The sequence below is a fragment of the Erpetoichthys calabaricus genome, chromosome 7 (assembly GCF_900747795.2).
Source record: "Erpetoichthys calabaricus chromosome 7, fErpCal1.3, whole genome shotgun sequence".
NCBI classification, from domain to species: domain Eukaryota; kingdom Metazoa; phylum Chordata; class Cladistia; order Polypteriformes; family Polypteridae; genus Erpetoichthys; species Erpetoichthys calabaricus.
This window is the reverse complement of record NC_041400.2, coordinates 153,212,404-153,476,666: the sequence shown is the minus strand read 5'-3', so window position 1 is coordinate 153,476,666 and position 264,263 is coordinate 153,212,404. Positions and strand designations below refer to the sequence as shown.

The window sequence follows — 264,263 nt, the reverse complement described above, 5'->3', positions numbered from 1 at the left end:
ATCGTGGCACATTTTTGTGATTGCAAAATAAAAGAAAAAGGCAAGCTAACTCAACAATTCAATCAGTTAGACACAAACCTGACAGGCTTCAGTTGTGAAACTGGATGAATCAAATAAAGTAAATTTCATTGTTTTATGGCATAAATCTTTTATGATTTAAAGGAAGCAAACTGTTAAAATGTAGGTTACAAATAATGTCACATGAGCAAAATGCTTTAAGGCGTAAGACACAAGTATTTTAAAGAAAAGGGTTTGAAGGGGGAAGAACACAAATGTATTCCATTCCATGTAAATGTGAAAAGAGAATGTGTAGTCTGAAACAAAGATTGACAGCTGTCAATCAAATGATTGGCTGCTTGTGAAAAATTGGGCGGGTTAACTGCTGTCACTGTAAAAATGATTCACAGCTACCCCCCCCCCCCCCCCCTTTCTTCCAGTGTCCAGCTTGCCATTTTATAATTTTTGTGACTGAGGTAAGAGGGAGGAGAGAGACTTTGGCTAACGTCAAAGGAAGGAAGGAGGATGGCTTTTGATCAGATGATGGAATGCAGAGGACAGATGCCATTTTGACAGACATAGGAGAGGATGTCATTTTCTTGGAGGATGTTCTAACATGGATACACTACTAACAGACTCCATGCAAATACCCAGCAAGTGCATGATTCATAAGGCAGTATACTACCTACCACATTAGCATGCTTCCTTTACTGTAATGCTCCTCACTCCAATAAATATAATAATTTTTACTTCATTCATTTTTAAAAACAGCTTTGATTACTACAATGCACCTAACCCAGGAAAATATATCAACTGTGGCATGCGGCTGAGGGTGGTACCCAGCCGGGACGCCCAAGAGGACCGGAGGAGGGCTCATGCCTCCTCCAGACCACGAGGGGGCAACCGCCCTAGTTGCTGTGGGGACCACGGGTACAGAGCTTTGAAGCTCAACCCTGTAGGGGCCCGTGGTCACCGCCAGGGGGCACCCCAATCCCTGGAGAGCCCTGGACCTCAGCACTTTCCACCACACCAGGAAGTGCTGGGGGGAAGAGGAGCAGGGACACCCAGAGTGCTTCCGGGCATTCCGCCACACTGGGGCATGTCAGTGGAAGATTGCCGGAACACACCTGGAGCACCTGGGATTATAAAAGGGGCCGCCTCCCTTCATTCAGGGCTAGAGTCGGGTGGAAGAGGACAAGGTCTCTGGAGGAGGCAAGGAGGCAGCCTGAAGAGAGTAAAGGCATTTTGAACGGGCCTGGACTTGAGGGGTGATTGGTGCTGCGGCACTGGGTTGTGCTTGATCACATTTCTTGTAAATAGCTTGTAAATAAACGTGTGTGGGGACTTTAAAACGATGTCCGTCTGTTTGTGTCTGGGCTGCTTCCCACACAATTCATAGCACATTTTCACAGCAGCACTCATACACATCATGCAACTAATTACTCTTGCATAGAGATCTTTAGTTTGTGGAATTTCAAAATTATATAATTAAAAGTTCATATAAAATAATTATTTGAACGCATATGCTTTTTTATATTAACACAATTAATGCCACAGGTCAGATAAAATCTAAAAAGATATTAGAATAAATACAGCCTGAGAGATGCCTGGGATTTCAGGATGCCAGCTTTGTCAATTGACAATAACTTGCTATGCTCAAGTAGCAACGTGGTAAATAACAATCTTCAAAATTGTCTCAATAGGCTATATACATGCTCTCTTCCGGTTTCAATGTCAGCCAGCTGCTGCAATTGCGGCACTGATACTAAAACAGACTAGCTATGGCGTTTTCACCCAGTCACTTCAAGATGTGACCAGATATACAGTAAATAACGTAAGCTGCATTATTTAAATATTGAGCGAAACGTCAAGAACTAAAAAGGAGAAGGGCTTCAAACTATATGTTTCAAACAACATCTACAATTATGAAGGTATCATCCAGATATATTAAAAACTTGTGTCTGCTATGAAGTTACAAGGGACAAATATGCGGATACATTAGGCTTCTTTAAAACACAGAATTTCAATAATTATTCATCAAAGTTCTGCGGTGGGCTGGTGCCCTGCCCGGGGTTTCTTTCCTGCCTTGCGCCCTGTGTTGGCTGGAATTGGCACCAGCAGACCCCCATGACCCTGTAGTTAGGATACAGCGGGTTGGATAATAGATGAATGGATATTCATCAAACTTTATTCAGGGACAGTTGAATATGTATGTAAGCTTAATACTGCAACAGCGCTGGGCAAGTTATTTCAGACAGGGATGTGAATCACCAAAAGAGTGAGCAGGCATTGCATCATCAATAGCAGAAGCTTCTATAAAACTGCCAACTCTGGACAGTCACACATGCTTTTTCCAACTAGTGTGGTAGCAGACAAACAGCTCTTTTAAGGAAAGAGAGCCACCTTAAAGAGCAGAGAATCCATCCATTGTGGCACTCAGTTCCAGTGCTACAATGCATCTTACCTTGTAAAGAAGCAAATGTCTCTGTCTGAGCCAGCAAAACAGTGAATGCCAAACCGCTGCCTCAGTGTAAGGATCACAATTTGTTTCCTCAGCTACAGGATCTCCTCTCTGAGAGACATGTTTTCATCAATGCTTGATCAACTCAAGTTTTGCTTAGTTGGAGCAGCTGGAGCAGTGATCCATAAGAATCCTAGATCAGCACAGTGGGATTATAAGCACATTGTGGAGGAGGTGGAAGGCTCCTATGGACCATCTTTAGGTCATGCTGTGGCAATGGGAATTGAACTAGGAGAAACTTTGTATGTGCTAAGAGATGACATTTATGAGAATGGGTCAATTGTGTATGCAGACCTATCTGAAGCAGAACAAGACTTAACTGAGGTGGAGGTGTTTATGAATGCTGTGGGAGATGCTAGCCTGGTACAGAAGTTACTGGTAGAGAGACCATGCTCATTGGCTAAGGCTTGTGAATTGGTTCATATGCATGAGACTACTAAGTAATGTGAATGTGTATTTTTACCACATAGAGAAGACCAAGGGGAAGTATTCATCACACCCACACCAAGAAATCAAAGGCAACACAATATTAAGGCATTGGGCATATGAAAAGGAACTGTCCATCTCCTAGGGCAGTGCTAAAGCCATACTGAGAGACTCAGCTGTGCAGTCACTACAGGGCATCAGCCATAGAAATGTTATTGTACTTGGAGATGTCAATTTGCCTGTCCAAACTGGCACTCAGACTGTGAGCATAGATTTTCTTGTGGCTGACATAGCCACAGAAACTGAAGCCATCCTGAGCTATCCTTTTCTAAAACTGTCCAAGGCATGCCTGGACTTTGGTAGCTGAAACATTATGTTGTTTGGTGAGCAGGTGCCTTACTTTAACCCCCGACAACTGCCTAAGCTCCACACTGATGAAATGTCCATTTCCATGAATCCACCAAAGGAAATGTAGTGTTAGGCCCCACTAAAGGATTCATAGAAAAATACAAAATGCTGGTATCTAGAGTTGTAGCTGAGACCCACCAGTTGACCCACATTCCTATTAGGATGTATAATCCTGGAACAATAGCTAGACAATGTCTGGGTCTTTCAAAGTGCAGAAACATGGAAGCCCACTGAAATACCACCATCTAACCTTGATACAGACATTACTGAACAAGATTTTGGTTTATCAGTACTGTTTAGGACTCCTACCCATGAAGGAGGAAACGAAGGAGATGTGGACATTGCTAATAACAAGACACAAAGACTATTAACCCCAACTCAGTCTCCTCTAGAAGATACTTGTGGTTCCACCAGTGAAGACAGGCACCCCACTAGTGGGGGTTGTGCTGAGTAACAAAGCATGGAAGACAGTATCTATCTTTAACTCTCCTTTAAACCAACAACCCACCGAAACAAGAAGAAGGAGAGCACCAAACAAATTCGGTGAATGGGTGGCCAACCAATCTAAAAATGTGTTCTTGTTCTTTTTCATTTTCATATCATGAAAATTTACTCTATTGCAAATAGGGAAATGACATCTTTGGATTGAGTGGGAGGGTTATGCAATATTGAAATTTATATATATATACTGCTCAAAAAAATTAAACAAACACTTTTTAATCAGAGTGTAGCATCAAGTCAATGAAACTTCTGGGCTGTTGATCTGGTCAGTTAAGTAGCAGAGAGAGTTGTTAATCAGTTTCAGCTGCTTTGGTGTTAATGAAATTAACAACAGGTGCACTAGAGGGGCAACAATGAGACTACCCCCAAAACAGGAATGGTTTAACAGGTGCAGGCTACTGACATTTTTCCCTCCTCATCTTTTCTGACTGCTTTTCACTCGTTTTCCATTTGGCTACAGTCAGTATCACTACTGATAGCATGAGGTGATACCTGGACCCTACAGAGACTGCACAGGTAGTCCAACTTCTCCAGGATGGCACATCAATATGTGCCATTGTCAGAAGATTTGCTGTGTCTCCCAGCACAGCCTCAAGGGCATGGAGGAGATTCCAGGGGACAGGCAGTTACTCTAGGAGAGCTGGACAGGGCCAGAGAAGGTCCTTAACCCATCTGTCATCTCATTGGGAGCATGCTTCAACGTTGTCAGGCATGCATACAAGCACATGGGGGCCATACAAAATACTGAGTACGATTCTGAGTTGCTGCAATGAAATTTCAGCAAAATGGACGAGCCTGCCGCATCACTTTTTCACATTGATTTTCAGGGTGTCTTTGAATTCATCCCTCTGTAGGTTGATAATTTTCATTTCCATCAAACGATGTGGCATCCTTTCGTTCCTAACACATTACCGTCCATATCGGTATAGATATCCAGCATGATTTTTTCCCCTTTGACATCTGATGTGTTTTCAAAGTGTTCCTTTAAATTTTTTTGATCAGTTTATATATACAGTTTATATATATATATATATATATACATACAGTATATATACTGTATATATATATATATATATATATATATATATATATATATATATATATATATATATATTGTGGGATATACTGTTTTTTCAGTGCTTTTGATCCATTTTTGCATCCTTTTGTCCACAGGACAATATACAGGGACGGTCCCCAAAACTTTATCTTTGTGGATTCTCATTTTTTGTTTTGAGTATTTTCCACAATATATATATATTACTTAGGTTTATGGTTTTTTTAAAGTGTTTTAAGTGCTAGAATAGTGTTGTTTAAGCACCATTCAGGGTGGGCGTAGTGTTGGGGTGAGAGTGTAAAACAGCATCCTAACATCCAGGTCATTCTGAATGTGGGGTGTGGGTGAAGTTATCAGTATTTGAGGGCTGGAGAGTTCAATATACATTCGTTAGTCAGTTGTTGATTGGGGTGCTTGTTAGGTTCTCTGTTAAGCTGAAAGAAGCAACTTGTAAGTTGACAATAACAGTTAAGTGCTTAGAGCATTCAAACCTTGTGTGTCATTCCCGGCAGTAAACTAAGGACAAAGGGACCTCAGAAACAGGGTTTTACCCTGGAGTGTGGTGGTCTGGCCCTGGAGCTTCACACCACTGGACACGCTGAAGAAGAAGCTCCCCTGCGTCATCCCGACCACGTTGCGGAGACAGGCAGGAAAGGTAACACAAACTACTAAAGAAACTTTCAGGAACAATGTGGGTATGTCATTATTCAGTCTTTGGGGCAATGCAGAAACACTCTACACAATTTGTGAAACTACCAAAAGCAGAGATGAATTCCATAATTATTATTTCTACTCGGTAATTAACAGACTTGTAAGTGAATTGAAAAGGCTTTTTACCAACATCGTGTGCTGTTCTGAGAGGGGGATCTGCTCCAAAATCTAAACATGCTTCATTCTTGGACAAGCAATCACTGTCACTGATTGGCAATTACTATGGAATTACAGATAAGAAACTACAGTGTCCGATGAAATTCACCAAATACAACAGCTTTTGGGTCGTAAAAAAATCAGGGACTGAGTGCTAGCATCACATTGGAATTTCTGAATATCCTAAAGCCATACATAGATGCATTTATGGATTTGCGTAAACTATTGTGCATCTTTGTGACACTTCCTGTCACCTCAGTATCTCGTTAGTGCAGTGGAGCTCTTCAAATTGGGATCAATACAAATTTAAAGATACATTTAATTCAAAAATGTGATCAGATATCTTGTTTTTCCATTGATGATTTTCTTACATTTGCTACACAGAGTCTTCATATTTATCACACTGCATGGCTCCCAAACCAAGTCACTACACCTGCCACTTTCTATTTTATCCTGCATTTGAAATGCATTTCTCCATTGTTATTTTGTTTGTCTTTGTATTCTTGTGTAGTATATCTAGCACATTGAGAGGGAGCAATGTAATTAAAATACATAACTTTGTTAATTTATTGTTAGTACTGTACATTCCATTCTGGGATGCTGCAGAGGTGCATTTGTTAGCATTGACACTTCAGTGGTTTAGGAACCTGGGTTAAAACTTTGGCTCTGTAACTGTCTTTATGCACACACAGTTTGCATGGTTTTCTTGTGTTTTCATGGGTACTTTCCAGTTTTCTTCTCCATTTAGAAATATATGGAGACTGGGCTGGTTGGTGATTCAAAATGGACGCAGTGTGAGTGGTTGTGTGGACATCTAAAGTGATGAACTGCTGTCCTGACCACCATATTCTGCCCGGTTAGGAACCAGCTCCATGGAACAGGTAAGTTTAGAAAATTAATGAGATAGGTATCCCTTTAAAATCTGCCACACACAGAGAACAAGTTGCAATAAGAATATCAATGTCTGTTCTTTTTTCTGAATGCATTAGGTGCAAAGTAGAAAGTAATATTGAATGATAAGCCTATCCATCTAAGATTCATATTTGCACATCTGTTTTAGATTTTTAAATCAAAATAAATGCATGTGTTTGTAATGTGGAAGCAGCAGAATAATTACAAAACCTGACGATGATTGCATTATCCATATTACTAAACGAGAATGGTAAACCGGATATGGACGCAGGGACCTGCCCGTGGACGCAGGAGACATAGTGCGCAGGCGCCACACAAAGCCCCCCTCCCCAGAGTGAAACGGGAGAGACTACGAACCGTGTGACATGCTGCAAGCAGGATAAAGCGAGGTCAGAAATAAAAGACAGAGTAGGAAACAAAGTAAAATGTCATAAACAGGTTAAAGAACGGGGCCAAACACATGGAGAGCAGGTTACAGATGATGAAAACTGGAATGCAACAGCTTCAAAAAAACCTAGGCACGAAACACATGCACAGTGAGGGACAGAATATAAAGGCGGAAACAACGACAGTTAAACGTCCACACCACACAGCGGAGGCAGACCCGGAAGGTGCAGGCGCCTACATTGCGCGTCGGAAGGCGCGGGAAAGTACGAAAGGCAAAGGCGCCTACACAGCATGGTAAAACCTGACATAATACGGAAGGCGCAAGCGTTGCCGCCATATTGTGAGTGGCACTAATACGTAGTGAGGGCACAGGCATCACCGCCATATTGTGCGTGGCACTACTGCTGAGTGAAGTTAGAAATAATGTGCTGCTTGGTGTGCCACACAAACCCCCCCACAGACTACGGAGTCCATGGAGACTACGAACGACATAACCACACAAACAACAGGAGTCAGCGCCCAACCCCAGAGTAAAACGGGACAGAATACGGAGTCGAGAAAGGTTCACAAATCAAACCCGACATAATACACCACCCCAAAGTAAAACGGGACAGACTACAGAGTCCAGAAAGGGTCACAAATCAATTGGAGTACGGAAAGCGCCAGATAGTACGCAAACACACTACACAGCTTGATCCACGCACCTCTAATGACCCACAAGCAAAAACACGATGTACAGAAACCCAACAAATACGGACTCCACAACATATTTGAATCACATTACAGTGATACAATATTAACAGTGCAACCACACAAGACACAAGCACAACACCTGATTAGTAATAAGAATAAACGCACACTCCGTATTAAAGGTTCGTCATCCTCACACGTGAAGACTATACAGCATAAGTGAATCACCACATTACAATCATACATTATTAACAATTCAACCACAGAAAACGCTACGTATTAACAGTAAGTGCAATCCATTATCCATATTACTAATGCTAAACAAGGAAGAACTAATGGAGTTGCGCTCACGCCTCCAAAACAATAGACCAGATACCACTGTTAACGCGACGGGCTGTATTATGTCCAAAGAATATTAATGTTGATCACATAAATAACCAAGTCATTGCATTACTTCCTGGAGAAAGCCGCCTCTTTCTAAGTACTGACAAAGTTGATTCTGAAGACGAGATTGAACATGTTAATTTCCCCTTACAATATCTGAACACTATTAACCCAGCCTGATTACCACAACACAATCTTAACCTTAAAATCGGAACAATTGTCATGCTATTAAGAAACCTTAAAACTAAACAGGGTTTATGCAACGGTACACGTTTAGTCATCAACACCATGACAAACAATGTTATTGAGGCAAAAATACTTACAGGATCAAATACTGACAATACCGTTTTAATTCCTAGAATTGACCTTACAAGTTCTGTCCTTGAATTGCCATTTACACTTGGGTGACGCCAATTTCCCAGTAAACCTGCATTTGCCATGACAATCAACAAATCCCAAGCACAGACCATGGACAAAGTTGGCATATACCTCTCTGAGTGCGTATTTGGACATGGACAACTTTATGTAGCCTTCTCATGAGTTCGGCGTTCATCTGACATTAAAGATACAGTTATAAATACTCCAATACCAAGGAGAACTCATTCAGGGACAACAAACCATCTTTACTACAAATATTGTATATAAAGAGATATTCCAATAAATCTTTATGATTTAACCATACAATACGTTCTTTACTTCCTATCCACCGTCTGAAACTGCGGAGGCAAAGCATGCACGGGTTCAAACTGAACGAGCTCAACTGACAGATATACGCCTACAACGTGCGTCTCAAACCGCAGAAGCAGGGCAAGCACGGGTTCAAAACAACGCAAGCTCCTACAACGCGCGTCTGAAACTACGGCTGCCAGCGGGCACGGGTTCAAAACGCCGGGGGTAGGCGAGCGAAGTGAGCAGGGGGCAGAGCCCCCTTGTAGACTTATAAACCTGTAATTATTTCAGCGTTTCCCTAGTTCAGTAAAACATGATATCATCTGTGTAAGATCCCATTCATTTGTTCAAGCCTGCCCTTGGAGTATCATGCAGATTAGAAAAGAACACTTCTTAATTATTTTTGATCTTAAATCTTAGTTAATCTTAAATCTAACCTCAAAAGGGATTTAGGTTTCTAGCCTTGAAAGGCAAGCTATCTTAAATGAAGTGACAAAGAAAGATAGTTAATCAGGCTGCAGTTTCTCTTTATCCTTGGAACGAGATAAATTCTTAACATTTTTCTTTTTGGGAAATAATTCCTCTTGTCTAGATGAATGTTTCATGATACGTTAAACTGCACCATTCAATCATTTTCTCTTGTCTCTGAATATATGTTTATATGTAATAATCTTAATCTGTGTTGGGTTCCCCTAAGCAAGTGTTTACTGTCCTTAGGCTGTGACCCAGACTAATTTGCGGTGCTTGCCAAGTGGTTGCCACAGGGATCTTACCTTCTGCCAAGAAGGCACAGACATAATGAATAATAACCAATTGTGTTCCTTGCAGCAATGTACATTAAAAAGAGACACGACGACAACGACCTCATTTGTGCCACTTCCAAGAAGAGCACAATCCCTTTGCCACCCCCTCATTTTTACAGCCTGTGAATGCGCAATTCTCTAAATACCATTATGAAATGTGATTGGCATTTACTCAAGTTTACACTATCACGTGGATGTTTTAAATATTTAAATGTCACAACTTGTTGGCACAAAAAAAACACAAACACACACACACACACACACATACACACACTTGGCTCACAACCAAGAAAGAGAGGGAAATTTCCCTTAAGTGAAAGTTGAGTGTAATAGGACCGCTCTGTTTTCCCAGCTTTTCGCCATTTCTAAGAAAAGGGATTTTGTAAAAATAAACGCACTGTCTACAGTATGCTTACAGTTTTGCTTTTGCTAGCATGTGGCTTGAAATGATCAATAGCGTTGTAAGGCTATTTTTATCATTTAAGGGTCCAATAAGATGGACAAAGGTTCATTTTATGAATTTGCTAAATGTATCCACTGTACATTCCGACTTGCAAAGCTGATTAACTGATTAAATTGTTATACTGTACATAACAAAGTGTCTATAAAGTTAAGGAATTCAAGATCTGGGAGATACATGAGAGTGTAGATGCTAGAAGAATGTATGGATTGTGTGTGCTGTGTTATTGTGTGTATGGAGGTGTGGAGGGTTGTGTAGTGGACCAGTCCAGTCACCTGATTGACAGTGAACTCTCTATAAGCAGCCTGTCTTCTCCAGAGCTTTCCAGGGGTGATGAGCAGATCAACACCATAGTAATCGAGAATTCAACACTCCCACAGCTACAAGCTGACATTGGGCTGGTGTATGTGGGCAGCCAGCAATGGCCCAATTGGGATTTGCACATCAGAGTAACATTTGCCTCGAAACACTGGCCTAGTGTGGGCAAACAGCTAGGGAGCCCAAATTTGGTCATGAACCTAGAAATATGTGTATGCTTTACTAGTCTATCCATCCACCCTGAAGCCTAACCCAGCAAGCAATGGGCACAGGCAGGAACAACTCCTGGACAGGGCACCAGCCCATCACAGGATGAAAACACACTCACTCACACAAGATAGCTCCAGTTTAGCACCACCAGGCCACCTAACATCCATGATTTGGACTGTGGAGGGAAATCTGAGCTCCCAGAGGAAGTCAACATAGACACAGGGAAACATGCAAACTCCACTCAATGAGGTCCCAGGATGTGAACCAAAGGGCTCCTTACCAGCACCACCACTGCACCACCCCTTACTGGTCCTTTCTTTGAAACTTTTTATAATGTTTTGTTGTTTTTTTATCAAATAAATTATGTGTAATTATGAAGATTTACAATTTAGTAATTAATAAGAAAAAGAATAAAAAAACACAATACTAATGTGGCTTTAAAGTAATTGTTCTTACAAAACACAAAATGTCTTTGCATTTATTGATTCTAGTCCAGTATTTTTTTTTTTTGCAGTTGTAAGAACAATATGAAGGGTTGGGGTCCCCCTAGGCAAACCCCGTATAACCGAGATTGAAAAAAGATGAAACAAAATTTAATAAAACATGATTTACAAGCATTGCAGAAAAGTCTTTTCAGACAGGAGTCTGGTTTTGACTGCCTAAGATGGTGGCTCTTCCAGTTAAGATTGTTTCTGGCAGGAAGAGAGTCGGGTCCAGGTGGACAGACACTGGAAATGTGAAAAAGCCGTCAATCTTCTGGGAGGAAAAGAAAAGGATTTATTACAGAGCGGCGGAGAATTACTATCACCAGTCCCATATGTGCATGCATGTAACATAGTGTCACAACCCTAAATACAAAAAACATTACCAATAATATCCAGTATTAAAAAATGGGCAATTTAAGCCAAAATAAAACTAATACTTTTTAAAGTAAATCAAATTTTTATTTATACTTCTAGAATTAGGTGGGGTGGTGGTTCTGAAGCTAGGGATCTGTGCCAACAATCAGAAGGTTGCTGGTTCAAACCCCATAAACGCCAGAAAGAGACTCTTCTCCATTGGGCCTCTGAGCAAAGCCCTTAACCTGCAATTGCACCATCCTGGGTATGACGTTAATCTGCATCCAGCCCTGCAAGCACGTCCTCCAACTTGCAAGGAAAACCAGCGTTGTGCAAGTTCACATCTCACAAGAACTAGCTCAAAGTTCAGTTCACACAGATTAAAATGAATAAATTCACGTTCATAGTTCACCATTTCAATTTTGAACTAGTTCATGTTCAGTTCATTTTGTATTTTTTAAGAAGGGAGAATAAATGACCAATGAGTTTACTTTTTTCAATTTTGCATGCCTTATATAAGGCTATTACAGTGTTCTTGAATAAAATACAATAATTATGAATACTTTTTTATTCAAATACACTTTATTGAGTTATACCCAGCAACAAACACGTATAACCATATATGCTAATATCCTCCGGGTCAAAAAAGAAATTAAATAGATGCAAGTATACATGATAAATTACCGCTCTATTTCCAACTGTGTGACACTAATGGTGACTATGGAACCAGCGTGTAGGTCAGGGGTCCTCAATCACAGTTCTGGAGGGCCGCAGTGGCTGCAGGTTTTTTAATTAGAAAGCAATTCTTGTCAATAATTTAATTTCATGGCTTGTTAGTGTTTTAACTCTGCTATGTCAGGTAATTAGATTGTCTTTCTCTTTCTAAGGATATCATCCAAATGATCCAAATGATCTGAAGGCTAAAATGGATGAGCAATTCTCAGTCCTTCACTTTTTTTTCTTCACCTTCCTTCCAAGTATTTAATTAAACCCAATAGTACGTGATAAATACTCAGAGGTGTAAATGGAAACAAGCTAAATGGAGAGATGCTGGTCTCTTTTGTCATTTGCATGTTATGGCTAATTAAGAGCATTTAAAAACCAAGAATACAGTTGTTAAAGACTAAAATAAGCAATAAGGGTTCAAAATCTTAAAGAGCGAGACAACTAAAGTGAAGCAGAAGTGTTACTTGAGCAATAAGTACTCTTTATTAGGCCACTGGGTTGGAACAAAAACCTGCAGCCACTGCATCCCTCCAGGATCGTGACTGAGGACCCCTGGTGTAGGTGAACTAACCTATTACGCTGCCTGTCAAAATTCGCATCACATATTGCATGTCCAACAGGGGAAAATATAAAGTGGCCTCGTGAAGTACAACATTTTCCTAAAATCGAAAACAGAGCATCACTGTGTGCTCGTGTCAGCTTAAGCACAAGCAGGCAGACACAGACAGTGCCTATTTGATTTTACGTTTTTTTTTCTGAATACAAATAAATGGCAAAAATTTCGAACAAAATAAATATTCATAAAATTCCATGATTTGTGCTTATCCAAATACTATTTGGATTTGGCTCCACCCCTACATTACAGGGTAAGACAAAACGTTTAATCTGGACCTAAACCAGATCCAGAATGTCACATAAAAATGAACTAGCTCATGTTCAAGTTCTTCATTTGCAAATACTGTATGCTATGTTAAGTTCACCGTTCTTAGAGAAATGAGCTTGTTCAATGAACACACTGTTTTGAACTAGTTCATGCATAAAACTGAGGAAAACCTGGGGGATGGTGGTAGGATTGGCACTCCAGCCACACTGTTCAGTGTGGTGCTGAGGTGACACTCGTTGCATGGCTGCACTTGGATCTCAATCTGGGAGGTTCGCCGTATGGTGAGTGCGGCAACACTCTATAATCAGCGCATGCTCCTAACCTTCTAGAATCAATATTTTAAACCCATTGATGATACTAATTATACTGCATTACTTACTCTGTGACAGTGTTAAACACTAGGAAACTATGAGATAGTGATGCCATTGGCCAACATTATCAAACCATCACTGGGTCAATGAGAGACTTTCTGAACTTGTATTGCCAGACATTAACTCATTTTGGAGTGGATCTTTGTTAAGGGGCCCCTTGTTGCAGCCCCCACACTGGGCCAGTGCAGCATTTAATTGGGTTTTCCCAAGCCCACTCTCCCCTTGCTCTGCGCACATGAAGCCACTGTATGGATGTTGGCTGTTAGTTATCTACTAGGGGGCTTCGACCCCTGCTCGCTTCGCTTGCCAACCCCCTGTGTTTGGTGTTCCAGATACACACCTTTAAGATTGTTGCTATTTCATTAATTTCACTTTTAATTCACAACTTACGTAAAAACAATATTTGGAATCCTTTGAGTCCCAATGTGCTGAATCCTATAAATCAAGTCCGTGAGACATGTGTTTAATGACTGTGTACCATAATTCAGGATAGGTTTTGGAATTCCAGCACAGACAAAGCGATCTACATCATCAGTAGTTATCAATTTGTTTTTGAAAGTAAGCAATAAATGCATGTGAGGTAAAACAGCCTTACAATATTTACATACATCTGACATATCATCTGTGTCCATATATTCGATCACTATTCGCCGTTTAGTTATTTCTCAGATTAATAATTTCTCTTTTTTTGTGCTAATGCAATGTTTACGTTCTTTGTTTGACACTGTCGTTTATTTCTGGTTTCATTTTCTGTATCTTCCTCTGAATGTGTTTCATGCCCACGTTTTTGTTTGTCTTTTGAATTCCAGTTTTCATTATCTGTAACCTGCTCGGCATGTGTTTGGCCTCCTTGCATTATAACCTCTTTATGACGTTTTACTTTGTTGTCTACTCTGTCTTTCGCCTACCCCCGGCGTTTTGAACCCGTGCCTGCTGTTTACCGTTAGTAATATGAGTAAGTAATATGGATGATTGCACTTACTGTTAATATGGAGCGTTTTCTGTGGCTGTACTGTTAATAATGCATCACTGTAATGAGATTCACCTATGCTGTATAGTTTGTACGTGTGAGGATGACGTACGTGTAATATAGATCGTTCGTTTATTCTTATTACCCATCACATGTTGCGCCTGTGTTATCTGTGGTTGTACTGTTAATATTGTATTACTGTAATGTGATTCAAATATGTTGTTTTGTCCGTATTTGTCGGGTTTCTGTATGATGTCGGGTGTTTGCTTGCGGTTTCTTAGAAGTGTGTGGATTCCGCTGTGTAGTGTGGACGTTTATTTCAGTTGTGCGTTGTAGGCGAATACGCCTTTTGTAGTATCTGGCGATTTCCGTACTACAATTCCCTTTCCGTACTATCTCGGGCTTGATTTGTGAACCTATGTGGACTCTGTAGTCTGTCCCGTTTCACTCTGGGGCGGAGATAATGTGATTCAAATATGTCGTATTGTCCGTATTTGTGGGGTTTCTGTATGATGTCGGGTGATTGCTTGCGTTTTTTTTAGAAGTGCGTGGATTCTGCTGTGTAGTGTGGACGTTTATTTCAGTTGCGCGTTGTAGGAGAATGCGCCTTTCGTAGTATCTGGCGATTTCCGTACTGCAATTCGCTTTCCGTACTATCTCGGGCTTGATTTGTGAACCTCTGTAGAGTCCGTAGTCTGTCCCGTTTCATTTCCGTACTGCAATTCGCTTTCCGTATTATCTCTGGCTTGATTTGTCAACCTTTGTAAGTCCGTAGTCTGTACCGTTTCACTCTGGGTCGGGGGGCTGACTCCTGTGTTTTGTGTGGTGGTGTCGTTGCCTATGGGGGCGTTGCCTCATTTCTTATTTCTGTCAGTGGAGCTCTTTCGGTTTTGAGCCGTAATCTCGGGCTTGATGTGTGACCCTTTGTGGACTCCGTAGTCTGTCCCGTTTCACTCGGGGGCGTGGGTCTGACTCTTCTTTTTTTGTGTGCTATTGGCACGTTGCCTCATTTCTTATTTATGTTAGTGTGTGTACTCCGTAGTCTGTCCCGTTTCACTCTGGGACGTGGGTCTGACTCCTCTTTTTTGTGTGCTATGGGTGCGTTGCCTCATTTCTTATTTCTGTTAGTGGAGCTGTGTCGTTTTTGAGCCGTAACTCCTTCGTTCTCGGTGGATTGCGCGTTAGTTGAGCTGTGATGTTTTTGAGCCATTACTCCTGTGATCTCGGTGGATCGCGCTGTTTCATTTTTGAGTTTATGGGCGCGTTGCCTCATTTCTTATTTATGTTAGTGTGTGTACTCCGTAGTCTGTTCCGTTTCACTCTGGGGCGTGGGTCTGACTCCTGTAACCTGCTCTCCATGTGTTTGGCCCCGTTCTTTAACCTCTTTATGACGTTTTACTTTGTTTTCTACTCTGTTTTATTTCTGACCTCGCTTTATCCTGCTTGCGGCATGTCAGACGGTTCGTAGTCTCTCCCGTTTCGCTGTGTGGCGGGGTGGGGGGCTTTGTGTGGCACCTGCGCACGTTCGTAGTCTCTCCCGTTTCACTCTGGGGAGGGGGGCTTTGTGTGGCACCTGCGCACTATGTCTCCTGCGTCCATATCTGGTTTACCATTCTCGGTTAGTAATATGGATTATGCAAAATGCAACAGCAAGGTTCCCACAATGTTCACAAATGTACTTTGAATGAATAGATGCGATGCAAGAGAAGGGCAGTGCTGTGGAGCAGAGCACAATATGTGGGATACATGACTTTAATTGACAATTATTCCACCCATAAACCATCCTCAGGGACACCAGTTTGCAAACAAATATTGTCATACACATATGCTTGGGAGAAGATTGGAAGGTTCAAATAATGTTGTTTCTCATCTGGACCAGGGGTTGGCGCTGTCTTCTGACCCTTTCTCCTTTTGTCCTTCCACCGACCAGCAGAAGAACCGTCAAACAGTGACGTCACCACCAACCTTCCCTCTGATGACATCACTTCTGTCCTTACCTGATGACATCTTTGTTCTCAGTACCCACCTACTAAGACATCACTTCCTCTTCCAGCCACCCTGGACACTCCCCTCCATGTCTCTGCAATATAGTTGCCTCTGTTTTCTCATCTGTGTTCAGTTCTGTTTTGAACTCAGTTGTAACCACATGCTTTTTTTGCTGCATTTTTCAGTATACGCCATCTCCAAAACATTTTGTGTCTCCTGCTCTTCTTATTTACAATGTGTACTTGGAAGCCCATGCACAAACATATTGTACAAAAATAATGGCTGAGCAAAACCAAAGCTTTATACTGTATGGTGCTACATACAGGAATACAGTAATCCCTCCTCCATCGCGGGGGTTGCGTTCCAGAGCCACCCGCGAAATAAGAAAATCCGCGAAGTAGAAACCATATGTTTATATGGTTATTTTTATATTGTCATGCTTGGGTCACAGATTTGCGCGGAAACACAGGAGGTTGTAGAGAGACAGGAACGTTATTCAAACACTGCAAACAAACATTTGTCTCTTTTTCAAAAGTTTAAACTGTGCTCCATGACAAGACAGAGATGACAGTTCCGTCTCACAATTAAAAGAATGCAAACATATCTTCCTCTTCAAAGGAGTGTGCGTCAGGAGCAGATAAAGTCACAGAGATAGAGAAAAGCAAACAAATCAATAGAGCTGTTTGGCTTTTAAGTATGTGAAGCACCGCGGCACAAAGCTGTTGAAGGCGGCAGCTCACACCCCCTCCGTCAGGAGCAGACAAAGAGAGAGAGAGAGAGATAGAGAGAGACAGAGTTTGTTTTTCAGTCAAAAATCAATACGTGCCCTTCGAGCTTTTAAGTATGCGAAGCACCGTGCAGCATGTCGTTTCAGGAAGCAGCTGCACAAAAGATAGCAACGTGAAGATAATCTTTCAGCATTTTTAGACGAGCGTCCGTATCGTCTAGGTGTGCGAACAGCCCCCCTGCTCAATTCCCATACGTCAGGATCAGAGAAAGTCAGCGCAAGAGAGAGAGAAAAGTAAGCTGGGTAGCTTCTCAGCCATCTGCCAATAGCATCCCTTGTATGAAATCAACTGGGCAAACCAACTGAGGAAGCATGTACCAGAAATTAAAAGACCTATTGTCCGCAGAAATCCACGAACCAGCAAAAAATCCGCGATATATATTTAAATATGCTTACATATAAAATCCGCGATGGAGTGAAGCCGCGAAAGGCGAAGCGCGATATAGCGAGAGATTACTGTAGTGGTATAGCCCTATGCACTATTTACAGGAGAGTTTTCAGACAGCCAAAAGACTGTGTTTAATGAAGACATAAAAGTTTAGTTAAAAATGATTACTGAGAATTATTTCTGAAACTAATAGCCCTTGTTAGGTATATTGCCTAATATGAGGATAAAATCAGTTTGTTTTCTTTCAGAAAAAATACAAATACAAATAAAGGATTTGATGATATTTTAAGAGCATTAGTTAACAATCTCCACCTTATTTAAATTATCTTTAATATTTCTGCATTATTAAAATTAGCTATTATTTGGAAGGCTGATCATTATGGTTCTCATTTCCAAAACAAAAAATATTTTTGAAGGCAGAAGAGATAATTTGTCAAGATTGGATTGAACCTGAAAACATATGCTGCATTTTTATTTTCATTTTTATTCATAACAATTTTGGTAAGATGGATGTTTGCATTATTCTTTCACTGTTATTAATATTTATTTTGCAATTTTACTTGAACATTAGAATATTAAAAACAATTTGACCATAACAGGCCTTTCAGCTCAATAAAGCTAGCTAATTGAATTGAAGTCGAGCTTTGATGGTCCCTAAAGTCTTACTGTCTACCACACTACTTGGTAGCTTATTCCAAGTGTCTATGGTTCTCTGTGTAAAAAAAATCTTCTTCTTCTTTCGGCTGCTCCCGTTAGGGGTTGCCTCAGTGGACCATCTTCTTCCATATCTTTCTTTCCTCTGCATCTTTTTCTGTTACACCCATCACCTGCATGTTCTCTCTCACAACATCCATAAGCCTTCATTTAGGCCTTCCTCTTTTTCTCTTGCCTGGCAGCTCTATCTTTAACATCCTTTTCCCAATATACCCAGCATCTTTCCTCTGCACATGTCCAAACCAAAGCAATCATCGCCTCTCTGACTTTGCCTCCCAACCATCCAACTTGAGCTGACCCTCTAATGTCCTCATTTCTAATCCTGTCCATCCTCGTCACACCCAATGCAAATCTTAGCATCTTTAACTCTGCCACCTCCAGCTCTGTCTCCTGCTTTCTGGTCAGTGCCACCGTCTCCAACCCATATAACATAACTGGTCTCAATACCATCCTGTAGACCTTGCCTTTCACTCTTGCTGATATCCATCTGTCACAAGTCAATCCTGACACTCTTCTCCACCCATTCCACCCTTCCTGTACTCTCTTTTTTCATCTCTCTTCCACAATCCCCATTACTCTGTACTGTTGATCCCAAGTATTTAAACTCATCCACCTTCGCCAACTCTACTCCTTGCATCCTCACCATTCCACTGACCTCCCTCTCATTTACACACATGTATTCTGTCTTGTTCCTACTGACCTTCATTCCTCTCCTCTGTAGAGCATATCTCCACCTCTCCAGGGTCTCCTCAACCTGCTCCCTACTATTGCTACAGATCACAATGTCTTCAGCAAACATCATAGTCCATGGGAACTCCTGTCTAATCTCGTCTGTCAACCTGTCCATCACCATTGCAAATAAGAAAGGGCTCAGAGCCGATCCCTGATGTAATCCCACCTCTACCTTGAATGCATCCGTCATTCCTACCGCAGAACTCACCATAGTCACACTTCCCTCGTACATATCCTGTACAACTCTTACATACTTCTCTGCCACTCTCGGCTTCCTCATACAATACCACAACTACTCTCAAGGCACCCTGTCATTTGCTTTCTCCAAGTCCACAAAGACACAATGCGACTCCATCTGGCCTTCTCTATACTTCTCCATCAACATCCTCAGAGCAAACATCGCATCTGTGGTGCTCTTTCTTGGCATGAAACCATACTGCTGATCACTAATCATCGCCTCACTTCTTAACCTAGCTTCCACTACTCTTTCCCATAACTTCATTCTGTGGCTCATCAATTTTATTCCCCTGTAGTTACTACAGTCCTGCACATCCCCCTTATTCTTAAATATCGACACCAGTACACTTCTTCTCCACTCCTCAGGCATCCTCTCACTTTCCAAGATTCAATTAAACAATCTGGTTAAAAACTCCACTGCCATCTCTCCTAAACACCTCAGTAGTATAATGACTACACCTTCTGTCAAAATGTCAAAAAAAAATGATTGATGAGTTAAGCCCCGCCCCTTTTGGATTGACGTCATAAACTCTCGCCCCCTTCCGGTGTTCCCGGCCGGAAGTCCGGTCCTTCCTTGAACCCTCCCATCCTGTTTTTATCCCAGGAAACATCTGTCCCTTCCTTGAACCCCCCCATCCTGTTTTTACCCCGGGAAATGGCCAAGACTTTATTTGATGGATGGGTGCCCCCTCCTTGAACCCGCCCCCACCTCTCCCGAGGACAAGTTCAGGCAAGTCTGTAGCAGACCCTGCCGTCCGCACCTCTTGGTGGTCGCAGGTCTTCTGACTTAGAGTTTCCTGCCCACACTCGGTTAACCCTGAGGACGCCCCCTTCCGATTCCCCACCCCTAGAGGAAAAGACCGCCCACACACACACACACACACATAACGGATGGCCATCATAGTCATTTTGACTCTGAGTCCAGCCCCAGGCCAGTCCTTGATCATTTCTCCCCGAGGAGAGACAAACACACACAGGTTTCAGCCTGTCCATTCTGCCTTATAGCCATTCCTGATTCTAGTGCTTTGGGTAAGAAACTTTATGATTTAAAATATCTAACCTTTTATTTAAGTCAAATCACAGACGCTCTCTAAGCTGAAAAAGCCATTACTTCACCCCAGCCGGGTGCTGTCCGGCTCTCTGTCTCGGAGCAGGAGGCCTCTGCCTGTAGCCCGAGGAGAGATCGCCTCCACACACACACACACACACAACGGATGGCCATCATAGTCATTTTGATTCTGAGTCCAGCCCCAGGCCAGTCCTTGATCATTTCTCCCCGAGGAGAGACAAACACACACAGGTTTCAGCCTGTCCATTCTGCCTTATAGCCATTCCTGATTCTAGTGCTTTGGGTAAGAAACTTTATGATTTAAAATATCTAACCTTTTATTTAAGTCAAATCACAGACGCTCTCTAAGCTGAAAAAGCCATTACTTCACCCCAGCCGGGTGCTGTCCGGCTCTCTGTCTCGGAGCAGGAGGCCTCTGCCTGTAGCCCGAGGAGAGATCGCCTCCACACACACACACACACACAACGGATGGCCATCATAGTCATTTTGATTCTGAGTCCAGCCCCAGGCCAGTCCTTGATCATTTCTCCCCGAGGAGAGACAAACACACACAGGTTTCAGCCTGTCCATTCTGCCTTATAGCCATTCCTGATTCTAGTGCTTTGGGTAAGAAACTTTATGATTTAAAATATCTAACCTTTTATTTAAGTCAAATCACAGACGCTCTCTAAGCTGAAAAAGCCATTACTTCACCCCAGCCGGGTGCTGTCCGGCTCTCTGTCTCGGAGCAGGAGGCCTCTGCCTGTAGCCCGAGGAGAGATCGCCTCCACACACACACGCACACACTCACACACACGCACACGCAACCCAACATTTTAAGGAAGGGCCCCTACCATCCAAGCCTCTTGGGGATCATTCCTGTCTCTAGTGCTTTGGGGCAAGAAACTCTATGATTTAAAATATCTATTCCTTTATCTAAGTAAATGATTTCTTCACCTCACAGACCGTCTCTAAGCTGAAAAAGCCTTTACTTCTCCCCGCAGGGTGCTGTCCGGCTCTCTGTAGTTTCCAAATACAAGCTGCCCGGTTCTCTTCGTCTACACACAGAGCCTCTTGGAGCAGACCGCTGCGCGTGCACGCAGAGAGCAGGCCCTGGAAACCGACAGACCACAAGGCTGTGGCACATTGATGGATAGCCTCGTATCAGATCGTTCGGGGCAGTGTGAAAAGGGGCTCACTTTGTGATATTAAAAGATTTCGAAGGCGTGCAAAAAAAAAAAAGCTGACTTTTAAATATTGGGATTTTTCGTTCAAAGGTGCGGATAAGCCCCACAGACGCTTCCGTAGAGCGGATGAGGTCTTCGGACAGATAGACAATAGTTGATTGTCACGACGAGTCTAAAAAAAAAAAAATCATTTCAGCCCCAGGAAACTGACAGAAGGTCTGTGAGGCCCCGGGACACCATGCGGCGCTCAGGCGTATCAGGAGCTAAATCCCTGCCAAGTGAAATTGTCTTAAGCATCTCAGCAAGGCTCAGATCATTCGGGGGCATTGTAAAAATGGTCTCACCTTGTGATATTAAATTGCTAACAAAAAAGCTGACTTTTAAAAAAAAGCTGACTTTTAAATTGCTAACAAAAAAGCTGACTTTAAAATATTGGGATTTTTCTTCAAAGGTGCTGATAAGCCCCACAGATGTTTCCGTAGAGCGGACAGATAGATGAACATCCTGTTTAATTAATTGACACGAATAGTCTAAAAAATCCTTTCTAATAATTGAATATCCTGTTAAATTGATTGTCTAGCACAAATCATTTCTAAGTTGCCGCGCTTTACATCTATAAATTGAGACGAGTACATAATCGAAACTTTATCCTTCATCAAACTGAGAGAGAGAGACGAGAAGATGTCTGCTAATTTCATCCGTGACGGTGCGTTTTCACGAAACGCCTTATTGATTTCTACTCTTTGTGTTTAGGCCTAAATGAATTATATTTATTCTCCACACAGAAATATCTATTCCGAATATCATTCTCAGAAGACCTAATGATCACGGTAAGACATTTTTACGATTATTATAAGCGTTATTAACGAGCATTTTTTAAAACGATCGGCTGAATCCTTATATATATTTTTCTTAGAATTGTACATCGGAGCAGAAACGGAAAGCGGTAAGGGTATTTTTAAAGTTTTCGCTTATTTGTGTGAAATTGTGAGCGCTTGTTAATCTTTTGTACGAGAGCGCATGCGCGTGCGCAAGGGCACATGGGAAAGCTTGTAGTTCTTTGGGCATCTGAAGTTCATGAAGAGGCCATGCGTGTGTGAGGATAATTAAGTTTGATTCCTTTATTTTTTGTTTTTTATTAGAGTGCTACATTCCGGTCGAATCTCCGATTAAAAATGCTGAACAAGGTGAGAATATTTATTTTTAAAATATTCTGCTTATAATGTGTGCACGTGTGCACGAGCTCTGGGGTTTTTAAAATATTCTGTTTATAATGTGTGCACGAACTCGGGGTTTTTTAAATATTCTGTTTATAATGTGTGCACGTGTGCGCGTGTGCACGAGCTCTGGGGTTTTTAAAATATTCTGTTTATAATGTGTGCGCGTGTGCACGAGCTCGGGGGTTTTTTCATTCATGATGTTAAATTCCGGAGGGGGGTAGGATTTCACTCCTGGCTTTAAAGTCCGGTTTGTTTAAAGAGAGTCGCAGCAAGCAATTATTTATTTTAAAAATATTCTGTTTATGACGTGTGCACGAGCTCGGGTTTTTTTTTTCATTCATGATGTTAAATGTCTGGGGTTTTTCACTCCAGGCTTTAAAGTCCGGGTTGTTTAAAGAGAGCTCCTCTTGTATGAGTCGCAACAAGCAAATATTTATTTAATACATCCTAGTATACTCCAAGTCCTGAGTGACTTTTACTTGATTCATGCGTCAATGAACATATATCTTAAGACTGTCCTTTTAGCCATCTTGGTGTTGGGTTATGCTAAAATTTGCCCAAGTAGGGGCTCTAGCTATCATAAAATAAGCTTATTTTTAAAAAAGTATGCATTTTAGGCAACAAGCTTTGGAATCGGGCTTGCTATTTTAAAGAGTGTGTACATTTTGTTTTAAGCAACAACAAGCTTTAGAATCGGGCTTACTATTTTAAAGAGTGTGCATTTTGTTTTAAGCTTTAGAATCGGGCTTGCTGTTTTAAAGAGTGAACATTTTGTTTTAAGCTTTAGAATCGGGCTTGCTATTTTAAAGAGTGTACATTTTGTTTTAAGCAACAAGCTATAGAATCGGGATTGCTATTTTAAAGAAAGCATGCTTTTTTGTTTTTAGGCAATATCCATGTAGAGAGTGAAGCAGTTCCTCAAAGGGGTTTCACAGGGGAGCCAGGCAGTAAGTGACATTTTAGAATTTAGTTTACCAAAGAAAATTCAGAATATTGTGAAAAGAGGGGTTTAAATGTTAAGTTCATATTTTACCAAAGAAAATTCAGAATATTGTGAAAAGAGGGGTTTAAATGTTAAGTTCATATTTTATTTTCAGGAAACAGCCCCCCCAGGTATTTTAACGCAACTGTAGGAAGGCTCCGAAAATCTAGCCCAGTACAATAATTGGGAGAATCTACAAACCCCTCCTCTCTCTGAGAGTAGCGTTCATCCTTCGCCGGACCCCTCTGAGAGCATCGTTCACTCTTTGCCGAATCCCTCTGAGAGTAGCGTTCAGCCTTCGCCTGATCCCTCTGAGAGCGGCGTTCACTCTTTGCCGAATCCCTCTGAGAGTAGCGTTCAGCCTTCGCCACTATCTCCGACACCTTCTTATTCTAGGAGATGGACACCTATGCCTGCTGTGTTTCACTCTGACATCGGAAAACGCCGTAGAAGCCGCTATTCCCTTCGTCCTGACTACCGGCTGAGGCATCGAGAAAGACTGGAGCAGCTGTCTGATCAAATTCACCATATACTGTTTCAATTTGTAGAATTAGAGGCTCCTCTGTACAATTCCATACCCGATATGTGTGCACATTTGATGAACCTGTGTGCTTTTTACATGGCTCTAAATCGTAATTAAAGGAAAAGTTTTATACTTTTTCATGAAAATAATATTCTGTGTTCATATTTAATGCATGCTTTTTTACATTGCTCTAAATCGTAATTAAAGGAAAATAATATTCTGTGTTCACATTTAATGCATGCTTTTTTACATTGCTCTAAATCGTAATTAAAGGAAAATAATATTCTGTGTTCACAATTGTTAACTTTGCTTAAATTTAGGTCATGCCTGACAACAGCTCTAGCGGAAGCAGCAGCGACAGTGGCAGTGATACAGGCGGTGAATATTCTGGAGGGCGTAAAGGTAGGAAAAGACCGTCCAGTGAAAATCTGAGACTATTAAAAGAGATGTCTGATAATTTAGAATATTCTATAAAGCCCCCTAAAATCCCCACCCCTCCACGATCTCCTCAAATTGATCAATCACCACAACAACCAGTGACACATCCGATTGACAATTTTGACATCATTAATAATTCGCTCCAGGTTCTAAATTCTGATGAAATAACCGTAGTTAACATGCTGTGGGATCTTTTGAAGAACACCTCTTCTGAGGCCAGAACGGCTTCAGATCCCTCACAATATCCTAACAACCTAGACACGAATGTAAAAACCCCGCAATCTTCTACTTCGGGGTTGTCTTGCTCCTCTGGTGCAATTAGACACACACTTCATCACACACCAGTCGATGACCCAGTAATACAACCTTCTACCTCAAAGGGTTTTGCCCCTCTTCAGCATTCGCCTGCTGATCATTTAGTAGGGTCCGGAGTTCACTCTCCACAGCCACCTACCTCACATCAGCACTTGCCTGCTGATGACTTAACAGGGTCCGGAGTTCACTCTCCACAGCCATCTACCTCACATCAGCACTCGCCTGCTGATGACTTAACAGGGTCCGGAGTTCACTCTCCACATCCATCTACCTCACATCAGCACTCGTCTGCTGATCATTTAGTAGGGTCGACTCAATCATTTCCTCAGACAGGGTCCGGAGTGACTAATCCGTCCGTGGTAAAATCGAGTCTCGAACCCAACTCTCCAAAGCCATCTACTTCGCATACGGTCAATCCTTCCTCTCCAGACCCATCAGTAAGCTCCCCGCAACCATCCACTTCTAGATTAAATAATTTATCTATAACGGAGCGTCCAAAATTTAACAACCTCGAAATTAGACACGATTTCAATTTTTCTGAGGCCTACACACTTGATTCATTCGCCGAAGTTTTTAATCATATACATGATACCGTGCAGCAAATATTAGACAGTTTTACGAACACTTTGGATCCTAGGGATCTAGTGCAGTTAGAATTACGGGCCGAATCTCTCAGCCCCAGTGTTTTTTCCATAACCACAGCGGGTATGCTTTCTGCGGAGGATTTTTTAAACCAAATTGAATTACTTCTTCAGAGTCACGCAACTATTTTAGCCGATTCCAGTCTGACGTTAATCGTTCAGGTAGTGAGGGTTCCATCTGGTGGAACTCCTAGGCGTAAAGCCTGTACCCTTTTCAACGATATAATCGTTCAAAAGAAACGGAAACACCTATGGATCTCTTTCAACCCGGATGATCAGTGCTGTTTTGCCAGGGGTGTGCTGGCTGTATTAAATACTAGGTTCAGAAACAATCAGAAATTGTGTGAACTAGAGGCTCGTCGAATACACGTTAGGGCCGGATTATCGACGGATCAGAAAGTAACGTTTTCAGATATTGAACAGTTTGAGAAGTTAATGGGAGTTAAAATCATCGTCTGGTACCGGGAACCGAACACTACAGCTTTTTTAAAATTTGAAGCGTCCCGTGACAGAAAAACAAAGACGGCTTTTCTGTTTTTACACCAGGATCATTATTACGGCATTTTGAATCTAAAAGGCTTTCTGGGGTTTTCCTATATCTGTGATTTCTGCTACAAAGGGTACTATCATCCTTCACAACATCGTTGTGAGCAGCACTGTGACATCTGTTTATGTACAGACTGTCGTTGGGTTGACGGGGAGGCTATTCGATGTTCCGATTGCCATCGTTTCTGTCGATCAAGGCTATGCTTCAAAATCCACAAAACGCTCAAATGGAATGAAAAGAAGCGCAGGTCTGAAAGTATCTGCGATGTCCATAAAGTCTGTCCTCTTTGCAAACGGAGATACATAGTGAATGCCGAGTCAAAACCTCACAAGTGCCGTCCCAAACACTGTCGCATTTGTAGAATGGCCCTGAAAAAATCTGGTGATAATCATCGGTGTTTTATTCAAAGCTTACAGCAAAGACCACTCTACGAAAAGTATGTGTTCTATGATTTTGAGTGCCATCAAGATGACGAAATCCATATACCCAATTACATCCACTGCATGCATTGGAACGGTCAGTCGTGGAGTTGGGCCGGGGAGGACTGTGTCGCAAAGTTCTTCCACAGATACCGATGTCCAAAATACCAAGAGTACACGTTCATAGCTCACAATTCTAAGGGGTATGACGGATATTTCCTAATGAAGTATCTCATCGAGAGCGGGCAAACTCCGGATGTTACAGCTCAGGGTTGTAAACTAATCTGTTTTATAGAAGAAGATTATGATTTGAGATTTATCGACTCGTTGAGCTTCTTACCCATGAAATTGAGCGGTATGCCCAAGGCCCTGGGTTTCCAGGCTCAAAAAGGGTATTTTCCCCATTTCTTTAACACCGTTGAAAATCAAAATTACATAGGTCCGTACCCCGAACCTAAATATTACGGCATTCAAAACATGATGAGTCAGGAAAGAGAGGAATTTTTGTCTTGGTACGATTCGATTAAAAATGGTATTTTCAACTTTAGACAAGAAATGGCTTACTATTGTAGAAACGACGTGGTTATTTTGAGAACAGCGTGCATGAAATTTAGAGAGGAAGTGCTCAGGATCGGTAATATCGATCCTTTTCAATGTATGACCCTAGCTTCTCTCTGCCTGTCCATGTATAGACAAAATTGCATGCCTGATAATGCGATTGGAATAATTCCGAGTGATCATTACAAAAACACTCACAAAGCTTATTCTAATGCCTCTATTCAATGGCTGATGTTTCTTTCCGAGAGGGAAAATATAAACATTCGACACGCTTTGAATCACGGTGAAGTAAAGATGGGGTCCTTTTATCTAGACGGTTATGCAGAAGTTCAGGGTGTCCCTACGGCCTTTGAGTTTGCCGGGTGCTTTTATCACGGCTGCCCCAAATGCTATGATGCGCAGGCTAAACATCCTCTCACGGGGGATCCTTTTGCCGAGTTGTTTAAAACATTTGATGACAAACTGAAGGACTTGCGTGAAAAATTTAATCTGACGGTTAGAGTGCTCTGGGAACATGAATGGGAAAGTATGAAAAAAGAGGACTCGGAGATTCAGGATTTCTTAAAACGCTTCGAGTTTCCTGAACCTATCAACCCCCGTGACACCCTGTATGGAGGGCGCACCAACGCAATCAAATTATATCATAAGGTTCAAGGCGATGAACAAATGCATTATTACGATTTTACAAGTCTGTACCCTTACGTTAACAAAACAAAAACCTACCCGACAGGACATCCGACATTTGTTTTTGAGGATTTTACGGATCTTAAACATTACTTTGGGCTCATTAAAATCACCATGCTTCCCCCTCGTAATCTGTATTTTCCGGTCCTCCCTTTAAGAATTTGTGGTAAATTGATGTTCACTCTGTGCCGTACGTGTGCAGAAACCCAAGCAAACACTGGACTTTGCAGTCACAATGACACGGAAAGATGTTTAACAGGAACCTGGTGCAGCGTTGAAATCCTAAAAGCCTTGGATAAAGGGTATACAATTTTAAAAATACACGAGATATGGCACTATGAACAGAGCACATCCGATTTATTTTCCGATTATATCAAAATTCATTTGAAAGGCAAACAGGAAGCCTCTGGGTGGCCCTCGTGGGCCCAGGACGAGGCCTCCCGCAGGCGATATGTTGAAGACTATTTCGTAAAAGAAGGAGTCTTATTGGAGAGTGAAAACATCGCCTCCAACCCCGCTAAGAGACAAATTTCCAAGTTATTTCTGAATTCTCTTTGGGGAAAATTCGGTCAGAAGCCTAACCAACCGACTACAACGTTTGTTAAACACACCCAAGAATTCTTTGATTACCTGTTCTCAGACATGTATAGGGTGTCCTATTTTGGTTTTGTCAGCGACCAAATCGCTCAAGTGCAGTGGAGGTATGCTGATGACAGATACGTTGTACCCGGGCCAGTCAACGTGGTGATTGCCGCTTTTACAACGGCCTATGCTCGCCTAGAATTGTACGATTTGCTGGAACTTTTAGGCCCGAGGATTCTGTATCATGATACAGATTCCGTTATATTCACAGCCTCCCCTTGGCAGTACACTCCGCCGCTCGGGGACTATTTAGGGGAACTCGCCAGCGAATTAGATCCTGACGATTTCATAGAAGAGTTTGTTTCTGGGGGTCCGAAAACGTACGCATACAAAACATTCAAAGGCAAGGTCTGCATGAAGGTAAAGGGCATTACTCTCAATCACGAAACGGTTCAAACGGTAAACCTATACTCTTTAACGGATCTAGTGCATAGTTTTGTGGAACACGATCTCGCGAAAGAAATAACGGTTCAGGGTTCCCAGATTCATAGGAACAAAAAGAACATGACATTACAAACTCGGCCACTCAGAAAAAGATTCAGAGTGGTGTACAACAAAAGGGTTCTATTGCCCGATTTCACCACTCTCCCTTATGGATACTAAAGAGGGTTTTGACGTTAGACTTCAGCATCCGTTCTCAAAAATAGTCTCGGGACCCTCTTGTTCGGGCAAATCGCATTATGTGAAAAAACTCTTGGAGCACGCGGACCATGTGCTTTCTCGTCGCCCCGACAATATAGTCTGGTTTTACAGCTGCTGGCAGCCTCTGTACGATGAGCTACTAGCTCGATTTCCCAAAATCAAATTTTTGGAGGGATTACCCGTCTCCTTAAGCGACGATGAACTACTGCCCCCTGATCGTGTCAACCTGGTTATCGTCGACGATTTGATGGAACAGGCGAGTCATAGCGAAGAGATAGAGCGGGCCTTCACAAAATATACTCACCACCGGAATTTGTCCATCATTTACTTGGTCCAAAATTTATTTTTTCAAGGCAAGAAAAGTAGAACTATAAATCTGAATGCCAATTACATTACCCTCTTTAAAAACCCCCGAGATAAACTGCAAATTACCAGTTTAGCGCGTCAAATGTATCCTGGGAGGGTAAAATTTTTCTTGGAGGCCTTTGAGGACGCTACAAGGCAACCTTACGGTTATCTTCTGGTGGACCTGAAAGCCCATACACCTGACGAATTTCGATTACGTACCGGTTTGTTTCCTCCCGATTGGCCTGCTGCGTACGTCGTGAAAAGATAAAGACGGACAACTTTTCAAGTATTTGAGAAAGAGTCGGCATGTCGTGCAGAATAAAAAGAAATTTCCCTCTGCTCAAGACCCTACATAAGGGTTCCTGTCGCCAAAGAAAAACGGTGCTGAGCAAGGCTCCGGACGATTTAATTTACGCTCTGTCGGAAATAGCTCTCAATACTTTAAAAGGCCGCGTTCCTCTGACGTCCAGACAGTTCAAGTTGCTGAAGAAGCATCGTTGCGCCATTAAAAAACTCGGCGATAAAAAACTCAAAGTTAAAAAGAAAAAAACCCTTTTAAATCAAAAAGGAGGTTTTCTCGGCGCCCTATTAAGCGCAGCCATTCCTTTCATAACTAGTTTAATAGGATCGAGAGTATAAATATGGAATACACGCGCAAGATGTACCTGGTCCCTCAACAACAAATGGCTCAATGGCAGCAGAAAGCCCCAGCTTCCACCGACCTTTTAAGCGCTACGGAAAGTGAGCTGGATAAACAAATGAAACTCATACTCGAACGTAGTGACTTGACCGCCGAGGCAAAAGTTAAACTTTATACGAATGTTTTGCAGAGATACTTGACCTTTGTGAAAAAAGCGGATAAAGAAACCGGGTCTCTGACATTATTACTGCCTACCGAGAGCAAAGAGGAACCGCCGGGGGCTCTCAAAGAGGCTCCTAGTAACCCCGAAGACCGTGTGTACGAGGAGATTTTGAAAAGTGCGCCGGATAAATCAAAGAAATACACAGAAATTATTTTACAGAAAATGTCATATAACCCTAATACAACCTACTGGAATGGCTTGGGAGAGTTTGTGCTTCGTGGAGAACCTTTACCCGGGACGAATATGATCGATCTAATGCGGAACTTGACAGCCCGACACAATATTCCGTCCTATCGGAGACCTAGGGGGTGGAAAGAATTTGTTAAGGCCCTGGCCGATTTGAATATCCCGTCCTCTGTTGTGCCAAATGCCGACACGAGAGAACTTTTAGAGAGTTTCAAACCTTCCTCCCCAGAGGGGGCCGCTGCCTCTATCACTGCCTCTGATGCTGCTTCCGCTACACCTGTTGGCAAGAAAATCAAATCTCGTAAAAAGAATGAATGGATTCCTTATTGAAATGTAATTATTTTTGTTTAATAAAATATTACATTTGATTATACAGAATGTCTATTCTTTATTAAGATAATTACAAATCATAGAGCTTTGCATACAGGGGTACTCCTGAAAACTTCTTGAAATATTCTTAGACAAGGTACTGACAAAATTTTGAACCATATAATCGTTTTTGGTGTCCTCATTAAAATACAGGTTCATGATCTCTTTATAAGAGCGTCCTTTTCCTCTGTGATGCAGGAAAAAAATACAGTGCTGTCCGCAAACGTTGGAGAACCAGCTTTGAAGCTGTCGGGTATGGTGAATAATTTCTTTACAGTTTCTGTTTAAAAAGTTGTATATTTCCTCAGGAAAATAGATAAAGTCTGGTGGGGCTCCATAGGAGTCAAAAAATTCTCCAGTTCTGTCTTCTCTGAGGTATATCGCCAACCAGTGTTCTCCGGGTTGATGTTGACGGTGAGTGTTGACTATGATCATGGCCGGGAGATCCGTAAGTATTTTTTTTAGGCAGCTCATCGCACGCCAACACTCCATAAAACAGTTTTTCTGTGTACGGGTTGCTGGCCATGAGTTCCTCGATCTGCAGGGTGTTCATGCTTTTTTAGTAATCATAAAGGATGTTTCTTCTCTGGTTTATTTCAATAATGTTGTCAAAGACTGCGTACACTATTAGATTCACAGTGTGTGGTAGAGGCTGTCGAAAACGTATTTCACATCTCATGTTCCCTGTTTTCACCAAGGAGAAATGGTCCCCGCATTCTTGATCAGGTGTCAAGTCAAAGGCAAACAGGGTGTATCCCCGGGAGAAGTCAGAACGGCTGATGGCTAGAGGCTGATCTTTCAAATGCTTTCCGGAGGCCAACACGAGGTTGTAATATTCTCGAGCTGTGTTGTCATTAGCAAAATTGGGTTGAAAGGGCTTGGCTGGAATCTGTTCTCCGTCCAAATACAAGGCCAGGAACTCCACATGGTTATGCTTGAAATTGAAGGGATTTCTAGCATAATCCCCCGAAAAGGCCTCATTGTCCACCATGCCTATGACCACGTACTTGGGCAGCTGTCCCAAGAACAAATTCTCCTGATTGCTCACACGTATCCCAGCAGGCATACTGAGAACTTTCATATTCACTCTTTCCATGGGGTACTTGGCATTGGCATTTGTGAGAGCGTGAGCGTGTCCCAATTTCACAGCCGCTGAAACTTTCACTTTCTTGACAAAAAGAGAGGCGGATAAAATGTTTACTTTGTAGCGCTCGGCATCTCCGGACATCAGACAGAATTCATTTTTGCTCCGCACCATTTTAATTCTGACGTCCACACCGTTTAGAATTAATTTTTCTTGAAAAAATAGGTCAGAATGAATAGGTCCGAGGAGTTCTACTGTTTTACCCTGGGATGTATAGCCGTTTCTTTTTTTGAATCCCTCATTCGGACCGTCCAAGGCTGTGTTTTCATGTTCGTTGGCCGTGTCTTTGTAAAAAAGACCCGACGCAAATTGGAACCTGAGAGTTTCATTGCTGTAATTTAGCAGTCCGTCAAAAAGGGCCCTGTACGGGTAAAGGCTGGAACTCTGGGATATTAAGCGGTCTCCCAGGGTCACATCCACTTGTGAAAATAAAGAGGCTATCGGATAATTAACAAAGGCTACCTTGGCCACGGGTGGCGGATTAGTTCCGTCGGCATTGACGATTTGGCATTGGATGTGAAGAAGCGTATTATTCAGGTCCAAGTAGTCTTCACCGTTCCCAGTAATCAGAAACTCTAGCGGAGCGACTTCAGATAGAGCTGAGAGAGGGGGCACCTCGACGTAGATGCTTTTTTCTACGCTAGTCTGAGTATAGGGTACCGTAAACAAGTCCAGTTCGGATTTCACACACTCTTGAGACATGCGATGAACGAAAGACATTTTGAGTTAAAAAATGTTTTTCGATTTCTTTTTTCTGCATGTGCGGGACTTATCCTTGTGGCGGTGAGAAGGAAATGATGTAAAAGCTGAACGGCGTGTCTTTTTGAGGATGGGTCCTGCGCGTGACCCGGGAGGTCTCTTACGTTTAGTTTTCCTCATGACCATCAGACCCGACCCCCCTTGATTTTCTTCACTTCCTCGTGTCATAGCTCCAGACATGGCCCCCGCCACCACGTCTTTGACAATATTCTTGGCGGCTGATTTAATGTGCGGTTTGACAATTTCGAATCCTCTTTTCAAGAGAGGTAAAGCTCTTCTAAACAGACCACGAAATATTCCTCCGATCCCCGATCCGTACATCACTGGGGCCCCAGAGAACCCGGGGAGCCCGCTACCCGCTTGGGCTTCGTAATAATGCACATAAGGGCTAGGGTCCTGGTAAGATCTCATCTCTGTATTAATCGTGCACGCACCTCTTAGAGGGTCTGAAATGTAACTTGACTATGACCTTGCCAAACTGAAATGGTACAGCTTTGTTCTGATCCGTCTTTATTTCAACGGTCAAAGTATCAAACTGAGTCTTGCTGACCGGAGCGTAGTGCGGCTTGTCGTAGGTGATTGTGGTAATCTTATTCATCTCATCCTCAATATGTACGCATCTCAAGAGAGGGACATAGCTGTCTCCGACTCTTTGGTGAGATACGATGTCGCTGTAGACGTACAAGGTATAAAACCCCGCTCTAATATCCGCGGGGTAAGGAGCATCATTCGTCAGGCCTATGGTCATGTCTGAATGGGCTCCTAGAATTCTCCCCAACTGCCCCCTGACGTGAAGAGCTTCATCCTTCGCAGCGTTTAAGATGTAGAATCTTCGCTCCAGAGCGTTGTAGCGGAATCTCACGATGTTTTCCGGTATCGGTAAGCCTGAAGAACCTGCCTCGATGGCTTTGGGCTCTCTCGTCACCGCTTCATTCATCTTAAAGGTCACTTTCTCGACGCTAGAGTAATAGCCCGCGGGAATACTATAAAACCTAGTTAAGCGCGATGACACTACAATAAAGTCATTATCCGGTTTGTCTAGGGTGTTCCAGGTGTGAGGATACTGGATTTCGGCCAAACCGACTTCCCAGGGACCCTGTAGTTCGATGGGTGCGGCTAATTTGACTGTAAACTCGGCGATGGTGTTGTTAGGGAAAACATCTCGGGAAGAATTGCTGGGGAGGACGACGTAAAAGCTTTTTCTCTCCATTGTAAAACCCGTGAATGAAATACTAATTTTTTGCTTCTCAGTATTTAACGTCTTGCGCGTAGCTTTCAGGGATCCAACTATTAAACTTTTCGGGCCATCCGAGCCATTTCACCAATATATGCTTTTTTCTATTGATATTTTTTTTCGCCAAAATCTTTTCAATCCTGAAGACGTCCGTTCCTCGAATCTTTTGTAACTCCGCGTCGTAAAAAGAACCTATAATGTCTTCCCCGTCATAATCTTTTAGCTTGTAGACCGGCGGTTCCCTCGGGACTAGTTCAGAAATGGTAAATACCTCGTCTGAAAAGGTTTGTTCGTATCCTTTGGTAAAAGGATTCCGGGATTTCGACACTCTCACCGTATCCCCGACTTTGAACTTATATTTTGGGTTTGTTTGGGGCTTAGTTAGACCATATAAGTTTTTAAAGACTTTCCAAGAATTGGAACTATTCACTTCAGCAGGGGCCATTTTTATACCTCGATGATGGCTGAAATTATAAGAGTTCACCAAGTTCTGAAGCCCTTCCACATAGGACCGGGTATTCCGGGAGCTGAAATAACGCCACATTTTGGTCTTCAGAGTTCTGTTGAATCTCTCCACCACCGACGCTTTTAATTCACTAGCGGTGGTAAAATGTTTAATACCGTGTTTATTGAGCAGGCTTTGAAATTCCCGATTGAGAAACTCTTTACCGCTATCGGTTTGAAGTTTGACGGGAACTCTTCCTTCCTCCAAAATTTCTCGAAAAACCCTCGTTACTTCTTTACCCGTTTTGTTTTTCAGTACCCTGACCCAGGCATATTTAGAAAGAATATCTATACAAGTCAGTAGATACTTGTAACCTTGGTTATATTCGGATAGGTTTGTCATATCCACCAGGTCGATCTGCCATTGTCCATCTATTTTGGAAACATACACCTTATTCCTTTTAAAATGGATTCTGGCCGGTTTATGGATCGTATAGGTATATTGCCCCGATAACCATTCGGATACCTCTCGGTCCCCAATATGGATCCCCGCGTGCCTGAGAGCTCTTTTCAAAGAGTCTTTACCCCCCAAGGCCCCCGCGTTCTCAGAATTATAATATGTTTTTTCCAAGACCTGCTCCATCGTCGATGATAAACCAGACACTGACAACACTTAACCTATAGAAAACATTTTATTTAGGAGTCTGAATTGTTCACAATGCTTCAGGTACAGAATTACCACTCAGTTCTATCATATCATTAAACTCCAAATCATCTTTAGTCCACGGGTTCATATAACCCTCATGATTAATATTCCGCTTACAAAACTCATTTGCCACACGGCGGACTATAGAATAGGAGTATTCATCCATTTCATAAAATGATTGCATTACAGTATCATGAATAGAGCTAGTATTTTCAAACTCACCCACAGTCTTTTCAACCACTGCATTTATTTTGTGAATCGGCAAAAGAAAGTTAAAATACCCCAGAATTTTCACAGCCAGTCGTTTCAGCCAAGACTTGCGGAAAATATTCAGAATCCTCTGAAAGCGTCCATCTCGGTAGGTGATTTCAGGTTCAGAGAGACAGGTATGTCTCCTCTGACTTGGATGATCAACCTTGCATCCTTGACACTCTTTTTGCTGATCGTAGTAGACGATAATATCCAGCAGACACGTCATCAGACCTTTAATAATCTGCTGGGCCTTTTTCCAGGCTTCAGGCAGCACACCGTCTGGGCAATCCATCTCCGTCTCAGATAGGCCGATTGACATCGGCTCCTGGGGACCTTGGTTGTTCACCCACGGCTGTCCTGGAGCTAGGTAAGAGAGATCCGTCTGAGTAGCCTTATCGGAGACAGGGCTATCCGTCTGATCATCAGCGGAGACGGGGGTAGAACACCAAGGATCTGGAGAATGGAAGCCGCTGTCTGGCTCAAGGTCTCTTGACCAGAGAGTGTAATCGGGGAGTATACTAAAATAACGTGGATCCCGAAGTCCGTCCGTCCGGAATGAGTTATAGACTTAGCAAGATTCAGGCCTTGGTGCTTCAGACGGGATCCATGAGTTTGTCACTCCGAGACCTGTCATTTCAGAGTCTGTAGAGGCCGACATGCTGGGGATCTTAAATGTTCACGTCCTCCTTTTGGGTCCGTTGAGTAACAGTCTGAGTATTTATGGTAAAAGGATAAGGGGTGTGGTGTAAAATAAAAGGTGGTCTTTCCGTTACGTCATCAGCCTGATCCTCCCCTTCAATATGCAGAAATCAATCCATGACTACTAAAGGCGGAGACCTGTTTTCCTCGTTGTCCTCCGAGGCCTCCTGTATTTCGCACAAGTAGTCGGCGGCGGAGTCCAAGGACAGTTTTCCTTGTTGTCCTCTGAGACCTCCTGTGTATAGCGCAACGCAGCCCCCGCATCGTCTTCCGCTTTAGCTGCACGAAACTCGGGCATTAAACATCTTTTAATCCTTCTCAAACGCTCCATCAATCGGACCCTGCGGATCGGACGCTTCAGGGGGGTGCTGGTCATAGATTCCATTTTTCTTCACAGAGTCTTTAGAAACAAAAATGTGTCGCTTTTTATATAGCAGTTTCAGAAGGGTCAGGATGCTGCTGTGTGTGTGTGGGCGGTCTCTTCCTCTAGGGGTGGGGAATCGGAAGGGGGCGTCCTCAGGGTTAACCGAGTGTGGGCAGGAAACTCTAAGTCAGAAGACCTGCGACCACCAAGAGGTGCGGACGGCAGGGTCTGCTACAGACTTGCCTGAACTTGTCCTCGGGAGAGGTGGGGGCGGGTTCAATCGGGAGAGGTGGGGGCTGGTTCAAGGAGGGGGCACCCATCCATCAAATAAAGTCTTGGCCATTTCCCGGGGTAAAAACAGGATGGGAGGGTTCAAGGAAGGGACAGATGTTTCCTGGGATAAAAACAGGATGGGAGGGTTCAAGGAAGGACCGGACATCCGCCAAACGGATCTTGGCCGTTTCCTGGGGTAAAAACAGGATGGGAGGGTTCAAGGAAGGGACAGATGTTTCCTGGGGTAAAAACAGAAAGGGCGAAGGTCACGGAAGTGACGGACTTCCGGCCGGGAACACCGGAAGGGGGCGGGAGTTTATGACGTCAATCCAAAGGGGCGGGGCTTAACTCATCAATCATTTTTTTTGATATTTTGACAGAAGGTGTAGTCATTATACTACTCACCTCCATGCTTCCATGGGTATGTCATCTGGACCAAAGGCCTTTCCATTTTTCATCCTCTTCATAGCTGTCTTTACTTCTTCCTTGCTAATCCTTTGTACTTCCTGATTCACTATCTCCGCATCATCCAACCTCTTCTCTCTCTCGTTCTCTTCATTCATCAGCCTCTCAAAGTACTCTTTCCATCTGCTCAACACACTCTCCTCGCTTGTGAGTATGTTTCCATATTTATCCTTTAACACCCTAATCTGCTGCACATGTTTCCCAGCTCGGTCCCTCTGTCTAGCCAATCTGTACAGGTCCTTTTCTCCCTCCTTAATGTCCAACCTCTCATACAACTCATCATACACCTTTTCTTTAGCCTTCGCCACCTCTCTCTTCACCTTGCGCCTTATCTCCTTGTACTCTTGTCTACTTTCTGCATCTCTCTGACTATCCCAATTCTTCTTTGCCATCCTCTTCCTCTGTATAGTCGCCTCTACTTCCCCATTCACCACCAGGTTTCCTATTCCTCCTTCCTCTGTCCAGATGTCACGCCAAGCACCCTTCTTGCTGTCACCCTTACTACATCTGCTGTAGTTTCCCAACTGTCTGGTAACTCTTCACTGCCACCCAGTGCCTGTCTCACCTTCTCCCTAAACTCAACCTTGCAGTCTTCCTTTTTCAACTTCCACCATTTGATCATTGGCTCTGCCCTCATTCTCTTCCTCTTCTTGATCTCCAACGTCATCCTACAGACCACCATCCTATGCTGCTTAACTACACTTTCCCCTGCCACTACTTTGCAGTCTTCAGTCTCCTTCAGATTGACTCTTCTGCATAGGATATAATCTACCTGTGTGCATCTTCCTCCACTCTTGTACGTCACCCTATGTTCCTCCCTCTTCTTAAAATATGTATTCACCACAGCCATGTACAACCTTTTCACAAACTCCACTATCATCTGACCTTCTTCATTCCTCTCCTTGACACCATACTTACCCATCACCTCCTCGTCTCCACTGTTCCCTTCACCATTGAAATCCACTCCAATCACCACTTTCTGTTCCTTGGGTACACTGTTCATCACTTCATCCAACTCACTCCAAAAATCTTCTTTCTCACCCATTGCACACCCAACTTGCGGTGCATATGCGCTAACAACATTCATCATCACACCTCCAATTCCTTCAGAATAACTCCTACTCCATTTCTCCTCCTATCCACACCATGATAGAACAATTTGAATCCACCTCTGTGTAAAAAAAAATGTTTATGTGAAATTTACCCTTAACAAGTTTCCAACTATGTCTCCATGTTCTTGTTGAACTCATTTTAAAATAACTTCCTCAATCCACTGTACTAATTCCTTTCATAATTTTAAACACTTAATCATTTCACCTTTTAAACTCCACTTGCTTGAAATGAAAAGGTTCAACTCCTTTAATCTTTCCTCATAATTCATCCCCTGTATTCCTTGTTAATATAAATTAAGTACCCACCCCTTCTATACTCTTTGTATGTATCTGATTTTATAGATGCCTGATGTTTGTACTGTAGATTGTACATAAATGTAATTCCTGGTCCAGTCTTCCAGCTAGGTGGAACATACTCTAGAAAATCTGAACCCATTGTAGCCAGTATTTACTGCATTAATATGTAACCTGGGTCAGGTTTCAAAAAAGGAATATACAGTATATATAACTGCGAGTTTTGTGTAAATAAAGTTTATTGAAGTTGAGGATGTATACGTAGGTGTCCTCGGATTGACCAGAGAAAAAAAAGACCGGGTTGCAATATAGTTTTTTTTTTGGAGGGTGAAGATACGAAAAGGAGAAGAGGAGAGTGTGAGAGAGGAAGAGAAGAAAAGAGAGTTCAGGCAAAACGCCTAAACGAATAGAGAAAAGAGAGTTCAGGCAAAACGCCTAAACGAATAGAGAAAAGAGAGTTTCAGGCAAAACGCCTAGACGAAAGAAAGAAAGAGAGTCGCATTTGAGGCAGCACGCCGAAGCTAGACGGACAGAAATAGAAAAGAGAGTCGCAGTTGAAGCACAACGCTGAAACAAGACGGAGAAAGAACTAGAAGGAGTCACGGTTGAGGCAGCAAGCTGAAACAAGACAGAACAAGAAAGTCGGAGTTGAGGCAGCACGCCGAAACAAGACGAACAGAACGAAAGAGAAAAGAGAGGCAGGTTGAGGCAAAACGCCGAAACAAGACAGAGAGAGAAAGAAAGAGGGTGTTAAATGTAGCAAACGGCTAAAACACAAAGAAGAGTTGGTTGATAAAGGGAAAGACGGCAGGCAGAACACAAGGCAGAAATGGTGATCAGTGAGTAAAGAGGGTGTTTGAGAGAGAGAGAGGGAGAAGGAGGAATATACAAAACCAAGGTCGGTGTGTTTTTTTTGTTTATTTGTTTTAAAGTGGCTTGAGTAAATTCTCAAGTGAAGGGGCCAGTTTCTGTGTTGTTTGTTTGGCCACTACGCACCCGAGCTACGTTTGGGGCCCCCAACGGATTGAGTAATATTCATTGACTGTGGAAATATGTCCGGGTGAGCTCACCAATATACTGTATATATATCGGGTTATAAATAAGTTACTGCTTGTGTTTTATGTATAGTGTATATATTGTAAATTATCAATTTAAAAAAAAAAAAATTGTTTCACTTTCAATTTAGTAAAGAGAGTTTTGTTTATATATTTGAGTAACTGATTTGATTATTGATTATAAGGTTGAAGGTGGGTGATAGTGTACCTTCCCGCCAATAGAGGTGGCGACACCATTATAAAAGAGCTCAGGACCTTGCATACCGATAACGGAAGGGTGTTGCAAGGGGGTTACACATGGAGGCACCGCTGGGATATTTTATTTAAGATTTACGTTGGATACCTAAGGGTTCACTTTAAGTTTCTTTCTATTTAAAGTATATGTTCTGTGATATTATTGAGAAACTTGTATATGGTGTAATGTTCAAATTTTGAATTTTATGCTGGTCTGATTCTTGAGTGGTTTAATACATTGCTGGGTGAGACACAGGATTGTTTGTGTGTAAGCATGGAAGATGCAGAAGGGAGTAATCTGTTGTCGGTTGACTTGCGCAACTGGTGCAGAGGAGAAGGTATAGACCCTGCTCATGCTGTAATGTTAACTGGTATAAGAGAAGACACTGAGATAGCACATATTGAGGAAGCCTTGCATGGTATTAAAGTTTTAGGACGTGTTCAAGTAAGGGGCAAAATGTACAGCCCTACACAGAGGAGTTTAAAGGTGCTTTGCGAATGCCGATCTGAGGTGGATCCAGCAGCACTTCCCCCAGAAGTATTACCTAATGGTGGGGAGGGGGGTGTTTGGAAACTGGTGACTACCAATAGAGTGAGTGGTAGCCCAGAAAGTTTCGCTGGAAAATTTGAAAAACTACTTAAAGATGAAGGGATGACTATGGACGATGTACAAGCTCTGTACATGCGTGATAAGTCTGGTCAAAGTAACCCAGAGTCTATTATCCGGGCTGTTGGGGAGCTGATAGGAAAGACAGTCAGGCCCTCAAATGAAAATAATGCCTATAGGCGTTTAAGGGTTTTTTCTGGTGTGAGTCCCACACCTGCAGGTGAAGAAGGCTTAGATGTTTGGGCTGATCAAGCAAGGCTTATGGTGGAGGAATGTGACTGCTCCGATAGAGAAAAACGGAGGAGGTGGATTGAGAGTCTGAAAGGGCCAGCTTTAGAAGTCATTCAAGCCGTAAGAGTGGCTAATCCTGATGCTCGGCCTGCAGAATATATTGAGGCTGTAGAAAATATATTTGGGACAACTGAGTCAGGGGAAGACTTGTACATTGCATTTAGGATGCTACGTCAGCAACGAGGGGAACTATTGTCTGCATTCCCTAGGAGGTTAGAGAAGTTGCTTGCTAAAGTAGTGCGGAAAGGAGGTCTTTCGGCTGATCTAGCAGATAAAGCCCGGGTGGAACAGTTATTAAGAGGGGCTACTGAGTCTGAAATTATGCTGTTACATCTCAGGCTAAGGGAGAGAAAGCCAAACCCCCCATCTTTTTTGAAGCTGCTCACCAAAATTCGTGAGGAGGAGGAATGGGAAGAGCGTAGACAACAGTCCAGTTGGAGCACAAAACAACCCCGAGTTCGCTCAGCTCGTGTGCAGGAAGAGGTTAATCCTGGGTCATTTGACTTTAACAGTTTAAAAGTGGAAATTTCCTATTTGAAAGTACAGTTAGAGAAGACTCCTAGATTGGCACAGTCCCAAGTTGCAAGTGTCCCTGCTGAGACAAAACAGACAAAAAACATGAAGTTGGAGAAAGATGCTGAACTGCAGGCGTTACAGAAACAAGTGTTGGACCTGCAGAGGGAGCTAAAAGTGTTAACTGTACATTCCTTGCAGAAACATATACCTGAGTCAAAAAACACTTTTGGGAAATCCAGCGAAGTGGATAGAGATAGTGTTGGTGATAAGATTCCAACCATAAGGAGAAAAGATGATTACTTCTGCTATAAGTGTGGAGAGGATGGTCATGTATCAAATAGATGTCAAAATACTGAAAACTATACTGTGGTAATACAGAAGTTGTTATGTGCTATGCGTAAATTAAAGAACAGTGCACAAGGAACTATGGTTGCTAAGAACCAACAAAGTTATTTTGTTAAGAAACATACTACACAGATTTCGCCGGTTACCCATGATTTGCCAAAGGGACTAGTGGGACCCTCAGTTGTATTGTCTGTTAGGGTATGTGGGGTCCCCTGCAGTGCTTTATTAGACAGCGGATCTCAGGTGACCATTGTGTTTGAAAAGTGGTATACCAAGCATTTGTCGCATGTGCCTATGTACCCAGTATCAGGGCTTTGCATATGGGGTCTGAGTGAGTCCAGTTACCCATATAAAGGATACGTAATAGTGGAACTTGAATTCCCCCAGGACTTGACTGGAGTGAAAGAGTCTTTATCAGTACTGGCCTTAGTTTGTCCGGAGCCTAGAGGTCCAGATCATGTGCCTGTGATTATTGGGACCAATGCTAATCTTTTCATGCGATTGTCTAAACTATGTCAGGGAACTATTGGAGCCAAGTGGACACAGTCACTACGTATAAGTTCCCAGGTGAGCGAGATTCCCCAACAGCCTGCAGTGCAAAATCAACAATTACATGAAGAGGTTGGAGGAGTAGTAAGATGGGTGGGACCCAAACCCTTAACCATCGCACCTCTGGGAGACTGCTATGCCATTTGTCAACTGGAGCAGCTACAGTGTGGGCCTGCAGATATTGTTATGGTAGATGTCTCCGCAGATGATGCCCTTCCACTGGGACTCTTAGTGCAGCCAATAGTACTCCCCGTAGAAAACAGAGAAGGTGATCAAGTTAAAGTGTTGATACAGAACGAGTCCATGAGACAGACCACGGTTCCAGTGGGGACGATTATAGCCAAAGTTTATAAAGTAGACACAGTGACAGCCCCTATGAAGATACCCCAGGCACCCCAGAAGTTGAAGACGGAGTTTTTTAACTTTGGGGATTCCCCAATTTCACCAGAATGGAAGAAGAGGATTAGTAGGAAATTAGCCGAGAGACAGAATGTTTTCTCAGTGCAAAAGTGGGATGTGGGATTAATGAAAGGAGTGGAGCACCATATTCGATTAAGTGATGCTAGGCCTTTTCGAGAAAGATCACGCCGCTTGGCACCTGCTGATGTAGAGGATGTAAGGCGACATCTACAGGAGTTGATGGCCGCTGGAATAATCAAAGAATCCCGCAGCCCTTATGCTTCCCCCATTGTAGTGGCTCGGAAAAAGAATGGAGACATAAGAATGCGCATAGATTATCGTACGTTAAATAGTCGCACCATACCGGATCAGTATACCACACCGCGCATTGAAGAGGCGTTAGACTGTTTAGCCGGGAGCAAATGGTTCTCTGTTTTAGACCTCCGCAGCGGATATTATCAAATAGCAATGGCAGATAAAGACAAGGAGAAGACTGCGTTTATATGCCCGCTTGGGTTCTACCAGTTCGAGCGGATGCCCCAAGGTATCACAGGAGCTCCTGCCACTTTCCAAAGACTGATGGAGAAAGCTCTGGGAGATATGCATCTTCTTCAAGTAATGGTATATCTTGATGACATAATTATTTTTAGCAAGACTTTAGAGGAGCATGAGGAACGGTTACTACGGGTCCTTGACAGGCTGGAGGAGGTTGGGTTAAAGGTCTCTGTAGATAAATGTCAATTTTGTCAACCTCGTGTTAAATATGTGGGGCACATTGTATCTGCAGCTGGCATTGCCACCGACCCTGAAAAAATAGAGGCGTTGACATGCTGGAAGCCGCCTTGTAATCTGAAAGAACTGAGGTCATTTCTGGGATTTTGTGGTTACTATAGGCGTTTCGTGGCAAACTACTCCACGGTGGTCCGACCTTTAACGGAGCTCACTAAGGGTTTTCCTCCTAAGCAACGGGATCGGAGACACACTATTGCAACTACAAAGAAATATTTTAAAGAAACTGACCCTTTTGATGAGAGATGGGATGAGTCCTGTACCACAGCGTTTCGGCAGATAATCCATTGTCTGACTCACGCCCCTGTATTGGCATTTGCAGACCCCAGTAAGCCCTGCATTTTACATATTGATGCCAGTATGAATGGGCTTGGAGCTGTACTTAACCAGGAGTACCCGGAAGGTGTGCGGCCTGTGGCTTTTGCAAGTCGTAAACTTAGCAACAGTGAGCGGCGTTACCCAGTACACCAATTGGAATTTTTGGCACTCAAGTGGGCTGTAGTAGACAAGTTCCACGATTACCTATACGGTGTAAAGTTTACCGTCCGTACGGACAATAACCCATTAACTTATGTGTTGACTACGGCTAAGCTGAACGCCACTGGGCATCGATGGCTCGCTGCATTATCTACCTATGATTTTAACCTACAGTATCGCCCTGGAAAACACAATATAGATGCAGATATGCTATCTAGGCATCCATATGAAAGGGATGATGGAGAACCTTGGACAGAGATACCACAGGCAGGGATTAAGGCCATTTGCAGACCAATATGCACTCAGGTGAATTTTGAGGGTTCTTATCGCCCAGTGGACCAGTTGGGCGTTTCACCTGCAGCCATTCCACCAGCATATGCATTTCCCACACATCTGGAGATGTGTCCACTAGTACAACTGACCCCACAGGAGATACAGAAAGGCCAGGAATCAGATTCCCTCATAGGGAAAGTTAGACAGGATGTGATGAAAGGAACTTTGGCAACCTCCTTACCCAGGGATGGTACGGATGCCACTCTCCTACAACGGGAGGGGAATAAATTAGTGGTTTTTTGTGCATTATGGACTCCCATCTAGGATCCACTCTGATCAAGGCCGTGACTTTGAGAGCAGATTAATTAAAGAACTGTTGAGTATGATGGGAATAAAAAAATCTAGGACTTCTCCCTATCACCCTCAAGGAGATGCACAGCCAGAGCGGTTTAATCGTACTCTGCTGTCAATGCTGGGCACTCTTGATCCAGTCCAGAAAGGAAAATGGAGCCAGCATATTAGTCAGTTAGTACATGCATATAATTGTACCAAAAATGATGCAACAGGATATTCCCCTTATCTGCTGATGTTTGGACGTGAAGCACGGTTGCCTATTGACATTTGTTTCGGCACTTCTCTGAATGAAAGTCATAATGTTAATCACCAAAATTATGTCAGAAGGATGAGGGAGGAGTTACACCAAGCTTACCAGCTTGCATCTGAAGCAGCAAATCGATCACATCTTAAAAATAAGGCTCGGTATGACCAAAGTGTGAAGCAACACCCCCTGGAAAAAGGTGACAGAGTTTTGCTTCGGAATGTTGGCATCACAGGAAGACATAAGTTAATGGATAGATGGAAATCTGATCCCTATATAGTGGTGGAGAGATTGCCCAATTTACCCGTCTACCGTATTAAACCAGAGAATGGAATTGGAGTGGTGAAGACCATGCATAGAGACCATCTATTGCCAATAGGTCAACTGGTTAGAATACCTACCGCTCCTCGGGTGGAAAATTTCAGTCGGAGGCCAATGACTAGGGGGCGGAGAGTACCCAATGAGAATGCCTTTCCCAACCGAAACGAAATTCCAAGTACAAGTGCTGTAGTTGACTCTGAGTGTGAAGAGTATTTGTCTGGATTAGAGGTGGAAGATTATTATGAGCCAAGTAGAGTGATTACAGAACAAGGGTTGCCACAGTTAAAGACTTTGTCTCAGTCACTGCCATATACTTCTACTGAACCAGGTAATAACGTAGAATGTAGGTCAGAGGCAGATGAGGTAGAAAGGGAGCCTGAATCATTGGAAGAAACTGAAAGTGAAAATGGTGGTCATTTGGACTCTGAGGCTGTGGGGAACGACAATTTAGAGAGGGGAGCTGTTCCTAGTATGAGTGATTCTCGGGAAGGGGCAGGAATTGTGACAGACGGTATACCCCGACGAATGGTGAAGCCCGTTATCCGTCTGACTTACGACCGTATGGGGGAGCCAACTGATGTGCCTTTGACTGTGATACACCAGGGAATAGTTTTACAGATTGGAGGTGAACCAGAGGTTCAGGAGGTTGAGAAATACAAAGGTTCATCTCACCATGCAAATTCATGTGCTACTTGTTGTGCTAGGTTTATGCCTTACCCCTTAAGGGAATTGGTGAAACGAGTCTGATGGGGACATCAAGACTTTAGATGGGGGAGGGTGTAACCTGGGTCAGGTTTCAAAAAAGGAATATACAGTATATATAACTGCGAGTTTTGTGTAAATAAAGTTTATTGAAGTTGAGGATGTATACGTAGGTGTCCTCGGATTGGCCAGAGAAAAAAAAGACCGGGTTGCAATATAGTTTTTTTTTTGGAGGGTGAAGGTACGAAAAGGAGAAGAGGAGAGTGTGAGAGAGGAAGAGAAGAAAAGAGAGTTCAGGCAAAACGCCTAAACGAATAGAGAAAAGAGAGTTCAGGCAAAACGCCTAAACGAATAGAGAAAAGAGAGTTTCAGGCAAAACGCCTAGACGAAAGAAAGAAAGAGAGTCGCATTTGAGGCAGCACGCCGAAGCTAGACGGACAGAAATAGAAAAGAGAGTCGCAGTTGAAGCACAACGCTGAAACAAGACGGAGAAAGAACTAGAAGGAGTCACGGTTGAGGCAGCAAGCTGAAACAAGACAGAACGAGAAAGTTGGAGTTGAGGCAGCACGCCGAAACAAGACGAACAGAACGAAAGAGAAAAGAGAGGCAGGTTGAGGCAAAACGCCGAAACAAGACAGAGAGAGAAAGAAAGAGGGTGTTAAATGTAGCAAACGGCTAAAACACAAAGAAGAGTTGGTTGATAAAGGGAAAGACGGCAGGCAGGACACAAGGCAGAAATGGTGATCAGTGAGTAAAGAGGGTGTTTGAGAGAGAGAGAGGGAGAAGGAGGAATATACAAAACCAAGGTCGGTGTGTTTTTTTTTTTTATTTGTTTTAAAGTGGCTTGAGTAAATTCTCAAGTGAAGGGGCCAGTTTCTGTGTTGTTTGTTTGGCCACTACGCACCCGAGCTACGTTTGGGGCCCCCAACGGATTGAGTAATATTCATTGACTGTGGAAATATGTCCGGGTGAGCTCACCAATATACTGTATATATATCGGGTTATAAATAAGTTACTGCTTGTGTTTTATGTATAGTGTATATATTGTAAATGATCAATTTAAAAAAAAAAAAAATTGTTTCACTTTCAATTTAGTAAAGAGAGTTTTGTTTATATATTTGAGTAACTGATTTGATTATTGATTATAAGGTTGAAGGTGGGTGATAGTGTACCTTCCCGCCAATAGAGGTGGCGACACCATTATAAAAGAGCTCAGGACCTTGCATACCGATAACGGAAGGGTGTTGCAAGGGGGTTACAAATATATCATATCATATCAAATTTTATTATACCACAAAGGATAGCTCTCACTGTACATGTAGTGCCATGACAATGTGAATGAACTGTGAAGGACTGACATTTTTTGATTTGATTTTTTTGATTTAATATTCTTTATTAATCCCTGAGAGAAAATGGTCTTCTGCCCAAAATGGGAACAAGGAAAGATGTAATAACATGGAGGTAAAGCAGACACCACAAACAGGCAAAATGGTTAAAATTGCTACAAAAAAAGAAAAAAACAGAACAATATTTCTAAAAGTGAAGAAGGATCTGGACTTGAGGATTTTCCAAAGTAAGGATGCTCAACACTAGACAGAACAGCCTTTTCCTAACTCCATCCTTTATTTCTCTTGTTACTCTTGTTACTCCCAACACATGTTACTGCCTGGTTAATGTAGCATGACAACTAATACAGGCAGGCAGCTTAAGGCTTTGGGCTTCAGCTTACGGCTTTCAGCAGGTAGTCCATTCACTAACTGTGCCAATTGGAAAACCAGAAGAAATTGTCAAATCTTGTAGGTTGCTTTGAATGAAGGTGTCAGCCAAATAATAAGTATTACTACTAATTAAAGGGGTCAAGGGCAATATGGCTAAGAGCAGACCCACAGCCAAAAATGTAACAATCAGCAATATTTTTCCTTTTTTTTCTTTAGAGTTTAATATGAGGTACAAGCAGTGGAAATGTTCTGTGAATTCCCAGGATATGTTCCCTATTTTATAATGTTGCAATAACTGTGTTTTAAAAGTGCTCTCATCAGGTAACATGATAACAAGAAATTATATGGTACTCAGACCTAAAATGCTTTTACCATCTCTCTCTGTACTTCACATACAACCACAAGCCCCCTTCTTCACATTTCAGGAAAATAACAACTTACTTGGAAATTCTATACTCTTGCATGATTATAGAAAGGTCTGCTTCTTTATTCCCATTGCTTGAAATTATCATGCCTTTATTCTGTATGGCATCTAGCTTCAATTTATCAGCTTTTATACTACATGTACATGTATCTGGTGTCTTACAAGTATGAGTATAAAGCATCAAGGCTTATGGACCAGTGACACATACAGGCTATTGATTAATTTTCACCTCTGACTAGATCACTAGATGATTATGTACCCGCAAGTATCATCATCCACCTTAATAAAAGGATAAGGGTCTGTGTGTCTGTCTGTGTGTCCATCTGATTCATATGTTTGTGTCATTTCAAAAGATGATGCATCACAAACATTAAGACTGCTTTTGTAAATCCCATGACAAATGGCATATAACAGAGACATATGTATTGCATGGTACATTACATGGTACACTACAAACATTAATGCTGAAGTCTACATTGATTACTCAGATTTCAACCCTTTTTAGCACAGTCAGTATGTATTAAAAAAATGCTAAGGTCTATGTGATTACTTGAGAACTAGTGGGGCCTATGCCTTGATCTTGGACTTAATTGAAAGCTTATGGCCTGATATACTCTGGAAATTTTATGTAGTGGCAACATCAAGAAAATGATCTGTGGTCTTGTGTTTATTACAGCTCACATCCTAGTGACATAATGGAAAGAAAAAAAGGAACAGCAAAGTCTGCAAGCATCAAGAAAATTGCAGAGGCCATTTATGTGATGAAGAACACCATGATAAGAAGAAAGAAAATGGAGAGGATCAACATCTGCTGACCATCATGCACATCACAGAAGACAATTAAGTGATGCAGAACGTGAAGAAATAAGCACATAGGATGAAGAACCACATTAACTTACAAGAGGTAGTCCTGAATAAAGACCAACTGAGTCAGCAGAAAGATGCAATGGTTCATAGGCAGGTAAGACAATTTCAGGATACAGAATGCAAGAACGCTCCAGGGACAGAAATGCATGGCGACAGTCAAGAAGATTGTCAAATCTAGGCTTTTGTAGGAACTGTTTACCAAGCATAAGAAGTATCAAATGCTCCTTATCTTTAGCTTGGTTTTCATTACACTTTTATTTTAGGACCATGGTTCCAAGTGTTTCACTAGTAGTTTAATATTCATATAAAGGATAAGAATCTGTAATTTGTGAGGACATACTAATTTGCATCACTCAATAACGGTGGAACATTTTAGGAGTACTGCTGATCAGGGCTTACAAGCAATTGGTTTCTGCTCAAACAGGGCAAAGTGAAAGGTTTTCTTCCTCCCAGACAAACGTCTTCACATTCCTTCTTTGTTGTTGTGGCCTTCAATACCTTTCAGCAGGTGCAGGCCTCTCTACACACTATGTGTCCTCCTTCAGCCCTCTGTTATTTTGGAATTGGGCAGTCACCCAAGAACAATATCTTGAGATATTTCTATACTTATTTTTGTAGTCACTGTACCTTGTATTCTATGATGAGTCATATACTGCATCAATGTATCTTCTCCATATGTAGGTGTTTTGTTTTTGCCAGCAAAGAACAATAAATGGACACCAGCCAATAAAGTTGGCATTTATTGCATAATAAGGGCAGGTGCAGGTTACAGTGATGAGTATCGTATGGCTCACACAAAGAACCACATTAAATGTAAACTGCACAATCAGTCAAAAGAGAGCAATCTATAGATCATGTTAACAAAATGAAAGTTAGCAAATGACACAAAAATGCCCAGTCCTTCAGCAATTTAGAAAAACACACCTCTTTTAAGTTTGGAGAATAAAATGGTCAATAAGGGTATTAAAACTTAAAACTTTGTTCAAATAAATTCTCTTTTTTTATGATGAAATAATTTAAAGTCCTGGAGTCCTCTTATGAAAATGGATGAATAATTACAAAATTACAATGTTCTTACAAAACATTGGTTTGTTGTTTATTAATTTCAAAAATTCTAAAAAAGTGTTTTTATTTTATTGACACACTTTGAATCAGTGCTGTACAGTGACTCAGTGGTTAACGCGGATGCCTCATGGCTCCAAACTCCAGAAGGTGAATTCCGGCCTGGTCACTGTATGTGTGGGCTTTGTCTGCTTGTTCCCTGTGTGTGTGAATTTATCCCAGATAACCCAGTTTCCTCTGAGGAAATTCCAGTCTAATAGACAAATCTTTGCTACATGGGACAGATCAAAGCAGCAAATAGCTCAAAATGAGATCTCATATATTGAAGAACAGAAGAAATTTGAAATTGAGAACATAATCCAAAAGATATTTGAAACAAAAACTAAATGAATGTCAGCAATTCAGTGAAAAATGGTTATAACTAGTCAACTATTAATCAGTATACAGAAAAAAAAGATCATAACGTATGGAGTTTGTAAGCTTTTCCTGTGTCTGTGCAGATTTTTTACGTATACTCTGGTCTCCATCCACGTGCCCCAGAAAAAAAAGTGTTGGTGAGATTAACTGGTGTCACACACGTGCCATTGGGAGTCAGGCAAAGGGCTTAACTGAGGGCAGAAAATGAGGACAGGGATTGACGAAGTGCACTCATCTTTCTTCTCCCTCTTTTGCAGATCACCTGAACAGAAATTCCTCCAGTTCCTACACTTCCTTCCTCGCCATGCCCCCTTCTGACCTCACTTCTGGCTTGAAGACGCCTCTTCCTCCCCTGCAACTATTAAAGTCCAGCATGTTCCCTTCCTATCCTTTCCCTATTTGGACACTGACCCAGACAGTTAATATTTTTTTTTTATTTTTGCTTTCAAAGTACACAATAAATGGGGTGAATCCTCAACTCTTCTCCTGTCTTTTCTTGTGTTTTACACTGGTGAGGTGATAGAACCCTGCAATGGACTGGTACACTGTACAGAACTATTGCCTGCCTCATACTCCTAGCTGCCAGGATATGCTCATGTCCTAGCTGTATTAAGTGGAGTTGAGAATGTTATCTTATTGCCCTCTGCAATGGATTAGCACCCTGTCCATGGATTGCTTCTGCCTTGAGCCCTATGATAGCTTGAATAGGCTCCAGCTGCCCCGTGACCATGGCCTGGATAAGAAGACTACAAAGATGGACGGATGGATGGATGTTATTACCTTGTACCTTGGATGGACTAGCAGTACTAGAGCAGTACTTCATAGATAGGGTGTAATTACCTGCAACAATAAACGGAATAAGCAGGTACTTATAAATAGAAGAACAGATATATTCATTCATTCATCCATCCATCTATTTTCCAACCCGCTGAATCTTAGGGGTCATGGGTCATGGGTGTCTGCTGGAGCCAATCCTAGCCAACACAGGGCGCAAGGCAGGAACCAATCCCGGGCAGGGCACCAACCCACCGCAGGACACACACACACAGACACACGCACACACACACACACACCAAGCCCACACTAGGGACAATTTAGAATTGCCAATCCACCTAACCTGCATGTCTTTGGACTGTGGGAGGAAACCGGAGTCCAAAAGTGCAACTATTTTATGTCACGTTTTATGTCACATTTTTTGTCACGCTTTAAACCAGACTTATTTTAAAACTTACATACTGTATATATATTTGGTATCATTCTTTTTAGAATTGATCGAACTTTAATGTGCTGTTGTTAGATTTTCAGATTCTTATTCTGTTTTTAAATTATAAAGTAAAAAAATATCAAGAACTCACATCTCGCGAGACGAGACTTTGTGCCAAGAGATTTAACCATGTCCGGAGCCAGAAATAAAAGACAAAGAGTAGGACAGCTGGTGTACAGGCTTTTAAGTGTTCAAAACGCCATGCAAGATGCAGATCACGCAGCACAGCAGCAGCAGCAAGCCAGCAGCTGATCGAGCAAAGAGGAGGTAAAAAAAACAACTATTTGTTTCCAATTGTATCACCGTTTAAGAGGGGGTTTCGGAGGAGCGACCGCATCTCCCTGAGGTGAGTTCAGCCCTCCTCTACACAACACGAGCGGCAGAGACACGAAGTGGCTGGCATGTAGCGCAGGCTGTTGGCAAGCGAAGCGAGCAGGGGGCAAACCCCCTAGTTTTTATATATTTTGAGAGTAAAACTGCATGGTGGTACAGTCTCTGATACTACTTTCTCACAGGGGGCAAAGCAGGAAACAACCCAGGATGGAAAACCAGTCACTGTAGTACACATCAACCCTTGCTTAGTTTACAGTTGCTATTTAGCGTAATAAACACATCTTTAGCGTATGGGAGAAAAATGAGCATTTTGGACAAAAAACCCACCCAGCCAGGATTAAAACTGAGATCCCCGGAGCCGTGAAGGAGCAGCAGTAAGCACTGTGGCATGTGCCACCTCTCACTGGAAGTATTCATCAATAGCTGAAGGCCAAATATAACTTGGATGCTGAATGTGATGGTGAAAATGGTCATACGAACCCAAATGGGGGCCAGAGCTCTCAGGTTCATGAAGTCTTAACACATCATTTTTAACATCTCGTTACAAGGTGATTGGCGTGCCATGCTGCATAATCCATTTTGACACCACTGCTGTGGAATCTCTGAAGAACAACTGAGACAAAGCCTTAGACAGATCAATACAAAAGAGAAACACAAATGTCCTGTTGGTCCAAAGCTGCCTTTCTAAAACTTCATGTGCCAGTGACTCCCTCTCAGAACGGCGCTGTGTTTCTGTGGAATATTTAAAGAGAGCTTAGTTTGGTTTGACCTACAGAGTACAAAATGAACGCCAAAGCTGATTGGAGTGGTGCTGCCAACTCAAGACAGCTGAGGAACACAAGTTCAAATGCTTTCATCTTACACTGACATGCTTCAGTGGGGTGGATTTGTTGGGTAACACGAGATGTCTTGAGTTACGCTGATACATTAATGACAAATGCAGTAGATGCTAGTAAGGTGCTTGGCCATGAATTTGCATTTGGCTTTGAGTAACACTTGTGCCTGAAGCAGTGGGAACGTCAGGAAGGAGCAAATTCAGAAACAAAACAACCCTTTCACATAAAATTGTAATTTGGTGTGACTGTCATAATTTAAACACTGTTTAGCAGCATTTGGCAAAAACAAAATAACAAACAATGATTCTTTTCTTCGTCACATCTGTTTGTTTATTATCTGGAAATCTTGCTACTCGGTGACTCTATTCATATTAAACAATATAAAAGGAATTTGCAGGCTACATTTACATAAAATGTGACAACTGATTTAATTTAGTGGGTTTCATTTGGATGTAATTAACAGCGAAAATAAATGAATTTGTTAAAAAAATAAATAAAATAAAAATAAGAACTGGTGCCCTGTCTAGGACAGAATGCTGTCAAAATGGGCTTCCTCTCCTCCCTGGACAGCAGGGTTACTCGGGTTTGCTCCTGGGCCACAGGTTTCTGTTCCAATTCAAGTTCTAAACTAGAAACTAACTATTGCTGTTAAAGCAGATGTGGCTCAGGCAACACTTTTGTTGCTTTATTTAACTGAACTCACTTGTTTAGCTGGTTTCTTTAAGTCTTATACCGCTGTTTTCTCTGTTGCTGCTTCTTGTTTTCTTAAGCAGATGCTAATTAACAATAAGATGCAAATTACAAAGGAGCCAGCAGCTCACCATCTGACGTATTCCCATTCACTCCTCTGTGTGTTCATCGTGAAATATCTGTCAAAGGAGGAGAACGGACATCCCGAATGAGACAGGGGAAAATAGATTACCCGGATGAGAGGCCAGAGCAACGATGAAAGCTAATTGGCCAGCAAAATAACTTTGTGTCTAGCCGACAGGAAATAATGGATGGACCAGCAGAAGGTGAAATTAAGAAGTGGTTCCATCCCCCATACACCAGGTGGCATTGGTCCTCATATGGCAACCCAGTTGGAACATCTGTAGGGGTGCTTGGGAACTGAAGTCTCTGGGTATCATTAGAGGGTGTTGTTGGAGGAGGACCTCCCTACTTTCTTTGCTTCACGGAACAAATGGATTGGCACTGGAAGCATTCCTGGGGCCAGCGTAAAAGGAATCCACTGCCTCAGTTCCAGTGAGGCAAAACTCAGCGGAGGTGGAGAAGGAGGAAGAATCGCTGCTTTATTGTGCTTTATTATATTATTGTAGCTGGTTATTGTAGTGAGATCTATGAAGAAGTGCCTGAAGAGAACAAAAATCCTTTTATTTTATTTACAAGGGCCCCTGTTCGCTTCGCTTGCCTACCCCCGGCGTTGGGTATCCTGAAATACATTAGTCGACCCAAGCAGCACATTATTCCTAACTTCACTCCGCAGTAGTGCCACTCACAATATGGCGCTGACGCCTGCGCCTTCCGTACTTTATGGACCCGTGGGGCCTCCGTAACCTCTTCCGTTTGAATCTGGGCTGCAGCACAGAGTCCTCTTTTTTGTGTGGCTGTTGATAGTCGTTAGCCATGGGCGCGTTGTTGCTTCATTTCTCATTCACGTCAGTTGAGCTCTTTTGTTTTTGGGCCGTGACTCCTTCGTGTGCGGTGGATACAACTTCGCGTGCGGTTTATGAGATGCGCACTGTACGCGCCTGCGCAGTACGTCTCATGGTCCCATCGCAGTGTACCTGCATCCATGCCATCCGGTTTACCATTCTCGGTTAGTAATATGGATATAGTGTGTGCTGTATTACTGTGTCTGTGGTTTGGGACTCTCTGGTGCCCCCTTTTGGTCAGACTCTCTTAATAAACTATAAGGAAAGAAATGGAATAGAAAAATTTGGGAGTGGTCTCTGCTAGACTTTTTCGTATACTCAGATATCGGGATGGATATTTGAGGAGTAAACCGCAAGACAATGATTATACTTTTATGTACATTAAAGAATTATCAACATCAAATCAAATCAAATGAATAATATATTGAACAATTATTTTAAAAGTTAAGTTAAATAAATCGGACTCTGCAGCTGCATGAATAAAAGGTTAACTGAAATAGCCCAAAAGTTGATAGAAATCTATGTTTTGTACCTGTATCGTCTTTACATACACACACACAGACATACTGTAATTCCAAAAATTTTATTTTTGTACTCAGGGAGGTCTAAAACATCGAGATTCATCAAAAACTCGAATTGGAATTTTTGGAGGATTCCAATACTTTCCCTATACTTTGTATACAAGACAGTAAAAACTGAAGCACTGAGTCTTTCCAATCTGCTCCCGGCCAGAAATCGTTTGAAATTTATGCTCAGAAAACAATAAAACTACAACATAAGAATAATTTGATGTGGTAGAAAATAAGTTAAAGAAGTAAATAAAAAGGACTAATCAGCCAGGATGGCAACCAATAAAGAAATATGATTAAAACGAAAATCTGCAGCCAGGTTAAGATCATTAATGAAAAAGCATGAAGAAAGCTGAAAGGTTTCAAAGATTTCCAAGAAACCGTGTGTGAGTTGTAACAGGCTGCATGCTGTGTTATTCTAAAACAAATAGTACACTTCAGGGCCTTTCTAATGCTGCAAGCCCACTCAAGATGACAGAATATATTTTTGCACTTTCCATTGTTTCCAACATCTTAATGCACATTTCAACAAATTGCTCAACATAAAATTGCAACAGAGACTTCTAAATATTTTGGTGATGGTAGATTTAGGGGACATCTGGTGATACCATTTACACATGGTATCCATTGCAGAATCTTTTCATGTGTAGCCCCTTGCTGCCTCTGTCTGAACAGCTATATCCCCCAGTGTGTTTAAGAAGCGTTTCAAGATTTTCTGAATGCTGTACTTTTCTTAATGGTAATGGTTTTGATGCTAGGTTCTGATGTAATTAAGGTAAGGTTAGCTAGTCTTGTGCTTTATGGTTGCTTACTTATAAGGTCTAGAGCAGTTTTCACTTTATTGGTAAATTTTTGTAACCGATTCTTGTCAAACACACCCTGACTGATGTTGACTCAATTAAGTTGATCTAATTTGTAAGTCACTTTGGATAAAAGCTTCAGATAAATAAGAAAATGTAAATCTAAACATTTAAGAATTAAAGAAAAAGCTTTAATTGCTCTGATAATCTGTGATCCATCCATCCACCCATTCTCTTAATATGTTATCCAGAGCAGGTTTGCAGGGAAGCTGAGCCTATTCAAGCAATTATCAGGTGCAAGACAGGAACAACACCTGGTCAGGACTCCCACTCATTGCAGGGAAAACACACACACACACACACACACATATATATATCAGGGTGAATTTTAGCTTCACTAATCCACCTAACCTTCATCCCCTTGGACTCTGGCAGGAAATTGGAACACCCAGAGTAGTACTGACAGATCTGGCAGTGATTTAAATAAGCCTCACTCATTGTGATTAAATATGTAATATTTAAAATAAAGACACAGTAAATTTAAGAAGTTTTACAAATATGGGGTCTTAGTTAAATTGTGATAGATAGATAGATAGATAGATAGATAGATAGATAGATAGATAGATCACAGTATTCCAGACACAACTGTATGGAAACAAGTCTCAGGTTCAAATCAAAGGCAAATTATAATAAATTACCTTAACAAAGGCTTGTTTTTGATATGATAACCCCAAGACAAGCAAAATCACTAATCTTTTCTTTTGCTCTTCCTCCTTCCTTCTCCACTCCTCCCGGGCGAGCTTTGTCCTTCTCCTTCTCCCCCCCAACTCCAACTCACTTGGATAAGGTCGAGCTGTTTCTTTTAACTATGACCCAGGAACACTTCTAGTGCTAGGGCATATCCCACTGGAAGCACTTCTGGGTCAAACGAAAGGCCCTGAAAGTAGGGATTCCAAATCCAGGCAGCTCCCCTTTGTGACCCCCAACGAACCCAATAGGGCTGTCCTATGGGACTACAAGTCCCAGCCTGCCCTGAGGGTGTCCACGTGGAAATCCTAACCTATTGATGCTGCCATCTAGTGTATCAGGGGAGTGAATACTTTAAGCATGTTAACTCCCCTTATTTCATTATATTGGCCTCTCAATCAGGTAAGGATGCCTGAACCTGTCCTGGCAGGAATGTCAGTGTAAGTAGTTGTCTGGCAAGGAACATCCTTCCCTTTTTTTTCCTTTCCTCCTGTTTTTTTCTTGGCCAAGCAATGGATTGGAGCAGGGATGCCAGCCCTGTGTGCTATCTAATACAATACATAGATAGCCAAAGCATTACCTACCCATGTGGAATTGTTTCAACTAAAAATTCAGAGTTGGCCTTTGCAGCAAATGAGGCTTTTTTCACAGAATATTGGTCCAGTTTAACATAACATGTCATGTGATTTGCCCTTCCTAATTGTTTATAATTTTATTCATATAAACGGTATCTGGGTAGATAACATCCATCCAGCCATCCATTTTCCAACCCACTGAATCTGAACACAGGGTCACGGGGGTCTGCTGGAGCCAATCCCAGCCAACACAGGGCAGAAGGCAGGAACCAATCTCAGGCAGGGTGCCAACCCACCGCAGGGTAGATAACATGCATCTTTTAAAGACAAGTATGTGTAGTGTAGCTATAGATGTTTTTCTGCTGGGATGACAATGGGTGCTTGAACTGTGATCTTGGGTTTACCACTAGCTGGGAGAAGAACTTCACTGTCCCATTGAGTGCTCCTATAAAGCAGTCATCATATTTACAGCTCACATCTGCAATGACTGACCTGCGTCCTGCATCATAGAATGTGAGCCATTTACTATATATTGGGCCTTTTTATGGTTAATTTAAAATGAACATTATAGGATCATTACTGTCATTACCTGTGAGATTAAAAGTTTTACCTGAATTCTGTTAGACACTTGTGTTTTGCATTTGTTTAGTCTGAATAAGGCAAGACCTTTTCAGTAATACGTTTTTAAGCATGTCAGACTTCTTATTGTGTATGAAGATTCCTGGCACTGAAAAAAATTCGTACCTGAGCGTCAGTAGGCTTTGTGCACTAGGAACCAAGTTAGCCGAACTATTCTATAACATTTCAGTAATTATTTACCTCTTGGATGCTGATCTTTCTGATCATAAAATAGGTCATTACGATAGCAATTGATGAGAAGAATTCTACTTCATTGCAGAATTACAGTATTTCAGGGTTCCTCTAGAGTGTCTCTTCCTCTTGCACGATTTGGCTCAAAAACTAATTAGTACATCTTCATCTCATAACAGACTTAAGTTTCGAGTTTGGTATTTTTCCATCCAGCCATTTTAGCTGTAGACTGTCCTCAAAAAACTGTGACACACGTTCATCATCCAGATATCAATGCTTTCAGTATCGAGATCCATGGAAAAACTGGAGATCGAAATTTTTGATTAATCTAAAGCTTTCGCTCCTCCCCCCATAGATGATAGATTATGGAGGGAGAGGACGCAAAGTAAAAATGCATATTCATTTTCTGCATTTGAAACTATAAATTCTATTGTCTTTTTCCTACATTAAATATGCTCAGGAGAGTCCTTTCTTCATTCGCAAGGCAAAGAACTTTGCATTGTTCAAATTAGACAGCAGCTGTACTAATAAACCTACAAATTGCAGAAATACAATATGAGTAGCCATGACTAAAAAGTAAGAAATTACAGGAATTGCTGCATTTTATCTGTCCTAATTTAATTTAAAGAGAAGGATAACACTCTTTAGGCGTGGCTCAGGCTCCCCAAAACTCCTAATTGAACTGGCAAAGGTGTGCAAATCGATTAAAAATTTTTATTTTCATATGTTGACTATTCCTTCCAAGCTTTTCATTTTCAGAAATCCCCTCATCATTAGACCTTTCCATGAATAGGATAAATAAATCATCCCAGCACAACTTGGGCGCAGTTTTCGAAACTGCAGCACACCTACACCTTGGTGACTTGATACAGAAAGCGTGAGTCAGTCTTCATTTGTCATCTCTGCACGTGTTGCCTCAAGCTGAGTTTCACATTCTATGCAAAGGTGCACCATGGGATTAAAAATACTGTTCACTAGAGTCTTTCTTCTGCTTATATTTGAAGAGTCCTAAACTTAATATGATGTTTATTTATCTTCAGTGATTTTTGTGCTTATGGCTTTTACTCTTAGATTTTTTTTTTTTCTTTTTTGTCTCTCTAATGCTCTTTTCTCCGCGCTGCGTTCTTTTTCGCTTAGTCGTCTACGTTTCATTTATAATGTATTGTCCTTGTATGCTTTATATGTGCTGAGAGGCCTGGATCTGTGTGTGCTCAAAGCCAAAACACAACAGCTTTTACTGATATATAAGAATATTTGTACTAAATAAACCAGTGGGACATCTTGTGCTGTGCTGTGCTGTTATGTGTCTATGAAACTTCCACATTGTGGTCTTTTTTAATGAAATTTTCTTTGAGGCTAAGAATGACATTACATCACACTTTAAAAATGGGCTAGCATCCCGGGCAGAGGGCAAATTCAGCCTTCTGTTTGTGTTTGATGGTTTGGTCTCTTAGCTCCTCCATAGCCGCAAACGAGCAGGCAGCAGACTGAATATATAATGTGCTGTCCAACATACATTTTAAGACTCTAAAAAGGTCTTCTTATTGCCGAATAATATTAGTGTTACTGCTCAACTAGAGTTAGCTTTGCCTTTCTCCTTTTTATAAAGTTTATTGTAATTAGAAGCTCTCAGATGACCCAGTAACCCATAAGGAGACCCAGAAGTCTGTAGTGCGCGACAAATATAATCAATAATTAATATATCACTGAAAGGGTTATGGAAACACATATATAATTATTTTCCAGTATTTCCACATTTTACATATATGTTTAACTGGTGTTTACATGTATATATAAGTATTTAGGTTATACTAGAAATATAAAACTCTATTCCATATTAGCTGCAGAAAAAGACCTTCAAAAGTGTACATATCAGGTAGAAAATAAGAACGAAAATATGACATCAGGTCAAGAAATTGATGGTATTTCAAATTTCAGAAAGAAAGAGAGATATATGGAGAGTTGTGTTGTTTATTGAGCAAATGTTTTAAATAATATATCTGAATGAAAATAAAATCAAAGTTACTACATGTTGCTGCTGCCCTCTATTGGGTCTTCAATGGTTTGATATCTCGGGCCTGTCTTGTTGGAAGTTATCAGCTATTGGACTGTTTCATCAAACAAAGTCCATCTGAACACAGCTGGAGCGACGGGCCTTGAACCTCAGGCAAGAAACTTGCCTCATTCCTTCTGCAGCAGAGACTCCTTTTTTGTGATCCTGATGTGGTGCCTTCACAGCAGTTTGTCTGAAGAATGTTTAGAAAGCTTAGCCAAGTGTGTTGTTTTCCTTGATGTTCACACAGCAGGGGTGGTGTCTGTAGGTGCTTTTGGGCTGGCATTAAACTTGAAATAAAATAACCTACCCTTCAAAATATGAGTGCTTTGTTAGATGGACTAGTGCCCTGACAAGGATGGAGGCAGTTTCCTTGTTAGGACAGGAGGCCATAATGAAAGGACAAGGATGGTCTGGCACCCCAACCAAGATGGGTGTTAGTTCCTTGACAGGACGGGAGGTCTGCTTGGAAGGACAGATGGTGGCTGTTCCTGAGAGTTATGTCTTCCCCCTGTGCACACCACTGGTGGCACTCCCACATGGATACCTGCAAGGCATGCTGGGAATTGCAGTCCCACAGAACAGCCCTGTCGGGAATCTTGGGTGCCATTGGATTGATATATCCTCTTTGAAGGGACTCTGCCTGACCTGGAAATGCCTCCAGTATGTAATGCTGTGGCACAAAAAACAAACATCTGTTTGGACCCATGGCAGTGCCATGTAGTTATGTCTCAGGGTTTAGGGGCTCATTGGTGTCCCCTGCTGGTCACGACGATCATTTAAATTCAAGTTCAGATTTATTCTCCATACCAGTCACGTTCAAGTTCAGGTTTATTGTAACGTGTATGTATGTGTAGTATAAAGGGGGCTGGGCGGTCTCGTGGCCTCGGAACCCCTGCAGATTTTTTTTTTCTCCAGCTGTCTGGAGTTTTTTTTGTCCTCCCTGGCCATCGGACCTTACTTTTCATTAATCAATCCATCCATCCATTATCCAACCTGCTATATCCTAACACAGGGTCACGAGGGTCTGCTGGAGCCAATCCCAGCCAACATAGGGTGCAAGGCAGGAACAAATCCCGGGCAGGGCACCAGCCCACTGCAGGGCACACACACACACACACACACACCAAGCACACGCTAGGGATAATTTAGGATCGCCAATGCACCTAACCTGCATGTCTTTGGACTGTGGGAGGAAACCGGAGCACCCGGAGGAAACCCACGCAGACACGGGGAGAACATGCAAACTCCACGCAGGGAGGACCCGGGAAGCGAACCCGGGTCTCCTTACTGCGAGGCAGCAGCACTACCAATGCGCCACTGTGCTGTCCACGTTACTTTTATTCTATGTTAATTAGTATTGCCTAATTTTATTTCTTATATATTTTGGGGTTTTTTTCTCTTTCTTCATCCTGTACAGCACTTTGAGCTACTGTACATCATTTGTATGAAAATGTGCTATATAAATAAATGCTGTTGTTGATGTTGTTAAAGACCTGACCAGTCCACCAATACAGCTATAATACCCCTGCTCTATTTAAGCTAATCACTATGCACAGGAGTTTCTATTGGCACAGGCTAGGTTTTTAGGTTTATGTAGTTTGCTGTTTTATCATAATTTCTTATTTAATGATTCAGTTCTTGGGAAGAGGAGTGGGTGTCAGTCAAATGTTTGAATCATTTCATTTTTGTCTTGTGATGTTTTTCTTAATCATATGAAATGAAGATTGAATGAATCAATCTCGTTGCTTAAGGGATAAAAGGTGGAGTCATAAATTAAAAGTGCATTTACCTGCCATCAGCGAGTGCAGTAGTTTCTATGCACTCGTAAAGAGAATAACTACCTCTGTTCCCTAATTGTTGAATTTAAGGAAATTTTCTTGTAACTGCTTCCCAGACGTAAAAATAAACTGCACTATCTCAGTAAATACAAGCCTATAATAAACATGGATGAGTTACATTTGTTTAATTTTTATTATGCCTTTAATGATTGAATGGTAATAACTTAGAATAGTATTGTTAAATTCTACTCTGTACTTCTAAAATTTATATATATTTTTTTTTTTATTTCTTACTATATTGAGAAATTGTTCTGTGTACTGTACTGTATTGTATTGTATTGACCCCCTTCTTTTGACACCCACTGCACGCCCAATCTACCTGGAAAGGGGTCTCTCTTTGAACTGCCTTTCCCAAGGTTTCTTCCATTTTTCCCTACTAGGTTTTTTTGGGAGTTTTTCCTTGTCTTCTTAGAGAGTCAAGGCTGGGGGGCTGTCAAGAGGCAGGGCCTGTTAAAGCCCATTACGGCACTTCCTGTGTGATTTTGGGCTATACAAAAATAAACTGTATTGTACTGTATTGTATTGTATTGTATTGTATTGTATGTGACAGTCTTCTTCATTTTAATTTTTTTCCCACTTCTATGTAAGGTTGATCTGGTATGTGACAGTAGAAATGTAAGCGTACATCTGCCATTGGTCTTATCCCGGTTCCTCCCTGTGTGGATAGCGCTTTGAGTACTGAGAAAAGCACTATATAAATGTAATGTTATTATTATTATTAGATAGATAGATAGATAGATAGATAGATAGATAGATAGATAGATAGATAGATAGATAGATAGATAGATAGATAGATAGATAGATAGATAGATAGATACTTTATTAATCCCAAGGGGAAATTCACATACTCCAGCAGCAGCATACTGATAAAGAATAATATTCAATTAAAGAGTGATAACAATGCCGATAACAATGCAGGTATACAGACAGACAATAACTTATAATTTTAACGTTTACCCCCCCGGGTGGAATTGAAGAGTCGCATAGTGTGGGGGAGGAACAATCTTCTCAGTCTGTCAGTGGAGCAGGACAGTGACAGCAGTCTGTCCCTGAAGCTGCTCCTATGTCTGGAGATGATACTGTTTAGTGGATGCAGTGGATTCTCCATTATTGACAGGAGTCTGCTCAGCACCCGTTGCTCTGCCACAGATGTTAAACTGTCGAGCTCCGTGCCTACAATAGAGCCTGCCTTCCTCACCAGTTTGTACAGGCGTGAGGCGTCCTTCTTCTTTATGCTGCCTCCCCAACCCACCACCGCGTAGAAGAGAATGCACTCGCCACAACCATCTGATAGAACATCTGCAGCATCTTATTGCAGATGTTGAAGGATGCCAGCCTTCTAAGGAAGTATAGTCGACTCTGTTCTTTCTTACACAGAGCATCAGTATTGGCAGTCCAGTCCAATTCATCATCCAGCTGCACTCCCAGGTATTTATAGGTTTGCACCTACTGCACACAGTCACCTCTGATGATCACAGGGTCCATGAGGGGCCTGGTCCTCCTAAAATCCACCACCAGCTGCTTGGTTTTGCTGGTGTTCAGTTGTAGGTTGTATTGTATTGTATTTTGTTGTAGTTGTAGTTGTATTAATTGAACAAACCCCATTCATTTTACTTGAAGTGAAGCCCAATTTGGCACAATCAGGCAGTGCTTTAAAGAGTAGCCAAGAATGAATTCATAATGTAATTTAGAGGAAATAGCCAAAAAGTTCACCTTGGATAAGCTAAGATAAGCTAATGTCATACCAAAAAATGTTCAAACCAAAACCTTACCTACTTTGTTTGAACTGCTAAAGACAAACCTTTTACGAAGTAATTTGAGTCTTAAATTTCACACATTTCCATGTATGTTCCAGCATTTTTTGGTGGGATGCTGATCTACCAGCCAATGAAGGTCTGCAGCATTGTGACTGCATATGTATAAGGTTAATTAGCATAGTCCTAATATGGTTGTTTCAGGGTGGATTTGAGTTACATTCACGTACTTACCTTTACCAGGTGATTGTGATATATAAAAGCTAAATTACGTACAAATGTACACATGTCTGGTTTTATAAATCTTTTTTTTTTTGGTCAACACATTTTCCTGTTTTTTGGCATAAACATGATATCACAATCGATTCCATAAAATGTTTATAAATGAGACCTCAGCTGTTGTGTAGCTTACTCAAAAAGAGCCAGCACTTCACACTTTTGAGCAAGTACCCCCATCCAGACAGAAGATCTGGTTCTAGCATTGCTCCGTCCTCCTATTTAAACAACAAAGATCTAACCTTCCTAGCCAGATAAACTAAAGAGAAGGTGGTTGGGGTTGATATCACTCACTCATTTGTGGGTCATTACGGGATTTTACAGGATTAAAGTCATGATTATATCAATTTAGCATTTTAGTGGTTTAAAATTTGAATTCTACTAACTCATCATTAGTAAGCCTGCCATCTTTTCATTATCAGACCCATTTAATTCAGTCCAGGGTCTCCGGGCTCAGGATATATCCTGGCAGCAGTGGTTGCAAGGCCAAAACTAGACCTGGCCCCATTACATTGCATTGTACAGTAAAGTAGAGGTGCTCAAAGGGTTTGCGACCGAGGACCACTGTACTAAAGTCAAATCTAACAGTGGACCACTTGAGTCTGGCAGTCACCTGTTAGGATATGTCACACACGTGCGTATGGGGTCAGATTACAGGCTCAAATAGTGTTATTCGTCAGCAAGACCTGGGATTGGCGCCATCACCTGATCCTCTCTCCTCTTGTTCCTCTGCAGTTCAGCCAAAGACCCTGCCTCTCAATGACATCAACACCAGTCCACCCACTATTGACGTCACTTCCGGCAACCCCTGATGATATCATTTCCAGTACCCAGAATCCATCTTCCTGCTACATCAGTTCCTGTTCTGGCCATCCTGACTCCACCTCTTCTTCTTATCCACTATATTTATAAACCAGAATCAAGGTGTTGGTCGGTTCAGTTGTGAACTCCGCTTCTGTAAAGATGTGTTTCTGTTATTTTGCTGATTTTTCAGTATACAGGATGGCCATCCCAAAACCTTTTTCTGTCTGCTTCTTATTTTTTACTGCACATAATTCGTTGTTTCTTCTCACTGGTAGTTTTTGTGCTTTATGCATTCTGTGCCTGTGCTACCTCACCCACTACAGCAGTTCGTACTGTAACTTCATCTCTCTTTGAATGTCCTGATAGCAGACCTAGACAGCTCCTACCATCTTCAGCATCATTTTAGTGCTGAAGCTTCCACAACCCTTCAGTGGGTTGTATTTATTGACCTGCTAGTCTACTTTTACTCTATTCAACTATCTCATGATACAGCTCTTTAATGACCAATAGTGACCACTGCTCTCATTAAATAGAATAAAACCAGATCAACCTCAGATAAAGATGTCACCTTTACCTTAACCAGACACTGTTTGTTAGACTGGTGGTACTTACTGGCCTATATGAGTACCATCCAAAGACTGGTGTTTGTGCAAGATTGGTTATTGCTTTGTACTCAGATCTCATATTTAGGAATTACAGAGTAGATTTTGAACACCCTTGAATTTTCAAAGTTTTTTTATAGAAGAGTTAAAAACTATTTTTAGCCATTCTAAAACCTTGCTCTCTCTTCTGATAAAGCCTCAGGATCCTAATAATGGAAAAGTAGCTAGAGACATGCTATACAGGCTCGTGTCAGCCATTACTGTGTTTTTCTTAATGAAAATTATAATTACAACCAATTGAAAAGTGCATTTCATTGTAAACGTTCTTTAAAATAACATAACTAGGCAATGTCTAAAGAAAGTTATCATTTGAATGAGAGAACCAAGACTATACATCTAAAGTCAATTGCATACTGTCTATCTGTCGGGTGCCTTTCTAACTGTCTTTGACTTTTGGTAAATATTTTGAGAGCAAGAGGCATTTTAGTACAGTACTGAAGCTGGAAGTTGAATGTGACTCATCGATTGTTCGCGTTAGATTACCATTTCATAAGCGTCTTAATTTCTGCCTTTTTTCCACTTCCCTACATTTCATGAAACGTTTTTGTTTACTGAAACAATATAAAGCAGCCAGCAGAAAGGTGTGACTCGAAAGACCTGTTCAACAGGAAAAGATCTGCAGTGCTGATGTCTTCATCAACAACTTTTTGTGCTTCATTCTGTTCTTTAATAATCTCTCTTTGGGGTTAACTGCTGACTGAAAAATCTACAATGAAATTTAGTCACATAGTTAAATGGAATAGACACGTTCCTCCTTCTCTAGTGTAGAATCTAACTGAAATCTTATAAATATCTTATTAGAAGCCCAACAAAAAGTGTTCTTGTTTTTCTTAACCTTGTTTTAGCTGTTGGCTGGTTTTGGGGAATTTTCTTCAACGACGACAACTTAAATATACAGTAAAATCAAAACACTGATCTGACATGAAATGAAAGAAAATAAGGTATCCTACCTCTAGTAAAGCATCTTTGTGATTTGCAGTGGCCTTTGTTGGATGTACCCAACATAACAAAAGGTTTTTATAACCACTTTATCAAAGTAAGGGTTGTCAGGGGTCACAAACGTGAGAAACAGCTTGAACCGCTCTGCCATCATGCCAAACCTATACCTGAAGATGGGAGATATAAATATTACCTTTCAAACGATTCTCAAACCTAGAACAGAAATAAATATAGGGACATGAACATTGCATTAATTTGAAGTTTGTGAAACTTAACAGGAACATTTGTTACGTTCATCTACTCTCGGTCTTGTGGATTGACACACACAGCTATGCACACATACACAGACATCTTATCCAGACAAGGTCTTTAGTGATGTCCATTGCTAGACAATATTCTGCATAAGATTCTCTACACAGGGACTCACTATCACCACCACTAACAAACATGAGGTTGCCATTGCAACACTAATAAAAGTGCAACTCTTTCGATTATATATGCTACTTAACAACCAAACAATGTATTCCTTTTTGTTGCTGTTGTTCTAATTAGTGAGGAGTGGCCTCAATAGCTTTGATAAACCCTATAGGCAAAAAGCAGCAATCTTCTCACACTTGCCACCCTTTTATTATTTCAGTCACTCTAGATAAAAGACAAAGTGTAGAAAATATAAAAGCAACATGGTATTTACTGTATATACCATACATATAACAATACCAATTAAAAGAAAATATAATAGAAAATAAAATGGAAAATCTTAGAAAAGCTTACCGAAAATGAAAAATGTCAAGGAGTGTTCACACATGTCTCGACCTCTGACATCGCTTCCTCTGTTGCTGTCTTTCTGTCATTATCTCTTTGGATCCTCAGATGTGTCATATTTATGTTAAAATGCACAAATGTGGTTTCGGGACAGGTGACATTATACACATTTGATGGGCTATCTTGCCTTTATGATGAATGACTTAGACCAGAGTGTTTGATCTTTGAAATACCTCCATAATTCTTCCTTTCTCAAGTGTCATACACTCTTCGGGGTATTGACACATGAGTGCTGAGTGTTGGCACTGAGTACTAATGTCTCTCCTTCTCTTTCCACAGACCTTAAGTAGAAAAACCCATTCAATCAACCAAACTGTTCCTAACCTCATTTCCGGCCCCTACAGATAACTTCATCCTGTCTTCCAAATGCACCCTTCCTACTCTCCTGCTTCAGTTCACCCATTCAGTCAGATCTGCTATATTATCTCAGTATCAGTCCCTAAATTTTACTCTTCTACAATACTTAATTCTTTTTGCTTGTCTTTGTGTTGCTTACACAAGCTATAAATTAATTTCTAGTCCCGCAGCATCCATCTTTTCCCAGATTATAAACTAATTTAAACAGGTTCTGTGGCTCTATGTCATGTACTAGCCAAGTCTTTTCTCTCCACCATTAAACTGTAAACCAATTAACACAGGTGCGCTAAGGTTTATAATTCACTAGTACAACACAGGAAGAATGTACAACAAAGGATGCTTGCAATGTGTGTAATTAAAGTCCCATAAATTCATAATAATGGTTCATAATGGTTCATTTGAGCAAAATAATTAAAACTTAATATAACTAGTCTGATATAAAGAGATTCAAACTCAAGGTGTGAAACCGATCAGAATGTGGATGCGGAGCACCTTTTGTGGTTCACCCACTTCTGAAACATAAAGATGCTTAATTTGAAAAAGTTGCATAAAAAAGTATGAATGCCCCTTACATATTTTGAAAAAGAAGTTGACAGACAGGTATCTCTACTGACTTGGTATGATGCTCTCATTTTAAAGAAGCAGATAGTCATAATGCAAAAAAGAAAAGTTGTTTTAATCATTTGCCAAATCCCAGCAAATGTTTGCCAGCACAATATTTTCCAGTGGGCGGCACGGTGGCGCAGTGGGTAGCGCTGCTGCCTCGCAATTGGGAGACCTGGGGACCCGGGTTCGCTTCCCGGGTCCTCCCTGTGTGGAGTTTGCATGTTCTCCCCGTGTCTGCGTGGGTTTCCTCCCACAGTCCAAAGACATGCAGGTTAGGTGGATTGGCGATTCTAAATTGGGCTTGGTGTGTGGGTGTCCTGCGGTGGATTGGCACCCTGCCCGGGATTGGTTCCTGCCTTGTGCCCTGTGTTGGCTGGGATTGGCTCCAGCAGGCCCCCGTGACCCTGTGTTCGGATTCAGCAGGTTGGAAAATGGATGGATGGATATTTTCCAGCTCTCCTCCACTGCCGCAGAGTGCAGTGTTCAAATAATGAAATGTGGTACCTGGTGTTGTATGAAGGTTCATTGCCTATTATTATGTGTTGTCCTTTGCAAACTGAGAGCTGTGCAATTTTAAACCAAATGTGTTGTTGCACTAGTTTAGGCAGTTTATAATCAACATATTTTGTAGGTATGCAGATGGTTGTGAGGATCTAAATTTATTAAATATTTAAACCTCTATTGCTTTATTTTGAAAGATGATACCAGACAAGACTGTACTGATGAAATGCAAAATAAGACTAACTAGACACCAGCAAGCGTTAATGCAGGAATTCAAAAATTATTCAGTTTTCCAGAGTATACCTACTCCATGCATTGCTCACTAGCAGACCCACCTATCAGAAAGTATTTCCATGGCACAGATGCAACTCTTGGCAAATTAGGTTTAATGAAGAACATTGCTCAAGATTGTATGCTATTAAATACCAGCACTTTCTGAGATGGGATGTAAAAGTGTAATTATGAAGAATCCTACTTGGTTGGGCCCTTGAGCAAGGTTCTTAACCTGAACATTTCTCCAGCGGCACTGCACAATGGCTGACCCTGCACTCTGACCTGCAAAGGTCATGTGAAAAGTCAATTTCCCCTTGGGGATAATTATAGTATATCAAATCAAAATCAAAATGGCCTCATTTTTCACAAAAAACTATAGCATTGCAGTATGACTTTCCCTGTCCAGCAATGTTCTAATATTACTTATCGAAATGACCTGCTCTCGATGTCTCTGTGCATGTGCAAAACTATTTGAAAACAAGCAATTCAGTCAATTTTACAACAAAAAGTTAAATTTCTGACAGGAAAACAACATTCTTAAATATACTTTTAAATCACTGCATTGGAGGGCTCACTTATATGTAATTGCCAATCAACCTGACTTGTACATATTTTGTGGATGCAGACACCAGGAGAATGTGCAAATACCACATAAATGACATCTTGACACTGAACTTGAACCCACGACAATAGATTCTTGAAGCACCAGGAAATGTACGTTGAAATTCTTCTATGCATGTCTCTCACAAACTAATGATAGTATTATGATACCAACAACAAAATGAAACATACATTAAATGCAACACCTGGTCTTTAGAAGAAACATCCTTGCTGTATGAGAGTAGCCTTATGACCTATGAATAAAAGCAGCCCCTGTATCCAGCAGTGTGAGTGCTAATGGTCCTGTACCATTTATAACAACAAAGGAGGGTTAAAGAAATTGTGCAGGATGACCGAGGTCTTAAATAATACAGTTAATCTTTCTAAAGCAGTCTATGTTGTATACTTCCTTGACAGAAGGGAGCTGTGTGCCAGCAAAGTCTGAGCCAACTTCACCTCCCTCTGTAATTCTTTGCAATCCTGAGTCAAACAGCACCTGTAGACTATGTTGGCTAGTGATACTAAAGAATTTATATAAACCAACCATCAAAAGTATCCTGACATGAAGTATTGCCACCTGGTTTGGAAACAGTAGGCAACTGGACCACAGGGCTCTGCCGAGAGCGATACAGTCAGCTATATGTATCACTGGGGTGCACTTGCTAACTTCCAGGACATCTACATCAAGTGATGTAAAAACAGGACAAAGAAAATGATCAGAGATACCAGCCATCCCAACAACAGCCTATTCTCTGTGCTACAGTCAAAGAGACGTTGACTTACAGTTCGGCAACTAAGCATTTTATTACGTATGGTACTGTGTATATTTGTATGTGACAAATAAAATTTGATTTGATTTATATCTTTATGTAAAGCTTGTGACAGATTGGGGGAGCTATCACTCCTTTGAACCCTCGGACCAGACACCAGATAAAAGTCCAATTCTTGTTTATTTTATAATAATGTGCACCAAGCACCCTCCATTCCACAATACTCATAAACCAATACAGTAAACAATAATCAATAAACAATCCTCTACTCCCAGACGCGTTGCCACCCTTCCTCCCGACTCAGCTCGCCCGTCTGGGATTTCCCAGAGTCCTTTATAGTCCATGACCCGGAAATGCTTCTGATCCCTCAGTTCATGTGATTATTCAGCACTTCCGGGTCAGGTAAAAACTCCTCATTTTTCTTCAACCCGGAAGTACTTTATTTCTTCCGTCCTCATGACATGGAAGTATTTCCGGGCTATACGAATAATACACATCCTTGAGCCTCCCCGCAGTGTCCTCTGGTGGCCTCCATGGTATCCAGCAGGGCTGTGAAGGAAAACTCCAAGGTCCATGATGCCCTGCTGTAATTTGGGGCATCTCCATGTTGCAGGAAGGGCTCCACCTGGCGGCTTGGGGGTATTGGTCGGGATAAGCTGCCGGCCATAGTCCACAAGCTATAAATACTCCAGTGAGCCTTTTGGACTATGGAGAGATGACAATAAGAAAAGGTCAAATTTAAAGCTACTGATTCCCTATACCAAAGGGCCTCTATGACTGGTCACTGTTCAGGAAATGGATGTGGAAGTGGTGTACTGCTACAAGTACTTAGGGGGTCCATATCAATGACAGTCCAGACTGGTCTAGTGACAACTGGCTAGACACCTAATGTGTCTAGTATTCAGGTGGAAGGTCTTCTTGCATTACGCAGTGAGCTCCTCAGTCCTCCTGGCAGGGCCTCTGCTTGCAGTGCCTGGGGTGGAACCCAGACTATTGATTTATCCTGGTATTTATGTCTATTTCACACTTCACTGCAGAATATTTCAGCCAATGAAGCATTGAAGAGTTGTGGTTGACACACTTTCGATGGTGGACTATGGCTCCTCAACCAGTCTCATCTAGGTCATACCTTCATTCTCAAATCTTCCATTAGTTGCCAATGACAGTAGTGTCACAGGACATACAAGTACCTCATACTTTAACTTTTTTGGCATTCAAAAACTCAAACTCCTTCTTTAGCAGTTTTAGCCAGTTATGTGGCAAACCAAGAAGCTAGACAAATCTCTCTATTGTTAAAAAAAAACTTGGGACGAGACGAGACTTTTTGGGTGATGAGACGTGATCTTTTGAAGAGAGACTGAGAGACACTTCAGCGAGAGACACTTCAGAGAGACACTTTCACATCCCGCAACACACATGACACAGTCAAGTCACGTCATACTGCTATTCATGTCAGACAGATTTGAAGAGAGACAGAGAGACATTTGAAGTGAAACAGAGAGACACTTCAGAGAGACACTTTCACATCCTGTGACACGAATAAGCGTAGAACAAAGAGCAGCTTAAAAAAATGCTAAGTTAAAGATGACACGTCCACAACTAAGCGAAGCAGAAAGAGCAGCGCGATGAAAAGAAACACAAAAGCGCTGGAGAGAAAAGAATGCAAAACATGAAAAAAAAGGAATGTAAGCAAAGACTTATTTTATCCCGAAGGATTATCAACAGAACAAATGAGTACACGGGCAATCCTAGCAGCGAGAAACGATGAAGTCAAACGAAGTAACTAACATTCAAAATATATGGGAAACACATAGTATATTTATGCATAGTCCGTAATAGTCCATCATCATTTTAAGGTCCTCCTATTGTTTTTTTTTTTTACCATTTCAGACCAAGATGCATTTTGAGCATTTCATCAATTTAGTAACATCCACAGTTGTTTTTCAAGTAAGACACTTTTTGATTAATGCCCATCATTTTTGTTATTTCACAAGAATTCTCAAATTTGTAATTTTCCACCTAAGAACTGTATATACACTTCCTCCTTTAAAATAAGTTCAATTTAAGACTATTTCAAACATTTACCAACAAAAGATTATGAATTATGGATGCAGACTGGAAAAAGTAAAATATATGTGTGTGTAAAATTGTAAGTGTAAATGTTGTTGTGACAGTTGTGACGTATCACACGTCTTTAATTTAAACAACTGAATTATGTTCTGGATTTGAAACAATATTACGGTTAGAAAAAAAATAATCAAGTCTGCATTTTATACCAAGTTCTTTGCTTTTTGTGCTTTGTTTAAGTTCCAGTCAACTCCAGCTGTTTATAGTATATAAAACTGAGATGCAGTTTCCCTTAGCCAGGATGCTATATCTATAATTTAGTTCTGAGGATTGGATGATGTGTCTTATGGTGTTCTTCTAGCCCCAATGTGTCGTGTGACTGTCTTTGTGCAATTTGTATGCGTTATCTAAGAGAGAGGTGTTGGAGAGCAATAGATTCAAAATGAGTCACCTTCACGATTGATTGTACGTGTATATTTAAACTAGCTGCCCCCTGCAGCTCTGCCCAAGTAGTAATGAAACAAGACAAAACTTTAAAAATCAATAAAAATGTAATTATTTGTATTGAGAAGAATTTATATTGGTAGCTTTCGTATCCGAGGACCTTCTTTTTGGTTTTGCTATCAGGGGCAAGAATGTAGCTGTGATCTCTTTGCCAAAAATGTTAAAAGTTGGCAAAGTATTTCTGGCCAAGAAGAGGGTAGATACGCTCCAATGTGAAATGTTGCCTCTGTATCTGATCATGCTCAGCTCTGACGGGAAAGCGTCCCCCACATGCGGAGAACAGCACGTGGCTGTGATATCTCTGCCAAAGAGCAGGAACCCTTTAAAACACATGAAGTTGTGACCTCTCTCAAAACTGTCAAGTGTTACTCTTTAACAGTCTCTAGATGATAATGTCTGCAGAACAAACAGGTATTGCTAGCAAGGTAGAGGCAAGGTACGCTTCAACACGTGGCAAGAGGTAGAACGACTTGAACGGAGGCTGGTGCGTGAGTGAGGAGAGCCCCACCCAGCTCCCTACATCTGAGGTCCCACCTCCTCCTTCCCTCACCCACTGCGCGTCTCTCGGATTTGCGCGAATAAATCAGTGCCGTAACCGAACTATGATACTTAGCTTGATGAGAGAAGTAGCAAAATCAACCAGAATGTTCAAGCAAATTATAGAAAAAAAAACTGATCTACATTCGTTAAGTAGTTCTCTCGTGAAAAGTGGACAGACATACAGACAGATAGATGTTGGATTTTATATATATATATAAATGTTTTCCTTGGAGGAACAATAATTAATTTATTTCTCTGCTATACTTTGAGTGGGTGAACTGTAGCACTTCCACCTTACATTGTAAAAGACATACCTCTCTCTTTAAAAAAACAAAACATCTGGCAAAGGGTGAAGCTTTTGAGTATTCCTTGCACGTCATGGTACAACTTTAAAATATAAATTCTTTTGAAATTCAAATCTCTGATGTTTATACTGTTCATTTTAGTGGCACAAACTACAGATATTAGGTCCAAGCCCAAACCCCCAGCACTATATCTTTGCTAAACAGTCTTCGCCCTCTGTCAGTTTGTGAGACATCACACTTTAACTCTCCAGGGACTGGGTAGACCATGCTAATAACTCAAAAGAAGAAGAAGATAACTTTGTATCTCTCTCTGAATTTCATGTCTGGTGCAGATGTAGGCGATCATAGTCTTCCACCTGCCTCTTCCTTGCCATTCTAAAAATCTCATTGTAACTCATGTAATTCCCAAACTGTCTCACAGCATTTCGACTGATGGTGTTTCTCTGCCATCGTCTTCCTCTGTTTTAATTGATTTTATCCAGCAATACAACACTTTCCATGCCTTCAGTTCTGATGAAGTTTTCCAAATATTTTAATTGTCTTTTCCTTTTCTCAGTTAGTAAATATCTTTTCACCTGTACTCTCTTTAATACTCTGTAAAGGGGATGTGAGTCAGCTCTTCAAGAGACAGAATATCAGGAAGGCACCAGGTCCAGATGGTGTGTCAACCTCCTGTCTCAAAGTCTGTGCTGATCAGCTGGCCCCCATATTTACACAGATCTTCAACAGATCCCTGAAGCTATGAGAAGTTCCCTCCTGCTTTAAGCGCTCCACAATTATCCCAGTTCCCAAGAAAACCTCCATCGCAGGGTTAAATGACTACAGGCCTGTCGCCCTGACGTCTGTGGTCATGAAATCCTTTGAAAGACTGGTGTTGACCTACCTAAAGGACATTACAGGCCCCCTGCTTGACCCCCTACAGTTTGCTTAAGGAGCAAACAGGTCAGTGGATGATGCAATCAATATGCAACATGAGACTGCACTACATCCTGCAACATCTCAACTCTCCAGGGACATATGCTAGGATCCTGTTTGTGGACTTCAGCTCGGCGTTCAATACTATCATTCCAGAACTTCTCCACACCAAACTCACTTGGCTCATTGTACCAGCTCCCATCTGCCAGTGGATCACAGACTTCCTGACAGATAGGAAGCAGCAAGTGAGACTGGGAAAAATCACATCCAGCACACGAACAGTCAGCACTGGCGCCCCCCCCAGGGATGTGTCCTCTCCCCTCTGCTCTTCCCCCTCTACACAAATGACTGCACCTCAAGAGACCCGTCTGTTAAACTCCTGAAGTTTGCAGATGATATGACAGTCATTGGCCTCATCAAGGACAGTGACGAGTCTGTATACAGACGAGAGGTCGAACAGCTGGCCCTCTGGTTCGGTCAAAACAACCTGGAGCTGAACAAGCTTAAAACTGTGGAGATGACAGTGGACTTCAGGAGGAGCCCCCCAGTGTTGCCCCCTCTCACACTACTCAACAGTATTGTGTCGGCTGTGGAAAACTTTAGGTTTCTGGGATCCACAATTTCCCAGGACCTGAAGTGGGCACCAATCATAGACACAATTGTCAAAAAGGCCCAGCAGAGGTTGTACTTCCTGCGTCAGCTCAGGAAGTTCAACCTGCCTCAGGAGCTGCACATCCAATTTTACTCTGCAGTAATCCTGTCTGTTCTCTGTTCATCTATCATAGTCTGGTTTGGTTCAGCCAAAAAATAGGACAGGAACAGACTACAACGGACAGTCAGGACTGCAGAAAAAATCATTGGTGCTGATCTACCCTCCATTCAGGACTTATACAGATCTCGAGTCAGGAAACGGGCATAAAACATCACTGCAGATCCATCACACCCTGGTCACAACCTTTTTCAACTATTTCCCTCTGGTAGGCGCTACAGAGAACTGTACGCCAAAACTACCAGACATATGAACAGTTTCTTCCCTCAGGCCATCACTCTCATGAACACTTAAGTCAATCTCACAGCATCAGAGACAATACTAGGTAAAACCGGACTCCAATTCCTTGTATGTGTACATATACTTGGCCAATAAAGCTGATTCTGATTCTGATCAGTTGTAACTTTATCTGTCTATGGCATTTTTAGCATTCTTCCAAAAAAAAATCTCACAGCTCTCTAGTCTATCTTTCATTGTTGTACTCACAGTTCTTATTTCATTCAGGCCAAAAATAACACTTTAGAATGTTCATGTTTGTTTTCGCTATTATATATTGGTTTATACTGTATGTATGTGTTTAAACTGCATAGAAGCCAGTTTTGCTGTAGCAATTCTTCTCTTGATTTGCTCACCACTTTTTCCATCTTGTGTTAACATGTCACCTACTGTAGGTAACAAAAACGATCTAGTTGCTTGACATTTACAAATTTTAGTTTTAACTGGCATTTTGACACTATTGTATCTTTTGTAATGACCATAGTAACTGTTTTATTGAAATTCAATATTAGTCCCTTATCCTTACTGTCTTCTACCCCCACAATTAACATTTCCTGTGGTTCTTATGCCCTTTCAGCTCTAAATACAGTATCATCTACAAACTGCACATTTGGTAACATTGACACCTCCTACCCTTTACTCCTTTCTTTTCTTTAATGTCTACTACAATCATTTTGCTGTCCAACAAAATCATATCTAGCAAAAGAACACGGCCTTGCTATACTCCTCTTCTTATTGACTTACATTTTCCAGATTCCCAGTAGATTCTTTTTGCTGCTATTTGTTTCCAGTAATTGGGTAATTAAATGAAACAAAACGCTTTTTTCAGGAGAAGGGCTGTTTCCTACATTGATATGGAGCTATTCAGCTCATGTACAAAAAATAAAGGTTGCAGGATGCAAAGCAAATATGATAAATGAGATGAAAAGTAATTTCAAGATGAAAATTAAAAGGACATTAGAAATGTTTCATTTCAACAACATTTAGATTAGATTAGATTAGACAAAGTTTATTTCTATGGCACATTTACATAAAAGGATGTAGCTCAAAGTGTTATACAAGTCATCAAAGAAAAAAGTTTTAGTAAAAGATAAACAAAAATAGATAACTAATAAATAATAATAAGCAAACATAAATCAATATTCACTTGCATAACACAGATGTACAAATAATAGATAAAGTAGAGTTCTTATTCATGAATTTCTTTTTTAAGTCTCTGAAGATTAGTCTGACAACAAGGTCAGATGACCAGGGAGGACAGAAAAAAAAAAAAAAACTCCAGATAAACTGGAGAAAAAAACAAAATCTGCAGGGGTTCCAAGGCCAAAAGACCACCCAGCCCCCACTGGGAATTCTGTCCAGCATAAATGTTCTTAAGTAGTTCCAGTTGTTTTTGAGCTTCCTGCTAGACGATTCGATGCAGTGGTTCACTGACAGTTGGAGTATTCGCTCTCATGTGAACATCGCAGGCGGCTGCACGGTACTTTGATCAGGTGGTGGTGGTGGTGGCACAAAATGCCACCACAGAAAACCGGAAAAAAAAACAGAGAAAAGTAGAGATTATTTATGATTGAAAATCCATGAATCCATGAAGAATACAATATTTCTATGCATATATATATAATACTGTATATCAAAAGTAGAATTAAAATACTGCTATGAGAGAGACAAATTAAAAAAGTGGACTTTTAGAAATATTTAAAAATGATTCACGGTGTTAGTCTGGTGTATCTGTATTAGTGAACTATTCCAGAATTTTGAAGCATAATAGCAAAAGGCTGCCTTACCACGTCTTTTATACTTGGCTCTTGGAATAATAAGCAGACCGCTATTAGAAGAACAAAGGACACAGCTGGGAATGGAAGGTAGATAAGCACTCCAATGTATAGGAAGGAGCAAGATTATTTAGAGCTTTAGATACCATTAATAGTATTTTAAAATCAATTCTAAAGGACACAACAATGCTAAGACCAGTGAGTTGGGCTCAGAATTTCTTTTCCTGGCTAAGATTCTTGTATCCAATCAATCAGATGCAGTTCTAGTATACTGTGTCCAATCGATGTCTTTTATAGGTAGTCTTGTTAGTAGTGCTCTACAGAAATCTATTCAACCAAAAATAAAAGTGTGAACGTCTTGTAATATTATAAGAGATCTTAATGTTATTTCAGCTGTAGCATTTACAGTACATTAGGTATGTTATTTACTTGTTTTTTATTTATTTACTCACATGCTTAACCCAATAATGTATCTCAGCAAGCTAAAGTCTGATTTCTCTGAATTTTTGTACTACACAGGAAGCATCCATAGATGGCATTCTTATGCACACACCTACACTCCTCCTTACTGCAAAAATTTAGTGTTACCATTCAGCCAAATACTCAGTTCTTTACAATATGGTAGGATACCAATATACCTACAGAAAATGTATGTGATCATAGGTAGAATATGCAGGCTCCTCACAGACAGAGTCTGGTTCTGGGTTTAGCATCCCTGCCAGATCTGTCGAACCAAAGACATAGTGATCCTACTCTGAAGTCAACTATGACTACCATGTAGGATTAAGGCCTTCCAGTGAAACCTTATACAGTCTTATCCTTTGGTTCCTACACAGGGAAGGGTCAACAGTCCTTGCTGTGACAACACACCGCCGAAGATGAAGAATATGCAACATAAAAAAGACCAGAAACTGACGACAGACCAGTTATATTTTCCGCTTTATTAATGCTTAGCAATTGCCCTACATAAAAGCTTTTGTGATTTTAAAGAACAACTTTTTAAAGGTAGGTTAAATTGAAAACATTCATTATATAAAAGTAATGTGTGTGAATGTAACTGTAAGATTAAAAAATTCTAATATTACAAACACACTGTAGAAATCAAAGGCTTTTTGTACGATTTAAGTTTATGATTTTAAGGTTGTAATTATCATGTATATTAAAGCTTTATATCCCAATCAAAATCAAGTATTTCTAATACATAAAAGTGTACTGTATTATAAATCGATTACATTGATACAATAAAAATGTATTAAAGCACTATGAGCAAAAGCATGCAAGTTATGAAGAGTCAGAGCACCTCTTCACTGTTTATTGTTTGTTTTTTCTTCCTTTGTTTCTTTTCTGCCAATGCTTGCGTTTATTTCCATGCATCTTGTGAAGGTGCTGTTTTTTAGGGAAGCTAGAAAAATGAAAATGATAAAACTGATGGACTGAGTGGTATCTCCTGAAACTTTTTATTTAAGAATCTTTTTAAGATCAGGTATTCAATCATACCTTGACAAGCTTATATCTGTATAGTTTCCTGGGTGCTTTATCAAGTCCTACAATATACAGTACATACCTCTTTTGACCAAACTTTTCAATTTTCTTCATCACCTTTTTTGAGTTTTCATTAAGGCAAACTTTCTGTCCATTTTTTAAGATAGCACTGCCAAAATAAAATTTTTACATTTAATAAAAGATATTATGATGGAATGGACAATGACATAAAGAAATAAAATCCATCTATCCATTTTCTGTAACAGCTCAGTTGGGTTTAGAGCCCTTTAGAGCCCTTGCCAGCAGCATCAGGAGCAGGACAGGAACAAACCCTGGATGGAGCAGCTGTTTATTGCAGGGCACACACACACACACACACATACCACACTCACTGTTGTGGAGCCATTTTAATTCAAGTTCAAGTTCAAGTACTTTATTGTCATTGTGTAACACAACAAAATTACTTTTTGTGACAGCCCCAAGGTGCATTTAAAGAAAAGTCAAATAATTCCAAAGATGTCGTATACAGTGTTAAGTGATCAAGTAACCACAGCAAATTATTATTGCTCAAAGTACCGCAGCATAAATTGGTATTGCACCTGTTAATGAATAGATAGATAGATAGATAGATAGATAGATAGATAGATAGATAGATAGATAGATAGATAGATAGATAGATAGATAGATAGATAGATAGATAGATAGATAGATAGATAGATAGATAGATACTTTATTAATCCCAAGGGGAAATTCACAATTGTAGTATGTAGTATTACATAGTATATATTGTATTACATTAGTATATTGCACATTACCAATATAGCTTATTGCACATGTTCAATTAAAAATGATCTCAGACTGAGAAGATTCAGAGTTCAGAAAGTTTATGGCAGATGGGAAAAAGCTATTTTTTAGTCTGTTTGTGTATACACTGATTGACCTAAAGTGTCTGCCTGACGGGAGAAGCTCAAACAAAGAATTTTCAGGATGAGTTTTGTCCTTGAGAATGTTTTTGGCCCTTCTCGCACAGCGAGTCTTATACAAGAGTTCGAGTGATGGCAGTTCAGTCCCAATAATGGCCTCTGCTGTTTTTATGACCTGCTGCAGGTCTTCTTTAGCAGCCTTGGTGCAGCTGTTGTACCAGGCCATCATACAGTTAGTTAAGATGCTCTCTATAGTGCATCCATCAAAATTAACCAGCATCTTCTGGGGGAGGTCAGCTCTCCTTAGCTTCCTGAGAAAATAGAGGCGTTCTTGTGCTTTGCCTGTTACTGTATAGCCAAGTTGTTGTCAGCCCAGGACAGGTCCTCTGAGATGGTGACTCCTAAAAACTTAAAGCTGGAATCTCTGTCCACAGCATCTGCATTGATTGTTATCGGGCTGTGATTGAACTTTTTAGTGGTCCTAAAGTCCAGAATAACTTCTTTGGTCTTTTTGGTATTTAAGACCAGGTTGTTGGTGTTGCACCATGCTGTCAGATTCTGAACATCTTCCCTATATGCAGTTTCATTGTTGTCTGTTACAAGCCCAATGACAGTCGTATCATCCGCGAATTTAACAATAATGTTTGATTGGTGGATGGGTTGACAGTCATGGGTGAAGAGTGCATAGAAAAGGGGACTTAGTACACATGGTTGGACAGCAACTGACGTAACATCAGCCACGGTGCCTTCAGTTGTGAGAAGCAGATCATAGAATGATTGAAAATAGTTTTGCATTTACCTTTTTAGTAAAAGGCGAGCTTTTAAGCCTGAGAAATCACCCCGTAAATGCACACGTTTAATTGCACATGTGTAAATATGTATGGTTACACAGTATTAAAAGACAGTGAACAACGTCAGTTACCTTTGTTCCCGCGTTTGATAAAAGGCGAGCTTTTAAGCCTGAGAAATCACCCCGTAAATGCACACGTTTAATTGCACATGTGTTAATATGTATGCTTACACAGTATTAAAAGACAGTCAAAAATTAACGTCATTTACCTTCGTTCCCGCGTTTGACTCATGTTGTAAATCTCTTCCTTGTTTTTAGTTCACGTGATTACGTAGGAGGCGTGATGACGCGATACGTGACTCCGCCTCCTCCATTAGAGTATATGGACAAAAAATATGTTCCAGTTATGACCATTACGTGTAGAATTTCGAAATGAAACCTGCCTAACTTTTGTAAGTAAGCTGTAAGGAATGAGCCTGCCAAATTTCAGCCTTCCACCTACACGGGAAGTTCGAGAATTAGTGATGAGTGAGTCAGTCAGTCAGTCAGTCAGTCAGTCAGTCAGTCAGTGAGGGCTTTGCCTTTTATTAATATGTATAGATAAAATGCTTCCCTGTGTTGTGATTTTGGGTCAGTTCTTCTATAAGGAAAAAACACAAAAAAGTGGTAGTAAATAAAGTACTAGAAGATGAACTTGTGAATAACAATGCAGGCAAGAGGTAGACACCAGGAAGACCAGAAAGTACAATAAACTCCTATACAGTAAACAAAACTCAAAGTACATAGCAAAGCTGTTGCCAAAAGTTTAACCAAAACCCTAAATAGATAAACTTGTGCTCAAAGTGTTGTTGATGAAATTTGAAAGTAATAAAGTAAACTGAACGTTGAGATAAATCATGCAGGGAGCAGTCTTGAATGCTCACTAAGACATACTGCTGGCTTAAATAAAATCACCAAGGTGTGACCCTGTCGCTGGGGAAAGCACATTTTAGCAACTAGGACTAAGATGGCAGTGTTCTGTCTTGAATGAAAGGACTGGAACAAAAAGACGTGTTCAAAGATTCATACCAGAAATACTAAACCAATCTGTCATCAAACCCTAATTCAAAACAAAGTTCTAAATGACAAAGGTGAGGTTCAAAAGGCCAGAAAACACTAGCAAAATAAATTGCATGTGTAGCCCTCTCATCATTGCCCCTTATGCAAAAATTAACTTAGTTAACTCTAATCTCCTATTATATGGGAAAGGCAACAGTGAGATCTACCAATAAATGGCCTAAAGACGAGCTTCTGCTAAAAATAAAAAAACACCCTGGATTGCATAAAATGTTATGTATTCAAAAAGATAGCACCCACTGACTTATAGATAGATAGATAGATAGATAGATAGATAGATAGATAGATAGATAGATAGATAGATAGATAGATAGATAGATAGATAGATAGATAGATAGATAGATAGATAGATAGATAGATAGATAGATAGATAGAATATATTAATAATAAAGTGACTTGAGTCCTTAACGTCAGTTGCAGTTACCTATCTTTAGCACACATTGATGCGCACTTCAAAGATGAAATGATGACAAAAAACTCCTTTACTTGCAGTCTTATTGCTGCCAACAAGCTGCTGTATTCTTTGTAGTCTTTGACTATTCCTGGTTAGTTTATGAAGCTCTTCTTTTTGACGCTCAAACAGTACGATAACCTCCACTTGTTTGTTAAGGTTCCCCTTAGCTCGGGCCAACCATACTAAATCTTAAATCTGTCTTCAAATCAGTTCACCAGCTCACTGAAAACTACTGTGTTCTCCTGAAGTCCCATGTCTGTAGTCCTTGCCCCTGATGGCTTTTTATTATTATTCTCATCGTTCTTTCACATTCACCCTGAGCTCAGGAAGCAAATTACACACATGCCACCTCTCAACGCTGGCATGCATCGCCTCCTCCTTGTCCCCACTCTTGCTCTTTTTCTTTTTTCCAATGTTCGTGCCTTCCCTTTCTGCCTTACCAACCAAACAATCCCAAGCATAACTGCCTTAAGGAACAGAAATCAATCTACTAATAAACATTATCCACAGTTTTAACAGTAAATCAGCTTCCATAAAGCTGATGCAAATATAAACCATCTTTCTATATGTAAAATAAATATATTTGAATCAAACACTGTATTATTCCTCATAACAAAGATTTATTAATCTTCTACGGTGCAACACTTATAAAGTTCTTCATATCCAAATCTTGGATGACATTGAGGTCGAATAACTCCTAGATGTTCATAGGATGAAATGTTGTGACACTATAACTCTAAAATGATGTCACCCATAAACAAACAAAATGCTGTTGTGTTATAAGGTGAAATAATTATAACTTTTAAACAGAACATGACAGAAAATAATTAATAACAGAAATTAATTCTCCAAGGCAAAGAAACCCAGAAAAGACATTGTCCCAAAAGACCACAGAAAACTAAATAAAAATTAAAAGATACTGTAGGTTAAAAGATTGTTCAATATGTTTGTTGATCACCCAGTTTTGATCCTGCCTAGCACGGACTATAAATCTGGTTCACTTTATTATCTCCTGATCCTTTCACCACTCGCCTTAAATCCAGAGCTTCTGTCTCATCACAGATTGGTGATTCTAAATTCAGATATGTAGATATGAGCATAACTGGGCCCAGTGACGGACTAAGACTCTGTTCGGGGTTAGATTCTGCATTGTGCCAAGTTCTGCTCCAATAGGCTCAATTAAACACTGAACTGGATTAAGCCATCCAATTCGCGGGGGCAGCAGCTTGAGCAGAGATGCCCAGACTTCCCTCTCCCCGGCCACTTCTTCTAGCTCTTCCGGGAGAATCCCAAGGCGTTCGAGGGGCAGCCGGGAGATATAGTCCCTCCAGCGTGTCCTGGGTCTTCCCCGGGGCCTCCTCCCGGTTAGACGTGCCCAGAACACCTCACCAGGGAGGCGTCCAGGAGGCATCCTGATCAGATGCCCGAGCCACCTCATCTGACTCCTCTCGATGTGGAGGAGCAGCGGCTCTACTCTGAGCCCCTCCCGGATGACTGAGCTTCTCACCCTATTATTGGATTAAGCATGTTTCAGAATTTTGCACAAAGTACTTCTTTAATGAGGTGTACAGAGGCATAATGGTCATGTAGACTGAGTTTGAATCTTGGCTAGTTTAATTTTTACAGTAGTTTTTCCTCTCTGAGTGGAGCAGTTTTCCATCTACCTGAAGGGCAGCTTCACACTGGCAGTGTGTCAATCAGTGTGGATGAGTGTATAAGTGGGACCTGTGATGAACTGCCCTACTGTCCAACAAAGCTTCCTGCCTTCCATCTAAAACTGGGATCCCCACACCACTATAGTGGCATTAAGTGAGTTTACAAAATAGATGGATGAGATAGGCCCTAATATTTCTTACTGAAATTATACAGTATTAAGATGACTCTGTATACCCTTCCAAATATTAATGTGAAAGAAAACATTACTGTATCCTTTGGGTTGTCTTTCTGTTTTCATCCTGGGCAGTTTACCTCAAAACTTTAAAGCAATGTCTTGGTTATTTCCCCATTTTCTTCTCTCGCAAGACTTTTACCCTTTTATATTTACAATTCCCTCGACGACACAAGACAATTTTATTCTATATTATTTATATCTATTTTATATTGCATCATATTTCATTTTTCTTGATACACATTTTCAGTCAAATTACACCAATTTTAATATCAAACACTGGTAACTTGTAGTTCTCAAAAGTAATAGGCTAACAGAGAAACTTTTGAGAAAAAGATTAGCATTGCAAAAATAAATGAAGCAGGCGGGAAACAGTCATCGCTTTATTATGTCTTTAGAATAATTACTTACATGATCTCAATATTGTCGCAGTACTGAGTTTTTGGGTAAATGGTCACTGTCTTTATTTGGTGTAGCCTGATGTTGTTCTTCCTTTCATAACAAAGACATCTCAGGCTACTGCCTGGCATCAACCCTGTAAAGAAGAACATTCAAACATTAGAACAATCTAGACAAGAACAGGCCATTCAGCCCAACAAAGCTCGCCAGTCCTATCCACTTATTTCTTCCAAAAAAAAATCGAGTCAAGTTTTGAAAGTCCCTAAAGTCTTACTGTCTACCACACTACTTGGTAGCTTATTCCAAGTGTCTATTGTTCTTTGTGTAAAGAAAAACTTCCTAATGTTTGTGCGAAATTTACCCTTAACAAGTTTCCAACTGTGTCCATGTGTTCTTGATGAACTCATTTTAAAATAACAGTCTCAATCCACTGTACTAATTCACTTCATAATTTTAAACACTTCAATCATGTCACCTATTAATCTTCTTTTGCTTAAACTGTATAGGCTCAGTTCTTTCAATCATTCCTCATAATTCACCCCCCGTAGCCCTGGAATCAGCCTAGTTGCTCTTCTCTGGACCTTTTCTAGTCCTGCTATGTCCTTTTTGTAGCCTGGAGACCAAAACTGAGCACAGTACTCAAGATGAGGCCTCACCAGTACATTATAAAGCTTGAGCATCACATCCTTGGACTTGTACTCCACACATCGTGTTATATGAGCTAACATTCTGTTAGCCGTCTTAATGGCTTCTGAACACTGTCGGGAAGTCGATAGCTTAGAGTCCATTATGACTCCTTAATCCTTCTCATAAGGTGTACTCTCACTTTTCTGACCGTCCATTGTGTATTCAAACCTAACATTTTTACTTCCTATGTGTAATACTTTAAATTTACTGACATTAAATTTCATCTGCCACAAATCTGCCCAAGCCTGTATACTGTTCAAGTCCTACTGTAATAATATAATGGATTCCAAACTATCACCTATCTTGGTATCATCTGCAAACTTAACCAGCTTGTTACTTATATTCCTATCTAGATCATTTATATATATTAAAAATAGCATTGGCCCTAGCACTGACCCCCGTGGAACACCACTCTTAACATCGGCCAGTTCTGATGAGGTTCCTCGCACCATCACCCTCTGCTTCCTGTACCTGAGCCAATTCTGCACCCATCTAAAAACCATCACCCTGAACTCCCACTTCTTTAAGTTTGATGCCCAACCTCTCATGTGGCACCTTATCAAATGTTTTCTGAAAATCAAGATAAATAATATCATCTGCTCCACTGTGATTGTATCCTTTTGTTGCCTCTTCATAGAATTCCAGCATGTTAGTAAAACACGACCTCCCTCTTCTGAACCCATGCTGACTGTTCAGGATAACTCCTGTCCTTGCCAGGTGTTGCTCAATCTTATCCTTAATAATTCCTTCCATTTATTTTCTTGTGATACATGTTAAGTTTACTGTCCTATAGTTGCTTGGATCTGCCCAGTCAACCTTTTTATATAATGGGATAATATTTGCCATTTTCCAGTCATTGAATCCATGTTCCACATTTATTCATTTTATACGCCTACTGACAGAAACCTCTAAGTTGTCATTTTGCACATACACACACACTCTTATGGAAACCTGGGAAGTGGGAAGGTGGAAGTACATGGTCCTTCATTGCCAGGGTCAGGTGTTGGGAGCTCCAAAAGACTTAAGTATATCTGAATTAATTTTAAAATACAGTGGGTGTTTTATTCTGCCAACATAGTGGTTCTGCCTGCAATTAGGTTATTACAAAATGTCACTACACAGGCCAAACGTTCATGTAAATAAAGAAACATTTGAGTTAAATTACCTATATGTGTATAGACATCAAAAATGAAAACTAAGGATTCCATCTACTGAAATAATGTAATTAAGACAGAAAGAACAAATCCAATAAATGTAAAGTTTAGACTTTTTTTGCTACAGCCTGCTACTAATGTTTAAAAAGCAAGTTTAAGTGTATTATACTGTTCTAGGAATAGAATTTATACCTTATAATAATTAGTTGCGGTGCTTTTAAAATGTTAATTACCTTCTAGACCTATTCTTAGCACTACCATTACTAACCGAAAAACCTAACATAAAAATCCTTGTGATCACATCATCAAGTAAAAAACTTTTTTCGTTGCTCTCTTCTCCTTTACTTCCTTTATTTTTTCTTTAATAAAAGCACTAGATGGCATTGCACATGCATGTGTGCATAATGAGCATTATACAGTTCTACTGAGGTAACCACATTGACACCACCCACTATGTCACTTCCATTTAACCTTGGAGGTCCGACCACTTCAGCCATGGGCTATGTAAACACTAAAGTCTCAAGAGGTTGACATTCATTTCTGGAAGCACTTCAGAAGAGGACAGAGCCCTGCTACAGAAAGCCATATCAAACCCATTTGCCTGAGAGGGGCTCTGATGCATTAGTGCCATTTAGATGTGATGATGTGGATCAGGCAGACAGGGGTGTGCTGCGTGTGGGGCAGGGATGTTTGTGCACCACTGATTACTGTTCTGCTCAGAGTATTTGTCTACACTGTCTATGTCAGGAACTGCCTTTGCTAATTAGTGTTTTCATTAATAGGACGCTGGCCGGAACATTTATTTGCTAAAGGAACAAATGAGTTCATTGAGGGATGGAGTTCTAGTATTTTCATTATGTTTATCTAATTTTTCCCTTTTAAACCCATTACATTTTTAGGAAAGTGTAGAAAATTAGCATCATTGAATACACACATTAAGTAAATGTCTCGTGTGCAAGTCTGCCTTGTTACATTATGTGGCCACTTTCTTTCATAAATCTTTGACTTTATTTTTCAATCTGACCTATATGCTGTCCTCATCCATCATAACGTATGCTATAGCTCATTTGTTTCTTTCCCTTGGCCACCCAATTTGCTTTCTTTATGTTGACTTGCCATACATTTCATTGTTTTCCCATGAAGGTTTTATTCCTAGTCTGCTACTGTGGTTTGTTTCACTTATTTTTCCAAAGTTCCCATTGCCTCCGTCATCATCAAAACTGAGCAAACCCAAGAAGGTGATTCTGAAAGCTGGCCTCCCTGTCCTGCTCTGTGTCTGACTGCATCCTTCTCTTTTGTCCCTGATCCAAGGTACTTCTCTTTGTTGTAGCATATTTGTTGTCCTTACAACTCCCTATAGATTTAAATTATACCAGTAACGGCATACTGCACAATAACGTGCAGTGAATACACTTGACTTGACCACACTCTGCGCCCATACGCATTCACTGCACGGCTGCCCTGCTGCTCGCTGCAGAGAGTTGATTCTATAATAAAATAAAATAAAAATAAAAAGAGTAATAATTCCAAAACTCTTCGCTTCTAATATAAAGCTATAGTGCAGAGTTTCAGCATAGTATATGTGTACCAAATTTCAGGCTACAGGTTATTTGATTTTTGACCTTGACCTTCCTGGGTTGATCTTTGACCTTGGAGGTCAATCATCACTCTGAAAGCAGACAGTAGACGTCACATAGTATATGTGTACCAAATTTCAGGTCAATAGGTCAAATGGTTTGTGAACTACAGGTGATTTAAAATCCTGGACAGACAAACAGACAGCCACGGTAGCGTATTATATAAGAAGATTCTTTCTTTTCTTGATAAAGTGTGAGTTAGTTGATATTTTCTGTAGAAGTCTCCCAGTATTTCTTCTTCCTGGACCATAACTTCCAAATTCTTTGCCATGTTTTCCTCCTCCAACGACAGCATTTCAATCCACTATTACAAAGCAATGTTCATTTGCTTATTTTCTGAATTCGATACTTTTTTCCATTTTCTAATAAATCTTTTCCATTTCAGAGTCCTCACTGTGCTAACACCAAATAAATTTAGTAGCTATATAGGTTCTATTTTTCTGTCCATTTTAACAGTCAATTTTTGCTATTAATTAAGATCTTCTTTAATCCAAATATGGAGCCTCAAAAAGACATGCTGTACTACAACAGGCTCTTGTCCAGTCAAGGTAGACTTCACTGTTCATTCTGAATTAGCCAAAATAATTTATTTTTCCACAATATTCCAATTATTAGCCACTAATTCCATGTTCCTCCATCACAATTAAACACAATAGTAATAGGAAATGAAATACTGAGTGGTTACTAAACAAATATAAATTGTACTCAAACAGCAAATCACAAACTGGTATACACAAACAACCAGCCATACACAGTAAAGTACAAAACATTGTCAATCCGTTATTTTAAGAAATCTGTACCTTGTATGTGGGCATTATTTAATACACAGGTGTGGAAAAAGTAGGTTTGCAGTTATGAATATGCAAAACACAGAGTTTATTCTTTTATTGTTATTATTTCTCTTCTTATTTGTCTTTTTCTTCTTATTTTTATTAAAGTGTGATTGAGTGTAGCAAGTAGACTACAAGAATGTGTAAATAATGAAGGCCAGCAATTTAAGCACTTAGAAGACTGAACCCAAGTGCACTGTGCCAATGTGACATTCTTTTGAGTTAATAAAGTTAATAAAGCTATAAAGTTATTGTAATAGTCATAACCTGCATGTAATCCTAATTTTGACTACCTCTGTATTTATGGTATGTATTTTTTGGTTTATTTTAGTTTAATAGTGCTATTAATTTTAGCATAATTTTGTAAATGTCTCAGCATCTATTATGAATAGGTTCTTTATTTAATTTTTTCTTGCGTTTCTCTTCATCTTTTCATGAGTCTAAGCACCTGTTTTGGGGTTTCTTTATCCCCTGATTCTGAATCTGACATCGGTTTTGTGATCAGTCTTATTTTTGGTGTTGTTAATTTATTTTGGTTCTTTACATTGTGACCAGTTTTGTCATTCCTTCATTAGGACAGTTCTGTATTTTCAGAGGGCATGTTCACAAAAGTCATGAGACATTCATGACGATGAGACTGGTTAAAAAGTCAGCGTTCCGGGCATTTCCTTTTCCAACTTTGTGGATTCAAAACACCATTTGTCGAACATTTCTGTTCTTCTAAAACCTTATTTTCTAAATGCTTTTTCCGGGTTTCCAATTGTGCTTGTCATTTGACTTTTGAATTGATTTTTTATTTAGATTTGGCTTTGGTAACAGTCAGATTACTTGCCTTTTTTTCAGCTCTTTCTTGATTTCTGACTCCAACCTTTATCCCGATTAGTCTTAGAAAATTCTTGCTAAGGTATCTAGCATAATAGAGACACAATTTTCCTAGTGGCCTACACCATTTTGTGACTTTTTTAGTAAGTTCAGTCTTGTTATGGTTGTCAATTATTTAGTGTTGTTGCCATATTACTATTCTGCCAATAGTGGAAACACTGCACGTTAAAGAAATAAGGGACCAGAAGATGAAATGCTGCTGAACAAATGGGTCAATGAAATCAATAAATCAAGACTTCCAAGCCAAAATACTTAGTAAAAACTACAGATAAAATGTAAAAAAGACAAAGAAACAGAAACGCTCAATCACGAAGAATGCTTAGACAGTTTGTTTGTATCCACAATTTTGTCCAACCAATTTATGCACAATGCTGACCAGTGGTGACATTATGTCCTCACATAATAATGCAGTAGCCACCATAAACAAATGAACTACAAAATGGTAACACGAAAAAATAGTATTACATCAAAGTCTAATAATTCTGATTTATTCAGAATAAAACCAAACTATAAATGAATGAAAGAAATGGCTTCTGGGGAATAAAAAAAGCTAAATGTATATGAAAACACCTGAATAGGAGCAAATAGTAACTTATAAAAAAATTTAAAACAGACCAAATAATAAAAAAGACCAACAGCAGCACTGTGGGTGACATTATCACATCGCCATTATAAAAGATGACAACACACATTCAATGGTATCCTAACTTTCTAAACAAGGAGAATTCACAGCAAAATTTTGCAATTTTTTCAGTGAGCTAGGAAAAGGCCATTAGACTTTTAATACTGACTAAGAATTACAATGTTGGTTTTGATGCTCATTTTCTTTTGTCCTCTTGGTAAATGGCCCCACTTACCTTTCACCTGCTCTTTTCTTTCCTTTCACAGTAATTACATACATTTATTAGTTAAATAACTTCATAATATCCTTCAGATTCTGTAACATAACACCATAAATATATAACAGTATTCTGACAGTGTTATTAAATACAAACATCAGTTGACAGTAAAGGAATTGTAGTTCATAATTTCCCAAAAAGCTTCTTAGTGAAAACTGGACTTAGAGAACATTGCCTCTTGTCTCCATTTCTATTCATTCTAGTTATAAACTGGATCATGAAAACAAACTGTACAAATAATCGTAATGAAATGGAGTGGATGCCTTGGATCCAACTTTAAGATCTAGATTTATGTGATGATTTAGCTCTGCTCTCCATGACTATCAAAAATGTAATGTAAAGAAATCAAGTTAGCAAACAAAAGAGTACAAGTAGGCCTTTATGTCGACAGAGTCAAAACTTTAAAATAAATATCTATATATATATTTCACTAAGCCACCAGCGAGTAAGACACCCATGGCACATGCAGGACGGAGCCACACCCACCAACTCTAAGACCATTGGATACGACGACAACTCGCAGAGCCACGCCCACCAACTCGGACGCCGCAATTCACAAAACATGGCGTCATTCACGTTTGTCCCTGCTACAGTCCACATGCATCACTGAGCCACGTTGACTTTTCATTATACTTTTCGGTTACGATGCACGACCGTGTCCACCATTGCAAACTTTTTTACACGCCATGGTCTTTGAGTTGGTGGGTGGGTCTCTGTGAGTTGCTCTTGCAAGCGGGTGCATGACCAGGTGGTGTGTATGCTTCGAGAATGAGGGTGGACATGGCAGGACCATCTAAGAAGAGGCATGTTTATCGTGGATGTGAATCGCTGTATGCAGCGTGTAAAACATGGGATACGCACGATAAATAAACCACTCTTAGCCCGCCAACACTAAGACGATGGGATATGCCGACAACTCACAGAGCCACGCCCACCAACTCTAAGACCATGAGACAAGAACGCCTGCCCGCCCGCCTGACTGACTTTTACCAGTGTGTAAAACCATTGCAGCTTTTAACTCACACACTGCAACAACTCACCAAACGTGTGAAACCATCGCAGCGTTTAACTCACAAACTGCAACAACTCACCAAACAAGGACGCCCTGTCTCTCGAGGCATTCACACTGCCAGAAGACAACCATGGGATATGCAAAAAATAGCCATGTCAGTCAACTCACAAAGCCCAGCCCACCAACTCGAGCACGTGTCTACCCGCGCTCTCAAGGCATTCACAGTGTCTGCTCATGTGCCCGGACGCAACAACTCACCAACTCGCTTTCATCTCTGCTGCAGTACACATGCACCACTGAGCCATGTTGACTTTTCATTATTCTTTTCGGTTTCGGCTACATTTCCATATATAATCCACCAAGTCGTCCGACCATGGGATACAAATGACGGAGCACTGCACCAACAACTCGAACCGATAGTGAGACACACCCACCAACTCTAAGAGCATGGGACGAGAACGCCTGCCCGCCTGACTGTTACCAGCGTTCACCACAATGTACTGGAGTGTAAAACCATCACAACTATCAGACACTGTCTATATCTAAGAAGATATATAGATACTCATTATTCCCCGGTACGCGTCCACCTACGCTCTCAAGGCATTCACAATGCCTGCTCATGTGCCCGGACGCAACAACTCACCACACACAAATTTTGCTTAATTTGACTCAACTGGGAAACCTCACCCTGCTCAGACACGGAGAGGATTGACAGATTGATAGCTCTTTCTTGATTTTGTGCGTGGTGTTGCATGGCCGTACTTAGTTGGTGGAGTGATAAGTCTGGTTAATTCCGAAAACGAATGACACTCCCTATTGCTAAATAGTTACGTGATCGCCAAGCGGTCGGTGTCCAACTTCTTAGAGGGACAAGTGGCTTTCAGCCACGTGAGATTGAGCATTAACAGGTATGTTAGATAGATAGATAGATAGATAGATAGATAGATAGATAGATAGATAGATAGATAGATAGATAGATAGATAGATAGATAGATAGATAGATAGATAGATAGATAGATAGATAGATAGATAGATAGATCTTTATTGTCATTGTCACTTTTACAAAGGAACAACGAAATTGAAGGTGCAATTGACTCAGTGTGAGGAATAAGAGTTAAAAAGACAAAAAGACAAGAAGAGAGAAAATAATAACAAACCGAATAGTAATAAATATACAAATTGCACTTGTTGACTTAAGATCTATATTGCACATTGGAAGAATAATATGGAGCAGTTTTATTCTGAGTTCAGGGCCATGATTGCTTTCGGATAAAAGCTGTTTTTAAGGCGGTTTGTCCTAGTTTTCATAGCTCTGTATCTCTTGCCCGATGGCAAAAGCTGGAAGAGGCAATGACCGGGATGTGATGAGTCCTGTGAAATGTCTATTGCTTTTTTGCGGCTTCGGGAGGTGTAGATTTGTTCCAGAGTGGGTAGGGTACAACCAATTGTTCTCTCCGCTATCCTGACGACCCTGTGGAGCGCTTTCTTTTCTGAGGAAGTGCAGCTGCCGTACCACACACACAGTCCGCACGTGAGCACACTCTCGATGGAACAATGATAAAAAGCAAGGAGTAGATTTTTTGGGAGGTGGTTCTTTCTGAGAATTCTCAGAAAATACAGTCTCTGCTGCGCCTTCTTTAGCAGCTCCTTGGTGTTGGCGCTCCAGGTCAGGTCATCCTCCAGCTCCATACCCAAAAACCTGAACACCGGGACCCTCTCCACACAGGCCCCGCCAATGATGAGGGGCTGGATGTCAGTTTTATTTTTCCTAAAGTCAATAACAAGCTCCTTTGTTTTTTTGTTGTTGAGGAGCAGGTTATTGACTGTGCACCACTCTGACAGTTGCTCCACCTCGTCCCTGTATGCTAGCTCACCCTCCTTGCCCGAGATGAGTCCGACCACCGTCGTGTCATCCGCAAACTTTATAATCTTGTTGCTATGGTGAGTGGGGACAAAGTCATATGTGTAGAGGGTGTAGAGGAGCGGGCTGAGCACACAACCCTGCGGCGTCCCATTGTTGAGGCTGAGAGCAGTGGATGTGTGGAGACCCAGCCTGACCCTCTGGGAGCGACCCGACAGGAAGTCCAGTATCCAACTGCAGGTGAGTGATGGAAGTCCCAGATCTGCCAGTTTGGACACCAGTCGTTGTGGGAGGATGGTGTTAAACGCCAAGCTGAAGTCTACAAAGAGCAGTCTGGCGTAACACCCCTGCTGCTCCAGGTGGGTCAGGGCAGCATGAAGGGCTGTGGCCACAGCATCCTCCGTGGATCTCTTTGCTTTGTATGCAAATTGAAATGGGTCCAGGTCTGCTGGCAGGCAGGCGATGATATGATGATATGCCCGTGGATGTCCAGTACTGCACGCGCGCTACACTGAATGGATCAACGTGTGTCTACCCAGCGCCGACAGGCGTGGGTAAGCCATTGAACCCCATTTGTAATGGGGACCGGGGCTTGCAATTGTTCCCCACGAACGAGGAATACCCAGTAAGTGCGGGTCATACGCTCGCTCCGATTACGTCCCTGCCCTGTGTATGCACCCCGCATCCAAAACCCCCAACCCGCTACTACCATGGTCGGGGTGACTTGGCGGATTATATATAGAAAAGCAGCCGGAACTGCAAAGAACAATGAAAGGAAAACGTGGCTCAGAGGTGCACAGACAACAGCGACTCGGGTGAGGAATTGGGGGAGGGCACATGTGCAGGCAGTGTGTACTAAGCAATGATTGTATGTTGGTTCGTAGCGTGCATTGTTGCAATATTACTTTTCTTGGTGGTTTATTAAATTACAGATTTTGCAAATGTTCAATTTTGTCCCTCTGCTTAAAAAACATTAAAAAAGTGGCGTGATTATACGGCGTATGCTATGCCGCTGGTTGGTATGCAGCGTGTAAAACAGTTTGTTTGTCGCGGATAATTTGCCTTTTACTTTTACACGAAGACAATTTCCTGTTAGAGTGGCCTTTGCGATGACAACTAATAAGGCACAGGGCCAAACTGTCAAAACGATATGCATGTATCTGCCAAAACCAGTTTTCAGTCACGGACAATAGTTGTATGTTGCTCTCTCCAGAGTTCCATCTTTTCATTCACTTACTGTTGTATCCTCAAACCCACCCCTTTTAGACAACTGTGTCTTTCTGGAAGTGTTCAGCCATCAATAAATAATTATGCGGCGTATGCCTGCAGGAACACGTGCAGCGAGCGAGCGAGAGAGCGACACACACATACAGGCGCGCGAGAGAGAGAGAGGGATGGACACATAAGAATAATAATACTTCATTACATTGATATAGCGGTGTTCTCAGTATTCAAAGTGCTATCCACACAGGGAGGAACCAGGAAGCAAACCCACAATCTTCCACAGTCTCCTTACTGCAAAGCAGCAGCACTACCACTGCGCCACAAGGCAGAAAAGGCAGTTAAGCGTCAACAACGAAGACTCGCTACACCTTAATGAATAAGTACTGACACTTATCCCTACCAACGAAGTAACTTTCACCAGCGTGGCCTCCATCGTCACAGACGATCCCGCTTTCAGTCACGGACAATTGTATGTTGCTCTCTCCAGAGGTCTATCTTTTCATTCACTCACAGTTGTATCTTCAAACCCACCCCATTTGGACAACTGTGTCATTTAGGAAGTGTTCACCCATCAATACATAATTATGCGGCGTATGCTACGCCGCGGGTTGGCTAGTAATGAATAATACACCCATCACCCTTGACAGTAAAAATGGTTACATAACTGAGTAGTTCTATTGACCATCAAGATGGCACTGACAGCAAATGTATCATAAATAAAGCCCAGGTTACATGTATCCCAATGAAAGTAAGTGTATTATACAGTATCCATGCGGAAAGTATCCATCCAAACCAAGGTCATATGTTCAATGCAAATACAAAATTGTTCTGTGATACAGAACTAAAACCTAGAAATGCACAAAGACCTGCCTCAAAAATTTAAAAACATTTGCCAATGACTCCCTCAAGATAATTCTTCAGATTAGCATGCTAAACAAATGTTACCTTGAAGCAACAAATAAAACCATATAGAGATCACAAAAAGAAGTTGGAACTGGATAGAACATGTGTTAAGAAAATCAGCAACTAACATCACCAAACAAGCATTAAGATGGAACCCTCAAGAAAGGCATTAGAGAGGTAAGCCAAGAAATACCTGGCAATGTGATATAGAGGCCAACGTGTGCAGAATGGGGAAAACTTGGAGGGAGACGGGGAGAACTGTGTAGGACAGAATACTTTGGATGGCAACTGTTGGTGGCCTATGTTTGACTAGGATTGCAGACGATGATGATAAAATCTTAATGGAACTTAGGTGGACTGTATCTGGATTCTTGTCCCAGACAATAATGGCGAATAATTTGTATCATATAAATAAATAAATAAATAAATAAATAACACCCTGCCTGGGATTGGTTCCCTGCCTTGTGCCCTGTGTTGACTGGGATTGCCTCCAGCAGAACCCCTGTGACCCTATGTTTGGATTCAACGGGTTGGAAAATGGATGGATGGATGGATAGTGGTCACAAATTATATGAATAGGGTGCCTTTTTCTCTCTGTTGACTAGAAGCTATCCAGGAAGGACGCTTCACATGGAGTAAAAGTGATAAAAGACTGTTACTTTTTGTGTACACTGAATCATTCCCAATAAAAGTCAAGTCCAAACAACACATTCATAACAAAAGGCCATTAAAGAAATGATGAACTAGAGGAAGATGGTACTTAAAGGCTGATACAATGAAATGTGCAAAGGGTGAAAGCAGACCAGCTACTGCTAAGAAAGGTCAATCAGCACTCACAGGAGATATTTGGAACACGGGACACGAAAGGTATGTGTAGGGTCATGAAGTTTTACTCGAGTGACACTTTCTCAGAAACATTATAAAAACATTGAGCTAGAAAATGCAAATTAAGCTGAAAAGTTTTAAAATGGATAACATATGAACAAAGTCTTTGCTGTTCTTCCTTTTTTTTTGGTGTGCTTTGGTAGTTGACACTAATTTGCTTGAAAGGCCCAAAAAAGACCACTTAATAACAGCACCAGGATAAAAAATGAAAAAAAGAAAAGGATTAAAGAGAGCTAAACAGTAAAGCAATGCAGAAGATGCAAATGAAACAGCTGCAAAACTACAGGATGAAAAAAGCAAAAAAAAAATTAAAATCATAAAGGCGACATATACAAATTTACAGATGATGAGAAAATTGTTGACAGTGTGCCTGCTGCATTTCTGCCATTTTGAAAAATACTAGTATAATATCACGTACCATTTTAAGTGCACCAGAGCCTGACGCTAGGCCCAAAGCTCTGAAGAGCACAAGGATTGCCTGAAACGGCAAAGCGAAACACAGTAAACAAAGTCCCAACATAGAATCCAAAAATCGTGGTCAAAAATAGAGCAGAGGTTCAAAAAATATCAATAATCATGGCAACAAAAACAGAATCCAAGAGGCGTAGTCAAAAGCAGAGCACAGGGTCGAAATACCAGAAAACACAAAGCAAAGCAATAACACATAAATTCGCCAAAAATACACTCCACTCACAGTGCATTGAATGAGCTGCCTGGAACTATGGGAGGCCCTCCCTTAAATAGGGTGGAGGGTCATTCCTGGTGGTGATTGGCAGGTGGTCCCACCCCTTGGGGAAACCACCCACAAAACACAAGGGACACTATGTAGGCCACACCCTTTCCCAACACACACACTCTCACACACAGAAAAAGGTACATTATAAGCAAAAGAAACATTAATATAAATAAATAATAAAAAATTAAACAATACGAACATGAAATACAATGGTGAACTCTGGCCAAGGGGAAAATACAGGCTAAAACATGATGTACATTAAGTTGGAGCAATTCTGACAGTTGTTGTGAGAACATCATGGCAGGAGCAATGAAACAAATACAGAAGGTAGTTGTGAACATTGTGTATGGAGCCCCAGAATAAGTCACTTCTAGGCCACCAATAAGTTACTGGAGGACAACAGTCAGCATGTTTGAAGTCCATTGCGCCATTAGGTGTCTCAGTATGATGTTCACGTGTATAGAGGTGTGGCCTAGCTATATCTTGCAAAGCTGGGATCAAGAAATGCAAGGCCACTTGGAAGACTTCTACTAGAATGAATGCAGAAGCTCCCTTGGTCTTTTCTGAGCCCAGACGTACTTAAAGGAAGTGAGTCAAAAGGGCCTCATGACCACATGAACTTAGAATCAGGAGGAGAGTGTGCAAGAGTTGACCTGGAAAAAGGAAGTTCCATGAAGGAAGAAAGGTGGAAGGAGTAGACAGGGAAAGAAATGTAAGAGGTTTCATTCTGCTTATTCTGTTTGTTTTGTACTTGCTTGCATCAAAAGCTATCTTCTGTACTATATTTATTTTAGTTTCTGTGTATTTTTTTTTTTGGTTCAGGGGACTGTGAGAACACCCCTTCTCTTCTCCCCACAAGAGATATCATATGTATAAAACCTACATTTGTACAGTTTATAAATTTACATACATAAAACTGTATATACATGCACATCCTGAGGTCAAATCGTGTTTCCAGTTGTTGTCTTTGTGGAGTTTGCCAGTTCTCCCCGAGTCTGCCTCGATTTTCCGGGCGGTACTCTGATTTGTCCCCTAAGATGTCCTGACTGTGTTTTGGCGGTCATGATTGGACCTGTACCACGTCCAGCCTTGTGTCCAGTGCTGCTGCGGTAGACTTTACACTGCATGACCCTGAATTAGATTAAGATAGTCTGAGAATGTATGACGTTTCACATCATTGCAAATTAGTATGAACTAATTGATGTGTGCAAGTTACAATTTTGTACGTTCATTTAATAGGGAACGCATCCTAAACAAAATGAAATTGTCCAGTGAGAAGAAACATTAAAATTTTTTTTTGAAAACTCAGCCCTGAAGCTCTGCCATTGGTTCACTAAGAAAACAGCGTAAGAGTTCTGCCATCGTAATAACACTGTGTCCAAATAGCACTTGGTAAACACATCGGCTTGGTTACATTTGGATTCTCCTGATTAGTCGAGCGGTGTCAGTTAAATTCACGCTCCACGGTGTACTTTTACTTTCAGGTTCACACAGCGCGCACAAATACACTTTGCCAGCTGTGGAAGTTAAGACTGTTAAATGAAACTGCTACACTACGATTGTTGTGTATGGATTTCATTGTTGAAATTGTGTACAACGTTTTCTTTATTATATACAGTGTATGATTGTATGAAAAACCGAACATCAGCTTCGTCCGATACAAAATGATAGTTTTCGTCTTTCACCATTGCCTCTACATCCGTTTACTTATAGGCGGTCAAAAATTATATTCCCAAAAGTACTAAAAATGAATTTCCTTATTAATATCATTGAATATATAATCATCCTAGATATGTCTAAAACAAAGCATTAAACAGTAGATTATTCACAGTTGCCACTGTATAAAATATGCTGGTGACAAACTATTCAGTATACCGTCTAGTTAAATATAGAGACGATGACCCGTGTCACCGCAAATAAACGATACTGATAATGCAGTCTTGGAGTCCAGCAACTAACTACTGCACTACGTGTTGTATTGTGTATAAACGTATGTGTCAAGTAAAAGTATTGTAAACTCCGTCTCGCTTACTTACATCAACGCTAATTTCACCATTCGGTTTCTGTCTGCGGCGTGCCTTTTAAAGGCGACGTGACCGTGCGCATATTACATATACAGTACTTGGAATATGAATCGTAATTTTACATGAAATTTACTTATTTGGCTGACTTGCAGCATTTGAAGTACAATCGGTTCCATTTCTTGTGTGTTTCCAGTTGGGGCACAGGCAGGTGAACTGACTTACTCATAGTGACACACAGTGTGACACCCAGTGTCAGTAGCGGGATTTGAAACCATAAACTCAGTGTTTGCAAAGCCTTAACTACTACGCCACACACATACGGATTTACTCTTTAGTAATTTATTATTCTGTAGATATAAACTGTCCGTAAATCGATATCTAATCAACACTCGTCTTTTATAATTTTAGCCATGACTATTTCGAAACACCATTTACCATACATTATAAGGGAAATTTATATCCAGTTTTAGCATTAGTTTAGAACACCGGTTGTGAATCAAAAATAACTAAATTAACGTCTGATATAATCGCGTGGCTTTTCTTTTTTATTACATATTCTATTTGCCCTTTCATATAAATTAACAATTTTCAAAACAATGTTGTCACGTTACATTAGCATAAACTATGAATAATTTACGTTAATGTTTCAAGGAAGGTATGGTATTTGATTATAAAGGCTAACGATTTGCGTTTTCTTATTTCAGTTAGTTCCTGTATTTTATAAAAAATGCGAAATTATTGTCTTAAACAGCTCCTTTCAGGAAGCACATCACCACTGGTCGCTTTGTTGCTGAACAGTTACTGGATTTCGAGCTATTATCGTTTAACTTAAGTATTTAACGTTTTCGGATTCCTGAAGTATGCCATTAAAAAAGCAGAGGTTTACTTACCTTCACTATCTGCGATGCAGACAGTAAGGACCGCCACTGCTGCGAGCCAAATCTGCATTGTTCTTATGCAGAGTACCAGTTTCGTTTGACGACTGTATTAAATAGCACGTGAAACTTTCGGTTTTATATTTTAAATTTTTGGGATGGACGGAAAGTTGGCAATGCCTACGCCAAAATCCCCCAACCTCGAAACCTGATTTTAAAGTTCGATTAATTAAAACGTAATTTGGCTATAATACGAGTTGAAATGCCTGTTTCTCACACGTGTGTTTTAGAGGTGGAGGTAAACACACTGACTTGAATAAATGAATGAATGAATGAATGACATAAATTCACGTGTTTTAAGTGAAGTTTCTCCCTTCTCGGAAACTCCCATCTCTTTCACCGTAATCGGATTCTGGGAGTGCAATGCTACATAGCTAAACTGGATTCCCGAACCGACTGCCGTCTCGGAGTTTCCGAGGGGTCTTTCTTCCCTCACTTGTTTCACAGAAATGCCAGGTGGGTGAACTGGACAAGTAAAAGTAAAAGTTAATTAATGTCCACCTTATGCTGGTCTGGCGTTCCGACCAGGTTGACTGCTACTCAGGCAGCAGAGCTGCCGCGAAATGCTCCAACGCACCGCGTCCCAGTTGTTAATCCCCTATTCGCCCATCAGACAGCTGTTGGCTTTAGTTTTAAAACTGCTAGGGAATTCAGTTATGGTCGCAGTGTCCATGGCTGGTACCGCGCAAAAGGCTACATAATTCTGCAAATTAAGAAAACAGGTGGATTAGCTCACCATATTATCATGTTTTAGTTTTCGGGTGAAACTGTTACGTGTCGCGGTCGGTAACATTATTCCATCAAAAGCAGACCTCTAACTTCGAGTCCCGGTGTTGGGCTAAATTCACTCCCCTGGTAGGGAACCGATAATTCAGCATTGCATTAAGGGTGCCGATTAACACGGCGCTGTACTCGCTGAGGTCTGGTCACCTCTTACACAAACGTCTTTACATCGCGTGAAAGAGCCTGTTTGTTTCTCAGATATCATGCAAAATAAATGAATGAATGAATGAATGAATTTTATGTAATTTTCACGTACAAAATTCACGTATTGCTTCCCAGCAGTACTGTAGATGTGTAGGTAAGTCGATAAATTGGTCCGACTGTTCTGATCGTTGAGTCGGTGTTCTGCTGCATCTACTTCAGATGGTTTGGTAAATTGATGGGTCGCTGCGGATTATAAAGTGTATAAAGCTACAGGTTGCATAAAAACAAGCTTTCACGTAAAATATGAATACAGTAATATAATTATGAATAATATAGTATCATATAAAATAAAAAATGTTATAACTAAACAAACTGCGGGCCTTCGGAATGTGGGACTTCTTTAAAGACTTGTACCCCTTTCTACTTTATTTTAATATAAAGCAGTATACATTTTGCTCTAATTTCGTAATATAAAGGTGACGCTCAGTTGTGTTTAAGATACTTGCGCGACGCTCTTTCTCTATTAGAAATGTAAAAGCATTTTGGACATTTAGGCTGGGTTGGTGCTGACGAACCTTAAAAAACAGTGGCATTTTTTAGTTTCAGTTGTACTGCTTCATATTTCTTTGTCAAATGCGATAAATCTTTTTTAATATACATCTGAATGTGGTGAGAAGTGAAACAAAATGACACCTTTTATTGGCTAACTAAAAATACTTCAATATGCAAGCTCAATAAAAGGTGCCATTTTGCTTGACTTCTCACTACATCCATAATGCCTATAAGGTACAACACACTAGTACTACCTGTACATATAAATTTGAAGTAAGTCTCACTTGCATTAACAGATTAAAACCTTTTCAATTTCGAAAAACTACATAGATTCCGTTAATGATTTTTAAACGACAGAACATGTTTTTAAGTTTGTCTACGTTTTGCAATTGTGACAAAACGTGCGCATAATGTAACATTCAGGTGCGATATAGTTTACTGATTGGAAAGTCGGAGCATTTTCTGTTATTTATATGCTCACAGAGTCACAATGTTGTTTTTTAAATATTTTGTCACAGAGATATGTGTGACGCGTGACGTGTGATTTGTTCACAGAGACATAAGCGATAGAAACGCGAATTCACGCGCTTTACAGTCATGAGAGGCTGTCGGACTTGTAAAAGAAGAAAATATACGGAAGTGACCTCTCTCAGGTTAAACATGGAACAATAAACTAATGCGTGATTGAATATTTCTTTATTTGTTTAAAGAGGGGTGACATGCCATACAGATTATAGTATTAGTCGATCCACCCATCCTCTAAACCCGCTTTTTAGGGCTGGGGTGTGTGTGTGCAGATGACGCCTATGTCAGCAAGAAAAGGCGCAGACAATCCCTTGACAGGGCATATGTCCCATTATAGGGTGAACACACATCCACAGAGACACATATCTGGGTCATGTCTTTGGACTCTGGGGGGAAACCGGAGCAAACCCACTAGGACCAACATGCAAAGTCCGGAATACGGCTCCGGGACTGCTCATGAGGCAGTAAAACTAGTGCAATATAAATAAAATTTATTATTATTATTATTATTATTACCACAGCTTAAGTATGCAGCGTATTCTCTCATTAGTAAAATATTTACATCAACTGTTGATTAAACAAAAAAAAACTATATTATTTTATTAATAGTGCATCAGTTGGGATTAGGCCTCCGTGGCCACCCCATAAACTCTGCCCATGCATAAAAGTTTCTTGCGTTACCGCGCGTAACTCTCTCCTGGTCTTCATACTCCCTCTACAGAGCCACAAGGGTATTACAACCAGTTAACAAGCTCTAAGTATGGAAGCGGTTCAAGGCTACTGCCTTGCGCCCTGTGTTGGCTTAGATTGGCTCCAGTAGACCCCCGTGACCCTGTAGAAATAGGATATATATCGGGTTGGATAATGGATGGATGGATGAATGGGTTCACTGCTACCTAAATAAACTAGTTGCTCAGTTGTTATAAGAACAATCATTCACAGTGTTTTTTGATTTGTCCGAGTGTTGCTTAGTTTTAGTTACTTACAAAATAACGATTTACATGAATTTTTAACTAGTAGAACCCAGGTGCGTTTTTAGCATGGCATTTTTCATATAGGTGTGTAGATTTCTGACTTCACTTCTCTAAACATTAACTTGCCTAAATAATATCTGCCCCTGTTTTGCTAATGACTAGCAATACATGCACCTTTCACTTTACAGAAAATCAATTAAACAATGGGATGGTGTAGCCTGGACTGTCACAATTGGCATTAGATCAGGATAAAATAAGATAAAATAAATACTTTAAAGTTTCAAAGTTTATAGTCATGTGCACAGTAAGGAAACACGTTTCCCTGTACAATGAAATTCTTTCTTTGCTATCCACACCAAATGCCAAAATCAACGTATAAAGATAAACATAAATAAAAGTAGCAGATAGATAATAAGTAACAGAGGCAGCATAAAGTATAAAAACAGAATAGAAGTATAAAGTGTAATTGTGCAGGTAGGTGTGTGATGGACAAATCAAATACAGTTGTGTGAGGTAGACAGAATGAGATGAACCATGGTTATAAACTCCAGTCAGTTATTTAGAAGTCTAATGGCCTTGGGAAAGAAAGAGTTCTATAGCCTGGAAGTCCTGCATTTCATACTTCTATACCTCCTGCCTGAGGGTAAAAGTGTGAACATTTCGTGTTGGGGGTGGGTGGGGTCCCTGAGGATCAAGGCAGTTCTCCTGTGGACTCTGCAGTTGTAGATGCTCTGCAGAGAGGGCAGTGGGGTCTCAGTGATCTTCTCAGCAGTCTTTACCACTCTCTGCTGGCATTTGCGGTCCATAGCAGTAGTGTTGCCGTACCACACGGTGATGCAGCTGTTCAAGATGCTCTCAACAATGCAGTGTAAAAGTTGCAGAGGATCTTAGTCGACATACCAAACTTCCTCAGCCTCCTCATAAAGTACAACCGCTACTGGGCCCTCTTGACCAGCTGTGTGGTGTTAAGTGTCCAAGTGAGGTCCTCACTGATGTAGACGCCCAGGTATTTAATGCTGCTCACCCTCTCCACTTCAAGCCCTCAGATGAACAGTGGCCAGTGAGGTCTCCTCTCCTCATGTCTACTATCATCTCCTTCATCTTGTCTGTGTTGAGGGTGAGGTTGTTGTTCTCACACCATGACACCAGACTGTCCACCTCCCTCCTGTAGGCTGCCTCATCCCCATCAGTGATGCATCCTATCACTGCGATGTCATCTGCAAACTTTAGGATGATGTTATCTTTGTGGAAGGCGACACAGTCGTGGGTGAGGATGGGGCTGAGGACGTATTCCTTTGGGGTGCCTGTGTTTGTGATAATGGTGGCTGAAGTCCTATTACCAATCCTGACAGACTGGGGTCTACCAGTCAGAAAATTTAGGAGCCAGTGACAGAGGGTGGGGTGCAGGCCAAGTGCAGACAGTTTATGGGTGAATTTATGGGGAATAACCGTGTTAAAGGCAGAGCTGTAGACAACAAAGAGCATCCTGATGTAGGAGTCTTTGTTCTCCAGATAGGAGAGGGAATGATGTAGTACGGCCGCGATGACATCTGAGGTGGACCTGTTGGGCTGGTAGGCATACTGTAGGTGCTCCAGAGTGTCCGGTATGCTGCTCTGAATGTGGGCCAGCACCAGTCTCTCAAAACACTTCATGATGATTGGAGTGAGTGCTACTGGCCTGTAATCATTCAGGCAAGTGGGTGGGCTTTTTCTAGCAAGGGGGACGTTGACTGTAGTCTTAAAGCAGGACAGAAGGATGCTCTAACTGAGGGAAAGATTGAAGATGGAGCAGAGAACATCAGGCAGTTCGTTGGCACATGCTCTGAGAGCCCGCCCAGGGATGTTGTCTGGTCCAGCTGCCTTACGGGGGTGGATCTTCCTTAGTGCTTTGTGTACCTGACCTGAAGAGACCATTTGGGAGGGGAGGGGGGTTGGGTGGTCCAGGTGTGTGTGTTCCTCCACTCTGTGCTGTTGCTGGATGTCTCAAAGCGGGTGTAGAAAGTGTTGAGATCATCTGGCAGACAGTCTGTGGAGCTGATTGTACTGGTGGTGGTCCTATAGTCTGTGATGTGCTGTAGGCCCTGCCACATACTTCCAGAGTCAGCAGTAGAATAGAAGCCCTCCAGCTTCTCTCTGCCTCTTGGCTGCTGTGATGGCTTTTCTTAGTCCGTACTTCGCAGCTTTGTACTCCGTCTCAGTGCCTGATCTAAATGCAAGAGAGCGGGCACGCAGCATGTGGCATACCTGACTGTTTATGCAGGGCTTCCGGTTGGGGAATTTCCTGTCTGGTGTTGTGTGCACGATGTTGTCAATATAGGTGCTAATGTACCCAGTCACGTACTCAGCATAGTCCTGTATGCTGATAGAAGAATCCTCCAGAGTGGCTGCAACCCTAAACACATCCCAGTCTGCCTGAGCAAAACAGTCCTGCAGAGTGCTTTCAGTCTCTGGGGTCCAAAGTTTAACTTGCATAATAATGGGGGTTGTTTGTTTCAACCTTTGTCTGGAGGCTGGGTACAGGAACAGAGAGATGTGGTCCAAGTGTCCGAAGTGGGGGCGCGGTGCAGCCCTGTATGCACCACGTTTGTTGCTGTAAACATGATCCAGTGTGTTCTTCTCACAGGTGGGAATGTTCATGTGTTGGTGGTATTTAGGAAGTACAGTCTGTAAATTGCACTGATTAAAGTCGCCAGCTGCAATAAAAACAGCATCAAGATGAACAGTCTCTAAGGCGCTGATGACGTCATGGAGTTTGCTGAGCGCTGACGCGGAGTTAGCTCATGGGGGGATGTAAACAGCGGCCAAAAACACAGCAGTGAATTCCGTTGGTAGATAATAGGGTCGGCATTTCAGCAGTAAAAACTCCCCATCTTGTTTATTCATCCCCTCAGGGAAATTCAGGTGTCCAGTAGCTCAAGCACAAGAGTAAGAAATTGCTACAAATTATTAAAAAAGGTAAGGAGAACAAAATATAAATAAATAACTAGTAAAAAGTCCAAATGGTCAATTGTTACAGTGTCGGAAGGTAGAGTGGTGGCCAGCTCATGAATCACTCGTATTGACAACAGAGCTATAAAATTTCACAGTAGCAGGAATAAATGATATTCTACAGCAGGGGTCCTCAATCACGGTCCTGGAGGGCCGCAGTGGCTGCAGGTTTTTGCTCCAACCCAATTGCTTAATAAGAAGCACACTTCTGCTTCACTTTAGTTGTTTTGCTCGTTAAGATTTTGAGCCTTTATTGCTTATTTTAGTCTTAAACAGCTGTATTCTCTGTTTTTAATTGCTCCTTATTAGCATTAAGATGCAAATGACAAAAGAAACCAGCATTTCTCCATTTAGCTTGTTACCATTTACACCTGTGTGTATTTATTTGATTTCATTAAACATTAGGGAGGAAAGTGAAGAGAAAAAAGTGAAGGACTGAGAATTGCTCATCCATTTTAGCCTTCAAATCATTTGGATGATATCCTTAGAAAGGGGAACAAACTCCAGGATATGAGAATTAAAGCAGAATTAAAGCACTAACAAGCCATGCAATTAAATTATTGGCAAGAACTGTTTTCTAATTAAGCAACCGGGTTAGAACAAAAACCTGCAGCTACTGCGGTCCTCCAGGACTGGGATTGAGGACCCCTGTTCTACAGCATTCTGTTTTACAGTGCAAAGAGAGAAGACGACTGCTATGTTTACTTCTCTGAGCTGCCAAAATGTTGTGGACAGGGTGACTGCTATTGTCAAGGATGGCCTGAACCTTCCTCCCCATACACCTTTCCACTACAATTCCCAGTGAGTCCACAGTCCTACCCAGCACTGAGCCGGCCTTCTTTACCAACTTGTCCAGCCTCTTCATGTTCTTATCTGTCATATTGCCTCTCTAACACAGAGCAGCAAAGAAGAGGACACTGGCAAGAACTGTCTGATAGAACACAGACTGCTTATCTCTACATACTTTAAATGATGAGTCTTCTGAGGAAAAACAGCCTGCTCTGCACCTTGCTGTAGAGGACATCTGTGTTCACAGACCAGTCCAGTCTGTCATCAAGGTATTTGTAAGTCTGTGCTACCTCAATGTCCTCCCCTCGGATGTTAATCGGCTGAAGGGGGAACTTAGACCTGCGGAAATTCAAAATCATTTCCTTGGTCTTCGTTGTGTTCAGATCCAGGCAGTTCTTACTGCTCCAGTCACTGAAAGCTCCATTCAGATCCCTATATTCCCCTTCCTGTCCATTCCTATACACGCCACAATAGCTGTATCATCAGAATATTTATCATTGTGACACCCTCTGCAATCGTCATCATCTGACAACATGTAGTAAATGAAGTAAACATTTTACGTAAAGTAAAAATGTTAGATCTGAAAACACAATGGGTGTTGGGACAAACTATCGGTCCTTATTTTTACTGCCTTCACAAATTCAATTTGAAGAAGAAATTCATTTGACTTGATTTGATTTCTAAAAAGATTTTGAGTCTTTATCTCTTAGACAAGTGTAAATAAATGTCTATTGGGGACCATGAATTAATTACATAATGTAACAAGTCACAAAAACTCTAAGTATATATTGTTACTTCTTAAATCTAGTTACGAGCCTTGCTGCTGTGCTTCTATTAACTGTGTAGTAGGAATGGAATAATTTAAAAAGCCTGAGCATAAATTATTACAATTTAGCTTGAAACAAATGAATGAAGTCACTTTTCAAGATCCTTTTTCAAGTTATGAAACCACCCTCATTTTGGAATATTTCAAAACTATAGAAATGAGGGTTTAGACACTGCAGTAACATCCTTAATTAAGGTTAAATCTTTTTTAAAGGTAACAGCTACATTATGGATGAATTTAGTCTTTTATGTTAAGAGTAGTTAGTATTGACATATTTTTCACAGTTACAGTATTTACAGTGTATCCAGAAAGTATTCACAGCGCATCACTTTTTCCACATTTTACTATGTTACAGCCTTATTCCAAAATGGATTAAATTCATTTTTTTCCTCAGAATTCTGCACACAACACCCCATAATGACAATGTGAAAAAAGTTTACTTGAGGTTTTTGCAAATTTATTAAAAATAAAAAAACTGAGAAATCACATGTACATAAGTATTCACAGCCTTTGCTCAATACTTTGTCGATGCACCTTTGGCAGCAATTACAGCCTCAAGTCTTTTTGAATATGATGCCACAAGCTTGGCACACCTATCCTTGGCCAATTTCGCTCATTCCTCTTTGCAGCACCTCTCAAGCTCCATCAGGTTGGATGGGAAGCGTCGGTGCACAGCCATTTTAAGATCTCTCCAGAGATGTTCAATCGGATTCAAGTCTGAGCTCTGGCTGGGCCACTCAAGGGCATTCACAGAGTTGTCCTGAAGCCACTCCTTTGATATCTTGGCTGTGTGCTTAGGGTCGTTGTCCTGCTGAAAGATGAACTGTCGCCCCAGTCTGAGGTCAAGAGCGCTCTGGAGCAGGTTTTCATCCAGGATGTCTCTGTACATTGCTGCAGTCATCTTTCCCTTTATCCTGACTAGACTCCCAGTTCCTGCCGCTGAAAAACATCCCCACAGTATGATGCTGCCACCACCATGCTTCACTGTAGGGATGGTGCCAGGTTTCCTCCAAACGTGACGCCTGGCATTCACACCAAAGAGTTCAATCTTTGTCTCATCAGACCAGAGAATTTTCTTTCTCATGGTCTGAGAGTCCTTCAGGTGCCTTTTGGCAAACTCCAGGTGGGCTGCCATGTGCCTTTTACTAAGGAGTGACTTCCATCTGGCCACTCTACCATACAGGCCTGATTGATGGATTGCTGCAGAGATGGTTGTCCTTCTGGAAGGTTCTCCTCTCTCCACAGAGGACCTCTGGAGCTCTGACAGAGTGACCATCGGGTTCTTGGTCACCTCCCTGACTAAGGCCCTTCTCCCCCGAACGCTCAGTTTAGATGGCCGGCCAGCTCTAGGAAGAGACCTGGTGGTTTCGAACTTCTTCCACTTATGGATGATGGAGGCCACTGTGCTCACTGGGACCTTCAAAGCAGCAGAAACTTTTCTGTTACCTTTCCCAGATTTGTGCCTCGAGACAATCCTGTCTCGGAGGTCTACAGACAATTCCTTTGACTTCATGCTTGGTTTGTGCTCTGACATGAACTGTCAACTGTGGGACCTTATATAGACAGGTGTGTGCCTTTCCAAATCATGTCCAACCATCTGAATTTACCACAGGTGGACTCCAATTAAGCTGCAGAAACATCTCAAGGATGATCAGGGGAAACAGGATGCACCTGAGCTCAATTTCAAGCTTCATGGCAAAGGCTGTGAATACTTATGGACATGTGCTTTCTCAATTTTTTTATTTTTAATAAATTTGCAAAAACCTCAAGTAAACTTTTTTCATGTTGTCATTATGGGGTGTTGTGTGTAGAATTCTGAGGAAAAAAATGAATTTAATCCATTTTGAAATAAGGCTGCAACTTAACAAAATGTGGAAAAAGTGATGCGCTGTGAATACTTTCCGGATGCATTGTATATTCATCCACTATTTTTTCAATAAACCATTTAATCTAAGAAGTAAACAAATAGTTACTATTTGCTTTAAATGATAAACACAGCTGAGAGACATCAGTATCCAATGGAACATCCGCATTTTGTATCTGAATTACATGTCCTAATGGCAACATATACAGAGAAAGGAGGCCTCCTTTCAACCCCAAGCCCTGAAGGACGCAATGTCTAGCTGTGAGCAGAAATAAAGAAGTAGAAATCTCAGACCTCTGCAATATTTAAATTTACTCAATAAATATGAAGTAAATAAAGTATTATTATTGTTAAGGTTGAGGCTGAGGTTGTTATTGTTGATAGTGGAGTGATGGCTTTATTGTTAAGGTTCTTTGATATGAATTTAGAGGAGAGGTTAGGGGTATGCACTGATACAGAATGTTGCTGCACCCATCACATGACGAACTACCTTGACGAAGGGTTATTTTTCATATTATTGAATGTTACAGTGTTACTGTAGTCTGATAAGAGCATGTGAGAATACAGTACACTAAAATTAACTCAACTGAATTTCATTCATTAATGTGTATAAAACAAAAGTGATTGAAAAAATACTCTTACCATACAATTTCCTAAGATCGCATAATTCTGATAGGGTCACAGGGGATTGAAGAAATGTTACATGAAAATTAGATTTCACTTTTTCACAGAAAGGACTGAAAGAAGCTACCAACTGATATAGTTAAAGTAGAGAATCTGGACCAACATTTCTAGGTGAAATATTGAGGAAGCTTAGCAAAAAATTGATAAAGCAAATAGTTTCTTCTTATTTTCACAAAATCTCAGGTTTTTAAATTATACATTTGAGTCATACAGTGGTGGAGAATATAATTATATAGTTTCCGCAGATTGTTGTGAGAAAGAATTGAGCCTGGCGATGACTTTCTGAAACAGAAAATGATGACAGAACTAGAATGAAAAGGACAAGACAAAAATCATGGTTCAGTCAAAAAAGAAGTTTGTAATAAAATTCAAAGAAGGTCCTCGTACTAGGCCTACTTGAAAAAAACAAAACTATCACTAAGACATTCAAAAAGACTGGGGTATCTACCAAGGGATACCAGCCTGTGCTTAGCCCTTCCTATTTATATATCATATCCTGTGCTGTCATTGCTGTGACATACATGGTCACATGACCAAATTCAAAATAGCATCACAGTAAAATGGAACACTTATCAAAACTCAGCTTTTTATTTTCAACATTAAATCTGAATATGACATCAAATTCTGAATCTACATCAGAGCCTGTGTTCTAAAAACATGCTATCTGTCAAGCAGTGCTGCATAGAATTACTGCGCATGCTCACAACGCAATTATGTCAGATTTTCTCGTTTGTTAACACATCCATAGAATTGCGCTGTTTGAGTTTATAGTGGGTTGTTCAACAATTTGTGTGAAATTTTTGATAGTTTTTCTAGAGTGTGTGAGTGTTTGAGAGTGTCTTTTAACAGTTTGCCTGGAGTTTGTGACCTGGCATCTTACTCTTCAGTAGAGGCGGGTCTTGTCTGCTGTGTTACTTGGTTTCACAATTGTATTTTTTTTCACATTTATAATTACTTTTTGTTATTCACATTACTTAATCCATCTTGTTGTTCAGTTTTTTTGCTTTGGTCTGTCATATCCAAATACTCAAAACATGATTATAAATGATTTGCTACATGCAGGCATATTTATACTTTCTAATGTATTGTAGCTACAATATGTTTGTCAAAGGTTTCCAAAATGGATATAAATACAACTTCTGGAATGGTTTGATTGAGCATTAAATATGAGGCGTATACAAAAAAAATCCATAATCCAAGTGTCTTTGTTTCAAATGAAGCAAACACTTTTGCGAATTTTGCCATTAATTTTATAAGATTGGCTCTTACAGACATTCTTAGTTAATATCATTCTTGTACACAATTTAGTTTCCTCTTTATTTTTTGGGGAATTTAATGAAGTGGCCACTGTGTGTATGTGTTCATTTATTGAGACTATTTCTAAAGTTACCAAGTAGCTAGCTTACATTGATGCTTGCTTACTTCTTAACAATGCATTTTAAACTATTGAGCTTTGCTACTCTGCAATCAATGTTTATGGATCACTCGTTAAAATGTCCATCCATCCATTTTGCAACCCGCTGAATCCGAACACCGTGTCACGGGGTTTCTGCTGGAGCCAATCCCAGCCAACACAGGGCACAAGGCAGGAACCAATTCTGGGCAGGGTGCCAACCCACCGCAGGACACACACAAACACACCAAGCGCACACTAGGGCCAATTTAGAATCGCCAATCCACCTAACCAGCATGTCTTTGGACTGTGGGAGGAAACTGGCGCGCCCAGAGGAAACCCATGCAGACACAGGGAGAAGACACAGGGAGAACATGCAAACTCCACGCAGGGAGTACCCGGGAAGCGATCGTTAAAATGTCTTTTATTAAACTTTACTTGATAGCATATCCTAATAAAGGCAATGATTCTGTCAATGTGTCCAAGTTGATAGTTTTCAGGTTTGTCAGACGAGTTAATAAAAAAATATTTAATTAGAAGCATTTTCCCGACAAACAATGGCAGTCGATTTCTATTAGCTGTTATATTTACCGAAACTGTTCCACAGATCGACAGGTAACTTATCGATGTGTTCGACAGTAGTATTCGACAAAGCAGGAAGAAATCCTAACTAAACTAGACAGCCCCCCACCCACCAACTCCCAAATGAGCAGCCTATCACGGAAAATATAAAAAATGGGGAAGGGATGTTGACAAATGACGACTAACCTCTGGAGTATTTTAATGTTCGTTATTTTAAGCGGATTCCTTTTGCTAAGAAATTAAAATGTACAAGAGATAACGATGTTGTGAGAAGAAAACGCTGAAAGCTAACATTTTGGGAGTCCGACTATGCTAAGCCCAAGGAAAAGTGCAAGTAGACCTTCTCGATTACAGAGTTTACCGATTACGTCACTTCCATGTACGAAAGCGTCATTAAACTGGGCCACCAGTAGTCGCCTGCAGTTAGAAGCGCATCACATGAGAGAGCATATTGAAGATGGCGGAGCTAAGGAGCAGAGTGTTACCAGGAAACGAGACGGATACGCAAGTTTCAGAAAGTGCAGACTTGGGTACTGATAAAAGAATTCCGGTGCAGAATGATATAAATGGACGTCTGAATTCACCCAGGGACGACTCTTTATCGCCAGTCTCAGTGATATATTTTAATAGGACGTCTTCGGAGGAAGTAACGCTGGAGTGTATAAATGAGCAAGTTAAAAAAGACCCACCGAAAAGTAAGGAGAAACTTAATAACACTCATCTTTGCCGATTGTGCACATTTGCGCTGTTCAACTTTGCGAAAGTACGTGTACAGAGGACTAGATTTACTGCTGTTAGTCAAGTTTCAAGATGTGCGTTGGTACTCTACGTTGTGCTGACATAGTTGGGATTTTAAGTGACAGCCAGTTGTTTGTACTTGAGAGACGCGCGCGTGTCCGTGGCGACGACTCTCTGTCCGCGCGCGCTTACATGGGTACCCAAGTTTGGGAGTTAATGCTGAAGTTATCAAATGGGAAAGCCCCCTAAGAAAAAGGGAAGTTATGCTCTTTTCGAAGTAGTAGTGATTTACTGTAGTGTATTCTTTTGGCACTGGCGATTTTAAGATTATTAGCGTTCAAGTGAGGGGGGTGGGTGTATTCAGTGCCACACTTGTATGAAGTACCTGTTGCAAGTTTACTGATGTGTAAGTTCCGTTTTCCCCTGACTCGAGTTATTTTAACGTCTACGGCACAGATCGCAGAGTATTTCATTATGTTACCTGCTGTTTATTTTTAGACAACATCAACAATATTTTAAATATTATTTTGATCAGAAGCCTATGTGTTTTCCGTTTGAGGCTAGCTGTGATGTGCTATCATCTATTTCTGCTGAATCGTTTTCACACGTTATTAGCATTTCGCTTTGCTTTGTATATTTGAACACCTTGAAAAAGTCTGAATTACCGTTAGCTGCCCTAATTCGGGTTATTCATAAGAAATCTAAAGATTTACTTCATGAGGTAAAAATACATAATAAACGAATAAATGCGTCACATGTTTTAAAATATGTGCGTCGATTAAAATGTTTAAAGTCTAAATATTCTCGTCTGTAATGGAATTTTTATTTTTTCTCCGTCACAATGGGTTCAATAGAGGGCTAGATTCCTGGTTAAGGATTAAAAATAACCCTTTTAATCAATAACCTTAACCTTTCTGGAGTAGCTCTTAGGGGACTAGATAGATCGATACTTTATTAATCCGAAGAGGAAATTCACATACTAGGACAAGAACCACCAATAAAGACTCAAGTATCAAATATATTGTATTTGTGATCAACAAACTCAAAACAGCATAAAATAATACTCCACATGCCTCTATTATCAGTCTCCTTTTTTTCCACATTTTCAGAAAAGGAGTAACCTTGACATCTCCATATGCCATTAGGGAGTGAACCCCCGGGGTCAGTTGATGTGGCACGCACATCTTCAAGTTTTTCTGATCATTTTTGCTGAAGGTGCCTATTGGTTTACTCTTTAGCATAAGGGTATAATATCTTGCAAAAAATATAGTTGAAAAATGGCCTAAAAAACGAGGGTTTTTTTGGGACTAGAGGGACAAAAACGAGGTTTGGGTGTTCCAACAAGCTTGAAGTCTTGCATACCTAGTCATCAAGATGATTCAAATGGTATGTCATATGTGGGGGGTTTCTTCTATCAGTGAGTTAGAAGGCAGGGGGACAAAAAAACTGAAGTGATATAAAAATTTTCGTAAGTAGTCTTTATGAAAATAATATGCCATATAATGCTGTACTGTATGAAAAGTACTGTATAAACAAGTATGAATTTACTGGACTGGCATTCTGTCCACTGTTTATTCCATCTTTGTGCCCAGTGCTACACGGATAAGCTGTGGTTCTCCCATTCCTCACCTGAATTATTGGGAATTCATAGCATTGGTTGAATATATAAAGTGTAATAACTATCCAGCCAGCATTTATGTTGGACTACAGAACACATACTGGTTTAAAAATATCTCCTGAGCTGTTCCTGAGCCGCTTCAAGGCTAAACCACCACTTCACTTTGTTAGCATTTTCAATAGAGTATAAACTTTCTGGAAAAGGCCTTGATATTGTAACAGTGAGTTATGTTAAAATGCACAAATAAAAATGCAGTTAATGTTTGTTATATAGCGCATTGTCTAGTGAGCGGAATCACAAAATATTTTAGTGTAGTTGATCATAGTATGTATTCCATCCTCTTCGAGAAGTCCTGTCCCGATCAGCTTTTAATTCCAAACTGACAGTTTATGTATAAAGAGAAAAAATCTAAACATTTCTGCACTTGCATGTCGCTGTGACTTTCACTAAGAGAAGCAGTTTCAGATGATGAGATGGCTTTTAATAATTAAAAGTTCTCTTATACTGTACAGTATTAAACTTTTAAAATACTAGGCATAAGTGGTCCATTCTTGTAAGTGAATTTATCAAAAATATCATTTCACACTATACAGTATGTCAAGGTGCATAGTATTTAGCACTAGTAGCTCATGGTCTTAGTTTTGAATTTTAGTGTGCCACTGTCTTATTGTGGTTTCAAATTTTCCCTGTGTCAGAGACAGAGATGTGTGTGTTGGGTTAATTGAAGATGTTAAATTGACCCCATATGAGAGAGTGGGCCTCACTGTAGACTGGCATTACTAGTCCTTGTCTTGATTTTACCTTGTGCGTAGTGCTGCAAGGAAAAAAAAAATGGATAAGTAAAATGTGTTTACAAGTAATTTGTTGGTTAATTAAAGGTCTTTTAAGGCAAATCCTTTACCAAACAGCCGATAAGTAAATAAATTTAAAAAAAAATGTTAAAATAACTTGTGTAGTAAAAATATGCTATTACAGAGTTGTTTTATTTCCATCATGAGCTCTTAAGAAAATTGCCTTGTACAATATACATGGAAATTATTCATTGTCCACATCTGTGGACATTATTATAATGTATTGTGTTGAAGTTTTAATGTGAACGTGTAGGGTATTTTTCCTGGAGATCAAAACATTAAAATTTGGCAAACTAGCAGTAGAATTCCTCAGATCTATCTTAATTATAAATAAAGTGGTAAATGCTTGTTTCGCTAATGCTTGCCTTTAAACCTAATGGTTTTAATTTCTAGATTTTCTGATGTTTTAAGTTTTTTATAATTGTGTCTTTTATTTAATTATTTATCTATTTATTTATTTATTGTTGTTCGGTGTCCTTGAGTTCCCTGAAAGGCGCCTTGTATAAATAAAATGTATTATTATTATTATTATTATAAAAAATTTATTATCCCACAAATTACATAAAGTGACATGTAGAACTATATCTGACAGAGAATGTTTCTGCAGGTATTGTCGCTGTATTTCTCCTACTTGATTGTTCATCAAAATTTTGAATTTTGAAAATGTCGAATAGAGTGGCACAATTTTTGCATTGATTAGGCTGCTACATTATATTTTGAACGAGGTGCATGAAAGAGAAGGTCTCTGTGAAGATTACATATTCTCCACAGCCTGCATGGAGTCTTTCTCCTAAATCACTAAAATGGGCATGGATGCATGAAGTAGAAGCATGTTAATTTGAATGAAATATATTATTGATTGGATCAAATTTTAAAATCCTTACATCATTTTTTTTAAATGTGTATATTAATTATGAAAAGAAAATTAACAATAAAGAATCAATAAACATATAGAATGTGTGGGTGGGTGTGTATTTTAGCTTCCAGGAATTGTGATATTCAGAGCTCAAGACATAATGTGTTCAAGAAATTAATTCTTAAACAATATGGTTAGTTAAAAATTTCAGGAATACTATGGGACCTATTGGAGTGCCTTCAGTTGATTGTATGAAGAACATTTAAAATAAAAAAAAAAAACAAAAAAAAAACAGATCCAACTCATGAGCCAGAGGGCAAGCTTAAATGTCTGCCAAGTTTAGCAAAATCCTTTGGTTTTGTAGTCTATAATTAAAACATCTTACATATGTGATTTTTTTTTTTTGTGTTGCTATCAATCAGCATGGCTGGAGTTGCAGCCCATATCCACCTACTCACAGGTGTTAATATGATGGCAGTTTCAGCTCTGTCTGAGCCTTTGTCGGCATGCTTTTTTTTTTGTTTTGGCAAATTGGGCAGCCGATATGGCATCAGGAAATACTTCAACTTTATGGGGGCAGAAAATTACAAGATGCGTGCAAGCCTGTATGCAAAATTTGCTACTAAACAATACCAACTGAAAGGGCTAACCAATTTAGTCAAACACTTGAAGGACCGAGACACAATAATTTCGAGCAGTATCTTATTTGTAATTGATGGAAATATTAATAAGTATAAACCTGTAAACTGTTGTGTTCAAACTGAGGATGTTCGTTTATTTTTTCAATGTAAAAGAATTGAATGCATACAAAATTGCAATTCATTTAAATAATTTTTTATTGAGAGACATGTTATACTGTACTGGGTATCGAAAATCATATCAAGTTTCAGTGCTTAGTATTATATCAGATTTTGGAATTTTAGTATCATTACAACCCTACAGTGATTGTATGCTTCCTTCAGACCACTTAAGAGGGACCACAGAACACAAAACTTAAAGGAACACTCCACCCAAAAATTATATTTTCATATGTTACTTACCCCATGTGTTTTGTAGTGATGACTGTGAAATTTTTAATCTCGGAGAGATAAACGTTTTTAATATAAAGCTAACTAGTCATGACCAATGCTTTATAAGTGCAAACAATGTGAAACCTGTCCAATCTCATGTTAATTGTGTCACGTGTCTGTTATCCAGTCATATGTTCAAAACATACTAAGCGCATACATATTTTGTTGAAATATTATTAAACACATACTCATGGAAAGTCAGTGAAGCTGGAAATACAGTTCACAGAGGTTTTGAATTGAAGGAAGAATACCTAACCAATAAATGGGGTGAAGAGGCAGATCACAAATTCAAAATCTTGCTGAAATTTTTGGAAGTTAGACATAGCTTTTGAACTCTGTGGCTGGTTCACATTCCAATTTTAGTATGTTCCTGAAATGCTGCTTTTGCATAGGCAGACATCCACCCATTTGAGCCAGGACTTTACTTTTGTGGGCATTAGAGTAAAGGTACATAAAACTTGCTTAGTACAGCAATGCCATGAATTTCAGTATTTCCAATTCACTAGTAATTAAACAACATTCGTCACTTGATTTTTATTAGTCATAATATTAATTAAACTGGCAGCCGGTCCAGAGATTGATCCTGCCTTGCACCCAGTGCTTGCTTAGATAAGCTCCAGCTGCCTGCAACACTGACGCGATAAGTGAGTTAGGAAATTGGATGTATATGTTACTCAAAAATAATATAATCTACCTGAATAAGAAGTCGTGCTCATACCAACATCATTCAGATGCACATTATTAATGTTACTCTCAAACTGCCATAGTGAATTTGCCATGGTACATCATTCTCCATGTTGAAAGTATATCTTGTGTTTTTTTTTTTTTTTTTTTTTTTTTTTTACTCCATTACATAGCCTTCTATTCTACTGCAGCTATATGATCTTTTGTGCAGCTTAATTTAGTTAAGATTGGCCCTCAAGAGATCTTGGCACCCTAACTGGAGCATATTATGTTTATATACCATTATACAATAATCAGCTTAATGGGGAATGGTTTGTTGCACAAGTTCCATCAGTCAGTAAATATTAGTAGCCCAATATGAACAAATTTTTGTTGTTTACTTTTATTATGTATTTACTGTGTATTTAAAGTATGTGAAATTGTGTTCTCTTATTCAGTTTATTTTTAAGAACACTTTGATTTAACAATTTGATATGCTAAAAAATATTTTGAAATACAGTGATCCCTCCTCGATTGTGGGGGTTGCATTCAAGAACGAAAGGTGAAAATCCGCGAAGTAAAAACCATATGTTTATATGGTTATTTTTATATATTTTAAGCCCTTATAAGAGTGTGGGAGAGTTTATAAGCATTTCCCGAACAGTTATACAGCATAAACTCTTTATATTCTCCTAGATACAGTGGAACCTCGGTTCACAAACATCTCGGTACACGTACAACTGGGTTTATGACCAAAAAGTTCGCCAAACTTTTGCCTCGGTTCACTACCACACACTCGGTATACGAACAACCCAGTTTCCCTTTCGGTTTGTGCGTTCCTATGATTTCCACACGTGTTGCATTGTTCTCGGTCAGACGTGCGTGCTTGCACGTGCGTGCATGTGTGCTTTTGCTGTGAACTCTTTGTGCTCTATTTCATTTCCCTTCCGGTTCGTACGCGCCGATTACTGTATTTAAGCACGTGTTCAGCCTCTCCCTGTTCATTGTTCTCAGTCAGACATGCGTGCTTTACCTATGAACTCTTTGTTCTCTACAGTATTTCGTGTGCTTTTGCAGTTAACCATGGCTTCTAAGCAAGTGAAGAGTAGTGAGAAGAAAGTGTTGCAATGTTACTTTTCTCTTTTTTCAAATGTTCATTTTCTTTTCCCTGTGCTTAAAACTCATTTAAAAAGAGTGTTTACAGCGATCGGGTTGTAATGCTATTAGCGTGAACTCCTGTAATGTTACTTTCTTGGTTGGCTTTTAAATAAAGTTCGGATTTGTTCAAATGTTCCTTTTTTCCCCCTGTGCTTAAAAGTGTTTATACAGTGATCGGATTGTAAGGCTATAGCGCGAACTGCTGCAATGTTACAAAAGGGGGGGGTAGGGGGGCCTCGCGTGCTGCTGAGAGAGAGGGCTCGCGTGCTGCTGAGAGAGAGAGAGAGGGCTCGCGTGCAGCTGAGCAGGGAGCCTGGTTGTTTGTGTCAGTGTTATTCAATGTTTTTACATTAGTTTACTATTACACTGTGCATTCTATGGTGTAATTAACTATATTTGTGATTAAAAATCTTTAAAAAAAATATTTACATACAGTTCGTACGGTCTGGAACGGATTAATTGTATTTACATACAATCCTATGGGGGAAATTGCTTTGGTTCACGAACCGAGGTTCCACTGTATTAGGTAAGATTCGTTGAAATTATGTATGTAAACACACTGTTTATATACTACTCACAAACATACGTATCGTATATCATTGAGGAGTTTTATTTAATACGTAAAACAGTTTTAAACACATTGTAATAATACATATTTTAACAAAAATAATTTTATATTTACTGTATATACAGTAATGCACTCGTTTTATTTACTTACCCAGTTATATTAGATATACAGTGGAACCTCAGGTCACGAACGTCTCGGACCATGTACAAATCGGGTTACAACCAAAAAGTTTGCCAAACTTTTGCATCTGTTCACGACCACACACTCGGGTGGTGAACAAGCCAGTTTCCCTTCCAGTTCGTACGCGCCGATGATTTCCACGTGTTCAGTCTCTCTCTCTCTCTCTCTCTCTCTCTCTGAGAGAGAGAGAGAGAGAGAGAGAGAGTGTGAGCAAGCGAGCGAGAACGTGATCGAGAGAGAGAGAGCACGTGAGCGAGAGAGAGTGAGAGAGCCCAAGCAGAAGTAAACATTACAGAAGAAGTAAGTAAACATTTAGTTTACTATTACACTGTGCATTCTATGGTATAATTAACTATTTTTGTGCTTAAAAGTCTTTAAAAAAAATATTTATCTACATACAGCTCGTACGGTCCAGAACGGATTAATTGTATTTACATACAATCCTATGGGGGAAATTCACTTCGGGTTACGAACAGAGTTTTGGAACGAATTATGGCCATGACCCGAGGTTCCACTGTATTATGATTATTCCTTTAGTATTAGTATCATATTTCTAAAATATGAACACTGCAGTCATGCGCCATTTGCATTCTGGTAATGTTTACATTCTCAGCTGATTTTGGCGTCGGAAGCAGTAGCAGGAGCAGATCGTTTTGGAGACATAACGAAGGGCTTGACACGCACAAAGATAAACACAAAAGAGCACAAAAGTTAACTCTTTACACATCGAAACACGTTGATGCTGAATGAGTGAGACGAGATGCTAGCTAACGCTAAGCAGAATTGAATGTTGCTCTCCATCACTGAGCCAATCAGCACCCAGGAACTTAGCCATCCGCCAATAGCGTCCCTTGTGAGAAATCAACTGGGCAAACCAACTGAGGAAGCATGTACCAGAAATAAAAAGACCCATTGTCTGCAGAAATCTGCGAACCAGCGAAAAATCCATGATATATATTTAGTTATGCTTACATATAAAATCTGCAATAGAGTGAAGCCGCGAAAGTCGAAGTGTGATATAGCGAGGGATTACTGAAACACATGCAACCTGAACCTAAAATATTAAGTTAAGAAGTAAACGTAATCAACATGCTGCTGTATACATTCAAAGAAATAATACATTTCACAGTGCTCCCTTTTAAAAGTTCAGATTGGTCTTGTGCCAAGTTCAACCCCAGTTTCTGTGCCACTTGTTTTCTTTACAGTCCCCTTACAAAGACCACAAAATCCTCCATAACGTGTCTAATTCAAATAATTAATACTTTATTAATAAAGATTAATTATCTGTCTATCTACTTCAAGAGACTGTAAGACCTAAATGAGTTCTGTTTGGCATTTGCACTTTTATAAGGGTATGATATTGTAGTTAGAATAAGTCACCTGTTTCCATGTAGTTTAATATCATGTGAAGCATTAAAAAGTGCAAAGTCCAGGGTTTCATTTCCTAAGAATGTTAGTTGCCCAGCATATATAAAATGGAGATTGCCACTTGCCCTGGGTATGAAGAAAAATACGAATAAGAGAGTTCATAAATGGAATATAGCTGAATACAACAGTGGATTTCTTAATAGTGTACTTAAAAAATAGAGTTGGCCATCCTTGACTGGACATGACTTATTATTTCGTTATACTTCTCATTATTACTGAATGTCCTTCCCATTTTTATAGCCAAGAGCTTCAATAGCATTAGGTTTAAAAGAAAGATTCACAATGAGTAAATGAGAGAAAATTAGTAAACATCTAACAGAAGGATATTGCAGTTTTTGCAGGAAGCATTTAAAAAGCAAACAGTCTTTTTGCTTGTAACCAGCAAAATGCACTTATAAACCTGTTAAGCTTGTTAGTCTTGTGTCTTTTTGATAAACAACTTTATGAGCATTTGATACATTTGTGGCTTTTTAAACATTTTGTACTGTTTACTATTTACTTCTGTTTATCATATTATGTTTTAGTAAGAAACAATCACTACATAATTAGAATGGTAACCCATATGTTATAATTACACCTCCAGAATTACGAATTTCTAGCTGATACATTGAAGAAAAAAAACACCCTTATAAATATAGTAAATGTATATTTTAACAGCAAAAAAGGTGGAGTGCAATTAAAGATTAAAAATAAGTACATGTATATTTACATTTTATATGTTTAACCAGAGACACTTTTAAATGGGACTCAGGGCAAGTAAAATTCAAGGGTAATACTAAAAGTGCCAGAGAACGGGCTGAAACATGGTTATCCAATGAAAATTCCATCAACAGACATTTGGACATGAACCCAGCATTTGCAGGCTTGAAAAAAAGAACATGCACATAATAAATAAGACTTTATGACCAATACCCTCTGAACCCCACCTTATCACTCAAATGTGTGTATGTGAGTGTGTGTTTGTTTGTTGTGTGTGTGTGTGTGTGTGTGTGTGTGTGTGTGTGTATATATATATATATATATATATATATATATATATATATATATATATATATATATATATATATATATATATATATATATATATATATAATAATATATAAAAAATTTTTGTTGGAGAAATGGTGAAAACTAAAAAGTTCTTTCAGTGTTTAGAAAGTTATTTTCAATTTATTGTTGTTATAATACTGCTTGTAATTATTCTTTACAATAGTAACTGCTGTTGAAGCAATGGTGGAATAGTTTACCTTGTGCTGCTGCCTTTTTTTTTTTTTAATTTATACTTAACAAAGTATGCAGCAACTACTAGTACTTTATTTATATTTTGTTAAGCAACGAGAATTAAGAAAATTATTGTATGGACTAAAGATCTAAAAAATCAAGTATTACACCTGGCTTTGTGAGTCTACAGTTAGTTGTCTGGAATTAAAAACTAGTCTTGGCCGTCGGAACTACCAGTTTGTCCACCCCTCCTACATACATACAGTTGTATATACAGTTTTATATATATATAATATAAAAAATAAAATATAAGGGCTGTCAAACTGTTAAAATGTATAATTGCAAAATGTTACTTAATTAATCACGTTTAACCAATGTGTTTAGCAATGTCCATTGGTGCCCTGTGAATACCATTGTTGTACAACATCTAATCTGCTCAAACTGTGAAGATGTGTGCTTTTTATAAAAAAAAAAGTCCTTGATTCATGACACAGTTGTCTCATGTGAAGATAATGTGTAAGAATTGTCAAAACTTATTATCTGAATGATGTCTCCTTTCCTTACCCTATGTCTCCTAAATATATTTAAAGGTCTAGAATCTGATGCATTCCATTTTATAATAAATGGTGTTAATTTAATGTTTTAAAGATCATTTCATTCATGGACATAAGTCAAATTTTACATTCATGGATTGTATTCTGTAACAGAATTTGCTGCCTAACATTACAGATTTTAACTGTGGCATCATGCACATTTTGCTCTTAAGTGACGAGCCAAGGGCATTTTCCATCTGTGATATTTAAGTTTGCCCACACAAAGTTTACAAGTATTATCAATTTTGTCCATTGAACCCGCTGGGAGAGTTTTACATCAAAAGCGACCATCATCAGTGTTGTCTTTCTCAGCCATCATTAATAGATTAGCTTAAGTCGGGGGTTCAAAAAGTTTAAGTGAAGGCCTTCCAAAACATTGTACCATCTGATCAAGGCCACCACTAATATAAACTGAACAGGAAGAAACAGAGTACAATCTTGGGTCTCAGTTACTATGGACTATTGACATGTGGTTTAAATACAAGCAAGGGGTTTTCAACCTTTTTTTTCTTGAATACCACCTCCAAGATTTTAAAATTTTGAAGTACCACCTTTTTCTTTGTCTTCAAATGTTAAGTACTGAAATTTTTGTAGGTACAACCAAAAGTGAGATTTCTTCATTCCCACTGTGTTCATAGAGGTTTTTTGTGGTTTTGTATGTCTTTTTCTTATGCACATCAAATGCTTCATTAAGGAATTAGTTTTTAGTGTAAGAGCAGTAGCATGGTTTAATAAGAAATAAAAAATAGCCTAAAACTTCTATATTTTTTAAGTTACCTAAATTGTACAGTTACATATGAGTCCTGAGTAAAAGAAGCAGAAAAACGCGGGGTCAAAACAAAATAATTCAAAGTTAACTGTGAAGGTTGAGTGTATTTGCTCTTTAGGGTCGTTAGCTGTGCCACCCATCCAAGACTGGTTGAAATCAAAGTAATTAACATAGATCTGAGTGTTAATGTTTGCAGTGTTTATTTTTCTTATATATTACATTTGTTATGGGATTTGTAAAAAGTGCTAATGTCTGATGCACTTAATCTCTTAGAATGACAGAGATATAGCAACCAGATGGATGCACAGACAGACACACAGACTTTTTATTAATTAGGATTATTGTCTATGTCTGGCTTTAGTTTAAATAACTTTAAGCACAGTTCTGCTTCTAACTTCAGCTTATTCCTGTATTTATTTTTAAAGGAAGGATAAAGTGTACCAAACATTGTCAACTCCGTCTGAAACAATAATTTTGTGCTGTTGATTAATATAAATAACACAAAAAGCAAGTTTTGCAGCAGGAGCACTGTGTAATAGACCCATTGGTGAACACAGAAATATGACTTCAGCGTCTGTGTAACCATCAGTCCTATTAAGTTCCACTTTTTATCCTTTTAGCTTGCATACCTCCTGACTTACAGCTGTTTGTGTCACACGCAGTTTGAGGGCCACTGCTTTTGTCTACAACTACACTAAAGATGAGTACTTTTATGTAACAACTGAAGGGCATTTTCAGTTGCCTATGTGTTTACTTAAAAGTGGGCAATTTAAACAAACTGCTTAAAATTGGCATTGAATTTGTTTATTTTTAATAATGTCAACCTTGCTGGGCCTGTGGCACCCAATTTGAAAATAAAATGTATACTATAGTCGGGGAATTTCACATGTACATAATGCAAAAGATTAAAATGAAACTGCAATCCAATATTCTGCACACTACACACAAATATACACAATATACCAAATGCATTTAAACCTGTGGTGGCCCTACAAAAATATCCCAAAGCCAATGCATTTGTTACAGCTGTCAGGCTGAAAATAGAAATGATGGAAGGAAGAATTATACAATCTGTCGGCTGTGAACGAAAAAGAACCCCAGTCATACTTCTTGGTTCAATGTGATCGAATGAACTGGTAGCCAAGGTTACTCCAAGATTATCAACCCCTTTGAAAGCCTATACAGGTTTAGATATGATGACTTCTGATTTTTGCCATCATCCCTCCTTTCTGTAATTGTCTGTAGTGACATTTGAAACAGTCCTGTAATGAAGCAGGCTTTAGTTTATTCAGGCATCTGGCATTCTCTGATCTGATGTTACTCCCCAACAGACCACATCATAAAACGGTACACTAGCCATTAAAACTGGTAGAAGATCCTCTGCAGCTTTTAACAAGGGACAGTTTTTTTTTTTTGCATTCCTCTGACACACAATTTAATCATTGTCTTAGACCATCTAGTGCTGGCTTGCTTACAGCAGCCAAGAAGCAGACACAGCAATACTGGGAAAACACCTTTTTGCTGTGTTTTGGTATATATATTTTTTAATGCCAGTCCTTTTGGAATAGAAAATGGGGTGATTGTTTAATACTTAAGTCTTGTTTGTCTTGCAAAATATATTCTCAACATTTTCAAAAAGGTTGTTCTATTTTTTTCTGTATGTTGTGAGAAGGCAAGCAAAATGACACCTTTTATTGGCTAACTAAAACGATTACAATATGCAAGCTTTCGAGGCAACTCGGGCCCCTTCTTCAGGCAAGATGTAAACTGATTACATGGTACAACACCCTAGTATTTCTGTATGTTAAAATATAAAATTTACAAACGAAATATAGTAAATTAGAAAATAAAGATTTAAGAAAACATTTCTTACTGCATCTGTTCCTAGGCCTTTAAATGCTGCCACTATGAAATAGATCAAGATGCCCAGGATAAAATAAAGTCCCAATTTTAAATTGCTGATTGTCACATGCCTGCAGGCCAAAGTTCTCATTTTGTTCATCGCACTGAGATAATAATATTGTCTTTCCTTATGAACACTGCAGACACAAAGGGAGGATTCTACATATTATATTTATTTGACTTTGAAGCAGATGCTTAGCTTTGACTAATGATTTACTATTAAAGCAAATTGAGCTCAGCATCCCTGCTTCAGCATCAGTAAAGCATCTTGGGAATTGTTTATGCTTAGACCATCTGCTCACGTGATGTTGTATCTTCAGCACAGCTCATTAGCCGGCCATTTTGGTCTACACCCAGTATTCTGCGCACAGCCAATCCAATTAGTATGATTCAGGCTCACCAGAAGAAAGGAAGGTTGTGATTTCAGCAGCACTACAGATTTTTCCCCCCTCTGCAATTTATAGGACTGAGTCTCAGTGTGGCAGGTGCATCGAGAAAGCCGAGTGACTTCTTTTGTGGCATCGGAGTGTGAATTTTTTTTTATTTTGTTTTTCTTTCTTTTTATTCTTACTCCTATTCATTCTGTGGATGTGAAAAACAGAAGGATTGATTAAAGAGAAAGGAAGACAGGAGATACATTTCTTTTGCACTTTTGACTTTTAGCAGAAAATATCATTATATAATCTTTTATATTTTATTGGTATTAAAAGTAGGTGTAGCCACAGTTTGCTACATCCTACTTTTTCTTTCCCAGCTGGTTGGAACACTGCTTTTTAAATTTTTTGTTATTGTACCAGCTGAGTCATCATGTCTGATCTGACGCCTCAGAGCGATGCCCCAACCCCCACAACAGACAAGATCACACAGGCTGCCAGGGAGACTATTTACCTTTGCAACTTTCGGGTTTCTGTGGATGGAGAATGGCTTTGCCTGCGGGAACTAAATGACATTTCCCTTACACCAGACCCAGAGCCAGCACATGAAGGTATGTTTTGCAAAGTATATTGCTTGAGTAAAGAAAAAAAATCTTCTGTTGTTGTGAAGTGGGTAGTGGTGTTTTTCTTTATTTTCACCTTCAGTTTTGTTTTGTAGCTTAAAATAAATACAATTCTTAAGTCCTAAGAGAGATCTGCAGTATGTTATCTTATAACAGCCTTAAGTAGCATGTAGTGCTGTGCAGTAAATGCAAAATTGATTTATGGCATAACAGCTCAATAATAGTAGCATTCTGCTGAAGTGAGTACACTTAATACATATACATCTGTAAATTGTTTTGTATAATGTTTTTGAAAATAGACCTTGGACATTCTTCAGAAGGGGTCTTAATAAATCTCACTCATTAATCTTCATTTTGTTGAGTGCATTGAATTGTGAACAGTGAATTTTATTACTTCTATTTCTTCAATATAGTCTACATTGTATTATTTATTCCACAATTGATGATTTACTAAAATAAAAAAACACATACATTTAATATAAAATTATGTCATTTAGAAGGCATAACTTATATTGCCTCATGGCCTACACTGCCAGGATAGGTTTCGGTACCTTGAATTCGAGTGGGTTTGAGAACGTTATGTTATTTTAGTTTACACGGTTTATATATTAAGAAAGGGAATACTTTGTCACAATTGTTCTTATCTTCGTCATTCCAATATTAATTAAATACACATTTGAAATCATGTGGTTAGAAGAAAAAAAACTGCATCGATGTCTCTGGCCTACTGCGGGCAAAGAGTGCATGCTTCTTGGAAATCCCAGGGGTCTGAATTTACCTTATGTTGCTGTCTGATTGTGCCAAGAAGTGGAAGGCCATGGATAAGAAAATTTAAAGAAAGTGCTTTTTTGCCTCATTATTTTATGGTGATAATAAATGTAAGGATTCCCATATTCTTACGGTTATATAATAATTGGATAAAAATAATATACAATCCTGTAAAATTATATTCAAACATTAGATTTCTAATGTAATAATGGTGTACTTAACAATGAAAACTGTTGCTTAAATAAATGCATTTGTTTTAATTGCATCTCTTAATGTTTTCTGAGAAAAGCATCTTTTTTTGTTAGACCCTCATTGATTAACTTGTCATGGATGAATGTATCATGTTTATCCTGCAATACTTAATCTAATACAAAGTATATTAACATAAAAAGAATCATTTGCAGATTATTTATAATCTTGTCAAAGGTACAGATATAAATATTAAATATCCCTAAAGTATCATTGAATAAACAGATTATTGATTTACTCTTATTTGTTATTCTAAATATTAAATGTAATATTTTTAAAATGTATTGTTTATTAAACTGTGTGTTTTATAAGGAAAGACTGTTTTGTTCTTTTTTTTTTTCTAAACATAAACGCATTGTTCATATTTTAAAATATATATGTATGCTTTGTGACAAAATTGGCTGCATCCAGGAACAGTGGTCTCGTTTATTTAAAAACCAATATACAGGATGATTACAAAACTATAATTAAGGAAGATTTATTGCTGCTGGATTTTTGGCTGACATAATGGTTTGATAGGATCAGGATAAACACCTGTCATTGCAAATACAGACAGCTATGCCTTGTGGCTTGGCATCATGCAGGCCCTGAGTTGTGCTCCTTGGCACATACAGTTTGTCATGGTGCAGCTTTTACTCTAGGGAAATGGGGTATGCGTGAAACTGTATATGACATTCTGAAATGTCCTGCTGATAGTCTGTCAGAGAAATGCATTGCTTTAGGAATTCTTGGGAGATAGCAGGTGTGTGGTTGGTTGATTATCATCTTGTCAAACTAACAATAGGTAAATGTCTATTATTGGGTAGTCTGATCTCCTGTAATATGTATCAGGGTGATGTTCGCCCCACACCATGATACACATTCTGCTATGTGCAGTCTAAAATGGTCCATGTTGTTTCCATGTGGGAACCCAATGCTCTTCATCCCCCAAGGGAGAAGTGGGACTTACAGCCAATGGTAACTTGCCCTCAATCTGTAGTTGTGTAAGCTGTGCCTAATACCAGTCTGCATTTGGTCAGCAATGAGAAACTTTCAATGACAGATAAAGTAGTGATGTATCCTAAATATAGTCTCAACATTCAGAATTCTCTGTGGGTTTTCATTTTTCTATAGATAATAGAAGAATTTAACAGGACCATCATAGCTTTTTATGCAATCCACAGATTGTCTTCTCTGTTGTGAGCATGTAAAATGTATCTTGACTAAATACAGGGCTTACAGTTATTTTTTTAAGCGTCACCCTGTTCATCTGGTATTTTGGGATACACTGTTGAGAAAGTTTTCAGATAAATTAGATAAGAATGTCCAAAAATGTGAATGCAAAAGTAATTGGCATCATTGTAGAATTTTTACTAAGAAAGCTGTTTGTAATAAACAGCACAGAGGTATATGTTATGCTCCAGAAATATGCAAATTCAAGTAGTCATTTAAGAAACGTATTTTTAAATAATGTTTTTTTTTTCTTTTCACGGCACAGAAACGTAGTAGTTTTGCTTCCCCTGGCATAAAAACATCTTTGCCATAATACTTTAAACCCTAAAGAGCTCAACTACATTTCTTTGTTTAATAAGGTTGGCAAACCCTTTGGTACGCATCCTGGGCCATTCAATTTTGCAGAAAATATCTATCTGGGTATGTTAACTTCAGGATTGGACCAGGTTTATTGTTGAAAAATGTACTGTGGAAGAGTAGTTCCACTTACAGTACAGCCATAGAGCTATAAAAATAATAAAATAACCACAACATGGAATACAAGTAATGAAACACAATAGAAATATATGTATATGGAAGAATAATTGTGTAAGCATGGTAAGAGTGCTTACCTTTATAAATACTGACCGCAGTGACATTTATTACTGGTCAAACTTGGCTGTTGCCTACAATGTCCATATCCTTGAGGTCTTTAGGTATTCGTTTAAGTTTTTGTTGAGACAATTCAATTTTCATTGCATACATGTTTTAGTATCGATAACCATACAATAATCTGTGAAAACCGATGCAATTATGTAAAAAATTTTGCCATAATCAGTGGTTATGCGATTCCATTAACGCATACACAACAATGATGTAGAGAGAATATAATGAGATATAGGAGCATACAAGTGAGAGACGTATCGGATTGCCCCCAATTTCCCCTTCCAGTGAGTGGAGTGGGTAAATACACGTGCCAACTTTACTTGTTTACTCTTGCAAAGGAGTAGCCTTGATCACGGTGATGAAGTATTGCCATAAGCTTGCCGTTCTGTTGTCGATATATTTTTTTCACAGCAACCGAGCACTAATCCCATAAGAGCCTGAACAGAAAAATGGAGACCAAAGTATAATTCTTTTTAGTATTCAAATAATTCTGCAAAAAAGATATATTATGTAATACATTTAAAGAAGCTTCCCGTTCATGAAATATAATTTAAGAAATATCATTTGCAAAATATTCAAAAACTAAAAAGTAAAATATATAAAAAATTTTTTTTTTTTAGTAAAACGATTTTGTTTACTTTAGTTATACATGCACAGGAAAGCAAAAAAGAAATTTTTCTTTAACTACAATTTTCGTGGTTATATGTAACTAGATAAAATATAAAATCATGGTTATATGTGACTAAATAAAATATAAAAGCATGGGGCGCACATAAATTAATTATGGTTAAAGAAAAATGTAATTTTTGCTTTTTAATGCATTTATAACTAAAGTAAACAAAACCGTTTTACTTAAAAGTAGCTAACCGCTACTGATGGGAGATACTACATACAAGTTAATGAAAAACCAGCAGACTGCGTGCATGGGTAAGAAGCTACTATCAATGGCCTTTTGCCCACATATATTTTAATTCTTCCTATGATTCTAGATTTAACAGGTAGGTTAAATGATCTTACAGAAGGTGAACTGTAACCTCACAGCTCCATTATCTCCAGATTATAATTATTCACTGTTTCACTGTCAACTTTCAAGGGTGGCCAGACATCCAGGTGGCCGGGACAGTCCCAATTTCAGGCTATGCATCCTGATACATAATTGAAGAATATCAAAATGTTTAACTGGTCGCCCTTCTAATAAAACATTACTCCAGCAAAACAAACATCATCACAATATATTTAGAACAAAACATACAAAAATCCCCACTAAATACCACAGCTCCCAGTTTGATGTAATATACATATGATCTGGTAAAAACTCAGATGGAGAAGTTAATTGGGAACTTGTGTTAAATCTGAACAGCATCACTAAGATGACCAAGAAGCAGACAATAATGGACAGTACTGCCATTTGCTTGTGTCCACATCAACCACTGTGAGAAATCATATGTGTTCATTTGGAATAGTTTTTTTTTTTTTGCTCATACCAGAGTTCTGTCCAGGCCTGATTTAATTCATTTGCCCAGTCCTGGGGTCTCATGCATAATGGTGTGCGGAGAATTCGCACTATAACATGACGTAAGCACAAAAGCGGAAATGTGCTTACACACAAAAAAATCCAGATGCATAAATCTGTGCAAACACCAACTCCCACATTCTTCCACTCCATAAATCCCGGTCAGCATGAAAAGTAACGCACATGCACGTGCCTGCTGTCCCGCCCTATCTCCTCCCAGAATTATGCCTCTTTGAATATGCAAATCAATATAAATAGCCCTTAAGATCAGCCTTCTGTGAAAAGACAATGGCAAAAGCACGATGGAAAATAGAAGGATTTCAGCGAATACCAAGTGGAGGCAAGGAAAAACGTACTATTTAACAGTGGTATAAAAAACAAAAGGAAGTTGATCGAGTGACATAGCATGTTGGAGAAACTCAAGCTCAAGTTCACAAAGTCGCACAGTGCCCGAAATAAGAAAGAAGTTGTCACATATCAAAGTTGCTGTGAAAAGGCGAGTCGTAGCCCACCGACTGCGTGGGCTGAGTGTCATATGAAAGCTTATTAGGGTACAGAGAAAAAAAAATAGGCACACAGTGGGGGGAAAAAAAGCACAAAATGTCAGCTTTAATCTCTAAATTTCCACTTTAATCACGTAGTTTGTTATTAAAGTAGAACATCATAAACTTAATCTTAAAATCGTTTAATGTTTAGTTTCTCAAATCCCATCGTAACTAAAGTAGCACATTAAATGCTTTGTTTTGTATTTGATCTTCTATGTGCTCTATGTGTGTGAATCACTACGTGCTTCCGGGCTTCCTCTTCCTCCGACAGGACACAGAATCCATTACTTTGTAATATTACACCTCTCTGAATAATTAAAATACTAAGATGTATACGCGATATCATTTTCATGATGATAGGAGTTAAAGCATGTTATTAAACATGGGAACACGGGTGGCGCAGTGATTGTTCATGTCTCACGCAAGATGCTTGCTGCGCTATGCGTGACCTTCAATGAAAAACTTTATTGAAGCAGTACTATCTCTTTCAAACATACTAACCCCCCAATTCCTGTCCTTACTTTTCTTTCTCCAAATACCCAATCGCCACACAGTCGGCTCTGTAATAGACGTTAAGCCATCTGTAAGCTTAGAACACCGCTTCTTCAAAACGTTTAAGGAACATTGAAATATCTTCGTAGTATGTGGTTAATTATTCTATCCATCTATCCTTCCAGCACCAGCAAGAATACATCGTGAGGCAGGAACAATCCGTGAATGGAGCGGCAGCGCCTTGCTAGCGCTGCAGCACCATGTCCTCACATGTTTAATTATTAACAATATAGATTATTTAAATGAAGTTAGTTTTATCTGTATAATAAAAATATTTTGCTGCATTTTATCTTAAAAATGATATCGTCATCATATGTAAATACACGCTTTATAAAGTGGCTCAGGTTGTGCAATATTAGAACTGTATCATAAGTTTAGAGTGAGGTAATTTGTACTTATAGGTATAAACAGTTCTACAAGGAGCACTTGATGGACTGATTGAGTACGTTTATAGTTCTCGGGATGAAACTGTTTCTGAACCGTGAGGTCAGTACAGGAAAGACTCTGAAGCGTTCAGATAAGAGCAGTTCAATAGACAGCATGGCTGAGGCAGCGTGTGCTAGATGCTGTATACCGATAATTCTCTTTCTGATCAGCTGCTGTACAGCTGTGATTCCCCACTCAGATACAGTGATATAAATACTCCGAGTGGTGCAGTGAGAGTAATATGGAAAAAGATGATCCGCTGTGGCAACCCCTAACGGGAGCAGCTGAAAGAAGAAGAAGAAGGTGCAGTGAGAGTAATATGGAAAAAGATGATCCGCTGTGGCAACCCCTAACGGGAGCAGCTGAAAGAAGAAGAAGAAGGTGCAGTGAGAGTAACAACGCTAAAGCAGCTATTGTATTTAGCATAGTTGGACCATTCTGTGGACCATTATATTGTTACAGGTTAATTACAACCAGATGCATTAAACTACTAAATAATATGCAGTTAATTTCAGTGTATTTATAAAGCCGCGTCAGGGATGTGGATCTAAAAAAGGGTAACCACACAGGAACAGTAGCACTGCTTTGATGCTGGGTTCCGCCAGTCTGCAAAACCGAGCGCAGAAATTGCGTACGCCAGGGTATGAGCTACCTTGGAAATGTGCGTGACTTTACGCTAAGTTTAGGTTTTATACATCACGATTTGAACGTGGAAACGTTCTTGCACAACATTTTTGTTCATACGCACCGCTTACACGAGGCCCCTCGTGATATACAGCAATCTTTGGCCTGCACCTTGAAATGAATTGAGAAGGTTCTAGAACCTACATACTTAACTCAGTCTAGAGAAGGTTTCAATACTAGCATAGTACATGAACTAAATCTGAAGTTTACACCATGTGTAAATTTTCTGACTTGTTAAATTAGAGATGCATTTGGTTTAAATAAAGACCTGTGTGACCAAGTTCATAGCTTTCTGGCAATTGCATCCATAATGCCTAGTACAGTTAATGATGCATTTGTTCTTACCAAATGCCACAGGGTTAGTGGTAAAGTTCAAATTCATCTATGTTCCACTGTGCAATATAATTTATTTTTTATAGCACTGTTCACAAAGTGCAAGTTCAGAACACTTATACAGATTTACGGTTAAAACTGTTTGCACTTCACAGTTACCATATTATAACACATCTATATCATGATAAATGGGCAGTTAAATGCATTTACGTTTAAACTTTTTAGATTGTAACATGACAAAATGAATGTGTTCCATGTAGTTTAATTAAAAAGAAACTTAGTGCGACCATTTTAACCTCATAAGGTGAACTTCTTACAGCATTTTTATATGCTTGAAATCATAGAACTTAGTCAATGTATTTGGCTAATCAGAGAAGCAAAAGAAGTAGGAATGAAAATTAGAGGTTCTAATTCAGATATAAAATGTAATAAATACTTAACGAAATTCACCAAGCGTTTTTTGATGTGGATATGCTGTATTTACCTTTGACCTTGTTTGCCAAATATTTTCCAGGAAATTCTCTGTGAGGCCTACTTAGGCAAACATTTTTTTCCCAGCCCCACATGATACTTTGTGAGGCCAGCATCACAGAGCTGTAGCAGTAATGTGCAGAACTTTCACGCTGCCCTACTGTAAGATTGTAGACAAGTCAGATTTCTGTGCTGTATGTGTCTTTAAAAAAATGCAGTATTGTTATTTGAGGGGTACATTAGCAGATCATAAAGAATACTGCCACCGAAGTGTAAACATGTGCACTGGCAGCAACCACATGACTAATTTGTATACATAATTAGCCATGCATCCATCTATGATCTCAGTGAAAGCCTTAAAGGCTTGTCCTTCACACGGAACAAAGGAAAAAGTATTACAACTTTGAATATAATTTGACAATTTAGAAGGTGTTTCTTTCTTCTTGATGGAAGAAAAAATAAGCAACAGCAGAGATATATAGGAAACCAAAAAGATGTTTCAGCTGTGCCTGGAGATGCAACTTCAAACAATGGAAAGATCGGGTCCATGCTGTCACTTCTTGTCATGACCAATGTTTGTCCCAAGATTGGAACTCTGTAAGTACAATATATCATTTACTTATTGCAGGTTTGTGGCCATTTGTTGTATTTTCTTTGTGTTGTTTGTTACATCTGTGTCATTTGTTATTTGAGAAATAGTGGAGCAGTGGTTAGCTCTGCTGTCTGACAGCTCAGATCACAATTTTGGCATAATAATCAGTCTGACGTAGTTGGCAGATGCTTCCTTGTCCCTCAGGGACACTTAAAAGACCATTGCACCAATATAATGCACTCAGAACTAGTTCTGTTCCTTATTCCCCATTTGCTTCAAAGCATTTTGTGAAGTCTGGCAAAATTCACGAACGTTTCTGTGTTTTCTATGAGGGGTAATACCACTTTGTGGGATTCGCTCATCACTGTTCCTGATAATTATGAATTATTTAAAAGTGCACAGACAGAATATTTTTTTAAATGGAAATGACATCAAGTTTCAGTGAAGAAGTAAATAATGTGTGAATGTAAACAGAAATTATAAATGTGCATCTGCAAACTTTTTTATCCACTTGAATATTAAGGGGTTTGTGCATATTCAAGTACAACTGGCCGATCATGTAATTGCTTGTTTTGTTTTTTGCAGTATTTTACAGTGTTCTTGAAGAAAAAAAATTCAAAAAAGTTATGAAAACACAATCACTATAAAAGAAAAAAATGAAATAATTGCATATTTGCTTTTAATACAAGTTATCTGTGATTTAAACATAAATTGTTTTTAAAATGAATAATTATTGTTTTAAATAAAAAGAATTTTTGGAACTTTTAAATATTTTTATGTGTTTTTATTTAGCATGGGAGAAGTACATTTCTAAGTATATTTACAAAAAAAAGAGTACCGTGATATTTTAATCTTAGAAAAATTGAAATTAAACCGTGAACAGATGGTGAAGAGTTCATAATTGCCTAGGGATTCCATTATATTGGGAGAAAGGAAAAAAATTAGCTATTGTTATGCTTTTTGCAGAATTGTTAATGCCTTTTTATTACAAAACACTCCTAAATTATTAACTGAAATATTTTGTGTATTTTAGGAGTTGTATTTACATTGAAGAAAGTACAAATGTATTTTATGGTGTTTACTTTTTTAATGAAGCCATTAATGGGTGAAAGCCAATTCTGATGAAAAATTTAAAACGCAAGAGTGTCGTTTTTGATTTAAGCCTGAGTCAAAGGTCTTGGATTGCTCCTGGGAAATTAAAATTTAATGGGAAAAATATAGGCATAAACATGAAGTGCCAGTCTTTTCTTTATTTTTTAGTTTTTTCCAAATAGTTGAAAACAGATGGTGTCTTACCATTTGTGTGTAAGTTTTATTGATGGTCATCTTCTGGTCATTAAACAACTGTACTCCTCTGTGTCATTAAGGAAAAAATGTCAGATATATGACTTTAAAATGCAACCCCTTTATAGGTGTACTTCGATAAAGTTATGTAAAAGAAACACATTTTTAGGCCATGATCTCCTGTTCTTAGGAAGTCACTTACCAGTGTACAAACAAAAATGCACACATACAGTAGAAACATATAGAACAAGTATCATTAGCAGATCATTACAAGGGTTAGGAGTTATATACAAATAAATCTCCATAAGCAATCATTTGGTCCAAAGATGCACTGATTTAATACAATATTTAAAATGGTGGGGATTTTGTACATAATGCATTTATCATTCTTTAATGAAATGGTATAGAGACATTTTTTCATATTTTCTTTGTGCTGTCTTCACAGATTTTGCCCATTTGAGGCAACTTGTTTTTCTTTATTTACTTTGTTCACCGCTAATATAACAAAGTTATCTCCCTAGTTGCCTGACACAAAATTGTGAGTCATTGTTTTATAGGAAATACAGGTTCATTTTGCTCTTTCTTACTGCATATATTTTTCCATCCTCCTTTAATACTGTGATACCCTGTGTGATTTGATCTCATGCACAGACTAAACCCTGGGCATCTTGTAGTCCATGACCAACCATAAGCCAGTAGTGAGTGAGAGACACAGACAAGAAATGAGATGCAAAAAAAGCTATCCCTTTATTGCAGCACAAGTCAAAGATCAGTGTCGTGCACTTCTTTCAGTCATAGTCAATAAGCAGTGATACAGAAGAAAAATTTTAAATAAAAAAAAAATAAGTAACTTTTTACCCTATGTACAACTGCACTCCAAGATGATGTGCAATAAGTAATTAAAGGAAAATCAAAATTGAGTGTTTTTCCACCAATAATAATTAAGTTAAAAGTCCAGGAAGCTATTCCACAAAAAGAACAGATGATCAAACAAATGATCAGCTCACTACCTTTCTCCCAACAACCACTTACGCTACTCTTATTAATTCAGAGGTCTAATCTGAAAGCATGCTCTTTGTCATCTGCTGCTAAATGAACAACAGGCAAAACACGACGTCTACTGTCTGTTGTGGCTTTTTATAGTTCCCATTCATTCCCCATAGACTATCTTCCTCCTCCATTTGAATTATACGTTACAATGCTGGGTATGCAATGTGCATCATCTGGTAGGAAAACACTACATTGAGAATTGCGTGTGTGCCTGTTTGTCTCATCCACATACTAATTACTTTCTCAACTATCCCACCCTTTCTTAATATGTTGGCAACCGTTCCAACTCTCTGCTTAATAGTGGCGGATGATATTCCCATTTTACCCGGGGGCATGCGGAGACTTGTAGGTCTTTGAGCCTCGTATATGCTCCAGGTGAACCTTTGCTGAACAGTATTCTTGTGCCACAATGGTGCCTGACTTACCGCACCACCCCATTCCCCCTGCAGGTAAGTTCACTTTTAACTATTTATAATGTGTTTCTGATTTATAAAGTACATACAGTAAATCATACTTACTATATGTAACCAGCAATAATTTTAATGGATTTCCGAGAGAGAAATTATATTGTAAAAGAATTGGTTACATGCAAGAAAATAGTTACACTTATTTGTTCACTCACTGTTTTACCCAGTTTTGACCGGGAAATTTTTTAAGTCACTGGGCCAAAGTTATAGTGCTGTAATCAGATTTATCAGAAGTACTTTGTAACTAAGTAGTTTTCTGTATACAATATTTGTATTTTTTAACCAGGGGCTAATATTAATTTATTGAGCTGCTTACTGTTTAACATGCTACATACATTCCTTGGTGGTGTTGGTGTTAAAAATATTGTAGCAGAACTCGATATTTAATGCCATCACCAAATTAGGTTGTTTGGTAATGATGCAAAGGTGATTTAAAAAAAAAACCAAAAAACTAAAAACTGCTGGAAAAAATCTCTACTCTCCATTAGCACCAATGGCTAAATTTTGTATTGTCTCAGTATACAGTTAGTTTGAATAAATGTCTACCAACAACAGTAACAGTATTTAGTAATATCTTTTACTCACTCAAAAGAACCATCCTATTCTCCTCTTATCACATTAAGAATATACAGAAAAAAATCACATTTCATTCTGTTCAATCTTGATTTGGCTCTACTCCATTGGTCCATTTGCATTTTTTATTTATTTTTTTACTTTTTAAAGTGATGATTGTTGATTTGTATTGTGTATGGCTATGCACTGATAAAATAATTGCAGTGTAATCACTCAATTTCAGATATATTGTCGCAGATGGTGGACACAGTAAAATGAAGTGCATGCTTAGCCAAGTGCATCATGTTGCCACTGTCTCACTGCCTGAATATTGCTGTGTAGATATGTCAGATATAGCTTCACAATAGATAATGATAAGGAAAACAGCTGATTTTCCTTTTGAAAACAGTACATTTCATATGTGAGATTGCAACACATTTCTCAGAAAATGGTCCAGATTAAAATAACTAGGAGTGTCTATTTTTAAATGCCGCATGTCAAAGATGAGACACAAAAACGTACTCTACGATAAATGCTGAAATTGGTGAGACAATAAAATTATTATTCCAAAGTATTTTTTTTTTGTTTTCTTTAACAGTTGTTACAATGATGACATGCCATGTTTGTTGACTCATCTCATGCAGTACTGGAATTAACCTAGTCACTCTTCTGTGAATTTTGTCTAGCACTTCTATGTATTTTTTGTAGCCTGTAGGCAAAAACTGTACCTAGTACTCCAGATGAGGTCTAACCAGTGTGTTTTAAAGCTTGAGCATAACCTAATTTGAGTTGTACTCCACAAACCGTGCTATATTACCCAACATTCTGTTGGACTTCTGAATGGCTTCTGAATCTGTTTAAAAGTTGATAGTGACAAGTCCACTGTGACTTCTAAATTCCTTTCATATGGTGCACTTTTCAGTTTTCAGACATCCCATTGTGTATTTAAACCTAACATCTGTGCTTCCTACGTGTAATCCTTTACATTTACTTACATTAAATTTCATCTGCATCAAATCTGCCGAAGTCCCTCTGCAATGATTTAATAGATTATAGGTTATCTACCAATTGTAGCTTGTTAATAACAATAAAGGGCAAAGAGATGTTGAAAATGTATCATGTTGTGAATCCAAATTCAAGGTGTGTATACTATATTGTAAAGTTTTTGTTAAGTCACTGCTAGTTATGCTGAAGTACACGTGATTATACATAAATCCACATTTCTTTTTAAATTCAGACTATTGAGTTAAGGTGGCAGCTTGAATTTATAAAAAAAAGTTTTAACTTCTTGCATTAACTTTATTGATTAATTATTCCAAAATAGTAGTAGTACCTTGCAGTAGCTAGGGAACTGTTCTGGCTTTATACTCTGACACGCAAAGAAAGTTGCTTAACCTGCTTGTGTTCCAAGTGAAGAGAAAAAAAACTTTCGGTAAAAGCATCCGCAAAATATATGCTACTAATAATAAAACCTTTAAGTGTTTATTGTTATTTCAAATTACCCATCCTTTTTTTTGCCATTTACCTAATTCAAATTTCAACGTTGTAGCAATTTTCAGAGCAAAAACTAGGATCAGCCGACTGGAGATGAAGTGCACTGAAATTTGCAGGCTATTGGTTTAAACAATCATAAATGTGTATCCTATAAAAAAAATACTGTGAGGGTTACATCTGCCAAGTTCAGAGTCTCTGAGCAGGATTCCCATTTTTTTTTTTTTAAATTTATCTGCTTGATATATGTGCTAGAAAAGGTATCTGAGTGTTCCTGATTGAAACCTATTTGTAAACACATGCACTTTTTCATTGACAGTGATACTGTACTTGGTTTCTGCAATGTTCACCAAATGCCGAGCAAGTTATTTTCCTGTAAGATGCATCTTTTAAAATGCATTCCTTTCATCGTTTGATGAGTATATTTTAGAAAATCCTTGAAATAGGATTGCTGCATACCTGTACTACTGTTTGCCACAAAATGCTTGCTTGTCCATATTTTAATTTTTAGTAAATAGAAATTATTGGTGTTAAATTTGCATATTCTGCCCATGTCTTTGTGGGTTTTTTCTCAAATTTCCAAAGACTTGCTGATTAGGTTGATTGGCAGTTCCAGATTGGCATCAAAGGGGTGTGTGTGTGAGTGTAAGAGAGAGAAAGACACAGACTGGTCCCTGTCCAGGGCTGTATCCTGTCTGTACCCAGTGCTGCGAGTCTAACAATATTGAGTTATGCATAAAGTGGCAAGTAAAAGTATGTGAACCTTTGATAATAATTTATATATAAACTAGGGGGACTCATTTGGATTGCCCACCCCCAGGTTTGGTTTACTGGATATACAATTTAAAGAGATTGTTATTTTCATGGGAATTGTTACATGTGCATTATTTTCACTTTTACTTTAAAAACCTTAGTAAAAAACAGTATGTGGAATTAACTTTTCTTTAAGATCGCATTGAATTTTGATTCCGTGTTTGGACTTACATCGTGACAACGCAACGTATAACTGCTTGTGAGTGAATATTGTTTCTTTCTCTCTAATAAATAAAATGACTTTTTCGAATGTTTTTCCATGCTCTTCTTCACTTTGTCGTTGACGTGTCATCTAGAACGTTTAAAATTATTGTCCTGATAAAATTTAAAAGAGCTGAGAGCACAGGAACTGTGTCTGACAAAAGCATTCACACTACTGAGGTTAGATGACTGTGGTCTTGTTTGAAAATAGTTGTAAGTAGGGCGTGACTTGAAAGAATCTCATGTTAAAAGTCTCCGTCTCACGGGACTTCATACCGCGCCGTTTTTTTGAATCTTTTAATTCTCGCTGGCAACATGAATTAGATGATCTACAAGTCTCCGACTTAAAGTTTTAAATCTGAACAATATATTTGATCTGTTTTTGCTGTTCCATTATTTCACCGAGTAATCATTTTCGTTTGTTTGCGCTAATGCGATCTTTCCTATCCTTTTTTTTTTAGACTTTCGAATTTTCGTACTTCCGTTATCTCTCACCTACTCTGCATGTGTACCACACCAACATTTTTGAAGTCTTTACGACATTCTACTTTGTCATCTACTCGTTGTCCTTTATTTCCAGTCCCCGGTGTGGTTAAATCTCTTTCTCGCGTGACGTATAAGTGTCTTTCTGAGAAGGTCACGTCTCGACCCAAGTATTTTTTTTATATAATAGAGAGACTTGTCTTAAAGTAAATGTGATTTTCATCACAGTCTGTTTTAACTAATAATTAGTGTTGATCGTTGAAATTCGACAAAGCATTGTTTATTGGTGACCTGCAGTCACAATATTGCTATATTTGCAGGCATAATTAGCTGTGTACTGGATCTATAATCCAAAACAAGTCTTAACAGAGCCCTCCCCGAGAAGGAAAACACATGCAACCCTGTGAAATAATAATATTAATAACAATTTATTACTGTTTACAAAGTCTTTATCTTCTGCATGGAAGAAAAAAAGTGCAAAGCATGTGCATTGACATTAGAAACCAGACATTTATGCTGTGTCTGTAGCTGTGACTTCATACTATGAAACAAGTCATTTTTACTTATTTCTAGTTTGTGGCTATTTGTTTTGTTTCGTTTGTGGTTATTGTTCAGTCTACTTGTTTTGTTGTATGAGGTACTGCTACCTCACTGCTCAGATCCCCTCATTCTCAAATCACTTCCTCCTCCAGGGTTTCAAGAGTGTGTACCTTAACTAAACCTGCCTTTCTAATTAGCTTTTTGATTTGGTGTGCCTATTTTGAAGTGATGTTACCAATCCAGCACACCACAGTATAGGAAATCTCACTGGCTCTCACAGAATTAGGTAGAAACACTTCTTACTTATTCTACAAATTAACAAACATACTCCCCTGTGTTATGAGACCAGTCTAACCTGTCATTGATGTGGACCCCCAAGTGCTAATAGCAACCCACCACCTCCATACTCACTCCCAGCATAGCAATCAGGTGTAGAGGCCCTTTGGTGCGTTGAGAGTCAAAAAACAAGTTGTTGGGTTTGATGATGTTAAATTGCAGACAATTCTTTCTCTGCACCAAGAGACAAATTTCTCCACCTGACTCACCGTCAAAAGACCTGTTCACACCAGACATCCCAAGAATATGGCTTGAGCTGAAACAGTTCTGTAGCAAAGAATGGTATTCCTCTTGAATGTTGTGCAGGTCTGATCTGCAGCTGCTATAAGTCCTTGTGAGAGGTTATTGTTGCTAAATGATGTTCAACCAGTTATTAAATCTAAAGGTTTTTATTTTTTCCAAAGCACACTCTGAATGTTTGGTGGGTGTGTTCATTAAAGTCATGAAACAGTGTAATTTTTTTGTGTATTACTCTAAGCACATTGTGTATGTCTATACTTGTGACTTCAATCAGGTCACATTTTGTGATAAACTAATGTAGAAAACCAGGTAATACCAAAGGGTTTTCATAGTTTACTTACCACTGTACATCTAACTGAATTCCTTTTCTGCTAGCTAGAAATTAAGAAAATAAATTTGCAGGTGTTTTATGTTGCTGAGTAATTAAATGAAAGGATTGTTTAGTTTCATACATGTAAATCCATTTGCAACCCTTCTCCTAGAATATTGCTGATCAGCTGGAAATATGATCAGCATTATTTTTTGGAGTACAGTATTGTCTAATGGATGCTACAAAAGACGACGTTTATGGGATTGAAGATACATAAACATAGTACCCCACATTTTTTAATTGTGCTACATCATATATACTGTAAATTGTAAAACTGAAATGTCATGTTGATATCGTTTGCAGGAACACATAGAATTGAATGTTTAAGCAAGAGGTTAGTTTACAAAACAAGGTGTTCATTTGAAACTATTTTTGATTAACCAGGCTCTCAGGTTATTGAGTGTAGTTTATTTATTTATAAATGAATGGTGTAATGTGAATTTATTTGCAATTATTCTGATGAGCTTATTATACATTGGAATGATATAAACTTATGTTTCAATGCAATTTTTGCTTTATTGTAAATTATTTTATTTATATTAATGTTTTGTTTTCTGAAACTGCATGTTCATGGTCACACTTGTAAATTTCCTTCTTGTTGATTGATTTTGATATATCTTTTAGCTCTGGTTCAAAACAATCCTTGCATTGAAAAATATAAATTTATCTGTGAAAAGAAGTGGTTTTCTCATTAAGAAGCAGCAATTAGTCGTTTAATAAGAAAACAGGGTTAAGGAATCTAAAATGTTAATGAGGAGATAAGCTACCAAAAAAAAAAATCTATCAGCAAGTATATAGTGCTAAAACTGCAAGATATTTTCCACTTTATATCTGAAAACAGACTAAATAAGCTGCAGTTATACTTTGAGATATCTCTGTAGTGTTTTTTTCCTTTGGTTTTGTTATTTTGTTAGAGTTCAAGACTCTTTTTTTCTCCATTTTAATCAGTTCAGTTTTAATCAAAACAAGATAAACTCATTTTTCCTTCTCTGTACTTTTTTTCATTTGAGTCAGTTTTTAAAAAATGTATTTAACTGTGCTGAATATCTGAGGTTAATACTTACAAATTCTTATATGAATTTGATGCATTCTGTATGCTGAATATCTGGTAGGATATTTGTTAGCTCTTCACAAACTGCTACAGTACAGTATCTCCTTTAGATTTTATTTGTAGATATTTTTCTTTTCTTTGACTTCCAGAAGAATGCATTGTCTAATCTAGTGAACTGTATAATCATGTTTATTTCAAGAAGTGTCCTGTGCCAGGGCTTCTGTGAAATTAACTGTTTAGGTATATTAATAAACAATGTTATAATTCTCATGAATTTAATATGTTTTAGGGATTATAACCTTTGTCCCAAGTATGGCATTTTGTTAGAGCTTATCAGGTTTTAGATTAGTTTCACTCTAGGCTTAAAAACTGAATCCTACCGAAAATGTGTTATTTCCAGCAGATACTGGCCAGATATTGTATCTTAACTTTTTTGACTGTTCTGTTTTCATAAATCAATAGTTTAGAGTTGCCCTTTAACGGAGCAGAATGTTCCAGCATTTTTTTTTTCCAATTTGCCCCAATAATAAATTGTATTTAGAAATTTGAACAGGTTAATGTGTATATAGTTACTGAGAACTATATTCACAGAAAGCCTCCTGCACTTTCAGCATTTCATACAATATTTTATGTTAGTTGCAAGTCTTTGAATACTCTTTGTAAACAGGGCTTTTATTAATTTGTGTTTTCTGAATGGCATTAACATTTTTAGCTATTGATTAATGACAAAATAAATACTATTGCTTACATTGTTTTGTGAAGAGGTTATATTATCAATCGTGTATTTGCTTATCAGAATCATTACAATGAGAATGTGGATTGTGATTGTGTGATTATTATTTAAAGTTAAATATATACAGTGCTTTTTTCATTTGAAGAAGCCTTCATTGATTACCACTTGTGCGGTCAATTCTATGGTGTATTTTTTTAGCATCATTGTTTTGCATGACATGATTTCCTTTTCTTTCATTACTGTTTGCAAAGGCTCATGGGAGGATTTCACAGATTTGGTGGAACAAATGCAAATGCTTGATGAGTTTGAAGGTGCGTATCTCAGCCCTCATTATTCCACCCTTCCCATTTCAACACAAAATGAGTGACCATTAAGCACTATAAGGAGGTGTGTTAATGGTGGTGGATCTCATATACATGGGTTTAATTGATATGCATGTGTTGGCATTTTTATAGTTCACATCCTTTTTTGTTTGTTCATTGTCACTAAAGACATGTTTTATGTGAAAATGGGGTAAGATGCAATGTCCTGTTTTAAAGAAGCATGTTGTCTTTTTTTATGCTGTTCAAAATTATGATTGTATACTGATCATTCAGTGTTTCTCTTATTTTTGTCAGCTTAAAGACTGAGCATCCTACCTCCTTCACTACATTTAGAATATGCTAGTAACACTAACCTTTGGAATGTACTGCAGCTTAAATGTTTATTTTTTTCCACAAAAAAAAACAACAATTTTATAGCGTAAACAGTATTGAATTTATTTTACATTTTTCTCAAGGTATTTTTTTGAATGTGGCAAACATTTGTGGTTTACATCTTTAAATATTTATATTTTTTACTGTACACCATAGTCTAATACAGTGCATGGTCGATCCTTTCCTTTGTTTTAGCACTTTGCCTCTCTCATTTTGTTCTGGCTTTCCATTTATCATGGTAGCATGGTTTATCTGGTTTTATTTGAAAACTTGTGCTGGTAATACACTGCCATTAACATTATTTACATTAATTCCTCCAAAACTGAGAGAATACAGTGTGTTGAATGAAAGCCAGAGAAACGGCTAGATTAACCCTCATTTATGTTCTTCGGAAGCATTTTGCTTATATCTGCGTTTTCTTTCACCCTTGTATATTATGAAAGGTGTACTCCTTATAACAGTTTTCTGATTAATATTTTTTAAGGTTTGCAGTTTTAAGGGATCAAAACACAATAATAAAACACAGAAGGACTAAAAAAGAATGAGTAACAATATTTTTTAACAACAAACCATAAATCACAACATTCAATCCGCAACTACCTGAAATTGGTAAATGACCAAAGAGCCCCATCTCTAAAGTAATTGTTAATCTGGAATAAAACAATAATTAAAATCAAAAAGGTTCAGCACAAGATTAACTTGTCTAATTCTACAAGCATTCTGAACAAATCTTAGTAGAAGGAATTAAAGATAATACAGAACAACATCCATCCATCCATCCATTTTCCAACCCGCTGAATCCGAACACAGGGTCACGGGGGGTCTGCTGGAGCCAATCCCAGCCAACACAGGGCACAAGGCAGGAACCAATCCTGGGCAAGGTGCCAACCCACCGCAGATACAGAACAACAGTTTCCCACAAAGTTATAGACAGTATATTAGCATTCTTCTAGTTAAATAATACAAGCGTTCTTGGAAGTAGTTTAGTATAGGATATCGGAACAAAATTTTCGTTGTACAGTGAAATTGTATCCTGTAGCACTCTGTGTATTCCTGTTGAAGTGTTAGGAGGGATTTTCAGTCAAAGGCTATCCAAAAGTTATACAAAACATTTTTCCCAAAATTGCCTAAATGTAGAATATTTCCAAAATATGTGACCTGCTTGGATATTGATCTGGGTGCCTGTTAGACATTTTTAAATTACAGTTCTGTTTTAGAACTTTTCAGCAAATGTTTAACATATCAATTAAAAATTCAGACCCATAGGTGATGCTTTGTCTGTGTTGTTAACTTGAAAAGAAGCCTTTTTAAAATTTGGTAACATAATCGGAAATGAGTAATAGGTGCATTTTTTCAGTACCTAAATAAAGTGTTATCTAATCCCTCCCCCAGGCTACTTTTTGTACATTGTTTATCAATTGCATTAGGGCTGCCACTAACAATTATTTTGATAATTGATTGACCTGTCAATTATTTTGTCGATTAATTGGTTTATAAAAAAAAAAGCGCGCATTTGAAATTAAACACTAAAATTAAATTGCAATTAAAGTAAACAATTAAAATTAAATTGCATGAAATGGTACTTTTCACCGAAAACATGTTTGTATAAAATTTTCAGAAAGGTATTTTTAAAAAATTAACAACTTAGTAGATATTTTAAGCATAATATTAGGTTTTATAAAACATATAATAAAGTGAAAATAAATAGTAAAGAATAAAAATAAAACACTTAGTACAACTTCAGATTCTGGTGGTACAATAAACACACACACAATTCCCTTAAAATCAAAAACATTTTAAATAAATTAAATTGGCAAAGTGGCTTATGCATTTATAACCACATTAAACCAACACTTCAAAATTATACATGTAATTTAAGTTACAGGTTTTGTTTTCTCTATGACCACCACAGAAGAGTCTGTTGCACCATCATGACTTTATTAGTTTCTTTTTTTCATGTCTGTAGCAATATATGAAATTAGTGTCATATACTGGAGAAATGTCCAGACTATTTTTCTTTTGCAGCCAAAAAAGTGATTTAATGTATGTGAAAATCAGTTCTTCCTTTGCTGTGTAATATGCTGTGTTTATTTTAGTTCAACTTTTTTTTTGCATCATCATTCTTCTGTTTTTACAGTATGTGTGGAAACTTTTATGACCGCAGGTTCTTTGGCAGATTTGTTTGTACCCAACACACTTTGACCGCATGCTCTAATTCATGTGCTTTTGGGAGTGTGCTGTTAGATTTTAGCGTTTGAAACAGTGTGATCATGTCACAAAATCTGTTTAACAGGCTAAACTTTGCTTACTGCAGCAGTGTTTGTACATTCTCTTATCCCATGTTACTCCAGGTTGTATAAAACCCAGTTGTAGCCCAATAGCAAACTAGTCTGAAACTTTTGGTTTTTCTACCCTGCTCCTGCCTTTTGTCTTGAAAGAGCAATTGTTGCTGCTTTTTTCTGTCTGTATGGTGCTGGAGTTTTTGATTTCCTTTGCACACAAGACTGAAAAAAAGATCAATTTTCTCTGCTTGGACTGGGATGTGTTTTTTTCGCATCCATATTTTGTAAACACGAACATGCTAACATTACACTTGTATGCAGGTATGTAATGCAACATTATAACTTAGCAGAATGACTGTGTCAAAAATTATGGCAAATGAAAATATGAATGTTTACAGCTAGTGTATAATGACATGTTTTTAGTTGCCTGTCATGAAATGTTGTATTGTAGAGGGCTGAGCTATGACTCAAAGTATTTCTCACTTCAAATCAAAAGTCATGTCATTATGCCATGCCTAGCAAACAAACATTGCATTCATGTGTTTGTATCACATAATGCTGAAGTAATATCCACTTATTGGGATGACTGCGATTGTTCCTCCGCCACAGAGCTTTTCAGTTGTTCATTCATCACAGTTGTGCTCTAGTGCCATATGAGGTCAGACCTACACATTGTGCAAATCACAACATTTTTTTTCTGTGTTCAGCTAAAAGTGCTCCCAAACTATGAAAAGTCTTTGGTTGCGCTGTCTTTTGCATCACTTTCTTAGAATATGTCATTTTTCAATTTGGTTCACATCTGACTGAAGTAGTGCCGCAATTGCGAGCCACAACGTACTCCACCTAATGATGTAATAAACTAATCAATGAAACTAATCTTTGCCAACATTTTTAGTAATAAAATTATTAATTTATTAAAATTATTAATGATTATGATGGTTAGTTATTGCAGCCCTAAGTTCCATTCAGGAGCAGTCTGTCAGTACATTGTGTAGAAATGAACTGTAAAAAAATGGAGAGGTGAAAACGGAAAAGATCTATTTTCTTTCTTTAAAAAAAAAAAAAAAAAAAAAAAAAAAAAAAAAAAATTATTGGCCAGACTGCTCAAGTAAGGTATAATTCAGTTTTGTTTAATAGCTCATGTAGGTAGTATTAAGATTTCTTAGAGGTTAGCTAAGCTACTGCATCTTGGATTTGGTTATTTTCAATCTATACCTTATTAAAAAAAAAAACTCTGTTTCAGTTTAGTCATGTATATCAAAGCCTCAGTCTTTTTATTGAGAAACTTAAGTTTGTCAAATTAAAATGGAATCCAACGGGACAAAAGTTAACAAGTTTACAAAAAAAGTGACCAAGTCCACATTTTATTAAAGGAAAATGTGTGTCCTTGGATGTTATACTAAAAAGGCATGTCTTTAGACATGGTACTAAAAGAAAAATGTACAAATCATGCGTTCTGCAATTGTTTATTAAACCTGCTATATCAGAGCTTAATTGCTAACATACAGTAAGTAATACCTGCTACAGTCAATGGTTATCCTTGGATTATTGTAAATAGTTTTTACACTTGAATGTAAGACATTAAATTTGAAAAGCATACTCGCTCCGGTTGACCAATTGTTTTACTCTGTTGATTTGAGGGCTTTCAAACCACCTTCATACTTTCAGCCAACACACTCATTGAAAGCTGTTTCTACATTTTGGTCTCTTTTGTGCATGTATGGCTGCACAATTAATCGCATATTAATTGCAGTTTTTAGTATACTTGCTGTGATGTAGTAGTTGTGAAAAATGGCGATTTACTACATTTAGTACTCCTGCTTTGCTAGAGATGAAAGTTTTTATCTGTTACTTTACTCATTTGCTGTTAACAGTAGTTTGTAACAAATCAGAGATTCATTTCGTAATTTATCCATTGTCCATTTATCAAGAAAAAAGGTGCTGATTAAAACTGTGCACAATGAAGGATTTAAAAAAAGAGCCAATGCCTGGATCAATTGGGGGAGGGGGTATTACTTTGGAAAAATAACAGTATTTTGAACAATTTGGTTAAAATTGCAACTACAAGAACATGTAATGAGCAACTCCTAATTTTAAAAGCTGGCGTACTGCTTTTCATATTTGTTTGCATTAGGGCCATCAACCAGAACAAACTTGTAATGTGTACCTATTGTATATGCAAGTACTGACTAAAATTTTTAGTAGCATCACAGAAGAACAATTTTAAAACTCCATATTTACTGAAGTCACACACTGTCCTCAAAATTATCATTTAACACTAGAAGTGCCACAGTTGATGCCAATGACTGTCATGTTTTTAAATTTTAAATTATTTCATCAGTGTGCGTATCATCCTTTGTGACTTTTCTTGTGTTGTTGTAACTTGACAGTTCTGCTCAAAAAATGTGGTTGAGGATTTTTTTTTAAGAACAAACCCCCTATTGCTGCCTCAAGCAGCCCCACAATCCGCTGATACTCATGCATAAATCGTTGCTTATCTCCTTTGGCTTGCACTCGACTGCATTTTCTTTTTCCTTTTTACCTCAAAAAATCCTCTCCTGCCACTTTTGTCAACATTACTGAATGTTGTTGGCGAGATGTGAATTGTTGTCTCTCTTCCACTGAAAAGTAGAAAATAATTGAACTATGTCTGATGAAATAAGTAATAAACAGTTCAGAAAAACTCACAGCGCTCCAGTTATTTCATTTAGTTTATAAAAAAAAAAAAAAACCTTGAAATAAAAATACTCAACCAACACCACTTTGACCTGAGGAAAGCAGAGCATACAGAGCATTGTTCTAGATGGCACAAGCAGCCAGTAAGAGAACAGCGTTGGAAAGTGGATTACTCATAATGTAATGTTTCACAGACTCTGCAGACCCAACATAGTGTAAAAAGAGGAAAAAATAGCTTTGTTTGCTTTTTCTGGATGAAGATACTGACCCGTAGTAGTCTAAACAAATAAAAGTAACTGATATCTTTCATGAAATAATTCCTGATATCTGTAGATGTGCTGAGTTGCAAAGTGCAGCAATTTTTTGTTTTAACTGGTATCTTTCATGAAATAATTCCTGATATCTGTAGATGTGCTAAGCTGCAAAGTGCAGCAATTTTTTTTTTTTTAATTTGATCGGGGGTTCTTTTTTCTTAACGTAACACTCTCAGTAATTTAAATGTTTTTTTTACATGTTTAAAAATTTTTATGTAAAAAACCAGTAAAGATTCCCTGTTTTTAACTCATTAATAGAAAACGGTTTAGAGCTTGAATTTCATATGTGACGGGGGGAGGGGGATTTTTTGGCTTTGGGGGGATTTTAGTGTAAGGTTTATAAACAATGATATTACCATGAAGGACTACCTGATTTATCTTACCATTTGCACATACTAAATTTTATTTAGTTTCGTTTTCTGTCTGTTACCTAAAAAATAAACAGTGCTTAAAGTCATTGCTAAAATTAAAACATTATTATGTGGCTGCAATGTGAATTAGTGAATACCAATATAATTAAGGTGTTTTCTTTTACACATATTCTTTAAAGCTACTTTTCTCACATTACTTCTTGATGTTGTAATTTTCCAAATCTTTCCTTCCTGTAGATTAGTCAAATCCTTTTGTGAATCAAATGTATTACCCTAGGTTCTTGTCTATAAGCCGGACTCATGTATAAGCCGGAGACCAAAAATCATACGAATTTTTAAAATAAAATCGTATCATAGATAAGCCGGACTCATGGATAAGCCGAACATACTATAACCTATAACTAATAGAAGGGAGAGAGGTCAGTGGTCTCACTCGCACCCATTTAATTTCTATAAGGGGGGAGAGAGTGTGAGATATTGGCGTCTCTCTCACTCCCCGCATGGTGCGGTTGGAGCGGCCGGAGCGCGTTCTTTCTCCTCTGGGCGTCGCCGAGTCAACACGCGCGCGTAGCGGTCATTTAAATTGTGATTTTATATGTAAGCATATTTAAATATATATCGTGGATTTTTTGCTGGTTCGCGGATTTCTGCGGACAATGGGTCTTTTAATTTCTGGTACATGCTTCCTCAGTTGGTTTGCCCAGTTGATTTCATACAAGGGACGCTATTGGCAGATGGCTGAGAAGCTAGATTGCTTACTTTTCTCTCACTCTTGCGCTGACTATCTGTGATCTTGATGTATGGGGATTGAGCAGGGGGGCTGTTCGCACACCTAGACGATACGGACGCTCGTCTAAAAATGCTGAAAGATTATCTTCACGTTGCTATCTTTTGTAAAGCTGATTCCTGAAAAGACATGCTGCACAGTGCTTCGCATACTTAAAAGCTCGAAGGGCACATATTGATTTTTGACTGAAAAACAAACTCTGTCTGTGTCTGTCTCTCTCTCTCTCTCTCTCCTGCTCCTGACGGAGGGGGGTGTGAGCTGCCGCCTTCAACAGCTTTGTGCCGCGGTGCTTCGCATACCTAAAAGCCAAACAGCACCACTGATTTGTTTGCTAGAGATTGTTTCCTCTATCTATGTGACATTCTGTGCTCCTGACACACACACCTTTGAAGAGGAAGATATGTTTGCACTCTTTTAATTGTGAGACAGAACTGTCATCTCTGTCTTGTCATGGAGCACAGTTTAAACTTTTGAAAAAGAGACAAATGTTTGTTTGCAGTGTTTGAATAACGTTCCTGTCTCTTTACAACCTCCTGTGTTTCTGCGCAAATCTGTGACCCAAGCATGACAATATAAAAATAACCATATAAACATATGGTTTCTACTTCGCGGATTTTCTTATTTCGCGGGTGGCTCTGGAACGCAACCCCCGCGATGGAAGAGGGATTACTGTATAAGCCGGACTTATGTATAAGCCGATATTCTATTTTTTCATTTTCACAACTTTTTTCCTTAGATAAGCCGCGGCTTATAGACAAGAACTTAGGGTATTATGAAATTGAACTGATTAATTTCAAATTATTATTATTTTAGAATTCCTGTAAAAGTCTTTTGTATTTTCACAGCTGTCTCAAATGCCCATGTGCTAAGCCAGAAATTGCTACTGAATTGGATAGCAATACTTAACTCATAAGTGAAAGCTGCATTCCATGCCAACAAAATATGCGTGCTTTATTTGTGCTTTCACTGCCTTTGACACATTTTAGTTGTTGTTAGAATAGTGAACTTTAGTTTGATTATAAAAACCTAGTGAATGACACAAATATAGTATTTGCTGATTCCTGTTTAGCAGTTAAGTATTCTGTTTTAGCAGAATCTCTGCATCTAGGCCATGGGCTATCTTTGTTATGAATTGGATGGGGAAACTTTGCAGTCCACAACAGCATTTATTTCTGTAGAACATTTTCATACAAAGGATGTAGCTCAAAGTTTTCCAGCATTTCAAAGAAGTTGTTACATGCAAAGAAGAACAAAATAAATTTAGCATTGAAGAATAATGAAAAAATAGTATATAAAAGTAAATAATGCACACTTACATAAGAAAGATATATAATTAACGAGTAGTAGAGTCCTTTAAAAAAAAAAAAAAAAAAAAAAAAAAACTATAAGTTTCTAAATGACAGTCCAATGATAAGGTCAGATGGCCAGGGTGGACAGAAAAATATAAACTGCAATTAAGATGGAGAAAAAATCTGTAGGAGTTCCAGGCCAAAAGAGGAGTGCATTACAGTAATCTAGTCAACTAAAAATAAAAGTGTGAATCAATTTCTTGGCATCTTGCACTATTGTAAGAGATCTAACTTTTTCAGTATATCTTAAATGGAAAAATGTAGTCCTAGTAATATTGTTAATATGCAATTTAAAGTTTAGGTCAAAGTCTAAGATTATAACTGAATTATTTACTTCCACCTTGACTTTTAATGCTAAGGGGTTAAATTTATTTCTAATACCCTCAGTAGGAAATTATTACTCATCCAATTCCAAAATTCAAGATCAGGTGCTATAGAGTATAGATAATAAAGCTACATGTCATCTGCATAGCTGTGGTAACTAGTTCATCTTGTATTTTGAGATAATCTGTCCTAATTGAGAACATGCAGATTCAAAGTAACAGTGGGACCAGAATAGATCTCGTGGTATGCTGTATAAAATATTCTGGATCCCTGAACTACAATCACTATAACCAACAAAGAATGTTATACTTGTTAAATAAAATTGAAATCAGCTTAAGACAATGCCAGAGAGGCTTACCCTTTGGCTATGATGATTTTTAAGAATACTGTGGTCTATGGTTTCAAGTGCTACACTCAGGTCTAATAGAACAAGGACAGATATGTGGCCAGCATTAACCCACAAGTCATTTAATACTGTACTTTAACCAATGCAGTTTCTATACTATGATTTGTTCCAAAACCTGACTGTTAATAATAATAATAAAAAAAATCTAACCTATTAAATACAGAGAATTAAAAAATTTATTGAGCAGGGATTTAACTACTGCAGTCTTCAGGCAATCTGGAAAGACCCTGGTATTTATTAACAAATTAACTATGTCAAGTACACTCTCAGTGACCACATCTTCAAAAAAAATCTTGTTGGGACTGGTCCCACAAGTGAAGACTAAGTTGAGAAATTACAGAGCTCAGGTAAACCTGTTTCAGTGAATTAGTTTAATTCAGTAAAAATAGCATGCTGGGGTTCAAAATGATTAATTTTGGAGGAATGTACTGTATTATGTTGCTCCTAATTTCCTCTATTTTATGTTTAAAAATGAGGCAAAAACCAAGTTTTGCTAGAAGTATTCAGGAGGCATTTCATTGGCTGATGTGGGCTTAGAAGATGATCAGTTTATAATTTTAGAAAAATAGGAATGCCTCTCAAGACTGACTACTATATTGTCCTCCGCTATATGTGCCTTTAATATTTCACAGGATATTAGTAATTTAGTTTTTCTCCATTTATGGTCAGCAGTGCTGATCTGACTGTCTTTTTTTTCCTAGATATTTTAGGGCTGGAAAATTTTTAGCCATTTTTTCAGGGGCCACAAGATTGACTACAACTCTCATCTTTGGGGGAGGAAAAAAATTACACCTTACTAATTACATTGCTGGCTAGGACAGGCACTAAATTCAAATTGATTATTGAGAATATTAGCAAATCCAGACACTGTAGATTCATCAAAGTACATTTTTAACAATATTCTGCTCTTTAATTCTAGTTACTGCTATTTCAATATTGTAGAATGTAAAAATGGTCAGATATACTGATATCCACGACCTTACACACATTAACTTTTGATCTTAGTTGGCACATTAGCCAGGCTACACATAAGAAACATAGATATATTCTATAGTAAATCTGATTTGTTTTCTTTATCCTTTTCACTTTTTTCCCCACTAAGCTCCTGCATAACCAACCATGTCAAAGTCTCTTATGTTCTATAGTAAAATGGTGTTTTTACAATTAAACTGCAGGCCACAGCTGTTACCTTTTTCGCTTTTTATTAGCAAAACAAAATTCCGTTGGCTTATTTTTCAGTAAACATACAAATACTGCTATACAGTCTTCCTAAAACATATTTTTTTAAATTAATAAAATATGTACACAAAATTTGACCTTTTTCTAATTAAAAATGTGAGCTGCTGTAATAAACACAAGCTTGCTCAGCATTGACACATTGTCCTGTTTTAATTACAGGACAAAATGAAAAGGTCTTAATTCATTCTCTTTGATTTCAGACAATAATTCACCTCTTTTTTTTTTTTTTTTTCTTTTTTTTTTTCTTTTTTTTTTTAAATATATGTAAACTTTAGCTGAACAACATATACATCTGCTGTTCCTCTCCCTGTACAGGTCATCTTCTCAGATTCCCTTTTCTCAGTTTATTACCCCACTTTCTGTGATGTAAAAGGCAATATTCCAGTCTTCACTCTCTCCTAGAGTTAAACTGTTTGCTTTCTATTTATAAGAAGTTACTGCGGCAAAATGACACATGATTCCTCAAGTACAGAAATACTTCTTGTAAAGAAGCACTACAATTAAATTACTCTAAAGTTCAGAAAAATTGAGCCATTTGGAAAGAAAATAGGCCAATCTAGATTGGAGGCCTAACGATCAGAGCATTACTAATTTAGAGTGCTGCAGATGTGGTCAGATTGAAAGAAGACCCACATTACAAAATGTCTTTTTTAAAAGAATAGCTCACAAAAAAATATTTTTTAAAATGTTATTCACTTTATGAATTGTGATGACTGTGAAATTTTTTTATCTCATGTTTTCATGGATAATAGAGCTAATAATGTTTATTCTTCAATGGAAGTGGACTATGACCAATGCTGGAAACAGTAAACAATATCTAAATGTTAATGAAAAAATCTCACATTACTCATATTGCATGATCAACATAAATTCATTTAGTGGAATACTCAAAATGTGCAAACATGTACTGTAAACCCCCAAAATTCGCAGGGGTTACGTTCCTAGAGCACCCGTGAATTGTGAAAAATCGCGACTTTTGGATGTGGTTAAAAAATGCCTTTTAAATGCCTATTTTTTATAGTTTAAACCCTGAATACAGTATGCCCCAAAGCACTTTAATTTTGTTTGCAAACTCCGCTTAATACATTACCTAAAAAACTACCTTAATACATTACCTAAAAACAGAAAGTAAAGGTAAACCCATATACTGTACAGTACTGTACTGCAATGTCTCCCGCGGTGCTAGAATGTAAAATACCGATGTTACCGCTATACATACTGTAATTCATGCAAGCGCGTTTTCTTTGTTATAAGTAGAGTAAATACATAATCATTTCATTTAATTAAAATACACTAAAATGTACGGGTACTCACCAATGATGAATGATGATGATGAAGTAGCTGTGCAGTACGATGCAGAAGATTTAAAACTCCTCGGGTGGCACCTCTTCTTCAGGCATTTCAGGAGAGTCGTATCTTTGGACGGGTCTTCGTCTGGTGTGGTTTCATGCTGGCTTTTCTATATAGGTTTCAGGAACATTGTGATGGGAAGTTGCTACATTGTCTCCTGTAGTGAACTACTGCTACAATTTCTGTGCTTTCTCACGGATGATGTTAACATCCAAGGGGATGTTCTTCTTCCTGCAGTCGGTGATCCACAATGCCAAGGCAGATTTCATCCTGATGATATTTTTATTCCTTACGATCGTTACCTTTTTGGCACTATCACAGAAACTTACAGATACGGTACTCCAGATCGCTGATTCATTCTTCTTTATGTTGTGTGCGGTGCTTTCATTAATGCCATAGTGGCGTGCTACTGCAGCATAACTTTTTAGTTCCTGGAGCAAATCCAGTAGTTCAGCCTTCTCCTGGAGTGTTTTAAACTTCTTCTGGCACTTAGGCTCAGTGCCAGAAGCCTTAGAAGGTGCAGGGCATTTCGATGACATCTTGTGCATTTAAGAATAACAAAATGAATACAATAACAAAATGGAAAACACAAGGACACTCAGCTGGAGATGTGTCACAGGGCAGCTGTCAATCAGCAGCAAGGAGAAATGAATCACGCTCTCGGATTGGCTACTTTCACCATCCCAAACCGCGTTTCCCTCCGCTGTTGCTTCCTGTTCTCTACAGCACGGTATTGCCATGAAAAAAGGCATAAAAAATTGCAGAGGATAGTTGCGCTTTCCGCTACCAATTAATAGTTAGGTTCTAAGGAAAAATCTGCGAACAACTGAATCCACAAACCCTGAACTGTGACTTTGCAGGGGTCTACTGTACATGGTTTGCTAAAATATTTGTTAAATTGATCCCCCTGTTAAAACAAAAGTAGTTCAGAACTAGGATCCCTGTCACATGGGGGGCACATTTTTTAATTGAAAAAGGACTCTTAGCCAAAGTCTAAGTGGGGGAGGTGGGAATCAGATCATGCTCGCTCATCCAGTCTGGTCGTGAGGCTGTTGCAAACATTAGGATACAGTTTGATTTGTTGAAGAATGCTATTGTACCTCAGCACAAATGGAAATGTTTGGATGGTCAAGGCAACACATTGTTCGAGTGTTTAGAGGTTGCCACTGCCTGTATATTTTAAAGGATTTATTGGATATATTGCTGTGACTCAGGTGTGCTGCCTTTACACACATTTTTACCATTATCTCAACCTTGAAGAGAAGTTCAGTGGCACTGCTTTGGCAGATGGCTTAATCTTGGTGCACATGCTGTCCTGTTATCTGTCTCTGCATTGTGTCTGGCTGCTTTGGAATCCCTGGTGAGATGATCGCTAACCACCAAAGTTGAAACTGTGACAGAGCAGACTTTACTCCATTTCTGAGTCATTCCTGGCAGCAACGTCCAAAATAGTACTAAAGATTGCTAAAGATTTAATATTTTATTCATATACTGTGCAGTTGTTTATATTGTAATATTGATCTGAAATACACATTCAAATGGGTGTATTAGTGTACAGTATGTTCATATAGTAATTTTTACCATTATCTTTTATTTAAAGTTGCTTGATTAACTCATGACAATCATGAGTAAAAGGTATAATGTTCATGCAATATTTGGCAAATAAAACCAATTAAACTAGATAAGCACGAGTTAAATGACAATAATAAAAGTATAAACAAATGCATATAGCATCACCACCTATGGTAAGAATTTATGATTTCATTGTGGAAACTGGTGGTATAGTGCAGGCAGTTTCATGCTGTCTCAGTGTTGGGAAATTAAACTGAGAGGTGTCATTAGATATGCATGACTGAATACATGTTCTGTCAATGAGAAAGAAGTGGGCAGGATTATAATGGGTCAGTGAACATGAAGTTGTATCTTGACTCTGACTGATTCATGCTGTTGGGAGTACCAAATATGTAGTACGTTATCCATAGATCCATCTTTCTAGCTATCAACATTGAAAGCTAATGATCAAGGATGCATATGATATAAGGTATAATGATGCATGTTTCTGAAGAGGAAAAAAAAATCTTTCATACAATTTGAGAAACATCTGAATGAAACTGACCATCGTTTTTTTTTCTCTTCAATTAAAGAGCACATTGGCATTAACATGGATTCATTATCCCTGTGCTGTATTTTCTGTTTTTTCTTGAGTCCAAGTTATTCTAAGAGTAAATAGTAGACTAGTTCCTTATTGTATTAAAGCAACTAATAAATTAAACTCTCAGTGTATGACTAATTGCTCTGCCATCTACATTTATACTGTATATCCTGTATCATTGTGTGGCTCTGATCAAGTAATTTAACATACATGTGACCCGTGTGGCTCTGATCAAGTAATTTAACATACATGTGACCCAATTTTAGGGATGCATGTGAATATATTGCCTTGTTAAATTGCTGTACATAAAGGTTTTTTCCAAGTATACAACAATGAGCAGTAGTGAATTCTGTAAGGTATACGGGGAGCAAGTTCAATTTAAATGGTGTTCTAATTTTGTGTAAAGTAATGAAATTTACTGCATGAGAGAGGGGAAGTCTAAATTACCACACAATAATTGTTCATGAATGCAGCTGGAAATGCATGAACATAAGCGGTTTGGCTGAAGTGTGGTGCAGAAACTTGGTAAATGCATCAACAGTTTGTCTTCTCATGAATGTAGGAAAAACTGTCTCAGTACTGTGTAGGGCTGTTAGAGTTTTTGGAGGAGGCAGAAACAGAAGCTGCTAATTATACATAAGGAAGAGAGATGTGAACTGTACACTGAAGAACTGTTACAGGGACTACATATTGACATCCTTATTAAGATCCCACTGTAAGTAAGGTGGGAGGATGACTTTTATAATTATCAGCTTCACATGTAGCAAAACCAATACTTCAATAACACATTACAAGACACTACACTTTATATTTCTCTTTGCATCCGTATTTATGCTGTTGGACTTATAATCATGATAACTGAACCAATGAGTAATGTAAGTTAATGATAAAACTAGGAATTTGTACTGGGGTGGGTGCAGGTTTAGCCCAACAGTGAGTGTGGCTAAAAAATATTGTCGTACACTCACGGTCTTAATCGATTTGAGATAGTATACTATTGATGTGTGCTAAAGAACTGCCTGACTTACTACGTAATAAAGTTTGAGAAAGTAGCAAGCCACAAAGTAATCCTTATGCATTTTACATGAGGTAGAATTGTATGGCTTGCCACAACGATGGCTCTGCTTTTCTTATCTTGCATTGCAATTTCTTTTCTATCCACAAGACAAAGTAGACAGCTAAGAGACAAATTAAGTGTGTTTATGTTTGTACTTGTGTCACCTGCTTACGCAGAAAACTCTGCATACGAGTGCAGTGTATTATGTAGTATTGACCTTTCATGAATAAAAAGAATATTTTGTTTATGTGAAAGTAATCTGCTTTGCCAGTTACTTTGTTGAGCAGGGTTATGATGAAAAGGAGTTTATATAAAAAAAAAAAAATGTGTGACAGGCAAAGAAGAAGCCAAATAATGAACACATGTCACACATGGTTCACGTGGCCCAGGCAACATTTACGCTAAGCTACCTTCTGGTTGTTAATTGGATAAATTGTGTACTGATATTTTACACAACATATAAATAGATTACATATTACAGTATTACACTTTCCACATCAGACTATTAACTTTAGGAGGAAACAATTGAAACATGTCTTTTGCACTAGCAATAAACACATTTTCTTTGTCGTGTACAAACACACATCTATAATAGGAAAAAACATTTTTAAGGATGACAGGCAATGCCTCAAGTTATAAGAACTGGGAACAAGCCATGGCTAGATTATGCTTCTTAGTACCACTATCAGCAATCAACATTATACTCTTCATGATTACTGAAATGATACCAAATATAGCTGCAATTCATATTAAGCCCGTGCCGCCACTTGAAAATCTTGCCCCATCTAATCTGTAGTGTTCGTGGGCAGCTGTAGTTTCAGTTCTTTCTGTAAAGAGCTTTCTGTGCTCTGTTACAATATTTTCTCACATACTTTGCAACTGGCAATTACTAACTTACTCAGTGCAACACATTAGTTTCTCACTGTTTTGTTTAACCTTAAAAAAAAAAAAAAAAGAATTATGTATTAGTTTTTAAAAAAATTAAATATTTTTGAGTGGCTTTGTGGAGGTCTGGTTGCCGACTTGGGTTTGGTGTCCCCATACCCCCGTGTGTGGGTTGCAGGGGTGCCCCCTATGGCACTTTACTCTGACATTTGCAGTCCATTTCAGTATCCTGCTGCCCTGTCCTTTGTTAGCTATTTGTGAATTGATTCTTTTTGTAAACATGAAACAAAGTGCACTTGAATTTTTGACACTTAGTGACCATTTTAAAAACCTTATTTACTTATAGAACAAATATAAGAACTAATGATTTCTGGTTGTGTCTATTATAGTGACTCTTATGACAAAATTTTATTTATTTTTTTTAATCTGTAATGCAGAAGTATTCAGTGTGTTTTGGACAAAGACCACTTATTAAAGTCACAGCTAAAAGTGGAACACCGGAGTCTGGCAGCATGATTAAACTTTTCATTCCGCAGATTTATTTTATGAAAGGCTTTTATGTGAAAAATATTAAAATTCAATCCAACATTGCCAGATTTGTGTTTCAAAATCCCAGTTTTCAGCCAGTGATCCATAATAACATCTTGTACATATAGATCAACTAATAGCAGGCAGCCTATCAGCACTAATACATGTTTTTCCAGCAGCATGGAGTTAAGCTAAGTCAGTGACCAAAATCAGCTAGACTTGGGGGGAGGAGCTGAGTTTGAAGTGTTTCACAGGAGAGGGAGAGTGAAAGTGAAAAGGAGTGTGTGTGAGAGAGAGAGAGAGAGAGAGAGAGATATGACCACATCAGTTAAACAAGAGCAAAGAAGGATGGAATGTAATTTAAGTAAATGTTGTTAACGTCCTTAAAAAACGTTTACAGCATGTTTATGTGGTAGTTTGTCGTCTATTAAAGCATATTGATTTAGTAGCGCTGATAACGACTAGCAACCTTGATTGTTACAAATACATTCTTAAGTAAGTATATTTTAAATTACAGGTATATAGTGGATAAACATACAGTCAAAGTAAAAAGTATGTGAACCCTTTGGAATTATCTGGTTTACTGGTCATAAAAAGTGATCTGATCTTCATCTAAGTCACAGGTACTGATATACACAATGAGCTTAAGCCAATGACACACAAAAAATTCTACTCTTTCATGTCTTTATTTTAAAACGCATTCAACGTTCACAGTGGTAGTGGAAAAAGTAAGTGAACCTTGAGATTTAATAACTGGTTCACCCTCCTTTGGCAGCAATGACCTCAACCAAGCGCTTCCCATAACTGCAGATCAGACCTGCACATCGTGTGGGGGGAATTTGAGCCCATTCTCCCCTGCCAAACTGCCTTAACTCTTCCATATTCTTTGGTTGTCTTCTGTGTGTGGCTCTCTTCAATAGGATTGAGATCTGGGCTCTGGCTGGGCCATTCTAAAAGGCGGAGTTTGTTCTTCTGAATAATTGTGCTGTGGATTTGCTGCGATTTGGGGTCATTGTCCTGTTAATAATAATAATAATACATTTTATTTATTTGTAGGTGCCTTTCTAAACACTCAAGGACAGCGAACAATAGACAAAAGAGATTACAGTAATCCCTCGCTATATCGCGCTTCGCCTTTCGCGGCTTCACTCCATCGCGGATTTTATATGTAAGCATATTTAAATATATATCGCGGATTTTTTGCTGGTTCGCGGATTTCTGCGGACAATGGATCTTTTAATTTCTTGTACATGCTTCCTCAGTTGGTTTGCCCAGTTGATTTCATACAAGGGACGCTATTGGCAGATGGCTGAGAAGCTACCCAACTTACTTTTCTCTGTCTCTTGCGCTGACTTTCTCTGATCCTGACGTAGGGGGATTGAGCAGGGGGGCTGTTCGCACACCTAGACGATACGGACGCTTGTCTAAAAATGCTGAAAGATTATCTTCATGTTGCTATCTTTTGTGCAGCTTCCTGAAAAGACATGCTGCACGGTGCTTCGCATACTTAAAAGCACGAAGGGCTCGTATTGATTTTTTTATCTGTCTCTCTCTATCTCTCTCTCTCTGCTCCTGACGGAGGGGGTGTGAGCTGCCGCCTTCAACAGCTTTGTGCCGCGGTGCTTCGCATACTTAAAAGCCAAACAGTCGTATTGATTTGTTTGCTCCTTTGAAGAGGAAGATATGTTTGCATTCTTTTAATTGTGAGACTGAACTGTCATCTCTGGCTTGTCATGGAGCACAGTTTAAACTTTTGAAAAAGAGACAAATGTTTGTTTGCAGTGTTTGAATAATGTTCCTGTCTCTCTACAACCTCCTGTGTTTCTGCGCAAATCTCTGACCCAAGCATGACAATATAAAAATAACCATATAAACATATGGTTTCTACTTCGCGGATTTTCTTATTTCGCGGGTGGCTCTGGAATGCAACCCCCGCGATGGAGGAGGGATTACTGTATAAACAAAAGTAAAATGCAAAAGTTAAAATCAGACAGAGCAATTGTAATCAAAGAGAAAAAGCAGTCTTAAACAAATGAGTTTTAAGTTTAGATTTGAAAAGTGAAAATGATTGAATATTTCTAAGCTCAGACGATAGTGAGTTCCAGAGCTGGGGAGCAGAGCAACTGAATGCTCTGCTCCCCATAATGGTAAGACGGACGACTTACTTTTTGCAACCTTCAGTTTCACAGTTTGAATGATTTATTCAATATGGCCAAAAATTCTCTGAAAATCTGTGTATCTTTAGTTATAGGAGACTGTGTTTGTTCATTATTGTGACTGACATGAAGATACAAGCATGCTTCATATGGGAATTAGACATAAATATAGATAATTCCTAGGGGTTCACATACATTTACTTTGACTGTAACAGCTTATTGACTATTTCACTCATACTTGGGGACTACTGGTGAGAACCACTACTCTAATGTAACAAACTGTGCCCTATAATATGCTCCTCTTCCACTTTTCAACCACTACCCAGCAAACGTCTATATACATCAGTGCATGCTACCTCTGGGGTAGGCAAGTCATGCATTAAGACAGATTGAGATAAACTGTGCAGAATCTGCATTTAGAATGCATATTCCACCTTTGCAAGGACACTTCTAATGTGACATGAAGCCTGTTGCAAAGATGGTATGGAGTATGGCTGCCATGTTGCAACTTCCCACATTCTGCAGTGTTTTTTGTGATCTGTTTCTTTCCAAACATAAGATGTTTCAGTGTTTATGATCGACTAACATTGGTGAGCATAAGATTATCAGATGCTCATTGTAAATCGGACTTGGAATTTCTTAATTAGGGCTTCTATGGCGACACGTAACAAAGCAACATTGAAACAGCCCCATTCATCTGGTCTGAGAACACTTTAGGAGGAGGGATAAACAATTATGCATCCCGGCAGGACTGAGACTGCATGTTAATTGACATTCAGTTGGCAGAATAGTACAAACATACAGTTCCCAGAATAAAAGGTCTGCAAGCACCAAGGAAGTTGATCTTATTCCAGTAGGAGAAAGATAAGGTAATGGACTCGACAATTGAACTGCTGATGTTTTCTATTCACCAAGTAGATTGTGCATTCGACCTTACGGGGAACAGCAGAAAAGGTGGGATGTGTTTTATGATTAATAACTCATGGCATGACCATGAATAACTCATTTACGTTCTGCTGCCATGACCCAGAATACATTCTGGCTACCTAGGCAGTTTTCAGCTGTTATTGTTGTGTATATACCACTACAAGCTGACACTGAACTGGCACTAAGAAACTGTATGAGATGATCAGCAGGTAGGAGACCTCACACCCAAAGGCTGCACCATTTGTGGCTGGAGACTTCAATAAAGCAAACATGAAAGTTTAACCAAATATTTTTAGCATATTGCCTGCAAAACAAGAGAACACCAGACTTTGAACCATTGCTACACCCTTCCGCAAGGCATACACACCTCTCCTCTTGGCAAATTGCATCATGAGTTCATTTTGCTCTTGCCCACCTATAAGCAGAATATGAAAGAGGAAGCTCCTGCTATTAAGAAGATTCATCAGTGAAAGAAAAATAAGACTCAGAACTTTGACATTGTTTTTGATCAAATGGACTGGGAGATATTCCGCATTGCCTCTGCAGATATCCATAATGAATAAGCGGGATCGTCTTCAGGTTGATCATGAAGTATGTTGACAATGTTGTTGCACCCAAAATTCTCAAAATTCACCCCAGTCAAAAACCATGGATTAATAGCAAGGTTCAAGTGGCTGTCACTGCGGAAACTATTGTGTTTGGAACTTGGAGGAGCATAAAAAAGCCAGTTATGCCCATCCAAACCCTGACCCCCTGGAAACAATACGTGCAGCCAAATGTGAGTACAGAGACAAAGTTAAACTCCTGGTTAATACCAGCTCTTGAAGCATATGGCAAAGTCTGAATACTCTAATAGCCTATGGAGTAAATACCAGTACACTGTGCCCCACTACCTCACTTAAAAAGAGAGCAAAACGCATTCAGGTCCTCTGTAAGACATACAACATGTGTGGGACTTTTATCCTTGGCATACATTGTGCAATTGTTAGAAATTGTGGGCAAGCGACTATTCGATAGTGTTATTTCCGATTTGACAACACAATTTAAGTACTCACACTATAAGTGTACATGGCCTTAATAGACAGTTTTAACCATTCAAAAAACATGATGGCCACAGGCTTCTCAAAATATCAATAAAGAAAAGACCTGTGTTCCTGAGTTTTGCCGCACTGTGCTTCGAAAGTACAAATAAAAGAAAAGGGCGTTAACTGGACATGTGGATATTTGAGGCATGAGCAATACAGTCTGTCTTTTTTAAAGAGGGAATTAGAGGTACCTAGTCTATGTAAATTTCCATTTTGTGTGTGTTTCTTGTGGGTTCTTCCAGTAAATGTTTTTAGATTGCTTTTGTCATTGGCCACTTAGCTGTAGACGTATTGCTGTATTTAGAAATTTGAAATAAAAAATGTGAAAATGAGTATGACAACAGCAATACCTAATGTCCAGCATACTGCAGTTAATGCATAATGAAATTTTATAGCAACATCAGGTAATTGAGTTGTATGACTGCTTACACTTCAAGATGGCAGACTGAAATTTCTGACATGATAGAAATTCTTCCAGTTGTATGATAGCCCAGTCGTAAGACCAAGTCAGGCATCTCAAGCCCTCCCACACTGCACGTGAAACAATGGCAGATGAAGATGAAATTTGGGCCAAAAATCAGTTGAGGGTTACTATAAATCAGCAGGTCAAAACCCCTGTAAGGCTTCTGGCCCTGATGGAATCCCTGACAGTGTTTTCAGAGAATGTGTCTAACAACTGGCAGGAGTGTTTATGGATATTTTTAATTGTTTTTTCTCTTTGTTGGTTTTCCCTGCATACCTTAGAATGTCCACCATTGTCCCGGTACCAAGAAGTCCACTAACATTTTTAATGTTGGTGCCCTGTTGTTTCAACCTCCATTGTATGTAAATGCTTTGAGAGATTGGTCTGAGATTATCTGCTCCATGTTGCCTACCACATTAGACCTACTGTAATATTCCTATCCACTAGATGCAATTGACCTGATATTACACGCTATTCTCTCCCACCTGGACAAAAGTGACGCATGTGTGACAATGCTGTTTAAAAATTACAGATCACCATTTAACACTATAATTCCCTCTGAGCTTGACAGCAAGCTTTGAGGTGTAGGTCTGAACGACACAGCTTTATCCTGAACTAAACTATCAGATTGGAGTCAGGTGGTTAGACTTCCTCTGTACTCACTTTCATGTGAGCTCTCCAGTAATGTGTACCTCTCCTATATTCCTCTCCTATATTCCTGTTACACCCATGACTGTACAGCTAGGAACAGGTCTAACTTTAGTGTGAAATTTACTGATGACACAACAGTGGTGAGTTTTGTTTCTGATTGCGATAAGGCTGAATACAAAGAGGAAATTTAGTGCCCTGACACAATGGTAAATTACTGCATCCTTTCAAATAAGTGGTACTGTACTGCCTGTTGAAAATGTAATTAAATTCTCACTACACTGTTGGAAGTGCTTCAGGTTGATTTGACTTTGGTGTAGAGTAGTACTCCTTTACATTGCAAATTGCAAAATTCTAGCGTCCTATAGGTGGTAAATGCAAAAGCAGAGCAAAATGCCTAGTGAAATGTGGAACACTGAACAAGGCCTAACTGGCTTTGTTAAGTATTCAAATTGTAACTGCTTTTTAAAGTTAAAATTATAATAGGTGTGTTGCGTTTAGCAAAAATACTAAATATCAGACATCATGAACGAACCATTCGATTGTCTTTAAAATAACCGCTATAAAAATAGTGTGCACTTCATAAATTGCAGAAGATTGTTTGATGCTTTCCTCATGAAGAGGAAAATTCAACCTGAGGTAAAACAACATTCTGCAAGCAGTAGAAGTAAATGTTATGAATGAGAAAGCTGAGGGGATGCAGACTATCACTGGATTTTGTTTCCAGTTGTTAATTTATACAAAATGTTTATTTTTATTGTGTAACACAGTTTTCAGTATGTTTAGCTCGTTTTGCAAATTGAAAAATAGAGGAAATTTTAAAATGTTTTAGAAGTAAAAACAACCTATTAATGCTGTAATTGCTAGTATTAGCTTTACTATACACTCAATCTTGGTAATATTATATTTTAATAATATAAATATGTATATGTATAATTTTTTTTTCTCTCAGTGATTGGTGGTGTTCTACTCCAGTTCATGCTTAGACATGGCTTTCTTATTAGACTATTGCAGTGCCCACTTGTTTGAAGCAGGCTTTTCTCTTATGTGTGCTGCAAGGTGTTGATTTGATACATCTGCTTAGAAATTATGATTTTGACACTTCTGTGTTCGAGAATTTTTGGCTATCAATTCTAATTCTGTTGATAGCTGTAAATTACTTCCTTAGCGTTGCATTTTATTCCAAAAAAATGTAAAAAGTTTAAAAAATCCCAAAAGTATGATGATGATACAAATAATAATATGCAATGAACAATAATAACAAAAATAATAATAACAGTAATAATAATACTACTAATGATGCCAAAACAGTATATAATCTCAAAATGATACCTTTGTGTGGTAAATCTTAAAGCACGGAGAAAGACACAATGTCACAGTCGGGACAATAATGGTGCGTTTCTTTTCGTATTTTCTTTCCAGATTTATCAGTTTTAGAACAGCACACTGCATGGGTACGAGTTGGATTCTGTTTTTTTTTAATTTTTTTTATTTTAGAGGTATACAATCAATAACATGTCTACCGATAAGACGCTCTGGATTGATCCGCAATGTGCTGTTTCAACTGTGTCTCTTTAGTGGTAGTGTGGATGGTGGATGTGCGGCAATGATTTGTTCTACAAACTGGCATGTAAAGTTTGCATGAGATACAGTTTCACCAGCTTCTTGTTTGTATAAGACAAATGCATTCCAAATGCACTGTTCCTCCAAATGAAGAAATATCCTTTCGTAATATTACTTGTTGCCTCTGCATAATGGGCTAGAAAGCAATTTACACTTTTGCCAAGCTACTAGCGCACCTCACTGTAATTTAGTCTTCAGGCATGCCATGACGGTTGGGACGCACTGTTCCATATGCATCAGTCTTTCTTTGCAGCGCGATGTCAAATAACTCTGGCGAAGTATAAAAATTGTCCATGGTTACACAGTAACTTTGATCCAGCAGAGCATCTATCAAAGTCCGCGCCAATGACATAGCAACGCTGTGCTCATTGTTTTTCAAATCAAACATTGTCCCTTTCGTTGTGTACAGAACTGAATTCCAAATGTATCCCATTTTAGATTCACAAAGCTTGTAAAACTTTATGCCAAATCTTGCTCCTATTGACGTGATATATCCATGACAGTTTGCCTTTATAAGCCATGACACTTTCATCGATGCTGACATCACAGTCCAGAATGTAAACACTGAAATTTTGCAACAGTGTCCTGGTATATCTCCCAAATTTTCTTCAGTTTGGGTGCTGGATGGTTATTCTCTTCCAAGTCTTCATTGTTGGTAAAGTGCAGATATTTCATTATTAGTGAAAACCAACACTCAGACATAATTTCTCCAAAGAACGGTATTGCCAAAATTTTGTTCTTGGACCAGTTACCATCTCTGCTTAGGTTTCACTACAAGTCCTTGGTATCATCAGCAGTTACTGGTTCCCATCTCTTTGAACAAGAAAACTGCTTAGGTGTACGGTTATTTGCCCAAGACTGTTCAGAATAACGATTCGTCTCGACAACAATTCTGCCGATTACGTTGTCATCCAGGAATAACTTCAGGTAAGTGAGTAGATCTTGGCTGTCAACGTCCACTTTTATTCCTGGCTGCCCCACAAAATCAAAATGAGGTGATGCAGGTTTATTTGAAGCAGGGTCAACAGACAGCCAGGCGCAAGGGTAACTTTTGGATTCATCAGAATCGCTTTCAGGCTGTCTGTCTGTTTGTTTCACCACTTGACGAAAGATCCACTTCCTCATCACTGTTGATGAGAAGCTCCTCAACATTCCTGCTTGTATCACTAGCAAAAGCGTGCAACACCTGGGCTGCTAAAAACACATTTCTTATGATTATTACAGAGGGGGTTACTGATCACACTTACAGGTGAAAGGAGAAGACGTACCGATACCTGTGCCCATGTAATGCTCGAACGTAACTCTTACGCAAGACCCACCTATAACGTTGCCTGAGTAATGCTCAGGAGTTAGACTTACACTGACAGCACTTTTACAGCCCGAGTGATTCTCGGTCCTAATGCTTACGCAAGATGCATCTCTACAGTTGCCCAAGTGACACTCAGGACTAACACTTTTAGCATTGTTTTCGCAGCACGAGTGACACTTGGGTCTAACACTAAGGAGGCTACAAAGGATATAGTGTGATTCATATTTAACTTTTAATTGTGAAAGCAAAAAATACATAAACTTTTTCAGATCAACCAGAACCACTCTAAGTTACCTTGTTGCCAGAAAAACAATTGGGTGAGTGCTCAACTGTAGAGGATAATGTCCATCTTAAGGCCACATCACTCAATAGATACTCTACTTTATGTTTATCATCATTAGCCAGAAATGGCTTATTTTGTAATAAATGGATGCTTAGATAAAAAAAAATGATACTCACTGGTACTCACTTCTGTACTTTTAAATAATTGTTATTTATAGATGCTTTTTGTCCAGATTCAAGTATGTCAGTCAAGAAAAAAACTGTGGTCTTAAAGGATTTCTAAGCAGAACCTTATTCTGTACTCTGCAGTACTGTTTTTAGTTTACCCTGTTACATTTACAGTTAAACCATATTACCATAAAATTTACCTTAAATGTCTCTAACTTAATTTTGTTTTTAACGTTTTGACATTTTATGTAGAGGAGTGGTTTGTCTTATGTGTGTTTCATCTGTTGTTGAATTTCAAGATAGCCAGTATAGATGGCTGGCTAAATGTTTACATCACAAACTCCTGCTATGTCTGTTTTTTCATCTGCATGTAAGCATTTATGCACCTTTTTAGATAGTAATATGTCCTCTGTTGTCATTTTTATTTTTAGCATGCATCATAGTACTAATTAAAAAAATAAATAACTTTGTTACTCGATTTCAATGTTTTTAATTTGATATTAAGAACATAATTTTAATGCCTTATTGCAAAATGCTCTTAGGAGTCTAGATGTTTTTCCTACTATGTATTCCTGTGCAGATATATTTGACTGATAGGCTTTCTTCAGTCCCAACCATAAGCCTTATTTTATCCTAGTTTACTTTAAATTTCAGTGCTACATTCTAAACATATCAGTGAAACTACACTGGTACCTTCTTTTATTTTTTTTGTATTTTGTTCCCCTTGGTGTGGAAACGTCTTTTTTGATGAACACCACTGTATATGGTGTCCTCTTAGTTCTTTGTGAGCCTTTAGGATTTATTTTTATCCAAAGAGACTAAAATGTTGTTAGATATTTAACTATCAAATTTTGAATTATACAGTTAGGTCCATAAATATTTGGACAGAGACAACTTTTTTCTAATTTTGGTTCTGTAGATTACCACAATGAATTTTAAATGAAACAACTCAGATGCAATTGAAGTGCAGACTTTCAGCTTTAATTCAGTGGGGTGAACAAAACGATTGCATAAAAATGTGAGGCAACTAAAGCATTTTTTGAACACAATCCCTTCATTTCAGGGGCTCAAAAGTAATTGGACAAATTAAATAACTGGAAATAAAATGTTCATTTCTAATACTTGGTTGAAAACCCTTTGCTGGCAATGACAGCCTGAAGTCTTGAACTCATGGACATCACCAGATGCTGGGTTTCCTCCTTTTAAATACTCTGCCAGGCCTTTACTGCAGTGGCTTTCAGTTGCGGTTTGTTTGTGGGCCTTTCTGTCTGAAGTTTAGTCTTCAACAAGTGAAATGCATGCTCAATTGGGTTAAGATCAGGTGACTGACTTGGCCATTCAAGAATTTTCCACTTCTTTGCTTTAATAAACTCCTGGGTTGCTTTGGCTGTATGTTTTGGGTCATTGACCATCTGTATCATGAAACGCCGCCCAATCAATTTGACTGCATTTAGCTGGATTTGAGCAGACAGTATGTCTCTGAACACCTCAGAATTCATTCGGCTGCTTCTGTCGTGTGTCACATCATCAATAAACACTAGTGTCCCAGTGCCACTGGCAGCCATGCAAGGCCAAGCCATCACACTGCCTCCACCGTGTTTTACAGATGATGTGGTATGCTTTGGATAATGAGCTTATCCACGCCTTCTCCATACTTTTTTCTTGCCATTATTCTGGTAGAGGTTGATCTTGGTTTCATCTGTCCAAAGAATGTTTTTCCAGAACTGTGCTGGCTTTTTTAGATGTTCTTTAGCAAAGTCCAATCTAGCCTTTCTATTCTTGAGGCTTATGAGTGGCTTGCACCTTGCAATGCACCCTCTGTATTTACTTTCATGCAGTCTTCTCTTTATGGTAGACTTGGATATCGATACGCCTACCCCCTGGAAAGTGTTGTTCACTTGGTTGGCTGTTGTGAAGGGGTTTCTCTTCACCATGGAAATGATTCTGCGATCATCCACCACTGTTGTCTTCCGTGGACGTCCAGGTCTTTTTACGTTGCTGAGTTCACCAGTGCTTGCTTTCTTTCTCAGGATGTACCAAACTGTAGATTTTGCCACTCGTAATATTGTAGCAATTTCTTGGATGGGTTTTTTCTGTTTTCGCAGCTTAAGGATGGCTTCTTTCACCTGCATGGAGAGCTCCTTTGACCGCATGTTGTCTGTTCACAGCAAAATCTTCCACATTCAAGCGCCACACCTCAAATCAACTCCAGGCCTTTTATCTGCTTAATTGATAATGACATAACGACATACTTGCCCGCACCTGCCCATGAAATAGCCTTTGAGTCAATTGTCCAATTACTTTTGAGCCCCTGAAATGAAGGGATTGTGTTCAAAAAATGCTTTAGTTGCCTCACAATTTTATGCAATCGTTTTGTTCACCCCACTGAATTAAAGCTGAAAGTCTGCACTTCAACTGCATCTGAGTTGTTTCATTTCAAATTCATTGTGGTAATGTACAGAACCAAAATTAGAAAAAAGTTGTCTCTGTCCAAATATTTATGGACCTAACTGTATATATATCCCAATGATATGTTATATCCTAGGTTACACAATGCAATTCTATATAGTTTTGAGATTTAAACATTTTTAGATGCTTATAAAAATAGAAGATTAAATGAGGAACAGTTAAAAAAGGTGAAATGTACAGTAGATATTAACAGTAATTCTGTTTTTATATCTATGTATTTTTAGAAAAATACTCTAGGACATTACTTCAGTTTATTTAATTTCAAAAATGCTAAATGTTTCACTTTGTGTTGTACATGAAATCTAACATCATCTTTCTGTTTTCAGATCCCAAGGATCCCATTGCTATTGAAAGGTTAAATCTGATGAATATGGCAAAACTTAGTATTAAAGGATTAATAGAATCTGCTTTGAATTTGGGTCGAACACTGGATTCAGACTATGCTCCTCTTCAACAGTTCTTTGTTGTTATGGAGCATTGCCTTAAGCATGGGCTAAAAAGTAAGTTAATTTATTTTTAAATATAAATGATTCACTCACACACACACAAACAAACACACACAAAGATTTGATCTGTAATGAATGTGCAATTTACCTCTGCTTGTCTTCCTACCATATATTATTAAAAAATTGTTAATGTGTAAAAAGTCTTTACCGTTTCTTTGTGTGCATTATGGATGATGGAAGATATCATCGTCATGGGCTCAGCTGTAGTTGCTACATACACAGGTGCACTGTTATTTGGGTGCTACAGAACCTTTTCTTAATTTTTGTACATGATCTTTGGTAGCTAGAACTCATTTTTGAATATACGAGGGGGTGCCCAAAAATAACCAGAATTGAAAAAAAAAATTGTTTTAAGAATTTTTACTTACTGAAACTTTAGTTTCCTTCAAATTACTCTACATGTGAAGGAATGCACTTGTCCCAACTGTTTTCCCACTGGTGGAAACATTTTTGGAATTGCTGAAGAAGAACATTGTTCAATACCTGCAGTGATTTTTCTTTGACTTCCTCCATGGTACAAAAATGCTTTCCTTTGAGTTCTTTTTTTCATATGCGGGAAAAAGAAAAAGTTGCACGGAGCAAGATCCAGGCAAGTAGGGAAGGTGGCAAGAACTCCAAGACACACAAGTCAATTCAGAAATCTTTTCAGTAGTCCGACGATGATCTTCATAAATTGCTTTGCAAACATTTTTAAGATTTTTGTCATTCCTAATTGTGGAAGGTCGGCCAGATCTTGCTTGGTCTTCAAGTGACATTTCCCCTCATTTGAAACATGAAAACCTGTTGTAGACCTGTGTTTTACTTAAAGCTTCTTCTTTAAAAGCACTTTCAAGCATCACTACGGTTTTACCAGCTGTTTTTCCTAAGAAAATACAAAATTTAATATAGACTCGCTGTTCTTTTTGATCACCCATCACAAAAATCGCAGAACACGTTTAATAAGCACTAAGAAAAACCGACATGGAATGCTGTACGAACAATATATAGCAACTAAGTCTGTATTGAGCACTAGGTACACATTCCAGTTATTTTTGGGTGCCCCCTTGTATATGGTATCCTCACCATACTTTTGTGTTTAAATTTTATGGTTGTTGTTTTTCCAGTTTGATTGTGTGCCTGGATTATTCCTATTTTTGAATTTTTGTGGATATCATTTCAGTTATTATTTGAAATGAAAAAAAAAAATTTAAACATCTGCCTTTTTTTGCACCAAGACTTTTTCTTGGGTGCCCTTGGCTATGCCCAGTTATGAACTACTAGCAGGGTTCTTGGTCCAGGACATAGTGGCCAAGGTATAGTAGGCCTGTTCATGGTCTGGGTGGCTGATGAGGCTATGGAGGTTGACTTTCACACAGCCTTGAAAAAGTTGTAGCAAACTATTCTACAACTCAGGATGAGTAGGTGGGATATTGTGAAGGCTGTTCTTGGCAAGAGTGTGGATATGCCTTCCTCAAAAGAGGAAGTGGTCAGGGTTGGCTCCATCTTTGTAGTTGTATTTATTGTGGTGATTAAAAGCTCCATTTTGTGAAGGCCACAAGAATATATGAGATTTCACCAGAAATTTTGAAATCACTGGATATTGTGTTGATGTTTTGACTAAAAGAGAGTTCCTCTAGTATTCCCTGGGTTTCCACTTTAGTCTCTCGTCAGTGGACGTCATACTCTATACTTTATCTAATAGAGTGAGCCCAGAAACTTCTTTTCTGACATTTCTACCTGCTGTCTTATTCTTTCTATAACTTCTGAAGAGCTCTAAACAGAATGAATGTTGAGTTAAGAGCTTCACACTAAGATTTGTACTGCTACCCCACCATATGCTGTTATATCGACAGATTTCCACCCACCCACAACTGATACACCGGTTCTGACCATTACCTGTACACAAAAAACTTGACATAATGGCTAACTCCTCCATTTGAAGGACGGATTGGTTATTGGTTTTAAATTGTTATTTAAAACAAATGCATTTGAGATCAACTCCTATATGAAAGTATAAACTGATTTTTGAGTCTTCCAGAAAATGTTTGTTTCTATTCAATCCATCCATTTTCTAAACCTGTTTTTTTTCTATTAAGAAACAAAAATATCAAACATAATGTGTGTACAAGTGTTTTATTAATTGATCTTTCACCTTAGTTATAATTTACATTTAAGTATGTTAATCATTTTCTGGCTGCCATTGGTATCTTTGTGAGGGATGTCAAAACAGTGTATCTAACATTTACAAAGATGGGACATGAATTTTAGTGCAGGCTTCTATTCATCACTTAATTATTCAACATAAGGATTGCTCTACAGATGTGCAATAATCTTAAGAACATGGTTCCCAAAAATTACAAAGGTTATGTATGAATGCTTACATATTTGTAATGTGTACTAAGTAACAAATAAAAAAAAAAATGTTATAATATTATATAATGTGTATCAGTTTTGTTAAGTGTAATAATAACAGTTTAAATGCTTGTACGTTAATGAACAAGTTAGAAAATGTACGTATGGCATAACATTCAGATAAATTTGGGGATTATGATGACTGTTTTGAAAACTGTAGTAATTCAGTAAATCATTTTCTAACCCACTAAGTCCTGAACAGTGTCATGGGGAGCGCTAGACCCTATCCCAGCTAGCATAGGGCACAATGCAGGAATAAATCCTGGAAAGTGTACTGGTCTATAACAGGGCAGTTGTAGTAATTATTTTCTTCATCAAAGATACAGGTATTACATTTCTGTTTATTACGTAGTTTTATAACAGTGAGTTAATGTGTATTGAAAAATAACTGATAATACAGAATGTAGTAACATTTATTAGTAGAGTACATAAAATATAGCAGCTTACAAAATCGTTTATTTAAAACCTTAACCCAAAATGGTTTGTAATGGCTGAGATAGCTTTTATATTTATTCTAACTCAATTAATGTGAAAATTCCATTAATTGATGCACTGTAATATTGTTGGTTGTTGAGGGTCTATAGCTAATTGTAGTTCATATTTTTTAAACATAAAATTTTTGAATGTACCCAGTAAAGTTCAAATTTATATCAAAGTTTCCTGCATGCACAAACAGATTGTAGAACTACAAGCTAGTATGCATGCTAATCAGCGGCATTTTAATAACTTGTTTTATAGATCTGTTTTACCGTCGGTGTGGCTCTCGAACAAAAATGGTGAAAGTATACAAGTCAATACAGTCTTTCCACTGGGGAGCCAAGTTGTTTAGAGCAGACAGGCAGACCATGTTTTCTGCAAATCACCTAAGGAGTTTAAGGAGTAATTCTGAGAAAAAACTTTTTGATTTTTTTTTTTTTGTTACTGTTGTGTTTGTACTGTTATATTTTAGGGTATAGTATTGAGTTCATATCCTGTTATTTTGCATATGCTGTATTGTTTCTAATAGAGTAACATATAAAGAAATAAATCTGAGTGCTGTTCCAAGGAGATAATTACTTTTGATATTAGTTGAAGGCAAGTAGCCAAACCTTGGTATTGTATTTGGAAGAAATATCTATACTGACATACTATATATTACATTCATGCTCCTAATTTTCATGTTATTGAAATGTATGCTTCATTATTTGTTTACTTCAAATTTTTTGTGCTTTGCTATACACATGTAAATAAACCATGTCTGTTTATTAATAGCTAAGAAGACGTTCCTTGGACAGAATAAATCATTTTGGGGTCCTTTGGAGCTGGTGGAAAAACTAACCCCTGAAGCTGGTGAAATAACAGCGAGTGTTAAGGACTTGCCGGGATTGAAGTGAGCAACTAAAGTTTAATAACGCGTTAAATCTGTTTTTTTTTTTTTTGTTGTTTTTTTTAGTACAAACTACAGTGTTTCTGCGTGTGTATGCATCTATGTGTGTGTGTGTGTGTATATATATATACAGTACTGTGCAAAAGTTTTAGGCAGGTGTGAAAAAATGCTGTAAACAAAGAATGCTTTCAAAAATGGAAGTGTTAATCATTTATTTTCATCAATCAACAAAATGCAGTGAATGAACAAAAGAGCATCAATTCTTCTAGGTACACTTGCACACGGTTTTTGAAGGAACTCGGCTGGTAGGTTGTTCCAAACATCTTGGAGAACTAACCACAGATCTTCTGTGGATGTAGGCTTCCTCACATCCTTCTGTCTCTTCATGTAATAACAGACATACTTGATGATGTTGAGATCAGGGCTCTATGGGGGCCATACCATCTCTTCCAGAACTTCTTATTCTTCTTTACGCTGAAGATAGTTCTTAATGACTTTGGCTGTATGTTTGGTGTCGTCCTGCTGCAGAATAAATTTGGGGCCAATCATACGCCTCCCTGAAGGTATTGCATGATGGATAAGTATCTGCCTGTATTTCTCAGCATTGAGAACACCATTAATCCTGACCAAATCTCCAACTCCATTTGCAGAAATGCAGCCCTAAACATTCAAGGAACCTCCACCATGCTTCACTGTTGCCTGCAGACACTCATTATTGTACCGCTCTCCAGCTGTTCGACGAACAAACTGCCTTCTGCTACAGCCAAATATTTCAAATTTTGACTCATCAGTCCAGAGCACCTGCTGCCATTTTCTGCACCCCAGTTCCTATGTTTTCATGCATACTTGAGTCGCCTGGCCTTGTTTCCACGTCGGAGGTATGGCTTTTTGGCTGAAACTCTTCCATAAAGACCACTTCTGGCCAGACTTCTCCGGACAGTAGATGGGTGTACCTGGGTCCCACTGGTTTCTGCCAGGTCTGAGCTGATGGCACTGTTGGACATCTTCCGATTTCGAAGGGTAATAAGCTTGATGTGTCTTTCATCTGCTGCACTAAGTTTCCTTGGCCAACCACTGCGTCTATGATCCTCAACGTTGCCTGTTTCTTTGTGCTGCTTCAAAAGAGCTTGAACAGCACATCTTGAAACCCCAGTCTGCTTTGAAATCTTTGTCTGGTAGAGACCTTGCTGATGCAGTAGAACTACCTTGTGTCTTGTTGCTATGCTCAATTTTGCCATGACATGAAACTGTCTTCCACAACCTCACCTTGGTAGCAGAGTTTGACTGTTCCTCACCCAGTTTTAAGCCTCCTCCACAGCTGTTTCTGTTTCATTTAATGACTGTGTTTCAACCTACGTGTGACATTGATGATCATTAGCACCTGTTTGGTGTAATTGGTTGATCATACACCTGACTATAATCCTACAAAATCCCTGACTTTGTGCAAGTGTACCTATAAGAATTGATGCTGGTTTGAAGGCAAAAGGTAGTAACACCAAATATTGATTTGATTTAGATTTTTCTTTTGTTCGCTCACTTTGCATTTTGTAAATTGATAACAATAAACAATCATTACTTATATTTCTGAAAGCATTTTTTGTTTACAGCATCTTTTCACACCTGCCTAAATCTTTTGCACAGTACTGTGTGTGTGTGTGTGTATATATATATATATATATATATATATATCTCAGGATAGACTAAAAACTGAGCACCAGATCACTTGAATCTTTTAAGATAGTTTCTTCAACATGTAATTTGTATTTGCAAAATAATACAAAAACAAAAAAGGTCAAAATACAAATATAAAACATGACAGTGGAACCAAGATTATTTGCATGAATCACAGATCTTACAATCTACAATTGCATGGATATACAGTTACTAAACATCATGGGAGAGATAGAAAATCTTCTATTAACAAAGGCTTATTTTTTCTACAGTTTTTAGTTTTAATTTAACTCATTAAACCTGGGGATACACGTGATTACTGATGCCACACATGATGACTTCAAAATCTTAAAAGTAGCTTCCCTCCAGCAAATATTCACACACTAAAGTGACTGTAGTTTACAGAAAAAAAATCCAGTGTGGGTATAAATACTTTAATTACATAGGCCCGAGGGAAAGCAGTAGTCATAAAGGCCACAAATTCTTAAGTAGGAGGTTTTTACAATAGTCCTTCCTACTGCACAACATATTGCACTTTGAAGCAAGTGAGTTGCAGAGCCAAAGGACTAATCCCAGTTCCACTCTTATCAGTGAAAAACAGGAACGTGAGGTTACACTGAGCACATCTTCACCAAAACTAGATGGTTGATGATGTTAAAATGTTGCCTGGTCTACCTAATCTTGTTTTATGCTATCGCATACAGATGGTAGGGTCAAAAGTTGGAGTAAGCAGCGTAACTGTATGGATTCATCCAGTATTGTGTTGGTGATACAGTAATCCCTCGCTATATCGCGCTATGCCTTTCGCGGCTTCACTCCATCGCGGATTTTAAATGTAAGCATATTTAAATATATATCGCGGATTTTTTGCTGGTTCGTGGATTTCTGCGGACAATAGGTCTTTTAATTTCTGGTATATGCCTCCTCAGTTGGTTTGCCCAGTTGATTTCATACAAGGGACGCTATTGGCAGATGGCTGAGAAGCTACCCAACTTACTTTTCTTTGTCTCTCTTGCGCTGACTTTCTCTGATCCTGACGTAGGGGGATTGAGCAGGGGGGGCTGTTCGCACACCTAGACGATACGGACGCTCGTCTAAAAATGCTGAAAGATTATCTTCACGTTGCTATCTTTTGTGCAGCTGCTTCCTGAAACGACATGCTGCACGGTGCTTCGCATACTTAAAAGCTCGAAGGGCACGTATTGATTTTTGCTTGAAAAACAAACTCTGTCTCTCTCTATCTCTCTCTCTTTGTCTGCTCCTGACGGAGGGGGTGTGAGCTGCCGCCTTCAACAGCTTTGTGCCGCGGTGCTTCGCATACTTAAGCCAAACAGCCCTATTGATTTGTTTGCTTTTCTCTATCTCTGTGACTTTATATGCTCCTGACGGGCACTCCTTTGAAGAGGAAGATATGTTTGCATTCTTTTAATTGTTAGACAGAACTGTCATCTCTGTCTTGTCATGGAGCACAGTTTAAACTTTTGAAAAAGAGACAAATGTTTGTTTGCAGTGTTTGAATAACGTTCCTGTCTCTCTACAACCTCCTGTGTTTCTGCGCAAATCTGTGACCCAAGCATGACAATATAAAAATAACCATATAAACATATGGTTTCTACTTCGCGGATTTTCTTATTTCGCGGGTGGCTCTGGAACGCAACCCCCGCGATGGAGGAGGGATTACTGTATAGGCTTTTGATAATAGCGAAGTGTTGGCTGTTTTTAATACAGTTCCAATGTCTCTTAATAGCAGTTGAATACCACAGAACACCTCATTACTGTTCCTGACTGTTTGCATTCCTTTTTCACCAATGTCTACCTTTTTTAGTAGGGTAAAGTGCCAAAAAAGACTCATCATCTCAAGATTCCATATAAAGACCTTTAGGTCTCTTAGGTTTTCTGATTCTAGTCGGCTAATGGTGATCATCCCAGTGTAGGGGCACCCATGTGGTAATTAATGATGCTTATTGACATTACAAGTTAAACAGAATATTAATGTGGAAAAGATACTGCATTCTAATGATATTCTAGTGTAAATGGGTGCCTTATGATATGGTAGGCTATTAAAACAAGTCTGTTAAAATTGTAATAGCTTGGTCCATCAGGGCTACAGTAATACAGTATGGAAGACTCAGATCTTATGTGGGAAACATAGATAATGAGTCATTCTTTCTAAGAGTATTGGGGTCTAAGGTATAGAATACTGTGTACCCTTAATAGATTTGATGAAAAAAAATCTTGATGTGAAGAGGAGTTTAGAATGTGTTTAGTAGTCAAAATAAGTGATTGCCTTCTCTCCCAACCCCTTCCAGTAAGATCTTAGTGGGAGAAAAATATTTTGGGGCAATGTGGATTTTAGTCAATGATGTAAATTTTTATATTTTAGTATTTATTCCAGTAATTTTATAGTTTGTCACACATGGCTAATTTTTTAATATGCTCCAAAGATGACAGTAGGATACATTAAAGTAACTATTGTGCAAAAATATATATTAATTGTTATTTTTAATGTGTAATATTTATAGGACTCCTATTGGCAGAGGAAGAGCTTGGCTTCGTTTGGCACTGATGCAGAAGAAACTTTCAGATTACATGAAAACATTAATCAATAGGAAAGATCTTCTTAGGTTAGTAATTCTTTTGCTTTGTTAAACTGCAGTATTTTATCAAATTTGGTCCTGATTTAATATAAAAAACTAAAAGGTTGATATTTGTGCAGTATGCTAATTTTTGGTTAATTATCTGCAGCTTTTATTTGTAATTCTTGTGATGTAATGCTGAAGGTATAAAATAATGCTACTGTAAATTTCCCAAGTGAATTCTGTCGTACAGAGGCACACAGTGTATTGCATGACTACAATAAAACTGTTTCATATTTTATCCTAAGATAGCAATTGCAAGGCTGCAACAACTATTCAGTGTAATCAATAATATTAATCAATGATGAAAATATCTGCCAATTTTTTTTATTGATTAGTTGCCTTTTTAGATATTACATATATCACTTCATTGAGGTCAACTTTAATCACATTTTGAGATACAGTGGAACCTCAGGTCACGAACGTCTCGGACCACATACAAATCGGGTTACGACCAAAAAGTTCGCCAAACTTTTGCATCTGTTCACGACCACACACTTGGGTGACGAACAAGCCAGTTTCCCTTCTGGTTTGTACGCGCCGATGATTTATGCACGTGTTCAGTCTCTCTCTGTGCCCTGTGCAGCAAGAGAGAGTGAGCGAGAGAGAGAGGGCTGGCCGAGAAGGCAGTTAAAGAATGCACCAGGCTTGTTTTTAAAGACACTGATTCGAGCATTGTTTTAACCTCGTTGTATTTAATGAAGACTTTTTTCTATTGGATTTCAACCTCCACTTCTGTTTACAGCGATTGGTTTGTAGCGTGCATTGTTGCAATGTTACTTTTCTTGGTTGTGTATTAAATTACGGATTTTTTCAAATGTTCATGTTTTCCCTGTGCTTAAAACTCATTTAAAAAAGTGTTTACAGCGATCGGTTCGTAGCATGCATTGTTGCAATGTTAATTTTCTTGGTTGTTTATTAAATTACTAATTTTTCAAATGTTTATGTTTTTCCCTGTGCTCATTAAAGTTTTTACTGTGAGCGGTTTGTAAGGCTATAGCGTGAATTCTTGCAATGTTACTTTTCTCTGTTCAAGGTTTTCTCAGTATTCTTCAATGTTTTTTACATTTAGTTTACTATTACACTGTGCATTCTATGGTATATTATTTTTGTGCTTAAAAATCTTTAAAAAAATATATTTACATACAGTTCGTACAGTCTGGAATGGATTAATTGTATTTACATACAATCCTATGGGGGAAATTACTTCGGGTCATGACCAAATCAGGTTACAGCCAGAGTTTTGGAACGAAATACGGTCATGACACGAGGTTCCACTGTATGTTGAAGACCAAGAATGTACTGTAAATACGGTGAAGGCTAGAAAAGCAAAGAATTCAAAAGTAATTAAATTTCTGGTAATTCAGAGTGGGCTTTAAATCAATCCATATCCCAGTATGATTAAAAATTCTGATGGTTTTAGTAGATAGCAGTATAATGTGTTTGTACATACTTTACAGTCTGAAATTAACTTTTTAGCAGATTATACATATACTACTAACTAAATACATAGCTGTCAAAATGCTTGTTAATTCTCTGCTACAGATTAGACAGAAGCCAAAACAAACACATAACATGGCACAGCTTCTTCCTGTACCACCTTCCTATAGGTAGAATTCACCTCACAGAACTCTGGGTAATGTATTTTATCTGTGTGTAACTCCTTTCAAGAACAAGTAGTCCATACACAAAGACATTTCCTTTGAGACACTAATTCACTGGTACACGATTACAGTTTCCCTTTGTACATGCATTTTGTGTTTTATGTTTAAATGTGTTTGCAAGTTTCTCAGTAATTTTTATCATACTGGTGAAATGATTTTTATGAAATCCATACTGCAAGGCGAATTTCTTACGGCATATCAGAACAACCAGTATAATCTCTAACTCCTACTGTTCAGAAATCAGTGTTTTGCATGACTTGTAAAAAAATTAGCTCTCATGGTACGGGAGCACAACCCTGTCAGCTTTTCTCTTCACGCTGTACACCTCAGACTATAAATACAACAACAGGGGCCTCATGTATAACGCCGTGCATAGAACTCAAACTATAACATGGCGTAAGCATAAAAGCGGGAATATGTGTATGCACAGAAAAATCCAGATGCAGGAATCTGTACATAAGCAAACTTCCACGTTCTTCCGCTACATAAATCCTGATCAGCGTGAAACGTAACGCATGTGCACGCGCCTGCTGTCCCGCCCCAACTCCTCACAGAATTACGCCTCTTTGAATATGATAATCAATATAAATAGCCCTTAAGCTTGGCCTTCTGTGGATAAACAATGGTAAAAGCATGGGGAGAAAATATAAGAATTTCTGCGAATATCAAGTGGAGGCAAGGAAAAACGTACTATTTGTTGGTTTAAACAGTGGTGTAAACAAGAAAAGGAAGTTGATCGAGTGACATATAGTGTCGGAGAAATTTGAAAGCTTAAGTTCACAAAGTCGCACAGTGCCCAAAATAAAAAAGAAGTTGTCAGATATCAAAGTCGCCGTGAAAAGGTGAGTCATAGCCCACCGTCCGAGTGTCATATGAAAGCCTATTAGGGCACAGAGAAAAAAAAATAGGCACACAGTGGGGAAAAAAAGCACGAAATGTCAACTTCAATCTCGAAATTTCCACTTTAATCATGTAGTTTATTTTGTCATTAAAGTAGAACATCATAAACTTCATCTTAAAATCGTTTAATTTACTAGTTTCTCAAATCCCATTGTAACTAAAGTAGCACGTTAAATGCTTCTTTTTGTATTTGATCTTCTATGTGCTCTGTGTGTGTGAATCATTACGTGCTTCCGGGTTTTGTCTTCCTCCGACAGGACACAGAATCCATTACATTCGTAATATTACAGATCTCTGAATAATTAAAATACTGAAATGTATACTTGATATAATTTTCATGATGATAGGAGTTAAAGCATGTTATTAAACATGGGAACACGGTGGCGCAGTGATTGTGTGCGACCTTCGATGAATTTATTGCAGCAGTGCTGTCTCTTTCAAACGTACTAACCCCCAATTCTTGTCCTTACCTTTCTTTTTCCAAATACCCAATCACTACACAGTCAGCTCTGTAATAAACGTTAAGCCATCTGTAAGTTTACAACGCCGATTCTTCAAAACTTTTAAGGAACACTGAAATATCTTCGTAGTACATGTTTAATTATTCTATCCTTCACGCCTGTCCCAGTGAAGCATACAGTGCAAGGCAGGAACGAGCGCCAGATCCTTGCTAGTGTAACCACACCGTGTCCTTTAATTATTAACAATATAGATTATTTAAATGATGTTAAAAGTTTTATCTGTATAATATAATAAACATATTTTGCTGCATTTCATCTTAAAAATGATATTGTCATCATACGTAAATACGCGCTTTATAAAGTGGCTCAGGTTGTGCAATATTATAACTGTAGTGCAAGTTTACAGTGAGGTGATTGTACTTATAAGTCCAAACAGTTCTACAAGGAGCACTTGATGAACTTATTGATTGCGTTTAGAGCTCTTGGGATGAAACTCTTTCTGAACCGCGAGGTCCATACAGGAAAGGTTTTGAAGCGTTTTCCATGTGAGAAGCAGTTCAAATAGGAAGCATGGCTGAGGCAGCGTGTGCTTGATGCTGTATACCGATAATTCTCTTTCCGATCAGCTGCTCCGAGTGGTGCAGTGAGAGTAATATGGAAAAAGATGATCTGATGTGGCAACCCCTAACGGGAGCAGCTGAAAGAAGTAAAAGAAGGTGCAGTGAGAGTAACAACGCTAAAGCAGTTATGGTTTTTTGATATAGTTTGACCATTCCGTGGACCATTATATTGTTACTGGCTAAATACAATCAGAAGTATTAAACTAATAAACAATATGCGGTTAATTTGAGTGTATTTATAAAGCCGTGAAAGGGTAACCACACAGGAACAGTAGCACTGCTTTGACGCTGGGTGCCGCCAGTCTGCAAATCCAAGCGGAGAAATTGCGTATGCCAGAGTATGAGGTACTGTGGAAATGTGCGTGGCTTTACGCCAAGTTTAGGTTTTATACATCGCGATTTGAGCGTGGGAACGTTCGTACGCAACATTTCTGTTTGTACGCACCATTTATACATGAGGCCCCAGGTCATTTTACTTGCAAAATTCTCAGGTGATTCTGTACTAATTGGGGGTGAGACAGAGTATAAAGTCAGGTAGAGGAACTTGTTACTGGGTGCAGAAAGAATTGTCTGCAGCTTAACATCAGCAAAACCAAGTAACTGGTTATTGGCTTTTGTTACATCAAAGACCCTGTATACCTGGTCAGTATTCAGAGAATGGACATGGTGCACTTCTACTTGAACTTGGGGGTCCACATCCGTGACAAGCTGGATTGGTCTTGTAATACAGAGGAACTATATAAGAAATGGCAGAGCAGACTTTTTTACCCTTCTTCTCTTGAGTTACTGCACTCTTTTAATTTGGGTAGTGATGCCTTTGTCAGTGTTCTACAACTCAGTGATGGCCCGTGTGATTTTCTACGCTATGGTGTGTTGGGTCAGTAACATCACTTCAAGAGAGGCCCACCAAATTAATGTTACTTAAGAAGTCAGGCTCTTTAATGGGACACACTCTTGACCACTGGAAGTAGTAGTGAAGGAGAGAATGAAAATAAAACCAAATACCATTATGAACAATGCTGGACATCCCCTCTGTGACACACTAGCATTAAATACTTTCAGCCAACGAGTTATTCAGCAGAAATGTGTCAAAGAATGCTACTAATGTTTCTTTATACCATTGAAAATATGACTTTATAATGCCTCGCTGTGATTATGACTGCTCTTTTTATATTTGGTCAGATCAGCAATTTTCCTTTTTTTAGTATCTCTGGTGTATATTTAAGGGAGGTGTAATTGTTATGTTTATGTATTTATTGAAATTCTGTAAAAAGCTAATATCTCTTTTAGGACAAATAAAGCGGTATCTATCAGGTTTTCTGACTCTGATGTGGGAGCACCTGAAAGTAAATGCATCGGAATGATGGTGATCCCTTTCTCACTCAGTTAAACTTGGGGATAATTCTGCAGCAGTATCAATGTCACCTTCTTCTATTTCTTCTGGTAGTGCAAAATCATTAGCTGACAGTGTAGAATGTGAGTCATCAACAGTATGCAAAATGCATTTTGCAGAGGATTTATTTTGATTATTGTGGGTGTTCGCATTTGATGTTTTACTGTAATGAAAAAGTAAGCTTTATATAACTGACATTCAGGTCTTCTTGCAGCATGTTTTGCTCCCAAATGGCACTTAAAATCAAACAATACACTTTTGAAAATTTTTGTCACTCCATAACTTTGGTTTCAACTGTCTTCCCTTTTATGCCAATAACAGCCTCAATGTGTTAAGCAAGTGTAATTTAGAGAAAACTTGTTGCGAATTAGAACGTTATGCAAGAAATGAAATGTTTGCACCTTTTCATAAACATTGTCAGCTTTTAAAACCCGTGATTAACTCAGTTTATTATTATTTTGATTACATCCCTAATCTATGGTAAAGTGCATTACTGTAAATGTCAAGATTATTGAAAGCAATGGTGGCACAGTTGCCATGCCACTGTCGCTACTGTCTTGGAACAAGGAGACCAGGGATCACATCCCAGGTGCTGTCTTTGTGGGGTTTGTATGTTCTCCCTGTGTCTTTGTGGGTTTCCTCCAGGTGTTCCAGTGTCGTCCCACAGTCCAAAGTCATGCAGGTTAGGTGGGCTGGTGTTGGCCCTAGAGTGTGCATGTGTGTGTGTTCACCCTGCGATGAGCTGGTGTCCAGGAACTGTTCCTGCTTTGTGCCCTATGATTACTGGGATAGGTTCCAATATTTCCATGACTGGCCATGGATTAGTGGGTTAAGAAAATGGATGAAAAAACTATTGAAAGCAGATTTCATTAAAGAAAACCTTAAGTCCTCTAAACACAGTTTATAAGCAGGATTCTTTTTATGGTGGTGTTCAGCATTCATTAATTTTTAAGCCTTTAAATTAATGTGAGTTCAGAGTAGATGGAACACAAGATTAATTGCTTTTTGAAATATCAAAACATTTGCAGTATGTACAGAAATGCTCAGAAATAAATTAATTTTTATCCATTATTCATCTTTTTACTTCAGCTTTGAATTGCATGGGTATAAAGCAAAAATAGTAACTTTGACTTTTTTGTCCTATCATGTATAGTAGAGCCAGTGTGTGTATACAACTGTTACAGACCAGTTCTTTGTCAAACTTGAATAAGGTTATAAAGGAGAAATTGCTCTTAAGTTGATGAGCATGAGGCAGTGACACCAGGATTTCACTTACTATGGAAGCACAGTGGATTTGCCCTGAATATATTTGATGCATTAATAACATAAACTTAAAATATTACTATGCAAGTCAAAAAACAATAGATAATAAAAAGATAACAGCTGTTGTCTCTTGTTTTGTTTTTCATATTAAATGTACTGTATATTGACATTTTGTGTTACACTTTCTATGAAACAAATTAAGAACTTTTCTAAACAACAGTGTAAAGCAGAGCAAACCACCAAGTCCACTGGCAGAACATTAACTTTGTATCCTCGAATCACCAAAGGATGTCCAAGATTTTCACGGTCAGAAATAACTTCATTAATATATCTGACATCAGCAAAACAAGAATCTGCAAGTCAGAAAGCTTGAAATCTGTTTTCAAAATCACAGACAGTACATGAATTACCAGCCCTGACACATGTGCAGCTTTAAAAATCGAGCAGAGTGGCATCCATCCATCTAGTTCATAAGACTGTGACATCTTTGTCATCATGTTAAAAACGCTAATGTTCTTTATGATTGTGTTGGATGCCCCTTTTTTTTCATTTTTTTTTTCTTTTACCAGCATTTTTTGTTGTTGTAGCTTAGTAGCTGTGATACACTATGTAAGTAAATGAGATCGGACACTGAAGATGCATTTTATTGGCTAATGTAAGTGTAATCTAGATATAGCATGATATGTGAAGCAAACATTAAAGGGTGTTTTTTGAGAAAACCAACCTATCGTCAAGAGTAGTAGTATATAATATGGTTTGAATACGGATGACTCAGACTGCAGTAAAAAGTTTGACAGGTCAGATTTAGCCCATGGGCCTTGAGTTTAACTTTCCTGGATTAATGGAGTTCATGATATTGGTTGATCCCCTTTCTTAAAGTTTTACTCCCTGTAATGGTTCTCTAGTGTGTTGAAAAAGAAATCATAACCCTAGAATTCTCAGGTGGTATACTGTCTTTTTCAACACACTGTAATTAAAAGATGTTTCCTTTACTAAGTGCATGTCCAAGAAAATATAGTTGTTAGGTGTATAATTTATATGAATGAAATTAATATTTCTGTAAAGTATTAAACAATTATTTAATGTTTGGTAAAGTTTTTGCTGGCAGCACAAAACTTCATTTTTGTTACAGTGAATTCTATGAAACAAATGCACTAATGATGGAGGAAGAAGGAGCAGTGATTGCTGGACTGTTGGTTGGTCTAAATGTCATTGATGCAAACCTTTGCATGAAAGGAGAAGATCTAGATTCTCAGGTATGCCTCAAATTATATTTTAGTTAATCACATCTTAAGCTTTTATGTTAATTCTTAAATTGATATGAATTAATATTTGTTTATGTAACCCATCACAAAAAGATCTGAAAACATTTATAAAGATTATTATTCACAACAATTGAACAGTTGTTTAAATATGTAAAAAACAGAGGTAGCAAAGTCAAGAGGATAGTATCAAAATGGGAAGGCTTAAGATGAAAATTAGAATGTTCAAATATTTATGCTTTTTGTCTGATATTAGTTAATTGATAATTTGGTTCAAATCTGCCAGGTTTTTTAATAATTTTTCATCTGAGTCTTTTTCTTGATTCCCAGTTGAACTCAATTAAAAAAAGAACATTTTGCACTCATTTGTACTTTTTTTTCTAATCAACAGAAAAGCAATTTCTTTGTTTAGGTAAAATTTAAAATGCCATTCTGTGCAGGTGCAAATGACTGGAATATCAATAGGAGAGTAGCACGGAGGGCCCTGAATTCCATAAACTTCAGAAACATGTGGTGTCATTTGGTCTTAGTACTTGAGGTGTATGGCCACATCATGCTAAGATCAAAAGAGGTCCCTGAGGTCTTCAGAAGAAAGATGGTTGATGTCTGTGAGTCTGGGAAAGGTTTTAAAGACATATCCAAACAATTTGTAGTCATTCACTCCACTGTCCAACAACAACATCATTTATTTATATAGCACATTTTCATACAAATAATAATTAATAATAATAATAATAATAATTCTTTGCATTTATATAGCGCTTTTCTCACTACTCAAAGCGCTAAGCAATTGCAGGTTAAGGGCCTTGCTCAAGGGCCCAACAGAGCAGAGTCCTTATTGGCATTTACGAGATTCGAACCGGCAACCTTCCGATTGCCAGTGCAGATCCCTAGCCCCAGAGCCACCACATATGACCTTGCTAAAGGTTGTTTCAGACAATGTATACCACTTCATGGCAGCAGTATTTCCTGATGGCAGTGGTGTCTTTCAGCAAGATAATGTGCCCTGCCTCAATGCAAAAATTAAGGAATGGTTTGAGACCCCTGGCAAAGAGTTCACAGTGTTGACTTGGCCTCCAAATTCTCCATGTCTCAATACAATCGAGCATCTGTGGGATATGCCAGATAAGCAAGTTCCAATCCATGGAGTCTCCACCTTGCAACTTACAGGACTTCAAGGATCTGCTGCTAACGTCTTGTTGCTAGATACTACAGCACACCTACAAAGAACTTTCAAAATCCATGACTCAATAGGTTAGAATTGTTTTAGCAGCACAAGGGGGACCTATACAGTATTAAGCAGGTGGTTTTAATGTTATGGCTGATCAGTGTATACAAATATGTTGTAAAGCTATTAGTGTTATTTCAACTTGTCATTTACTTAATTTCTAACAGTCAAGAACCTAGATAGAAAATATAAGTGAAAGATTCTGCAAAACCTGTTGTGACTGTTAGCATCAAGAAAGGACATTTTGTATACATTGGAGTTACAGCAGGGATTTGCAAATTAGCAAGCAGTGTGCCAGTCTCCAGGGTTGTTTTTCTAATTGTTATGGCAGCCAGGAGCAATACACACAGCCAACAGCTGAACAAAAGATTTAGTAAGTGTGGTTTTGGTGGAAGTCAGTATGCAAGTGGTAGGTCTCATTTTAAAGAGTCAGTCTTTGATGGTTATAGATTAAACATATGAAAGTTTGTTAAAGGAGATTAACAAGAAGGAATATAATAAAATGCTGATCTTGCATTAGACTTATTTCAGTATTTGATTTTATCACAGAAAAATTAAAGGACCATTTCCTCTTATAAACTGGAAGAATTATCAATAAAGCAAGGTACAGGCTGAAGTTGTTTATTTCTCTAGGAAATTCAACATCTGCAGTTAAAACAGGAAGGATATGTAGGTATTTTTATTTATTTATTTATTTTCATTTACAACATCCTATCGGGCAGTCAGATTAGCAGATAATAGAATTGTGATTGTTGCCAAAAGATAAACTACATATGCAGACTAGGTCCAATATATGACCATGAAAGTGGATAGAAATTCATTGGTAAGTTTGTGTGGTATAATCAGTGTAAATTGTAAAATGGTTGTCTGTTAAGTAAAGCTTAACTATACTGGTGATTCACTCTTCAAGTTCCACTAAAATAAGGACAAAAAAGGCTGATGATCAAGATGAGACCAAAATTTATTATGTTAGTAAGAATTACTTATGAATACTTTGAGATCACTTCAGGTTTTTTTTTTTTTTTTTTTTTTTTTTTTAATGTGGTGCCTTCTGACTAACTGGAATGAGAAAATTCCCACATATGATATACCATTCAAATTGGGGTTCCCTCTATTTTTACCTGTAGATCCAAAATAAATTTAATTTTTAGGCCATTTTTGGACAATATTTTATTCAGGAAATTACACCCTATTTATAAATGGTTAACCAATAGCTACCTTCAGCAAAGGTAATCCGAAGGACTTGAAGTTGTGCATGACGTATCAACCAACCCTATAATGGCATACGATGGGTCAAAGATACTTCTTTTCCCAGAACTTCAAAAGAAGTAGTATAAGAATGTGGTGTGTTGTTTTACGCTATTTCAAGGTTGCTGATCACAAATATATTTAATGTTTGATTCATTACCAATGGTCCTAGCCCTCTAAAAGCCACTTCCAAAAGGTTAAAAATGACAGATTTCAAACATAAGCATATGTGGGGTATTGTTTTAGGCTCTTTCAAAGTCAGTGGTTACGAAAGTGACGTTAATTTACTAGATATCAAGCCATCAGTGGACCTATGTTACAAGGTGAAAATGACATATTTCTATTACAATCAAAAATATTTAGATTTTAAACATTAAAATTGAAGTACACATTTTAATATTTCATGTACTTCTACCTCACACCCCAAATTAGGGTGGCTTATGCTTTTTTAGACTTGTACACATTTGCAATAATGAAGATGTATGCAGCATTTTACACTCTACTGCTCTCCTTCAAAACGATTACCCAAGGTAGCATTGAGATAGCACGGAGGTGCGAGAAAAAATGTATGTTTGTTCAATTCTTTGAGGTAAGCAAACCATTTTAGCAGGAGTACAGGGGTTGTAGTATAATCAAGCCCAGAGACATAGTATGGTTTTTGTTTTGCTTCGGTAGTTATACCAGTCTTTGATCGATTTTCCATTATTTATGGTGTGGGTGGGTGTGTGTGTATTTATACAATAAATTTGAAATATGTTGTTTTTCTTTCATCCATCCATCTATCCATCCATTCATTCATTATCCAACCCGCTATATCCTAACATAGGGTCACGGGGGGTCTGCAGGAGCCAATCCCAGCAAACACAGGGCGCAAGGCAGGAACAAACCCCGGGCAGTGCGCCAGCCCACCGAAGGGCACACACTAGGGACAATTTAGGATTGCCAGTGCACCTAAACTGTATGTCTTTGGACTGTGGGAGGAATGCAGACATGGGGAGAGAAACATTAACAAATATTTCAAGATTGATTTTTTTATTTTTTTTTATTTTAACCACATGTACAGGCTCCTACAAGCTGACATGTGAGGGATCCATGAATCAATATCTCATTGCATCTGCTCATTTAAACACACAATTTAACACTTGATGAAAAAGTGTCATACTACTTGTTCTTTGAGCAGTGTACCAAAACCAAGCAACCATTTCCATTTCATAAACCAGAAATTGTTGCCAACATTGGGGATCACAGGGAAAGAAGTCCTCATAAGTTAAAGCAACAATTAGTACAAGATACAAGCTTTGCTTTGTTATCCATGAGCATCATTTATGGTGCTCAGAACTTTGCATTGCTGCCAGTGGAGACCATTTTCATCATAGCCTTTAAAATGGTCAGTAATATTCTTTAATAACACTAATACATACATTTTTATTTGTAATATAATATGTTTTTCTTTTATTTTTAATATAACTTTGTCACTTAGACTGGGCTACTTTTTCATGTGCCATGTTGTAGTTTTGGTTAAAATCCCTATGGCCATGTCATAGGGCATAGCCAGTAATATACAGCTTCTCATCCAGTGATGCTGTGTTTGTACATGATATGGAAGAACCAGTAGGCGACAAACCAAAATGCCACACAACTGTATCAAGGACATTGCAGGGATATGGCTGGAAAAAGAAATGGGACTTATTCCTGAAGATGACCAAGCAAATTTTTGGCAGATTCTAGTGGTCAGTAGCAGACACACAGAACAGTCCATAGTAAACCATACTGTTAATGGTGGAAAGCACTGATACAATTCTGTTGCATGATCCTTCCATTAGCAGTGGAGTTGTTCTACTGAGACTCCCAGATAATTCCAGAAATGAGAGCCAGCTTGCAGCCAGCCTCCAGCATCACCTCGCTGTTACATTTACAATATATAGTTAACAAGTGCTACAGTATGACTGTCTTATTAAACAGTTTTTACCATATTTACAGATTTAAAGGGTTATTGTAGAATTTCATATACAGAATTCATCAATTGTGTGTGATAAAATAAATTTTTCTATATAAATGCAGTTCACTTTATGTAAAATATAAAGCTTTGGTGTGTTTTATTAAGTTCCATACAATTATAAACTTTTGTCTTTTCTAATATTTTAGTTTTGTGTTCAGGATTTCTTTTTTTTTTATGTAGGTTGGAGTAATTGATTTTTCTATGTACTTAAAAGATGGAAGTCACAGCAGTAAAAGTGCTGAAGGGTAAGGCAATTCAGTATAATATCAGTTGTCGTCTATTATTAACAACAATCACAGCTTTGTTTTAACACCTAAAACATATTGTTACCACTTGTGTTCTATTTCTATATTTGCAGTAGTGACAACTTTATAACAGGTGCCTTGTGAAATAAAATTAATACAGACCTTAAAGCATACTGTGTAATTTTAATGTGATATATTGGTCACTGGTTCTACATTTATGAAAATACCGTGAAAAAGATTTCTAAGAGGGACTGAAATATGATTTTTAACATTTTTCAAATAATGTACTTCCTATTAAATATATGTAAACTGTCTTAATGTTTGTGCATCCTGTTATAAAGTTTCACTCCTTTTACTGGTAGCTGCATTTCTTCAGAACTACAAAATGAACTTGCTTGCTGCTTTTACATTCAGCTTTATTATACAGTGCATTTTCTTTTTCTGTTTCAAGCGATGGGCAGATTACAGCAATTCTTGACCAGAAGAACTATGTAGAAGAACTTAACAGACACTTAAGGTATAATGAAATGAATGTTGAGAAAGAAGCAAATCATGGACAAATTTGTGTACAAGTTCACAGTTGGTTTTTAATGGATATTGTGTGCAAATAATTTAAAAAGACAGCTGTTAGGTATTATTATTCACTACTATGTGGAGTTTTTAAAAGGAGTTTGAATAAAAAATAAAATATGCAAGGTCTATATCATGTATTTTACTTTGAAGGATTGTTTTGGTCCAATGGCAGTTTGATTATGTTTTTTAAGTGTGGTATTGCCTTTCACTTCTTTCACTGTGACTGCAGTTTTTAATCTAATTTTATTAATAGAATGCTGAAAAATAAGGTTAATTTTAACCTTTTTACAAATGATTTTGTGGAATTATAGATCAAAATAGAGGTATGTTGTAATGCACAATTCTTACTGGTCAATCGATGCATAACTTTTTTCTGGGAAATGTTGTGCATACAGTACATTCAACTTCTTCTTGACTAATGGACAAAAATATTTTTAGATTCAAATTTTTCAGTTTTGAAACACGAGTAACAATGAGCATTTTATGAATACACTTGACAATAATAATAATTTGCATTTATATAGCGCTTTTTTTAAAAATTAAGTTTATTGTAATCATTCCATACATATAGATCAATTTTTACAAAAAATAGGATTGAAAGCAAATCAAACCCCACCCCTGAGAAGGAGAGCATGGCCAAAGGAGTAATACTTACGGCTTGTAAACATGCCTAAATTATTGAGTTTAATAGGGCAAAAAAAGATAAATGGAGAAGGAAAAGAAAATTCTTCTTATTCTAAAATATTATTGGTTATATCCTGCCAGGTTTTGAAAACATTCTGTACAGATCCCCTAACTGAGAATCTGATTTTTTCCAATTTCAAATAATATAAATCATCGGTTTCCCACTGACTTATTAGAGGAGAGTTAGGATTCTTCCAATTTAACAAAATCAGTCTGCATGCCAAAAGTGTAGTGAATGCAAGCACAGTTTGCTTGTCCTTATCCATTTCAAAACCATGTGGAAGAACACCAAACACAGCTATTAGTGGGTTAGGAGGGATTGTGACACCAAGGCTGTCTGAAAGGCACTTAAAAATTTTGGTCCAAAACGATGTTAATTTGGTGCATGCCCAAAACATGTGATCCAGTGAGGCAGGAGCTTGGTTGCAGCGTTCGTAGGTTGGATCTTGCCCTGGAAACATTTTGGACAGTTTTAAGCGAGACAGATGAGCTCGATATATAATCTTGAGTTGAATAATTCTATGCTTTGCGCATATGGAGCTCAAGTGAATTATCTGCATTGCTACCTTCCACTCCTTTTCTGATATATTAATTAAGAGATCTTTTTCCCATTGTCCTCTTGGATCTTTAAAAGGAAGGGACTCTAATGAAATTTTATATATTGCAGAAATGGTGTCTAAGCCCTCGAAGTTGAGCAGTATTTTTTCCAGCATGGTGGAGGGTACGAGATGAGGAAAATCGGGCAGGTTCTGTTTGACAAAGTTTCTAATTTGAAGATAGTAAAAGAAATGTGTAGCTGGAAGGTTAAATTTGGAATGTAATTGTTTAAAGGATGCAAAGATGTTGTCTATATAAAGATCTCTGAGCAATTTAATCCCAAATCTTTTCCAGATATTAAAAACTGGATATGTTTGCGAGGGTTGAAAGAGGTGGTTCTCTTGCAGGGTTGCCACTATATAGCGCTTTTCTTACAACTCAAAGCGCTCAGCAATTGCAGGTTAAGGGCGTTGCTCAAGGGCCCATCAGAGCAGAGTCCCTAGCCTCAGAGCCACCCCTCCACTGACAATATTTATTTTAATAAAATAAATAAATGCGCTGCATCTGTAAGTACAAAAATTATACTGTTTTTGTAAATACAGTGCAGTTTTTAAAAATGTATTCAATTTGGTTATGTTTTTTTAAGATGAGCATTGTCTATCTATAAAATGGCTTTTTGTTGGCACTGCTTATGGATACAGAGTAGCATTAGGAGCGGACTCCTGGAGCACATGATTAGTTGAGTAAAAACCAAAAGCACGTTGTACAAGTCATAGCTAAAATGATGTTATTAATTTACAGATACATGTTAAAAATGCATAATAACTTGAAAAGAAGTCCTCTGTGTGATATTTGATAGTAAATTTGACAGTAAATAAAGTAGAAATTCTAAAATTTTTCATTTGAAACACAGCTGTTAGATTTAAAAAGTATCTATCTGGTTGTTGTTTAGTATAATAAAAAAACAATCAAATGTTTTTTACCAGTGAACTAAAAAAAAAACTAAAACTTCATAGGTACAAAATGTTTATTTGCATGACTATGTTAAATTAATATATTTATTTATTGCTTGCTTGCTTGCTTTTTCTCTCTTTGTCTGCTTGCATCTAAAAATATTGATTATTGTTATTTTAATGGATTCAATATTTGGGTGCTTGATCATCATTTGTGCTTTTCGGAGTTGATTCAGTAGTGCTGGGATAAGGCAGTGGTATACTGTGGTCAACTTTGAGAATGGGTAATTTAAACAATATAAATACCGTACAGTATATGTATATTTTAAGATACAAATATATGTAGAGAGATTTAGAGAGATACAAATATAATATCTCGGAGTTGATTTTAATATTCCTTTTTTTTTTTTTTTTATAGTGCTTCTGTGAATAACTTGCAGGCCAAAGTTGATGCCTTAGAAAAATCCAACACAAAGTTAACAGAAGAAGTTAGTATTACATTTTAAATAACTTTTAAAATCCCATTGAAGCTGCAATTTATTACCAGTAGTAATATTTATTTATTTACTTTTCTTTTTCTTAATAGCTTGCAGTTGCAAACAACAGGATCATAACTTTACAAGAGGAAGTTGAGCGAGTAAAACAAAGTTCATACTTTTTGGAATCTAACCGCAAAGTTTGTAAAACTATATTTACAGTTTGTAATTAGGTTCATTATTGACTTGTCAAAAATTATAATTTTTGTCTAATTTGTATGCATGAATTTTTATTTTTTTAATCTGTTCTTAAGTAGTATCAATGATGTGCTAGTAATTTCTATTAAATAAAATTAATTTAAAAAAAGGTAGAATTAAAAAACTGATCTACCTTTTTTCTTTGTATGTTAATGCATGTAGTATTAGAATACTTTTTCATTTTAATCATCTTTTTTTGTTTAAAGGTGGATGTTAGCGCAGATGGAAATGTCCTAGGTGAAGCAAGGAAACAGCTGAAAGAAGAAACTCAACTACGCCTGGTACATTTCCTTTATGTAATATTTTACTAAAAGTGAACGTTACTGTGAATATCAGTATATCAGTGTTTAAAGGAAGTCGCAACTATACTGACAGTTTGTAAATTTTTTTTCTTTTACAGGATTAATTTATGCATCATGGAATTTGCCATAAAATACTAAATGCTCATTCATTGTAGTTTCCAGAATTGCAGTTCTTTAATATACAGGTGCTGGTCATAAAATTAGAATATCATGACAAAGTTGATTTATTTCAGTAATTCCATTCAAAAAGTGAAACTTGTATATTTGATTCATTCATTACACACAGACTGATGTATTTCAAATGTTTATTTCTTTTAATGTTGATGATTATAACTGACAACTAATGAAAGTCCCAAATTCAGTATCTTGGAAAATTAGAATATCAATTAAGACCAATGCAAAAGAAGGATTTTTAGAAATGTTGGCCAACTGAAAGGTATGAGCATGAAAAGTATGAGCATGTACAGCACTCAATATTTAGTTGGGGCTCCTTTGGCCTGGATTACTGCAGCAATGCGGCGTGGCATGGAGTCGATCAGTCTGTGGCACTGCTCAGGTGTTATGAGAGCCCATGTTGCTCTGATAGTGGCCTTCAGCTCTTCTGAATTGTTGGGTCTGGCGTATTGCATCTTTCTCTTCACAATACCCCATAGATTTTCTATGGGGTTAAGGTCAGGCGAGTTTGCTGGCCAATCAAGAACAGGGACACCATGGTCCTTAAACCAGGTACTGGTAGCTTTGGCACTGTGTGCAGGTGCCAGGTACTGAAATAAATCAACTTTGTCATGATATTCTAATTTTATGACCAGCACCTGTACTAATATGTGTAGATGTTTTTAAGTTATATTCATGCATTTTAATCTTAATGTAATTTTTAATGCAGTTTATTCATTTCAGGTTTATTGTCTGTATTTTGATTTTCTTTGAGTAAATGAAAACTCTATTAAACAATCTTTTTGCTTTTTGTACTCTTGCATGGGGCAGATTAATATGAAAAATTTCCCTTACTGGTTTATCAGTACACTTGGAGTTATTCACCTCAAAGTAACAGTGGAACCTCTAAGCAATAGTGGTTCTGATAGTTGGACTTGCAATTGAGATGCTGTAGCACTCTTGCATGTCAGACTCCTCCAAACTTTCATCCAGTGTCCTGGAGTAAATTGCAAATAGAAGACTTAAAGGCATTTGGCCTGAAGGCACTTGTGTATGTCATCTCTGCCTGGTCACCCTTTGTTTTATGCCTTTTTCCTAAAATATTTAGAAGCATTTCTTTTACTTGTTCTTTTATTGGATTTCTAAAATATCCATCCTTTTATCTTTTATTCAAATTAAAAAGAAATATAATTATCCATATTACTAACCGAGAATGCTAAACCGGATGGACGCAGGGACATCCAGCCATGGGCCGTAGCCGCAAAAAGACGTACTGCGCAGGCGCAAGAAAGGGCCGCGAGAGGCGGACAAGACCACAGAAAAAAGGAGTGGACAAAGAAATGAGACGCCGCAAGCACAGAAAAAAGGAAAAGGCAAAGAAAAAAGTAGTCAAAGGCAGGCACCGCACGAAACCCATTGCACACGAAACTAGCACACAAAAAAAAAGAAGACGCTTGCGCACAACAGCAAGGCTCCCCCCCCCTACAGGCACCGGACGGGATACACACCAAGAGGGGATTTAACAAGCCCCTGGAACACAAAAAAAAGAACACAAAACCACCCCACACACCCTACAAGCAACGGACGGGACACACACAAAGAGGGGGATTCAACAAGCCCCTGGAACACAAAACGAAAGAAGACGCTCGCGCAACAACAATCCTCACCCACACCCCCATCAATAAGAAGTGACACCCAAAGCCACATATCTAAAGGAAACGTCCAAATTAAACATACGTCATCTCAAAACCTTCACACTAGGCAGCATAGGTGGATCTCCTTAAAATAAAGCACTATTAACCGTTCAACTGGAGAAAAGGCTCCATATTAACAGTGAGTGCGATCCTCCTTATTACTTATGCATATTTCGCACGCTGAGGAACAAACAAGTCATGCATACACGGTCACGGGTACAAAACGATTCGGATCGGATAACGGGACCAAACACACGAACACGAATGAAACCAAAAAAATACACGGCGGCGCATACAACGCGCTTCGGAAAATACGTGAGAAAAAATGTTTCGGATCAAAAAAACGCAAAGCTCAAGTAACCCCGTTACAGAGACGTGCCCAAATGGACAGACACATTGAACGTAGACACATACAGCGCGCGTCTCAAAGTGCTGCATCGAAACAAGCACGATTTCAAAAGAAAGAGCTCGCGTCTCAGACATACAAAAAAGGGAGCAAAGCAACGCGCATATGACCGGCCAGAAAACAAGCAAGCAGGACTCCAAAAGCAGAAAGCTCAACTGACCGACATACAAAAACGGACAAGGCACGATACAAACAATGCACGACGTAGAGTGAAACGGACTTTGCGCAAAGCGGAGGCGGATCAATTAAAAATCAAAAATAGCGCGTCACAAATAATGGACATGCAACAACGCGGCACTCAAACACCACAAGCAAAACATGCCCGTCACAGACATCAACGCCAGACGTCTGCTAAACGCTTACGCCAGTTGGCTGACAACGCTTTCAATAATGAGTCCACTATTGAGGAAAATTCATTGGGATTAATGAATGTCATTTGCAATCATTGTCATTCACTTAACTTCACAGAAGAAACAACTGGCAATACAAATAATGAAATTACACGTTGTTGTCAAAAGGGGCAGATTAGACTGCCTCCTTTACATTCATATCCTGAATATCTACAGAAGCTTCTAACTAACGATGTGCCTGAAAGTAAAAACTTTAGGAACTGCATTAGATCCTACAATAGTTCATTTGCTTTTGCATCTACCGGAGTACATATCAGGCCACCAAAAGGCAATGGCCCATACTGCTTTCGCATATGTGGTTAACACAACGCACTATATTATGTCCAAAAAATATTAATGTTAATCACATTAATAACCAGGTCATTTCATTACTTCCTGGAGAGACACGGCTCTTTCTAAGCTCTGACAAAGTTGACTCTGATGACGACAATGACATCTGAATTTCCCCTTAGAATATTTGAACACTATTAACCCGGACGGATGACCACAACACAACCTTACCCTTAAAAACGGAACAATAATCATGCTATTAAGAAACCTTAACACTAAACAGGGTTTATGCAATGGCACACGGTTAGTCGTCAACACCATAACACACGATGTTATTCAAGCAACAGTTCTTTCAGATTCACATGCTAACAATACTGTTCTCATTCTTGGAATTGACCTTACGAGTTCTGACCTAGAATTACCTTTTACATTGAAACACCGACAGTTCCCCATTAAACCTGCATTTGCCATGACCATCAACAAATCACAAGGACAAACCATGGACAAGGTTGGCATCTACCTCTCTGAACCCGTTTTTGGACATGGACAACTTTATGTTGCCTTCTCATGTGTTCGACGTTCATCTCACGTTAAAGTTAAAGTTAAAAATGATCCATGCCAAGGAAGACTCATTCAAAGACAAGACACCATCTTTTCTACTAATGTTGTATACAGAGAAATATTCCAATAAAACATTACTCTATGCCAAACACTCTATTTTGTATTTATATAGGCATCATCCAAACCTGCACACTATTCTATATCTAATTCATACATCTCACTCTTTGTCATGCCCCAACGCCAGGGGTTGGCGAGCGAAGCGAGCAGGGGGCGGAGCCCCCTAGTTACTTACTATAATTTTATTAACATTGCAGTACATTGAAGAAACAATCAAAAACAAGTGAACAAATGTGTCCGAAGAATGCTGTTTTTACTGATGTGTAGTGAAAGTTGTTGAAAGTTAGCATACTCTAATGTGTGATGCAGTCTTTTCAAATAAAGCCAAATATCTTTGCTTTAGTTCCACCTCGGCTGACTTTTTCATGTTATGTGTTGTAGTTAGCATATCTTTCACCTTCAGACACTTCGAAGTAGTGCTTTTCAATCTTTATTCCTTGGAGTGTACCATTAGAATAAGTGAGGGTTGCCCTATACATAGTATGATGATTACCGTCTTGTACATTTGCTGCAGTCTTCGCAAAGGTACTTGTTTTAGACCTTAAATTTATTAATAAAATCCTATTTGTTGCTAGTGCAGTTATATATTTTTAAAAGCCTACTACATAATTAATATGCCATTTCAAAAACAGCCTGTATGTTTTTTTTACTAAATAAAAGTTAGTGAATTTCTCAGTCATAACTTACAACAAGCAGGTATTTTTAGAGATAAGTAATGACCAGTAATTACCAAAATACACAATTTGTCACTGCAGATATTTTGATAACAACAAAAACTGCTCACTACTCACTGGGCCTAATCATTATATACTTAATTTAAAAAGTAATACTTGGGTAGTTTTGAAAATAAAAAAAGTCATTTTTAAAGTGCAGAATAAAGTCCCTGCAGACATTTTTTCATAAGTTAATTCCATAAGTTACTTCATTGTCCTCTGTCTCATGACAGTAGATCAAGTAACAAAGGCGACTTCCTGATGTGCTCATCCACTGTGCAAATGATACACACAAATTTCTACCAGTGTCTTGTTTTCACTGGTGTACTGCCCACTGGGGGTCTGGTGTTGGGAAATCAAAAACAATAATTTATAGTATTATATGTTGTATTTTAGTCTGCATTATTGTCTTTTATTCTATTTGAATGTTTTGTATATCCTGTATTTATCTTTATTTAGTGAAGATATTATTTGTGGCCAATGTTATATAGGTCCTGTTGTTCTTTTTGAATTTTGGGCAGGGTGCTATATAAATAAATTGTGTTCTTATTAGTATTTTTATTTTTTTTCTTTTGATGGCCCATTGTTTATAATAATAAGTGACAAAAACTAGAGCAGTTCTATATAAGGCAATTAATATATTGCATAATTCAGTGTAGAATATGTATTGCCGTTTTCTTCACATACATGTTTAAAAATATTAGATTGGCTTAAATGTTTATTCTAAATTGGTTTAGAACAATATTGCACAAATGCATAGTATATTTTAAAAAACGTAATCACTTTTATTATTAACGTTTTACTAAGCTCTAACGTGGTGTAAACATTAATTATATTGTATAGTTCGTTTCATGAATGTACAGATCTTGATGATTTTAATTTAGTCGACATGTTAAATGGTTCCCACAGACCCGAACACAACGTTAATGTTAATAGTGTATTTCACAGAAACGATCCATATTGTTTAGTTTGATGTATGACACGAAGTGATGGCAGAAACCCTCTGAACTTCACAATGATGCATTTTATTTGGTTTCTAAACGGGTCTTTGACCCAACGTTACTTTCCGGGCTTTGCCGAGACCTGCCGAAACCTTCCAAAAGTAATTTTATGAAGTCAGTCCTGAAACGAAGGTGACGCCACTTCTGGGTCTAAAACTGCGGGTCTACAACTGCGGGTCTGAAACTGCGGTGACGTATGGTGCTGTGGCTCTGCAAGTGGATGCTACTCAACTATTTGGCCTCAATACCAAACGGTACACCTGGTGGAAATCCAATGCAGCTCACCATCCACAACACACCATACCTACAGTAAAGCATGGAGGTGGCAGCATCCTGTTGTGAGAGTGTTTCTTTGCTGCAGGGCTTGGGGCTCTCATTAGGATAGAATGAAAAATGGATGGGGCAAAATACCGTTAAATTCTTGAGGAAAACCTGCTACCCTCTGCCAGAAAGTTTAAGATGGGTAGAATGTTCACCTTTCAACATGACAATGACCCAAAGCACATGGCAAAATTGACCACACAGTGGCTGAAGGAGAAAAAAGTGAATGTCCTTGTGTGGCCCAGTCAGAGCCCAGACCTAAATCCCATTGAAAATCTGTGGAAGAATTTGTAGATGCCGTGTTTCCCCGAAAATAAAACCGGGTCTAATATTAATTTTTGCTCCAAAAGATGCACAAGGGCTTATTTTCAGGGGATATCTTATTTTTATTAATGTACAACAATATACATTTATTCAAATTAAGTAATGTCATCTTCTTCTGAAATATTGTCATAACTCTCCACATTCAAACCCTGAATTCCAGCCTGAATTTCTTGCTAATCCAGCCAGTTTTAAGATCCTTCAGGATCGATGTGCGTGCTTCAATGTTGGATGAATGGTTCGATGTGGTGAAGCAAAATGGCGACATACAAATGTATTCATGTTGCTTTGATATACAATCGTTGCATATTCCCCAAAGTATTGACACAATATATTTTAAAAGTCTCATATACTACCATCTTTTGTGCCGTCTTTTTTTTTTTTTTTTTTCACCTGCACAATACCATCAGAATGTACGGGGGCGTATTTGAGTCACAGAGAAAAAAAATAAGGACATAATGAATCTAATCTAATTTAATCTATTTTGTGATTAAAGTGGAAATTTTGGCTTTTAACTCGTTTAACCTCGTAGTTTACTTTATCATTAAAGCTGACTGTCGTAAACGTCATCGTAAAACCAACCCAGTTTTAAATTGCTACGCGCTTCTGGGGCTTCCGCCTGACCTGACAGCAGCGGCAAGCAGCATCGCCACACAGAACACATTACATTTATAATATTTCAGCTCTCTGCACGTTTAGAATTCTTAGATTTATACTTGATATCACTTTCAGGATGAAATGCATTAAAATATGTATGTTACATTTTACAGATAAATCATTAACTTTATTTAAATAATAAATACTGTTAATAGTTACATATGGGTCGCGCTGCTGTCTCACAGGGAGTCGCGTCCATTATGATCCCTGCCAGGAGTTTGCATGTTTTCCTGGTGGGCTTCCACAGTGTGCTCGGTTTTCCCACCCATGACATGAAGGTTTGGGGATTTGGTGAAGCCACAATGACGTTAGTGTATGTGTGTGCTTGTGTTCACCTTGCGATGAGCTGATACCCCATCCAGGTATTTTGTTTCTATCTTGCGTCAATGCTTGCTGGAATGGGTGCATCCCCGAATTGATGGATGTAATCATTAAACATCCTTTTCAGAGATATTGTGGCATAGTGTCCTCGGAATTTAATGGATGTTTCAGGCACACGCGTTGCATCACGTGAAGTATAAACATGGCCTTAGGCGCCTTACTTTTCAGCTGACGATCCTGACTAGGGCTTATTTTTGGGGTAGGTTTTATATTACAGAGCAGCCTGAAAATTATGCTAGGGCTTATTTTCGGAGTAGGTCTTATTTTCGGGGAAACATGGTAGCAGTCCACCAATACTCACCATCCAATTTGACCGAACTTAGTATCCCAACAGACTCAAGGCTGTCACTAAAACAAAAGGTGGTTCAACAAAATATTGACATTGGGGGGCGTGATCCTTTATTAATCTCAGTATGTCTTGTTTTTGATTTTTTATAATTTTTCTGAACTATAGCTGTGATATCTTTCACTTTGATGTTATAGGTTGCATTGAGTAAGTAAAGCCGGGAAGAAATAGTTTTTGTGTGTGTCTTCATTTAAGGCTGTAAAGCAAAAAAAAAAAAAAAAAAGGGAATATTTCGAAGGGGTTGATATATATTTATATTTTGCAGAATTTTTCTGCGGTTTCTTTTAAAGACCCTACTCTATGGCCTCAACAAATTACTTCCATGCAGTTGCCTTTGTTTCAGCCACTAATGCAGCTGCTAGTTCCTGACCTGCCTTTAAATCTTAGTCAAAACGGGAGACCATTTTGCTGACAATATTTAGAGGTTGTCCTTGTTTAATTTAATAACTTCTCTCACGGTTGCAGTCCACCTGCAAGTCCAGTGGCTGTTTTTTTCTTAAACCTCACTTTCTTACAGCTGTGTCCACTACCAAAGACTTGAACAGCATCCATTCATTCTGCTTTCACAGACCTCTGCCATGATGCAGCAGAAACTCTTTCACAGGTGACAATAGCAAAGGGTCTATATACACCCTTGCCTAAAATGAATGTTACTGTGAATAGTTAAGTGAGCAGCAGATGATCTGACCACCTAAAGGCATAAAGTTATAGGTAACATATTTCTTTTCAGCATTTTATGCAAATTTAATGTATTATTTTTGTTTTGTACAATTGTACAGCGAAAAAAGGAAAGGAGCACCATTTGAAAGTTTTGGCACCCCAAGATGTTTGTGGTCTTGGATAACTCTTACGAAGGCCTCAGACCTTAATTAGCTATTTAGAGCAATGACTCGTTCACAGTCATTGTTAAGAAAGCCCAGATGATGCAAACTGCAAAGCTGTGTAAATTTTCTTCCTTCTTAAACCTTTTCTCAACAATCAGCAGCCATGGGCTCCTGTAAGCAGCAGCACTGCACTCTGAAAAATAAAATAATTTATGCTTACAAAGCAGCAGAAGGCTACAAAAAGATAGCAAAGCGTTTTTAGGTAGCTGTTTCCTCAGTTTGTAATGTTATTAAGAAATAGCAGTTAACAGGAATGGCGGAAGTCAAGTTGAGGCTCCACTACAAGGAAAAAGCAAATAGGTCTAAGGTAATGATTAATATTATATTCCCTCTATGTCTTTGAAAACCATTTTGGTCTTATGTCATGTGGTATATTTGTATGTGGGTGTGCATTTGCCTTTTTAATGCAAAGTTAACCATGAACTACCTTCTACATGCAGTACAATACAAGCAACACAATTCTTTGCACAAGAGTAACTGCTGAATAATTATGGAGTGGTTTACGCATCAAAAGCATTATTTTTAATTTTAAAATGTAATTTTAAAACAAATAGAAATGAGGAATAACTTGTTTTATTTCTACAAGCTGGATACAAAAACACAAGACATCAGTCTTAAAAACAATTAACGCCTGGAAAGTACTTTTATTTAAACCAGCATGAAGACAATTCTTGGCTTATATATGAAGCAATTGGGGAAAAAAAACTTTTTTGTTTCAAAAACATTCATACATCTACTAAAATATGTTTTGCTTTGTTTTATTATAAGACCCCACATAATTGTGTATTTTATATAACATATGTTTTTGAACATATAAAATGAGTGTTGCATCTTCCAAGCCGATTTTGTCTTTAAATAAGATTTTTTATGGTTTCACTTTTTTCTTTTATATTGAGATAATTTCTGTAATAAAAATATCTACAATAATATGCTTTACTCCATTACTATATTAAATAACATTTTTGCTCACAAATGGTTAACTTTTTTTCTTTTGCTTTGTTTAATTTCTCATTAAGCTTTATTCTGCTGGTCTCAACCTACATGAAATTAAAGTACATCTTTTTTGCATTGTGTTACAGACAGACATGATATTGAAAGCTAGCATCTGTTTATAACTACCTCATGAATACATTTCAGTTTCAGATGTTTTTCAAATAGAACTCTTAATGTGAATAAAGCTGAGAATATAGGAGAGATGGTTTTTAATTTTTCCTTGTTTTATAGGATGTTGAGAAGGAGCTAGAAGTACAGATTGGTATGAAGCAAGAAATGGAACTGTCCATGAAAATGTTGGAAAAAGATATCTGTGAGAAGCAAGATGCATTGGTGGCGTTGAGGCAACAGCTTGATGATCTCAAGACATTGAACCAAGAGCTTTCTCATAAATCACAGGTGTTTAACAATGGAGACATGTGCATGTGTTATTTGGGGACACTATTTCTTTCACTGGTATTAAAATGTTACAGTTGTGTGGCGCCCCAAACCCTCGAAACAACAGAAACACCGATAGTCACGGGTTCAAACAGAGGCTTTTATTATAAAAATACCTCACAAAAGTTTTCCCCCAGGTCACACAAGCACAAGTATAAATAATTTTTCTTTCCTCCTAGTGCCCTTTCTTTCTCCATCCCCTCACTCCAGTGAGCATTGACTTTTTTCATCCCAATTCTGGCTCACCACAGGAGGTTGGACGACTTCCTTTTATTTCAGACCCGAGAATACTTCCGGTGCCAGGGCATAGCCAGAAGGAAGCACTTCAATGCCAGGCGGAAGTCCTGAAAAGTACGGATCTTGAATCCCTGCAGCACCCCCTGGCAGCTCACATGGGACCCTGCAGGGCTGACTCTCAGCACAAAAACTCCCATCATGCCCTGCAGGGTTCCACATGATTACTGCAGTCTTGGGATGCTGCCATCTAGTGGCTGTTGGATAAAAACATTCAAAATTAAGAGCTTTTCCCTATTGCCCCCTTGTCCTTTCGTCCAGGTAAGGGTTCTGTGCTCAACCTGGTCAGGATGCCAGACAATCCTGCTTGGCACTTACACAGTATTGTATGTTTATTAGAAACTGTAAATTTCCCTTATGAATGTGGGTGTATGCCTTATACACCTAATATTGGTGGGTTGTCTTCAGCTCCTCGTGGCCCTCAACTGAATAAACTGACGGATGCACATTTGAGTTCCTGTACATAGGTTAACTTTGTAGGCACTTTATTTTTTTTAAAAAAATGCCCTTTATCATTTAAATCATTTTATTTTTATATGCAAACTTCAAATTACAGAAAGTCCAGCATGCTGTCCTCCAATTTATCCTTTTTCTAAAACCTGTTTATTTTAAGAGGCCACAGGGAGTCCGATCACATCCTGGCAGAATTTTTACTGAAGATGGGGCAGCAGGCCTTTGGAAGGTTTCACTCGTGCACACTTCCACACAGTAGGCTATTTAAGCTAACCTAGCCCACATTTATAGAATGGATGGGTTAACCCTAATCTGTGAAAACTAGATGGTCTACATGCCCCAATCCAAGAGTTGCATACCTTTTTAATGAACTGTAGGTACTGTTTCTAATTTGTGGCATCAAGCTCTATGAGGAAAACATGTTTTTATTCTTTTCACCTGTTGCAAAATGACAATGTTCACAATATAAGATATTTTATACACATTATCTTTATAGCAATTATATTAACCATTTTATATTTATTGGGACTTATTCTGCAGAGTTCTGATACTGTGATACAACAGAAAAGTGAAATTATCAAACGTCTAGAGGACCAAGCAAGTAGAATGACTACAGCTATTAAACAGCTGGAACAAAGGTAACAAACTTCCATTACTATATATGATATTAATAATGTAGTCTTACTGTGATTTTATGGAGAAATTAAATCTCTGTAGATCATTTGTTAAAACTGACCAGGTGCACTAAAAAAAGTATATTTGTATCCTATGGTACTTTTGTCATAGTTATTAAGTCTGATGTTAGAAGGTAACTTCAGTGTTTAAAATAAAAAATAATCCTAGTAAAAAATAAATTATATGTTTTATAAATAAGCTTAAGTAAGGAAAACTACAATTTCAGAATAGCAACAAAGACCATAAGCAGTTCTAGATTTATTATTACAGATACAAAGGAGAAGTAGCTGTAACTATAAAAAAAAATATTTTGGAACAACTTAATACAACTGTGCACTATAAATACACCAACTGAGCTTTGCTTTTGCTAAATATGATATAGTGCATGTGAATTTAATGTTCTCATTTCCTAAAGACTACATTATCAGAGGAAGTACATGCCTCATGTTGTTTCATAAAGGTCTTTCAGGGTTCTCACAGGATGAGCTGGTTTAACTGAAGAGTAATATTAGAGAACTGTTGGTGTTTCAGTTAAATATTCATTCAGTTTTATCTAGGTTGTAGTTTTTGTAGGAGAGCAGGTTGGTGGCATAGTGAAGAATGCTGTTATCTCACATTTCCAGGAGATATGACTCCAGTCATTTTCTATGTGGAATGTGTACATTTTGTCCTTCTCTTCATGACTGTTTCTCTCATGTTCTCCTCCTACATCTGACTGACCTGTGCATTAAGTTGTGCATTACTGTTTCTTGTACTTGACAGGAGTAACTATTTTCTGCATAATATGAAACTCTATAATAGTTATTCAAGTCTTAATATTAGTATAAAGTCTGTGACAAACTATGAAATCCTTTCTATTTACTTAGCTGTCTGATATCATTGCATGCTTCCAGGATTCAAAATTGTTTAAAAATTATTATCTTTCTACCTTTTTATCCAGAGAAACACTTGATTTTGTTAATGATCATCTCTGAATTTTAGAGTAATTGTTTAAGACATGCTTACTGGCCTGAATGATTGCTAATTTGAGCACAATTTTTTCTTGATATAAAATCTCTTTTTGTAACCTTCTGCCATGTGTTGCACATGTAGTAAAATGATATGCAAGATGTTGTTATACTTTTTGTTATACTTTTTTTTAAAAAAATGTTATAGGGTGAAATTAGCCACTTTGATTTAAAAGGTAATTTTTTGTGTGGTTCTGTAATGAGAAAATTAAATTCTTCTGCATGCTGTTTAAGTTTTTAAATGACAAAATCTTATATTAGAAGTGAGCATTTCCCTCTGAAAAATTGTTTTGTTGATAATTCATAAGCTCAGTGATATTTTTAATATAAACTTGTCATATTAATTGTTTTGTGCAATTTGGAGTGCTGCAACCTCTTTCATTTCATAGAAATGTGTCGCAATGTTTATTTGTGACAGTTTATCACTTAATTGCTATAAATGGAATATTTTCTTTTGCCTTCCCGTAATTCTTGATTTAATTTATTTAGAATATTAAGAAGTGTTTTAGACTGCCATCCTAATTTTTTTTTCCTTTTTTCTCTGTTTATCATATTTTTCTGTTTTGTTATACTGTATCATTTTCATTTCTCTCATTCTCCTTTTTTGTTTTTAATAGTGAAAAAAATATGGTGAAACAGGCAAGACACATCAATTCTGCTGCAAACAAATTAATTCAAAAAATGTATTAGTTAATTTCGGTGGTCTGGATTTTCTTTAATAAAAATAAATTTGAATTATGTTGGAAATACAATAATAGTCCTGAATTGAGTATCAGTTGCTAAGTACAGTATCCCTTTGTCAACTGTTAAAAAAATTCCTTAGTTTCATAGAAATATGTTTTCCTATTTGCATAACAAATAAAACTAAACTCCGTGCTTCTGCCGTTTTATCTTCAGTTTGTTTTTGTTTTTTTCTTTTTTTTCTTCTTACTAATACAGGCTTTTAGTTTTAAAACTACGTTTACATTGTTTTAGGGTCCAGTGCAGAGCGTGTATAAATACCAAATATTGGATACTGTAGAAAGTGTACCTATCAAATAAAAGGCTAAACTATTCAAAAGATTGTAATGTTAATTGATAACTAAATATCTTCAACATCACGTTTTCCTGATACTGTTAGGCTATGCATTTTCAAATGACAATAAGGAAGAAATATTTTCTGATATCTGCAATTGCTTGTGGAATTAAGAAAAGCTACGTCTGGAGAAAGTGTTTGCTAAGAAAATTACTTTTGTTTCTTACAGAGCAATCATGGCAGTTGTATTATAAAATCAAGAATTAAAAAAAAAAATCAAGAGAAATTTATTTCATAAGCACATTTAAGATTAGTACAATACATTTATATTAAAATGTAAAAGTGTTGAACTAAAAAACACCAGATTTTAAGCCAGTTGTTCAGTGATTTTTTTTTTTTTCAAATAAAGCCTTTTGAAATTACTCAGAACTGTCATTTTAATTTATTGCATAAATATAATTTATGTATACCTACAGCAGCAAATCTTTGTCACAAGCATTTTACAGTTATAATGGAACTATTTTAGCTACATGGCATTAATGAGCATACACTGATCATTTTGCTTAATTACAGTAAATGCAGTACTTTTAACAAATACAGCAAATGAAAGAAGGCTACATATGAACTGAAATATGACTGGTTCATTGCAAAGCCATGACAAAGGTCAAATTATTTGTAATTTTTTTTTATTCATTTTTCTTTTTTTACTAAAATAATGCCTGAGCTGATACTATATTTAAATAATTTTGAAAAGTGTAATTATGTTAGCCTGACTCATATCTGTAAACTGTAGTAAAATAGCATAATAAAGTCAAGATTAAAAACAATCTGCCTGATTCACCTTTTTACTAGAGTCTTTCATTGGTTATTACTTCCATGTATTTAAGTTATCCATTTGGGTTATTTCATTATTTTTTTTTGGTTAACCCAGACCTTCCTTCCTACCATGACTTTTGTTTTTACCACAAGTTCATATGGCTCAAATTCAGATTGCGGCAGTCAGAAAGAGAACGGCAGTCAGCAGAAGAAGCTAACAGACTATTCAAGAAAGAATTTGGGGACAAGATCGAGAGCCTGCAGACTGAAGTAGAACAGCTGAGAAAGATTCGGTATGTTTTCTTAAAACGATTTTGCATGATGGATACTATTTCTTGGAAAAACTTAATATATAACACAAATTCATTTAAGATTCTTAGTGAAGTGCACTTGATAGTCATACTTTTATTATTTTAACTTTTTGTCATACCTTACAGAATGTTTCTAAACTTTCTTTCTGTACATTACTTACCCTCCTTATCAACACTTACTATATTGGGTTTTTATCTCCCTACACATTAGTACTCTGATTGATAATATTGGTTAATATGAGTTCAGATGCGCAAAAAAACAAAACTTTGTTATATATTGGCTTTCAATTGCTATATATGTGTGCTTTATTGGAAATAAGTCATTTTAATTATTTATCAGTGATAATGCAAGTGTTGATTTGAGCTGATATAAATGGAGATTAACACTCATCAAGGAATAGTTGTAGTTTATCCCATAGTTTTCGTTCTCACTTTCTGCATTTTTTCCTGGACCTTCCTTTTTTTTTTTTTTTTTTTTTTTTTTTTATATATAATTAAAATATGTATGTGTTGTCACTAATAATAGAGTCAAATAACCAGTTAACAGAGATGATAAAAAAATATAAGAACATCTTTTTCCCCAAGTTTCTGGTACTCATTTTCACTAACACTCACATAACTTGCCCAAGTGGTGGTGTGCATTGCCGTCACATGCTGTATATTTGCATATTTCCTTTATGTGAAAGAAATCCAAAAGAGGTATTGGCCAGTAATAATCTGAAGATCACTTCAGGTAAGTAACTATAAATCTGTATAAAATATGTTCACTGTGTGTTAAGAGACTGATTAACAGAGTACCTGCAAGTGGATATTTGCATAAAAAACTGATATAAATATATATCATCCTTTTCAGTTCTGCCTACAAATTTTCAATCAGATTGAGGTCAGGGCTTTGTGATGGCCATTGCAATACCTTGACCTTGTTGTCCTATAAGCTATTTTGTCACAACTTTGGAGGGGTCATTGTCCATTTGGAAGACCCATTTACGACTGAGCTTCAACTTACTTGCTGAACTCTTGAGATGTTGCTGTAGTATGTCTACATAATTTTCCTTCCTCATGATGCCATCTATTTTGTGAAATACACCAGTCCCTCCTATAGCAAAGCACCCTCACAATATGATGTTCCCACCCCCATGTTTGGATGGCATTCTTCAGTTTGCAGGCTTCACCCTTTTTCCTTCAAACATAATGATGATTATTATGGCCAAATAGTTTGATTTTGGATTTATCAGACCAGAGGACGTTTCTCTAGAGAGTAGCATGTTTGTCCCCATGTGCCATTGCAAACTGCAATCTGTCTTTTTTATGGTGGCTTTGGGAAAGTGGCTTCATCCTTGCTGAACAGCCTTTTAGGTTATGTCGATATAGGACTCATTTTACAGTGGATATAGATAACTGGTCTACTTGTTTCCTCCAGCATCTTCACAAAGTCTTTTGCTGTTGTTCTAGGATTGATTTGCACATTTCATGCCAAAGTATGTTCTTCTCAAGGAGACAGAATACATCTCCTTCCTGAGTGGTATGACAACTGTTTGGTCCCATGGTGTTTATAATTGCATATTATTGTATGTACAGATGAATGTGAAACCTTCTGTCATTTGGAAATTGTTCTAAAGGATGGACCAGATTTGTTGAGGTCCACAATTTGATTTTCCCATTATGTCAAGCAAAGAAGCAGTGAGATTGACTCCAGTTAGGCTAATTGGGAATCAGAAGCTAATTGTCAGATTGCCTAAATGCTTGAGAATTTATCAAGCTGTTTAAAGGCATGTAAACTTATGTGTATGTAAACTTGTGAACCACTGGAATTGTGATATAGTCAATAAAAAATGAAATTATCTTTCTGTGAACATTGTTGGAAAAAATTAGTTTTGCCCTGGGTAAAGTAGATGTTAGCAGATTTTATACTGAGTTTTAAAGAATTCACCCAAAGTGTATGTAAACGTCTGACTTCAAATATATACTACAAGCAACTGAAACCCATTGACTACAGACAGGGGATCTATATTGAATTAGTTCTGTGACTTTTGAAACCAATTAGATGCTCCAGTGACAATTTAGGTGTGTCATTTTAAAGGGAGTGAATACTAATGCGAGTGATATGGAAATGAATTCAGACCTATTTTTAGACATCTGTTTATTTTGTAATTAATTGTTTCATGTTTTTACACTTAAATGTTACTTTAACAATGTAAGTTTAAATGAGTTAAAGAGGTTCACATATTATGTCCTACATTGTATAAATGCGCCTGATTCCTTGTTTCAGCAAAACATTTTTGCTATCAAAGTTATGACCGTCAGTGTAATTATAAGGTAAAATTTTTGACAATGTAAGAAATTATTGTTGATTTAGTACATGCATGCAGTGAAATAATAGTATATTCAGTTTTGTGTATCCATTGATTAAATTTGCTCCCTTTATTAATTTTTTGACTTAGATTACATTTAGAAGCAGAGTTGAAGAGGGAGAAAGAACGAAAAACCTGTAATCATATTGAGTCTCCACCAACTTCAAACAAAGGATACAAACAGCAAGTGGATGATATCAGACGGGTATGACCCAAACTTGTGTACCTGAATATGTGTATTTAAAATAGTCATATCCTTACTGCATGCCACTTTTCTAAATTATAAATGGCTATCCTAATTGATATTGGCTTTCACAACATGCCCATTTTATTTAAAAACAGAATCTCTACCTGAAGATAGTGTGAGGCCTAAACAAGATCTTTTGAATGATAATCCTCTGAATAATAGGTGGTAACACTTACCTACTAGTTGGGGAAGCTGAGGCCAAGGATACCCATTCTAAAGTGAATTCAGGGAATGCTGGTTGGAAACCATTTCCCATTAATCCCTTGTGAGGAGGAGTAGAGTTTTCCCTTTAAAAGAAAAGACATGGAGGCTATATTGTGGAAAAAACTACTATATTTTCAAAAAAAATATTCTCTGAGACCACATATAAATGCAGAACAATTTGCACGTAGATACAGTATGTCTTAGCCCATGGAGTGAGCAAGCAGTAAAACAATTCATTCTCTTTTGTACTTTTCTATTACCATTGCTTTAACCAATACATCACGTCATTTGAATCTTAATATGCAGAATTCTATCATCTTAGCCAATCGACTACAACCAACAGTAACTTTGTATATACAGTGCATCCGGAAAGTATTCACAGCGCATCACTTTTTCCACATTTTGTTATGTTACAGCCTTATTCCAAAATGGATTAAATTCATTTTTTCTTCAGAATTCTACACACAACACCCCATAATGACAACATGAAAAAAGTTTACTTGAGATTTTTGCAAATTTATTAAAAATAAAAAAATTGAGAAAGCACATGTACATAAGTATTCACAGCCTTTGCCATGAAGCTCAAAATTGAGCTCAGGTGCATCCGGTTTCCCCTGATCATTTCTGCAGCTTAATTGGAGTCCACCTGTGGTAAATTCAGTTGGTTGGACATGATTTGGAAAGGCACACACCTGTCTATATAAGGTCCCACAGTTGACAATTCATGTCAGAGCACAAACCAAACATGAAGTCAAAGGAATTGTCTGTAGACCTCCGAGACAGGATTGTCTCGAGGCACAAATCTGGGGAAGGTTACAGAAAAATGTCTGCTGCTTTGAAGGTCCCAATGAGCACAGTGTCCTCCCATCATCCATAAGTGGAAGAAGTTCAAAACCACCAGGACTCTTCCTAGAGCTGGCCGGCCATCTAAACTGAGCGATCGGGGGAGAAGGGCCTTAGTCAGGGAGGTGACCAAGAACCCAATGGTCACTCTGTCAGAGCTCCAGAGGCCCTCTGTAGAGAGAGGAGAAACTTCCAGAAGGACAACCATCTCTGCAGCCATCCACCAATCAGGCCTGTATGGTAGAGTGGCCAGACGGAAGCCACTCCTTAGTAAAAGGCACATGGCAGCCCACCTGGAGTTTGCCAAAAGGCACCTGAAGGACTCTCAGACCATGAGAAAGAAAACTCTCTGGTCTGGTGAGACAAAGATTGAGCTCTTTGGTGTGAATGCCAGGCGTCATGTTTGGAGGAAACCTGGCACCATCCCTACAGTGAAGCATGGTGGTGGCAGCATCATGCTGTGGGGATGTTTTTCAGCGGCAGGAACTGGAAGACTAGTCAGGATAAAGGGAAAGATGACTGCAGCAATGTACAGAGACATCCTGGATGAAACCTGCTCCAGAGTGCTCTTGACCTCAGACTGGGGCGACGGTTCATCTTTCAGCAGGACAACGACCCTAAGCACACAGCCAAGATATCAAAGGAGTGGCTTCAGGACAACTCTGTGAATGTCTTTGAGTGGCCCAGCCAGAGCCCAGACTTGAATCCGATTGAACATCTCTGGAGAGATCTTAAAATGGCTGTGCACCAACGCTTCCCATCCAACCTGATGGAGCTTGAGAGGTGCTGCAAAGAGGAATGGGCGAAACTGGGCAATGTTAGGTGTGCCAAGCTTGTGGCATCATATTCAACAAGACTTGAGGCTGTAATTGCTGCCAAAGGTGCATCGACAAAGTATTGAGCAAAGGCTGTGAATACTTATGTACATGTGATTTCTCAGTTTTTTTATTTTTAATAAATTTGCAAAAACCTCAAGTAAACTTTTTTCATGTTGTCATTATGGGGTGTTGTGTGCAGAATTCTGAGGAAAAAAATGAATTTAATCCATTTTGGAATAAGGCTGTAACATAACAAAATGTGGAAAAAGTGATGCGCTGTGAATACTTTCCAGATGCACTGTACAGTATGCGATTCTTCCATTATTCTAAACACCACTTCATTAATAGGGGTGTCCTATGGTTTTCCCTATTGTGAAGCAGTGATAAGATCAATGGATGTTTGGCTTTCTCACTAGTTGTTCTCACTTTCTAAAGGGGTGCTTATCACTCATTTACTTCATTTTAACTTTAGTAATTACCTTGATGGTTCCTCTTAAGATGAGGCAACCCTTGCATGCTCAAGCTTTAAACCGCCTTTACCTTCAGTCCTGTTCCTTATGCTTTTAATAATCCATTCATACAACTTCATTTAAGTATATTCTTGTATTAAATTGTAAAAATTACCATGTATTGATTACAAATATTTGATTAAAATTCTATAGCTACCATAGACTCTGGTCTTCTGTTGTGTGTTTTCTCAGTAAACACAACGTTTATATTTTTGGCCTCTGTATTTACAAAATAAAAGCAAGGTGACAACAGAACTCCTTATTCATGAATTTAATACATCTGAGAAATTAATTTCAGCATTTACAAAGTATTAAAATTAATTTTCATTTATATAAATGTGTTTTAGGAGCTTCAACAAGTTAAAAAAGAAAACAGTAAACTGAAAACAGTTTTGGATGAAAGAGAGAGCACCAGGTCTGTATTATGCATTTTTTGTACCCTATCTTTAGTGTTTTCTAGATAAGTTGACTGCATGCATTGATACAGTCATAAAAAATGGCAACATATATTTAAAAATAATGCTTGTGAAGAGGTAAAAAAATCTAAAATTCTCTTGTTGGCAACCATGTGCCTCCAGAATTTTATAATAATGCAACCCTGTACATGGGATGGCGCATGTGCTAGACAAGAAAACATGCGGTCATTGGAGGAACAGTTGTGTGAAGTGCTGCTATCGGCACTTGTGCAATCCAACATTAAAAGCACACAGTGATAGCCAAAATTCCACAAGTTCATCTTAAGAAATCACCCAGACCCTTGTGAACATTTGTGTAGGCAGAAATGGAAATGTAAGATTGATATGTAAAGGCAAAGAAAGAACTTTGACGGGGGGGGGGACAGCTAAAGTGCAATGTTGCGCACTGAACGCTTGAACTATACACAGACCATTGTGTCATTGTACTGAATATAAATGGGCTTTAACCTGAAACTCTCATAGCTGTTAATGGCACAAGGTTTAGACAGTCTTCTTCTTCCCAGGTTCATTTTAAACCATGGTGATATTCACAAAGATATTCCTTCTTTGATAACATATAAGGGTATTATTTATTCATTTAGTCCTAATAAAATGCATTTAAATTAAACATTTTGAAAGAAACCTAGTCTATTTTATTATTCTTTCTTGTGAAATTTTTATATACATTTTGCAGTACTTTTTATTGTTTATTATTCCTGCAGATTGGAATCAAAGATTGAAGATGAACAGGTGAAATTGTTTTTTTTTTTTTTTTGCTATTTTTAATGTGTTTCAGGCATGAAAATAGTACTCTAGCCAAAAATTCTGTATATTTTTTATGTTACTTACCCCATGTAGTTTGTAGTGAAATCACGGAAATATTTTCAACCTCATATTTTCATGGATTTTCTGGAAGTACTTCCATCCATCCATCCATCCATCCATCCATCCATCCATCCATCCATCCATCCTCTTCCGCTTATCCGAGGTCGAGTTGTGGGGGCAGCAGCTTGAGCAGAGATGCCCAGACTTCCCTCTCTCCTGACACTTCTTCTAGCTCTTCCAGGATAATCCCAAGGCGTTCCAAGGCCAGCCGGGAGACATAGTCCCTCCAGCGTGTCCTGGGTCTTCCCTGGGGCCTCCTCCCGGTTGGACGTGCCCGGAACACCTCACCAGGGAGGCGTCCAGGAGGCATCTTGATCAGATGCCCGAGCCACCTCATCTGACTCCTCTTGATGCGGAGGAGCAGCGGTTCTACTCTGAGCCCCTCCTGGATGACTGAGCTTCTCACCCTATCTTTAAGGGAAAGCCCAGACACCCTGCGGAGGAAACTCATTTCAGCCGCTTGTATTCGCGATCTCGTTCTTTCGGTCACTACCCATAGCTCATGACCATAGGTGAGGGTAGGAACATAGATCGACTGGTAAATTGAGAGCTTTGCCTTACAGCTCAGCTCCTTTTTCACCACGACAGACTGATGCAGAGCCCGCATCACTGCAGACGCCGCAACGATCCGCCTGTCGATCTCACGCTCCATTCTTCCTTCACTCGTGAACAAGTCCCCGAGATACTTGAACTCCTCCACTTGAGGCAGGATCTCGCTCCCAACCCTGAGAGGGCACTCCACCCTTTTCCGGCTGAGGACCATGGTCTCGGATTTGGAGGTGCTGATTCCCATCCCAGCCGCTTCACACTCAGCTGCGAACCAATCCAGAGAGAGCTGAAGATCACGGCCTGATGAAGCAAACAGGACAACATCATCTGCAAAAAGCAGTGACCCAATCCTGAGTCCACCAAACCGGACCCCCTCAACACCCTGGCTGTGCCTAGAAATTCTGTCCATAAAAGTTATGAACAGAGTCGGTGACAAAGGGCAGCCCTGGCGGAGTCCAACTCTCACTGAAAACGGGTTCGACTTACTGCCGGCAATGCAGACCAAGCTCTGACACCGGTTGTACAGGGACCAAACAGCCCTTATCAGGGATTCCGGTACCTCATACTCCCAGAGCACCCCCCACAGGATTCTCCAAGGGACACGGTCGAACGCCTTTTCCAAGTCCACAAAACACATGTAGACTGGTTGGGCGAACTCCCATGCACCCTCCAGGACTCTGCCAAGGGTGTAGAGCTGGTCCACTGTTCCGCGACCAGGACGAAAACCACACTGTTCCTCCTGAATCCTAGGTTCGACTATCAAACGAACCCTCCTCTCCAGAACCCCCGAATAGACTTTTCCAGGGAGGCTGAGGAGTGTGATCCCTCTGGGGGACCACCACCCCGGTCTGCCAATCCGGAGGCACTGTCCCTGATGTCCATGCGATGTTGCAGAGATGTGTCAACCAAGACAGCTGTACAACATCCAGAGCCTTGAGGAACTGCGACCAAGGAGTTTTTTGACCACCTCGGTGACCTCAGTCCCAGAGATGGAGCCCACCTCCGAGTCCCCAGGCTCTGCTTCCTCATTGGAAGGCATGTTAGTGGGATTGAGGAGGTCTTCGAAGTTCTCCCCTCCACTGACCCACAACGTCCCGAGTCGAGGTCAGCAGCGCACCATCCCCACCATATACAGTGTTGACACTGCCAATCGACTGCTTCCCCCTCCTGAGACACCGGACGGTGGACCAGAATCTCCTCGAAGCCGTCCGAAAGTCGTTCTCCATGGCCTCCCCAAACTCCTCCCATGCCCGAGTTTTTGCCTCAGCAACCACTGAAGCCGCATTCCGCTTGGCCTGCTGGTACCTATTAGCTGCCTTCAGAGTCCCACAGGACAAAAGGGACCGGTAGGACTCCTCCTTCAGCTTGACAGCATCCCTCACCACCAGTGTCCACCAACGGGTTCAGGGTTGCCGCCACGACAGGCACCAACCACCTTACGGCTACAGCTCCGGTCAGCCGCCTCAACAATAGAGGCATGGAACATGGCCCATTCGGACTCAGTGTCCCCCACCTCCCTCGGGACATGGTCGAAGTTCTGCTGGAGGTGGGAGTTGAAGCTATTTCTGACAGGGGGCTCTGCCAGACATTCCCAGCAGACCCTCACAACACGTTTGGGCCTACCAGGCCTGACCGGCATCCTCCCCCACCATCGAAGCCAACTCACCACCAGGTGGTGATCAGTTGACAGCTCCGCCCCTCTCTTCACCCGAGTGTACAAGACATGTGGCCGCAAGTCCGACGACACGACCACAAAGTCGATCATCGAACTGAGGCCTAGGGTGTCCTGGTGCCAAGTGCACATATGAACACCCCTGTGCTTGAACATGGTGTTCGTTCTGGACAATCCGTGACGAGCATAGAAGTCCAATAACAAAACACCACTCGGGTTCAGATCGGGGGGGCCATTCCTCCAAGTCACTCCCTTCCAGGTCTCACTGTCATTGCCCACGTGAGCATTGAAGTCTCCCAGCAGTTCGAGGGAGTCCCCAGAAGGTATGCCCTCTAGCACCCCCTCCAGGGACTCCAAAAAGGGTGGGTACTCTGAACTGCTGTTCGGTGCATACGCACAACCAACAGTTAGGACCCACCCGAAGGCGGAGGGAGGCTACCCTCTCGTCCACCGGGGTAAACCCCAATGTACAGGCTCCAAGTCAGGGGGCAATAAGTATGCCCACACCTGCTCGGAGCCTCTCACCGGGGGGCAACTCCAGAGTTGTAGAGAGTCCAGCCCCTCTCAAGGAGATTGGTTCCAGAGTCCAAGCTGTGCGTCGAGGTGAGCCTGACTATATCTAGCCGGAACCTCTCAACCTTGCACACAAGCTCAGGCTCCTTCCCCTTCATAGAGATGACATTCCATGGCCCAAGAGCCAGCTTCTGTAGCCGAGGATTGGACCGCCAAGGTCCCCGCCTTCGGCCACCACCCAACTCACACTGCACCGACCTCCTTGGCCCCTCCCATAGGTGGTGAGCCCATGGGAAGGGGGACCCACGTTGCCTCTTCGTGCAAGCCCGGCCACCAGGCGCTCGCCATCGAGCCCCACCTCCAGGCCTGGCTCCAGAGGGGGGCTCCAGTGACCTACGTCCGGGCAAGGGAAAACGCCTTCCAAATTTTTTATTCATCATAGAAGATCTTTTGAACCGCACTTTGTCTCATCCCTCACCTAGGACCAGTTTGCCTTGGGTGACTCTACCAGGGGCATAAAGCCGCGGACAACAGAGCTCCTAGGATCATTGGGACACGCAAACCCCTCCACCACGATAAGGTGGTGGTTCGAGGAGGGGTCTGGAAGTACTTATTTAACAATATTTTACCAAAGAATTAATGCATTTTTTGTCTGTTGTGGTCATACAACTGCATGACTTAATGTGCAGATTATGTGACAAGAGTAATAAGAAATTTTTGCATGGATATTTTTATATTGTTTGCTGTATCCATTATTAGTATTTATACTGTCAGAAAGTTCATCTCCATGAAAATATGAGATTAAAATGTTTCCTTTGTCATCACTACAAACAACATTATGTAACGTTAAAAAATATAAAATTTTTTGGAGGAGTATTCCTTTACACACAGCTTTTATGGCACTGCTACTTTTCTTGATACATTGCATTTATGTTAGGAATAACAGTGTCTATTAAGCACTGTCAAAATACAAATTACAAAACACAAAATTTTGTATTTGCTTTGTAGGATCAAACCACCATAGAAAAAGGGGGACCTTCTGTATGTAAGCTGTGTGAAGAAGATGATTCTTTAGCGAGACCCAAGGTATACTTTTAAATGAGTTATTTTGAGAAGTCTGTTGTATTTTAGAAACTTAGTATGAAAGAAATACAGAAAACAATAATGTAACATAATAGCTTTTTACATATTAGTTTTGACACTAGAGAGACATTAAACAATAAATACCTGTATAAAAGAGACAAACATTGTTATGGCCTTCTGGTTTTCTCAAGTGTTTGCAGTTTAAATTCTTGGAAACAGGCACAAAATCTTGTTTTTAAGTGGTATTTGGTTTGAAAAAAGTTTATGCAGTGTGGCGGATAGCTGGTGGCTCATCCCGGCCGAGACGCCCCTGTGATGGAAGGATGGGAGAAGGCAGCTTTTCCAGGTCACTGCCTCCCCCAAAACATTAGATGGCAGCTTCCCTGGGATCTGGTGGTACCCTGGATTCCTGTAGGGCATCCTGGAACTTGGAGTTCGGTTGCGCAGCCTTGTTGGGTGCCGCCAGGGGGAGCTGTAAAGGAACAGAAGGACTCGTGCTGTATTTATAGCCCGGAAATACTCCCAGGTCATGAGGATGGAAGTCCCGAAGTATTTCCGGGCTGAAGAGTCCAATTCTCCATCTGACCCAGAAGTGCTAGCAAGTCACATGAGTGGAAGAACAGAAGCACTTCCGGGTCAAGGACTATATAAAGGATTGGTGGAGACCCACCCAGCAAGCGAGCCGGAGTTGGGAGGAGTAAGACAGAACTTGCTGTGAGGTGTGAAGGAGAGGGTTATAGTGATTTATTGTGTATTTACTTGTGTTTATTGGTGGCTGTGGTGCTGGAGGAGGACTATTTAAAAAAAGGAAATATTAAATATCTTCTTAGTGCTTTTACTCGGTGTCTTCGTGTCTGTCCATTGGGTTTAACGGAGCGACAGCGACTCCTAGTATTCTTACAACAGGTATCATCAAACAACAGCCTACATCTCTTTACATACCATTGTTTTATTATATACATTATTGTAATGTCCGTTTAGTGTCTACCCTTTTTACTACATCTCTGTGTCATGGTGTTATTACAAATGAAAACAGTAAAGTTTATTTTGTACTTTTAAATTAGGAAGTATATTTCCTCCTTCAGCTATGTGCATGAATACATCTATATCTACTGTATATATAAAATCCAATGTCTGTCTTTCTGTCTGTCCACTTTTTCACGAGAGAACTACTTCACAGATTTAGATCGTTTTTTTTTTTTTATAATTTGCTTGAACATTCTGGTTGATTTTTGTGACCTCTCTCATCACGCTAAGTATCATAGTTCGCTTGTGGTACTGATTTATTTGTGTGAATCTGAGAGAGACGCTGTGGGCTGAGAGCAGAGGGATGGGGCCCTCCTCACTCATGCACATTTGTATTGACATTTTTGAGAGAGATCAGAGCTACATGTGTTTTAGAAGGTAGCTGCTGATTGCCAGAGATATCACGACTATGTGTTTTTCTCCCAACATGGGGGACACTCTCCCGTCGGAGCTGAACACGCTCAGATACACTCTCAATGTTTGATGATGGAGCGTACCTACCTTCCGCTTGGCCAGAATTACATTTTGCTTTAATTTGTTATTGATTTTTAAAGTTTGTCCCGTTTCACTAATACGTGGGCAGAACCACAGGGGACAGCTAATTTATAATAAATATGGATGTAATCTTAGTGATTGGTTTCCCAGATTCCACCCGGCAGCAAATAAACTGGAGTTTGTTTGTGTTTATATACAGGTAAATATGCTTGTGTGGTTGTGTATATATTTCATCATTGTTGGTGACCAGGCGTACAGGGTGTGGGTGTACAGGAGGCAGCAGTTTTGAAAGGAAATGTAATCAGGAGAAAAGGAAAAGTATAAACTAGCCATGGTCAACTACCCAGAGACTGAACATCTAGAAAACAAGCTTAGTGCACAAAACTAAAATTGTAGTCAGGGGGTGCAGCAAGAGAGTTGAAAACTAGGCCAAAGCGTAAAGCCAGAAGATGTGGTCAAAATGACCGAAAAGATTTCATAGGCAGGGATCAATATGATCAACAAAAATAACACACCACTTTTTTTAGGAGATGGAGAATTGGACTCTTCAGCCCGAAAATACTTCGGGACTCCCATCCTCATGACCTGGGAGTATTTCTGGGCTATAAATACGGCACGAGTCCTTCTGTTCCTTTACAGCTCCCCCTGGCGGCACCCAACAAGGCTGCGCAACCGAACTCCAAACAAACTTGGACAAACCAGGAAGTGCACAATACTGACCTTTTATACCGGCCTGGTAATGACACACATGCGTCACAGAAAAATGTGATTTAAATATTACTATGTTAAAAACGCCTTCAGTCAAAAAAACAAATGTGACCCCAGGAATCTTTGACCTCTTAAACCTCAGTAACATTGTTTAAATTATTTTATGAGGTGAAAGAAACCATATTAAAGTATGAAAAGTCAAATCATGATAGCAACTTAATAAACCACTCTCTATTTGCAGAAAATACATATAAAAGCTAACAAATTTTGGAGTGATTTATCAAAGCTACAATTTCATACTGTTCAGAGTTACTACCTACTAAAAGACCTTTCTATTTTCTTCGAGTCAGATATCATGCATGCACTGTTTTACATTATTAAAGCAGTTAGTGATGTAATTTTAAAAAGTATCTTTGGCTTAAATGATAAATTCAGCTGTTATCGGTACAGTGTCTGTGTTGCATCTCAAATGATCTGGGGGACACCTTGTCACTCCAAGGGAGAATAGCTGTCAGAGATATTGAAAATCAACAACAACAACATTTATTTATATAGCACATTTTCATACAAACAATGTAGCTCAAAGTGCTTTACATGATGAAGAAAGAGGGAAAAAAAAAACAAAATAAATAAGCATTAAAATTAGGTAGCACTAATTAACATAGAATAAAAGTAAGTTCTGATGGCCAGGGAGGACAGAAAAAACAAAAAAAAAACTCCAGACGGCTGGAGAAAAAAAAATCTGCAAGGGTTCCAGGCCACAAGACCGCACAGCCCCTTCTAGGCATTCTACCTAACATATCTAACATAAATGACCTCAATCAGTCCTCATTGTATTTAGGGTTCTCATAGAAGAATTTGATGATGATGGTCATGTGGACTTCTGGCCTTTAATCCATCAATGTAGTGACATCATGGTGCTTTGATTAGGTGGTGGTGGCGCAGATTGTCACCACAGAAACCCGGAAAAAGAGCAGCAGAGTAAGTAAGGGTTAATACGGATTTTGGAGCCACCAGGAACGATAATGATAATTAATAGAATTACAGAGCATCAGGATTAAACTAAAATGAAGCTATGAGAAAGCCATGTTAAAGTAATGTTTTCAGTAGTGCTCCACTGTATTAGCCTGGCGAATTCCTATTGGTAGGCTATTCCAGATTTTAGGTGCATACAACAGAAGGCCGCCTCACCATTTCTTTTAAGTTTAGCTCTTGGAATTCTAAGTAGACACTCATTTGAAGATCTAAGGTTACGATTTGGAGTGTAAGGTGTTAGACATTCTGAAATATAAGATTATAAGTGAGATTATTTAAGGCTTTGTAAATCATAAGCAGTATTTTTAAGTCCATTCCAAATGACACAAGTAACCAGTGTAGTGACATCAGAACTGGAGAGATGTGCTCAGATTTTCTTTTCCTAGTTAAGATTCTAGCAGCTGCATTCTGCACTAGTTGCAATTGATTGATGTCTTTTTTTTGGGTAGTCCTGAGAGGAGTGTGTTACAGTAATTTAGCCGACTGAAAACAAAAGTGTGAACTGATTTTTCAGCATCTTGTAATGTGTAAGAGGTCTAACTTTTGCTATATTTCTTAATCAGATTACTAGGACAGCATTTTTCCACTTAATACGTGATTTAAAATTCAGGTCAGAGTCAATAATTACCCCTAAATTCTTTACCTCTGTCTTAACTTTTAATCCTAATGCATCAAGTTTATTTCTGATAACCTCATTATATCCATTATTGCCAATCACTAAAATTTCTATTTTCTCTTTATTTCGTTTGAGAAAATTACTACTCATCCAATCGGAAACACAAGTAAGACATTGTGTCATTTAACCAAGAGTCGGGATCATCAGGTGCTATTGATAAATAAAGTTGTGTGTCATCAGCATAGCTGTGGTAGCTCACGTTATGCCCTGAGATAATCTGACCTAACGGAAGCATGTAATCGAAAAGAGCAGTGGACAAAGGATAGAGCCTTGTGGAACACCATACAGAATATCATCCATCCATCCTCCATCCATTTTCCAAACCCGCTGAATCCAAACACAGGGTCACAGGGGGTCTGCTGGAGCCAATCCCAGCCAACACAGGGCACAAGGCAGGGAACCAATCCCGGGAAGGGTGCCAACCCACCGCAGGACACACACAAGCACACCCACACACCAAGCACACACTAGGGCCAATTTAGAATCACCAATCCACCTAACCTGCATGTCTTTGGACTGTGGGAGGAAACCGGAGTGCCCGGAGGAAACCCACGCAGACACGGGGAGAACATGCAAACTCCACGCAGGGTGGATCCGGGAAGCGAACCCGGGTCTCCTAACTGCGAGGCAACTGCGCCACCGTGCCGCCCCTACAGAATATCATATGTTTTTGAAATATAATTACCACAACTAACAAAGAATTTTCTGCCTGCCAGATTGGATTCAAACCAAATTGAATCAGTCAGTCAGTCGGTCATCATCCAACCCACTATATCCTAACACCGGGTCACAAGGGTCTGCTGGAGCCAATCCCAGCCAACAAGGCAGGAACAAATACCGAGCAGGGTGCCAGCCCACCGCAGGACATACACACACTAGGGACAAGTTAGGATTGCCAACACACCTAACCTGCATGTCTGGACTGTGGGAGAAAATCAGATCACCCAGAGGAAACCCACGCAGACACGGGGAGAACATGCAAACTCCACATAGAGAGGACCCAGGAAGCGAACCTGGGTCTCCTTACTGTGAGGCAGCAGCGCTACCACTGCGCCACCATGCCACCCCATATTGAAAATGATTTGTTAAATTTTAGATAAACTAAGAACATTGCCTGATATATTAACTTTATACTTGAAGGAATACTCCACCAAAATATATATTTTTTCATATGTTACTTATCACATGTACTTTGATGTTTTTGACATAATAGGAGACAATGGTGACCAGTGTGGTACAATGGCAAACGATGTGAAAATATTTATGGAAAAAGAAAAAAAAACTCCCAATACTCGTGTTGCATAATCCATTCCTGTTTATGCGGTTGTTATGTTCAAAACACGTGTTCTTTTGTTAAACTACTTACTTCCTGAATTATCAGCACACACACAAACAGGACACCTAAAGCCTGATGGGAGTCACTTTTTAAACTAAAGGCAGAACTCTTGACCAAACAATGAGATCATTTTGCCATACCACACGTACCTGCAGAACTTGTGCCATCTACGATTGCCTTCAAGAAAGGGACATTCATCTGCCTGTTGAGGCTCCCACATATGTACGGTACATGCTTTATTTTGGTGTCAGACCTATCTATAGTTGTTGAACTTCATACTGGGACAAAAAAAAATTGTAACCTGATTTATAGAAATACTTAACCTAAAAAATATATATTTTAATGTGCTACCTACCCCACGTAGTTTGTAGTGATGGCTGAGAAAAAATTTTAATCTTGTAATTTTATACAGAACAGAGATAGCAAACCGTCTGATGGAATTGGCATTTATGGTGACCAATGTTGAACCACAGCAAACAATTAAAAACATCCATGAAAAAACCTCACATACTTGTGTTACATAATACACGTGTCGAGTGATCCAGTCACATGCTCACAACATCACAAATATGTGAAAGCACTCTTGTGAACTAAAATGAGAAAATGAATTTGAATTGAAGACCCAACCTTACCTGATCACACGCCCACTCAGTCACAGCTGACATTGTACAGTAATCCCACCTCCATCGCGGGGGTTGCGTTCCAGAACCCCCCGCGAAAGGTGAAAATCCACGAAGTAGAAACCATATGTTTATATGGTTATTTTTATATTGTCATGCTTGGGTCACAGATTTGCACAGAAACACAGGAGGTTGTAGAGAGACAGGAGCTTTATTCAAACACTGCAAACAAACATTTGTCTCTTTTTCAAAAGTTTAAACTGTGCTCCATGACAAGACAGAGATGACAGTTCCATCTCACAATTAAAAGAATGCAAACATATCTTCCTCTTCAAAGGAGTGCGCGTCAGGAGCACAAAATGTCAGAAAGAGAGAGGAAAGCAAACAAATCAATAGGGCTGTTTGGCTTTTAAGTATGCGAAGAACCGCGGCACAAAGCTGTTGAAGGCGGCAGCTCACACCGCCTCCGTCAGGAGCAGAGAGAGAGAGACAGAGACCGAGTTTGTTTTTCAGTCAAAAATCAATACGTGCCCTTCGAGCTTTTAAGTATGCGAAGCACCATGCAGCATGTCGCTTCACGAAGCAGCTGCACAGAAGGGAGCAATGTGAAGATAATCTTTCAGCATTTTTAGACGAGCGTCCGTATCGTCTAGGTGTGCGAACAGCCCCCCTGCTCACACCCCCTACGTCAGGATCAGAGAAAGTCAGCGCAGACAGAGAGAGAAAAGTAAGTTGGGTAGCTTCTTAGCCATCTGCCAATAGCGTCACATGATGTGAACATTTCAAAGTTCACTGAGAGACGTGTACAACTAAAGATTAGAAGTTAAAGAAACGCAAGTACAAACATGAGTATTCCTCAAATTTGTGGATATCTGAGAAGCTTCAACAAGAAGACCGTCAGTTTAGCCGTGCAGATTCATAGACTGCTGTTAAATAATCCTATGAATATAAATGTAACAATGGGAGAAGGGTTTCCATTTTTGTTAATAAACGCTTTTTTCTAGAAGTAGTTTATCTACTCTTTATATATAAAATCCTAAGTCTAAAAGTGCAACAATTTTATGTGACTTTTTTATCACGCTTTAAATCAGGCTTATTTTAAAACCTACATATATATGTTTGGTATCATTCTTTTCAGAATTTATCGAACTTTAATGTGATGTTGTTAGATTTTCAGATTCTTATTCCATTTTTAAATTATAAACTTAAAAAATATGAAGAACTGATGTCCTCCGAGACGAGACTGTGCCAAGAGATTTAACCACACCCAGGGCCATAAATAAAAGACAGAGTAGGACAGCTGTTGTACAGGATTTTAAATGTTCAAATCATGCAGCGGCTGCAGCGCAAGCAAAGAGGAGGTAAAAAAAAAAAAAAACAATTGTATTTGTTTCCCATTGTGTCACTGTTTAAGAGGGGGCTTCGGAGGAGCGACTGCATCTCCTTGGGGTGCGTTCAGCCCCCCTCTGCACAATACGAGTGGCAGAGATGCAAAGTGGCTGGCACATAGTGCAGGCCGGGGGGGGTTGCCAAGAGAAGCGAGCAGAGGGCAAACCCCCTAGTTTAACAATATTTTAGTAAAAATTGATGTGTTTGGGACATTGCGAGCACACGTCTGGGTACTTGGCATGTGGATTATGCAACTGGAGTAACAGTAGTGATATTGGACTGTTTGCTTGTTGTCCTGCATTGGTCACCAAAGACGTCCGATTTATCAGAAACTGTGATATGTCTGTTTTTCATGGAATTGTGAAATTACATTTTTTTTTTTTCCCCCAGCCATCACTAAAAATAATATGCGGTAAGTAACATACATTGGATATTTGATAATCAAGTTAAGGTCGACTAAAATGTAATGTTTTTTTTTTTTTAGAGCATATGCAAGAACTGTGAAGGGATTTTTTGTGAGACCTGCCTACAAAATGAGTTACCGCTTCCTTCTTCAATCAACCCTGTGCGTGTTTGTGGTGTGTGCCACAGAAAGTTGTTACAGGAGTATTCTGGAAGCCCATCTTAAATTGATGACGTCTTCCTGATCTTTGCAGTTCCTTGTGAATTTGTAAAGTGAAATCAAGTGATAGAAATAGCAATCTGCTGGCCTGATTTACAACTGTGCTTTATCAAATAAAAAAGGGCTTGTAACCACATTTACAAATAGTTAAGTTTTTTGGTAGCTTGAAGAACCACAGTGAGTTTAATGGAATAGTCTTAATTCCTGAATCGTGCAATATTATCAACACTTGGATTTGTCACTCACTATGACAAGATATTCCAGCCTGAAGGTTTTGCATTAGAATGAATAGTTTTAAATCTCGAGTGCCCACTGAGTGGAGGTGCAGCAGTCATTTAGCAGTTAAATGATTTGCCAGTTATGTGTTTGTGCCTAAAAAGGTTATAAAGTGCCTTGAAACATTCAGTCTGGTCCTTAAATACAGACGTGCTCTTAGTGGACTGGGAGACTGGTATCCACATTCATTCATGCAGGACTGGGTCGTGCATCTGCAATGTGAAATTAAATTACAAAATTTGAAAATTTTATTTTAGTATATTTAAGTGCAATATAAACATTTCGATGTTCTATTTAATTATAAAAAAAAAACTTTTAAAAGTGTATTCATTATGACTGCTCTAAGAAAAAATGCTTATTGATATTTTAGACAATCTTCAGAATGATTCATGCAATGGCTGGACAGAACTGGATTGTATAAAATGTGAGTCAAAGATTTGACAGAAAGAGTTCAGAGTTTGTTTTCACGTTTGTAAAAAGACAAAATATAATGGAAAAATCATAAACATACAGAATATGCATAAGTAAAAATGTTAATTACAGACAAAATTTCACTCACTCCTGATGAATATGCATTTAAAGCTTTTGTTTTCACTAATTGGGAACAATTTGCACACACGTAACATGAATTGAAAGAAAGTGAAACAGCAAATTTTACAGATTTGTTTTAGAAGCACAGTTTTAACCTCCTTTATGCCTTAGCCAATGTAATGGATTAAGGTTTTAATACATCAGATCTTTTAAGACTTAATCAGATGTTTACTGTACAGTTTGTTGTGCATTTTTTTCCCTTTTAATAATCAAATATATTGTTCTAAAAATATTTATGTGTTGAGTCTTTTTTTTATTAAAATGTTTTTCCATAACTAAATGCATTTCTTATAATGCATCTTATACTTTTTTGCAGTATGAAATTCTTGATGACCGGACAATGTAAGGCCATCATTTATTTGTTTTATCCATTCAGATATTAAATGCAGTTATATTTATATCCAGGTGAAGAAAGACAGGTTAGTCTCTGGAGTCTTTACACTAATAATATTTTGATCTTTTTACTCTTGATTCAGCCCATGTTCCCATTCCTGTTTCCATTCTTGTCCTTACCCAACATGTAATGTGTGCCAGTTTCTATTGCTGAAGCTGTAAACAGTTTAAAAAATATACAAATCTAGAAACTGATGTGTAAAAAACCATCAAATATGAAAAGCACAAGATGTGACACAAGTCCAAGTAATCAGTGTGTTCATTAACTTACAGGTTAAAGAAGGGTTATTCTTCAAAGTGGAAAGACAGACAGAGCATTGAATGAGAAGTCTTTCATTGGTCCAATGTATTCATTTTACAGCTCCAGGTCAGATTGGGTTTGGACTGGAATCACCGGTCTCTGAATGCTTCTTGGCCCTACTGAAGAGAAAACACTCAACCTGTTTGTATAATACTGGAAGAAAAATGGCACCAGCCAGTGTGTGTGTGTGTGTGTCTCATCACCTAGAAATACCACAGTGTTCGCTTTCACAAAGAATATTATGTGATCAATGACAAGAACGTGAAAAAAGAAACTGTTTTATTGACATTTTACAACATCAAAAAAATATGAACCACTGCACTAAAAACTAAACTTCAGATTGGCTAAATAATAGTACACCATAAAAACCTCTTAGCTTAAGTCATTTTAAAATGAATTACAAGTGATAGTAAACATAATTGTATGCATGTTGACCTTCTTCTTTCAGCTGCTTCCGTTAGGGGTTGCCACAGCAGATCATCTTCTTCCATATCTTTGTCCTCTGCATCTTGTTCTGTTACACCCATCATCTGCATGTCCTCTATCACCACATCCATAAACCTTCTCTTAGGTCTTCCTCTTTTCCTCTTCCCTGGCAGCTCTATCCTTAGCATCTTTCTCCCAATATACCCAGCATCTCGCCTCTCTGACTTTGCCTCCCTAGCAGCATTTCAATTACAATCTAAAATTCAAATTCATGAGGTGCAGGTACTTTCACTGACAGGGTGGTCTGGGGTCTTTGACCTTCACTTCCAGCAGCACCAGATCAGTGCATTGCTAGTAATGTGCTAATTAGTTAAAGCAAATGGACTACAACAGAACACACTGACTCGTCCCAGTGTGTACAAGTGTGTCCTGGTCACACCTCGATCCTCCCTAGTGCTGGGTACCCACCAAGCCCCCCCCCCCCCCGACCCCCAGATTACATTAAGACAGGCTGATTGTTCAAGGATGGAACATCTGCAAAACAAGGCGTGTCAGCTGAAGTCTTTATTTCGTCTGTAAATTTTACATTTTTAGCTCTACTGATGTTAAATATAGGGAGTGACTTTATGGCACCAATGTTCCCACTACTGCTTTACAAGATGGGGTTCAGATCCTGGCCCAGTCCAGCCTGCACATGGTGCGGAGGTTTTCTGGGGGTGGTCTGGTTTTCCTGCTGTATCCAAAAGATGTGCAGATGAGGCTAATGAGGAAGAGTGTGAGTATACCTTTCACATGAAAGTGCCCAATAATGGACTGGCTGTCTTGTTTTTGTGTCTGATGTTACTGGAATAGTCTGGACTTTAAAAAAGGTTAACTCAAGAGCTCAATCAGTTAATATACTCATTAATATATTTACCACACAATGACAATTTTTATATTCTCAGGTTTTTGGTTTATTGTGGCTTAAAAGATTACAACATCATATAATGAATGACCTGACAGAGTTTATAAGAAGGGGTGCCTTTATTTTTAATCTCAGACTTTGAGGAAGAACACGAAAATATAAATACAATTATATATCTTTTTTTGAAAGGTATCTTGAAAGTTAATGCCTTCTTTTATCTAAAAGAAAAGAAAAGAGATCAATGACCCCACAGTATAAAATCAAAAAACAACTCTGCTCTGCACCTTTGTCTTCCATCAAGAAGAGTGTTTGTAAAATTGTAATAAATCTTTCATTATTTCCCAGGCTGTCCTCTGTTTTCTGAGGAGTGGAGTGGAGTGCTCCTTTAATTTAAGCCTTGTTTTGGAGTACACGGCTTATTATGTGTGCAAGTTTAGCCATGTGGTACTGGTGCACAGGGATCAGTGTTACATATCCAGTAGCTGTACTCATTACAGTCAGCCAATGTGTCCCCCTCAAATGAAAACACTGACTGCTAGAGTATTGATCAGCTCATGACATCACACTTGCATGAAAGTTCTGGCCTCGCAAAGCATCATGGGGTGCGGGGCAAAATAAATGTTGGACTAAACCACCACACACTGAATTTCTCTGATCTATACTGCTGATAAATTCAGTAAAACTGATTCACAAACTAAAACTATATATTATATTCCAATCAATTTATTTATTAAAAACTTTAAAATGTTGCATTTATAGTTTGGTGACAAATTCATACCTTTTCGCTTGGTTTCATGGACTTGAATATTGGGAATTCAGGAACAACTCGATGTATCTGTGCACTGAACAGGAAATGTATGGATTACTATTACTCTAGATAACTCAAAACAAAGAAATTCCTAACTAAATTTGCCTGGCAGTTTCTTTCAAAATATAACAGTAGTTTTATTTTGTGAAGGTGTTTAAAATTTTCATTTTTAGGCACAAATATTAAAAACAAAAAAACACATAAATAACAGAAACCAACTGTGTTCAACAAAATAAACTTACTTATATGAGATCGGTCTTTTTTCATGGCCTCAACGGCCTCTGTGTGGCTTGAAAAATAAACATCTGCTTCACCTGTGGCTCTTCCTTCAGGTCCATATTCAATATAAATTTTCACAGGTTTGACAGGATAGAAATACTAAAAACAAAAAGCATTAAATGCCACATTGGATGCATTAATTATATTATACTTTTATGAAGTAAAAAGGCATTCCTTAAGTAAAATTATAGTGAAATCAATTAAGATGTAAAGATTGGCAGCAAGGGATTGAATTTAATATTTTGATAGCAGGACTATTTTGAAGCCCCTTTATCAGACAGAATTTAGAATGGATAATTTCAGTAAAGCTACCAGATGGTTGAGCTGCCTCGTAAGTAAAGAGTACTAGTCTCTACTTTTAAAAATATCTAAGATACCAATTGTGATCTTTTGTTCTTTCAAAAGTATGAAAGGAAAAATAAAAATGCTATTTTAAAATGATCATTCCCTTCTGTGACATTGTATTGAGTATTAATAGATAATAAATAGAGGTGAGATGTAACGTGGGGACTCCACAGTGTATAAGAACAGAAACAACCCGTGTTAGCCTATAAATGTGACATTTTTAAATTAGATGTCACAGTGGTTAGTGCTACTAACAGAATGAGTCTGGACCTGGCCCTCACCACGCCACACACACACCCCTGTCCCGCACCCTGGTGGTCTGGTTTTCTTCCCAGTTTGAAAATGAGTGTGCTCCATGATGGAGTGGCACCCAGGTGCAGACAGGTCTCAGTTCCAGACCCTGAACTTACTTTAAGCAAATTTAAAGAATACACGGATAGAAAATAAAAAACATATCCAAACAGAAACAGACTGTCAGTGGCACTGTGGTAACCTGAACTCAAATTTCCTACATTTTCTCCCCCCCCCCCCCCCCCCCCCCAAAATGGAAAAAAAAAACAAAATCTGATGTTTAAAATTTTGCAAAAATGCTCTCTTCTGCTGTCTGCTAAATTTCAGGGATTGAAACCTATAGTATATGTTAAGGGGGTTGTTTGTCATAAACTAACTAGTCAGTTTAAATTAGGAAGAGTGGACAAGACTAAATATTTAAATATCTTTGAATATAAGATAGAGGGTGCCAGGTGTACAGGGATGGGTGCAACAAGAAAAGTAACATTGCTGAGGTTTCCCCATAAAATGGTGTAAAACATGTTCTGAAGATGACGCCACCACTCAAACATCCTGCCTAAACTCTCTGTGGTTAATGAAAGGTACAAACTAAGGCTGCCGGCCCTCACTGGACTAACTACAGGCTGGTGACTGAAGAAGTAGTGCAACCGCAGTAAGTAAAGGAATAAAGAACGAAAAAAAAATCGCAGGAAAGACAACACTGTAGCTCTTCTCCAAAGGGGGTCATCGAGGCATTCAATAAGGAATGGGTCTCAAAAGACACCAGAAAACGCAAAATTAGGTCACAAAAAAGTAGAACCCCAGGCATAGAGTGTGGTGATGACACACACCAGTCTTCTTCACACTACAAGGGCATTTCAAACCTACAGGACAGACGAGCATTACTACTGATTACGATAGCAGTGTATCTACGCACAGGCATTTCTAGTGAGATAATAGTTCATGTGACAAGGCTACCATAATCATGAAATGGTTACAGGTAAGTGATCGTGAATTCATGTTTGATGCAGTGGCCTCCCTATTCACCACTTCAGTGTTACTTCTGAAATTAAACGGAAAAATCTATTTAGAGCTGAAAACTACCAGCAGCAAATATGAGAGAACATCAATGGTTGAATCTAAGCAACCATTAATTTGGTCTGTGCTGTGAGAGACCAGGAGGCCACATGCAGTCATGTGAGGAGGGATGTACAACCTCAGCCAAGTTTAGTTCTTTATATATAAGAATATGACCAGCAACCACATACAATTCACCAAGTCTAAAAATTAGCAGTGGAGGAAACGAGCATCATTTCAAATAACCAAGGAATAGTATAATGAGTGTGCATTTTAACTACACACACAGTACCTAAATATTACCATTTCGAACTGTTAGAATTAAGCTCAGTCAATGTAATCACTATTTCTCAAAAATGATTAATAATTCCTTACATTAGCAATGTCTTGTCCAGATGCTTCAAATGGTAAACCTCGCATATGTATGCAAAATTTTAAATCTGTTGAAGAAAAGGGTTGGGGGAAAAAAAATTAGAAAAGGAAAAAAAGCATCAAACACACACCTTTTATCCCCTTTCTGACCCTTTAAAATACTCAATTTTCAATATAACCTTTTTGGACCAATTGTGAGCAGCAAGTTGAAAGCCAAAGAGTCAAACCATCAGACTACACTTGTTGAAACATTCTGATGGCCAGCTTCACTTGTGGACTGTGAATTCTAATGTGTCATGAACACTGCATACAGTCATATGAAAAAGTGTGGGAACCCCTCTTAATTCTTTGGATTTTTCTTTATCATTGGCTGAGCTTTCAAAGTAGCAACTTCCTTTTAATATATGACATGCCTTATGGACACAGTAGTATTTCAGCAGTGACATTTAGTTTATTGGATTAATAGAAAATATGCAATATGCATCATAACAAAGTTAGACAGGTGCGTACATTTGGGCACCCCAACAGAGATATTACATCAATACTTAGTTGAGCCTCCTTTTGCAAATATAACAGCCTCTAGACGCCTCCTATAGCCTTTGATGAGTGTCTGGATTCTAGATGGAGGTATTTTTGACCATTCTTCCATACAAAATCTCTCCAGTTCAGTTAAATTTGATGGCTGCCGAGCATAGACAGCCTGCTTCAAATCATCCAATAGATTTTCGATGATATTCAAGCCATTCCAGAACATTGTACTTCTCCCTCTGCCTTTGCAGATTTTGAACTGTGTTTTGGGTCATTGTCTTGTTGAAATATCCAACCCCAGCGTAACTTCAAATTTGTGACTGATGCTTGAACATTATCCTGAAGAATTTGTTGATATTGGGTTGAATTCATCTGACCCTCGACTTTAACAAGGGCCCCAGTCCATGAACTAGCCACACAGTCCCACAGCATGATGGAAGGAACCTCCACCAAATTTGACAGTAGGTAGCAGGTATTTTTCTTGGAATGCGGTGTTCTTCTTCCACCATGCAAAGCGCTTTTTGTTATGACCAAATAACTCAATTTTTGTCTCATCAGTCCAAAGCACTTTGTTCCAAAATGAATCCAGCTTGTCTAAATGAGCATTTGCATACAATAAGCGACTCTGTTTGTGGCGTGAGTGCAGAAAGGGCTTCTTTCTCATCACCCTGCCATACAGATGTTCTTTGTACAAATTGCGCTGAATTGTAGAACGATGTACAGATGCATCATCTGCAGCAAGATGTTCTTGCAGGTCTTTGGAGATGATCTGTGGGTTGTCTGTAACCATTCTCACAATACTGTGCATATGCCGCTCCTGTATTTTTCTTGGCCTGCCAGATCTCCTGGGTTTAACAGCAACTGTGCCTGTGGCCTTCCATTTCCTGATTTCATTCCTTACAGTTGAAACTGACAGTTTAAACCTCTGAGACAGCTTTTTGTAGCCTTCCCCTAAACCATGAGACTGAACAATCTTTGTTTTCAGATCTTTTGAGAGTTGCTTTGAGGATCCCATGCTGTCACTCTTCAGAGGAGAGTCAAAGGGAAGCACAACTTGCAATTGACCACCTTAAATACCTTTTCTCATGGTTGGACACACCTGTCTATGAAGTTCAAGGCTTAACAAGCTAATCCAACCAATTTGGTGTTATAAGTAATCAGTATTGAGCTGTTACATGCATTCAAATCAGCAAAATTACATGGGTACCCAAATTTTTGCACAGCCAGTTTTTCACATTTGATTTAATTTCATACAACTAAATACTGCTTCACTAAAAATCTTTGTTTGGAAAACACCCCAGTACTCAGATGTTCCTAGGAAATGAATGACATACCACTGTAATTCTTTTTTGTTGAAAGTAAATTATTATGCAGGCTGAGAGGGGTTCCCAAACTTTTTCATATGACTGTATACTGTACACACAGGTTGTGTAATATGGCCGTTTTGGACATTTTTAATAATAAAGTAAACTACCCCTCTATGAGGCAGGATAGATAATTTAATGCAAATGGTACTCTTCTAAGTATTTTCAGAGACTATTCGGAACATCATGCCTGTCAAAAAATCGTAAAACAATCTGTACTGTCAGCACGTATTCAGAACCTCATTGTAGACCAAATAACAAAAAAAATAATTTTCCAAGTCACTACTGATAAAAGTGTTTTGATTCAAGCTGACTGCACAATTAATTTATTCTTACATAAAGCCAACAATTCATCTGGCACCTTTTCCTTCACCACACTGCTCAGTAATTCATTTCGATGAGGACAATAGTCGTATAATACCACATTATTTAAATAAAAACATTTTAATTACAATACAGAAATTGTGTACAGCATTATAAAAACTGTTTCCATAAAAATAGATATTAAAGTGTAATAAAAAATTATGTATTAATGTTGGATTAATTTATATATGGTTGTGTATCCATATAAATACTGTATAAATTATATATACATTGCATGCTATGTATACTTTATTTTTCATCAATTAATAATGGCACTCTGTTTATCATCTTCTAGCACTTTGTATTTTAGTCCAGTGTATTGTTGCTTTTTGCTGATCCAGCCTTTGGTACATCATGATGCCTGCTCCTATCTAGCGTTACTTGCTGAGCACCCGTTTTAAAAGTGCCCTTCTGAATACTTGTACAGGTGCTCTAGAAATGAACAAAATCATGATAGAACTATCATAATATTTTATATTTCTTTAACACTAGGCACTTATGTTTTCTGCTTGTGTTTATTTTTGGACACTGACCAAAACAATTCCATTTTCTATGTCCAAATATAAACCATTATCTTTATATTATCTTTATTATCTTTATAATTGACATATACATAACTTGCCAAACTGACATTAAAAATGAAAGTACCAATTTATACTAACTCTTGGCACTGTTATCATGTAATAAAAATTCATGTTCTACTACAATGAGTCCAGTAAAAATTTGAACATGTTGAACAGAATGTTCATATGCTGTAGAACTTTCAAATAAGTTTTAGTTTTTAAATTAGTTTTAAAATTAACCTTACCATTTTGATTTGCCATACTTGAAGTCCTATGGTCTTCAAACGTATTGTCTTTTAAAGACTTTGATCCTAATTGTTTTCTTCTGTAAGCACTTGACTGGTTTGTAATTTCACTCATTTTGCTCTTGAACACTTCAATATACCTACAAATATTATTTTGTTGTAGTTTATACAAAAGCTAAAAAGATCCCCACCATCTCACAAACTATAAAGTAAATCAATATTAAGATACATTTCATAGCTGTATGATCAATGACAGTTCCTTGGTTACAATAAGGCAGAACAAAGGCATTTTAAACAATGTTACAAAGGAAGCTTAGAGTTGCGCAGTTTTTGCTAGTTGTTTTCTTCTTTATAGCAAATAACTTTGTAAGTACAAAGTAAATTGGCCTTTGAAATAAGTCTCAAAAATTATGCACATTTATTTATCAACATTTACGTTGCAGTAACAAAGTAAAAAAATGATTTGCTAAAAATCATGGAATCCTGCCCTCTTCAAGAAACCAACTCTCTTAGACTGCTCCAAAATTAATACTTTTTCATTTTTTTTGCTTTATATATTTCATTGCGTATTGACAACACATACACTTGATTTGAGTGGATTGTATCTTCCTTGCACAGTAATAAAGTCACTGTAGTGGTCTGTGTAGATGACTTTATACTAGAATTGTCAAGTAAATCCTAAAAAGTGTACCTGTTTCCTATTGTTTGTCTGTCTTTCAGCAATGCCTGATCAGCCATTTCTGTTGTATCAAACTGAACAAATGCATCCCCAACATTTCGTCCTCTTTCATCCGTTACAAAAGTGATTCCATTTCTAGTAATTTGCAGACCTGAAAAAAAAGCATACACTTACATATTTGGTGTTTATATATTATTGCCAGGACAAGGGGAACACGAAATCTGTGATTTCCATACAAAAAAAAAAAAAAAAATCACACACACACATCATTAAACATAGAAAAAGAAAACCATTAGGCTGGATGTAAAAATCTCTGTCTTGTTTTCTTTTCTTTGCAGTGCTGGGAGACTGATTTATCCGAGAGTGACATTATGGTCACAGATGTATCCTGCCCTTTAATGTACAAGTTTGGCTGGGAGCTACTTGACCAATGGTTTGCATTTCTAACCTTAATTTCTACTGTTGTAGGTTTCCTTTACCGTCTCTCTTGTCTACCTCTAGGCTCACTGTGTCTGCCATGCCAGTCTGCACAGATATCAACAACTTTTGATCCTTTAGGAACCCCTTTTATGATGCAGTTGTAATCATTTTGCCTTAGGAGAAAGATAGATTTTTATAACTGTTGTTTTCCTATTGAACTCAAATACAATTTAGGTAAAATAAAGCATGGCAGTTATGTTCCATTTATTTTAAATACAGACTTCACTTTGCCATTGGTAGGTGTGCATATTTCACCGACTCATTCATTTATTTTCCAAACAAACGTTTTTCAAAACAGAAACTGTGTTACATCAGAATAGGACATAATTGAAGGACCACTCCCGTACCAGTTCACTGCAGGGGACAAATGGCAGATGATATTCTTTACATTTTAATGTTACTTTTAATAAAGTGTAACTCAGCTATTCTGTTTATAGCAGTGGCGGACCGTGCATTTCACACCTAGGCCTTCAGTAGTGCTCTGTCTGAATCAACCCACCCCTCAAAAACTAATTTATGGTTATAAAAATCATCTTAATATGCAGAAATACAGTATAAAGAGCCATTGCATCGCAGATAGATAACTCCTGTAGCCACAATAAATGCCTTTATTGAACAGACAAACCAGGGGTGAACAAGTTCCTTTCTACTGCAGCTACAGCCGCGACACACATAAAAAACATCAATAATAACTCATAAACTTGCAATATTATTTAGGACAATCGCAACATTTTACCAAAAATTCAGATTATTTGTAAACAAAATCCATCCTCCTCTCTTTCCTCAAAAACAGTTCAATTACTCTGTCGTACAGATTATCCGTGCGCTTCAGTTCCATCACGAAGTCCCTTTCTATCGCCATCGAAGCTAATGCTGAAAGTCGAACCTGCCCTGTCGTATTTCTGGCATAAGTTTTAATTTGCTTTAGGGCTGAAAATGTCAGCTCGACAGAAGCAGTTAACACGGGAATGGTCACCGCCAAACATACCAGTGTGTACAGCTGCCCCATGCTCTCATTATTTTTCTGATGAAGGAAGTCAAGGAGATCAGTGGGAGATTTTCCTGCAAAATCATCCATGGCATACATTACAGTCAGTTCTGTTTTTAGCCGAGACAGATCAAAAAGTGCTCTGTGGCTGTGTTAAACTGGAGAAGGCTGCATGCGGGAAATTTTTCTTGTATTCCTTAAAATCTGGTCTGTGTCTGGCAAATAATATTGTCCAGAATCCTGCCATGGAGTTGACGGTAGTGTGCGCAAGAATCTTGCGCTTGACCTCCTCGTGCGCTCGGAGCGCCTGTGGTGTGTTCAGTGGCCTCGTAGAGTTCCTCATATCGGCTTCTATCTCGTTCAATGGTGTCACAGAACTCCTTTACCCTAGCCAGACAAAATTGCACATCCAGTTTTTTGTCCTGTAGTATTGAAAAGAGCACGTCTGAATACTCAAAAATGCCATTGAATGTGTGAAGCAAAAAACAAAACTCAAAATCATCCAGACATGCTTTAAATCCATCAGCACATCGCACTGTGTCCTCATCATACTCATCATGATGCTCCAGAATGTGATGAAACAGTTCCTTTAGAGGATCTCTCTTCTCTATCCAATCAATGGGTCTGAATACGGTGACGTTGCCGTACGCCTGCTAGAAGGTCCTAGTGACACCAACTCAAAATCTGATTGGTTGAAGCAACAGTTTAATCGACATTTATTTTGTGTTAGAGGGCCTGCAGAACGGATTGTGAAGGCCTCCGGGCAGACTTCTTTGACTTTGACCCTGCCTGGCAACAAATGATGGCTGAAATGTGATTGGTTAAATGCTTTAATACAAAAATACATGTCTGGAAGCAGCACAACCATCGGAAAAGCTATGAAAGGAAGCGGACAGACTATTTGGAATTATTTAGTAAGTATTCATGGACAAAATATAATTAACATCAGTTTATGATTCAGATATTATTTTAGGCCAGCAGAGAAGGCCTTGCAGGCCCTGACGGTCCACCACTGGTTTATAGTATATCTCCAACATTGTACCAATCTAAATGAGGTTATTAGACCCACTCTAAATTAGATATCCAAAAATGAATATAATCATTTAATCAATACTCACACTAGGCATGTTTGTTGCATACTGTGCCCGAGAAAGACTGTCCCTCGTCCCTACTCCCCCACTGGCCTGCACTCATACTGTGCTTTAAAGTTCTGGGCCCAGGCACACTTTCATCATCACCATGCAACTTTGTGTACAGTCAAAACAAGATCCAAACATGGACTGAAACCATGCATATCAAAATGATTTCCTTATTTTGTGTTTTTGGACAGGGTAACACCATACCCTCTTACAGATTTATTGAGTGTGCAGCGCAGCATTTTGCGGTTAATCATGCTGCATATATGAAATTTTTACAGAGACAAATTATGTTAAGGAAGGAATCTGCAGCTTTTCTTGCCAACTAGAATTCACGTTCACCTGTAAGATGTGAAAAAAAAAACAGTTTTAAACTCAAATGGTATAGAATGAAATGACACTGCATCACTGACGCTATGTCGGTATTCTGTGCTTGGGCACGTTTAGTGATCACACTGTTCCCAAATCCTATTGAACTGTGCCCGGGCCAGAGCACGGTATGGTTGGCCCGGTACAGAGCGATCACACTAGTTAAACAAACTAGACTTTGTGGTGTTACAAGCTGACAAACGTGCTTGGGCACGGAATAAATTGCTAGTATGAATACACCCTTAGCTATTTATAAAATGGGTTTGAGATTGCAAACTACTCCCATAAAGTAAAACTAACCAGAGAAGTGTGAATACAGGTATGTCTTAAAGTATAAAAGTATGTGCACTTCCTGTTTAGTGGTGCAGATATTTTTTATGAGGAAAAACCTTATTGTACACTTCAAAGAGCTACTAATGTGCTAAAGATTTAAAGGCCGAGAATGATCCCTGACACTGGTTGGCAGACCTGTCCAAAGTCTGTGGAGCCTGCAGATTATATGGATCATAATCTGGTTCAATTAACCCTTTCGGCCCTGACATCCTATTACTAGTACATATATATGCAGCCGTTTTTGTAAAGCACAGGTATGTTTGCAACCAGGCGTGCTACTATTAGCACAGACTGGAGAGACTGGCATACAGTCTGTGAAACACGGAAGTGAAACAAGTAGTATTGAAATATTTAGCAGCTATTGTATAAGAATAGTGATAATTTTTTTTTTGTTTTTTCATTTTTGAACTTCCTAGACACCCCAAATGTAGAATATCTCACAAAATAATTTTCCCCATAAAAACAGAAAATCCAGGGCCGAAAGGGTTAAGTACAGGGTAAAAATAAAAATATTCTTAAAAATAAAACAATCCATACAACCCTGCCTTTTTCATCAACTAAATGTTATTCTGGCATGAAACTTTTCACTTATTTTAATAAAGGACGTTAGGATTGGTCCCCTACCCCTATTCACGGATAGATGACTCTACAACCCAGTCAAGTTACTCAATATTCTGGAAAACTTCTGTAGCTAGGAAAGAATGAAAACTCACAAAACAAAGCTGCAGAAAGCAAGCAATGCATAATTAATATGTATTTTCAATATTTAAGCAAATAACTCATTTGTAAGGTTCAAATGATTCAAACAGTGGTCTAAAATATTATTGTTCCAAAAGAGCACCACAGTAAAAAAAAATGGGCACTTTGTATTAATTCAGCATTAATCCTAATATTTACAGGATATGCACAAATACTGTGTCCATAAAAATCTCCTAACTTTTACATTTACCACTGAGTATAAAGTATTTTACTTTTCCACCTTCAAATATAAAGGGTACTTTACATCATACCAGTAGCATAGTGAAGAATCTCTTTTCTTTGCACATGTTCTTTGGTCTCTATTCTCTCTTTTTAAGTAATTATTATAAGGTTATATTACATTTTACTACTGATATGTCAGTTCAAAGTAGTAGCGTTAAAGAGCAATGCACAGTTCCACTCAGTCGTTCTTTATTGTGTAGCTGTGAGTGTCAATATGATATTGGAATGAATGTTATGTCTACAGTAACACTGCTGTTTAGTTTTACATTGGTATTTAGGCCCATAATCTTGTTTCACTAAACTTTCAACTTTGTACAATATTAAAAATAGCCTTTGTTATCTTCATGGTAAGTTACTTTGCACATTTGCCCCTGCTTCACGTATCAAGTTTTGCTTCTATTAAAAACACAACACAAAAGCATAAAACAAATTAAGTAAAGCAACATTTTTTATTTTGAGCACTTTGTAGGTACTCCTCTAAACATTATATCACTTACATTCAATACAGAATAGACGAAGTATGTTTAGTACCTTCGGTACAAATGTTTGTGAGTTTGTTCTTTTTTTGCTGCAGGCTGCGTATTTTGTTTGTAACTACATTTTAATTGTACAATTAACTATAATTAATGATATTAAAATTGGGAATAGATGAAGTGCTTTGTGCTTTTCACATAAGGGCAATACCCAAGGGTTAAACAAACTAAATTGAAAATGTTATTCTATGCCCACAGTCAAATGACAAGATGGGATTCTGCAAAACAATTTTAAAATCATTTTTATTCTATATGTGTTTATCCTCTGCAACTCAAAAAATAAGGATGCAATCATATACACATTTTAGATGGGATATAGGAAGGTTAAGCAGTTTGCCACTACAACCTCAATCAGACTTCATCTCTTTCATTTAGTCAAAATTCAAAATCAAATTAAAAACCAAATACATGCAAATGCACCGAGTTGTACCATTTCGCAAATTAACAAAGCATCTTCTGGATTTCTCATAAACCTATTTTTAATGTGTGCTTTCTGAACTGTGAACACTACAGTTACTCACTCTTCAGTAATAGTACTCGTGTAGACCACTCTGCAGGAAACTGCTAGTATTTCGTGGCAGTAAAAGTTCAGCCCAAAACAGAAGCCCAACACGATCAAGTATATGTTTTGTTACTATTAAAATATAAAGAAAACCTTTATTAATGTGTTACATCAAGTTTTTCACTGACTGAGTATAATAATGTATGTATGAAAGTGCAAAATGTATTTTCTAAACACTAACAGTGATAACTAATTTCACAGGGAAGTTAACATCACACACAGAAAATAAAGACCTACGATGTCTAATTAACAAGGCACTGCTGCTGATTAATGACCTTATTTGGAATTAAATCTTACAGTACCAGTATTAACTTAATACTAGATGTGAAAATTTCTTGGCTAGCCTATCCATCCATCCATCCATTTTCCAACCCGCTGAATCCGAACATAGGGTCACGGGGGTCTGCTGGAGCCAATCCCAGCCAACACAGGGCACAAGGCAGGGAACCAATCCTGGGCAGGGTGCCAACCCACCGCAGGACACACACAAACACACCCACACACCAAGCACACACTAGGGCCAATTTAGAATCACCAATCCACCTAACCTGCATGTCTTTGGACTGTGGGAGGAAACCGGAGCGCCCGGAGGAAACCCACGCAGACACGGGGAGAACATGCAAACTCCACGCAGGGAGAACCCGGGAAGTGAACCCGGGTCTCCTAACTGCGAGGCAGCAGCGCTACCACTGCGCCACCGTGCCGCCGGCTAGCCTAAAATGTTACCTAAATAATTAACAAAAGCTTTAGCAGTGCATTTTGGAAAGTGTCTGGAGATATACTGGCCATGATGGCAGAAACTGCAAATTATAGAGGGGCTGGGGATATAGCTCTCTATTATGAATGTCAGATCAAAGCTGCTACTTGAATATACAGTAATTCAGATTTATTTATTCAATGGCAAAAGCTAACATTTGACTGTAAAAGAATAGTGGTTTGTTTTATCCATACTCATTCTGGCATCACATTACTCCAGACGTGCTATGAAGTGCTGCAGTATTTTACAGATCCCTTTTTGTACTTCACTTCCACAATCAGCCTTTTTGTAATTTTGAACAGTTACCTTGTTATCTTCACTAGTAACATAGTTTTTATTTTTTTCGCTGTTCCCCTGCTCTGCACTTATACCCACAAGTGTACTCAGAGTAGTTTTTCTCAATGCTTCTCTGATGCCCTAAAAATATTATGTTGCATCTCATTCTGTCCCATTTACTCTTAAACCTGAGATTCCTGAATGGTTAATGCTAAGACCGTCTCATTAAAGCAAATGGAAAATAGCTGTCATTCTGATTCTAGTTTTCCTGTTATTACAAAGCTTTAAAATCCCTACTTTAAAAAGACTCATCAATGTCAGACAACACTTCGCGTCCCACAATTAGTCTCTATCTTATGTGGCTACTGATTTTGACATATAGTACCAAAAACAATGAGGTGTAATTAAAAATATTAAGGTTACCTTTATTAAAATACTACTACATCTGTAAAGGAGGAAAAAGTAGACACATTGCGTGGGTCCAGACTTGATTCTGTGACGGTTCTGTAAGTCACACATGTACCACTTTGCTGGGTGGGTCCACAGGTGCCAATTGTCATTTTATTATAAATGGCGCAACACCTCCAAAATAATAAAATAAGTCTGCCTTTGACCTGGCTGACTCTTGCTGACTCATTTACTTTGCTCACTGTTCACACCCTTTTCTGGTTTGACCCATATTCCTCCTGATCCCCATCAGGACAGTGAGCCATAAAAGCAGCCACAAAAATGACCTAAAATTCTTACAAGCCACACACACTGGCACCACACTTTGCTAAATTTTTTTTTTTTTTTTTAACTTGCAATGCTTCTACAAAACATGAAGTACTTATGTCAATGCTGCATTAATATCATTTGTAGCAGTCAGCTGGTGTCCTGTGCTACAAACGTATTGTGCCATGTTTTGCTGTAAGGAATGGGAAGAACGGCTGGAGTGGAAATCAGGGGAAAGTACTTTTTGTAAAGGCACAAGACACCTCCATAGGAAGAGTTGAGAGACAGGAGTGAGGATAGTGCTTCCAACCCAAACAGGCTGAGCGGTTTAAGACTTGGTCACTAAGCCATCAGGACTAGACTGAAAACAGGACAACAGTGTACCGCTAGGATTTTTTTTTTTTTTTTTGGTTGTTGGTGTTTGCTTTTTCTACAGATGTTACCATAATAATAAAGTGTAAAAAAAAAAAAAAAAAGCATGTACAAACGTACATGTAATACTCAGAATGGTTAACCTAAGTTCTAATATATTCAAATAGTTGCTTATTTTTTATTTGAATATTCACACCCTATTTTTGGCTAATTAGACAGTCCTAGTCTCTATTTATTTATTTATTTTTTTAGATAAACAGAAGAACGACTGATTTGCTTTAATAATATAATGATGCTCACAAATTGCATCAGCCTGAAGGTGAGTCATCAACAGAATGAGCTAACATATCATCATCCAATATGAGCAGCTTCACAGCCAGCTGCAGGAGAGCCTATAAAAATAGTAAGCCTGACAAAGTCACACAGAATTGCAACTAGTGCAGCAACAGCAAGCTAACTTAAAGAGCAATAATCTACTGGCGCCACAGCAGCTCCATACTACAATATTAAGGTCTGTAATGCACAATAGGCTATGACAGATTTAAATAAAAAATAAAAATAAAAAAAAAAAGAGGAAATCTAACAGAATTACATTATTTAATAATGCAACAAAATTTCATCCATCCATCATCCAACCCGCTATATCCTAACACAGGGTCACAGGGGTATGACGGAGCCAATCCCAGCCAGCACAATGCAGGAAAAAATTTATAAAGCAACGATAAAGTTAAACAAAACAAGTCTGTACAATAAATTTGTATTTGTTTCAGTAATGAAATTAAATGCACAAAATCTACTTAATATTTTAGTTGGGCAAGTATATGTAAAGTTCAAGCAACTTCAAACAGGGACTGCATGGCTTCAAAAAACAAACTGTATGACATCTGTAGACAAAAAAATATACTGTATACTACACCTGCTGTATTTATTATACTAGGATAAAGATGGGGGACTACCCTTACTACTGATACCACAAGGAGCAGGACTTCCTAAATCATGGGCTGATGTTTCCTTTCAAAGTTTTCCACTGAAGGTGGAATCATGACAAAAGCAGTGAGCAGGAAGCATCACTGAATTGTACTTAAGCATTACAAAGCAAACATAACAGTAACAGACAAGAATGGCAAAGCTTAATAGTCCTAAATTTAGATAATGAAAATGTAAAACAATAATATAAATTCAAAACACAACTGGGGATGGTAGTGCTACTGCTAAAAATCACTGAGTAATTAATAAATAATCAAACCTTCAAAAAACTGAACAATATCCTCTTCAGTACTGTTGAAAGGGAGTCCTCTGAGGCGAATAACTGCATCAGTTTCAGAAGGACTGACAGACTTTTTGAGAAAATAGTCCACATCATTTTCAGTCACTTCAAATACTGCAAAAAAATTAAATAAAATTGAAAATATAAACTAGGACTATATAAGAGTGTGACATTTGAAATGAAACTTGCAATAAATCCAGTTACACTGGTTAATAAAATATGTCCTACACCTAAAGTCTAGCTGTAGTTTTTTATTTTGAACCTTTAATGTAAAAATACAAAGAGGTTTCCAAGGAGTGTAATTGCAAGACCTTACACAGACATTGTATATCTACACTAATAATAAATTAAGAAAGCCACCAACCACTTCTCCTTATAAAAGCATAAGTAAATATTAGCAATGACATTTTAGTGCCACACACCGAGGTAAAAAAAAAAAAATTGGGAAAATCTCTTTAATTGACAAAAACAAGTGTATGCCGTGTGAAAGACTGCTATAGGCCAAAGGTAACATATAAGAATGCTTTCATATGTCATAAAAGAACAGTACGCAAGACAGGAATGAATCAATGAACTTACTTAACAAAACGTGACAGAAGAGACAAAAAATAATCTCACTGTGGTTTTGTTATAGCACACTCCAAATTTCTTTAATAGTCTCATTAGAACACAGTCTAGGGGGCAGTTGGAAAAGTTCTGCATGTTGATAGGGCTTCCATGAGGACTTACTGTATGCATTAGCAGCTTCCTTTTTTTTTAAACCTGTTTTCACTAGCTGCTCCATACAGTGCATCTGGAAAGTATTCACAGTGCATCACTTTTTCCACATTTTGTTACAGCCTTATTCCAAAATGGATTAAATTCATTTTTTTCCACAGAATTCTGCACACAACACCCCATAATGACAACGTGAAAAAAGTTTACTTGAGGTTTTTGCAAATTTATTAAAAATAAAAAAACTGAGAAATCACATGTACATAAGTATTCACAGCCTTTGCTCAATACTTTGTCGATGCACCTTTGCCAGCAATTGCAGCCTCAAGTCTTTTTGAATATGATGCCACAAGCTTGGCACACCTATCCTTGGCCAGTTTCGCCCATTCCTCTTTGCAGCACCTCTCAAGCTCCATCAGGTTGGATGAGAAGTGTCGGTGCACAGCCATTTTAAGATCTCTCCAGAGATGTTCAATCGGATTCAAGTCTGGGCTCTGGCTGGGCCACTCAAGGACATTCACAGAGTTGTCCTGAAGCCACTACTTTGATATCTTGGCTGTGTGTTTAGGGTCGTTGTCCTGCTGAAAGATGAACTGTCGCTCCAGTCTGAGGTCAAGAGCGCTCTGGAGCAGGTTTTCATCCAGGATGTTTCTGTACATTGCTGTAGTCATCTTTCCCTTTATCCTGACTAGTCTCCCAGTTCCTGCCACTGAAAAACATCCCCACAGCAGGATGCTGCCACCACCATGCTTCACTGTAGGGATGGTGCCAGGTTTCCTCCAAACGTGACGCCTGGCATTCACACCAAAGAGTTCAATCTTTGTCTCATCAGACCAGAGAATTTTCTTTCTCATGGTCTGAGAGTCCTTCAGGTGCCTTTTGGCAAACTCCAGGCGGGCTGCCATGTGCCTTTTACTAAGGAGTGGCTTCCGTCTGGCCACTCTACCATACATTGATTGGTGGATTGCTGTAGAGATGGTTGTCCTTCTGGAAGGTTCTCCTCTCTTCACAGAGGACCTCTGGAGCTCTGACAGAGTGATCATCGGGTTCTTGGTCACCTCCCTGACTAAGGCCCTTCTCCCTCGATCGCTCAGTTTAGATGGCCGGCCAGCTCTAGGAAGAGTCCTGGTGGTTTCGAACTTCTTCCACTTACGGATGATGGAGGCCACTGTGCTCATTGGGACCTTCAAAGCAGCAGAAATTTTTCTGTAACCTTCCCCAGATTTGTGCCTCAAGACAATCCTGTCTCGGAGGTCTGCAGACAATTCCTTTGACTTCATGCTTGGTTTGTGCTCTGACATGAACTGTCAACTGTGGGACCTTCTATAGACAGGTGTGTGCCTTTCCAAATCATGTCCAATCAACTCAATTTACCATAGGTGGACTCCAATTAAGCTGCAGAAACATCTCAAGGATGATCAGGGGAAACAGGATGCACCTGAGCTCAATTTTGAGCTTCATGGCAAAGGCTGTGAATACTTATGTACATGTGCTTTCTCCATTTTTTTTATTTTTAATAAAATTTCAAAAACCTCAAGCAAACTTTTTTCACGTTGTCATTATGGGGTGTTGTGTGTAGAATTCTGAGGAAAAAATGAATTTAATCCATTTTGGAATAAGACTGTAACATAACAAAATGTGGAAAAAGTGATGCGCTGTGAATACTTTCCGGATGCACTGTACATCAGTGAAATAAAGTCATTTGTAACAACAGATTATTTTCTGCAATGCCATCCATCCCTTTTCATAACCTGATTCATCCTAGGCCTAAATAAGCATGCTTAGGGCACAAAGGAGGAACAAACCCTGGCCTAGACAGAGCTCCAGCTCACTGCAAGGTGAACACACACACTAGGGCCAGTTTAACATTGCCAATCCACCTAACCTGTGCACAGTGGGAGGAAACCAGGGCACTCACAGAAAACCCATATGGACACAGGGAGAAAATGTAAACTCTTTCTCAAACACATAACATGAAAATCCTGAAAGAGCTGTCTTGTGTATAACTAGCTACATTAAATAAGGTTAATTAATGAGAATGAAGTTCAGCACTCACAATGGCCAGCTCCACCAAAATCATTTTACTATGCACCCTATAAATCCAGTTCTCCAATCTCCATTTCTGTGAGTAGATTAACTATCAGCTCCAAACAACCCCTGTCTTAAGGGTCAATGGACCCAACTATGGATTAAGAATGTTAATGCATCATTAGAAAACTAATCATGTGCCAACTTTTATTTTAAATTAGTGTAAGACAGACTAGAAGATTGTTAATACAATCTTCATTTTTTTCAAGGAAATATTTTAAAATGGTTAAGGAGACTAAGCTGCAATCAAAATTAATTGACGTATTTATCCTAAATCTTATTATTGTGATAATGTGATTATTCAATTTATTCAATAAAAAAAAAAAAATCACAGTAACACAGAACTGTAGCTGTAAATCAACATACCTTCAATATAACGGGAGCCCATGTACATTCTATGCTTGTCAAGTGCTTTTACAACATCCTTTTCAGATTCTAGTTCAATAAATGCTTCCCCAGTTGGCTTTCCGTTGCTTCTTGAAGTCATGTGTATCCCATTTGTGCCATCTCGAATTTTGCATTCTAAATAAAACATATCACTGAAGTTTCCAATTTATTTTAGCATTTTTCAGGCTGAGGTTCTAAATAAACAGCTTGTAAAAACTAACTCACTAATCTGTGTTTACTCCTCATAAATTCACACTTTTATAAATTACTGTTGGCGGAAACAAAAAAGGGACATAAATGAGAAATCCAAAAACAGTTGTTGTCCAAGATACTTAATAAACTTTTATAAGCTCCAAAAAATACAAAACATATCTACAGTATTGTTATTCATATTCTGAGTGCACACAAACTGTCTAGTCAGTAATTAAAAGTAAATGTATTGCATTGCATTTTTTTAAAAAAAAATGTAGGAATGATAAAAAATGTTTATTTTATCTGTAATGAAAATTTAAAAGAAAATAAATTTACATAATATATATTTTTTAAATGAACTACATAATTCCTGAAAAGCAACCTTTCAAAATGTAACATGTTTTCAAGACTATATACTTGGGCTAAGCATAAGGTGTTTATCCCCCATGTAAAATATTTTCAGTTTGTGAGATGCAGAAGAGTGGCTAGATTGCCACAGCCTTGCAGCATTATACTGTGCTACATGCCACTAAAGCTTATCCTGTATGTTAATCAAATATTATAAAATTCTTTACGAAAGGATCTTGAATTAAAAAAAAAAAAAAAAAAAAAAAACTTGCTCTGAGATGTGCATATTCCATCATTTAAATTATTTCTCTTCCTAATGCACATACTATACAGTATTAATGTGTTTTTCTTATAGTGCAGTAATGGGTGGAGTGTAGTCATGAGACAAACAGGGCCCTGCTTCAGTATGAAAGCGTAAAAGCAGTTTCCACATATCATACTGGATCTCAAAAAATGGCTACTGCCTGTTCACTTGCTCTGCAATGGGATGGCGACTAATCCAGAGATGTTTCTCATTTATGTCTATTGCAGCTGAAGCACTGAAAAATGCACAGCCCCATAGAAATTACAGCCTACTGCACAATGTATGCCAACTATATGGGCAAAGTGGGTACCTATGAGGGATGGATTTCCATTATACATGAACATGATTCACATATGCATAGTTTGGTTCATAATTAATGCTAATTATGTGTATTTCTGCAAAATATATTATGCCTTTATTAACTCTTTTAGGGCTTATTATTTTTTCTTCCTTTTTTCCCAAAAATGAATATTTTTCCAAAAAGCTCAGTTTTAAAAAAAAAAAAAAAAAAAGCACACAAAGCAATGATTTCACATGTGAATCAACATATGAATCAACATAAAACATCTGTTGCTGGTGCTGTGGCTGTTCTTGTCATCTGTTTGCCGTTTGTGCTGGCAACTGCTGCACAGGGGTGGCAGTGGTGGGCCGCCTTCCAGGCTATCTTCAGACAGTGGCGGCGGTCATCGCAGTGCAACATAATCTGGTTTGTACCTCTTGTCATTGTAAGTGGCAGTCCTCCCAGGTGAACACTGTTGTAGGCTACACAAACATTTTCAGCATCACTATCAGCTGGGGAGCAATCAGCTGATGCCGCTACCTCACTTTCCTTTTTGATCTTGATCTCCAGATCACTTGCAACAGAATCCGAGTCCAACAAGTCAGAGTCCAATTCAACAATAATATAGCAAAACAATGCTCACCAACAATGGTTGCTTTTGCTTCACTCTCTTGCCAGATGTCAATGCTTTTTCTGCCTTCGTTTGCTTGTCACTTTTCACACAAGCACAGGGAATCTCGGTCAAACCAATAAAGCTAACTTTCCTTCTACCAACGAGAGTCAAACTAAAATGTAATGTCAAATTTTGTGACAGCCGATTAAGACCCTCTACCCCCGGTGACATCTGCACTCAACCCCTTGTGTGACAAAAGTCGACATCCGCCCTAAAAGAGCTAAAAACGTATGTATGTAAAAGATTTACCTGATATGATTTAGACTTTATCAACTCTGTATAATATGGGTCTTGCTGGTACACACATGGTTAAACCTCTCTGTGGAAAATGATTTTTTTTTTTTTAGGCAGTTTTCCCTACACTAACTGAAATTCGGGGCATTTTATAAATAAAAGGGGGCATTTCACAAAATAACATTTTATCTTACCAGAACAATGCATGCAACTTGTTTAGATTCATTAACAGAAACAAAAATAAAAAATTAAGCAGTGTACAGATTCAGTTTCCTTTCACTTTTATTAAATGAATGATCAAAACATAAGTGACACATTGATTCAAAAAATAATCATTTCACACACAAGTTGTTGGTAATTGAAGTGTTTTAGCCTCAGCCACATTTTGCTAACATCAAAGATGAAGTCTACTCATAGCTAAAATGTACTTGTTAGAATAATTCTGCATTTTTATTTGAAAAACATTATTCTAATCCAGTGTTCTTGGCCTTGTGTTTCAAGGGCCCTGATTTCAGTCAGTCATCCATAACAACCTCAGCGTGATGTGGAGTACATGACAACAGACAGCCTGGCTGGACTGATGCAGTCAAAGTGGTGTGCATCACTGGCTATATGTTATTAAAGAGTTGAAATAGCCAGAAGCGAGCAGTCCATCCTAGTATCAGTGCAAATTAAAAGGGAGATCTGCGTAGGCCATCCTGGAGGGGGACTGAGTTAGAAAAAGTGTCAAGTAAAGGAAAGAAAAGGGGGGATCAAAGGCATCTGTTTGTAAAAATCAGTGAAGTGGGCTCGAGTATGGTTTTCCTGTTGCTTAATGATGAAGCTCTTGTACTTTTTTTATTCATCCTGTAGACTCATTGTAAATTTTCTCCATGTGTCCATGCACTGCATAGGTAATTAAACACTACAGCTATGGTGTGCAAGACAGTCAAACAGTGTGCTTCATACGAAAGTGGTGTTAGATTCACTCTTTGTGGACCAAAGTTAATTTAGTAGCTTGAAAATGTGCACCACCTAATTCTTACAAATAAATTTGGTACTTAGGTAAATATGTGATGTTCCCTAGGGCTCAACTGTACATGCAAAAAACAAAAATCCATAAATAACTGATAACAAGTAAAATGTTTTTCAAAGTAACATTTTCTACATTATTATACATCAATGTCAGTACTATGTGAAGTACACGCAGATGAACAGGAGAACTGAAAGCAGTTACGGGGCTCAGCAATGCTCTAGGAAGAAAAGCTTAAAACAAGGCTAGGGGAAAGATGCCAGAGGTGGCAAAACCCTTTGGCCAGGACCATACATAAAGGCTCAGACAGGTCTCCAACAGGTCAGCTATACCGCCACTGTGGAGATGGGCCTATGAAAGGAACAACAGAAAGCTCAAAAGTGCTGGGACAAACACATGGGTAGTGCACAAGAGAAAGGCTTGGGTCTCAAATGAGTCTGTCAGGAAGCAAAGGGAGTTCTTTGATGAAGTACTTCAGGTGGAGTAAGTTGAAAAGCCACTCCAGTTATCTGAGAGCATTCAACAATTGTAGAGGAAGGCCAGAGAAAAATTAGTGTAGTACAGTTCTCTCATTGATTTTTCTGGAATATGCCTGGATTCAAAGATGATACAAAGCATCCACTGCTGATCGCAACAATCATAATTAATGACACAATAAGTTACCTGAGAAGAAGTCTTGAATTTCTTTCACAGTACAAGTCCATGGCAGGCCTCTAGCACGAACAACAAACACCTTCTTAGGTTCAACATCCGATTCTTCCACATATTCTGGAAGAGGAAGATATTCATCTTCTTTATAGGGCACACCAGTCTACTGCCAAAAGACAAGGAGATCTGTTCTATTAAATGGCAACATCTATTTTAATGTTTAATGTAAAATTTGAAAATTGAATTTGGCAACATTTTGAAAAAGATTTTAAAAAAATCTGATGAATCCCAAAACACCTGTCGGTCAAACAAAAGTAGTTCACATTCTAACGGCCTGCAACTGGGCACTGTAAAATTCTAAGTTAAAGTCCTTTTCTTACTAAAAGGTGTGTGGCAGATGGCCGGGACCCTTGACCAGACCGGACACCGTAAGTGTGGAAGGACCAGGGGAAAGAGGATTGTTGAGACAGTTTCTTCCCTGGGCTGATAGAGGGCAGCCCCCTTGGTTTCCAGTGGGGTCACGGGTTATGGAACCTTTGGCCACCACCAGGGGGCGCATGAACCTTTCCAGGGCCTTATTTGATCATGCTTCTGCCACACCAGGGAGTGTGGCCGGAAGAAGCTCGTTATAAAAAGGAGCTGCCTCATTCCATATGTGGCCAGAGTCGGGAGTGTAGGGAGAAGGACTGGCAGAAGAAAGGACTGAATGGTGTTGGTGCGTTGGTAAAACTGTAACTAAACGTGTGGAGTGAGGCAAAACCTGTCTCCTGCCTGTCTGTGTCTGGGTTAGGGTGGCACTACGCCCCCTTGTGGCTCACAGGTGCTAATTTTCATAAATTTCTACATGGGAAATGATGCCCTAGGGCAGGGGTAGGCAACGTCGGTCCTGGAGTGCCACAGTATGTGCAGGTTTTTGTTCCAACCCAGTTCCTTAACGAGAACTCAATTATTGCTGGTGAAGCACATATTGCTTAAGTGACATTTTAATGCTTCATTTTAGTGGTCTCGCTTGTTAAGGTTCTCCAACCTTAATTGCTTATTTCAATCTTAAACTGCTGCATTCAGTGTTTTAATTGCTCTTTATTAGCAATAAGATGTAAAAGACAAAGCAGCCAGCAGTTCTCCAGCTAGCTTTTTTCCAATTACATCTGTGTGTGTTCATCATGCACGGTTTGATTTAATAAAACACTTAATAGAAAAATGTGACAGACTGAAAATGATCTGTTTTAGGCTTCAAATCATTTGGATGATATCCTTGGAAAGGAAAAAAATCTACGATCTAAAAGCCTTACATTGCACAGACTAACAAGCCATAAAATTAAATAAGGTCTGAGACTGGCAATGATTGGTTTCTAATTAAGCAATTGGGTTGGAATGAAAACCTGTAGCCACTGCGGCTCACCAGGACCGACATTGCCTACCCCTGTTTTACATCTTATTGCTAATAAGGAGCAATTAAAACACTGAATGCAGCAGTTTAAGATTGAAATAAGCAATTGAGGTTGGAGAACCTTAACAAGCAATACCACTAAAATGAAGCATTAAAATGTCACTTAAGCAATATGTGCTTCATCAGCAATAATTGAGTTCTCATTAAGGAACTGGGTTGGAACAAAAACCTGCACATACTGTGGCACTCCAGGACCGACGTTGCCTACCCCTGCCCTAGGGCACTAAAGTGAGAGAAAGGAAATGGGAAACCAGCATAACAACACGGCAATTTTCCAAGAGCACCACGGGTCACAAAATATTTCCTCCACAAGCCGGGAGGACCTGTGTGCTTATTTTGGAGGACGGGCAGGCAGAAAACTACCAAAAGTACATCACCTGGCCCTTTTTCTCATAACTAAAGGAGTGGAGGAATACCTGGGGCCAGCAGAGGGGCCATTGCTTTAGAGTCAGGAAGCAAGTTGAGGAGATGCTCAACAGGCATGGAGGTAGTGTGGCCATAAAAATATATTTCACCAAAGTTTTTCTTAATACCTGTGCCACAGTATTTGGAGGGTGGGCAACCGACTCAACTTGACTATTGGAACCAAACCCTGAAAATTAAACCAAAAATGTCAGACCTTCATCTAGGTCATAAGAATAAAGAGAACAAAATATAACACCACACTAAATTGTACAATGTTGATCAGTCCCACATATTGCTATTTTGGCCCATTCCTCCTTTCCAGTTCAGCGATATTGGTGGGCTTTCTTGAATGACCTCCTTGCTTCAGGTCCTGCCAGAATATTACTATTGGATTAAAGTCTGAACTTTGACTCAGCCATTCAAAATGTGAAGCAACGTCTGCTTCACCCATTCCTTTTTAGACTGGCTTGTCTGTTTAGCACCATTGCCTTGCTGCAACACCCATCTCCTGTTGAGTTTCATTCAGTTCATATCTACCCTAACAGTTGCCTGCAGAATTTTGCGGTAAAATCCAGAATTCATAGTTCCCTCAATGATGTCAAGTTTTCCTATCCCAGAACAGTAAAACTGCCAGCACTGTATTTAATGGTTGAGATAAAGTTAATATGCTATAATGCAATGTTTGGCTTGGGCATGTATGGTTGCCACAAGTACTGGCACACGTCTTCACTGAGCATATCTTCCATATCCTGAAGAGAAAACGTAAGAGGACAATGCCCCTGAAACAAGCAAGAGCTGAGATGGCTACATTAAAGCTGCATTAGAAGCTTGGCAGAGCATCACCAGGGAAGATCCTCAGCACCCGGTGATGTCTATGAACTGCAGACTTTAAGCAGTCATTGCATGCAAGGAATATGCAACAAAGTACCAAGTATGACTGCTTTACTAGACCTGCCTTTGCTGTGTCCCAAACATTATGTGCCCTGAAATGGAGGGGACCATGTAGAAAATGTGCTGTTCTACATGTTTGACCTAAATGTATGCAAATACCCATCAAATAAGTCTGTGATGTGCACTTTAATCATGTCTGAATTGTCGGATTTGTAATTTTGTACTGTGCAGCAGAGAGGTAAATAAAGGAAAAATGTATCTTTGTCCCAAACATTATGGGGGGCACTGCACTGTATCCTACCTTATGATTTTTTTTTCTCCCACTAATTTGATTACTATTATTACCTTTGTTGTTAAGCCTTAGCCTTAGCATCAAAAAATACAAAATGTCACCAGGAGTGCCATTTTGTGGCTTAGGGTTCTGTAAAATTTGCGACATCATTCATTCTCAAATGTGAACTTCTTCTCAGGGTTGCCAGGTCGGGGGGTGCATGTCAAGTGACTTGCTCATTGTCACACAGTGTCAGTAGCGGAGTGAGTGCTGTTTCCATCCATCTGTCTTCCTAAACTACTTATCCAGAGCAGGGTCAGGGGACACTGGAGCCTGTCTCAGAAAGCAGTGGGTGCAGGCAAGATACAACACCTGGATAGGGGCAGTCCAATGCAGGGCAAACACACACATTCACTACAGTCAATTTAGCAACGCCAATCCCCCTAACCTGCATGTCTTTGGACTATGTGAAATGACAGACTTATCTGCAGTAAGTTCATTAAATTTTAATATCTCTAAAGAACACTTTCACTGAGCAAGATTATTTATAAAGTGACATTTTAATCTGTTTGGATAACAAAGAGTGTCCATTTGTGAATATTCTCCATGTGGTGCAAAAACATGTCATTCTTTTGTATATGGTATACAGTAATGTACATGAAAGCTGGAAATGACTTTCCATCAATGTATTTTAAAATATTTTAGTACATGTGTAGCCTGAGCTAGTTAGTTAACTAGTTCAAGCAACATAATTTAATTGTAGAAGTGACAAGACCTTTCTTTACAAATTATCAGGTTTTTTTTTTCTTTTTGAAAAAGCATTTTAAGTGTGTAGATTACTAAATGATATTTAAGAGATTTGGTTTTTCAGAATAGGGTGAAAATTCTTATAATGGAGAGGGGATTTTGACTGAAGTACCTGGCATTCCTGCTCCTTGCTGTAGATCGCTTCCAACCTACTTCTGATGTCCTACTCTGAGGCAGAACAAATTTTTAACCTCAATCACCTCAGGTCACTGTTAGCATTGCTGTTTTCACGTCATTCCTGTGTATACTGATACTTAACAATACACCTGTAATAAAAAATAAACTAGTGTGATTTCCCTCAAGATTAACAGAACGTTATCTTTCGGACTGAAACCCTTTTGAGTTGCTTTGTCTAAGGGCGCATTGCCTGACTCACGGCCAGTCAGATGTCAGCTGTCAAATCTTGTGCAGTGATGCCTAAAATGTGGAAAAAACATTAAAAGCTCAAAGTCGAAAGTCTGACTCTGTCACAACACTTCCTATACTTATATGTTGGGAATGTAAACGCAGTTACGTACAAATACAGATTTCACCCCGGCATTTTGATCACAATGCTTCAAGGCACATTCTCATTGCAAGTGCCGATTTTTAGAGCACTGCCTCTATCACCATCCGAGGACGATTGATTTTGTTAAAAATTCTCACTAATTCGATAAAATACCGCGTGATCATTGATCACTGCGCACATGGCGAAAACAAGAGATTTCATCAAAAAAGAAACATTCAAAAGCCCTAAACTGTGGATTTTTAAAAGGACCCACAGTGTTAGCCAACAAACACGTGGAAAAGCAAAGAGGCAGCGCGGAGCCGGTTTCCGATTTTACCTGACTGAAGGCGCGGAGCTCTTTCAAGGGGATTCCAAACGTCCTTGAAACGGTAAGCCAGGAATTAAAAATGGGGATTGATGTCGCCAGGTTCTGGAAAATTCTACGCTGTTCATAGTTACTTCTGATAGCGCACGAGCTTCTCCTTACGAGAGTTGAGACGATACCAAGGTCGAGTCTCGTACTGCCGTCTCTTAAGATTATGGAGCAAAGCAAGGCCCCTCGGTAACGTGCGGACATTACTATAAATTAAAAACTAGAAGGTCTGCTTGTCGGATGCTATTCGAAAACGTTAACGAACGTCTAAACAGTTCTTGTACCCTGCATAAGGTACTAATGTCAAACAGTTAAAACATATGCGATTCAGACATCAACAAATTCACACTGCACAATGAGTACGGACAACATCCCAAAAGAATAAAGAGCGCGTTTTTTACAGCGACACCTAGGGGTAAAGCGGATTATCTTTGGATTGCAGCGCTCTTTTGTGCTTCACTTGCTACGAAGAGCTGGTTAGTTACACCAGATGCGTGGCGGGCGATATTAATATTTGGAAATACCTTGAAATGCATTTTGGGGTGCATAGTGGTGTAGTTGTTAGCGGTCTTGTCTCATAGCTGTGTGGAGTTTGCATGTTCACTTTGTGAGTACGGTTTTGTGCCATATTCTGTAAACACGCATGAAACATTAATTGGTCTAGCACGATCGATTGCGTATGTGTAAGTGAGCATCAGGTGATGCCACAACGTCAGTCACAAAACGCCGTCCTACACCCCTAATCTTAACCAGAGTGTAACGGGGCCCTAATGTTAATCACAGTCTAATGCGATGGGTGTTACGTGACTGACGTTGAGGGCGTTTTGTGATGTTGGGGCATTACATGACTGACCTCCTAGGTACTGCGGTCTGCAATTACACTCAGTTGGAGTCTCATACTGCATTGGTTCCTTCCTTGTGCTTAGTCACTCCTGGAAAGCTGTTGAGCTCCTTTGATTCATCACCATGAATTGTATTATGTGTTGCGTGACTGGACTGGAATGTATTTTAAGATTGCATGAAAGGAGAGCTGGAATGAATCTGGCTCAGACACTGACTTCATGGAGTGTGCATATTCTCCCCACGTTCAAAGTCCCCATGTACCTTGATTTTTCCTCTTACATCACAAGGATAAGCATGTTAGGCTGATTGGCAAAACTATATTGTGAACAATGGATGAGTACCTGCACTGCTTTCCTCTCATCGCTGCTGGCATATACTGTACAGTGGTAAGTTATAGCCCAACAAAACCAAATACTGCATGAACAGGTTCAGTGGATAGATAGATAGATGAAGTGCTTTTTGACATAAGAAGGCGTGTTTTTTACGCTATATGACCGAGATGTTTGTGGATAGCCTTCCAAATTACTGAGTTCAAGTGTTTCAGCCTCTCCCAAGCATATAGCCAGGCAATCTCCATGGACAAACATTGGCAGTAGAAGGTCAGTGACTTGAAATGTGGCACTGCCATAGAATGGCACCTTTGTCACAAATCAGTTTGTGAAATGTCTGCTCTGCTAGATCTGCCCCAGTCAACTGTAAGTCCTATTATTGTGAAGAAGAATTGTCAAGGAGCATCAACAGCTCATATATGAAATGGTAGACCATGCAAACTCACAGAGTGGTGGTGCTGAGTGTTGAAATGCGTTGTGTGTAAAATTCGCCCCTCACTGTTGCATCATTCACAACAGAGTTCCAAACCACCTCTGGAAGCAACATCAGCACAAGAACAGTGCATTGGGAGCTTCATAATATGCGTTTCCATGGCCAAGTAGCCATTCACAAGCTTAAGATAAGTACGTACAATGCCAAGCATTAGCTGGAGTGGTGTAAAGCATTCTGCCGTTGGGGTCTTGAGTAGTGGTAATGTGTTCTCTGGAGTGATGAATCGCGCTTCACTATCTGGAAGTGTGATGGATGAATCTGGGTTTGACTGATGCCAGAAGAATGCTACCTTCTGGACTGCATAGTGCCTCAAGTAAAGTTTGGTGAAGGAGGGATAAAGGTCTAGGGCTATTTTTCAGGGTTATGGCTTGGACCCTTGGAGCTGGTGAAGAGTACTGTTAATGCCAGGGCAATTGTATGCTTCCAACATTGTGGCAACAGTTTGAGGAAGGCCCTTTTCTGTTCCGGCGAGACTGTGCCCCTGTGCATAAAGGTCCATAAAGACATGGTTTGACAAGTTTGGTGTGGTGGAACTTGAGTGGTCTGCAGAGATCCCTGAACTCAACTCTATTGAACATCTTTGGGATGAATTGGCATGCAGACTGCAATTCAGATCTTCTCATCCAACATCAGGGCCTGACCTCACAAATGCTGTTTTGGCCTAATGGGCACAAACTCCCAAAGGCACAGTCCAAAACCTTGTGGAAAGCCTTCTCATAAGCGTGGAGGCTGTTATACCTGCAAATGGTTGGCAAAACATTATTAAAGCCCATGGGTCTGGACTGAAATGTCCAACAAGCTCATGCAAGTGTGACAATCAGGTGCCACAAATGTCTAACCGTATAGTGCATGTGATCAGTGTCCTGCTCCATCAACTGCCTATGTGCTTTTCTGCATGTTGTTTCCATATCTGTGTGGGTTTTTTTCTTGGATTTTGGTGAATGTTGGTTTGATTGGCATCTCTAATTAGCAGGTATGGGCGCATGTTTAAGTTTGCCATGTAGCCCTACATTCAGGGTGAGTTCCTGTCTTGAATACATATGCTTCCTGTTTTTCTTCAACCTTGAAATTGGATTAAGCGGATTCAGTACATGGATGGATCATTCTTTCTAAACATCCACTCCATTTAGAAAGCTCATAGTGGTTAAGATTCTAAGATGAGATTCTAAAATTGTCATTATTACATTGCCTCTCTGTTTCTCTCTCGCTCTACACCAATAAGGTATTAAAAGCAAAATTTATTCTAGTCAGAGTCCCTGTCGCTTTATAGTGGAAATGAAAGCATTGCTTAGCATGCTTTCTTAGATGCTGCCAAGTTAGTGAATCTTATTTTTCTTCATATGAATAAGAAAATGTTTCACTTGATTATTTTCTTGCCCTTGCCACTGTAGGACAAAGAGGGTATTGCCCATTGTATAAGGCTTTAGAGGCACACCAGGCCTGTTAAGAAAGCAGGTTTAACATGGATGGAGGCATTCAGCTGCACAAAACCCCCACTTGAGACCTCTTGAGCCAGAAGATGTGAGATGGACTCAAGCAAGGACAAAGACCTATAATTCAAGGGATGACAACTAAAATACACAGAAGAACCCAGCTATTAAAAGACACTGATTTTGTAACTGGAAGTGACTTTATTACAATCAAGAGAAGGATTGACCTTCCCTTAAAACTATCTGACCACCCTGAACTTCTCTCTCCCTCTCTGGGATATTCGCTGGACACTCTCTGAACTCCTTGGGGCACCCTCTCTAGTGCTTTCTGAGAGGGGAAGCTCTCCAAAATAACTGAAAACATCAAAATCCTGATCTCAAACTAAAAGCTACAAGCCTCTTGCTTGGAATGCCAAAGCCAACAAACTTTTCTCTTTGTGAGCCTGAGTGCCGAGATCCATTCTACCAAACTAAGTACTGAGCCCTATGTGCTTATGAGCAGCCATTACTTCAAGAAGGGAACAGCATCATCTAAACTCTTTGGCCAGAATGAGTAATGCTTTTTTTCCCCTATGAAGTGGCAAAAGACAGCAGAAGGCAAATTGACATGGCAGCAGCACAGCACTGACAAGTATCATGCAAGAAATAGAAAGAGTGCACTCCAACACATGAAGAATTTTCCACTTGAACCCAGAGAAACAACAAAGCAACAAGTCCACACAACATTGGACATCACCCATAAAGTCTTGGTGTCATAAATCTATCTATCTATCTATCTATCTATCTATCTATCTATCTATCTATCTATCTATCTATCTATCTATCTATCTATCTATCTATCTATCTATCTATCTATCTATCTATCTATCTATCAATAATAATAACATTACATTTATATAGTGCTTTCTCAGTACTCAAAGCGCTATCCACACAGGGAGGAACCGTGATAAGACCAATGGCAGATGTACGCTTACATTTCTACTGTCATATACCAGATCAACCCTACATAGAAGTGGGAAAAAAATTAAAATGAAGAAGACTGTCACATACAATACTATTCTAAGTTATTACCATTCAATCATTAAAGGCATAATAAAAATTAAACAAATGTAACTCATCCATGTTTATTATAGGCTTGTATTTACTGAGATGTGCAGTTTATTTTTATGTCCGGGAAGCAGTTACAAGAAAATTTCCTTAAATTCTATCAATATGCAGTTATCAGATCACTATACTCCTTATGTTAATCAATAAATTGTATTATTCTGTTTCTTAAAATGAGTGTGCCTCAGTTACCTTAATACAAGTCTAATGGCCGGAGACCCAACTTCCAACAACAAAGAACGGTAAAGTAATAGTAAAGTAGGAGCTTGCTAAAATGTTGGATTAATCCCACATTATTATGGCATCCTCCTGGGTGGCTGGCTGCCTTATTGATTATTAATCATCAAAATTCCTACACCACCCACTATGGTACACAATTATTTTGGGCTAATTTGGATTATTGCAAGATTAAACCTTACAGTATATTTCAAAAGCTCTGCACTTGTTTAGTGCCAAAACATTTTAGCACTTTGCTCAATGAAGAAATATTGGAAGTTTATTAATGTTAATTGGTGTTTCTGTTTTTTAGTTTTGAGTATTTGATGTTGATGTTGAGATATTTCAATATTGTCTTTTGGTTGCTGTACTATATGACAATACATTGTTAGATCTTCATTTTGTGTGATTTATTTATGGCATTATTTATCTGACATTTTGTCATTTACCAGTGCTGTTGCCTAATACACTGTGAAATGTACTATCTCACTTCTAACACACTTTCTTACATGAGGTTTACTGGAGGCCTTCTCCTTTTTAGGTCACTCTTCAACTCCCATGCATCCCCTCTGGAACTTCCATGGCTCCTTTCATGAGGCTCTAGTGATTCATCTTCACTGTCTACACAACTATGCCACCACCTCCCCTGTTTAGCACTCATTTGGGGTCAAAGTCAACATCTGCACTTGTTTTCCCCAACTTCATGAGCTGAATTAAGCCAGGATCCTGTTACGATTTTGAGTGCACTACAATAGGGAATAGAGGCCTACAAAAGGGTTTGTGGCCTTCCCATTTACCTAGAATTGGCCTGAACTCAGGAACTCTGTCCTTCCAACTCCACAAGGCCCTACTTAGGCCCCAAGTGAGGAATTGTCTTTTAAAGTTCAACAACAGTCCCAAAACACACACACATAATCCTCCTCAAGGGAGAGGAAAACTATAAAAACCCTCTGGCTTAAAGACAATTCCAATATAGAATCTTCATAAATAAATATATTTA

The 264,263-nt window shown here is 38.6% G+C and overlaps 3 protein-coding genes across 13 annotated transcripts; 1 reads left to right on the top strand and 2 right to left on the bottom strand.

Moving 5' to 3' along the window:
- Window positions 1–78,162: 78,162 nt before the first annotated feature.
- LOC114654787 (growth-regulated alpha protein-like) lies at window positions 78,163–100,218 on the bottom strand. The gene is made up of 4 exons (XM_028805584.2): window positions 99,917–100,218; window positions 84,305–84,428; window positions 78,805–78,891; window positions 78,163–78,642 (listed from the first exon to the last, which is right to left on the bottom strand). Exons 1-4 carry the CDS (start codon window positions 99,972–99,974, stop codon window positions 78,552–78,554), a joined length of 360 nt encoding a protein of 119 aa, XP_028661417.2. The 5' UTR covers window positions 99,975–100,218; the 3' UTR covers window positions 78,163–78,551.
- Window positions 100,219–112,485: 12,267 nt separating this feature from the next.
- rufy3 (RUN and FYVE domain containing 3) lies at window positions 112,486–229,831 on the top strand. 10 transcript variants are annotated; one of them, XM_028805572.2, is made up of 19 exons: window positions 112,487–112,760; window positions 144,530–144,589; window positions 172,150–172,323; window positions 175,972–176,089; window positions 180,280–180,381; window positions 187,827–187,950; window positions 192,612–192,676; window positions 193,128–193,193; window positions 195,842–195,911; window positions 196,010–196,099; window positions 196,364–196,438; window positions 205,919–206,086; window positions 207,413–207,510; window positions 210,559–210,678; window positions 213,138–213,252; window positions 216,016–216,083; window positions 216,846–216,873; window positions 220,751–220,828; window positions 228,595–229,831. In XM_028805572.2, exons 1-19 carry the CDS (start codon window positions 112,523–112,525, stop codon window positions 228,736–228,738), a joined length of 2,001 nt encoding a protein of 666 aa, XP_028661405.1. In that variant the 5' UTR covers window positions 112,487–112,522; the 3' UTR covers window positions 228,739–229,831. The 10 variants fall into 10 exon arrangements, with proteins under 10 accessions (XP_028661408.1, XP_028661405.1, XP_028661404.1 ...); XM_028805571.2 differs by having other exon boundaries at window positions 216,843–216,873; XM_028805574.2 differs by lacking the exon at window positions 112,487–112,760 and adding an exon at window positions 126,029–126,665 and having other exon boundaries at window positions 216,843–216,873.
- A 1,807-nt stretch (window positions 229,832–231,638) lies between these two features.
- On the bottom strand, window positions 231,639–259,199 carry grsf1 (G-rich RNA sequence binding factor 1). 2 transcript variants are annotated; one of them, XM_051929552.1, is made up of 10 exons: window positions 258,813–259,199; window positions 254,180–254,327; window positions 250,453–250,608; window positions 247,264–247,398; window positions 238,529–238,667; window positions 237,838–237,977; window positions 234,778–234,842; window positions 232,674–232,809; window positions 232,402–232,465; window positions 231,639–231,841 (listed from the first exon to the last, which is right to left on the bottom strand). In XM_051929552.1, the coding sequence occupies exons 1-9, from the start codon at window positions 259,050–259,052 to the stop codon at window positions 232,416–232,418; spliced, it is 1,209 nt and encodes a 402-aa protein (XP_051785512.1). In that variant the 5' UTR covers window positions 259,053–259,199; the 3' UTR covers window positions 231,639–231,841; window positions 232,402–232,415. The 2 variants fall into 2 exon arrangements, with proteins under 2 accessions (XP_051785512.1, XP_028661403.1); XM_028805570.2 differs by lacking the exon at window positions 231,639–231,841 and having other exon boundaries at window positions 232,399–232,465.
- Window positions 259,200–264,263: the final 5,064 nt, after the last annotated feature.

Excerpts from the sequence above, each read along its gene's own strand:
- LOC114654787 (XM_028805584.2), bottom strand. The coding sequence starts at position 99,974 with ATGCAGATTTGGCTCGCAGCAGTGGCGGTCCTTACTGTCTGCATCGCA. Across the intron at positions 84,429-99,916 it reads CTGCATCGCAGATAGTGAAG|GGTTGATGCCAGGCAGTAGC; the intron begins GTAAGTAAACCT and ends TCTTCTTTACAG. Across the intron at positions 78,892-84,304 it reads TGCGACAATATTGAGATCAT|TGCTATCTTAAAAAATGGAC; the intron begins GTAAGTAATTAT and ends TTATTTTGGCAG.
- grsf1 (XM_051929552.1), bottom strand. The coding sequence starts at position 259,052 with ATGTCCGCACGTTACCGAGGGGCCTTGCTTTGCTCCATAATCTTAAGA. Across the intron at positions 254,328-258,812 it reads AGCTCCGCGCCTTCAGTCAG|ACTGGTGTGCCCTATAAAGA; the intron begins GTAAAATCGGAA and ends TTTTGGCAGTAG. Across the intron at positions 234,843-237,837 it reads AAGTATGGCAAATCAAAATG|ATTTAAAATTTTGCATACAT; the intron begins GTAAGGTTAATT and ends TTTCTTCAACAG.
- rufy3 (XM_028805571.2), top strand. The coding sequence starts at position 112,523 with ATGGCGGAGCTAAGGAGCAGAGTGTTACCAGGAAACGAGACGGATACG. Across the intron at positions 112,761-144,529 it reads TAAAAAAGACCCACCGAAAA|GCTCATGGGAGGATTTCACA; the intron begins GTAAGGAGAAAC and ends CTGTTTGCAAAG. Across the intron at positions 187,951-192,611 it reads GAGAAGATCTAGATTCTCAG|GTTGGAGTAATTGATTTTTC; the intron begins GTATGCCTCAAA and ends TTTTTTATGTAG.